The 215005-nt window shown below is 41.1% G+C and overlaps 2 protein-coding genes across 3 annotated transcripts; one reads left to right on the top strand and one right to left on the bottom strand.

Moving 5' to 3' along the window:
• Positions 1–28727: 28727 nt before the first annotated feature.
• Positions 28728–47225, bottom strand: lingo1b (leucine rich repeat and Ig domain containing 1b). Its single transcript, XM_053865451.1, has 2 exons — positions 46874–47225; positions 28728–32305 (listed from the first exon to the last, which is right to left on the bottom strand). The coding sequence occupies exons 1-2, from the start codon at positions 46883–46885 to the stop codon at positions 30455–30457; spliced, it is 1863 nt and encodes a 620-aa protein (XP_053721426.1). The 5' UTR covers positions 46886–47225; the 3' UTR covers positions 28728–30454.
• Positions 47226–66004: 18779 nt separating this feature from the next.
• luzp2 (leucine zipper protein 2) lies at positions 66005–189020 on the top strand. Of its 2 annotated transcripts, none has more exons than XM_053866690.1 (12): positions 66005–66228; positions 126508–126625; positions 129077–129147; positions 132847–132928; positions 137398–137460; positions 157133–157195; positions 162047–162109; positions 167594–167668; positions 168981–169148; positions 179842–179946; positions 185032–185106; positions 188176–189020. In XM_053866690.1, exons 1-12 carry the CDS (start codon positions 66167–66169, stop codon positions 188278–188280), a joined length of 1050 nt encoding a protein of 349 aa, XP_053722665.1. In that variant the 5' UTR covers positions 66005–66166; the 3' UTR covers positions 188281–189020. The 2 variants fall into 2 exon arrangements, with proteins under 2 accessions (XP_053722665.1, XP_053722664.1); XM_053866689.1 differs by having other exon boundaries at positions 66007–66228; positions 188173–189020.
• The last annotated feature ends 25985 nt before the right edge of the window (positions 189021–215005 follow it).

The raw sequence follows: 215005 nt of genomic DNA, 5'->3' as shown, positions 1-215005 counted from the left end.
AATAAATGTGGTTATATGTGGAGTCGGTCGCAGTCTGAGGCAATCTGCATGGAATTATGCATGAAATGAAAATGTATAAATCATTAAATAAGTATGAGTGTATGTGTATGTAATGAGTTGTATATCTTATGACTAAATGTAAAACGAAATTGTGAATTTGTAAAGCTGCCTGCAGTCTGTGATGCCATGCAAAAATAAAGAAATAAAATCTATTGTCAAGTGTATATATCTGGATCTTAGTTGTCAACATATTATGAATCATAGAAACTCTTTCAAGGCTGCGTTCCAATACGAGCACTTAGATTTGCAAAGTAAACGTCTCTCTACATACAACTGTCGAGCTAGTAAGTGTTGTGGAGGACCTTTGCCAGTTGTAATTCTTCTGTACTTGCTGAAAGAAAGCAGAACCTTAATCCCTGGGGAGCTGGAGGTTCGGTAAATAATGCAGAGCCACACAGCTGTTTTACACTTCATTTACTACTTATGCAGAAAAACGTCTTGCATCGACACTGATTTAATCCTCAGATGCATATTAATGTTCATAATCAGAATAACGGCACTAACTTTTCCTCACTTGAGTTGGTCAGTAATGCAAGTAGAAATCCCCTGTTGTCATTTTCAATGCTCATGGAAGCCAAATAAGATCTGATCATCTTCACCACTTGACTTCATACCACCGTGCTTCGTTCTAAAGGGCGCCATGACTCCTTTTAGTGATGTTTTATGGTAACAGGAGGGGGTGGAAATGATTCCAGAAGAGGTGAAATGCTCTTCAGTAATAAATGGGTTTTACTTTATATCCCTGCTCGCAGTGGAAAGGTATGGCCCTGGGATATAAAGACTCAGATTACCAACTGTGATTGCGTGATTCTTCTCTAAGTATGGGGTTGAGAGTCAGCTGAAGGAATTACACTGCTTCGCCATCAAGTGCCCTTTTGTCTCAAAGGCTTCTTCGCTCATTCAATTTCTAGAGAAAGGGAACAGAAACCCTTCTGTCTGCTCACTGTCATGTAGCGGTCAACATCAGGACAAAAAACATGACGCACAAAAAAACTTGTTCTTTCAGAAATGGATGACCTCCTCATTCCTCTTTTGGTTTCTTATGACATCAGATGTCTGGCTATGTTGTTGGCAGATTGAACTGGCATGCATGATTCATAGATAATGCAAATTAATAGGGGTAAAATATTTTTTACAGAAAAAAACTTTTTTCCCCATTTTTTATGAGCATCAACAATGGACACCACTAAATTAAACAGTTTATTTGGGACGAAAGGCATTCAGTTGCCAGACCTTCACAGGGATCTAGGGGTCTATGAATGGTGCAGTAGATTAGACGGATATGAGTATGAATGGTCTGTCTACAGACTACCATGCACATCAATCATCAATCTAGAGTATTCAGTAAAGCCTCCGTGTTTTGGGACCAATGGAGAAAAACTGTATGCTTGGAGGAAACATAGAACTCTAAACCCACTGTAGCTGAGCACAGAGAGAGCATAAAAACGCCACACTAAAAAGGAAAGTTAAAATCTGGAATCAGACCAATCCCCGGCTCAGAGAAACAATAAATGACTCCCACTATTGTTTCTTTTACCATTACATCAAATAGTGCAATGAGCAGTATTGATATTAAATTAAATATTCATTCTTTTTTCTCTCTCACCATAAGAAAACCGGTGGAAGCCTTATAAAGAGTTAGTAAGCAGGAGCAGGATCCATTGTTAATATCTGTCTGGCAACAGAAGCTGTCGTCGCCGCTTGACTCTGATGAAAATACCCGCCACTGTGCTGGCCGCCTCTGTCTTGGAGCCACGTGGTCAAGGTCAGTGAAAGTACATTCTCAGCACGGCAAAGTCAGAGCAGCTCTCTGTGTATCCCGAGAGGTTCCAGGGATTAGCCATGCACTGGTTTATGAGGTTCTTGACGTTCCACCAAGTGAGAATTCCAGCCAACAGATACCATTTGGAATTGAAACACTCCATCTACATATATTGCTTTTTAATTTAAACTCTCCCATGGTACCAGTATTGCAGTAGCTAAACCAATTATTTCCATTCAATGGCTTCCCATCCGGTCCTTCCTTCGATAGATGTTACACACACATATATATTAACAGTTTCTCTACGTAGAATGTATTTAGCTTTTTATTTGAACAGTACGTCCTATAATTTGCATTTCACCAAAGCATTATTAAAATGGCAAATCATTAAATGATCATCTAAAATGAAGTGGATGAATCTTGTCATTGCCAAATGATTGAAGATTTGTATTTCACAGTTAATGACAGAAAATATTCAGTGCTGCCGAACAGATCAGACAGATTCAGTTGCTTTATAGCTTATTATCTGTTTGACAAAATGAGGCTTTCAAGATGTCGATACTCTATCGATGCCACTCTTTTGTCAAACTCGGATTTTAGTCAGTCAAGCTTTTTAATGATCACAGGTTCAACAGGTGACTTCACCGAGGACCTTCCTCTGTTTCCAACCCCAATTGTCATGTGGTTGATGTGGAATTTAGCACATTCAGTAATATGATCATCCGGTCAAGATGCTTGTGTCGCTCTGAGTATTTTGTGTTGATCTATACAGGAGGATAGAGAGGCTTTCTCCTCTTTCATGGTCACATCAGCAGTTTTCATGGACCAGGAAATATTGAAAGCTTGATCAATGGTTATGGTATAATCCAATGAAACCCAGTCAAGTCAGTTGTCAGTCTCTGGTTAAATGTTTCATGGTCCACTCCAGATGGCTTTCAAAACCGAATGTGACATGGGTCTCCGCAACACAACCCTGACCTGGATATAACAGTAAAAAGTGTCTTATTTGCAGAACCTGACATGTTGAGACTCGAGGCGGAAATGGAGGCGGCGGCTCAGACACAAGTGGAATCTGGCATTGATTTCCTTTCAAAGGCTGGAAAAACACTTATTTTGTTCTTCTCCTTAGTCTCTCCTCAGTGACTTTGGCGATCACTCTGAGTTTGTGTTTCAGTGACTAATATCTAAAGGTGAATGTGTGTGGCATAAGTACGTGGGATAAGTATGAGGAAAAAAAAAAAAAAACAACAATCAAACAAAATTATTCTTCTCAACAACAAAAGCACAGCCAACCTTCCCTTTTCCTGAGCTCACATTCCCCTGTCTGTCTCTCCCCACATGCACCCCGATCTTCACAGCTTTTGTTCACACCTCTTCTATATTCTCCGGGTTTGAACATGCCATGAGAAACTATACCTCTGAAGTCAGTTCTGTAATTTCCAATACGACAACCATTTTTCAGGGATGCGTTCTGGGTTTTGCAGCCATTTAGGGATTGTGAATCAAACATATCTTATCATTATCAGTTACCATTGTGTTTGCATTTCTATTCTATTGTAGACTTCGATTAGAGGCTCCAAATTTGCTTTCAAGTTAAAACGGTCTGGTCTGGCAACCGTGGACCGTCCACTATTTGGGCCAATGCAACCACTGACAGTAGGTTCTTGAAACCTCCTCGCACTCCCACTTGTCCGATGGCTGGACCTTGGACAGGTAAAGTTAGTGTATACAAAACTCAGGACAGTCATTGACATAATGCTTTCCCTAGCCTCCTTAACTTTACCATCCAAAACAGATGGCTAACTGTAACCATGACTCTTAAGCAAACTTGAATTATAATAACCTAGTTATTATGATGTCTACATCCTAAAATTGAGGTTTGACCATCCCAAGGTACTAAGCAAACAAAATGTCCTCACAAAATGGTGTTTTGGCAAGAATTGGCCCTCACAAGAATAGATAAACTGAGCCACACACATTTCCTACGTACATGTGCTGTCTGACATGAGCATTGGTGAGGAATCACTGTCAGAACCACAATCTGTGAAGAAATGTTGTCTGATTAAATTCACACCCCGCTCTTCAAAAAGCAGATTAGCGTGTTGTTTAACTGGTAGAATTGTAAACTGGCTTGTGTTCAAAGGGAAAAACTCATCCCTGCTTGCTGTTTTGGCTTAGCTTAATAAAATCCCACTCTGACGACTGTTTTGGCGCGTGTTTTGTCCAACAGGCTCTTTGAGTTTTTACAATGTTAATTTGTACAAATCAAAATTTGATCCCTGGTATTGGGCAGAAAGTCTAGATAAGACTTTGACCAAAGGGCTGCTGGCACAAGCCTGAATCACGTCTCTGCCTGAACACAGCACGAAGTTGCAAATTGCACCAGATATTGATGGAGAGTGGTCTGTTAGATAAATCCAGTCTCATCCAGCAGCGCCTTCGGAATGAGGTCTACTGTTGACTACCATTGCTTGTCATATCAATGAGACGTTCCTATGCTGATGTATGATGACAACATAAGGCTTGCGTGTCCTCTGAAGTGGAATATCATTGTAAAGCTGATGCATTAATGTTTCATAAGGACACGCAAAATAGAACAGTAGCAACACATTTCTGAGCAACAATAATACTGAACACTGAACTGAACCTGTTGCCTGTTGCTTTAGATAATTGAATGAATGGAATGGATCTATCAAGCACAGCGGCATACGTAAGATTACTCAGTCAAAATGTCAATCATCACAAAATAAAGTGCAGAAATACCCACAACACATCACTTCTGGTGGCATATAGAGGACATTGCCATCACCAATGATCAGCACCAGTCAGATTTGTACCTGTGTGACTCCTGACTCACAGGGCACCTCATCTTGATGTATGATCAGTCACAACGTCATAACTCTCCGTTGCCTTGGAAGTCAGTCGTGGGCGCTAGAGAGGACTCTGAGAGAGTTCATCCACACATGAAGACCTGGTCTCTCACAGGTGCGTGATAACAGGGCGTATGTGAACTCATTTGTGGAAGCGGTGGAATTCGCTTGAAATGTGTGAGTGCTTTAGAGAAGCCTCTCTTTTGTAATTTTAGGCCGAGTTTGAAGCCCTGCGCACCAATAGCTATAGCAGTGGTCAGATTGTGCCTTTTAAAGGCTGCATAAGTGCTGCGGTGACGACAGTTGCGCTCTCTCCTTTTCAGCTCCTGCCTCTGACACATCACCAGAATGCGAATGGCTATCAATATACTGTATTTCCACGGTTGTATATCCTCAATTTGAACACACACAGCAATTCTCTCGCTGCAGAACGCGTTGAGTCAGGCTGGATTAACGTGATTTAAAAAGAAATAATGTGATAATTATGCATGTACTTGTATGTGAGAAATAAAAGGGTTCCTAAATCCTACGTTTTTGCCCGATGCTGTGTCTGAGAGGTTCTGCATATAACTTTCAGGACAGCGAGGCACTGAGGCTCAGGGACAAACAAACAATTTCTACTGCACATAACTGAAGGTTTACATGCCTGGATGCTGTCCCCATTTACTGTCGAAAACGATAGATGTCAAACATCTGAAATAATTCAGATAAACGCCTCTCCTGCTGCAGCTAGTTCGTCATGCCAGCTAAATATTCCAAACAAACAGACGATAAATCATTTCTCACGGTAGAACACTTGCCTGCCAGCTGGTAACTTTGTTTAAAAATCGACCACGAGACCATTGGGGATTTTTCTGGATGAGCGAGATGGATGAGTTTATCTGTGAACACAACATTCAGCAATAATCTCTCCTCTCATCAACAAACTTTCAGTGAGGACCTTAGTAAAAGAAATATTTATATTTCAATTACATGACCTATCATCTGTAGGTGTACAGATTTGTGACGGAGAGAATATTTGGACATGCATTAATTTTATGAACCGCATGATGTTACATCGGGCGAATGTCCAGTATTCAAGTTTTTGTGGAATAACAGCAGGGACTTAATCTAATAATTCTGCAACAACGGAGTTTACATTTTCACTGTCTTGGTGATTCACGGTGGGCTAGTGAGTGTTCAAATACCTTGCAGCCTTTCCACTCACGAAGAAGACACATTCAGATTTAGCAAGAGAGCTTGCAATGGTTGCCAAAGCTGCAGAAATAATTCATTCATAAATACATTTTGCTCGTATAAATGCTCTTTAATGGCCGCTTTGCAGATGGACACAGTGGTGCAAAAAGTGTGTGTGCATAATTAGAAAGACAAACAACAGTGGAGGCCAATTCAGACTTAAATTTCAATATTGCATGAAAAAAAAACATTTTATTATTATTATTATTACTATTATTATTATTGTTGTTGTTGTTGTTGTTGTTATTTCAGAAAAGGTGTTGTGTACCAGATACCAATATTATGACCGAAAGAAAGGATCTCATTAGACAGTGAGACGAATCCTGGTTTCAACATGATGTGTCACACACTGACGTGTCGAAATGGAGCAAGCAATGTCTTGCCAAGATGACACGAGAGTCTATTGTTTCTCTGTGAACAAAGAGGTTTCTTTAAGCATGTAAATGCTCCAGTGATGGGATTTGTAACCAGTTTAAACCGTGGATTCACAGGCACAGTTTACCCTCCACCGGGTGTAGAATCCGAAGGGCTGGTGGATGCAACAGGTCTTTTTTTTGCTGAGCTCTGCACAGCACCACCGTGTAGAGCCTCATTCAAACAGGAAGTCAATCAGTGAATAACAATGTGAATGTGGGAAATTTCCGTTATAAAACACTATGTGCAGATGCAATTTGCATTTTACTGTGAAAGAGCAATGTAAACATTACATCATAAGAGGCCAACGTGACTCCGAAGTAATCAACAGAGAGCTTCTTTCGTGACAACATGGAGGTTGTTTTTTGGAGGTCAAGTGTCGGCCCATTCTCAATGACACTCGCCATGAACTTTATAAAGACGTGTCCCTTTCACGCCGCAAAGTACTGCGGAATTGACTATTCTTGTGTGATCACAATTCTTATGTGACACAGTGGAAAACCAACCACCGCTCTGCTCTGCTGCCTTGGTCCTCATGGAAACTGAAAACTCAGCTGCAGTTCGACATCAATTCTGCGTTCTCTCTGCCACCACACCTGGTGGAAACCTGTGGTTACATCAGTGTTGTAGTTGTTATCATTCCATGTAAACACAGCGCTTCAATCAAGATGGACATTATTTAAATTATAACCAACTTAACCAACTTCATTTTGATGTAAAGCTACTATCTTAGTATGTGAGATTAGTGAAGAAGGAAAAAAACTGACGTCAGTTTAGTCTCAAGGTAGTGTTTCTAGCAGTTTAGAGACATGCACCCGAAGTCATCTTTAGCATTAGTTTTGTTTTGGGCATGTGTGTTTCCACCCTGTCACACCATTCACCGTCCAGATTTGAAGAACAAGCGTTTTGAAAGCAAAGACTCAAGGGGAAATGAACTAATTATTGTCAAAGGCAGTGGGCCAGACGGCATTCAGCCTGCAAGCCTGTGAAGTGATGAACAAATTTCCAACATAAAAACTGAAGAAGAAGCCTGAGGGCTTGTTGCTGCACATCCACAGCCGACACATTCAAGTACACCAGCCCATGCGAGGACGTTGGTTCAGTGGTAACACAGATAGAAAAGAAAAAAAAAAAAAAAAGATTAAGATGATGAACGTTTCCATGACCTGCACATCACCAACACATATCATTACTACCCCCCGGCAGGTTAGGGGTCATCAGCATTATCTGTCGCTCTGTCTGTTAGATGTTGAATATGGGACATCAAAGTGATATAGTATTTACCATCTGGATCCATGAATCATTAAAAAGGGTTGAATCATTAGAAGAGAATGTGTCACTCTCTGTGGGGAATTGAAAAACAACCTGTCACTCTTTTTCACTCTTAAAATGTGTGTTGTGCAAGTGACTTCTGGAACACTACTGGCCCTTTTGTCCCATTGAGCTCATTTCTATCAATGGTATTTCAAATGTTATAAAATGTTCTTTCTCATTCCAGTATATAAATAGTTTTGAACCCTTTTAATGGAAAGTAAAACCATATAAATGAATAAAGAAATACTCAGTTCAAGTCAGCAACTCCAGTGTAAAAATGCTACAACATGCACAGTCACTCTCTCATCCTTTCTGTGGTTTTCCTTCATTTTTATGAGACTCATTTTTATAGCAGTAAGGGGAGCCTCTGCTAGTGGGAAGTCAAGCTTTAAGACCACAGCCCATTGTGCAAAGACAAGTCAACATACTGGACCTGGAAAGATGCACATTGTGTGTTTTTGTCTTGCGTTGAAGACAAAAACAACATTCGAGTCTTATTCCAGGCTCTCTCAGCGCCTTCTGGTCTGTCGAGAGAGACTTTAGCTTGGGGAAAATGAGATCAAAGAAACGTAAACTAAACAATTGGCAAGACACACAATGGGTGGTTTTTTAACAGGGAAAATGAAAAGAACATTTTTAAAAGACGGAGATGGATGGTGAGGACAAAGAAAAAAAAAGACACAAAGATAAGCTGAATTAGTCAGTGTGTTTAGATCAAGAGCTCTTTATACAGAACTGCTTAACTAATTGGATCAGGACTATAAAAGGATCAAAGGCCAAGTCGAGATGAAGTCTCTGATAAGCCATACGCCTGATGTTTCCACCTTAAATACTGTAAAGCTGGGATACTAATGAATCCTGGTTATAGGACTTCTTACGCATGCAAGTGTGTCCTGCCCTGAAGCTGGAGTGGGCATCTAATTGGATGAGGAACTAAGAGTAAAAAAAATAAAAAAACAGAATCATACTCCCTGAGATCGGTTTCATTAAAATTAATAGTGTATTTACATTCTGCTACAGTCATTATTTTTAATAGTCTCTCATTAGAAAGACATTATAGAAGTAAACAACAATCAATGGTACAGTCATATGACTCTTTCCTTCACATGTATTATTCCATAAGTTAGCCGCACAACATTTAAGCTCTTTCTTGTTGTGTTGAAACATGTTTTTCTATATGCTGTCACATTCAATTGTTTAGTGCTTTTCTGCAAAGCAAATAGTTCTCTGTCAAAATGAAGAGAATAATTCTGGCTATTGGACAAATACATTAAACTATTTTCATTGTAAAATTAAGAATGAATTACTTTCAAAATATAATGATAAATAAAACATTTAAATCATTGTGTTGGCAAGTAAAACTGAGCAGCACTGAGGCAGAAAAAGGCAAAGAAAAATAGAGAGTGGTGACTGAGATACATTAACATGATGGAGTGACGTGCAATGTTTCGGAACAAGGGCAGGAGACTTCAATAACTCAGTAACATATTTTCATATTAAGTCGGAGAAACAGATGTTGAGCTTTGCGGAGTTTGTTACTCTGTATTTCAAGAAACTAGGTGCATAAAACTCCAAAGTACTGGAATAGTAACATTGTGAATAGATGAGAGAAAACTCTGCACGCTATATGATTTGATCTGCTCTGTGCTGCACAGTACTACTGTGTTCTTTTGCAAGACCCATGCCGATCCCGAGTCACGTTTCAAAGAGTAGATTCAGAGCATCATGATATTGCGGATTGATAAATGCACTCTATTGTGGTATTCTGCTGCATCGATTTACTTTTATATATGGGTGAGACAGGGCAGACCATGGCCAGTACTTGTCTTGCTGACTGGTGGTGTTGTAGTAAAGAGTTTTATCAGCAAAACTACAGTGAGAGACCATGGAAGATGACTGTAGTCGCGGTGAAACTCATTGACATGTTAAAGGAAGGGACAGTGTGAGGAAAGAGAGTTGGGAGGGCATCTTAAGGCTAAAGATGTCAAGAAAAAAATCAATAATAAATTACATTTATGAACTTATTGAGCATCAAAGAATCAGCTGGCATGCAATGGTTCCTACCTGGAAGACGTTTGAGTGGACCCCAAACACACAGTCGGGATGCTGGACCTTCTCAGCTGGTCACCATGAGGACTGAATGGTCTGCAATACAGAAGTTACCCAAAGAACTGCCTGCTCTCTCTTCCTTCTCACCCTCAGTTCTGCTGACTTCCGAGCCATCAGAGAATAGCCTCCAGATAATTGCAAACAACTCCAAGGAGACTGTAGTGGCGTCAGCCATTTTCTTTCAACTGACAGAAATAGACCCAAATCAACAATCAAAAAAGGCCTGTTCTGTCCTGGGACGATAGAAAACAGGACAGACTGCAAAACTCTTAACCCTGTTGAAGCCCCTCATCATTCTCTGTGCACTTTTGTTGATCATTGTTTGGTGATTATGCTAAAATTTAGGTTTTCTTGGTGTTTACATGAAACCTCCTGGGATCTAGAATGCACATCTCTTAGACAGGAACTAATTTGTTAGTTTGATGTAACTCCTCTGAGCCACCACGATGCTGAACATGCACCGATACAACACGCATCAGTGACAGAGACACGGTGTCTTATAGAAAGACACTGTCAGCCTGCAGCTGTGAGACTTGCTCCACTGCGCTCACTGCATTAGAATGATTAACTACGCGTGTTTCATGATTTTTAAGAGGAGTCCTATCATAGGATCTGGTCCTCGTGATCATACATCCCTCTATTTTCAGTACAGTTATCTGTATCACAATTCCAATGAGCTCTCCAGTGTTGTATAGACTGTCCAGCCATGATAGACCTGCAGATAAATGAAAACCAACTCACTTAGTGTGCCTGACATGCTCACGACAGTTGGATCAATAGTATTTGCAGTCGATTTGACTGACAAACTCTGCTGATCAAAGATCAATGCATTGCTGTCGGCAGAACACTGGCGAGTTCTCAGGATGTGCAAAATGCATGAGCAGTCAGTGGAACATTCAAAACAAAAATGTTCAAGGTTCATTTTTCTTCTGAGCTTGCATGAAAAAAAAATGACAACAAAGACTTTGGTTTCTTCTGTGCAAAACAGGGCAAAAAAATATCTCGGTGAAAACATCAGTCGACACTTTCAACCGAACGCTCTCGTTTTTAATTAACTTGCTAATTCACGTCCTTTGATTCGGATGTGAAAATATATGTAACATGCCTTCTCAATTTGTAGTATTTTGCGCGCTTGTGTTTCCATCTGATTGCAAGTGTCTGTGCAGTTGAGTTGAAGCAAGGAGTTTACAACATTTAGACACTAAAACTGTCAAGTCTGTGACTGGGAAATGTTATTTTAATGTTTCATTTTTGCACTACATAAGCAATAAAACGTACAATTTTTAGTTTCTGTGGTGTTTCAAGACAGGCATTTCATGCAGCATGGTGGCTTGGGTTCTTAAAGTGCTGAGGATGAAGGAGATAAAGTGTTGAAATCTGGCCTCACGTGAAATGTCTATGTATTAAGGTCTGCTCCATCTGCAGTCGATCATCAATAAAAGGAAAGATGTCAGGTGGAAATGCATTCAATTCAGTCCCTCACCCCTCTATTTGTCACCTTCTCCACACAAGTCGGACAAAAGAGCTGACCTTTGTCACCTTGTTACACATGTTCAATTCGTTGGTCCCTGCAGCCTTGATACATTCTTCTTTCAACAGACCAAACCAAAGAACTGCTTCAGCCACTGGGGTGGTCTGATCCTGACATTTGAAGAGACCAGGTGTTTTTATTGAAAGACTTTTTGCTGCATTTTCTTCCGCTCTGTGTGGAAGGACCCATGCAAAACATCACAGTTATTACATTGTAAACAGGCAGTTTGGACTCAAACAGAGCACCATCACAACATCACAGGATCCATTGAACTTTATTGTCCCACAGGGAGTCTATTTATTTATTTATTTTTGAATTCACCACACATAACGATCAATGGCTCTCTCTAATCTTGTCTATTTTCAGCAACTTCCCAGGGGTTCCCTCACTAGAAGTCACCCTTGATAGGGTTGGATAGAGGCGCCAAGGTCAGAACTGTGGACTTATGGAGAACTGCAGAACTAGATGATCAGCTCTTGCCCCAGGTGTGCAGTGCTTGTGTTGATGTGCGTCCGAGGGTGTGTGTCAGCTACCATGCACAGTTCTCTTCACGCTCTTCAGCTTGAAATATGCAATTCCTCCTTTTTGCTGTTTGGTCTGCTTTAATTCAAAAAGCGGTACTTGAAGAGTGATTCATCTATCGAATGTGACTCTTAAAAAACACATCAAGAATAACTCAAAGAGATGCACCAGTCACTAATATGACTGCCTTCAACTGTGCCTTTGCTAAATGAAATGTGAAATAGATTTAACTGTGCAAGCGCAGAGCACAAACTTGAGGATTATAGTGCATTTCTCTCCCATGTTCTGAACTGTCTCAAGTGCCATGAAATAATCTTTTAATTCTCAAAATCCTTGTGCAGACAGACGAGGGCCAGCCATCGAAAGCCCAATGTCACAGACATCGAGTGGATTATCCAAGCCAATCCTTTTACTCCTATCTATAACGTGTGATCTATAGCCACATTAGACACTGAGGAAGTAAAATCTGGTGGAACATCTGAGCTTCTCAGAAATTGGACTAGCAAGAATATGATTCATTTGTATAGCCGGAATAGAAAATGGCCAATTTTAACCTTATTTATATAACACATTATACAAAGCAGCGTTACATTTTATTGACGTCCTTCAATGCTTAATACATCAACACTGGGTGGTTAAAAAGTGAATGAATTGGCTGTTATGAAATAATGTTTATGATGTTTTTCAGTGCCGAACAGTAATTTTGCGATACCATCTGTTCCCAAAGCAAAATGATGCCAATTAGAATTCATGACAGTCTAGTGACAGCCAGAAATAACTCAATGGTAAATGTGAATTAAGAACATTTTTTTTATGACTTTTACAGCCTGTTTCTGTGCTGCAAACATTGCTAGTAACCTTTCTTTACCCTGCTGTCGAATCAGATTGATGCCCCTCAACAGTAGGATTGGTGGATAACAAGCAGGCGCTGGACGGTCAGGTATTAGCTTATGAGAAATAATGGCTGTATTATTAAATGTACGCTTTGTTTTTGTTGATCTATCGCACTGAATTGACAAGGTTTTGACTAGGCTGTGTCGGTGGCTTTGATGTCCATCGATGTTGTCCATTACCAGCCACACTAAAGTCACCAATACGTTTGTGCGGTTGCAACTGGTGAAACTCGCTGCACATACTGCATAATGTACTGGTACAAGTTATCAGCAGCTTTACATCCTAGCTGTGCTCCCAGGGTCCAAACCGGAATTTTCACTGCTGCGCTCTCTTAATGATGGAGAAAGAGTTCAGGATAGAGGTCAGGTCCTCTGTGATGTATACCAGTAGGAACTTGAAAAAGTCTCCCACCCCCACCATCTGACAGTACAACAAGCCTCAGAGAGTCGAACAAAGTTATTGATCTCACATCATCTGGTCAGTCTGCATTCTTTCTTCAGCCAAGCAGATGAAAGGTGGGGTATGTGAACTTGGAGCAAGCTGTATTTTAAACTCAAAAGTCCAACCCCCATTCTTCTTATCTCCAGCATGTAAGACCACTGCTGTGAGACTGAGAGGCGGGAGCCGAGCAAATGTCAGCGGAGCTTGGCCAACATGTCACCATCCAGTTTGTCTGTGGGTGAATGACATGTTTCATTTTGCAGTCGGAGCTGGCCATTCACTGGGAGCAATTGAGGAGTGATGGGAGTGCTAAAGAATATTGGGCCCAAAAGAGCATTTGATTTTTGCATTGCATTGTGGGATGCGGTTACCGGCAAGTATTTGTTTACATTCCCACGGTGCTGCAAGATAAATTGTAAAATTGAATGAATGAAGGAAAAAGTCAATGGACCGTAACAAGACAAGCAACTTTAAAGGCTCGGTAGCTGAAAAAAATAATTAAAGAAATGGGTGGAACTAATCCATATCAGTGCTTTGACTGGACAACGGATTTAAATGACCTGCTGTCGTTGCTTCACGCCGAGCTTGTCCTCTCTCTGCTCAATGGTGTGAATAAACCCAAAATGAATTTGCTACTCGTGAAACAGCAAAACAAATGCTTTGAATCGAAATGAATCACCTATGGGTGAAGAGATAACACATACTTCTGCTTTTGTTTGCTGTTCTTGGTGAGCTTAGCCAAGGCAGGTGGCAAAACTACATGGGACTTGAGAAACATTACAACTGATGCTTTGATTCTAGAGTATGAATATATTATTTCGATTCAAACTTGTATTGCTAAAATCCCCTCAACACACCAAAAAGTGCAGAGGGGTCTTTTGGCGTTACGGCTGATATTAGCTTTGCATCGAATGCTACTTGGTCATTTTTACTTCAGAGACCCGAGATAATTGTTTTTTTTTTTTTGTCTGAACCTGTCTTGTAAACAAAGATGGCAATTCCAAACACTGGACTTTCGCACCATGTTTTAGCTTCAGACAGTGTAAAAGGAGCACTTCCAACTGTCAGTCCATCTCTTTGTTACTCAAACAACTCCTATCTCATCCATAAGAAAAAGGTGGAAGAATTTATTTTTCAAGTCTTCAACAAAAAGGCGCACATACCTAATCCTTAAAGAATCCCATTACCATCTGTGTAAACCCACTTTAGCTTCTTTCGTTCAGTCTCTTGGTCATGAGCTAATCTTATAAGATTAGTAACAAAATGGTGCGCTACACCACACGCGTGCAGTAAGACAAATTCAGAGATGAATTTTATTTATTTATTTTCTTAGCTGTTATCCATCCATTACGGCCCCCCGCAAATTCACTTCTCTTGGTTGAAAAAAAAATCTTTTCTTGTTCATTTATAAGCATCTAATATGTTTGCCAGTGGGAGTCTTTCAATATGTGTGGATTTATTCAGACACTTCTGAAGATGTACTGTAATATGATGATTCATTCTATCTACTGCCATTTGGTGTTAAAATCATTAGCATGTTGTGCAACCATGTATAAGCTGGCACGACGCGTCTGCTTCTATAGACAAATTCCGCTCCACTGCTACCATAAAAAGGAGTGTTTGTCTGTCATCCTCTTCAACATAATCTAGGTAGTCAGTGAAGTACTTGAATGGTATTTCTACTCTATTATCTGATTGTGTGTTCATGGCTTTCTGAAAAGGGATGATTAATAATCACATGCCTTTGTCCTTTTCCTTGTGGTACTTGGGCACACACTGCAGTGTGGTGAAGTGGCGTTGCAGTGAGTGAAAGAAAAATAAAAACGATTTCCATGACAACAATCATTTGAAATTGCTTGCATGGCGCTGCATTTGAAGGACTTCACTCCTCCGTCTGGTGCTCCAATTAAACTGACCCATGGGAAAAGTGTTGATGGTGGTTTTAATTTATATGAGGAGATGATACGGTGGCACTTGATTTGAGCAGAGCACGATCGCTTCATCATGAAAGTGAATCAGTCACAATATAAAATATAGTTCCAAAACTGTCCTTGTATGATTCCCAGTTAGTTTTAATGGGGGCACATTCTCAACTGAAAGTCCATGCACCTAAAGAGACAGAGACACACAAACCAGTTTTACTTCAGAGCTAAAGAAACCGTTTGGATTTTAAGCCAAATATTTTCCAATTTGGTTTGAAAAAGATTCTCACATAACGCATTTGAAATAAGAATCCACACAAACATGTTGTCAGTAACATGTTACAGGTGAGCGAGTCGCAAAGATGTACTGGCAGAGGAATACAAAGAATGAAGAATGTCGACAGACTGTCAACAAGGCTTCATTTATGTTGCAGTGTTAACACTTAACTCAAAGGTGTCAGATGTTTTGAGAACTAGAGGAGACAGAAACTATTAGCAAAAGTGACAGTGGAGAATTGCTGGGGATGATGATTATAATGGGTCTTTACTACACAAGGCTACTATGAAAGAATTTCAGACACAGGTATATTACATGTTTTGTATTTTTTACTTCTGTAAAAGAGACCTTTTGTCCACTTCAGGCCACCATAGAACAAGCTACAGGTGCTACCTGCTTGAGCAGCTCACTGTGGACATAAATGAGGAAAATGTTTCTTTTACAGGTGACGGTATGCTTTCGGATGCGTGCAGATGATGTGTTGAGGAGCGTAAGAATTCTCTATACATCTGAAAATAACAGCGGTTGTGAAAGCTCACAGGATGTGGGTGGTGGGGACAAAATAACCCTTGGCATATACCTATGACTCAACTAGAATCCAGCCGAAAGTGCATTATGAAATGTTATATAGCCTTATAGCAAATCACGGAATGGCCCATCGAACATTCTCTACTGAGCTTTGACCGTGTTAAAATCCACTCACCTAAAGAGGGAGCCACAGAGACACAGAAACCTGTTTTTCTACACAGCTAAAGAAACCTTTTGGATTTTAAGCCAAATATTTTTTTTGAACAAATTGGTTCAAAAAAGATTCTCACATGACACAATTTAAATAAGAATACACATGATGTTGTGTGTATTCTTCATCAAACTAGCATCACACTCAAACTATTTTGAGGTAAAATATCTGCCGGGTCTGCTGCTCAATATTGAGGGAGAGATGGAGGTCTTACGTTCCACTGAAGGTCCACCACAGGTGACTTCTACAGTCAGGTTGGTTCAATCTCTCCACAGCTCCTTTCTACTCTACCACGCTGGTCACCATGAAACACGTACTAAGAAATAATTCTGTCTCTTTAGACTATGTATTTCAAGAAAACAGAAAGGGAAAACTTGGCAGAGAAGAACAAATGCAAAGCTTATCAACAAGAAAGAAACAAAACAATATGCCAGCGAATGGGCAAATGTCTATATTTATTCAGCCTCGTAGGTATTTTGCTCCATTAATGCACTTTACTTGAATTAAAATTTCAAAGCCCCTAAACTTTCTCTAAAGCAAATATGTATTTGTCAAAATTGTTGTCAGTAAAGCTGAATGTGTGCGCCTTGTATTGCTAGGACACGTTGCGTTGTAGAGGGGCGTAACGTAACAAAAATTAATCATCGACCACAGAGTGGGAAAAGTGATGAAATCCAGTTTTGAAGGGTGTGAATTAAGCTACTCTAAAGTCTTTTTATAAATGCAGCTCCACCTCGAGTCTGAGTTCCTGTGGGAGTTTCTTCTAAAGGACGGGTTGTTGGCAAATTACACGGAGCTGTCAAATTGTCTCACTGTGATGCGCCTTGCTAGTCATTATTTCACTCACGTCCACGTTGGTTCTCAATGTGTCTTTTGTCTAGAGGGAAAATCGTGGATTACTTTTGCAACACGGGCATCGATGCACGCACTGGCTCACATTTGAACTAAAATGAATCTATTCCTGTAGGACATGTGACAGGTCTTTCTCTGATACTTATCGATTCAGTGATGTGCAGCGCCTAAGTGCCGCAGCACACACTCATCTGCATGTTTCTCATGTGTGAGAAATTGAGGTATACTTTTTTTATTTGATCCCCAACACACACACACATTATGTTTTTATGTTTTGTGGGGACATTTCATTGCCATAACCATTTCCCCAGCCCATCACCCTACATCCAGAACAAATGGATAACCTCAACTAAAACCTAAACCAAACTTGACTTGAAATATGACGGTATAATAACAGAGTTGAGATTTCAGTTTTAATCCTCAAATTGAGGCTTGACCAATGGAGCGCATCAACTAAATTGTCAATGTAATTGTTCAGTAAAATTAAAATTAAAAATCAAATATGAAGTTTCGAAACAATATTTAACACGATGCAAGTGTTTACAACAAATACATACATTTCTAATTCATTTTTATTTTAAATCTAAAAACATGGAATTTGATTCAAAACTTAACCAGCGTAATTGTGCTTTTAATTTTCAGATGTTGCCTTCAAGTTTGCTCCAAAAGTTTCTGCTCATTGTATAACTCTGACGGTGGTTTATTGTTTGTCCAGGAGTTTCCTCAACAGGCGCTGGAGGCGGTCAGTGGCAGAGGAGTAACTGTCAACAGCAGCTATGGCTTCATCATCGGCAAGACCATCTCTGCATATGTAGCTCCGACGGCTCACCTCCAACTTCATATGCTCCCTCTCATAACTAGAGGCATGGCCTTCATACATCTATTACAAAACTTTCTCTTCCTCATATCTTCTGCTGCCTAATGTATTTCGATTAAATCCAACTAGTAATTTTAACTGGTCAACTTAGTCATTAAGTCTCGATTCAGGAGTTAAAATGTTCATGCACTTCATCTCCCAAAGCTTCAGAAATATATGATTTATTTAAACTTCCGTCTTTTTCATACTGCGAGGAACCGATGCACATGGTTGGCTCTGCTCATGGTCTGTGTCGGATGGGCCTTTTCAAGTCAGAGAATACCAATACCTTTTGAAGTCAGGTCCCAGAGTGAATACATTTTAAAATGCTGAATCGTCTGAACAGCTGAGTAGAAACCTATTTTAAGTGATGACATCACTGCCCCATACTTCCCAGCTCTCACCCTGAAAGTCGTGACTTGGTCACAATGACCAAAGATACAGAGCGGTGCTCATTCAGTGCTAATTTTAATATTTGGTAGTAAAATGATCACATTTCAGTTGAATCTGTATAGAGCTTAAATATCAGCGAGGCAGTACTCCAGTGATGACAGTTTTTGTGCTTCTATCCTGACGTTTTGTGCTCTAAAATTTTCATTCTCATTTCATCTCCTTGAAGCACAAATATTTTGGTGATGACACAAGGAAACCTGTGCTATTTGGATTGTTTCATTGTTTTTGCCTGTAATTTAAGAAGCACACTCAACAGAGCAGCCAGTCACAAAAAAGGGAACTATTATGACCAAATGTTTTATTTGCAATAATGCAGCACGTAGCGGGTCAAACATCCTGTCTTCATAGACTTGTATTCACACACGACTCGTAATAGCAGCTCATGAAAAGATGCGTCTCCGCATGGTGCAGCCTTAATCTCCTCACAGCAGGAGGCCTTGTAAACAACGCCTGCACGCCGGCACCTTAAAAAGACCACCGCGGAGAGAGTCAGCAGTGTCACGATAATCTGGGAAATTCTGCACTTCCTACCTTGCACAGAATGACTTGACATGATATGACATGGCAATGCGGTCATTGCTCTTCAGTGATGCTGGGCAAGCTATTTGTGTCAATAAATGAACACAGCGTTATCATAGGTGCCTCTCACCTGGAGCTCTGTAAATGGTGGCGCACTGACAGAGCTGCCTCCACCAGCCGTCCCTGACATCCTCCCTCTATCATTATCTGCCAGCTTTCTCATAAACTATAAGAAGGCTGCTGAGCTTCCACCCGCAGGCTGTCAGACATATCAGCAGTCTCCTACATCCCCTCATGACCCATATCCATTCCCAAATAAACGCTGATCCTGAAAAGCTATAGCATAGAGGGGAAAAAATGAGAACATAATGTGTCATTTTCAAGAGTTGTTTGCGTTCCACTTTTGTACTGTTTATTTTTATCTCTTCCTTGTTTGTTTTTTTCTCTGTACTGCCTTGTGTCTGAGAGTTTACAAATCAACAATGACAAATAAAAGGAAACTTGAATCTTGAAATATGTTTCAAACTCGCCATACATTCGTGTAAAGAGTAAAACAGTGTGTCAAAATACATTTGTCTTGCCGAGGTTAAGCAAAATATAGGTTCTCATCGCTGAATGATCTGCTTGCCTAAGATGGACTGAATTTAACGGAGGAAAAAATGTTACTTGAAATATGACTTTAAATGAAGCTCTTACGGCATACATTATTAAGCAGGCACTTTTATCCAAAGCAACTGATGATTTAGTGTCAAATAACTAACTGGAGATGTTTACTTGCACAGAAAGGTAAATGGCTAAGGGTTACTGTGAGGACTGTAGTGTAGGATGACAATGTGTCGGTGTGAAGATGGTGCAAAACGTATTCTGGGATTGACAAGCAGAACAGCTGATCAGAGGCTACAGCTTAACCTATCTTTAATTGAACCCTTTATTCTTTGAATGACCACATTTACAGAGTCCATGAGCCTAACTGTTTGTCTTCCCCAGTTTGTTGTCCGCTTCCACCTGGTAACTCCATATCTAGCATTCTCTGTCCAACATGTCCACTGTCTCACCTTACCAAAACCATCTGAGTCAGCCAACTTCTACATGTGCTGTCCCTCTGGTATGCTGCCGTCCGATCTCAAAAAGCTGAAAAACAACATAGATGGGCATAAAAAATATCTTCACAGTCTTAATAGGCCTATTCAGTCTTGATTGTTTTAATTTGATTCATTCCATGGTAATCCTCATTATTATTATTATTATTATTGTGTATTTCTTTTTTTTCTGAAATTCTCAAGGGAAAAAAAAAAACTCTTTCATCTGTTCCATCCAATTGCATTTTGTGCCATTTGTGAAATGTATTTAGCTTTAAAAGACCTGCAGTATTTAAGTTTGTCAAACACATGGCGTATTGTATTGATGTTGGGAGGTTAGCCATGTTGTCGCATTGTTGCGCGGCATGAGGGTATAACAATGGATTTGATGTCACTTGTCATATATGACCCCTTATGTGACAGTCCTACAGCGACTGATGGTGAAGCACAATAGTGTTTGAGGAGCTTTAAATGGCAAATGACACGTTGTTAGATGTAGAACAAAAAGAAGCGCTAACACATGGCTTACCTGACGTGCTGCCCAAGCTGCCAGAACATGCCATGGATGGCAGCACATGCTTCATTTGAAAACCTACTGGATCAACAGGCAGCGCTGAAGGCTGCCTTTGTGTCAGCATAAGACACAAAAGTCCACTTTCCCAAAGTCAATCTATTACGCCTTAGAAGTGAGGTTCTGGTTGTTCCTCCGGCAAACTCACAGATAAAAGGGCTCTGAAGTCTGAACACCCCCAACGTATGTTTGTCACAATACACACATAAAGGTTCACTGTTTCAGTGATTAACCGAGACTGCAACAAATAAATGTATCTTGTGATGGGTTCCATTGTTATTGGCTTGAGCATCTGGGTACGTGCCTGCCGTCGATCCACAAAAAAATGAAGATGGTTGACAAATTAAATGAATCCAAACGATTTAACTGAACACCTCTTATGCTGCATAATCTCATTAGACCAGACCAAAGAGTGAGAAGAAAATCCTGGTGTTTGAGCTTCGTGGCTGAACTACCAGGGATAGACAGGAGAAGACAGACGGATGCTTTGCTAGATAACATTATGTCATCTGTGGGCCATTTTGTGTGAGCCGATTGTTGAGGCAGGATTTGGAACACTGACTGAAATCTTAGATGTGACGGTGAAAAAAAAAAAAAAAACATCTAAAAATAACTAGCTTATTGATTTTCACTCTGGGTTTTCTAGACAAGATTGTTAGAGGACTGAACCTTATTGTTGAAGTTGTTGATAGCCAGAAATATAAAAATAATAATAATAATAACAATAAAAATAATAATAAGAAGAAGAACAAGAAGGAGAAGTAGGTCAAATTAAATCAACGTGGAAGAACAGGAACCGATTAATAATTTCACCACAATTTATTCATTCATTTATTTTTTACCCAATATTATTGCCCTACCACTCTATATTTGAAATGACGTTGACGCAACTGCCACCTGCTGTTAATGGTATAGCAGGTGCTCTGCAGCTGTCACAGAGACGGACATGTCTTGAAATCAGTGGTGGCGGGTCAATAGGGGGTGCTGTATTTATTTAATGTATTTAGGATTTTTAAAGGAACAATGTGTTCGGAGTGCACTACCACATTTCACCGATAAAATATAACAGCTTCCTTCTCATTCCATACCGCTTGGAAAAAAGTGCATAACAGTTCACCCATTCACGGACATGAATGTACGGACAGATGTGGAAAGCCAATATACCAGGAATCAAATGGAGTCCATCTGGCACACGTTGGTGGGACCAAGGCGCTTTAGAGAGCTCCAACGATGATTTGTAGATTAGCTCCAACCGTGTGCCATTACCACCACCAACAACCAAGGGAGAGGGGAAAACCGAGGTGACAGGACAAAATACAGTAAACAACAATCATTTGAATTTATTTGTGTCTGTATAATGCAGCCACACCATGGAGAAAAAGAAATCCATGATTTGTATGTAAATATTGGAGATCTGCTACTTTTTATGCTTTATATTTTAATGTTCCACACATAAACGCAAAGATTCGTCAAATAACCTGTTAAATCTAAAGATGAAAACCTTCTTGTCAAATAGCGTATACTATATTGTATAATAGAACAAAAATAGATTGTGAAATGGCTGTAAATATTAACTGTACTTACCTATTAAAGATGCTGCTAAACAAGGGTCATTAATAAAAGCTGAATATTTAGCTATTCTCTACAAATCAAATCAACTCCATAAGATGGCACTCTGTATGTTGCACATTGTGAGGTACTGAACCATATGGTACAAGTGTATGGTGCAACTACAACACCACGCCCCACTAAAGAGGTGAAAGACACTAAGTTGTTCCTTGTACTCGTACTGAAAAGCATTAGTCATTAAGAGAATCCATCCGTGGGACTATTTATTTCAGGATGAAATGTGCCCTCATTGCTAAATGGCGAAAACAGATTGCCACTAAGAATTTGTAGTCTTGTTTTATCCGCGAGCAGCCAAGCACGTTCCTCTCCCTGGGCATCTCTTCTTCTTATATCCTGTCCTGTGGGTGGTTATATATTCATGGCAACTTTCATTCTTGCTTGGAACCCTGCTGCATGTACTTAACCTACCAGTCACTTTACACTGGATAAAAAGGTGCTTTTTTCTGTGGGTAACGTCATCGCAGAGATGCGCTTGTGTAGCAGTGTGTTATGTTCCTGGTGAGCTGGGGGTTTAGGTGCTGCAATTGGATGCCACTGAGTTAGTGTGCTGACTCACTCACTGACACATTAACACAGCTGAGAAGGGTGAGACACTGGATGTCTGTTTCTTCACATGACGGTCTTTCAATGGTAGATATAATGAGCCAAAAGGTATTCATCCTAAGGTCTAAAACCATTTTCTCTTTATGCACAACAGGCTTTGTTTTTGTTTTGGTCTAGAAACTAATGTTCAGTCCGGTAGAAGGGAAGCTCTTAGTCACCGGTGTTTGCTCGCCTCCTTTGACATCATCAGTCTGGGGCTTTTTAAATCCAACAGATGAGTACCTCGCTTGATGTGTCCCCTTGTTATCGCCGGCATTTGGAAAACAAATGATATACGCTCCATTAAGCTTCTGTCACGCTGATACTGTGTTCTCACATTCAGTATGTTCCAATAAAACAGCCGGTTTTATAGGGTTTCACGATAAACCGCTCGAAAGTAGAAGCCCAATTTGTCTCTTTACTTTTGTCTGTAACAAAAACTCAAGAAATGGACGTTAATTCTCATGATCTGTAATGAAAATTAAACTCAAACTGCTGCAGTCATTTCACCCCTGGCCAGTGGCGGTATGGTGAAACGAAACATGTTCCAATTTATTCATTGTCAAGGGCAAAGCTGGAAGCTGTAACTGACTGAACATCTGCTACGTGTTAAATCAACGTCCTTGATTTGAGCTCTGACCAAAGACGCTGTAGCACTTTTCTGAAACTGTGGTGTGTCGTCTGTCCATCTATTATGTCTTGTTACTTTTAATGATCACACTTCCTTCATCTGTTCCTGAGCCCAGCTTTGGAGACTTGAAAGAAGCCTCGAGAGATTCTTCTTTCAAAAACACAGTGTGAGGAAAGTTACTGAAACTCACTGGAACAGAAAACTATTAACTATGTAGATTTCTCACATTTATTAAAAGCACGCTCTCATTCTAGGTGGAAAATCATTCTCTTAGCAACACATTTGGGAAAAATTCTTTCACTGCTTGGTCGCTTCTACTTAAGCTTTCCACGTATCTGCTTCTTCTTTGCATATTGCATCGCCTGCTATGAAGCTACATTTTAATCCCATTCTTGAGCTCATTTATTTTATTATTATGGATTTTTGCTCCTGTTTTAGATTCAACCTGCAGCTATTGTAAATCGGGGGCAAACTCTCGCACAAACGCAGATCTTAGCAATTTTCTATTAACCATTCAAATATTAATTTATTTTCTCCAGCTTATTCCCTATTGTGAGACACAGGGGGCCAGATCTTATTCCACTAGTCAGTCCATCACAGGGCGCATACAGACGCACTGACACACACTGCAACCGCCAGTTTGCTTCTCAACGTTTTTGGACAGAGGGATGAAATCAGAGCTCTTGGTAACCAGGGCAACATAAACCAGGAACTCAATTTATTTCTTCTTACAAACCCATTTGTCTCCTTCCATTAAAAAAAAGAATATAAAAAATCCCAACGTGTTGTTTTAAGCTCACTATTCAATGAGGGTATTCATTCAGCTCGACAGCTGAGGAAATCACAACATCCTGTATGTTTGTCTCACTCACATTCAGCTTAGACGTGAAGACTGGCTTTAAACAATATCATGGTGTCCATATGTGGAGTCACAGTAAGGTGTCCTTGCTGATAGTGGTTCCCAAGATAACCGGGCCTGGTTGTAAGACAAATATAGCTCTGGAAAAAAAGTCTTATCTTGGACATCCGAGCAGTTTAAACAGTAGTGTCATTTTTGCATGTCATCCTTCCCCTACCCTTCACTTCCCCTTGGTTCAGGAAAATGTGTCAAAAAGCTGCACTGTCAGCTGCCATTTTGAAAGCAGCATTGCAAGATCTAAGAGACAGATACAAAATGCACACAAAACTCATCCTATCTCTCAAAGCGCCTCGAGATTAGATATAAAATATTCCTACACTTTGTTGTCTTTTCAAGCCATTTTGACCATAACAGAAGAATGTTAAAACATGTTTAAAACATGTGTTTTTAATGACACATCTGTACCGCTATCTTTGTGGGGACTGCTCATTGTCATGTTTTCCCCAGCCTCTCACCTTAAACTTAACTATCCAAAACAAAGGGCTGACATTAACCGCGACTCTGAACCAAACCTAAATTATAATGACAGTTATTTTCATGCCTTCATACTCAAATTGAGGCTGGGATTTGTGGTCCCCACGAAGGCATGAGGTCCTCACAAGGAGGTGTTTTGTCCAGAATTTGTCCCCACAAATGAGGATTAACCAGGTACACACACTTTTGTTTCTATTTTTGTGAGGACCTCTCATTGCCATTATGCTTTCCCCAGCTTCTCACCCTTAACTAAACCATCCACAACACGTGGCTCACCTTAACCAGGACTCTGAACCAAACTTAAACTCAATTATATCAATAAACTACTTTTCCTGACGTAACCCTTTAAACTTTGTGAGGACGGGCCAAAATGTCCTCACAAAGCAAAATGCACTCAACAAGAAGGTGGCTTGTTAAGACTTGGTAGTCACAAGTATGGCAAAACATGCACACACACCCACATACAGCTTCAGTAACTGTAGTGAGAGGGACACATTTTATTCTGCTCACAATTAAAAATTACAAAATAAAATTTCATCCAATCATACAAACATTTTAATTGCTTTTGGGTTAGTTAATTGAACATATCACCTACAGCATGTCAGTAATATGGTGCTTCTTTTATGCGTTATGGGCCATTCGCGCTGCACCTGAGATGTTACTGATCCTCTAGTGACTATGGTGAGGGATGGGCTAATGAGGTTCAATGTCATGTTGTCCTCATTTTCCGAGCTCAGTAGATGGTGCTCACCTTTTAAAATGAGGCATCATTGAAGTGGTGCTTCAAATCACCAGAATTTACAGTAGAAAGTTCCATCCAGTGGCCTCTGTTATTGCGGACAGTGTTTCACGAAGCCTCACCAGCCTTACATGGATGCATGTGGGCCTCATGGGCTGTATGTGTCTGTCGGTCTCTGGTGTACACATTGAAACTTGAATGCCCAACAGATGCCCTGCTACTATCACGGCTCTAGGTGGTTGGGCCCAAGTGCAGGAAGTGTTGGTCGGCAGAAGGCACAGGAGACGAGGTTAAATTAAAGATTTATTCATTGGAACAAACAAATAAAGACAGACAAATAACTTGAAACTAAGGACGCCGGGAACAACACACAGAGAACGGGGTGAATCTGGAAAACAAGAGAGGCGGATTAGAATCAACGACCTAAAACAGGGAGAACACAAAAACACACGGAGTTAAGCTCACAAGGTGGCAATGAACAGAAAGCGCTTGGTGGTGGTGGCTAAACACGCACACGAGGGATAAACTAGGCCGATTTATAACTAAAAAAGTGAGACTCGAACAACTGCTCACATGCGGATTGAATTGAGTAGAGGAGAAACAAAAGCGGAGCGAGGAAGAATGAGGAAAAAATCAGGGTAGAAATAGAAATCAAGCGCGCAGGGAGAATTTAGAAAAGGTCAGGGAGGAACGCGAACGCACAGGACTCTTGGAAGAGTTTTACCTTGACAACACGAGAAGCAACAATCTGTCAAACAGGCCTGACGTTGACAGGTTGATATCCAGGATGAGACTGATGAGGAGATTAATGCCAGCTGTGTTGCCAGTGAAGCTGGAGACAAAGCAGGAACAGACAATAAAGTGCAGACATGGCAGATACTGTGACAAATGGTGGTGGGACAATTGGCTGAAGTTCAGTTTTTATTTTTGTAATATTTCTCAAGCATATTTTACCGACCATCTGAGGTCTCTTATGCTGTACTGAGTCAGATTGGGGATTTGCATAAGTTTTTTTCATAATGCATGACCTCTGATCATATCTGCTTGATTTCATTTGATTTAATTTGACTTCATTTAGCCATCACTAAATCCAAGTAAATTATGTGTACAAACTAAGAGCATGCATTTGTAGACATTTTTACCTTCTCAAAGACAACACTTTTGCCGTTTACGGAAAGCACCACAACACCAAGTTGATGAGACTCAATGATGAGACAAAATGAGCATGTTCTGTCTCAGTTTAAGTGATGTATAATATAATGTGTACTTGTACCAATGAAGGCTACAATATGTCATTCATGACTCTGGTTTTATAGTTTACAGCAACCGCGGTGAACATAAAAGCAAATGTAGCTGGAAAAAAACAAAACAAACAAAAAGCAACTACTTGTTGTTACACAGTTTTGCAAACAGCTCATTCAATCTAGTCAAACCTCATAGATGCAGTAGAACAACACCATTCCTTCCAGAGAGATAGTAGTGTTTCATTCCTTAAAGGTGTGCTGTTGGAGTACATTTTCCAGCGTAGATACGCAGCACCCCGACCAGCCCTCAGCTTGTTAAGTTGCCTTCCATTTCCGCTCGAAACAAAGCACTGGTGGGGGTCTTGGATAGTCAGTGTCTTTCCCAGTTGGAAGTCAAACTAATGAGGGCATTTCATTTGTCACTCTGACATCTCGGAAAAGGAACTGTGATGCTGGTCTCCGGTGCAAATGAAATGTATCACTTAATACCTTCCAACAACAAATGAAAGAGGGCTGCGGCTTGAGTGACGGCTTTGTGTCAGAATGAACGTCGCAAATATGTTGAATGTTTAGTTACAATGATTTGGTACCACGGCATGAGAAGAGAGGGAGTTGTGTTCCCTGGTGTGCCTCGTCCCTAATCCAGATTTTCACTGGCAGTATTTTTGGGGGCGGTTTCAGAGGGGAGGGTGTGCAGCCCTGTAATCTAAAGATAAGCTCAAGTGTGATGGCACATCAAGAGTTGGACCTTCTGACTGTCTATATCTGTTTCCCACATGATCCAATGAATACAGTTTTGAATTGTAATAAATTGTTGAGCCATATAACGTTAGCATTATTCAGGCATTAATTATTATTATCATTATTTCCTTTTCGACTGTATTAATGCTATACATTTACAGGCACGATCAATGATTTATGGGCCGTTCAAGCTATTGACTTTAAAAAGCGTATAATTCTGCTGGACCTCGCTATCACACCCGCCTTACATAATTTGAGCAGGAGCCTTGCTTTCTCATACTACGATATTGATTTCCAACAATGAGCGGGGTGTTAAAAAGGTAACCAGGCTTGGGCCAGTCCCCTACCACAAAAAGATGAGCCCACACATCCACCAACCCACTCCACCGCCCACACGCTCTGTCCTGTTCTCTCTGATCTAATTTTCACTCCTTCAATCCAGTAGATGTGCGCTTTGGGGGTTCTTGGCTTTGAAGCAGAGCTGGCAGGGATTAATTTTCGACAAAAAAACAGCAACAAAAAAAACAGACACACAACACTACAAATGGTTTATATCAACCATTTAGTTGTACGCATTGCGTTATAATATATATTTTGTGTATGTGTTACATATTGGTCTTTTCTGTCTCCCAATTATATTCATTATTTTGCATTGTCAAAATCCAACAGCATGTGATGAACTTTGCGAGGGAGGTGCAGGGATGCTTTTCTCCATGCATGACAGAACATTTCCATAATGAGGAGACTGTAAGTACTACAGTTGTGAGTGGTGCTCCATATCTTCCGCCTCATGTGAGTGTGTGTCGGGCCTTTTTATTATGATTTGAACCCATTAATATTCAGCATGTGCCAGGCAAAGATATTCTTAAGTATACATCAGGTTTGGCTTCATTAACCAAACCAGTGTTCCGTGTTGATAGACATGTCAAAAGGGAACTGTGAATGACCTTCCTGTGGATTTCACGAAAAGGACCAACAAAACGGATTCACTGTCTTTCTCTGTTACCCATATCAAATGCTCTGAACGTGGATTGTCTATCAAACCAAACGGCAAGTTGAGAGTACAATCACACTCCCACATGCTGGTTCTCAATAACACTTCTTGCCTCTACCTCCCCCGGGCCGACTGAAGCGATGGTTTCATTTTTTACCTTTCGCTTTCCAGCCACATTCAGGGGCTCTATGAAGATTTCCACATGTTAACACATTTTGGATCGATTTGAAACATCTGCCCAGAGAATGTTTTGATGTGGCATGTGACTTATTTATGATCTCATATATATATATGTGTGTGTGTGTGTGTGTGTGTGTGTGTGTGTGTGTGTGTCTATAGATTAAGAAACATATACAACTACTTATACAGAAGTGGATGAGCAGCACCAATAATTGATCATTATATAGTACTGGTTAGTATCTAGTTAAGCCTGACTATATTTTACCTTGGAACTGTCTCGAAGGTTCACTCCAGACAACACCATATTATTCAAACTAAAGCAAGCAATTTGTTGATCAATACCAAATATGTGTTGCCCATTCAAAAGTGTCACCTGGTTATATAAATAACACTTTTTCTTTGGATACAACATGAGTACTGAGAACAGTCTCGGAGCAATTTCAATGAAAAACAGGACCAAGAAAAACGGAGTGACTCATTTAATGGATTAACTTGTTTGCTGTGATTCAAGTCTTTGCTGTAATTTAATTCAGTTAAGAGGTGAATTAATTTTTTTTGTCGATTCCACTCAGAGAATTGGAGCTTACTGTTGGAAGCAGACACATTTCCCAAACTTTGGATCCAAACAAAAAGGCAAGAAAAATGTATGAAACAAATATTTATTTTAATAATATTTCCATCAGAACACCCATTTAAAACAAGTGCTATAAGGGTTGAACAATTCATACTCGGAGCACTGAGATTACAAATGTGTGATTTTGTTAACCCATTAAGACATTTACACTTGGTTTCTGCTCGGTTCTGTACTTACCGTGTTATTTAAGGCAACATTTTAATCTTACTTTGCTTTGATGCTCAGTGACATTATCACCTTTCAAAATTGGCAGTTTGTTCATACGTTGAGACAGAATGGGGTCAATTTAACCGATTCCACGTTTGTGTCTGACGTCTTATTTCAGGTAAAATAAGATTTACTAATTCCTGTCAGAAATATTCACACAGAAAACCTTGCTCAGTGTTTCGCATTGTCTCAAAAACCCACAGATGCAAAGAGCATTAGTACTGCACTGTAGCATATTGTACAAGGAAAACAAAAACCAAAAAGAAAAACTATAATACAGAAAAGAATACTTACAGCCAACAATGTATGACAGACCTTCCCAAAGGGCTGAGCGTAGAGTCCTCTGAGTTAACATGCACATCTTTAATTTGACTATTGTGCAATCGGATTATAGCAATAATTCAGACCAAGAATTTGCCAACGTTAACAAACCCAATTTCCCAAATTTAAACATTCTCGAGGCCAACAGCGAGATACAATTATCTTGTGCAATCCTGAGTGACTATTTCTGAATTAATGGTAATATTTTATCAGGAGCTGATGGTGCTGCCTCCTAAATAGGACTCGATATCTGTGCTCATCTATGATTCATTAGGTTTGCGCTTCTCTTGACTCTCAGCTTATTCAAAACGCCTGTGTTAATATTTCAAGTAATAGGAATTAGGCTCTAAAATGTAAGGATTGTGCTTTCTAAATAGATGAGAACAGAATACAGTTCATAGCAGAAATATAACCGTGGTAAGATTTTATAGGAGATCTTTGTTTTTCCTGACTTTTCTAGAATAATTCTTCAGTTTAAAAAAAAAAGGTTTTCATCAGGCTAACATGTGCATGTTAACAGAGTTATTAAGTATTGTCAAAACACAGTTACATACATTGAAATGTTTAACTTGTACATATTTAGTCCCTTGTGTAAAAAAAAAAAAAAAAATGTCTTGGGTTGTATTCAAGATGCGTTTGCTGCTGTGCAATAGCTATCCCTTTAAAAGGAGTATATACTTGTAATGAGGATGATGGACATCCTGACTGGAGTCTGTGCTCTATGGCCTTTTGAGAGGTTCACATGATCTTCATGTTGAACTGTACAGGATCTTCTGCTGTACTCGTCTCCTCCGTCTCCTCTTTCCGGGGAACATATTCTACCTCGATACTCGATTTTGTGTTGTCTTTTCCTCGGCTCCAGAGGAACAAAATCACCAGACAGAAAAGGACAACTCCAAGAAAAGAGATAAATCCCATGGTTGTGGCAATAATGAGCGTCTTTACGTCAAATGGAAACGCAACGTTGGTGCGCGTGACGTTCGCGCCTTCGTCGTTCGGTTGATTTAAATGTTCAAATGTTTTGTTGGGCTGATGAGGCCAATTGGGAGAGTAGCTATGCACAAAAAGATGAGCTGCTTTGGTGTCATTGCCTGCGGCATTGCTGGCAATGCATGAGTAGGTACCGTTGTCTTGGATCTGGGCGTATCGCACCTCCAGGGTTCCGTCGGTTGACACGGTAAATCTTGATCCAACAGTTTTGGTGGTGAGGAATTCTTTCTTGGGAGAAAGCCACATGATTACCGGAGCCGGATCACCCTCTGATAGGCAAGAAAAATGGACGGTGGTCCCTTCGTCTACGTGGTGCTCTTGAACTGTATTATCCACAATCTTCGACTTACGGCAGGTGAAATAGTCAGAAGGGAGTACGTCTGGAAAGTCCTTGAACTCCTTTCCCGCCACCACATCAGGAGATGCACAGACAGGCTGCTGCCTGTTAAAGTTAAGCCTCCATCGCCGACGGAAAACCCACAGCAAACGGCAGTCGCAGGCTAAAGGGTTGTCATACAGGGACAACGTCTCCAGATTTCCCACTGAGTGAAAGGCAGACTCCTCTAATGTGCTCAGGCTATTGCGTGACACGTTAAGTACGCGGAGATGATTTAGTCCACGGAAAGAGTAGGGCTCGATTGCTGCCAGGCTTCCACCTGCCAAATGGAAAGCCTGGAGCTTCTGTAGATTGTGCAATTGATTTCCTTCGACGGTATGAATGGGATTGAAAGACAGATTCAAGAACCGCAAGTGTCTGAGGTGGCCGATGGCTTGGTAGGGGATGGTTGTTAAATTGCAGTTTGTGATTGACAGCGAAGTCAGGTTTAATCCAAACAAGCTCTTTGAACTCATATTATCGAGGGCGGACATATGTGAGAGCTCGAGCACTCTCAGCCGGTACAGCCTTTTAAAGGCGTAATCTCTTATTCCGGTGACATTCAGATAGCGTAATCGAAGTGACATCAGGTTATGCACGTGACCAAGGGCGTCAGTGGGAACTGAGGCCAGGTTGCATCCCTCAATGCTGAGGCTCTCAAGGCTGCTGAGGCCATGAAAGGATCGGGGCGAAATAAAGACCAAATCATTGTCGCCAACTTCCAGAGCCCGCAGGTTGTAAAGCTCCTGAAACATGTAGTCAAGAAGAATAACAATCTTGTTTTCACTTATATCCAGTTGGGTGAGATTTGTCAGGCCCGTGAAAACCCCCAGCTGAATAAGTTTCAGCTCATTGTTCCGTAATCCCAGGGTCCGCAGATTCATGAGGTTGCCAAAAGCCCCAGGCTCAATGGATGAAATAATGTTTTCATTAAGTTGGAGTTCCTCCAAAAGTGGATAATTAATGAACTCTTCTGGACCGAGGATTTTCAGACGGTTTTTGCTGAGATCCAGAAGCTTCGTTTCTGTGGGAATGCCCTCCGGTAGTGTGGCGAGTCTCCGTCGATGGCAGACAACGGAGCGCTCCTGTCCATTACAGTCACATCTGGAAGGGCACCCAGTGGTTGAGCCTGACAGGACTGTGCCAAGCATTAGGAACAGGATGGGCTGCCAACATGCCATCAAATAGCTGTGCCCTCCGGCCTCCAGCATCCTAGTGTTTACCTACCAAAACAAAAGAGAAAACAGCGTTATAAACATTCAGTTTCCAGCAAATCGTCCGACAAATGTACGCAACAACGGGAACAGGATGTTCTGGATGACCTATAGCTGGTGCTGAACGCGAGATATCGGACTTCTCTCCCCACCACCACATTCAATGACTTCAGTGTGGCATTCCTCTCCGATGAAACAAAACCAGACAATCAATAAAAGGGTTTGGCCACACACCAGCCGGCTGACTTGACTCAATGGTAAGTCCACAGACTACAAAAACCGTGATTGTGCTGTCAGGACATGGTTAGCCTTGTTTGTGTTGGTTGAGCTGGTTGTGTTTGTCGGGCCAGAATTGTCAAGTCAACCATAATAAGTTCTTTCATGTGCGTTCCATGAAAAAAATGGACGCCCCCCTGCATTCAGAACTGGCCTTCATAATGATCTATTTGTAGTGTCATCACACTGGTTTCCATGAAAAGGGTGTTTCCACTTGTATATGATAGAAATTTGCCAATTCTCAACCCTTTGGTAGCTTGGCCATTGAGGTCGCCATATTTGTTTACCACCGTTATCTCGTGGTGATCCACATCTTGCGAGTCACCACACTCGCGACACGGAATCGCGCTTGTGATTGATGGGATGTTTTATGCTGATGAGAGAAGGAAAAGGAGATAAGTTCCAAACTTTAAACAATCGCTTATAAAACTTTTTAATCAGAGGGCTACTTGGGCGTTTTTCTTTTTTGGCACGCAGCCCAAGGAGGTGCTTGTTGAATGCGAGCAAAATAATTCATGTGGTTCTAGTTATTTAGCCAAGCAACAATATATATATATATATATATATATATATATATATATATATATATATATATATATATAAAAAAGCCTGGTTACTGGTTATGTCACAAAGGTGTATCACCAAATATGTGAGGGTGTTTAGACAAGATGGTACTACTTCAGAAAATAAATAACATCTGTGTTTTTGTGGTGCTGCAGTTGTGTGCACTGTGCTGTTACACATTTGAATGTTGTACCTACACGTTAATCGTGCCATCCAAATGGACAGGCTGCCACTGTACCGTAAATCATCAACACCTGCTGAAGTTCTCCCATGAGATGAGTGTTGTGTAAGTCTGCGTTTGCCACCACAGCTTTTTTTTGTAGTTAATATTTGCTTGAAAAACAGCAGCTGTGTGGATTATTCAGTGTGTCTTTCTAGAAACCATTTGACTCAGTGGGGGGTTAATCTATACAGTTTAATAAGGCAAGTCCAATCTGGGATTGAGTGTTGATTTAAAAATCATTCATTGCATGCTGAGATTAAAAATGAATCAGAAGTAAAGCTGTTTTCATGCTATCCATAAATCATTTTTTGGACACTTGATCACATGGTGCTGCCAAAGATCAGAATGACAAACATACTGAGCATATCGTGAATTGAGCTTGAATCTTACATGTTGTGACTTCGAGCCGTCTTTTGAAATAGGATATGAGTCAGATATCAACAAAATACATGAATTGAAAAACCACTGATGCAGGTGGTCCAGATCCGATTTCATACGGATTACATTTGGATTATATCTCGAAAAAAAAAACATTTTCAGCCGAATTCTCACTTCTGCCTTCGAAAGCCGGCGCCCAAACCAACGCGAGGATGGATGAATCCGAGAGCCTGTTCATTATCACAATTCTCTCTGATTCAAGAAACTCTTGAGTGTGATGTGAGCAGATCTGAGAAGAAAGCGTCCGACATCATCAATCGTGGACCAGATTCAGTGATCACTGCATGATTTAGTTGTTTATTTTAGTTTGTTTTGATCTAAACCAAACCTGTTGTGTTTGCAGCATTGTATTCATTTTCACCATCAACTCTTGCACATAGATGAAGACACCCTTGTCAGTACATGATATGGGAATGCAAGCACAAGTTCAACTATGTTGTGAGTCAGTTATTCTCAATAAAGTCCCACCTAGGGGTGAGTTGTGTATGTTAGTTTGAAAATTAACCCAGTTCCTTTGCCTTAGGGTCAGAGTTATTACTGCAGGAGCGAATTTCTGAATTGTGTGAGGAATGAAAGTTGTGGTGTGAGTGCATGTGACAATGCAGATTGCGTGAAAGTTAACACCTATGCTACGTTTGTTTTTGTATACAAGTAGCATCCGATTTACGACCGGGATCGGTTCCGACCAACTGGTTGTAAGTCAGATTGGACGTAAGTCGAATGCCATTCAACATAGCAGACGCGAAGGTTATAGGTCCTACTGTAGTGGTAGATCACTCTGTGAGAGTGAGATGCTGGGATACTGTGCTGCCATAACTGTCAGTTGACATAATTGCTATGTGCTGCAGTGCCAGACATTGAATATCAAAAATAAGCGTCTGCTGGTCGTGGTCGTGGTTGTGAGTACGGGTGGAAGTCAAGCAGGTTGTAAGTCGGATGTTACTTGTATTTGTGGAACACTCTCATTCCCAGAGACAAAGGGGTAGAATTAAGAAGACTCTGAGTCTTTATCGTCTCTTAATCTCTCTTAAACACTCTCTGGATTTTGAAGAGGAGGTAACCACATGCATATCTAATGTAGTCATCGAAGATGCATGCTAGAGCTGGAGTCACACCAATTCTGTATCTGTCGGGTGTTCATGAAAACAGGTATCAAGTACAGTTGGACCGTCACAAACACCAATATCCGGACCATATGGTCCTGAATGGCTCAAAGTCACGATAAAACTTGCGATGCCCCAAAATCCTAGGTTATGAGTAGACTAAGACATTTTTTGGATGTCTGCCGACACCGATATTCCTCCAATCCAATACCAGACCTTGCTCAGTTTGCCCATTTTTTCACAATTCTTGATGATTGTGCATTCATTCCAGAAGGCAAAAAGAGGTCAGTGTAAGACCCCAGAAGGAAGTCAGGAAAACATGAAATTGTGACACAAGTAAAAACGTCCTGAAAACCAATTTGCAAGTCTGAAGGTTTCACATTGGTGTTTGATGTTCATTAAGTCCAAGACAAACATACGTAGAAAGCAAATGGTTGAATGAATGAATGATCAGCAAAACATTCTATACTTGCTCTTGGAGCATATATAATTCCATTTTCTTACAGACAAGTGACATAAGATGTCTCAAGTCCATCATTGGAGATATTTGACAAAATTGATGACGCATTACTTCTACAACAGTCTACTTTGACTGACCCATGAATACCGCACATCCCAGGACTGAAGTTAGGGAGCTTTTGCTCCCGGTACATTCTGCTAAACACTCGCATGCTAAATGGATACGTGTTTTCAGCTGCAGAAAGCAGCTCTGTGAGCTCACTGCAAACTGTGGAGTGGACTTCCTAAGGCACGTCTCTTGCCCGCACGGACCAAGAGACTTAAGGACAGCTACTATGTTCAAGCTGTCAGACTCTTGAACGCCGAAACCGGGTGCCAGACTGTCGTGATGACAAGTTTGCTGTACTACTCATTCACTTATACGTTCTACTCCTTATTTATACATGTCATATTGTCATTCTGCCCGGCTTTCTGCCCTTTTGCACTCTACTCTGTGCGGTTCTGGCATTGCATGCGGCCAGCACTGTGCTGTCAACGAGTCCCAGGTCTTCTTATCATAAACATTTCATTGCATTGTAGACCCTGTGTTGACGGTGCATATGACAAATAAACCCGCCTTGAGTGTTGAGTGCCTCTCACCAATGAACAGGAAATCCATTCCACAGTTTACAGTGAACTCGCAGAGTAGCTGACTGTGAAGAGATTTCAGCTAAAAACCTGAAGTTCAGACTCTTGGATTGGTCATCATCTCACAAATTCCCGATCCGTCAAAAGTGTTGGTACCAGTTCCCTCCCTAGAGTAGACCACCCCATTGTCGATTTCAAAATTTGTCAGTGTCATTGGAACGTGTCAACATTTAGAGGATTCATCAGTTGTCTAGGCAAGAATTGCATCTGGAATTGAGTCTCACACCAACTGTGTAAAATTCGGCAGCCCTGATGTGTATGTTTTCACTGACTTATTTTTAGAGCACTGACGTCACAAGTGGGAGCCAGAGACACTCATCATCTCAACAACATTTCAACACTATTTTAATTTTGAAAAGGAAGCAACGTACGCAGTGTAGACGCATGTTAGAGCTGTGTGTAAATAGGCGCGCTCACATCACTTGGATATCAGAACACATCCATGGTATCTAAATCAAAAAATCTTAAGTCATACACACACATTTCACCAATGATTATTGATCGATGACTGATCTAAATCACAACAATGCATTGAAACGTTTTACTTTCTTCTTTTGAGGCAAAAAAAAAGAGTCCTGCGTCAGTTCTGCTGCAAATTTTAGTGCGTTGAGATGACAGTGAGCGGACAGCCATCAAACTGACAATACCCCAAATCACAACTCAGGGTGTCAAAAAAGAAATGAAAGGAATGAAATGCGTGCGAGAGACAAGAGAGAGCAAGAATGAATCGCCCATCTTCTTCCTTTCTCAGAGGATGGTGGGTGAGAGGTGGAAATTCATTCTTTCAATAGGAGGACATGGTATTCCCTTATTGAATCAAAGAATCAACAAAAGGAGCAAAACCAGCGGCTCTGCATCCTCATCCACAAAACTCTGATCCAGCACTCTTCCCACTGGCTGGAAGCAGTGCGTTGCTAACATAACTGTCCTAGTGTGAACTTTAAAATCAACAGGAGCAGCTGCTAATATCAATTGTAGTTACCAAAATTGTTAAGAACAATTACACCTTAACAATATTGTCCTATAGGCAATTCTTGCATTACATTATGCATAGTGTGTGGAAAGATACTAAAGCTCTTAAGTCTGTTTCAAAGTGGCCGATTTTCACATCCTTCCATGGGGCACACAATTCCTTGCTGCGCCTGTGAAAATGCCACTTTACTGAACAATATCCCTTCATATTCATATTCATATCAATGACACCTACATGCTGTTCTTAAGAAGGATCTTAGCGAAAGGATTTAGGATTCACTCATACAGTACATAAGCAGCAGAGTGGACCACACAAGGCTGAGATTATTAAGTGGCTGTTTTGCCATGCTGAATATACTCTTGAATCATAAGCAAATAATCAATTCAGCAGTTAATATACAAACTGACAACTATAGAGAAAATAAAATACGGCCTTACGTCTTTGCACATGAGAGATGTGGAATAGAATTTATTGCATATAAATAAATACATAAATAAAATCTCTTTTGGTACAGAGTGCAGTGTGTCATAATGTCAACAATATATCTGCGTAATAAGCATGACGCTTGTGACAGTAATTATATATATTATACTTTTTTTCCTTAAACAAAAAACATCATTAAATGTTATCATTATAACACTATCGGAAATGTAATTATTATAACACTATGATAATAAAGTTATTATAGAATTCTTATATATAATATAAATTATTTTATTTTGATTTATTAAATAATTCATACATTTAATATCTATTATTATAACATCTGAAATCTGGGCATAATATTGAATGTCATAAGTGAAACGATTTTGTAACCTGCTTAATATTGAAGTTGAAGGATTTCAGCTGAGTGGAAATATCGACGGAGCCGTGAAGGTATTCTTTAAAAATGTGAGACGTACAAGCTTAAATGACTCCCATCAGCTCGAGATCTTTTGATATAAAGAAGTCGTGCGGGCTCTCCGAGCTTTGTTCCTTCATTCTCAAGTAAGTCGAAGTAAGCTGCGCTCAGGTAATCTTGAGACACTCGCTCCCATCTCAGGCACTTCATAATCACTAATTTAATTTTCAATAAAAGTCATAGTTCAGCTTTCAGGGCACTACGCCTTTGATCTGGTGCTAATAAAAGGCATTTCAACGATCACACTGTGGAAACATATTAAAATGCTCAACTTGATACTGAAGACAAGACCGATTGTTATTAAGTTTTGCCACTTTACTCATCCCACCAAGTCAATTAAGGCCATTAGGCCGAGGCGGACCGGAGTGCTGGAGCAGTAGTTGCAGTGAAACTGTAATTGTAGCTTTCATTTTCACTTGCTCCCGATCCACTTCAGTCTGTTGGCTTCATATGTCAGATTGTGTTTAAGCCGAGCGTATTGGCCATTGTGAGAGCAGAATGGACATTTCATCAACTATCTTTCGTGACCTCGATTGTCCGAGCTTTAAAGTGCATACAAAATTGAAGCTTTTCAGTTTACACCAAGAAATGGGAAGAAGAAAAAAACAGTTTGGAAAAAAAAGTGCCCCCCTTGATCTGCAGTCAAGTAAATCGTCTCACGCAGTACTTGCCCTTGTGATACAATCGGTGTGGCCTTGTTAAATTTAATGTTGCTTCGATTTTTATTGCTCAACGTGAGTGACGTGGTTGTTTGTTTCAGACACACCGTGATTTGTGTCTTATCTAGGAATATGAATGAGGACGCGCTGCGCTGATGTTGCTACGCTCTGAAAAGGCAAATAAGGAGGTGGTTTTCAAACGGGAACCAGGAGTGTGATTGATGACTCCACTGCATTCACACCTGTGGACAGTTTCAGGCCTGGACCTCATAAAACCCCCTTTATTCCAACCAGATTGTCTTCCCCACTGTTTTCAGAAAAGGGCTGTAAAAATGAAGCTCTTCAGGAGTCGGCACAACCCACTGAAAACAATCTGCGATTTAATGCTGCATCAACGTGGGTGAGGGAGTCATTCGTATGAATTTCATTTTTATTTGATTTGTTGTTTGATCCTGCATTGAAAGAACAAAGGTTTGCGTCAAATATTCAATGTATGTTTAGCTCACTTCACTGTCAAGCGTGTGCTTCTGAACTGTACAGCACTTATTGTGTATGTTGTTCGCAGTGATTGTTTCATGCTCATAATGAAAGAAGTTCCCTTAATATTCACAATAATCCCAAGCTTCCAACATAGGATATGACAACAGTAGTGCGCCTTGACCATCTTGACCATCCTTAACAGTCTACCTTAAAAGGCAGAGTCCTCCTCCACTCATGGTAAGTGTGAGTCACACAGGTGCATCCCAGTGTAGGAGGTCAAAATCCCAATGTTGGTTCCCACCAGGGGCCCCTCAGCATTTTGACACCACTGTCAAAATGTGGCACTTTGACTTTGCAGATGAAGATGCAAAGCCTGAGCCCCTCCGCTAAAAAATGAATGAAAAGTGACTGAAAACATTGCCTCCTTATGGACAAAAAAGGCCTATTTCCGAGCTGCTAATAATATGACAGTTGTGATGTGAGACGTAGAAGTGATTTTTAGCTACATCACTTATTTTTTATATTAATAACACAAACCTACTAAATAACAATACCACTGTGAAGAAAACATCGCAACCATTAAGGCAGAGTGTTTAATATGAAATAACTTTTATTCCCTTTTCAATGAACGATGAATAGATCAAGCCCACAATGTGAACTCATTACTTGTTATTATTGCCTTACAACATCTATTACATCCAGGGAAAGTGTATCTGGGGTTGAGGTGTGCTTTTAGCTGCTGAAAGCTCCGGTCTTCTACAATAGAACACGGCAGCACATCCAAACCAATACACTCCATTAGCACTGGTTTCGCTTGCTGTTTGCTTTTGTTCTGCATTTCAAATTCAGTGCAGTGATGTGGGGCCAAGTGTCTCAATTTAACACTGCGGCTAACTCTGTGGGTGTCCATGTTAGGAACTCAATTCGGTTGTCAGCTTCCTTGACCAAGAAGTTGGCCAAATGACCACCATCGTGGCTGGCTGGCTGTTTGTAGTAATGCATTTCTCATCATGCATGAATATAAATCTTATTTAAAATAATAATAATAATAATAATAAATAGTGTATATTTGTCATTTGATCGGCCGACCATGATAATGTCATAAATTGCCATATCGCTGGCAATAAATTGGGCAGTCGATCGATCAATCGGCCGGCCGATCAATCGGTGCTGCCCACATGAGATGTAATGTCCAACCAATGAGATGAGAAGGCAGAAGGGCACACTGCAAAATGCTGAGCTGTGCTGTGTCACGTCGCCGCGGCCGTGGAGTACATTTATCAGAGTTACTCTACTACAAATGCATGAGACATGGCAAGTGCGGCGTGACAGCGTGTGAGAAGCCTCAATTGCGCGCCCTAACTCTAACCTTGGCAGCCATGCTCTCTGACAGACTCGGGCAGCTAGTCTGGGCAGGACCTCGGCTTCTTGGTGCGGACGTAGGAAATCCGTCTTGAGGAGAACATCCTCCAAAGAGCTGCGATCCAGACGAAGACTAAAAGTCGCCTCAAGCTGGATTTGAGACAGCTATCTTGTTTCAAAAGAAAATGGATTTAACCTTGTATTAAATGCACTCCTCTGGGCTTTACTTCCAAACAATATCATAACAGCCACTGAATCTTTAATTGGTGACGTCATCGTTTGGTTTTCCTGACACACATAAAGCAGAAGTACATCAATCAATTTTGCATTTTGGATTATGATAATATGAGATGAGTAATCACATCATTTCCATAATGACATGTTCAATCACTCCAATTCAAGGGTTTCCTTTTTTTTTTTTTTTTTATGAAAGTCTGACAGATTAGAATAGGTAAAAAATGTATGGGGGCCAATTGTTGACCTGACATTCTATGACCTGTTTAACAGAGATGCAGGGTTTAAAAAGGCTGATGTGATAATTGAAATTCTCTGGTCGACAGTGTCTCACAGCCACAAGTATTACATTTTATGACACAGGCTACGGGCCAGATGAGTCTGGATCAGCAGTCACAAATGGCCCCCGGGCCTGAGGTTGCGAAGCTCATGTCTTGTGAGTGTATTTACCTTGAAAAAGCATAAAACTGCCCATTAGGTTTCACTGTATGTCATTTAAATGCTATATAACTATGCACACACATTTTATTAGGATTTTCTCTTGTGGATTTTCCTCATAAAACTGAACTTTTATGACCTCAATTTATCTCTGCTTAGAGATGTCTGAAATGGAATTGGTCTTTTCAACATAGCAGTATGTAAGCGTGTGTTATTTTATATGCTAATAAGAAAAACGACCCACTAGGGAAACAAAAACGTCAGTGAACGGTGAACACTTCATTTGTCATTTGTCCATATTAAAACGGCCTTGTCTTTTGGAATATTCCAAAATGTTAAACAAAGAGCAACATTTTTCCACCATGCTTTTCTTGTTTGGCAGCGGTATTGTTGCACTACACACATCATAATGGAAGAATCGCCCTTGATGAATGAACTTCAGTCTAACACAGCGAACTATTACAATGAACCTCAAGTTCACGTTCGATCAAAGTCAGTAAACCTTTGATTTCTTAAGGCGCTATGATTTACTTAAGCAGTCAATTAGATAAGGCAATGGTGCCTGAAGATTTGAGTGCTACAGCACTTAAGCTTGCATGAATTAATTTTGACAGATGTTGACCTTGCCCCTCCAGTGAAATTAGCCGCCTTACATGCAGAAGGACTGAACCACAACAGTGAGAATACAATGGGTTTAGCCATTAAGCCTAATATTCGCCATTGCAGACATTGTAAACCAGTGCCCTGTACGTTTCTTTATGAAGGTTTGTACCACATACAGAACAGAATGTGTGAGATCATCAGGCACATCTCAAATGCCACCATCTGTCTATCCCTCTAATAATAGAGTTCTTAACTAATGCATTCACCATGCAACGCATCCTCTCTGTATTTTGTGGAGTATTTTATCATCACTATCCACATTTATTGAATGTAAAGAGAGACGGGATCTTTCTTACATGTTTTCGAGGCTTTTGACACAGCGAGATATTAAAAATGTGCCGGATCCTGAAAGCTCTTGTGCAGACCACAATTTCAGCTTGGCCACTGAGAGCCAGAGGAAATCAACCAGACGGCCAAGTGAACCAAAACAATTAAGTGCGAGTGGCTGAAAGCTGCACAGGGCTGCAGTATGACTATTCATTCAGCAGCACTCTTGCACTCCCATGAGGAATCTCCGCCAGTGTTGATATGAAACACACATATCTTAATCAAGCTGCAATTTGACGTTTGTGGAGTGAGGCAGTAGATGTGTGTGTTGACATGTTTCTGGGACACATCTTATTGATATCACCCACGCCTTCAAAACGTGCTTGTGATCCACCAGCAAACTTCACTTGCACCACTCTAACTTCAGGTCTCATAATGCACTGAAACTCTTCTTGCAGTTAGAGTTCCAGGAGCCACCAGATTTAGACATTGATGTCCGGAAACCACACCATTGATGCCATCTCAGTAACAAACAGGAGCAGCCAGGTCTTGGTCAAGAAGCCCTAAAACGTGTTGTGAAATGAACAATGACAGCACATTTAACACCACAGCTACCTCCAAGCTATTTCAGTATTTGATCGTATGCCTTGCTAAAAAGCCGGTTTCGTGGTTGTGAGTCGGGCTGCACAAAAATGTGTTTCCTTGTGCCATTGTCAACATTTCCTGGGAATTTTATTGAAAAACACCAACAGTCATGTAGAGTCCTTCACAGAGGTAACAAAACATGGCCATTTTCAGAAAACTGAATAAATGTTAATCCTGTATCACCCATGGATTCAACATATTTCCAAGCAAAATCTTTGCCATTTGACAGTTTTTATGGCACCTGTCATAAACTCTTTCTCTGCCTTTAAAACCGTTAGATCATTTAAATTGCGTATTAGTGTGCCTTCCACAATAATTAATAATTCTTGTTCTTCTCATAAATTCTGAAAAACCAGGCCAGAAATGCCAGGCATCCTGCCAGGTGATTGTGACCAGCCAGAAACTGCAGATGAAACAGAGCCTCGCGTTGAATTCTCCATCAAACGAAACCTTTACGTGCGAATACCGAACAGCCTTCGTGACAAATATGCAATGAATGTACGCCCATCATGGCACACAAAATACATGTTGGAAAAAAAGCGCATAGGATCAAAAGCATTGGCATAACTGCAGAATCCGCTGCTAAGTAGAGCAGAGTCAGGGCATGAAAGGCGTTTCTATAGGGTGAGTATCATGTAGCAAACTTTCCTGTCAGTCACCTTACCGTGCGGCAGACAAAATAATAACACCCCGACAGCACCGCAGTCACATTTCCTTTTAAAAGGTGGAGGATGTTACCCTTTGTCTGCTACAGGCAGACAAGCTTTTGATGCACGCTGCACCCATGTTGTCTCATTTTCTTATTAGAACGCTGCAGCCATTCTGGCTGTGAGACGCTTCACTAATATGGACAAGCGTGGTAACCACTAAAGGGATCATGTGGGACTTCATCAATAGCAGATTTGTCACCACCAATAAAGTCGTTTCTTTCAATCTGCGCTTGATTGTGATGCCTCCCAAAAAGGAGAAAAGACTTGCCTCTGTGGTAAAACATCACACCGCTTGGATGCTAACCATTTATTCCTGCTGTGAAAAAAATTGGCTGATGTTTGGAGTTTTGTGCTTCTGCCGCATCACAGAAATAAACAATGGGGGGCGAGAGACCAAATTAGAGGGGAGAAAAGGTTATTGTAGATAGGGCTGATAGATGGCGCTATCAGAGGGCGCACATAGGAGATAATGCTGCCTTACACATGTATGTGCTGTTTAGAGGGTGAAAAAACATTCTCTTCTAGCATGTTTTAAACAGGACTTTCTTAAGAGAGTTGCATTCTCAAAGGGCAGGGTCCTGACTTTTTCAAAGCATTAGACAAAAATTGAGAATGTAACTGATGGTTTACTGTTCCATGATAAGAGAACTGAATTGAACATTCAAACAACATTGCACTGGTCATTTTCCTTCCACTTTTTCCATTTTTGAATGTTATATTGGAAGATAATGAGCATGAAGAGTATCATGTCCAAAGAAAGCCTTTATCCCAACAAGGTGGTAGCATTACACATGAAAAAGTAGCTGTCCAAAATACGTTTTTTCTTCTTGTCTGATACATTGAAATGAATGTGGACACATCTACTATTTTGTATGTCAAGTTCAACCTCCTTTCATGCATGTCTAATGAGCCTCTGAAACCAATCTTCTGTGCCATGTTTGATGGTGGGCTTAAGCATGTCTCGGTTGATCAAGCTGTTATTATGGGCCAGGTAAAGCCTCAAAACACATCAGCAGTCAGGGAGCAGAACACTCATTACAGTGTCTCCTTTTTTCTCACAGGAACACAGACACAAGAGAAGCAGGTTTTGGATGATGTTAGCAGCTAGCATTGAAGGGAACATAGACGACACACACTGAGAACAGAGAGGACGAAGCTTGTTTTTGAGTGGGCTTAAATGGACCCTGTCAAATGTGCTATGGAAGAGTACAATAGCTACATGTTGAATTGGGCTTGATGCAAAGTCAAGGTTGCAGCCAATTTAAAGCTGGATGTTTTGATGTCCGTGTTATGACAAACTTCATTTGCATGGTTTTCGCCTTAAGAGTTAGACTCTGGCCTCATAGATTGGCGTTTGTGTTTGTCAACTCCCTGTTTTGTCAAATGGTGAATTAGAGTGTGTAAAAAAGCAGCGGATAAAAATATTGATCCTAAACAACATTAAACAAATGTGTGTTTCTTTGCCGTTGAACGCTGAATTCTTAATGCCTGTGACGCACTGAACGTCGTGTAATTTCCCCTAAAAGTATTCTCTGTTCCAATCAATTTTGAAATAAGGACACGACTGATGCCAGTTCCTCAACATGTCGGATTGATTTTCCGTACAGATGTAAAAGCAGACGCTGGAACAGCCACTCAAGAAGCCGCTAATGATTTCCTTTGCTTTAAAATGATGTTTGATGTACAGTGAGCTAAGTTGGAATCTAAAGACTGGACCGCCAAGGTCTCCCCTTTTGACCGTCATCTAATCCACACAGCATTCGACCTCTGTGAACCCTCTCAGAGCTGGTGGGCCCACAAGCTGAGTGATTCATGTTTCTCTTGCCAGGGCCATGGAGAAAGTGCCGCTACCATGCATCCACTGACAGGCCTCTAACATGGGCCTGGTTCTGGGCTGGGACCCCTGTAACTCATGGAAGTCAACTCATGCAAGTGTGAATTATTGTTGTTTCATTAAATGTATGTATTTTTCTTAAGAATTTAGAGTCGTTGTTATATTTTGACTACTAGAAACTGCAGGGCTCGAGACTGTTCTTATTAGTTGTTTTTGGCAAGCTCAACTGGGGTGACTCCTAAACTGGGACACAGCGGAGAGATTATGCTTTTCTGTTGGTCGGGAAAGTAAAAGGTTTTGAGCCACATGCTCAGGCTGTGGCCCCAGTTACCAAGCCTCAGATCAGCAGGAGAACACTGACGGATTGACAGACAGACTCAGTTGACTCCCCACAATGCACTTTTCACTCAACAGCAGCTTGAATAACAACTGAGTCATTCCATCTACTCTCGCTGAATTGACAAACACAACCCTTAGTGGTGGTTATAGAGTTCAAATGAAATGAGATGGTGATTTGTATTTCTCCCTCGCAGTCTAGAGGTGAGGCGACAAAGCGCGCGATGTCCTCGTAAAACAAGATTAACAAACAAGATTAAAAGCAATATCAACACCCTGACTCGTGTAGATTCTAGATAGCTTAATCTGACAGAATAATGGATACCCTGCTGCACCAGGTGTCCATCCCAGTCCTTTAGTCAGTCAAATAACTAATAATTTAGTCAGTCATGTCAGATCATTCAACTTCTAATGACTGAACCCACGGAATAGTTGGCCCGCAGACACGGGAACGCGAGTCATCTTACTGAGACATCAGTGATAAAGGACTTGTCTGGCTATAAGCCTTGATGTGAAGAGCAAGCCCCTTACTCAGACCTTGTTAAAGGTCTGAGCCATGCAGAGGTGGATCCTGCCACAGTGTACTGAGCGAGCGTGTCCTCAGTGCTGTCTGCTTGATGGAGCATTGCAGTAATGACTTCCCTTATGCCAGAGAAGAAGGACCGTGTTGGATTGTTTTCACCCCCCTTCTTTAATGGCACAGTGCATCCTTGATGAAGACCTCCCTCCTTTTTAACTGCCACCCATCACCCCCTCCGCCGTCCTCACCCATCTATCTGACCAGAGGCATCAAAGACACCTGCAATGAATCCCTCAACCGCATTTGCTCATTTACAAAACAAACACAAGGTGACTCTTGTTGAGTTATTGAAATGAACAAGCCTCTTAAGGAGATGACTGACTAGATAACGTGTTGGTCCGGACGCAGTGCTGAGTCTCAAATCTCCTAGTATATATTTTAAAGTAGCAGGTCCGTGTGTAAGCATGTGTGTGTGTGTGTAGGGGCATTCATACATTATGAATAGGATGAAAGAGGAAATATCATGTGTGAGCTATATCTAGAAGACTTGTGCTACACATTTGTGTGTGCAACTCTAATCCATAGAAGAAAATGATCTGGATGACATAGCAGTAATGGCAACAACAGTGACCGTCTGAGGTAAACTATTGGATTCTTGACCTCCCTACAGTTGTAACTTCAAAACACAATTGTGTCCCTGTTGTTAATGTGATCTCTGGACATCCCATAATGCCTGCACTGCACTGTAATACATCTGATCCACTGCCTCAGTGCTCAAAGCCCACCATAGAGAAAGGGTACTTACCAGGACTGTCATGCAGAGAATTCTAATTCAGGCAGCTCCATGTTGCCAAGGAAATTCAAAATGCCTCCGAAAGCATGGAGACAGGGACGCAGGGATGAGGACGCACTCGCTTTAAATGGTGAGGAGGGACGTGTGCTGTTGGAAAAATCCCCTTGTCTGCGAGGCATTTGAGAAATGCTGCTGTTCTCTCCAGATGCGTTCAATCCAGAGGCGCTGATAGGCTGACATGTAAACACACGGGCAGATCTGCTGGCTCACACGCTCACATACATGCTGCACCTCGCAGAGATGGAGGGGACGAGGGAGGGGCAGCGGATGAGAGGTGGAAGGAGGAGCTGCAGTGCTCTGGGAGAATAAGCGGCACCATGCCCAGGCAGGAGGCAAAGAGTGGGAACAGAAAATGAAACATATGCAAAATGCTGAATGTGATCCGGGTTCTCCTCCGCAGCATGAAATGATCCATAAAGAAAACTTGCTTCATGTGAGGACAGGGGGATCAGGATCAGAGTGATGGAGGACAGACATGCATGGACGTGTAAATGAGAAAGCAGCATGAAGACCAGCAAAAATGAAAGGAGGTTGCGGGGGGGTGGAGGGAGCAATGAAACCTCTGGGAATTTGGAACTTCAAATTAATGTTTTATAAAAGAAGTTGGATGTACCTGCTGGGCCAGGATGGAGAGACTTTTTACTGTCGCCAGAGTTTTGCATTTTAGATTAGTGCTGGGCTGTGCGCAGGAAATACTTAAGACCAGTCGTCTATATTTAGATTTATGAACCAAATGCGGACAAATCTAAACGTGAGCGCAACGAAGTGACACTCTGGAAAAGTGTTCCCTGGTTTATTAGAGGCGCTAGTGGGCTCTCTCTGTCAGGGCTGACTCATTGGCTCAATTACTTTTTTTTTACATATATAAAATGGAAAACATTGATTAAAATATTAAAAAAAAACACCAACTATCAAAGGAATGTCATATCCAAGGTTGGGTCGCAGGGGCAGCAGCTCATGCAAAGGTGCCTCCAGCTTTCATCTCAGCACAGACCTTTTATGATCCTTCCTTTTATGTAAGCGGTAAGGTAACTCCCTGACCACAGCATCGGGGATGCTTATGGCATGGGGGGACTTCTGATGGCCCCAGCTCCCTCTCTGTCCATGGACCAGTAGAATTCCCTGATTCCTGAAGGATGTTGCACCATCCTCCATGTCATCTGGCTTAGCAGATCCTCATCCAGTAAAGTTTGGATATCTCAGGTGAAACTCACAAACATTTTTGGAGAACACACCAACTGAAGCAAGCTTTCTTCCTGGTAAACTTGAGGTTAATGTGATGATGCCGATGGTCACAATGGTTGAACATCCTGCTTTATTCAGCCTACAGTGAACAAGGAAGCTCATTAATTTGCCAGTGTAGGAACTAAACGCTGCTTGTTGACACATCCAGCTCTTATCACGCTACGCTGCTAAGGTAAATCCCAGATAAGGTTATATAAAGAACTGCTCTTCTCTGCTCTACTGCCAATTATACGAGGGAAATATAATTCCCTCCTGCAGGCATTGACTGGGACTCACTTTAGTCAACATAAAACAAATTTATTGCTCAGTGACCAGTACGCAGCGAATTAAAAAGAGAAGACGTACGCTCCATGTATGAAATAAAAAGATGGCTGAGAGACAGAGAGGGGTGATGTGTACGGCTGTCATCTGGCTGACTTGTGTATATATTTCTGCTGCAGCATGAGATATGCAGCCTTTTCAGATGATCAGAGCGCACATTGTCATCCATGTTCTCTGCATTACCGTCACTCAAAACGCCGCTCAGTTCAGCCGAGATCATCAGGAAAGATGAACTCTCTGACAACACTTTAAACGCCCTCATGGTAATGCAAGACTCTGTGAGTTTGTAACAGTCGTCTCCCAGCAGTTGCATTGACAAACTGACAGAAACAAGCATCTGTTCCGTTTCAATTAGAGCTGACAGCAAGCGACGCTGGCCACCACGAGCAGAGCATTTGTTCGGAAAACAAGTATTTGTTGTTGACTTTTATGTTAGAGAGAAGCAGAACTTTCGCCCGTGAACTTGTTGAGCTTGTTTCAGTCAAGGTTTGGATTTCTTTAATGAGCCGTCTGCTCCTGTGCAGAGGTGGTTGTTCTTCTCATCCATCTCAGTTGCCCTAGTTTAATCCAGCAACGCCATTGTGATGAAAACAACCCTGCAGGAGAGTCTGTTTAAATCTGGAATCACGCTGCCATACCACCCTTGCATGGAGGTGAGTGATGGTGGAAAGACTCTGATCTGTAGCCTCGCTCACTCACCTGCTGGCAATCCACTCCGCACAAGTTCATCAAGTCCGCTCCATCACTGCTGCAGCCCAGACACGCCCAGATTGTTGTAGCTAACTGCTTTTCTTCAGTGCCTTGAGTTGATTGATAGCTGAGCTGCCTGCCTACTTCACCACACTCCACCACAAGGCTCCTTTCTCCACCGCACCCGCTTCCTCTCTTCTGTTAATCTTTTTGATTGAAGACATCATTTGCTGGTGGTAGCTAGTCATCGCTTCTGTCTAGCCTTCACCCCACTTCAGCAAAGGGAGACTGGAGAAGCTGCAGCAATGCAACACCAGTAATAGCTGTGTTTACCACTCTCATGACCACAGTGGACACAGAGCAGCGATTCTCAACCTTGAAAGGCATCAAACGCTGAAACACACAGGAGGCAGAAGCATGATCATGTTCATCCATGGAGCAGTGTTTATGCTCCGCTCGCAATGCCGCTCACGATGTTATGTTCACAACAAATGTACAATTACTGACTCAATATAATCCGACAAGACAGCTGGAAATACATATGACTGCCGTCATCTGTTGGTACTGTCCTCTTGTGAACCGCTCACGTCTGCCTTTTGAAATCAGTCAATATAGTTACGACATTTGTTCCTGCATAAATCCATATAACAATTCAAGTAGGTTTCATCACCCCAGTGGGCACATCGGGGATACAGGGACGTCGACTGTGGCAGGCAGTGAGCTGTCAAAGAAAGCAACATATACACCAAACAACTAGATAGCTTTCGTCATCTATGGCTTATTCCATCATTTTCTTGTTTTCCAAAGCACAGTTGCGCACTTGTAGCTGCTCATTTTCTTCATAATTATCAGGACTTAAGAATTGATGTTCTGCTGTTAAGCTGAGGGCCATGACTGGATCATGTCATCATACCACAGTGGGGAGGTTCTTGCGTTCACGTATCCAGGCTTATTACTGGGAAAAAATATGACATTTCTTAAGCCTACGTGTCCTCAGGGTTTCTCCGCTCTGTTCCCCACCGAAGACACCGCAGCAGGGAGAGCTGTTCTGTTGTAAATTACATCTCCAAATGCATGTTTGTGCGCAGATGCAACAGCCACAGCGGAAGATTCTGTGTTGATAATACACATCTAAAAAGTTGAGCAAAAAAATACTGATGTTAAAGTACAATGCCAACCTTTTAAATGCACTGCACACATGCTCAGGTGCAAATGTCACTAACAAAACATTCAAGGAAGATTATATTTCTAGAGTGCCACCTTCCAAAGGCACTTTAATGATCTAAGCAATCATGTAAACCCGCCGAATTATTATTATTATAGCGTTTTTCTTTGTTTGATGATTGAAATAAAATGAAGAGTTGGTTGTTTGCCAAACCTAATGAAATGTTGCCACCTGGTGGATGTAAATACCAACCACAACTGCCGTGCAGGAAGCGTTTTGCACTTTTTTTTTTACATGCAGGAAGCGTTTTGCACTTTTATGAAATACGAAACTGCTTCCATTTATTTATTTATCTTATGACAAACCAACCAGCTGCTCCACGGGCAACAGTTCCAGAGGCATCTAACACTTCCACCAGCACCTGAGAGGTCAATGCGGTCATGGGTGCATATTTATTCATGTGAATCTTCCCTGAACAGCAGAAACGGGAAGTGATGATGCTGACTATACAGAAGAGATGTCAAGAACAGCCTGTGTTGCACAAGTACCCGAGTGAGACACGTGCTCTCTTGTTTCTCATTTCTTGCTCGAGTCTGACCATTGTGTAACAAATGTAGGTGCATGTAGCTCTGACAACATTGTTGTCCGCTTCTCCTTCCTGGTGTCTCGAATGTAATGTCCTCTCCTTATATCCAGTCTGATCCCCGTAACTTTATCTCCAGACTCCACCACAAGCTCTGATATAATCATTTGAATAAAATAAATACATATCAACTATGTGTGCGATATACAACTAAAAAAATAAATGACCAATTGATTAGTAATTTTGGCTAGTTCCATATTTACTGATAAGCTTATGCACTTAAGAGAAGAAGTAACGTCATTCCTACACAGCCAGAATACTGTCAAGAGCCAAATGAGCCAGAGAGCCAGCATCACTGTCACAGCATTGTTCCCACAAAAGTAGGCTGGGGTGATGAGTAAGACACTGCCTGACAGGTATCTTCCATGGAGACTCTGCTGAATAGTGCAGCTGAACAGCCGTAAACCTTATTGATGGTCTCACAAATCCAGCCAGCAAGGTACATTCAGGGGTAAAACACCCTCTAGATGATCCCAGACCTGAAGGACAATGTGGCTACTTCAGGTCTAAAAGCAGGGTTTAGGTGAAAGAATCTTTACAAGTCTTGCTACATGTCGTGGCATTGAGGTAACCCACCAGAATGGCTCCACAATCCTTGGCTTTGTCTAGAAGTGTAGCCATTAGTCAGTCCTGCTTCTCAGAAAGTGTCTGATTCCCAGCTTCCTAGGAATCTGAGGTCTGGACCGTAACCTCCTCAGATGTCTCTGCGGTGCAGGTCCATCAAACCACACATGAATGTCACTTGATAGAGCAGAGTTAACAAACTAATAAACTTGTCCAGTAACCAGGGACAACAGCAGACTGCAGCGCACTGTGCGTTCTGCTGAGAAGGTGATCGGTTGCAGCCTGCAACCTCTTCATGACCTGTATGTCTCCAGGACCCAGAGACGTGCAGGTTGGATCAGAGCCGACCTTGTCACCCTGGTCATGGACTGTTTGTCCCTCTTCCCTCTCTGCGTTCCAGACCAGAACCTTCCGTTAAAGGAACAGCTTCTTCCCGTCAGCCATCAGACTGTTGAATTTGTGATCAGCCTTTGTTGTTTGTGGTTTATGTATTGTATATATTTATATATATTTGTTAACTATTAAGATTGTTTATATTATATTATATTATATTATATTATATTATATTATATTATATTATATTATATTATATTATATTATATTATATTATATTATATTATATTATATTATATTATATTATATTATATTTTTGTTCATGACTGCATGTTATTACAAAGCACTTGACTAGCTGACCATGGCCATAAAACTGATTCTGATTCTCCAGGTCTCGGGGTTCACCAAACACTCCCCTCTTGTCATCTTGTGGTGCTGCTAAATGGGACGGAGCCGTCGCTGACAAACCCACCCAGAGAGGTTGTATGAGAGGATTGCTTTTTGCTGGGATAGAGGTAAGCCAGCGAGGCAAGAGCTTCATCCCAGATACATAAGGCAGTTATCCTGGGGTTTGAAGTTCTTGAGAGTGGTCTTGCAGATGGTGCCAGGATGTACATGAAGAAAATGTCACATTCCTATGCCATAGTCAATAGGGCGGGGCCTTGGAGAGACTGAACCAACAGCAAAGCCCATAGAGAGCGAAGCACTTACGACACAGAATGGTCATCTTGCATGTTGTATTAGAACAGTCATAGCAAATGAGGAACAGCTACAGAGATTTTCAATTGTCTTCTTGCCGTCCAAGTTCTGATGAACAACAAGCATTTCTTCTTTGTCCGCCTCTTTTGAGAAAAGATGGCAGTTAATAATCTGGTAATCTTAGCATGGATCATATAACCAAAGGAACTGTAGCTGGTGATTTAACCATCCTGCGTGTTCTGTTGAAGGGTGCAGAAGTGATGACTCTCTGGTTTCAGTTGGCACAAAGAGGCTTACTATTGCCTCATCACTCTCGCAAAAAGCCTTGCTGTAGCAAAGCTGAGACAAGGTAAATTATATGACAGCAGCCTCTAGCCCTTTTAGAAAGTATAGCTCCCACTGAATCTAATGGTGGTCTGCAGAACCATTGTGAAAAAACAAAACAATAGCAAGGATGCATGATATGAAGTCGCAGAGTGCCCAAACTAATATACTCAACAATTGTCAGGGTTATAAATTGAGCGTCAATATCATCATCGGAATTAAAAATCTGAGTTTCAGTGCCTTGCTTGACACTGTAGAGATGATCAAACTACAACATTTATTTTGCTTATTTTATTATTTACTCTACACAGTGACCTCTTCTTAAACAATTGTTGAAAGTAAAATACATGTGTTGGAGGTTTTTTTTTTTTTTTTTCTTTTCCAGCTTGGTGTTTGTCTTGGGGACAGGTAGGCTGCTCCTTGAATGACTCCTCTGTTTCAGGCTGTGCGCTCAAGCAGGAATTCCGCTAGGAGCACGGAGGAATTGCAGTTCTGTTTGACAATCACATAGCAAACTGACAAACTCGCTCTGCATGACTGCTTTTATTTGTTTCCCCTTTACTTCCTAAGCTATAGGCTACATCCTGCCTTTCAAGTCAAAATACATTTTCCATGACAAATAGCATGTTCTATTTTTAAAAAGTTGGACTGAATGAATGCCATTAAATGTGGAGCTATATCTGTGCATATATATATATATATATATATATATATATATATATATATATAGGCTTCCACTGAAAATAGAAGTAATCTGAAGGTGATAAAGGGTAGTATTTAAGCGCCACAGGAATTTTTTACGTTAGGAATTAAAGACACTCAGCCAGAATTCCACCCCAGGTCCTCGAGGGAGGCATAAACTTTAAATTACTACAATAAAAGAACATAGAACTGAGGTTACTCAAAGGCTTCTTCTCTGCAGATAACCTGACTGAGCAGAACCACCGAGAGTGATAGTTGACTAGTATTCTAATACTGGAACCATTTTTAATTTCCATTTTGAATCATAATGAATTGCTCTTTTGGGGGATTTGCAGGAAACATTACCAAACTAGCATGTTCCAAACTTGCATCATTGCTTATCCACTTCAAGTTGCAATACGCAGTCACTACTACATAAGTTAGCATGTCGGGCACCGCTGTAAATTTCCCCATGAATAAAAGGTTTTTATTTTTGGAATCTACTTTTTGCCGTCAATAGTGCCTTAATTCTTCAAGGTATAACACCACGCAGTTGCTGCACATCCATGATGTGCGTATCCAAATCCTCCACATCCCAAAGGCGCTCTGCTGTATTGAATATGTGAAATTTGAGTAAAAGTCAACTGTCAGGTTTATGAAATCACTCTTCTATAGTTTGGGCACTGTGACATGGTGTGTTATCCATTTGGCCACAGCCATCAGAGGTGGGGTGCACTGCGGTCATAAAGGGATGGTCAGTAACACTCAGAGAGGCGGTGACCCCTATTAAACCGATTGGGAAGTACTGTTGTACTACTAAAAACTAAAAATTAAAAACGCTGCCAATACCAGCCCGTACTGTTCAGACAAGGCAGGATGCATCCTGGATTCATTTTGTGGACTCCATATTCTGAGTTTACCATCAGACCTTGCAGTACGTCTCAATACAAAAGTGCATTAACTCGATGACAGTGCGTCCACCAGGCAAGTTCAGGAATCCCAAATGTCTCTGCAACATCAACATAGCAAGCAGCTCTGGCACCAAGTCAAGCGCAAGTTCATCCCCTTCCAAGCTATACATGATGTCAAAAGATACTTGACACCTAGGGCAACAAGGGATCAAGTCAAGAGCAAGTGAGACATAGAACATGTAAGAAAAAAAAAAACTTGATGAACCACGGGAAAAATTATTGGTGTACTTCTGCTTTGCTAAGTTTTGACGCGGGTCATACACATTGTTTTTGACAATTCGAGACAGAGACAGAGGAATTGTGAATTTATTCTACTGTGTATGTTGGAGGATAACTAGTGATACAGTAGGATTATCATAACCCATTAGAATTATCATAGCCGGAGCACGTCTACCCTGAGACGACATCTACTTCATGCATCGAATAAACATTTTTAGTAGCAACATGACTAGAGTCATTGTGCTCCTTGACCTGTTCAGGCTTTAAACAGGTGAATCAAAAACAAAAAGAAGTGCTCAAAAGAGCTAAAAATGTCGCGGGTCACAAAGGTGCCTTTGATGAGTGGATTTCTCAGGTCCACCCCTCACTATCGACTAGTCTATATGTCAGAAATCTTGCCAAACAATTCTGTCCAATGCGAAGTAAAGCAGCAGCTGAGCTCAGATGCAGGAATCTAGAACAAATGGCTTTCTACATCTTCACTGGCCGAATAGAATCCTCAGTTTGACAAGCTTTACTTTGAACAAACATGTTGAAATATCTGACATGCAAGAGGCTCAAGGCAGGAGGCAGGGTCCAGAAAACGCGATTAAGGAGGTCAAGGATGCTGACACAGGAGGAAATGACGCTGGAACAGTGTGTGATAACTAGATAATACAGCGAGGCATGCCTGTCAGAGGGCGAGTGGATAAGCTGTGCTGATGATTTGCGTGGCAAGAAAGCACTCGCTCGTACCTCTGGGCGGGACTGCCTCCAACCCTTCAGGATGAAATGTCAGGTTCAATCTCGGAAGCAAGGGAGCCAGCTAAATCAAACATACCGAATCCATTTTTGCCCCTTTTCCCTTTTTACAATAATAGAAATTCTTTGCGACTATAACCACGCTGAAACTTACTCTTTGACTTTTAATGAAGCTTAAAAAAAAGAGTCCTCTGGGAGACGAAATGTACCTTTCTCAGCCTTGCCAACAAGCTGATCCTCCACAAGCATATCGAGTAATAATCCCAAAATAACAGGCCAAGCTGACGTGTTCATTAGAGGAAAAGTACACTTTGCCTGTGATTTCCTACTGAAGAGGAAGAGTTCAGTGTGACCCGACACTGCACTGATAGCTGGAGGAATTGATTAAAAACCAAACTGATGAGAAAGTTTCTGTGAGCGGTGTTGACTGTGAAGCATGATCAGAGTTCCAACAAAGTGCCGAATGAAGGAGCTCAACCTGGAATACGAGGCATGTGACAGCTGGATAATGTGCAAGAGGAATGTGACGCGTGAAATACGACGATGGAACAAGTCGACTAGTGAACAATATGGTGTGTTCACTATCCAGCCATCGAATTTATGCCCCTTTCTGTCATGAAAATTCATGTAAATCGTGTATTATCACAGCCAGTATTGAAGATATGGTGTTGTAGAGTTTGAATAGACCCCATTAATAGAACCCCACTGTGCTGTTTGTTTACCTTGTGGCACTTCCACCTTTCAGTTGTTTGATCAATCTACTACTACTCATGAAGGAACATGTAGGTTGGTAAGACAATAGGAAACTAAAAATAATGTTTTTTTTACGCTTGAATGAAATGTCTGGGGAAGAAAAGGCAAACAATAGATTGATGGGGAACCTGTCCCAGTCACAAGGGGACTCCCTGAACGCATCGCTAATCCATCACAAGGCACATCTGGGCAGACTGCTTTGATAATGTTGGTTATGAAAGGAGCGAGGGCTGTGGAGGTGCCAGGAAAGCCATGAGTGCACGGGCAAACGCCCCGGAAATACCTCCTGCTGTGAGGCTGTGGCACGACTGAAGCTGCTAGTGATGTGTTGGTGAGGTTTCATGAAACAGTGTCCTAACTTTCCCTGCACTGCAAGTTGTGCTGTCGGTTCGTTCTACACCTCAAAATATCTAAGATAACTGACTTTAAATGGCCCACAAGTAAGTGTAGCTGTCTGTCTAAATGTAGCCCCCATGGAGCCCTGCCTCATGCCCTATATAGCTGGGATTGAGTCGTGTGAAATAAGAACTGAATTTAAATGATTAAACCAGTGCAAGATCTCAGATCAAACCATGAGAAGTTGTGACATATTTCAAGCTTAAATACATATTTAAAACACCACCAAGTACATACATCAGAGGAGTACAGTGACTCTGAATTAAACATTTCAGTCGTAACGGAAAGGTCGTATCCCCTGATACTCCCTCGTCTCCTGAAGAAGCATAAAGCAAGGTGACAACATTGCTCCTCTCAACGATGTAAAGTTTGCCAACCATAAAATTTGAACTTTGATGTTTGGTAACACGGTAGAGAGCTGTGAATAGTGACTTGGTGGTGAACTCCTCTAGAGGTTTCATTAAAATAGTCATTCAAAGCCAAGTACGATAGAGCAGAGAGCGCCCTTGAGTGGGCATGAAAATGCGGACCCTGCTTCATGAAGCTTCATCAGCACATCAATACTTTCAAATCTCTTGTCCTTTCCTACCACACTACGGATGTACTAGAGTCTGTGCACATCCAGTACCTGGTTAAATGAATTCTACTGAGCTCAGCATCAGTGCATCACCTTCATCTGTGGTCACAGTGAGGAGCTTCTCAGCACCTCACGGTCACAGTGACGTGCAGTCCTCAGTCCCAGATGAGGGGCACTTCTGCAATTTGAGTTTGAGTACAGTATATCTGGAAACAAAACTCTAATACTCAAATAAATGAATAAATGAACTGTTTCTTGTTGCACTTGAGAATCTATCATTGTTTTCGTCACTGAACTAGGTTTCAACAGTGATCACTAAAGTGGGAAATAGCCTCTACAAAAGGAAATGCTAAATATTAACTGATGATCTTTTTAGCATTTTTTTGTGTATCTGTCCTGTTTTTATTTTATGCATTTATTGTTTTCAATTCTTGTTTTTTCCTGATTTTACCGTTGTTCAGCGTGATGATCTTGTATGGCTTTTTTAAGTGCTTTATAAATAAATATGGTATAGTATGGTATGGTATGCTATTGAACAATAAGTCAAACAATCTCTCAATTTATTGAAATATGTCAAACATATTTTCAGTGTGTAATAAAAATAGAAAATAATTGACTTTCATGTTCATAGCTGACATAAAAAGTAAATAAAAAATTTTCTGCCTTTGAATATCATTTCTTAAAAAGAATATATATATATATATATATATATATATATATAAGAACATACATGAATATATATTCTCTTTGTGTATATGTAAAAGAGTGTTTTACTTTTTCAAATAAATCGTGTTCCTATCTTTCAAATTTCACCAGTGAACGCAGGTGATCTTGCAGTTACGATACATGACCTGAAGATGGTAGTAAAAATCTACTGGTAAATGTTATGAGCAGCTCCACGCCGTGAACGATTTTTGCCTCGCGCCAATGGAAATGCCAATTCAGTCATAATTCTCGCATCTCTCCTGTCTTGAGTGGTGATTTAACGCGACCCATCCAACTGGCACATCAGCCCTGCTGAAACAAACAATTAGAAGGAAGGAATGAAAAATGAACCGATTCTCTCAGCAGTTTTGGCTACAACACTTGTACCAGGAGGCTCATTTATTATTTTAAACGTCCAGCATCAACAGAATATTTTTGAAATTTATGGTTTTCAACACAGCCACAAAGTATCCCCAAATGGAAAAAGAAAGCTGCACTGAGGCTTTTTTGTTGCAGACATGACCACCCTGTAGCTTTTAGCAAATTGCTCTCTGGCCAGAACTGGCATCAAAAGCGTTTGAAAATATTGATTTTCACTAAGTGTCCACTGATCTGTTGTTTCATCTCAGACAGATGAAAACAAAACATGATCTAATGATCGAAAGGAAAGACAAACAGAACTTCTTTTGATCGCACACTGAGCACATATTGAACTTCATTTCTGGACTCTTTGAAGTAATAAGAGGAACATTTCTTGATAATAAAATCCTGCTAAACATATATATATATATATATATATATATATATATATATATATATATATATATGTAAATGCGGAGGACATGAAACTTGAAGTCCATTAAGATATATTTATTTTATTTTCCCCCTCAATGTATATCCTAGTTAAAGGCATAATAAACAGTGTATTCCAGGCAAATTGTGGTAGGGACCCAGTAAATACAACTATCTTCGTGGTCTGAAACATTGCAACTGAGACAGTATCGCTCTGCTGGAGGCATTTTAGATTTGAAGTGATGATGGATCGTTCAATCAACTGTGGCTGGGTGCAAAGTAAGCAGCTATTTAACTTGATAATTCACAGAATAAATAAAGGAATTCTCTCAGCAGTCATGGATGAATAATTTAATTAAAAAAAATGCCATTGAGCACTTTTGCCCTGACTCAGAGGATGGAGGCTAAGTAGCTCACTTGCTGAATTACAATAAAACTGAGGCACAATCCCTCACAAATGCTCTTCTCCAATGGCACTAACAATGTGGTTATAGGCTCTGGGGTGCTGTTGGAACACACCAATGTACCAGAGTCAACAATGCCAATGACAATGCTCAGCGTATTCCTTATGGCTTTCAATTGTCTGCTGATGAAAATATTGCGAGTGGTATGGCAGCGGTGAAGTGAGTAGATGGTGCGGCTGCATTTTGCCTCAACATACGTGTTTCTGCTTTTCTGATGTTGCTACAGCAGCTCCATGTGGGTGGCAGCCAGTGCGCTGGCTGTAAAGTAGGTGACCTGGCATGTTGCCCTTCTATGTGGGTGTTCTGCTGCCGATGGTTGGCCATTTCTGGTCTGTTGGTCTCAAGCTCACATGCACATATCACAATCATCTGGTAAGAAAGTTCATGGCACTTTCACAAATAAAAATGAAAAATGCAGAACTGTGAACTATTCCCTGAACTGTAAATTTACCATGTTGGACATGCTTTTGTGTGGAAGACTATGGAGTTGACTCTAGGCTGTTCTTCTTCCTTGCCTGGGGCAGAAAATTCAAAACCAGAGAAGATGATGGAGTCACCAAACCTGCCTTGCTTGCTCCTCGCTCCAGGATCTCCTTCCAGTCTCCACCATCAGCTTGCTTTCAGCAGCCACCTTACAAGTGAGACCACTCTCTACATGGAACCATCAGAACCTGGATCACCTCAGAGCTACTTTTAAGAACTTTCTTTGAAAATTCTGTGCGACTTCACTCTGGCTTTCTAACTGTCACAGATGGCGACCAATCCCCCTCCTGACACTTTCCACCAGAGCAAGTGCAGGTGGATGAAAAGCACTGAGGAAAAAACAACACAGAATGATTTACCACGTGAGAGTTAGAGCTTTCACGTTTGCTTTATGAGGTCGCAGTGATTGTGAAAATCTCAGCATGTTTGCGGATTTTATTGCCTCACTGGGAGAAGTGGTGGTAGCACACCTTGGGCGGAAGGGGCGAAAAATACAGTGTCCATTCGAGAGCTCCATCTGGTGGCATTATATTAGCAGGAAGTCACATTGCTCCACCAAGCCACACTGGAATTTTCATTAGCTCTATATATTTGATCTACATTTGGTTTATCGAAACAATTCCATACCTTTTTTTTAGCATTTCAAATGTAATTGAACCCGATAAGCTCCATTGGATAGCAAGTGGCAGTAGTACAATGGCGCTTCCACAAATCAAATCCTGTTGAAATTCCATCCAAATCCAGACATTTTTCGATCATCAAGTTGTGTTTCGAGTTGAGCATGGCATGTTGTAACAGAATTAGATTCATTTACAGCGTAAGAATGTTCATCATGACCGATCAATACTAATTTCAAGTGACACATTTCAACACAGTATATTTCAAATGACAGCTCTGGAAGAAAATAATCCATTTTAGAGTGAGTTGGGTTCTATTTCTGTTGTCAGGGTGTTGCATAATCACACAATGGGCAGTCAGACTTCACTGCAGGTTTCACAACGTTGGCTTTGCTTGTTTCTTGACCATGATAACACAACTGGCCTTACCGACTGGTAAATCTGAATCAGGTGCTTCATGTACGTATCTAACAACTATATTTTCTTTGTCAAGGGCCAGAATTGTGTATCCTGCTAATATTGCCGCAGGGAATAAGCTACGTTGTGTCACCTCGTCTTGCTTCATGAACAAGTGTTGAGTCAATACAAACATGTAAAGGTTTGACCCACTTTCTAAATGAGAATCATGTGTTGCTAACATTTGACTAAGGATGCTACGGGGGCTAAGTTTGACTCCTAATATGTGACTCACACTGATCTCATGTGACTCTTCTTTACAAAAAATGCGCACGCTCCGCTTGTTAGATATTTTGACATTAAGTGCACAAACGTGCCATTTTTCATCAGCGCTAGCACCAGAATTAGTGTCAGGAAGATTGTTAATTCCTCATTTGATTTGCATCAACGTGACGGCAACCTTATGACGTCTCTCGAGGGGGGTTGTGTTTAACAGGATGTAACGTGCACGACAGCTAACCTCCTGATTCGCTGTAACATTTTGTCTGGCGATGTATTCCGGCCATTGGTGATGGCGAAATAACTCAAATAAAATAATGGATAGACTTCATTGACACGCTCAGTAAATCATACTGATGTGACAAGGTACAGATTCCAATGAATGTATTTAAGTTCTGTGGTGTTCTGCTTTTATTTTGGTTTTATTTTGTACCTGCCCCTCTGTCTCCTCTCTTTTGATTTTTTTTTTCGAGTTTCCTTACTGTGTTCTGGTTGTCCTGACATCCACGTGTGCTTTTGATTTCCACATTTGTGCCCCATTGGTTGGTCGTTGGTTTTCTCCCCAGTTTGGTGGACGTTTTAGATTTTTGAGGCATTTGGACTCCTGATATTTCGTGATTGTGGTTTGGACTATTGCGAATTATTGTATTAATACAGTTCCAGCCTTGTTGTTCCCTCAACATTTTCCTCTTAGGTTCCACACTGCTCAGCACACAGTGACTTGAACACTTGATTTATTTTGAAAAAAAAAACAAAAAAAAAAAACGTTTCCTTTGCACTAAACTATAGATGTGTATCCAATGCTTCTATATTCAGTTACGTGTGTCTTGGTCCTTGTATGCTCTGGTGTCGACACGTTTTGACTACAACACTAGAATACATATAAAACACAACATTCAACCAAATCAATAGAACAACTTTTATGTGACTGTGGAACCAAAGCACACTGTTGATTCAACATCATTTTGCTTGCAAACGCCACTTGCTCTGTGACTAGGCCAACAGCCTATCAAGAATGAACTTACAATGTAGGACAATAACAATGGGTGAAAGTCGCATTATGGCTGGGAAGGATCTGCTTGGCACAGATGGGATACACATGTCGTGAGTTTGAATTTAAACACATACTCGACAGTAAACAATAGCGGTTCCTGTGCCTTCCTGCTAGTCTTCCTCAGCTGTATAGACATTACGCTGAGAAACTGCAGGTCTGTGAGAGGCGTCTTTGCAGGAATTCAACACTAAAATGAGCAATGTGGATGATGGGCCATTTATTTTTCTAGGTGATCCTGTCTTGATGTGCCATGACAGCCACATTTAAACACAGCCTTTTTATCCAATATGCTGGTGTGTAAAAGGAAAAGCATGCACAGACATCCACTCAGAAATAAAAACCGTGCTATGTGGGAGCAAAAGATGATGCTGCATAAATTAGAAATGGTGTTACTTGTAAGCTCCGCTGGTGAATTAATGAATATGAGCACTGAAAAGGATAAACAAAGGGCCTATGAATGAAAAGAAAACACCTCCTCTCTTATTTTTTCTCATGGCGAGACAGTCCCTGCCCGGTCACTGACACACTGATGTGCATATTTCATGACACTATGGGAGGACTATTTACGCTTCTCAAGAACTGGATGCAATTCCAGTGGGTTTCCTTGTTTTAGCTCAGGCTGGAGTCCATTCCCGCTCAGGCCGACGTTGCACATGTCCCTGGTCCATCAGAGGGCACCGCTCCCACATACATCTATCACCTTCTATGTTATATATTCAATATATTGAGGGAAAGCTGGGGTGAGAAAAGAGGTTTGCCTCAAATTTAACTTGTGGGAGGAGGGTACTGCTAAGAGCTGCACCAATGACCAAGCATCATGAAGCAGTGACCTCATTCTCGGAGACCACTAGATGGCTCCTCCTACTTTCCTTATTTAGCGTTGATCAACTATTCTGAAACCTCACATCATTTTTAGATTTACAGTGCCACCTACATAGATGTGGAGATGACTCCATCATGAAACACCAGCAGCCCTTCACTATTAACCATTAACATGCCTGGATTACCGGAAACTATATAACATGTAGTAACTATATAACAACTCAGAAGTCAACAGTGCTCTGTAGCTCTGGGAGTTCTCGCTTCTCAACCATGCCAACTATCAACCTGCACGAGAATTATGAATGTTAGAATGACAGCAGTAACAACACAGTTTGTGGCTTCATGCACAGTTGGTGACTTGACTGCATGGTGTGTTTCGTATGGGATTTTTACATTTTATTTCCTTTTTTTTTTTTTTTAGCAGGAGCAGAAAGCCATATGGCCGAACCCTTTAAAAACATCCTAAATCCAGATAGAATTACAGAACGCTACCAAACATTGAAGCTGTTATAAGCCCACAAGTCCATTTCTCACCAATCTGGATCACTCAATATGGTAATAACTATTGTGGGCAAACTTGGAGTGAAGACATATCCTATATTATTCTGATGGTATTTTGCAAACATATCACCATTTCCGCCGACTCCCTTTGCTTGACAGGTCAATTATTTGCTAGGATGCGCACATAAGCGGCTTCACATGTGCTTGGCATTGACACAGATCATATGCAGATGACTTGACAGCGGAGAAAGGATTTGACATAATGAGCTGCATGTAAGTGCTGTTACCAAACATAGCTCATTTGTGAGAAGCGAAGTTCATTAAAGTACAAACATGAAACAAGGGTCATTGCTTTATAGTAATGATGTGCCATGTCTCAGACAAAAGCAAGAAATAATAAATCACGTACACGTATGTAAAACCTGTGATGAAACATCTAATATCTAAAAACTGGAATTCATCAAAATTGCTGTTTCTGTATTCACAGGCATCTGGTTTGTTGTATTTTCCCTGGTTTTGTTCCCAAGTTTGTGAGTGATGTGATCCACTACTGGGCAGGATAACTGCCCACGCTCTCTACTGACTAACACAAGGAAGCTGTGGTCAAGCACACTCATTACGTCTGGTCACAATGCCTTACCATGCATGAACTTCAAATGAAACCCTACAAATTACTGAGTGACCTCCTCCACAGAGAGTAAACTGCGACTAGAGGACAACACATGCCAAACTCTATTAAAACTGTAATGGAAATAATATATCAAGGAGGGGGAAATGACCTGCACCTTTTTGTGTGGGCCACCAAATCCGCCTGGAGTATCAGGGAACAACCTCTACATTTAATCTGTAAGATGGTCTTACTTTCATGAAGCCACCATGAGACTTGTAAGGATGTCCAGAGGGCAAAAGAGGTAATGGATGGACTAGTTCCAGGCCAGTGCTTCTGCTCAAAATTCAGACGTTTCTACATTCCACACATACCAGAAACAATTTGCAAAATTAACATGAGCATTATGAATTGTATCCTGTGGCACTGTATCTTCTTATACACAACTGTGTGTGTCGAATGCTACTTAACCAACATGGTCTGTATAATTTTGCTCAAACTTGACATTTATATAGCACTGAGCTTGAATTTAGTTAACATGAAAAACCAAACAAACAGAATAGAAAAATCAGACTGGCCAACCCATCCTCACGCCCAGAGCGTAATATATTGAGGTGGGGAAAGCAGACTTTTGCGTCCTATACTGACGAAAAAAGCAGCCTTTAGCGTTGCATGTTGAAGAATGTTTTCCACCAGATGTTGCGTTCCATGTGGGCAGTAATGGGTTGCACAGAACTGCATGGGGCATCAATGCGGTGGGAGAGAAAAAAATCTACATTTAAAAAAACATGTTACTTTCATATAGCTACAGGTGTGAGGAGCATCACACACGGGGGTGAGGGAATGCACAAGTCACATGGGGATTCAGATGTCATGACGAGTGCAGTCTTTTAAATGGTTTACAATGGTTGACATGGTACTTCTCCTTCAGTTCCAGGGAGAAAAGACCCAAGTGATTTAGAAGTGTTTTAGCCAAGTTAAACCCATTGTCCCCTTAATGTCTGTCATGTGCGATGAAAAAGGTCATTCAGTTTCTTGTGCGATGGTTACATTCCCCGAGTCATAATGGTTAAGATTGACGGTGCTAATCGATATCTCAAGGTTGCGCTTAGTTCAGGAAGAGAAGCTTCGTTGTTGCTTGTTTGGTAACACCAGCTTTGGGGTTTGACTGGAGAAAAGGATTCCTTGGCGAGCTGTTGCTTTACTGCAGGCATGAGACAAACAGTGATCTGAACTCATGCTCTTAAAGGTTGAACATATGCCTTTACTGAAAATAGATACATGTTGGATGTATCAGTGATTTAGCTGGAAGGCAAAGAGTGAAAGACAGCTTGTTGATGTCGATAAACATATAAAAACACCTTCTTTTTTGAATGGACATCAAATGGATTTAGATTAAAGGTAGGGTAGGTGTTTTTTTTTTCCACATGCATTTGCTACTCTATTGGCTAAACGTCACCTGTGGAGCGTATAGCTCTGTAAGGAACACAGGCAAATCATTTTATCAAACCCTTCAAAATGATTGGATGTCAAACACAAATGCTGGTTGACCCTCCCCTCTGCTGGCTCTCAGAAAAATTCAGTGTTGATGCGGCGCAACTCTGGAGGGGTGGCTTTGAAGGTGAGTGTGAAGAAAGGCTGTTGGACTTGAAATAGCCAAATGTGTTTTTTTTTTAAAGATCACCTAGCTTAGCCTCAATATACATAAGTTTTAAATACATACAGTAGATTTAAGTTTTACCTGTTACGGCATGCAAAATGGGATTTATTTATTAAAAAAGATTTTTTTTTGTCAGATGGGTTAAACAATGACAATGATTATTAACGCCGTTTTGTGACATCAGTCAGCTCCAAATTATAACCAGAATATCACTTAAAAAAATGCCAACCTGCATGGTACGTGGCATGTCATACAACTCCAATATCTCCCCTTTTGAATCCAGCCCCACCCACTTTTCTCCATTAGCAAGTCGGTGCTTGTCGCTGTGTTATTTAAAGCCAAAGATCCTCCCTCTAGCCCAGTCACTGTGTTGCATCTGTCTGCCTCGCTGCATGTGTGTCTGTGCGTGTGCGTGTAGGAGAGAGAGTGCGCTAAAGAAGCCCAGCCGCCAGTCGGAGAGCTAGAGAGCGAAGGGAGAGGGATACCGGGGTAGAGGCGATAAAGCATCTGAGACGGGAGAAAGAACAGGAGTGTGATACAGCTATGAAAATCATCCAAGCTATTTGCCTACTGCTTCTCTGTCCAGCATTGAGCCTCAACACCAGGTGCGTCTGTATTTTGTACTGCAGCTTCCTAGATATTCTTAGACAAAAAAAAGGGGGGTGGAAAGCGCATAATAGGGAATTTTAGATTAGCAATCTGAATATCTGTCAAGTCCCTTGGGGTTTTAAAGCCTTAAAAACCTCCTGGAAGAAGCTCTCCGGGCACTCGGCAGGAGAGGGGAAGACTTATAAGAAGAAGGAAGCGCTTATCTGTTCAACAAAGCTATTATCCTTTTCATTTCTGGGCAGGCTGCAAGACAGTTGCCCTTTTGTAGTGGTAATTCACTGAACGCATCGCCTATTGAATAGAGGCGACATTGCTTTCTCTGGACTTTTGCTGCCCACTGGTCTGCGAGTGTGCGAGTAAAAGTCCGGGGGGATTGAAAGCCGACTTTTGTTGCAGTGCTTAAGAGAAAGGAGAGCAGGTGTGTGTGTGTGCCGTTTCTCTCCGCATCTGATGAGTGCTGGAGAAATTGGAAGAAGTGCGATGGCGGTGGAAGTGTGCGAAGAATGAGTAAGTGAGAGATGTGTAAAGAGGAGAGTTTTGATGATTAATTAAATCATTGGTAAAATCATCTTTCCACTCTGCCGGCGCCTGACACTCCTGCCTTAGTGAGAGCAGGGAGAGGAATTCTGGGCTTTGAATACAGCGATGCACATCTTACGCTGGAAGACATGCATAATAAAGCACGCCATCCCTCATTATTTGGCAGGAATCTTCTGAAATGACAAAAATATGGATATATGCGTCAGGGCAAGTGTAAGGGCAAGTGCGTCAAAGGACTCTATCCTGAATTATTATAGTGTTCTGGAGTGGAACATGCAGCAGAGTTATTTAAAAAAAAGAAAAAGAAAAAAATGGATCGTCCAAGCTTGTGGTAAACGGGTCAACTCCATTATTCATGTGACAAAAAAAAAAAAAAAAACACAACAAAGGCTTTTTTTCTCTAATATATCAATGGAGCATTAAGGAAAACACAACTGCATTTTCTTTTTCTTTTTTTATTCCGAGTGCTAATTGGATAGGGATTCGGGTCGTGTGGTGTCACCAAGCACACCACCACTCTAGGGAGTATGCTGCAAAAAGTAATTACCTTTGCAAGCAGACGTCTCCGTCTCCAGTTTTTGATGCTGTCCTCCTAATAATAAAAGTAGATCACACAATTCTAATTCAAAAATTTCTGACACAATTGAATGCTTGAGCCAAAGTATCAAAATTTGTACAGATGTTGAAATTGAAACATTTAAATAGACGGATCAGAAAAATAGAAACATCCAGTTTGCCATTGCTATATGGTAGTATAAAGATTCCACCATTGCTTTTGTTGGTGATGAGCTCCAAATGACCTTCACCGTCACTGAAAGCATCAGGTATGAGTCAGCTCCCCTGCGTCGCAGGCCATTGTTGCTTGCTGGCCTCAAATGGAATGCCAGTTCCCTCTGCTAAAAGGATGATAAAAACACAATTCTAGATTCTGTCTTCATATATGCTGATGATACTGGGCCATCACCAAAGGGGTCGAGATCGAGGGTTTCCTGGGTTTCAAAGTTCAACCCTCCTCCATAATACATGAGGAGAAGCAGTTTAAAAAACTACTTGATATCAATCCACTATATTGTATCTCATGCTAACTCCTTTGGATAGGCTTTTCTCATGTAAACAGTGATTTAAAAAACACAATGTTGAAAAAATATTTATATGCTGATGAGGCATTGCAATGCAAAGTCTTCATGTCCAGAAACCAGCAGAGGACGCTCCCTACTCTACAGTTTTCATGAAGCCTCACATTACTTTGAAGCTCCTCCATGAAGCTTCATCAACCCAAAACTGGAACGAAGACTGCGAGGAAACATGATTATCGGTGGTGTGCTGTAGATTTTTAAGTCCTCTCTCATAGCTGGAAACTCAATATAATACGACGAACCCCTCACATGGATATAGATCTGGTGCACACGGCGACAGATGCAAACAGTTAAGAACATCTGCCACAACTTTGAGGGAAAGGTACTTAACAGTGATCAGCTGTGGTTAAATGAAACTCCATGTACAGTGGCAGAATCCGTGCTCCTGGAGCATGGCAATATCATACCAGACAGAGATTGTTTTAAAAATTGAGCAACAATCCTTCAAGGACAGTAAGATGTCATTCTCCTGCTTCCACACATCCTTCTTTGCTGCAGGCATCTAATTTCCTATTCAGAGAAATGCCGGTGAAGACCAAGGAAACCAGTTGATCTATCGCAGTTCTACTTTTTGCTCCTTCACTGCTGTAGTTGACATTTTACTCATCTATTAGCCCTGTCAAACACACTGAATTAGCTAAGCTTTTAATAGCCAGCCCTAATTGCCTGTCTTATCATCTTTCCCTGTTGTGTCTTCTGAGTTCCCCCAAATGAAGCTCTCCTGTAATTGCGGATGACTTTTTTTTTTTTTAGCCGTATTTTCCACATGCTTAATGATTTAAGAAAACACACAGATCATTGGTGACAGTCCTTCTTTGTGTTGGAGTGTATGTAGGTGTTTTCGTAGGCAGAAGAAATAGAAGTTGTTACACCACTTTGTGCTGTGCTCTGCCGAGCTTGACAAACAACATCACATCAGCGGTTAAGGAGTAAAGCGTTTCAACTGCAGCTTGTGTAGTCTGACCTGATGTTTCTTGCCTCAAGGAAAAAAAAAAAGAAATATTTCAGTCATTGAACACTATGCGACTGTTGTTTTATTGGTTGAGTGAATACGGAGAAGGGGGCTCCAGTCGCATTTAAGTCACACCTATCAGTGACTTGGACTTGACTTGGACTAGATGGTAGAAGACTAGAGAATATACTTGTGATTTGGGACTTTTTTGGGACCATTTTACATGTTTCTATTCTGATCTGCTGCCCTCTTGACACCGTCACTGTTTCCAGGACCGTCATTTGAAGAGCATGCATGTCTGCGGTCGCGCAGTGTTCACGCAACTGGCAGCTACGATCGAGCTTATGAGACATCTCAAAACACATACAGATCAGTCAGTGATGTAATAGAGTGCCGCTTTACCATTCGCATCTATGGACAGTCAGCATAACAACAGGCGTCCTATCCCCATGGAGGCGGAGTCAGTCGCATCCACAGAGCTTCTGTGAAGGATAGACCTTTGACCCGCACAGAACCTGCGTTTCCAGGCACTGTGTCCGGTGACACGGATCGGCAGCTTAATTAAAACGATGACTTCACTCATCCGTTTGTCTCGGCTCTCTCTCAGAAAGTCTTCACATCACAACAATAACGTCAGACTACAGAGTGCTGCTCAAGCTGCGACAGCTGTTCCGCTTATTGTTTGTTGGTGTGCGTGTGTTTTTGTAGCTTTGTGCGTTGCTAACCTTCAGCTAATTTGACTCTTTATAGTCTCTTCTCCAGAGTAGTCTATCAATTTCTCTTTCATTTCACCTCCACTGTCAGTGAGTTCCACATTTTTACTCCCGCTATTGCAGTGTCTTAGCGTGGCTCTAGCACATGGTGGAGAGATGTTCCCTCTTCTTCTCTGCTCCTCCTCATCAGGAGTTAGTTTGAACATTCTTTGTAGTAAAATGTAACATTAACAAAAATCTTCAGCAACTCTTCTACTGTAATGAGCAGAAAACAGTTGTGAACACAGAAGTGAAAGCATTATTATTTGCAACAGCCACGCATTTCATACAAAACATGACAGCCGTTAAAATGTTTGGCAACATATTATAATATTTGAAACAATCAGTTCGGCTCCTGGTGACCATCTCACAGGTCATGCTTTCATTTCTTTAGACAGTACAATGCAGTGGAGTAAGTTGGCTGGATATAGGCTAAAAATCACAGCCTGCTCATTGGACTCGAGGCCAAAGACTCGAGGCTTGACTTGGGCTTGTTTAATAGTGAGCATCTCTGAGGGAATCATAAACATAAAAAAGGGTTTCTAACCTCCCACATCAGAATGCCTCGCAGGATATCTTGTACAGAAAATATGGAGCGCAGTTGACCTTTTCGCTGGACAGAGTGAGATAAAATTGCTTTCTTTCAAATTAGCGAAATAGATATGATCTCCACAACGGAGATCACCGCACCTTCCATCGCCGTCCGCTCTTTGCAATAGGCCAGTTTCACCTCATCACACCGGGTCTCTTTGTGTTGGTCCACTTTGTGGCTCATACGGAGGATGAGAGTAGGTCACTTTTAAAAGGGAAGGTGTGTGGAATTACCCTCAGAGGGAAATTAATTGAATAAATTAGGAGAGCTCTTCAGGCCGAAGAATGGTTGTGCAGGGCTGCGTGTCATGGCGGAAATCAATCGCTACTTAGACAGAACACAAGGCTGCATTGACACCAGCCCCATGAGATACGACCATCTACCTCTAGGTCAGGGTTGTGAAGCCACGGCCGTGTTAATACGCTCCCAAATTTGCTTGTTTTTTTTCATGTTTTCCCTGTGTGCACAGATCAAACGGTGCTACCCCTTTTAACACTATGAAATATTCTCTTTCAGGGCGTTTCTTGGCTCACGTTTGACACATTTCCTTGACACTGGGTTTGATGTCTCATGCCTTAATGGAGTGTTCTTGGAAAGCTTATGTATTGTGGGTACGCTTTGAAATGAACTATTCATGAGCATTTGGGAACGCTATTATGGAGGCAGGAGAGACGCTTACGTTTGCTGCTCTGTAGAATCTCCCTATGGATCCCAGCCATTATTGGAGGATCAAACAGTTTTATTGAAATTATAATTGTAGACGTCTCAGAACTAACGATTACCAAAGCAAATATTTATGAGCTCAAGATTGACGTCATGAATCTTCATGATCTATTCTTTGTTCAACTGGACAGATCAGTCAGTAGGACTGCGAGACAGGCTTTCAGTTGCAGTACATTTGTTAAGCCAAGCATTTCGCTACCACAGTTACATGAATGGTGATTTCTTTTTGACAAATTCTAGTTTTCAAAACCGCCTACCAGAAACTACAGAGCATCATTAAAATATTATAAATTCTAAATTAGCCCATTCACAAATTCCACAAGTTGCTGTAGACAACTGACAAACAATAAAGAAAACTAAAATAACAAAACATGACCGTGCAAGCCTTTATTTAAATATTCAACTTGCATCCATGCATGACCTTCTGACTGTTTACAGTCTCTCATTATATCCATGGCTGTGATGCGGCAGTGTCTAGTTTACTATTTTGTACAGTTTTCCTCCACTGCCTACTTATTGCCTCTGCCTGTAACTCAGTTATTATTATTATTATTTTTTTTTTCACTTGCCAATTTAAAAGAGAATCTCAAATTCATTCTGTTCTAAGCTGTAACTGCTTTTCCCTCTCCTTTTATGCATAGCAAATGCTCATTACTGCCCCCCACAGGTCAACTTACCCTGATGGTGAAATGGCTTTCCTCTTAAATGAGCGATATCGTCATGAATATTTTATATTTGGTCACACAAGATCTCATCAGAGTAATAGTAACAAGCTACTTCTTTGCTAAAAAAAACATGGCGCACAAAGTTTTCTGCCTTACTGCAGTAAATCGCTTATTTCCCATACAATTCTGTACAAGTGGTGTGTGTATAGTTTAACCATTAAGTCAACCAAATTTGGATTTAGTCAGGGAACTGCTTATCATCTCAAAGTCGAAGTGCAGTCCACATTTAAAATCTCTGAATGAAGGACGTGAACAGATGTATTCGACAATGCACTGAGAGAATGATGCGGCACAAGATGTAAATTCCACTCTCTATATTGATGCAAATTCTAACCACACACCAGCTAATGGCTGTCACCTTGCTCCAGCTGCAGGCGTATCAAATCTCTCACTCAAATTGGATATTTTCTCTCCATTGTTATTTGATCCGGTAGTATTTGTCCCCCAATAAACCAGACATCTACCTTGACAGACTTGGCATAATGACGTGGAGATGAATTCCAATTTACCAATGCGGTTCCGGCGCTAGATCAGATCTATCACGCCGAAACATTGCTGCTGTCACGTCCCTTTTCGGAGAGTCGCTGTCCACATGCTGTTGTTCTGATTGTCCAGCAATGGCACTCTCAATCCTTGCCGCTCGAGTGCACTTCCATCACTCTGAAGTCCTGATCCACGTCTAGTGTCACTTCACAAACTTGATGTATACGGTGGGCGAAGAATTTGTCAGAATAGCTGCATTGCAATGCTTCTCAGGGGTGTGACTGGAAACACATTTCAAATAATCTGTTAATTCAATATGAATTACCAAAGATACCTGAACAGATTGTCCATATTAACCTGGCTTTTTAGGTTTTAGGGGAGAGAACACAGCCCGAGTAGAAGAAATATGTGTTTAATTCCTGCAGTGCATTGTTTACTACCAGTGATAAATGAGGAAGAACGTTAGACAAATACAGCTTGCCAAATGAACAGCTCACTACCCTTGAAGGTGAATGTGTTTGCTCTTGTCGTGGGCCCCTGAGTGAGAGGACAATCATTATCAGAATGCACTGGTACCTTAAATAGACCAAGTCTGCTGTCATTGCGTGTATTTGAACGGTCAACACGTTATGGTTGGTAGTCTGTCAAGATAAGAGAAGACTTCTTGATCAGCTTGTCTGCAGGGGAGGAATGCTGTGTTGCTGTTTTCACACACCTTTTACTATGAGGATGATAACCAACTGAGAATAAGGGGCAAAAAGGGGCCTTGACTGGATGCTAGTCTGAATTTGAGGACGGCACTGTGGCCATAACAGGTAAAAGTAGTAAAAAAAAGGTACATATGGGAAGCAAAAAAAAAAAAAGTGCTCATCAACATTTACATTACATTTTTTTTCAGAAGTAAAAATGAAATCAAGGTCTTTGTGAAGGTTTGGGTTCAATTGCTTTTGTAGTTTTTAGCGATAAAATTGGATAGGTAGACACGTACGACACACTAGCTTTCACTGGATTTCTGCTGTCTACAGAGTGATACATCACTCAAAAGGTTTGCGGATCGAGAACACCAACCACGTTTTACCCACTTGCCCCTCATCTCATTGTAAACATTTCCTTAAAATGTTCTTGAACTCCCACAAGGTATGTTGTGTTCCATCCAAGCATGTGCACATGGAAGCAACTTCTGCACAGTCAAGTTACACGACTACAACACACATACACTATGCATGATGTTATTGGCCAAGGCAATTGGTGATAGTCCTCTGTTAGCGGCATATCTGGCACACTCTGGTGGATCATTTAGCATAGATGTAAGAGTTGCGTTTCACAGTCGCTTCAGTAATTGGCAGGTGCGTAATTGCTCAGATGAGGAAAAACGATGTTTGTGTTCATCCTCTGATAAATCATCGCTGGGGGGCCTCGGCTCTTTGTTTTACATGGAACCGAACAAGCCTCATAAACAATAGCTGAGTAGCTTGCTGAGTTTTTGTCAGAACAAAATGCTTACATGTGTATTCACAAAAGCCCTGGGAGACTTAGGTGCCTGATGTTCACAGTGAATGCAAGTATTAACAGACTAAATCTATTAAGTTAACAAAGCCGCTTCAGCTTTGGTGACAGCATTCAGGAGGGTCGAGCTGCGCAAGAGATGCAAGAAAGACCATTGGGAGGTTTCCGTATCATTTAACTCACCAATCGCAGATAGTTAGGATAGGAAGGAATACTGTGTGTGATGTCATTTCCCCTCGTGGTATGTTTAACGGATAAACAAATAGTAATTTCATTGCATATTATCTGAGTTAGCAGGCATGGAGTCAAAGGCGTCATTGAAGAGAAAGTCTCTGAAGCACTAGTAGTAGGAGAAACTCCTCATCTTTGTGGACAGAATTGGGATTAATGGGACTTGTGGTCCTTTCTGTTAGTAACAATATACAAGTACAAACAAAACAATGTATTTCTTTTTTTATGTTTTATCTGAGCACATTGCATGTGTGGTTGCTACTAGGCTGAAATGAACTGGAATTAAATGTTATGCATGTTCTCCTCCAAATGCGTCACTTCTAGGAAAAAAAAAACCCAAAATATTTCCTTCATCTCAAAACCTCATCTCTCATCGGCCTCACCTCTTTCTAGCAAAGCCAAATGCTGCTGTGTGTCACTCAGTTCCTCCTCTTCAATTAAATACGTCATCCGCTTCATCTTCACTCTCTACGAAATACAAGAGTGCGGGGGAGCACAAGGCATTAGGCTTTTCTCAGCAGCAGTAACATCACTACCCACAAGCCCCTTCGCGCTGTGTTTTCTTGAAGACAGTTTCGTTACTTAAGTTGTGTAAGTGCACAGTGGTGGCTGTCATTTTTCCACTATGATGCTCTAACAGTGAGCTAAACGGAAACTATTGAGAGTGTGCCTTAGGCTGGCAAACGTCTGAGAGATGTCTGGTATCTCCACAAACGTGTAAGTTCAGTCACATTAGTGCGGTACAATTGTACGCCCTTTGTTGAAAGTGCATCCACCAGTGGCTCTGACGGTAGTTGGACGAAGCTTATTTTCATAACCCAGGTAATAGAATGGCGGAGCCTGAATTTCCTGTTGTTTCGCAGGCAACGTGTTTAAGATGAGGTTTGCTGGTCGCTGTAATGATGGTGTGTGAAAATAAGAAGCATCGATTAGAAGATGAACAATATGCAAGAAACTTTGCTCTTAAAAAATGATGCCCAGTTGACTTGACGTTTGACTGTTTATAAAGTAAAAGACTGCAGACAGCAACTTCCATACGCCTCCTTGAGAGCGTGGGGCAGCCCACCCTTTCTCCCCAGTCTCAATCATCATAAGATTTTTCTGCTGCAACCCTTTAACCGTATGAATATTCCATGTTTTACAGTTTTTTTCTGATAAATTATTTGTTTATTTTGGGGTGCACTGAAGTCTCACAATGACTTGTTCCATGACATAGCAGATCAAAAGTGTGGGGGCTCTGCCTATGACATGAACAAAAGGAAGTTCTTGAATAATGCAGAGCTCCACCAAAACCTTAGATCCTCTTAGGAAACAGGGCTTTGTGGCTTTTCTAAATATTTCTTGTGTTTATAGAGGCTGTCTTGAAGCGCCTCTGCGGAGACCGCTTGCTGTTCTCAAGGCTTTTAATTGTTAATCATGAATTTCCCTCTCTGATTATGTTATAATTGAGTTATTGATTGATTAAAAGGTGACAAAACTCTGTTTAATGGCGTGACTAATCGAGTGAAAAACACTGAAAGCCTGCTGTCTTCACCTCACTTCTATCTGAGAAGACGGTGGGAAAATCCTTGCTTTCAACAGAGACAACTTGTAATCTGAAGAGGATCCACGAGAATATCCATAAAATTGCACTGTCCTATGCAGTACTTGAGGTATGAAGTAAAGTAGTAGTTCTCACAGCCTGCTACTTTCCGCACACCTCTGAACAATAAGTTGTTTACTGAAATTCGCTAGGTAGTTCCTCCTCTTCATCGTTGGCTGGTGTGGGTGTCTTTATCTCTGTATCTCCAGCTATGGACTTGGTTCCCCTGACGAAAACATTTCAATGAATGAATGTTGCTCCTGTTGCTATCCAGTTGCTACACGTCTGATGTGGACAATAGGTTACATGTGGTTGCCCTGCATGGATGAGAGGATGCCATTCCCTCATATCTGCCTGTTACTGACATGCTATCTTGTTATCTCCCTGTGTGTCAGCACACTTTGGCCTACTGGCCATTTAAGCTTTTCAGCGTTTCAAGCAGAGAAGGCTGTCTGATCATTTGTCAAGTAGGAATGAATATATCTGCTGAGGTATACTTGCAAAGGATGTAGTTGTGAGACTGGACCCCTACAGTAAGCCCATCTGTGACTTCATCCCAGTGTCGACCTTCAGTTTCACTCGCTACTGCTGTGGCAACTTCTTTAGTTAAAGTTAAAATTAAGGCTCATTTCACTTGCTGGTCTCTCATTCTTTCACTCCCCGCTTGGTCTGAATAGCAGAAAATAAAGTTCTAAATGTGAAGAAAAAAAAATATTGAGTGAAAGGTGGGCCGACTACGTCTGCATTTTTCAGCAAATTTAAAATGAATGCTTCATTTCTGATACCAAAAAGACTGTTTATGTTGTAGTGTTTTTTTTTTTTTTTAATCTGTGGCTTGAAAAGAAAGCAGAATAAGAAAAGTAAAGACAGTTTGAAGATGTAAGGAACTGGCTGGAGATCCGCTCATGCGTCTTCCAAAGCCCAAATGCAGACCCTCTCATGAAATTTCCAAAAAGTCCATGCTGCAATATCTTCATTTTACACACACATATATATATATATATATATATATATATATATATATATATATATATATATATATATATATATATATATATATATATATATATATTTTTTTTTTTTTGTTTATTGTGATTGTTTAGCGTAGTGTTTGTTACTACATTGCATGGTTCATTCTGCAAATATCTTATGATTACTATTATCTATTATGTCTTATTGATTGTTCATTCCACCTGATCAAGAAGTCCTCAACTTTAATGCGACCTCCAGAAAAACCAGCATCAATGTTGTCTCTTGATAACTTCGACTATTCATCCATAATCAGCTTCAGCTATCAACATACATACATGGAATTCTCTCTGGAAAACTGTCGCTCTGGTCAAATAGAAGTAAGAATTCAAGGCACTAAAAAAAAAAAAAGGTGACATACAAAAAATAGTCAACATTTCTCTACATTAAATTCTTCATTAAAGTGACTGCTGATAGGCAGAGGCTGCCCCGGTGACTGTTGGTTCTGGTCTGGAGGGGTTCTGACAAACAGAGCCAGTTCATGCACCGGGCGAGAGGAGACCATCATGATGCTCCCTGCCCTCTTCTGAGTCCTGCAACTGAACAAATCCTGGGGTGAGGCCAAAGAAACTCAGATGATGCTCTGGGCAGTTCTCAGCTGCCCTCACAGTTCTCTGCAGTCTGAACTTTCCTCAAGTCCACAATCATCTCTACAGTCTTGGGCGTGCTCAGCTCTACAGTAGATTGTTCTGTCCGGCACCAGTAACCAAAAACATTGGACACAGTCGGTCTCCTATACCTTTAAACATTAAGCTTAGGTTTTTGTTTCTATATTGGATTGTTCACTCTTGTTTATAGTGACCACAACTTAGTGCTTCAATATGACCTCCAGAACAACAAACACTACTGCTGTCTCTTGAAGAGATTAGATGAGATTACCATGTATTTTGGGCCACTTGCTGACCCCATCCAAGATGAGGCCAATGATCATCAGCAAGGTTCAGTGGCTTCACAGAATGACCTGCATAGTGCAGTCACTGGTGCATAGGGAGGGGAGAAGAGGGGAAAGGACACATCCCTGAGGGGCACCGGTGCAGATGGCTAGTGTGTCCGAGATGAACCATCCCAACTGACCTGCCGGCTCCTGTCACTCAGGGAGCTGTGGATCCACTTGCATGTGTCCAGTGGCCCAGTGAGCTGGCACAGTTTGGAGCAGAAGATGTGGGGGACGATGATCATCCATGTCACGGCACTAAGGTGTTACAAACTCCCTCTCTTTCATTGACCCCCTTTCATAGTCTGTGGGCCTCCTTCACACTCACTGCACACTCAACCTCTCATGTAGAATTTATATAAGAGCATAATATCTGTTTTTTTCTTTCCCCAGAACACATCTGAATCCTTTATCAGCGGTTAGCACGCCTCTGTGAAGACGACCAGATGGATTCTGTTTAATCAAATCATTCTCTGAGTGTATTCCAGAGTCAGAATCCATCTTGCATGACAAATGCTGGTTCCTTCCACTATCATGCTGTTTTCTCCAGCATTTTGTCAGGACACCTTACTGATAAGAGTGTTGCTCTGTGCTGGTGTCAAGAGGGGGAGGAAGTATTTTACAGGCAGCACAAAACATTTACCACGTAAACATCGTACAAGGAGCCAAGATGGCAGTTCATGTCCTTCACTTTACAAAATACACTTTTGTCAAATGACTGATAAGCACAAAGATTCAATGTATTCATTATGATAATGCATTTGTTCCTCATTTAGCTTAGAATTCAACAAGGATTTTAAAAACTCAATGATTCTACCAAGCTGCTTTTAACATTTTACTACTGGAGTTTCGCAGCAGACATACAGTGGAAGGTGGTCAGCTCCCCTGCTGGGAAGACTGCTTGTGTCATTTTCAATTCAAACAAAGTATTAGAATAGAAGAAAAAAGAAAAATAAACATTTTTCAAATTTGATTTTAATTTTTCCCAAGGAATTCATTTTAGCTGGGTCTAGGGCTGCAACAGTCTACAGAGTCGCACTGGTAGGTCTGGCAAAGGGCCGCCTTTGGTGTGGTCGGCACTCGCACAGATCCATATAGACACGGAACAAAAGTGCTTTAACACGTGCTCCCACATGCTCCGCCTGCAATGCAGGACCACACAAATGCCCCCAGGCAAAATGGTAGCCACAACAAATCAACAACTATTCCTGGAAGAGCCCTCGTGTTGTGTCCTGAGAGTGACTTTAATGTGAGTTGCGAGTAATCTAGTCGGAAATTTTATGAGGCGTGCATCAAGGCGTGCTCCGTTGATGCAGCCGCTGACATGTGAAGTCTTGGGACCAGCAGTGCCATGTGACCTGTTCAGAAAATGGATAGAGCAGTTCATTGCCTGATTTAAGCGGCAATGAAACACCACAAAGCTCACTCGCTTTAACACACTGCAGGAATCGTTTTATTTCAGAAACGTCGTCCCCACAGATAATATGTTCACTCAGACAGAGGAACAACATCACTGCCGCATCACAGGAGCGTTGAGACACACAGATGTATAATAGTGAGTGAGGAGGCAGCAGTACAGTAAACTGTCACAGACAATTTTTTTCCTACCTTTTTTGTTGACCGTCTATATAGAAGACTCTTGGCTGATGGTTACTTTATTATTCTTATGTATAGAATTTTTGTTTTGATTTTTGATTGTTTAAAGTTCAGAATGTCATTTAACAAGAACCTTATTCATGTTGTACTTAAAGTATTATTATCGCTACTGATATAATAATATTGTGTCCATCTCTCATTGTATGCATGACAATATTATCATAACTAGAACTGAAAATATTGTAAATTATGACATCCACAAATTTATCGTTAGTCAACCCACTTTCATGGTTTGTGTTATTGTTTCATCGCACTAACAAAATGTATTGTCATTCATGGTGTTTAGTGGTCCAAATAATTTGAATAGTTGAATGCATTTATATACAGAACCTCCAACGGTTTCACTTGCAGACACACAGCAGTTGCTTACATTTTACTTATCGACGTGAGCTGTTTCATTATTCGTAAAGATGTTGATGAGTGTTTCACCATCACCTTATTGTTAACAAAGTTGCAAATCAGGCTGATGTCGTGACCTTTCTCAGTCAGTGTGTCCGCACGCATTTAAACTGTCCACCAGACACCTTGTTGGTAAGGGGGTAGTGGGTTGCTGGAGTCCACCGCTCCCATTTGCCTGTCAGATGTCTTGCTTGGCCGGACTCCACAGTGTTGCTGTTGACAGAATGACAGAAGGGGTTGCAACGCTCTCACTGAATGTCAATTGCCCTGCAGAGCACTTTCCCAGCAGAGCTTGGACTCAACAACAAAAACGGGTCCTAGTTTAGAGGGAATAAGGAGGTTGCTTTAGTTTAGATAATGCAAAGCCTTATGGGAAACAAGAAGAATGACGGTTCAATTTCTGTTGTTCTGTTTGTAGGCTTGTCTGTTGAAGTATGTTTGAGAAAAAAAAAACAAAAAAACAATGAGAGTCAACAGCAATTCAGTAATTTCACGCCTGACTGGACACAAGGCCTGTAAATATTATAATAATAAATACTGTCTACATGCAGGACAATGCTTTGTTTGTTTTTGTTTTTTGTTAATAACATGTGACATGAAGTATATTGCATTTTTATCAGTTACAATAGTATGTATGTACTGTATATTGTTAATACTGATTCTTTGTCTGGACTTGTTTGCTGTCATACCTTGTTAGTAGCCTTGTTTTTTGAGATGTGATGATGTCACATCATTACAACATCACATTTCTTTCCCAATCATTCATGATGGAGTTGTAACCCTGTAGGGATGTTGTTGTTTCTTCCACTGAAATCTTTTGTTCCGCCATCAGACTTGATCTGATTTGGTCAGTTATAGGCAAAGACATAAAATGTAGGGACACTAATGGAGCAAGGGAAAAAAAAAAACAGAGCTCACCTTCTGGCTCAGTGCCTTCTGCCCTTCTTGGGTAGAGCACTTATTACCCCTCCCGGCTTTTCGATTCCATGATGTTCCGTGATCTCTTTGCTTGAAATAACACTCATATATCAGAGCATCCCCTGTATATTCTGCTGTTTCTCAGTTCAAATCAGCATTCTGCACAGGCTGAGAACAATAGGACTAGAGTTGTATAAATTGTGATCTGTTTGAAAATAAAATTAAGCACGGCATTGCACAGAATTATATGGCTCTTCATATCTGGCCTCTTAAACTAGATCTGCAGCGGAACTGCGAGGCAGAAATGTTACCTCTGCTGTAAAATATCTTCACTTGGGATTTCTTATCTATGATACACATCGTGCTTGTTTTTCACCAGCAGTTATTTAATTTGGGATTAAATATGTGATTTGCACCCATTATTTGTCTCCTGACTCCACTCCACATGTGTATAAACCTTACTTTGTGGCTTCTTCGACGACTGGTTTCAGATTTTTTTTCTTTTCTTAACAATGAAATGTCAATGAAACCGGGGGATTGCCACCTCCGCCACTTCCAATGCTGCTTCCTTAGTCTCTAAACAAGGGGTCTCAAACTCCATTGACTGAGGAAGAGTTTTCGCGATGCCTGGCTGCAGACCGGGGGAGTGATATATGTTAAAATGCAAACCAGTTGACGACAAAAAAAACTGCAGATTAAAAATGGCCTCCAGCACCAGACGTGTGACACAATGTTGGCTTCAAAAGTGCATCACACTCATCGTGCCAGTCTTGAATTTTGAGCTGTTCAACATTGTTGTCTTGAGGCGCCACAGCATGCACTGCGGGGCGGAAAGGCTGAACCTCCCTTCAGTTTGTCAAATGTCAAGCTGACATGATAGTAATAATTGTTTTTACGACATTTGAGTGATTTGGAGGTTTTCATTGTGGATAAAAGCATTTGTTTTCTTGGACTTGTGGCAATTCTAGAATGCTTGCTAAGGGGATTGGAATTTAGTCATCTTGTGACGATTTTATTTTCCTCATTTGATTCAAATTCAAAGTGTAATAGGTTAGTTTATTTTTAGAATGAATTGATGAATATCTGGTTGGTTACATATGCCCTCTGTTGGAGGCTGACATAAACACGAATGAGCCATACTTTACATATCCCATGTTCTTTTCCAGATTGTTCTAGACTTCTGTAGTTTTATTTGGCATCAGCAACATTGATGTTGATCAAGATGCAGCTTCACAGCGTTGCTTCTGCCCGCCTCGTGTCCTGACTTGGCTGGCCGGATTAGAGATGTATTCTAATGTGTTTCTAATCTCATAATCACTTTAATAGGGCCGTAGTTACACTGGGGACTTGTACAAACACTGATTGAGTGGCATTGTGAAGGTCATTTTTTACTTCACTCTTTAATACTTAAATGCTTCCTGTTTGTCTGGGCGTGATTTTGTCACGTTAAATGGCTCCTGACGAACAAACTCTGCTGTGTTTATTTCAAACATTAGCATTCGAAGACAGGTGTGCGGATTAAAACTGAATATATTCTGATCCTGAAATTCCCCGGAGCATAAATACGGGTTTGGGTTGTCGAGTCTGCGTGTGCTGCTTTGCTCATTTTTAATAGCAGAGGATGAAGCGTAATGATGGCCGTAGTCATTCAGACGTGGTGTGAACACGTCTTTGCTTGTGATCCTATCAAATGTGGTCACACACTTCTCCACATCACGAAACATGTCACCTTCCCTTCTTCACCTTTCCGTGTAAATTACACAGTTCTCACCAAGTGGACCGAAGCGGCCAACACCACAAGCGAGGTGATGTTTTCTTATTAAGCTCCTGGCGTATAACCAACTGAAATTTCATTGCACTCAATCCTTTTCTATTTCATACACAACTATATCCACAACACCGCAATATACCTATATGAGATGGAAAAAGGTCAGAAATTGCACCTTGAAATTTAATGATCTGCTCTTGCGTGCTTTAGATCTGGTGAATCTCCTAAAGCGTGTATGACTTACAATAATCCAACCCCTCCCCACTTAAGTTGACAACAGGTTCCTGTGAATACCACGACTGGCTGTGGAGTGAGGAGAATCCTATTACTTAAATGGATAGGACTAATAACAAAATATCACTTCAAACGTTAAACGGATTAACAGCGATCTAGTGCTCTCTGGGAATTTGCCGAGCTTCCTTTCCGCATAAACACCTTTTATATACAAAGCCTTTAAGCAAGTTGATTTCAGTTTTGCAGCTCTGTGTTTGTGTACCAGTGGAGTCAGATTGAATATGTGCCGGAATAAAGAGGAAGGAAAAGGAAAAAGGCAGAGTTCACTTGAATCGCTTGTTTGTGTGGTTATTGCTGCTCCTCCCTCGGTGTAGCTGAGTAAATGTCCGGAACATACCCGTAAGCTTCGGCGGGTAGAGCAAGGCATTGGAAAACACAGGATTAGTCATCGCTGCAGACAATGCAAATGAAAGGCAAAGCAAGAAAGCACTACCCAGACTCTTCGCTTATGAAGTCAGTCTGATCAGTATCAGTTGCTTCCCTGCAGCAGAAAACCTCTTCCTGAGTTAATGTTTGAGCTGAGGCCAAATCCTACATTAAGGCTGGACACAAGCTGCCGAATATGTGACCATCGTCATGTGTATACTGAGTGGTCTGTGTAAGCGAGTGAATTAACCCGTGGTGCAATAACAACGCATAAACAGTTGACAATGGGATGTGAATTTGACGGCAACTCCTTGACTCCAGTCCAGGTCAAAACATGTCAGCATCAATTCTGCAGACTGCCATGGCATTTTTCGCCAGACATTCATTCGTCAAAAACCATACAGCTGTCAGACGTTTACAGCCAGCGCTGATAAAAATGGAAGCATCAGCCCTGGACTCGCAGTGAAAGCAGAGAATGATTGCCCGTATTTGTCAGCTAAACCAACCTACGAAGAAATAAAATGATTCACTGGCGCGACAAAGTTGAGGGCATAGTCACTAGGAGATTATTAAGTAGTGATTCTTTTCCTTTTAGTCTCCAAACACTGTGTTTTTTTTGATAGTGTGTGTTGTGGATTGTCTCTTTCTAGTCACTACTTTGACCTTCAGGAGAGTTTTTGCTGGGTGTATTTTACTGACCCGTGAAATGCATGGATGACTGGGCTTCTCAACCAATTTCTGGTGGTGATGACAAGAAAGGGGAATTCCTTGTTGGTGTCTTGTTTTTAACCCAATTTTTCATTTAAGACCATAACCTCCCTATTTAGGGTAAAAAAATGTAATTTTTAGGTCTTTAAACCACAGCTTCCATTAATTTTTGATATCACAAATTCCAGATCTCAAATGCTGCCAGCTGAGTCTTCTGTTTTAAGCAACTACCTTTTTGGTGCACATCATATGCTCGCAGTCCTGGTAAGTCTTTTTCATGTCAAAGAGAATAGATAAAAAAAAAGTTTGTCCAGCTAGCTCTAAATGCTGGCTTTATTTCCTTGCTTGTGTCTCTGTGCATGTTCTTAAACATTTCATAAGATTTCAAAAGAAAACATTTCAGGTTAGGGTTAGGGTTTTCTACTTTGGGTCATGATCCTGACTTGATCTTGGGTGAGGTCTTGACTACAACACAATGTGAAACACATATTTTCAGAACATATGGTGAAAAATAAAAGTGCATATCAAATTGATTTAGCTTAGTTCAGAGAGGATTCTTTTAGGGCAAGCATTAAACTGACTGGACTGACATATTACAAATACTTCTACTCGCTCCAAATCTTTCTTTTGCCACGTTTATATTCCGTCCTCTTCAGATTCTCATCTCTGTATTATAACCGCGGTTTCATGGAGCAGGCAGAAGTTGCATCAGATTTTCGCCTCGGTTAATGAATCGAAGCACATCAATGTGTAGCAGAGGCATCGCGGGGGAACTTCTTGACAGGTAATATGCACTTGTGTTTGTACTACAGAATGATAACTATGCCAGCTGCTTCACAGGGCGGCGCTTGCTTTTTATTCCAGTCACACTTCTCCCGGGAGACCAGTGTAGACACAGGGCTATACTTAAAAACAAGGACTTCTGTAATTGCAGGACCCCTTCAGTGCCTCTGTTTGGTTTTGGAAAGAGAACTTTCCTTTGGTTTCAAAGGTCAGGAACCCATTTTTGTCTGTAATTGGATTGAACTGTGTAAATACTGTATGCTCGCCCATTTCCAACTTACCCAGAGAGTTTTGCTGGAATACGAATTATTCTGCTTCGAAATGAATGCACTAACAAACAAGTACGAGCCCTTATACGTAACCTCGGCGGTTGGCGGAGGTGTTCACTTAACCCACAAATCATTTATGCTTAAATTTTCTATTAGCGTTGGGAAACGCTCAGCTGCACGAAACTGAGCACTGACTGTCGCTCTTATCCATGAGCAAACATTTCAAGAACTGTTGTGATTCTAGCTCAATTATTGTTTCCATTCATAACCTCAACTGTTGTTAAATTAACTTAACATCTTACAACACCTCTTGATCTTGATCAGATCCTGTACATGTTACGCACGATACCGTGTTTGAACGAAGAATTTTCTAGGTTATTCAAGGAAAAGGTGAAGCTGTTTGCCACCCAAACTTACTCAGCACTTGCAGCTCCTTCAGTTGCAAGCTCTGCATAAATATATAGACACACAGTCTTGCCTGCAAGGTCAGCTAGGTTTGTACATAAAAGAGGGAAAAGCAGATTTCAGCTTTTCACAACAAATCGGGTTGAAAAAGAAAACTCTTTCTCAGGTGATATAATAAAGGCAGAGGTTGAAGCCATTAGTTTGATGATGTTCCTAAGGGGCCTTACATGGTGATAAAGATGAAAGCCCCTCATACAGTATACCACAGCAGCTTCTCTGCCCTTATAAATAAAGTGTCTCTTGGTTATTCCGAAAATACCTCAAGCAACTGTGTTTTAGATTCACATAGACAACCTGCCCCTCAGAATGGTTTACTTTGGGGCTGTCTTCTGCTTCAGCCGGTCACTCTGCCTAAAGTGAATCCAGAAAAGCGCTCAGAGAGCACAGACCGCCGCCAAGAGCCCCAGCTGCATTGCGTGTTTTTCAGACAATGCTGTTGTCCCACGTTACTCCTGCTCTCCAATGAGATGGTTAGTTGGAGCATGCCTGAGTACGTGGAACATTCTGAGTTGGGCAGCTCATGTTTTTTTCAACTCAAACATTCACATTCTTTAATGAATTAATACTCACAAATATACAATGTACAATCACAAAACATGTAGTAAATATATGAATTAAATAAATCCTCAAAATTATCATTTGCATGTTCCCTTCCCTTCTGCTGCCGCTTATCCGGGGTCGGAGCAAGGAAGCCCAAACTTCCCGATCCACACAAACCTCCTCCAGCTCTTACTGGGGGATCCCGAGGCGTTCCCAGGCCAGACCGGAAACATAATCTCTCCAGCGAGTCCTGGGTCTTCCCCGGGGTCTGACATGCCCGGAACACCTCCCCAGGGAGGCGTCCAGGGGGCATCCGGATCAGATGCCCGAGCCACCTCAGCTGGTTCCTCGCGATGTGGAGGAGCAGCGGCTCCTCCCCGAGCTCCTCCCGGATGACCGAACTCCTCACCCTATCTCTAAGGGTGCGCCCAGCCACCCTGCGGAGGAAACTCATCTCAGCCTCTTTCATCCGCGATCTCATCGTTTCGGTCATTACTCAAAGCTCGTGACTATAGGTGAGGGTGGGAACGTAGATCGATCGGTAAATCCAGAACTTCGTCTTGTGACTCAGCTCCCATTTGCATGTTCTTCACTGTTAATAACTGAAGATCATTTGCATGTTCTTCAGTGTTAATAAAGCTGCGCATAAACACAGTGCACATATATGTCACAAATGGAAGAAAGCCAACCATAAACTCACAATGCAAATATAATATGAACCATCAACATTATTAGCTGTGGAACTGAACTGTGAACCAATGGGATGTGGCGGAGAAAGCAGACGTGAAGTGCTATTCTTTTGCTGGGAATACTCTGAGGGCAGACATGAAACCCCGCCTTTGAGGAACCTGGGAGCAATCACGCCTCCCACATTCTCACTCACAAATCACATAATTACGCTGATTATTATTTATGCTTCTGACACATGACAAAAAAATCAAGCTGCTGCTTAGTCGTGAATGAGTCCAAAATAAAGGACCATTATTTATTTTAAATCATTTATTTAAAATAACACTTGCGAAAAAACAAAACAAATTGCGAAACACCTCATTTTGACAGAACACAAACCTGAAAATTTCCAGACAGATTCTATTTATGCATTTATTTATTGTTATAATAATAATTATTATTACAGTGGTGCCTCGGTTTTTGAACGTCTCAGAATTCGAACGTCTCGGGATTCGAACTAAAATTTCTAAATTTTTTTGCTTCGGACTTCGAACGAAAATTCAGAACTCGAATGCCCCCGAAATAAGCCGGTAAAAACAGTTGACCCACGATGCGCTTTGTTATTGTGTATAACACAGCCTCTGTATGCAGACGTGTCCCTTTAGCTACATTTACTGACTGTTTTTTCTTCATATTGAGATGTAAAACCTTTCCTGTCTCCGCATTGAACCGTGGTAGAGTGTCACAGGGGAGGTGCTTGCTCTCCACACCTCCGAGGCTGGAGCACACACTCCAGGGTTTGATGTCCTGTTGTGGGCTGGAGCTGGGACAGGGATGAGGCGAGTCTCGGACAGAGCGCTACTTGGTTTATGACTTTGTCACAGCCAAACTGCACAGAAGCGCACATTCAGAGCTGGACACGCACCGGGCACCTCTTCACTTCTGGAGAGACCTCACTCACTCGGCAACCCCTCCCACATGCAGCGGCCACACACATAGAGGAACAGCGCACCTGCAGCAGACACTCTACATTCACTCCTACAAAAGACTATTTTAAGGCTTGGAACGCATTACTTCTTTTTCCATTCATTGTAATGGGAAAAATCGATTCAGATTTCGAACAATTCGCTTCTCAAACGGCCGTCTGGAACGGATTGTGGTCGAGAACAGAGGTACCACTGTATTGGTTCATTTTCCTGAACACAACAGGGTTGAAGGCAAGCAAGTCAATCCTTCAAATAATATAGATCCAATTGTCACTTTACCTTCTCCTGTTCTTACTGTACCCACAGGGTATTTACCTTTTCCACTTTTCCATAATATACTGTAAGCATATGGCGCCTGTCAGCGATCTGACGGATCATATTAATTTGGATTAAAAGATCCCATTTGAATTGTGGTTTTGAGAGAATAGGCACGTTTATTTTCTACCCTGGTGTATCGAGTAGTTCTGTTGTCACAACATGCAGTGTCTCAATGCCAAATCTTTCAAATCCGCAGGCGTTGCGTTCGTCCTTCAACGTTCCCCTTGCTACTTGTTTTAATCACGCATGCTTTTACCTTCATATTTAATGTGACGGTCTGTCACCCCAGGGTGCATTGATTACAATGACCCCTGCGGTCGCGAGGGGTTCATATTTATGTTGCTGGGGAAGAAAGCTGTCCAAAGGGATTTTTGTAACAGCTGCCAATAAGAGAAGATCACTGTAGCCTGCGACATTCCTCTGCATCGTCAGGCATAACTGATAAAGATGACTGTGAATTATTTTATCACCCTGACCCCGGCACCGGCCTGTCTTACTTTATATGGGCGTCAAATCCATCATGCTGATGGACATAATGAGATTTGCAATGTCAAAGACACCCTTCGACACAGAGCGATCCTTGTGGGCCTCAGAGGTGGCGGTTAGAAGCGGCCGTTTGGAATCAGTAATAACTTTACGCAGTTGAAGTGTATTTGACAAGTTCCACCGGACACCAAGTCCTGATTCACAGATCATTTAAAACTAGAAATAAGTGTGAGCGGCATCTCTTTTCTCATGACTTGGATTTTGCTCATAGCCCAGGGGACAGCTTTAAAGCTGGCACTCAGTTGTGTCCCCATAGAGACACTTGGGCTTTTGCTTTCTGCTGCCCAAACATTAAAAAAAAAGTCTTTTGCGATGATGACTATAAGCTTTAATGCTTGAAGATTTCTCAGAATCATCACTCGCATCAATGTTATCAATTTCAGTTTCGCATTGGCAAATAGCCTTACATTAATTTCAGCAGTTAACACAGAGGTATTATTAGCTTGGGAGGCCAGAAATCCTTTTCCACTTACATGTTCTCTAGTTGAGACAAGACCAAAACATTTAGATCTTCGGGAGTCCGGTCAAATACATGAAGATCATTGGGCTGTTTTGGTATGGATTGATTTTAGCTCTGATGAGATTATCCTATAAAAGTAAATTTCCCCTGATAACTGGATCAGAAAATGGCAATCCATGTTCAATAGTTATGTCATTTGTACGGGGAGAGCCGACTACTCCCGACTTGAATTGGGACGTGGAACGAAACCATTTAAGAAGTGATCTGACACAGAGCAAAGGACATTGTGATGTTTCTTCTTTGTTTTCATCACGTGTGATTTCTGTCTTGGAGGACAAGTCACTAGATCAGCGGTGGGATAGAATCACTTAATCTTAAAAAATACATAAATAGCGGAGACATTTTTTAAGTGTCGGACTTGAAATGGCAACCCCTGACTGTTTTTTGATTTATGTTTTCACGCGCGATGCAAAGACAAAATACAGCATGGTAAAATGCTGAAAATGCCACGGTCTTATCTGGTGATGAACTGGTTACGGCAATGCACAAATGGAACAAGTTTGAATCCCAGCAGGGAATTTTATTTTTATCTGTCAGCCAACACAATTCCTGAATCATGGAAGTTGTTTATTTGCTTGATTGTATGCCGTGTTTTTAAATATTCATGTCGAGGTGGTGCTGTCTCAGACCTACTCTAGTTCCCCAACAGAATCGCTGGCTCACTGAAACCTTTCTACTGTTGTGTTGTCTGAAACCACACAGCGTAAAGTACCATCACATTCAAGTCCTACATTGCTTGGCTGGAGAATAGCTATAAGGAAAATAAATACTTTAAGTTGTCAGATTATCTTGACTACTCTGCGCCTCCCTAAACCCACTTTATCACAGTTTTTTGGCTCAGTTTCTTGTGTGACCGAGGCAGATGACTGAACTGTTATTGGGCCACACCAACAATGTATTAGTTTCTTAAGGCATGGCTTTATAGGGATTTCTCGCTACCTGTCTAATATTTGCCATGTTTCCTCTGCCTTGTTGTGGTGTCCCTGGAAACTGCTGCAGCAGGGGAGAAAAACACTGCTGTAGCTTGGGAAGGTCTTTGGGCTGATTTTTGCCAAAATCCTGTGGAAGAAAAGTTTGACATGCTCTTTGTTTCTAATTAAAGCATGAATGTGCTTCAGCTGTCCCTGAGCAGCATTAATTATTGAAATAGGATCTCTTGAAAAGACTGTCATGCGTCTTGATGTTGATGGAGGGATACTCACAACCATCTGCTCTCAATTTTACAGCTGCTTGAGCATCACTTGGAATGCTTTGTTTCCGATGCAATACGGGGGGAAAAAAATGCTGCTTATTGCAAAACGCTGCGATGGAGTCAATATTTGTGGACCGGGATTAAGCGCCTGGCTCCTGAATGTGAGACTCAATCTGCCGGTTGTTTCTCAGACTCAAGGCTGAACTGTGAAACATGATTGAGATAATGTGAATCTTGTTGAGCATTAAGTTACGATTCAATTGTCCACGTGAGACTCGATTAGCGTCTTGTGAAGAAGCAAAACACAACATAGAGGAGATTACGCTAAATGTTTATTACGTTTTCGGTGGGCTGTTTTCCTCTGGAAGCTTAGAGGCAGAAAGAAACGGGATAAACAATCCCCGCATGTTTGTTATTTACAATGGCGTTGGACACAGTGCTGCAGCTCAAGTGTTTTAATAGCGGATTTGAATGCTGATTTTTATCAGGGGAAATTAAGTAATCGGGCGATCGGTGGTTCACCGTTATGGTGGGATGAGCATATAATGTAATCCACAGTTGAAGCCTGCCTCCATCATCAGTGGGGGGATGAGATGATGAGAGTTGTGGTGTTTTTTCCAGACAACCATCTGGATTCAGGAATCTTCTGAGGGATGCATCATAGCCTGAGAGACACTGCTGCATGCTTCATTCAGGACCACTCAGGCTTTAAATGTGCTATACAGCCCAAAATGTTGGACCCGCCTCTCATTCGATGGGTTTGCTTTATTTTCATGACTACATGCATTGCACGTCTGCCCGTCCTGGGTGGGGGACCCCTCCTCTGACGCTCACCCTGAGGTTTCTCTCCTTTCCTCCCGATAGGGTTTTTCCTTAGCCGATGCGAGGGTTTAGGGTAGAGGATGTTGCCATGCTGCTCATGCTCTCATGAGCTAGGTGTCCCCCCCCGGTGGCTGATGGACTGATGTGATGATGATATTGTTGCCATGTGTCCTGCTGTGTTTATTTATCAGTTATTTATTATTTGTTCCTGTCTGTAGATTTTTATGTCATGCTGCCCGGGTCTGGGAGAACAGATATTTCATCCATGCTATATGTCTTGTACTGCTACCTACCTACCTACCTACATTGCCAATTCTCTCTAAAGGCAGCAAAACAATTAAAATAAATACATAAAACTGTATAATAACAACATAATAAGACATATAATTCATTATGTAGGAAAGAAAAAATTGGAATTACTCATGTTTTATACTTTAGATTCTTCCAAACAGCCACTCTTTGCTTTCCTCACTCTTGGCATTTTGGGATGAGCTTCATGAAATGCAACAGGTGACTACATCATCATGAAGCCGAATAAGGAGGCCAAGGGTTTGCAGTAGTGTCAACAAAGCAAAAGGAGGCTACGTTGAATCATCTAAAATATTTTAAATACCTTTTCCCCTTTGCTACATAATTCCATATATCCCAATATATTTGATGTCTTCCATATTTATCGACAATTTAGGAAGGTGCTGTGTTATTACTAATAAATAAATAAAAATGTGGTGAAAATCATATTGCCAGATAGCTTTTCCAGTTCCTCTTTTGACAATGTGAGAGTACAGTTTTACAATTTTTCTTTGGTCTTTTTATGTTAAACTGGACAGCAAAGGAAAGCATCTGTGGGTTTTTTTTTTTTTTTTGTATTTTGTCAAACATAAACACAATTTCAGAATCATTTGTTACCTCCACTCCTAATAACTTTGAACCATGTTTACACCACACACACGTACTAGTCCAGCGTTTTTCAACCGGGGTGCGGCGGCACACTAGTCTGCCGTGAGAGAGTCAGGTGTGCCATGGAAATGATCCAATTTCAGCACATTTGTCCGGAGATAGAGGTTGGCGATATGATGAGATTAAATCATTTAACTCAATTCAACTCAATTACAACGTGAGGCGACCACATGGAATCGCTGACGTTCTTTCTATCCACTATAGTGTAATTTAGAGCTACAGTATGTTGATGCTGTCAGTCAAAGCAGCGCTGCTGTGGTGTGCGGTGCTCCTCTTGCCACACACTTGCAGTGAAGAAGCCGGTCACATGCACAACTTCCAGCTGTTTTTAAACCTCTAATATTACCAAACACTTTCACCACAGAACGACGGAGGGAGTGATGCTTGTCGGACCCGCAACACCAAAGACTGTCTGCACCTCAAAGCTAACAGTACGGCTAACATGACTTCTCACTTCAAAACTTGATTGATACTCATGGACTTGTGGTTCAGTAGTTTGCAAAAAAAACCCAAACGCACAACAAAATAAATGCGCTCCAAAATGTAAAGAGAGAATGAATAATTATTTTTATGAAGCAAGTTCTGGCAAAGAATGCTAAGGATTTGTCTGGAAACTCAACACTACAATAAAATAATGCAAAAGAGAAGTGAAAAAATGGAAACAGTTATTTAAAGTAAGTAAATATATAAATGAATCATGATATGTTTTGCCATATTGTCCACCCATTTCTGGACACATTTGAAACAAATACATTTTCTGCTATTTGTTTCTGCAAATAGCCTGGCAAAATAACAACCAATTGTCAGTTGCGACAGTTTTTCACATGACTGAATAGGGAGTTTCTATAGGACTTTAAGCACAAGTGAGCTTTGGCCAAGTTCCCTTTGGTGGTGTGCTGCGGGATTTGTTCAGTGAACCAAGAGTGCTGTGGCTTGAAAAACGTTATTTGGAGGAGCACTAACCGTCATATGTAACTAGACTATGGTAATTATAGGACATTTGTGTTTGCAAACTGGCTGGCACCATTGATTCCCAGTCTTGTCATTAACAGCGGGAATTCACAAAGACAAATGACGTTCATGCAAATGCAAGAACATGTTTTCCATAAATTATTTTGACAGAGAACAGGGAGCCCAAACAGGTTCCAAATGACAGCTCAACCGCGTGCGAGGACCCATGTTTGTACAAGGTGAGGACAAACCAGGCGCTCCTCAGTGACAAAGGCGGCGATTGTCATAGTCATCACAGAGATGTTGAGGCTGAATTAAGGGAACATTATCAGCCTGAGGAGGACCTGGCTTGTTTGTCAGACTCTTCGCCTGCCTGTGCCCATGTCTTGGTCATCAATCTGACGCCTGACTATTTATCCCCTGTCTACCTCCACTCAGTGTATTGCATTTTCCTAATGAGATAGGCCAGTTCATTATTCTCCTGCCTGTGTTTGGCGCGTGACGCCGACCTCCCGAGGGAGAGCGTGTTCCCGCTAATAATCCTTAAGGAAAGCAACTCTTGTGGGAATATGTGCTTGAGAGGCGATTCAGAAATGGATTGATGCAGACTAGGGACAGGAAATCAAAGTCATCCATCATCATTTTTGGCTTATTGCGCTTGCAATAATTTTGGGAAGCAAATTGGAAACGGCCACGAGGATTTCTTCCACTTGGCTTCACTATCAGTTTCCACATAAGAGTTTTGTGGCTTTTACTTCAGCTCCGTCGAATCACACAGAATATTAAGAATTACTGGCCTGGCAACCTCATGGATTATTGATATAGAATTATACATTTGCCCAGATAACACGCTCTCAGAATAAATGATTTTACACCTTTATTTTTGTCGCTAAAATGAAATGCAGAGTGCCTGTAACCTCTGGGTCAAATCTGGCAGGCTTTGCCTCTTTCAAGGGGATTCATTGAGCTATTTCATTTGGAGAGAGTATCGCAAAATCAATTGCATAATAAATGTTATGGGAATGATTTGCACATGTAATTACTTTTTAATTGTGAGCACAGTGCTATGGATTTTATAGTGAACTCTTGTGGGTTACAATGCAAGATAAAGTTTCAAAAAATCTGAGGACATTAGAAGGTAATTTTTTTAACTTCCAACAATAAATGTAAGGGTTAATTTCATGTGTATCGGGAAAAAAAACATATAATCAAAATCTTCCAACAATTTAAAATGTAGTTTGTGGCACAAAAAAATATTAAAGAAAGAATTAAAATAAAAACAACTAGTTTAAATAGAGCTGAACCCCATTTTATGGATGGATGACAGACCTTAAAAGTTCAAGGTTGCTGTTTCGTGTCTCTTTCTATTTCAGCCATATAAAACAAGATATTGCCGCTTTGTGCAATATAAAAATTTCACAAATAGCCTTTAAAACAGAATGATGCTGTAAAACAAAATGAAATGTGAGTCTTTGGATTAAGTTTATAAGCACCGCTTTGACAGATCCACTATCTTTGTGTTCATTCTGTTTTTATGTGAAAGACAAACTTAGCAATATAATGGTGAATGCTTTATATCACACATGAGTAGATTTTTCTGACTTTACTGTGATGACCATACAGGGAACATACAGTTTGCAGCTGGTCATATCATAAAAGTGTCCTACTTTTTGACCAAACTCAATGGTATTTTGAGTGCAGGGTGATGAAGCTTTTTAGAAGCAGTGTTCCACAATAGCAAGTATTTCATGAAACCATACACCATTTTGAAACCAGGAGGACTGAGCTCGGAGACTACTTCATGAAGCTTCATCACCTTGTGACAAGTCCTTTGGCAGCAATGTCATCCTCTCAAGGATCGAGATGCAGCTGCAGCTTCTCTATGTGCAACGTGTTGAGGGAGTTTTTCATGTCTAAGCCTGGCCATCATGGAACCCATTTGCAAATCTTCCGACTTAGTATCTTCAGATTTCTCAGTCGGAGCTTATCGAGGTGGCTGTTGATGTGCAGCTGACTAATTAAACTGGTATCCCAGCAACTGATAGATGGCAGAACATCTACAAATATGCGACTGAAGGCAGAACATATGGACCATGAAAACATCCCTAATGACAAAAGTGCTTCTGCGCTGTTACCGAATTCCTTTATTTCACGTGGGGAATTGAAATAAGCACTCACCTTGGCAAGCCGTCATCTCCCTCCCTGCACCTCTCAGATTGTGTATTGACTATCTGATAGCGTCTGCTTCGACACAAAATGAAATCACATGCTTCACTTAGTTAAGAACCCTGCAATGAGGATCTCTTAATAGAGGAGGTCTGTTCGAGGAGCTGCAGCAGAGCAGATACTTGACAGAGTGGACACTTTGAAGAACTATTGAGAAAGAGGAATGGCCTGAATGTGATCCAAATACCAATTCACAGACTCGATCATGGGAGGATTTGTGGGAAAATTGGAACCTTGTAAGCCGGGCCGACAGGGCGAGGGAGGTTTTGAATTGGCACTGGCTCACATCGGTAACTCATGCACATCCATCGTGTTATCATGCATGGCAGTGCAGCCAGCCATGAATACCAAGTCTGATCCTCTGTAAACCTAAACACTCACCTTAGAACTGCATTACCAAGGTGAAGTGTTCTTCATACTGATCCAAGCAGTCGCTCGCATCTATCTGCTTCTTGCTTGACACGTCATTCCGCACGGGGGGGCGTTTCTGCAGCGACAATCTGTGCCATTCTGAAGCCTGGCAAACGTGGCATGATATTATTATCACTGTACTACCTCATGAATGTACTTATTAACATTATTATCTTCGCTGCATATCAGAATATAAACTTTTACAATGATTTCTTTTTGGTTCATATATTTATTTCACAATTATGTTACTCCCTTTTGTCTTTCCGCCTTCTGCAATCTTGGTCATCCGTCCTTTTCACACATATGTCCTCCTTTATCGCATCCTTGAGCCCCAATGGTTGTTTTCCTCTTCTTCTTCCGGTATCAAATCTGGTGTTAATTACAGTCCTGGATGGGTTTTCTCAAATGATTAAGCATTAAGATTATCTTTGGAACATTCTAATGCAACACCATAGTCTTAGTGCCCTCCATAGTCTTCAGTTTCTAAAGCTATTCAGTCGCATATCTATGTAAATTGTGAATGAAAATGATGCAAATCCAATGACACTTTCCAAGAAATTGCTTCCGCCTCTCACTCCGTAGGGATAAAAACACCATTTGGGAGAGGACACTTGCACTTCATTTATTTTTTTTTCCTTCATCATTTTTTTCCCAAACTATTTCAGATTGGTTCAGGCTCACAATATTTTGAGGGATTACTTTATTTCCTGTCCTAAATACGGATGTACAACTCAACTAGTGAATTAGTTTCAGCGTTGTCGGCTAAAATTCTGTGAAAACAGGTTTGACTAGTGAAAATTTCATTTGGCCAGTGATGGGCTATTGAAGCTTCATTAAGCAGCATTTTCATTAGGTGCAACAGTCTGTTAAACAGCAAGTAACACAGTCTTAGCTTAAATAACTACTGTGTAATACTTCATGTTGGACTATTGGGATTTGAATGAGAATATTTTAGAAACAATATGTTAAACAAACTGTTTTCACTGGCAACAATGGAAAAGAGTTAATACATATTTATTTATTTATATTTATTATCATTGTGCTGTTGTTAACATAATAATAATTTTTTAAAAAAAATAATTTTTAAAAAGGATATGTCATGTATATTTGCTCCCTCAATATTTAGTAGTACTCATTCACTACATCACAAAATGTGCATTTGATGGAAACTGCTTGCAGTTAAACTTCAACATAAGATTTTCTTTCCCCTCCAAACAACATGCATTTAGCCTCAAAGCACTGTCATGAATAAAACCTGGAGCTGCTCAAAAGCATGGAAAAAAACGTTGCGGACCCTTCAATTACAGAACCAGAATCATGACTGGTGGATCCTGCATGTTGTTTAAAATTGGACATCACAAATCTTATTTGTAGAAATGAAAAAATGCAGTCCTGGGTAACAGCGTCACTTGCCTTTGCCTCAGAGCAACTGTCTCCATACCACACACGATATTATTATTATTATTTATTAACATGTTATTATACAATTGTCTTTAATAGTCCCAAATTACGTAAATTTTTCACCACATTTTGACACATCTTACAGCTAGTGATGGTGCATCAATCATATACATGCTGTTGACAGTTGACTAATATTAAAGATAGATCTATTTTCATAACGAAATAGCTTGTACGAAAAAGGCAAAAGAAAAGTAAATCATCCAGTTATCTGGGCGGTTACCGTCTCAAGGTTAATGGCAAATCACTTGAGGGATTCAGGCGACAGGAGGGACATCTGTTCAATGTCACATAGGCAACCATGGACGATGACAAAATTGCTAAAAAGGTCTTCTGCGTGAGTGCAGATTTTCATCTTGTCTAAGTGACTGAGCTCTGCTGTGCCATCATATACGTAAGAAAAGTGTGGCTCATGTATAGTTTATGATAAGTCATCTCTGGGAGTCCAAAAAGATTTCCGCCTGCAGACCTTAAAGCCTAGCAACACACACTGCAACCACTCTGTCCGTAAATAAAAGGTATTCACTTTTTTCCGTTTCAACATAGTTTTACTCCTTTCGGTTAATTTCACAGTGTAATTGAACTTTTGAGTTTAATTCGTAACCCCACCATCACGGCTCATTACATGACAGCGCCTCGGATTTCACACTTCAGACCTTGAATCAAGTGTCTGCAAGAAGAGTCGTACGATAAATTGGGAATGTAAGTTTGGTTAAATCCTTGAGCGGAACGCCATTTCAAAAACTCTCACTGTACTGTTGGAACTTTATTTCTCCTTTTTCTTCAGCTGCCTCTTACTGCATTAAGTCTGAAAAATGCCAAAAGACCAAGCGCTCAGTCTTTGTGTTGTTTGTCACTGACTGTCCTCTTGTTTATGTCACAAACACAATGACCATGATATTTAGGGATCCCACCTTAAAGGCAATCCTACTGCGAACTAAAGCTCAGGTGTGAGTCCAGTTCTCAGTGATTGGGATGTCATCTCCCCCTTCTACAGCAGCCTTTAAACACTGGCAATGACAGTTGTGAGAATTGAAGTGTTGCTGTTATGGCGAAGGCTGAAGGGACATTGCTGTCAGATTGGTACCCAGCACTGTGCTGTTTTTATTGTGTTTTCTCGATGAATTTATTTTCATTCCATCACAAGTTCAGTAGTGTCCGATTCATTATATTGTAAATGTGTTATAATAATTGGTGTGTTTTTTTTAATTTGAGATTTGTAATATTTTTGTTGTGATATTAGAAGTGCAAAGACTCGCATCAGTCATCCTTCACCTTCACCTTCTTCTGCCGCTTATCCGGGGTCGGGTCGCGGAGGCAGCATTCGGAGCAAGGAAGCCCAAACTTCCCGGTACGCACAAACCTCCTCCAGCTCCTCCCGGGGGATCCCGAAGTGTTCCCAGGCCAGACCGGAGACATAATCTCTCCAGCGAGTCCTGGGTCTTCCCCGGGGTCTCCTCCCGGTAGGACATGCCCGGAACACCTCCCCAGGGAGGCGTCCAGGGGGCATCCGGATCAGATGCCCGAGCCACCTCAGCTGGTTCCTCTCGATGTGGAGGAGCAGCGGCTCCACCCCGAGCTCCTCCCGGATGACCGAACTCCTCACCCTATCTCTAAGGGTGCGCCCAGCCACCCTGCGGAGGAAACTCATCTCAGCCGCTTGTATCCGCGATCTCATCCTTTCGGTCACTACCCAAAGCTCGTGACCATAGGTGAGGGTGGGAACGTAGATCGATCGGTAAATCGAGAGCTTCGTCTTGTGACTCAGCTCTCTCTTCACCACGACGGTCCGATACAGCGACCGCATCACTGCTGCCGCTGCACCAACCCGTCTATCAATCTCACGCTCCCTTTTTCCCTCACTCGAGAACAAGACCCCGAGATACTTAAACTCCGCCACTTGAGGCAAGAACTCTCCACCAACCTGGAGAGAGCAAACCACCGTGTTCCGGTCGAGAACCATGGCCTCAGACTTGGAGGTACTGATCCTCATCCCGGCCGCTTCACACTCGGCTGCAAACCGACCCAGTGCATGCTGAAGGTCCCGGTCCGATGAGGCCAGCAGAACAACATCGTCCGCAAATAGCAGAGATGAAATTCCGTGGTCCCCGAACCGGATCCCCTCCGACCCCTGGCTACGCCTAGAAATTCTGTCCATAAAAGTGATGAACAGAACCGGTGACAAAGGGCAGCCCTGGCGGAGACCAACATGCACCGGGAACAGGTCTGATTTCCTGCCGGCAATGCGAACCATGCTCCTGCTCCGGTCATACAAGGAGCGGACAGCCCCTAGCAGAGGGTCCCGCACCCCATATTCCCGGAGCACCCCCCACAGGACATCGCGAGGGACACGGTCGAACGCCTTCTCCAAATCCACAAAGCACATGTGGACTGGTTGGGCGAACTCCCATGAACCCTCGAGCACCCGGTGGAGGGTATAGAGCTGGTCCAGTGTTCCACGACCGGGACGAAAACCACACTGTTCCTCCTGGATCTGAGGTTCGACTATTGGCCGAAGTCTCCTCTCTAGTACCCTGGAATAGACCTTTCCAGGGAGGCTGAGGAGTGTGATCCCCCTATAGTTGGAACACACCCCCCTTCTTAAACAGGGGGACCACCACCCCGGTCTGCCAATCCAGAGGCACTGTCCTCGACTGCCACGCGATGTTGCAGAGATGTGTCAGCCACGACAGCCCTACAACATCCAGGGATTTCAGATACTCCGGACGGATCTCATCCACTCCCGGGGCCCTACCACCGAGGAGCTTACGAACAACCTCGGTGACTTCGGCCCGGGTGATGAGAGAGCCATCCGTGTCCTCAGTCCCCGCTTCCTGAGTGGAAGACGTGACGACGGGATTGAGGAGACCCTCGAAGTATTCTTTCCACCGCCCGACAACATCACCAGTCGAGGTCAGCAGTCTCCCACCCTCGCTGTAAACAGCACTGGTGAGGCACTGCTTCCCCCTCCTGAGGCGACGGACGGTTTGCCAGAATTTCTTCGAGGCCGACCAATAGTCCTCCTCCATGGCCTCTCCGAACTCCTCCCAGACCCGAGTTTTTGCCTCCAAGACTGCACGGGAAGCGGCACGCCTGGCCTGCCGGTACACGTCAGCTGCCTCAGGAGTCCCACAGGCCATCAAGACCCGATAGGACTCCTTCTTCAGCCTGACGGCATCCCTTACTTTCGGTGTCCACCACCGGGTTCGGGGATTGCCGCCGCGACAGGCACCGGAGACCTTGCGACCACAACTGCGCGCAGCCGCACTGACAATGGAGGAGGAGAACATGGACCACTCAGACTCCATGTCACCTACCTCCCTCGGGATCTGGGAGAAACTCTCCCGAAGGTGGGAGTTAAAGACCCCACTGACAGTGGGTTCCGCCAGGCGTTCCCAGCAGACCCTCACAATACGTTTGGGCCTGCCCGGTCTGACCGGCTTCCTCCCCTGCCAGCGGATCGCACTCACCACCAGGTGGTGATCGGTTGACAGCTCTGCCCCTCTCTTCACCCGAGTGTCCGAGACACGTGGCCGAAGGTCAGATGACACGATCACAAAGTCTATCATAGACCTCCGGCCAAGGGTGTCCTGGTGCCATGAGCACTTATGGACACCCTTGTGCTCAAACATGGTGTTCGTTATGGACAAACTGTGGGTGGCACAGAAGTCCAGTAATAGAACACCGCTCAGGTTCAGATCGGGTAGGCCGTTCTTCCCAATCACGCCCCTCCAAGTCTTGCTGTCATTGCCCACGTGGGCGTTGAAGTCTCCCAGTAGAACAATGGAGTCCCCGGTTGGGGCACTGTCGAGTACCCCTCCCAGTGACTCCAAGAAAGCCGGGTAGTCTACACTGCTGTTCGGCCCGTAAGCCGCAACCGCTGTGAGACACCTGTCCCCAACCCGTAGGCGTAGGGACGCGACCCTCTCGTTCACCGGGGTAAACCCCAACACGAAGCTGCAGAGCTGCGGGGCTATGAGCAAGCCTACGCCAGCCCGCCGCCTCTCCCCGCGGACAACTCCAGAAAAGTAGAGGGTCCAGCCTTTCTCAAGGAGTTGGGTTCCAGAGCCCAGGCTGTGCGTGGAGGAAAGCCCGACTATATCTAGCCGGTACCTCTCAACCTCCTGCACAAGCTCAGGCTCTTTCCCCCCCAGCGAAGTGACATTCCATGTCCCAAGAGCCAGAGAATGTCCACACGAACCAGGTCGTCGGGCCCCCCGGCCTCGACTGCTACCTAGTTCTCTTTGCACCCGACCCCTATGACTCCCTCTGTGGGTGGTGGGTCCGCAGGAGGGACGGCCCATGTCATTCGTTCGGGCTTGGCCCGGCCGGGCCCCATGGGCAGAGGCCCGGCCACCAGGCGCTCGCATTCGAGCCCCAACCCCAGGCCTGGCTCCAGGGTGGGGCCCCGGCTGCGCCATGCCGGGCGACGTCACGGTCCTCGATGTTTTTGGTTTTGTCATCGGGGCTTCTGAACTGCTCTTAGTCTGACCCGTCACCTAGGACCTGTTTGCCATGGGAGACCCTACCAGGAGCATAACGCCCCCGACAACATAGCTCCTAGGATCATTCAAGGTACACAAACTCCCCCACCACGATAAGGTTGCAGTTCCAGGGGGAGTCGCATCAGTCATTACGTAACTAAATACTCATTTAATGAATTGTCAGAAGAAGGACTCTCACGTGGGTGTTCAAGCCTCAGGCCAAAAGCAAAAGCAGAGAACAGTCTGTTTGCTGTAAAGAAATCAAGACGTTCCAACAGCCCCCCTCACTGTTGCTGTGGTCTCTTTGACTTACAGTAGGCTCTGACATGCTTTGCACACTTATAATTAAAAAAAAAATGAGTGGTTGACTTATTATTATACGAGCATCATATGCATTCCCATTGAAATGAATGTCATAAGTTCATATATATATATATATATATATGTATATATATATATATATATATATATATACAGTGGTACCTCGGTTTTCGAATGTCCTGGACTTCGAACAAACCGTAGTTCAAACAAAAATTCCGCGATTTTTTGCTTCAGATTTCGAATGAAAATCGAGAACTCGAATGCCCCCGCAAGAAGTCGGAAAAAAACGAGCGCGGACCGATCAGCTGACCCACGACGCGCTTTGTTATTGTGTATAACGCAGCCTCTGTGTGCAGACGTGTCCCGTTAGCTACATTTCCTGACTGTTTTTTTCTTCATATTGAGGTGTAAAACCTTTCCTGTCTCCGCACTGGACCGTGGTAGAGTGTCACAGGGGAGGTGCTCGCTCTCCACACCTCCGAGGCTGGAGAGCACACTCCAGGGTTTGATGTCCTGTTGTGGGCTGGAGCTGGGACAGGGATGAGGCGAGTCTGGGACAGAGCGTTACTTGGTTTATGACTTTGTCACAGCCAAACTGCACAGAAGCGCACATTCAGAGCTGGACACGCACCGGGCACCTCTTCACTTCTGGAGAGACCTCACTCACTCGGCAACCCCTCCCACATGCAGCGGCCACACACATAGAGGAACAGCGCACCTGCAGCAGACACTCTACATTCACTCCTACAAAAGACTATTTTAAGGCTTGGAACGCATTATTTCTTTTTACATTCATTGTAATGGGAAAAATCGATTCAGATTTCGAACAAATCACTTCTCAAACGGACGTCTGGAACGGATTGTGGTCGAGAACCGAGGTACCACTGTATATGAGATTATTTTTTAGGCATTAAATACAATAACTTAATATTCTGACATTGTAACCGCAGAATATTTTAGTGCATCAAAAACTTATTTACTTAAACAATATATTGTGACTTTTTTTGTCTTTATGCAGGTCCAAGTATAATTGAGAATATTTTCTCTTGCATCCACAATGTAAATAAAAGGAGAAAAACAAACAAAAAAAAACCACAATATCCAACAATGTAAGTTGAAAGAAGACCTGACTTTGATAAAAGTGTGGAGGGTTTCTGTTCACGGAACACACGCAACACAGAACGAATCAGTGATCAATAAATGTAAAGTATTGCAGTCCACAAACAGAAGAAATACAAAGCAGTAATTCAGGACTCCCATCTCTCAAGCCAATGGAACACAATAATCCGACAGAAATTGAACAATGATCCAATAGCTCAGTCAAACATTGTCCAAATCACAAAACACATCAAACCAGGGAATCAACACGAACAAGAAAACAGAACGACAAATGGCGGTCAGGACCTGCTCACTAAAAACCAAAGCCAAAGCCAGACGCGAGGGAGAACGACTCACAAAATCACTGAGCGAGCACAAGAGCCAACAAATGATGAGGAGGCCTCACAGTCAGGAGAATACTGCCACAAACTGGTGCATGTTGCGGGGGAACACGCGTACTTGAAGACCTCAGACCTCCAGTGCTATCAAGGTGATGTGAGTGCTGAGCACAAGCAGGGGAGCAGACAGAAAGTGAGGTGGTAAAACAAAACAAAACTGGAACATTATTTTGGAATGTGCAATATGTTTTTTGCATACACTACAAAAACCAGAATCCAGTACTAACTGCAACTGATATTCATGGGTCAACAAGAAGAATGGTAACGACACTATTGGTGTCTTTAGCACTGAGATGCTTGCGGGTTGTTTGGAGCACAACCTTAAAGGGAAGAGTATCTACAATATCCCCTGATCATTTGCGAATGAGACTTGCTTCCATTACACTTGTCACAACATCTGATCTCTGCTTGCCATTCGACGCTTTCATCTATTTGAGTTCCTGCCTTCTTATCCTCTGCTCTCGTTCAGTACCATTGGAAGAAATGTAATCGGCGAGAGCTTGCGAAAAGGGAACTCAACGTCACATTTCGAATCCTAATTTCAGACTACAAGTGTAAAAACATAGGAAATCGACTGGAGAAGGAGTGAGGTTCGCAGTGCCACTAAGTTCTCAACCAAGGCGGTGAAGTGACAAGCTCAGTGCAAAGGTCGTCGCTACCTCTTTACACTCCTCAGACTCACCTTTTACTGCGCCACATCTTTAAGCACTATGACCCTCCCTGGCTGTTTCAAGTGATCTATAGTAGTACACATTAACTTCCATCATTACAATTCCACTGTAGTTTGGAGGTCAGGATTATATTGTTCTGTGTTTTTTGTGTATTGGCTTCATGCTACATAGTTTTGTTTGGAGATTTTTTTGTTTTGTTTTCATTGTGAAATGACGCTTCAAATTAATGTTTTGAAAGCAAATTTTAAACAAACACGATGAACCTGGAAAATACCTGCGCATGTTGATAACATCACAGTATACATGGTTCGTAGTTGTCAGTACAGTAAAGTCACCATGGTTTTATTTGACATCCATGGAGTCACAGTTCAGTTAATGCATTGAGTGCAGTTTCAGACAGAAGAGAAAGAACAGCAAAGCGACAACATTTCTGGCAATGCTGGGCTCCAGAATGGAGACAACTGCGTGAAATTACTTAAAATGAAATGGTGAACTGAAGTCACCAGTATAATGATGGGACCATCCCGACTGCGACACGCAGAGAAGGCACTGCAGTGAGGGGCACAATTTAATTCAATTGTTACAAACACTAACTGCTTTTGAGGTCAATAAAAAAACAATTTTAAAGTTCCACTTCTCAAAATGGTTTCAAAAATGAGTATAGATTTATTAAGTTTTACAATGCTGGAACTGATATATCATATTGAATTTCAAGTCCTGAAGTCGACGGGATGTAAGATTGAACTTGTGACAATGAACTCAGACTTCAAGCTCCAGTGACTCACTCCCTGTCACCCACAGTTGTCTTTATCCAGACGATAAAAGAAATTGCCCCGGGCCACTTCACACCTTCACTTCTCACTGCTTTTATACCTGACATTGGTCTCCGTCTGCGAGAGAATCGTGAGCTGGATGTGTTCCGCTGGCAGGATTGGTTGGAGAACCGACTGCCCCTTTTCACGCTGGGTAAACATGCACGTTCTGACACCTGATGGAAATCTGAAGCAGTACCAACACATGCACTTACACCTGGCTAGAGTAGAGTGAACCATAGAAAAATGAGAGTGATGCAACGTGAGCGCCACTATTTCATCATTCATACACATCGGAGCAAGAAAAAAAATGTACTGAGTTTTGTGTGTGTGTTAATAAATTGCCTCAAATGATTATCACATTATTTTCAGTTCTTATGCTTTTTTCCACTGCTCAAGAGTAACTCAGTCAGAATTCAGGGTCAATGTTTTTCCTAACTCTGTGACTTGATTTGCATTCTAAACTTGTTTGACTTTGGTTGCAGCGAAGGAGTACCAGAGGGTGTGTACTCAAAATATGGTCTTGGTCGATTAGGTTATCAATATTAATTGGAGTTTGCTTGGACTTCACTTGGCTTGGATGAGCACGTCTGGAGGTGGTGTCAAGATCATTTGCTTTGCTGGCGCTTTCTGGGACACAATACTGTCTAGTTGATAGTGAATGACCTTCTCAGCCAAGGAGAAGATCAATGGATACAAAATACATGTACAGTGGATTGTTATATCTCAATTTTTTTTCTTCGATTCATCCCCTTCTGACATATATGCGGTACATTATTGTATTCATATTTCTGAGGCTGTATTTTTAATTCAGTAGTTTTAGTCAAGTTAAACACTGCCTTCGTGTGCATGTCAAAACTGTGTTCTTTATTACCGTGTTACAGCGCTTTTGTCATAATATCCGTCTGATTTAGCCCCTAGGGTCATCAATATGTGACCCGTGGGCCTCATCCGGATCACTAGTCAATTATTTATACCCCCTGAACTGTTCTCCTGTAACCCTTAATCATGAGGCTTCAAACATGACATAATTTAAATGACTGTAACCCAGCACTACACTAAACCAGGAGACCCCCAAACACGGAGAAGATTCACCATGTAGACTCGCTTCATGCTGCAGTATGATTGAGCAAGCTTCACAGTACAGAAACTCCTGAACAGTCAGTGAGATGCATGACAAACACGCACACACAAAAACTGATCAAAGCATGCAACTGCACCGATGAGTTGACTCAGATGGAGCAAGACAAACAAACAGGGCAGTGCTCCTGCGCGGTTTACATGTTTATTATGACAGGAAATAAGATATTTCTTTTTAAGTGAGCCGACTAGATTTTTTCGTGAGTCTCTGAGGACCATACTGTGACTGACATCGACGCCACGTTCCAAGTTTACAGCTAAAAGAAAGGTGAACAGCCAACTGCATGTTGCCCTAAATGGCACTTTGACTATTGAAAAAAAGTCTTTGTGGCCCTTTTACTTTGTACTTGAGTACCCCGAATACAGTCTGATGTAATGAAAAACAAAATACTAAACACTATTATGAGTGGTAAATACATTTGTATCACAGCAAACTCAACCATGACAATGTAATGCTCAATTATTCCAGTCAGTCATGGGTTTGCTCTTGGCTCAGAAAGAAAGGGGTTGTGTAATTTTTAAAATACACAATGAACATTATTACATGCATCATTCTCAATTACAAAGTTCACCTTTGTTTGAATTGTTCATTCCAAATCGCTTTGTAGCAGCATGCTTTCCCACAAGATTCATGGAAGGTGTGTTCCAATGTGGAAATCCAACTGAGCCAGCAGTCGCTCATTTGTTCGGCTTTTTGTCAGCGTACAAATGTGCTCTTGTTTACGCTCGAGACCTTATTGTGGTCCATTAATATGATGAATGTAAAATGCTCCGTGCATGTTGTTCATCATGCACATGCCACTGAGCAAAAGACCCAGAGCAAACCTTTCTAGCCGCTCTGGAATATTGATGACTCCTGATAAAAAAAAAAAAAAAAACACAACATCTAAAGAATGTTCTCAGGTCTATTGCCCTGGCAGATCCGAACATTCCTTCTATTTCTCCCATTTCACTTTGTCGTCAATACAGCGAAGAGCACTTGTTCAAATGGAATCCACATTGACATTTAGACTAGTGGAATGTGAGTAGGAGTTTATGTCTTGAGTTGTGCTTTGAAAGAAAACCCTTTTTTCTGCCAAGCAAATTGATGCAGCATTCAAGGATGCCTCAGAGTTCAGGCAATTCCAATTCAATCGTTGGATATTTAACTGTTAGAGCAAGAAACAAATGGAAATACAAACGTGTCAGTGAGCGATATGCCTGGATAAAATGACCAGATGAAAACATCAACAAATCTACACAGTCATATTGCAAAGCATTGAATTACCAGCATCTTCACTAGGCTCATTGCAGTGAGACGCAGAGAGAAAGCGCAGAGAGAGAGAGAGCAGAGAAGACCAAATGGCTATTGAATTATGATATGATAGATGTCCAGTCATTTCAAAGACTCCCCGAGAACGTTTACGGTAATTTCCGGTCTATAAGCCGCTACTTTTTTCTCACCATCTGAATCATGCAATTTATACAACAATGTGGCAAATGGCTATAGATTCTTACAGGCTAAAGAGCATCATGCTGCCAAAATATTGATCCTCGACACAGATGTTTTATTTACCTTAAAGCGCTCAAATGTGCTGTTTTCGTCTGTGTGCCCGCTGCTCTGCCATCAGAGCCGATCTCCTGGGGTACCAGAGACGAGAAGCAGCAGCTGAGACCGGCTGTGGTGTCTGAACTTCGTACACACGTGGCCAAGAACAGCGCTTTTAATGTGAATAAAACATGTGACAAGTTCAAGTTCAGAACATTGCGGTTTGTTTCATGAGTCGGTCTCGATGCTGTATTTGTTTTCAAAACTAGCTTAGCATTTTTAAGCCTGTGCACCACTTATCTCTCTATGGCACAGACAGCACCACTGCACCTTGCTGTGGCTTATGTACTTACAAGATCTATTTTCTTTCCTAAATTGTTGTGTGTGCGACTTATCTTCAGGAGCACTCCACTCTACAGTAGAATTAACAGCAATTACATCGCTGGGAAAATGATTATATACTCTACCTTTAGTCTAAATCAGAAGCAATTTCACCAAAAAGGAAGTCAGTTCCAGAGTCTCAATCCCATCCCTCTGGAAACACTCACTTCTCGCAAGTTTCAACTCAAAATGAGCTGCTCACCAGCCAACGAACAGCCTACTTTAGGTTCACCTTTTTGGATGTTGAAGCTCTTCGTAAAACCTTGTTTACACTTCCCCACTATGAAATGTGAGTCATTTCAACTTCCCTCCTGCTGAAAGATTGTTTAGCGACATATCTGACTGCCTTATATATTTTTTATCCATATTTTCTTTCTTCCTTTAAAGATGACGATTAAATTTTGAATGAGTATTAATCATAGATGTTTATTCAGTCCCAGTGACGGCCACCATCTGCTGAGGTGTCTTTGTGATTTACATAGTTGGCAGGGTGTCTCTATTTATGTGTCGATAAAAAAAAATACAAACAATCCAGACAGGGAATTTACATAATTATCTCTATAAATGCTTGTTTAAAATATGCATTGTCAACATTTTTATAAATGGCGACGACTACAACGACGCATGAGTTTATTAATCCATTCTGTGCTGTTCATTGCCTTTGTGCGGTTGCCGGTGGCAAAACCTGATCCCATCTGCATCAGTTAAAAGATGAGAGGTCAGATAAGTTACAGATTCACCTGTATGTTTATAAACTGGGATCACTTCAGGAGCCCCATGCAAGTATAGAGTAAACATCCAAACTGCACACAGATAGGACACGTGTGCTCTAAACATGGTTTGCCTCAAAGCAAAATAGAAATAAAACAATCTTTCGAAAACATTTAAACAGGATGTTCTGTCGAATGTTTTTACTTCTGCAGACGAAGCATCGAATCAAATCACAATCCATTGCAGTTTGGTTTCATTTTCTTGGCTTCAAAAAACGTACTTTCAAAAAATGAATAATCGTTGTAGTGTTGTGTTATTACCCAAGTCACATCAGTCATGGCTTTTTCTGACGGCGAGAGCATTATCTGGCACCGTGGCCGCCACAATTCAGCTCAATCACATGGGCTGATTTTCAGTACGTCACTCAAATATACGAAGCCTTAAGTTTCCGCGCCTGACAGGGCATCACTATTCAACCCCTGAGCCTGCCGGCTCGCGAGCATAAAATCCTGGCAGCGGTGATGAAATAAGTAGAGAATTGCTTACTGAGAACTCCTTCAAACAGCAGATATCAATTATGATGGCAAGCATGACGAATGGAATTTATAAAGACATTTGAAGCTGCTGTCAAGAACCCAACAAGAAAAGTGTTTGAGTCGTGCTTTGAGATCACTCTATAGGGGGTTCTGAATATTTCCCATCACGATCTCTAATGACTGAAATTGTTCTCAGTCACTAACCCACTCAAAATGTTGTTTAACAACGCAAAAATGTACAAGTTGTACTCAAAGATAAAGGCAGTTTAAGGGTTTGTGTTGCAGCCTCTCGGTGGTAGTTTTCCAGGTTCAGTGCAGATATGGTTACCCCGGGTTTGAAGAACAATCCGTGTGAAGTAGCCCCTACGGCCCCCGGGCTCTGAGAAAAATATGTGTAGTCATATGAATGCACAGGTGCATTAGTATTACTCAGGTTAAGGTACACAGTAGCATCAGTCACAACATTGATCGTAGATATTCCAAGCCACATTTTCAATGCATTACACATGAATAAACATCAGGTTGTATTTATAGAATCTGTGTTGACGAATCAAATGCTGAGATGGAACGAAAACTGTCAAGCAGTCGACATACATGATAAGACAAGACACTTACAAACAGCCCCTGTCCTGACCAAGAGGGCATTGGGCTGTGAGAGCAGAGGGGCTTCAAACTATTAACTGGCTGTCTCTATCACAGACATCAGATTCTGATCTTGTGCTCTCTTTCCGGCGAACTCTATCCAAATGTAAATGGTCTTGGCAGGGTCACAGCGTTGCCACGGGCTTAGCCAATATCTGAAGTAGATGGCCAACTCACTTCCCCAGCTTTTAGCAGAGGCTGCAAGAGTCAAGCTCCCATAATTCACATCGCAAAAGCACACACACAGCAACACAAAGAGGCTTTTGGAAAAGCAACGAAGGTGGTAATGGGGTTTGTGGGGAATAAATTGGTAGTTGTATATAAGAAGAAGCATAAATGATGTTTGTTTATGGGCACTTCAAAAACAGGACTGGCATCCATCTGTGAGAGAGCTGCCGGTGTTGAGCTGTCCAAACAAACTTGTTCTGCCTGCCACTTGTTTTGATGTTGTGCTCTGCATGAAACTGTGCAACATCACCGTGGCGGCAAAATGTTACATTTGAACTCCAACGAGGATCATTTATTTACATATAAATACTAATGGAAAACAATAGCCTTTATATCCACTACAGTTTCTAGCATTTTCAAAAGTGTTAAGTTGCTTTGCAAGTTCCATTTGTACGAATAAATACCTCAAGTTTAACGTTCCATAAAATCGACGTATTTGTCCTCATGCACCGAACCCCTTTTGATATTAAGCTATTGCCCATTGAAATCATTGAGACAGCCTGGCCAGTCATCTATTTTCGTCCCAGTTGAAATTGAAATATGCAGATGAGACATCATTAAAGGCTTTCTGTGATGAAATTGTCTCACATGCCCGCTGAACAATTTTTCTTCCACTTTGTCCAATTTGAGCTGAAAAATGAAGGTCATTAAGCATATGTCACATTTATTATCATTCAGCATAGAAGAAAATTAAACACTGCTGTTATGAGACACTGTTGAGCTAAAGTTATTTTGGTTTTCAGTGCAAATATTGGTCATTATCCTTTTACTGTATGTGTCAGTAAAAGAAAATCTCATCCAGTGCACCGTTACTGTCATGATGACTCAGGGGACCTGAGCCAAGTGCTAAAATTGATGTCTAGGAAAACGGAAAACTCTGACCAACCAGAGTAAGGTACATATAATTTAACGAACAAACCAAAAAAACACAGACGTCATCACCAAAAACCCGGACAGAGAAGACAAACACACAGGGACTGGAGAAAAGAAAGAAAACAGAAAATAGGCTAATCAAAGTCAAGCCTAAACATACAGTAAAACACACAATGCCCAAAGAACAAAAAACGCTCAGTGGTGGAAATACAGACACATACGAGGAAGAAAAATATGAGAAAGCAAAATGTGAGTAAACAACAAACACTCACCTGAGAATCACAGCAAAAGTAGAAACCAAGAAAGCGGTAGAAAACTTAACATGCACGCACAATGCAATAATACCAACAAACACAACAAATACTACACAGGAGGGAGAGCTTTACCGAAAGACACAAAGCAACCATCTGGCACAACCGTCTGGAACCAAGGTGTAGAAATCAGGGAGGCTTGATTCCGAATCTGCTGGCAATACTGGAGGAGGGGTGACAAGCAGGACAGGAAAAAACGCAACCGGGGAACAACAAAATAAAAGCACTGGACATGACACTTACGACATACAATATCACAATTTTGGTTGAAAGTTTAGAAAAGGAATTTAAATTTATCTCTCCACACTAACGTAGAACCCACGCTTCCATTTTATTGGTGGATCATTCATTCATATTTTCTCTCTGAATAAACAAGTCAATAACAGTATTCAATTTGAACACGTCATGTTTATTAGTGGATACCATCTTAGCCAGAGTGATGTCCTCATTGATAAAGAATGCACAGCAACCTTCCTGCAACCTTCCTGCCCAGAACCCCAAGATGATTCTTTGTGGCAGCCCAGTGGTAGCAAACACTCAGACAGTATGGAACCTGGTGTGATAATGGAAGACAAACTTTGCTGCAAACACTGGATCATAAAAGGTACATGCCACAAACAATCAGGCGGACACATCCCAGTCCAAACTAGAGGGGCTGAAATGTGAGTCCTGAACAAGGTTCCTGCCATCTCACTAATGATGAACTCCTTCCTGGCTCCAAGCTGCTCACTCTCTCACAACCTCTCTTCTCCCCAGTCTGTTTTACTCTAATCATTGGCTAAAAAAGCCATTTTGGTTCGTGGTCAAATGTCCAAGGAAGGAGCAGCCTATTAACCAACACTGATGCATTAGCCGCCTGATCTTCTCTGCAAGACTAACCAAGAGCTGCAAGTCAAACGATTGTCCTCCACTTTAGTGAGACAAAAGGATAGGTTATTAACATCCGGAATGTTATTTAGTTTCATCACAATTATCGTTCATTCCTTTTGTCCCTCATATACTTCCTGGGTAAACCAACATAGTGCACACTGAATACTAATACTTAGAATTCCATGTCTTATGTTAGCTTGAAATCCCGGATTTTATGTTGAATATTGTCTGCAGCTCATGTGTCAGGAGTGTTCAAAAAGCGGTTTGCGACCAATTTTCAGCATTCAAAAGGCGTGAACACTCTCAAGAAGCAACATTCTGTAGATAGTTGTATGCATAATACATCTTGTTTGATATTGCTTTATATTCTGTTCATGAATTTGTCAGCATGAGATCGCCACAGTCAAACCATGCCTGAGTTATTTTGCAGACTTTCACATGGGAGGATTTCAACAGCTAAAATTGTTCTCCCCAAAGCTGCATAACTGCAGTCCATTTGTGTGACTCAATTCTTTATGAGGATCACTGTTGGTTCAAACGTATTCTTTCTGATTCACTTACACCCAAATTGTTCACTCTCAGAGTGAAGGCCCATTTGTGCTCAGTTTACATATGAATCCAAATCCAAATCCAATCCAAACATTCGGACAAACTCCAGAACAAATGTGGCCTATGTGGAAGTAGTATTGATAACGTACTTCTTCCACTAAAGACAAAAACGGAGGCAGTGTTGTACAGTAGGAAGCGGCACTCTGTGAGGATGGTGAATTTCCACTGTTGTTGCCGTCTCTTTTGTCTAGCTACGTGAGTTACATTTCGGACAGTACCAGCAACACTGCCTCCATGGTTTCTGGTGGTACTGCTCTGTTCGGTCCGTTTCCATAAGCTGTGCAAACATGCATAAATATGGACAAAATGAATGCAGAACACGAACAGAAGGCTTCGTCCATATCCGGATCCGTACGTAACGTTGAGGAAAGGACTTGTGTGTAGCCTCTGTGCATTGGATCATAAATATCATGGTGGTTACTGCGCACCACAACTCCATGACATATGATTGCTGGACAAAATTTGGTGAAAGGAAAAGAAAAAATTGCTGCAAAGTAAATAACTTCTTGGTGGCTTCAGGAAGTAATTTGGAAACAACCCAAGTCAGCAGTGCACACAGAGGATGGTTTGTTTTGCGCAGCAGAAACGTGCTTTGAGACCAGGTCAAGATGAGAAAGAATTCATTCAAAATGCCGGAAAATATTGCAGGTAGCACAACCACAAACCATTTGGCAGTCTCTCCAAAATAGCACAATAAATTGGAGCATACAATAGGCAATACAGAAGTAGGAAGAAATATGCCTTCTGCACAGTTTTGCAAACCACAGGTGAATAGGTACTACTTCCAAATACGCTTCATTACGGATTCTCAGTGAAATAATCTGCCATGTTCACAGATGCACTTTGGAAGAATGGAATCTTCTCCAGAGAAATAAGACATTCCGAGTGAAAAACTATGAAGACAAAGGATTTACAACAAATCCTTTGTCTCCGACAAAAGCAAATGTGTTATAGAGGATTTGGATTCCTCTTGGAATAATGATTATTCAACCAGTTATTAATGCATTCAAAAACATTTGGCTCATTTCCATTCCTTCAATTGTTTTAGATAACTTTAGAAAGTGAATCGTAGCCATTTAGCTGCGACTGCATTTCTCTCAGGCCTCAAAAGTAGATCTGTATAATTGAAACGCAGTGTGTACATTAGCTATAGGAAGATGCCACATTGATTTCATGGCAGTGGTTCTCAAATGGAGATTCGCGTGCCCTCGGGGTCCTTGAAGGCATCTTAGACAGTAGCAGCAGCTCCGTCATTTACATTAGCATGGCAGTGGATGGCTATGCCACGGTTTGCAGGATGTTTTTTTTTTTTTCTGAGTATCTTAAAAACTGAGTATGATCCGATACCAAGGTGGTTTATTCCATGGCTGCACACCAGATCATCTGAAAATGGATGTAAACATTAGTTGCAAGAACATAGTGCAAATGCATGGGATTTACATCCACAAGTTCCACAAATCCACTGCACAAAAGTGTTTGACATTTCATTGCCATAATGCATTCCCCAGCCTCTCACTCTAACGTAAACCTAGGAATCCAAAAACAAATGGCTTAAGTTAATCTGGACTCTTAACCAAAATCAAACCAAATTATAATGACCTAGTTATTATGAAGTCTTCATCCTCAAACTGAGACTTGAGGTCCAGCAAAACTGTCATGACAAAGCGAAATATCATAAACATACAGAAACAAAGAATGGCTGTCATCAAACCGTGAGTGGCGGCATGCACACAACTGAGGAGAACATCTGAAACAGAGAATAATCGGAAAACAGAGAACAAGCAACAAAATACACACGTGTGGAAAATACAATCCCAAACAAACTCAAAATCGCAAGTTAAAGCAGCTATCAGCGCATGCTCAGGGAAAACATAAATATACACATATAGCAAGAGTATAAAAGTAGAAGAGAGAACATCACACTGGTGCAGATAATAAAGAACCGGAGCTAACACCGTGCGTGGTGGTTCAACTCACACATGGATGAACAGAGTAAACAAAAAGAGAAGCAGAAACCCTGTGCCAGTCACAAGCAATATCACAGAAATACCAAAACACAGCGACCAGAATATGAATCACGAGAGAAAACAAACCTGGAACTCAAGGGCTTAAGAACAAGTCAGTGGATTGGCTGATTAGTTCCAGGTGCGTGCCATTAGTGATGCTCTCAGGAACCAAGAGGAGTCAAGCCAGGAAGTAAAAATGTTCTCCACATGCTTCGAAACCACGTCAAAATAGCAAGATTCATGCCCCGTGATGCAGATGATTCAATGCTTAAATGGCTGGTCATTGAAGTTGCCAGTTCAAAATACAATGGCTTTATGAGTGTTCGATGAACAGACAGCATGAAGTCGTATCAGAGCTGCTGGCTATTTTGAACTCACCCACTGGAGACTGGGATATTTGCCATAGTAACCACATATCTCCGTGGTGTAGTTCAAGAAGTGAATCGATTAATATGAACCCAATATTTGCGTGTATCATAGAATGCCTCTGTGTTGAACATAAAATCTAATATTTGCCATGAGTATCTTGCTTTATTGTTCTGCATACTGACACCTGTATTCTGTACATGGCAGAAACAATTGAATGAAACCGAGCAGACAATTACAAAATAAATGTATTTTTGTCCTGTCAGTCATATGAAAGTACACAGCTGCTGTCTATCTTACCCACTAAGGATGAAGACCTCTATTAACCTTGGTTCATTTCATATTTGTGGTTTCAGAGAGGCATGATATACAATTTCCCTTTTGGTATTTCAGCTTATGCCATAGTTCATGAAAAGCAATATAAATGCCCTGCAGATGAGAGTTCACTTTTACACTTAATATGCTAATGAGAACAATTATAAGCTTGAGAGGAAATCTCCTTTGGCAGATAAAAAAAAAAAAAAAAAAACCTCGCTCCCTTTTGTTGTCAATTTAGGGCAAAAAGAAATAATGTCATTAATGTGGTTAATGTGAACACGTTCTCAGGATGGAGCAGATTTTTTTGAAGTTGACGGTTCGCCTTGATGCCTCAATCCGAATGAATCATGATGCTGTTAGCGGAGACAATGTGTGGCTGATATTTACTGACATGAATCGAGGTTGTCCATTTGCTCCCAATGACTCCATCAACTTCAAGCCGTTAGTCATTTTACCCATCAGACAGGACCTTGTCCGGGTCATCACTTCAATCAAAGCCCATTGTTGTGGTGACTTTCTGCGTGTCCTTTCATAGAATGTGCAGAGTCTGGGGAGTGATGTACTTAATCACGAAGCATTGTGGGGTAAAAGTCAAACAAATTAGGAGGAACAACAGCTTGGATTGTTAGCGTAATTATACGAGCTAGCTAAGTACGCACAAAGAGGGCATTTCGTGGGAAGTCCTTCGCTGTAGGTTGAGTTCATTCAAGCACCAGATCTAGTCTTTCAAATAAAAGAAATAAATAACCTTGAGGTTGAGAAGAAATGATTTTAAAAATGTACCGTAGTTGGATTTCAAAACAGTTTGTTTGGTATATCGGCCGTTTTTGGGCCATTTTATCACTTACCGGTCCACATCGCTTCCTGGCCTCCATCATATCGGTCTCTGCCAATATTTGGCCTATTGCACCCTCTTGTATTACGAATGAAGCCTGGCACTCATTCGTGTCTTTTTAAAATCTTTTTGGATAAGAATGTGCACTGTCTATTTTTTTCTCATGGAAGCTTTGTAAACAAATATCAATTCCAAAGCTAAAAGGCGAATATCGGCCCTGAATATTGGTTATTGGCTTCCTCAAGCCGCCAGATAACAGTATCGACTCCAATAAAAACGTAGTGGGCGACCCTTACTTCAAACTGGCTAGTCCAGTAACAAATGGTCGTAGAGATTTTGAGTGATTGAAACCTACAAACACAAACCACAATCAGTAGTTTCCATGAATCCTTCCACATTCAGCCAGTAATGATCTGTGATCTGTGATATTTATACTCTAGACTGCATGTAAGCTTTTTCACAAATACTTACCAGTTTCCAGTGACTGACCGGGCCGATTCTCGTACTGCTTCTTCCTTGCTCTACAGAGGCTTTGACCTCGCCCTCATCCAATTGGCTTGTGGAGTTGCGAGGTGCTTGAGAGTGATTTCAAGGTGATCATTTGTTGCAGAGGGTTGATGGAAATTTAGTGACAAATACATTCATGTTGGCAGCAACAATTGGTCCATGGAGAAACAACGACGATGAGGCACTAGCAGCAGATGACGGAATCCTGAGAGAATGACGTGGCACAGAATGAAAGTATTTATTAAAAACCCTCTGGTCGAATGGTGACACTTTACCGTTCACTCAAAAGTGACTGGAACACCACAGGACCAACACATTTAAAGAGTCCGATGTCCCAACGCATCAACACCTTTGATGAGCTCTTGCTGTTTTTAATGTTGCTAATATAGATTTGTATAAAAGGCCTAAAAGAGCCGTTTTCACTGTTATAAGTGCCTGGTACTTTCCGCCCTTGCTTGTGTTTTCCTGCAGTGCTGTGCGGCAGCTGTGACTGGTGGCCCTGCTGTAGAGGCAAGGAGCTGTCAGATCATTGTCAAGTTTGCTTGCCACCATCAATCAGACTCTGTGCTGGACCCGTTTTCAAAACTGGTTGAAAATTGATGTTGCTATGTACATTTTTAATGGACCTTTCCTCCTTTTCGACATGTGGTGTGTGACTGTGTATCACAGTGACAACACCGTTGCTCACTGGTGTCAGGTATAAAGTGAGAATGAAGAGAGAATCATGAATAGAATTCGATTCAAAGTTTACAAATAGTGCTTTATTTCCAACTTGACCATCGCTGCGGCGCCGTAGGATGATCACTATGGTTTGGGAGAAGTCAAAGGATGAAGGGGGGGCTTGTTTTAAAGTTCTTGCTTGCTCTGATTATATATGAACATTGTTTGCATTTGAAAACAAGGCAAAATGTGTTGTCCTCCAAACATAAATGAACATTTTTATTCCAATCATTTTTTTTACAAATTGAAAATGATGCTGATATAAGCAATCACATTACAGGTATGACCCTGGCTCTGCTATCCAATGTCAAATCTGCTGTTGAGGTCAGACAGCAAGTCTGCAGTAAATCACAATTGGATTATGGCCTCAGGATGATTTGTGAAAAAGCAGCTGTAAAATCAAACCCGACAAAAGCAAACAGAGGTTTGTTTTCTGAGCTCATAAAATGTAAATTTAATCTGATTTCTGATTCAGACAGAAGTAGATGGACTGTTGGGTTGAAGCAGTAAAGCTCCTTTGACATTTGAGAGGAGTCTCACATGAAGGATTGAGACAAATGTGATTCTTTTATACATATTTTTACACCGCTAAGGGATGACCTTACAACACTGAGAGCATTACATGTGTAATGTTGTACAGGACGTATCCTGACATAAAACCATGACCAAAACACAACAGTCATGACGAAAGACATCACTGGACTACACATTCAATATTTCCGTACTTACATTTGTCCGAAACTCCCTTTATGTAAAAGTGACGCTAAGATGTGTTCATTTTTTCTGAAAGTCTCTGTTTCATCTCCGCTGTGACAAACTGTTTTGACCTGCGTGTTGGACTTTGCTTTGCGTTTCATCATTACCGTGACCAGAGGGTGTGAGTGTGAAAGCCTGAGATCAGAAAACTGCAGTGGAGGTGCTTCAGTTTACCATCTGCTTGCTGATACCGTACGTGTCACAAAGAAGCCAGATAGGCGGCTAAGCAGGATGCTGGATTCTTGGCCTGGGTCAAACCGACTTGGGTTGGAAAATTGTCAGCCCGCAGGGATTGAAACAATAGATTCAAATAGAGTCTTGCCTCCTCCAAATTGATAATCCAGCCGCCAGCAGGCTGCTCATCTCGATCCGAGTGGTGCACCAGTGGGGTAGTTAACCAGTAATCAAGTCACATCCGTCACCCTATTCCAAATTCCGCTCCTCATCCTTCTCCCTCTTCCTTTTGCTCTTGCTGGCTTAACTTGTCCTCTTGTGTTTCCCCTGAGTGACACTTGGTAGTTGGAAGGAGGATTTGCTGATTGCCCTTGATGTGAATCGCATTCATCTCACTGCTGGTTGCCAATTTCGGGAACAAAGGTTTGGCCGAATCCATGGTGGGGCTCGGATAAATCCCTGAAGTGGTTTCTAATGTATTTCATGAATGCTGTAGAAAGCCTTTCAACCAGGTTCAGGATTTCCGAAAGGAGGTATATTGCCTTGCTACCGGAAAACAACCCCGATCATTGTTGATTCATTCCTTCATCATCAACTGCTTGTCCTGAACAAGGTCACAGGGGATGGAAGCCAATCCCATCTCATACCGATGGAAGTGGAGGACGCCAAGTGACCGGTGTACCATAGGGATGCCGGAGCAAAAAGGGAAAAGCGTAAACAGAGACGTTGGTTTTTGTTCTGGCATCATGACACCAGTTTAAATAAATCCTATTGCTTTCCACTTAATGCTTTTAACCTAACACAGCACAAAACTATAAAAATATATACAGTTATGGGGAGCAATAATTCTTCATCTAACTTGTGATGAATTTCATTTTTAGATGAAAATTTGAATGAATGGTGTTTGCGTGAGAGGAGACTGTCAGACATGAGATGCATGAGTGATGGTGATGAGTCATGGTGCGTTCCATCGGAGGAGGGGTTCCAGATTTTTTCACACTTTCAGATGGGAAATCAAACTGGAACCTGTGCATGGATTTTTGACCCATTGTTGAAGTACTTGTGACGCTTGTCTCAATAGGAAACCACCACTGATGTCTGACAAATGCCCGACTCACCACTGGGGCCGAGCAGGAAAACGTGGACATAGTGACAAACTCATGCAGTTTTTATTAGATTTCGCATGAGTACAAAGAAACGACTGTCCAATTTCCTCTGTCACTCTCCTCTGCATTGTGGTGTTGACAGCAGCCACAGACTCGATCACGTACTGTCACTTGCCACCACTGCACACCTCCAAAGCTGGATCAGCATGTCCTGCTGTGCCATACAGGGACACCAATAAGAGGTCATCTGAAGCTGGTCCAGCTAGTCATTGTATGATCCTCCGCCACGTAGAGTAAGCCAAGCTCTCCGTCTGGGCCAAGCGCTCTGTCTTCGCTTGCTCATTGTTCAGTAGCTCACTTTCTTCATTCTCCTTTATTACCACTCGCTGGTGGAGATTATGCATTAGTGCTCTGTTTGTTGGTTGTTTGTTCATTTGTAACCATTGCATTACAATTAAAGATAAATATATAAAAATCAGGGTTGGCTTGAAATAGAACTTTGAAGCATTCTAAGGATTCCATGTTGGGTTGACTGAAATATTCAAGCAATTGACAGGCAGAAACCGGACATTTGGACTTCATAAAGCACAACATATTATTGAAACGCTGTTATAAACCACCTTTTATGTGACTGTGGTGACAAAATGTGAATTAACCAACATTCTGGATTTCTTACATGCGTCACCTGTGTGTGTGAAAGAAGCGGATGCACCTGCTTTCCAATTGTGCTGTATGCACTCAGAATATTTTTATTTTGAGTAATATAGATTAGATAGATGTTGGGCAATGACATACAAAAAAAACACATTGTGGATGGAAATTCAGTGCTTAGCGGAGGTGTACACCTTCCCAGTGCCTTTCTTGTCATTGCACTGCTGCTGCTTACAGATGTCATGACTAAAATGCATTACACATTACATGCATTATTTTCTGTCCTTGCTGCTACAGTATAGTAGCTTTCAGACATCCAATGCTGATTTCTGTTTCCCCACAACAGTATATGCTCAACATCATGGAATTTCATATTCATAAAATTACAAAAAGGCCTGTCTGTTGTCAAATAAATTCTCTAAGATGATTTTAAACAAAATAAACAGTGGATCATGGTATAAAGAGCTTCAGTGTTTGTTTAAAAATGTATTTCTGAATAGCTGCATACAGAGCTCAATCCAGCATCGCTGCTCAATCATTGAATCGAAAACAAGCAAATCTTTCCACCCCAAAAAAAGGCTGTATGGGCGGAATTTCATTACACTGGCAAATCCTGCATATGATTAAGGATGGCATCTGCAACGGGATTCCAGGAATGCTTTGACAAACAAAGTATGAGAATATTATGGTTCTTTTCCTGACTTTTACACACACTGGTGATTTATGAAGACAGTTGTTGTGACCACTGTATCTTGTGTGTCTATTTGTCAAGATCAATATTGAGGTCAAAACAAGTTTAACAAGTGGAATATTTTCCATGCCCGTGCATATTCTGCCTATGTACGTAATGGAATAGCAGGCACTGAGAATTAAAAAGTTTTGCTGCAGTACACATTTTGTGGGGCAGTGGAATTTTTTTTTGTTTTATTTGTTCAATTATTTTTCAAATTATTAAATACAGCTGAGAAAATATAAGTGTGCCAAACACAAAAGCAATTTTTTAGGCAGAGGTGCTAACAAAAAGGTTCCACATGTAAAGAAACACAAGGCTGTTTCAACGAGAATAAATCGAAAAATAATATGCAAAGCACTGAGAGCATGCACCAAACCACCAAAAGGCACCGTGTTTTTAACCAGTATTATAGCTCTAAAAGTATTTAATATATTTAATCACATGCAATTTTTAGCATGCCTCAGTCTCATGGGATTGATGAAGTTGTCTGTCTGCCTCTGGTGTTAAATGTTGTCGGTAGCACTAGCAGTCTGGTTTGAAAACAGCTCACTGGGACAGCCAGTGGCAGTCGTGTCCCAGAAGGAGTGAGGAAGCAAGTACACGCTCCTTGCACAGCAGCTTACTCTTTTTGAAAAATCCTACAAGAGAGGGAACCCTGCATGGCACAAAATTTAATCATCTGAAACTTTTCTGATCATCTTTTCCGAAAGAATGGTTTCCTCTGTAATATATTTATTTAGACAGAGAGACGGTGACAGTAACAGTCACATAACCTCCGTGATGGAAGTGGAAATCATAAGTGAAAGGCTGCTCAATGATGCCCAACTGCTAAAGCTATTATTCCCATGTAGCCCGTATTGGAAACTGCAGCATATTATAACCCAAAGCAAAGCAATTGTCATCTGCTTATGCATGAAAATTCTAAATGTGATTGTTGAATAATTTATTTAATATGCTAAATAACTCTGTTTCCCTTCTCTGGATTGGATGTAAATTATATAATTCAAGAGTTGAGCAGATAAGAAAACTGCTTTTCAGTGATGAGGAAGTGTTGGAAACACATGACAATTAATGACTGCTCCGCATCGAATAGATTTTGTTGGCATCGTGTCGTCACAAAATGGCACACGTTATTGCAACAGAAAGAAACTATTCCTGGAAACTGCAAAGTGCAGTGTGCCAAGAGATTCAAGACTTCTTCTGAAATTCCCTCCGTCTAACCTTGAGTGAGCATATGCAAAGACAAATGGCAGTGTCAAAACCTGAATGTCCAAGGATGGTAGAGACCAGTGGTGGGCCGTGCGTTTTACAGCTTGGCCTTCAGTCAAGTCCCCCCACCAGTGGGGAAATGCAGGGGCGGAGAACAGCGTGACACGCGCTGGAACGTCACCGAACATCTGTGGTTTCATTGCTCTGAAGCTAGGTTGCCTATAAAAATCTGTATATGTTTAAGCCACAGGGTTCTGAGAGCAAGAAAAGAGTAGCGACTTGTCCGGAAATGAAGGTGTGAGTATCCGATCACAGGACGCGTACAAGTCACGCAAGGCGTGAGGCCAGCTAGATGGACAATTTGTGATCTGATTGGCTATCGCAACTATATGTGTCTGTTCACTCTGAGGGCACCTGAGCCTGCACTGTTGCTGCTGAAGGCCTTGGACATGACAACACGAACCAGCTGAATTCTGATTTGAAAAAAGCTCTTACCTCTCTCAGTTTTAAAACAACACTGGGGTATACTATGACATGAGTATGATTATTATATATACTATATATTATATATTTTGGGAAAATATATTAAAAATGAAATTCACTGTTGTCATAGATATGTTTATTATTTCTGGTTATGTTAGGCCAGCAAGGACGGCCTTGCTGGCCCTGACGGCCCGCCACTGGTAGAGACAAACCTCGAACGACATACAGTCGCTCTAGTCACCTTTGCACACACCTGTTTCTAATTGAAACTTTAATTTTTCAATCTTTTTCAATCTGGAAGAAAGTGAGCCAACTAAAGACAGTATTTCCTGGAACTACGTCTCAGCACACTACTGTGCGTACAGTCAAGTGGATAAAATCTAAACTATACGACAACTATATATAGAAAATATACCATGGTATTGGACAGAGTGAATGGGGGCCATGGTGGTATTGTCCGAAGTGAATAGGAGCCATGGTTTCTGTTTGGGTGAGTGAGTGATGATGGTATTGGTCTGGAGTGATTGAGAGATAACCTTTTTACCAGACCTAGGTAACCTCCTCTCATCACATCGTGTGCACGTGTGAATGGCAGTTCAGTGCTCTTCCATCTGCATATCATTTGAAAAGGGCTGCTGCGCAATCCTCATGTTGCACTGATTCCAAGCGACAACCCTGGTGAAGACCACCGCCCACTGAGATCGGCATGTAATGGGATTGGACTGCACTCTTATGCCCATTCACTCGTCCCAACATCTCACTGAAAATATAGTTTGTCAGCTCTTCCAGACCCCCTTTATAATTTAAGCTCTCACCAACATCTACTCCTCATATTTAATCGATGCTGTCACCTGTTCTCATTAGGAAAAGGCCATGGCCATTAGAACCAGCTGAAGCTAACAGTTCGTGGTCCGCGAATGATGACCGTGTTTGCTTTCACTTTCACTTTCACAACCAAGTAAAAAGCCTGTCCAGCATGGGGTTCTCATCTTTTCACTGAGCGCTTTAATGGCTGGAGAGACCCTGGCAAGCACTTGCATTCCCCTGCTGTCCACTATCATCCGTCACTGGGGCTGATCCTGACTTTTGTTGTTGAATTTAGTGTCTGGTCATGCGACGCCATGGAAATGTATTAATGCCCTGACAAGCCCTGGGCGGTAGCTCTTATTAAAACTATTTATCCACCCTCTCCTAATGGCATAATTAATCTAGCCTGAAATTGGAAGCACCACATAAACTGCTGTCTACCACATAATCTGCGTGACGGCAAATAAACTTTTTTTTTTGTTGCTCTGAGGCTGTGGATCTCAGTACTGGCGTCAGTGTGTCTGGCACAAATTTGGATTTGTTTAATTTGCATTTATTTTTGGCGTCTTACGTTCTATATTTAAAAAAAAAATGCAATTTACAAATGTAATTTCAAATTTTAGAAATTTCATTTGGTAATAATCTGTTGGAAGCTAAAAAAGTTATGTTTCTTTTTCCTTCAAAAATTTCATATTTAGCTTGCAGTATTTTCCTGTCTCCCCAAATGTAAAATACCCGTACAACCTGTGCAAGTGTTGAAGGCGTGGGGGTAAAACTATATGTTATTGTGTTAAGACTTTAATCCTTTTTCCAGACGTCGGCCTCACCAGCGCTGAGCTGCTGCACTTCTCGCTACATCCTTGCACTCTGTTATTGAGCTCCTGCTTTGATGCTGATGTTCTAGTCTTCAGTGACATTTCCTTTGGCCTCAGTGGTTCCCTTTCTCACTGTCGGGTCATACGACCTTTTATTGGTGGAGAACCGTTTTGGCTACAAAGAAGAAGAAAAAATGTGTCTGTAATAATCGCAGCCCATGAAAGAAGCCTAATTTCCTGTTGAATTGAATGAACTCAAGGCAACTCGGAAGTCAGTTTGTGAATGTGCAATAAACTCAGACTTATTTTTTGATACATGAATTCATGGCTCACAATGGTAGTGTACAGTCACAGAAGCATCATGTGTAGTAGAAAATCCGCACAAGTTCTCACTGTTCTCAACCTTTTGGAGGGGGTTAAAACTGAGAAGAGACATTTTGCCAGTTCTGCCACTGTCACAAATCTGCTTGTTTTTCTTATCTGCTATTATATGCCAGAAGGCTTTTGTAAAAGGTACTCTTTTCTAGAACATTTAAGTATGGAAATGCCATTGAAAATTCATCTCTTTCAGCCACATTTAACGTTGAAATAGAGAATTCTTGTGGCACTTTTTTTTAGCTTCCCTCAGTTTCTTCCTTGGATCTTCTGCCAACAAAATATTGAAACGTGTGATATATTTTACAATTGTGATGTATCTCACTTTGAAATATACACAGTCACACTACACTTTAAATTATTTTTTTGAATATATTTTTAAATATTAGTTTTTGTGCATTTAACTCATTCTCACTCGGCATAATATATTGATGTGAAAATTGACTTTTGCATCATTTGGTGATGCCGAAGTCAGCATTCTGGATAGCATGTTGAGACAAAGGTGGTTCAATGGAGTAAAAGCTTTCGCTTCCCCCCGACGTTCAAAATATGAACATAAAGTTTACGCAACGCATTTTTACTCCAATGCGCCGAACCGCGACTATTTGCAAGTGGACGTTTATTACGTATACTAGTTGCTCTTTGATGTCATTGAAGTGAGAATTGAAAGTCCTCCATTCATTTATGCCCTTGTCGTGATTCACTTTACTGAATTTTGTTGCCCTGTTGTTTATCTCATCCATACAGCATTTTTTGAAATATCGTTGATCGCAATGAGCTCAACAGAAAAGCAGAGGCAGCAGAAATCTGCAAAGGCAGAAGATTACAAAACCTCCCTGGTGGAGGTCTCAACAAACTGACAAGTACATGCACTGTTCACAGACCATACTTCATGCCCAGTTTAGTCCTAAAAAATAAATGTTTTAATGTTTGGCTCGGTTTAAGTCATAGTCTAACATTTGCAAGTGGGATGATATAATTTAAACCTAGATTCATTTAAATTTTTCAATGCTCTGCTAGCTAAACATTCAGGCTCTGGGGAGACAAACACTTTGTCTTGTATTATTAGATCCTTCCTTTTTGCCTCTGACATGATGTTCACACTGAAAATTTGAAGTCTGCTCCGGGGGCAGTCAAGTGTAATGAACCTATTTTGGGAGATCACATTTGGTCACGCCGAGTCGCACACTACAGACACATGGATTTATGGTGCTGCTTAGAAAGAGATATAAATCATTCTCTTAAGAAGAAGGATTTGTACGTATAAAAATGGTTGGCTTGTAAACTGCGACTGATGTTTTGGGATAAAATAGTTGCAACTCATACTTCAAGTTGATTCATTTTTAAAGTGCTGCTGTAATAATGTTTACGAAAGAACGAACCATTCATCCTGCACACCATTTGCTAATTAGAATTTATCACTATGTATTTGTGTGTAGATTATTTAACTCCTCACATAATTCTCATCTTAGAGCTATTTTAGTGTTATCTTGCTTGCTGTGAGAGTGAAATTGGATTATTGCCTTCATCATTTTTTTTTTACCCAGTATTTTTGCCATCTCTACCGCTCGCTGCAGTTCTGTTAACTGGAGAATGTCTGTCGAAAAAAGAGAGGGGTTTCACTTTTTTTGAGTGCATTTCTCTCTAGTTAAACACAACTTGCCTGGTTTGAGAAAATTCAGCAAAAAACATGATTTGTGATTGTTTATTCAGTTTTAACTGATGTTTTTGTTCTTCATTTGTCTCCGGACAAGAGAGAAACCATGTTCCGATGGTATCAAATGCCAACGCTATTCAATGGATGTTGCCCTTGAATAAGTAAACAAGGATAATGGGATTTAATGAAAAATGGATTTTTCACTTTTTAGATCCATATCATGCAGCTGGGGGAGAGATAAATTGTGGGTTCATTTGTTACTTAAAAGGCCAATTAAAACAGCTGTGTACACGCAGTTGATGTCGGGGGTTTTATTGTAGGCCCCTCCTCTATAGATAAGAGTTAACTTCCCATGTCAGTATTCAGTACTCTGTACTCACTTGCTGACTCATGTGCCTTTTGTTATTGCCACATTTGTCCCCACTATGTTTCCGTTTAAAACCTTATCATGATCAGAATGAGTTGTGCAAGGAAGTAAGTTTATTAAAAGTTCAGCATGTAAAACTGATGAGCTGTGCTTTTCCACGTGATGTCAGCATCAACCTTTTTCACCAGCTCTCGCTTGTATCCAGAGATTTCCCTCAGCTCCTTGCCCCTGTAACCTTAACTTCAATGAGAATTCATCTCATTTTATTAGGGAAATCGCTTCCTCTGAAGGATGACAGTAATGTGTGAATCTTATCAGCCTCAGATGTCTGGCTGTGCTGACATCTGTCTCTTTCTGTTCCTGGCCACAGACAGAGCTACGGCGCACTGGAAAAAAAGCTAAAGGACGTCTTCAGCGAGCGAAGCACCATCCTGCACCAGCTGTCCAAAACATCCAAGGAGCTGGACAGCATTAAGGGAAACCTTCAGGTTAGTTTTGGGATATTCATTTCATGTACAAAGTTATGAATCAATGTCTTTCTTCTGAGTAAAGCAAATGATTCATTTTCAGTTGGCCCTCATTAATGATGGCTGCGCCGTTCTCGGTTCATACGTTTAATCAATTAACACTGTCATATTTAATTTGCAAACGCTACAGGCCAAATCCGAAACATCAACTGCACTCCAGAAATTAAATGAACCAATTCATAATTTCAGGTAAAAAAAAAAAAAAAAATCTCTTTTTCTGATGGCACTGCTTTTGCTGTGATTGTATTCTTTTATAGATCAGAAGCTTTTAGCAACTATGTGTAAGTTCATGAGATTTTTTGAAAAGGTCAGAATGGACAGAAACAGAAAATGACATACCTTCATATAAAATGAAAATAAAATGAAGTCGCCATACATAAATATAGTCATAATTATGGTTATTATTTTAGGCCTGTTATCTATTAGGACCAGCACTCAAAGCTTACAGGAGAGTTTTGTGAATTTTTCTTTCAGTAGATTGTCAACCTCAGGTAAGTATGAAACACAACACACATGAATCTGTGCAAAAAGTGACTTATGAAGAGCGTCTTTTTTGTTTGATGATGTAGAATGGCAAGACGGAATGGATGAGAAGGATGATGTGGATGAAGGGGTGCAGATGGTCAGCAGGGGGAATGGGAGGAAGTGAGGCACTCTTGAAGGACGGAGATGTTCTGGTTGTAACCGACCCAAGACTCACTCCAGAAGATCGCAAGTCTCAGAATCACCAACACTTTGATGACTGTGATGCATTTAAGTGTACAACTTACAACTCACCGATAGTCTTGTGGAGCCAGCGACAGGACGGTGTCAGGACCTTGAGGAGTAGATCATCAAATGGAGCACTTTTGTCCTGACTGTTCACTTAGTCAGCTCCAATAAACACCTGAAGTTCTTGCTTTTTGACAAGACAGACTTGAGTGCTCAATCTTACTGCTCACATACAGTAAAGACCCACTGAAATGGAGCAATTGGGATTTGTTGTCTCTGTCACTTGGTGAAGACAGAGAGATGACATACAAGGAACGCATGCATGAGGGAGACATATGAGTCAAGAGAGACTGGAGGGATACAGAAAATTACTTTGCTTGAGGCAAGCAAGGCTCCAGCTTGAAGGCAGGCAGGGCGGGAAGGTTCACAAGAGGGAAGAGGCGAGGGAGTGGCAAGAGGGCGAGGAAACCTCATTCCAAGGATTTTAGAAAGTTTTCATGTGTGAGGCACTTATGCCTGCAAATGTCTGCAGAGGTGTGGCCTCTGTTTTCTCCTTACCAGACACGGCAGAGTGGGCGTGGCTAGCGAGATCAGTCTTTCCATGTTTCTGAGCAGTTGCCCTTTTCTGGTGTCATCTTGTGACCTAACTAGGGATGCACCTCTCTGACTTTTATGTTCCCGATAATGATTCTGGGGCTTTGGGTATCAACCCATAATGATACCAGCGTTTAAGTGTTAACCATCTTTACATGTTGTGGGACAAGACTGGACATGTTTTATGTTAAAAGGCAAAAATGGCTTGGAAATGGACTCTGGAATTAAAAACTTGATATTTATTGAAGTTTACCAAAGCCTTGATGCACTACTGCCCTTCTTCAAATGAAAAGTAATGTGAATCTGCGAAAATTTCATGGTAAAACACAAGGTGTTGACATGGAGGAAGAAGACCTGGTTCATGTAAACAAATGACTTATTTTTTATTAAAACCATGGCATTTCAACCTGCAAAAATGTGCAGATTTTTGTCCTTGATGTGTCCAAGAGTGAAGGTTGCCATTCTTTAAGTCTAAAAGTGAAGAAAAAGTGGGACATCGAAAACAAATTGAGCATCATTAAGAAGGGAGAACAAGAGATCCTGCCATCTGTTCTGACTGCATGGTTTCAACTTGACATTCTTTTGAGTGATTATCCCCAACGTTCCCTGTTTTCCTGCTATATTTTTGGATCTCTCTGAAGCGACTTAAGGGACCAAGAGCGAGGATAAGCATCTTTCTTTATATCAGCCACGAACCAGATTTATGGAAATTTGATGTTTAATTACACACAGATATCACCTGAGGGCAAAATTCTTTGGATAATCTATATCCTCCTTTGAGCTTACAGTTCCTTAGATGTTGGGAAAATTCTTGTCCATTTCGTTTTAGTGAATAAAAATACCTCCGAGGCTGGAAGACAACCAATCAGACCATCAGCTACCAGGAAGATGGTTGGAATGTGTCTGTCAGCTTCTAACGCTTAAGCCCCTCTGATGTTGCAGATAAAAAAAAAAAGTCAGACTTCAAAATATTTCCTCAGCATGATATAGAAATGTCTTTATAATAATCCAAAAACTTGGAAAGACAGTGAAGAAAAATAATTCATTTCTATACACGGTGAAGGAATGTTTAAAATAAAAGCCATCGTCTCTTGTGCTCTCTCCTAGTCTTTGCGAAATGATGACTCACTGGCTAAGAAGGACGTGCAGAGGATTCTGGAGCTCAGCCACAAACAAAGGTAAACTGCGGCATGACATAAACCTGGGAGAATTGTTTGGATGAAATAGGGACCGTTGCTATTTTTAACCATTTCCAACAATAAATAATTGAAATAAATACCACGTCATTTGAACATCTCTTGGAGTGACCTCAGTATTTAATGGTTGTTTTATGCATAATGAAATCTCTATTAAGTGTTCTTAACAATTGAAGTGTGGCAACCCCAGATCTGTGGAGCATGTTCATTAGTGATTTTGTGATTGTGACCTCAAACTGCTGGGATAAACAGTGGATATGAATATTTTAATTTTTATTCGCAGCAGATTCAAAGGCACAAGAAAAGGCGGAAATACAAAAATAGAACAAAAACAAGATAATGCCTGTCATATAAATCCCCCACTGGCAAGAAGAAAAGCAATAACCATGGGTTCAGAATGAGACAATATTCCTGTTGTGAAATCATCTGCGTTCACATGGATGACAGAATCCTGGCCCTGTAGTTTGCGGGAATTGTGGTATTGTACTGACTTTATTCATTTTATTCATTTGTATATTGAGAAGGTGGGAGTTTGTTCTGTCTTACGTCAGTGCTGCTTCTTATTTTGCGTGAAGAGAGATGTGCTGTGCATCTGCTGTCCAGACAGACAACTGCAGTTCTGCACCTGCAGAGCCCATGTTGTTCAGTTTTACCTCAAGTGTATGTATTAGCAGACAAGAGGCGCTGATACGATGCACCAGAAAACACCGTCTCACAGACTTGGATCGAGCAACGTCCAGGTAACTGGAAGAGAAGCTGTTTAATGAAATATACATCGCTGTCTCCAACATAACTATCTTCCCGTGTCTTTGTGAAGCACATCAGGCCCCCGTGACTCAGTGATAGATCACGTATAAATGAGCCAGAAAACTGTTTACCTAATGTGCTTTGCCATTTAGGGCTGTCTGATTAATGTTGTGTGTAACAAGACTCTTAATGATTAGGAGTCATTGGTGGCCTCCACGCTCTCAGAAATGCCAGCCAGATTGAAGTCCACCTCTCTGCGTGTAGTATCTGGATAGCCAATCAATAGTCCATCACCAGTCTATGCAGGCTCTCCTGCATGATGGAGGTGAGAAGCATAGAGCGGCACATTGGCTCAACATTGCCTAGCCAGCGTTGGTGAGTCCAGCTTTGCTATTAATCCAGCCTGTGTGACAAGTACCGTTACTGGCTGACTTCATCGTGGCAGCGGCGGACAGGTGATGCATTGCAAGCCGTTTATATTTGACAACTGTTAAAGGCAGCGTGATTGCTTTCAGAAATATTTATGTTGGACACTTAAATGCAGGTCGCGAACGCTTCGGAATGGGGCTTGCACTACATTATCTGGAGCGACAAGAGGGGTGTTTTCATCGTTCCCCATATTATTCTTCAACTGCATACGGTACCCTAGAAATGACGCCCAAGTCAGTTCTGCAAGGTCAATAGACTTGTTGTTTTCCTTTGTTTTTATTAAAATGCATTTATTCAAAAACATATTTTTTCATACATTTAGTCATATTTCTCATTGTATTACATGTACTAGCGGTTTCATCTATTTTCACTCAGTTAGCTGAGATCACAGGGGCAGCACAAGACATAAAGAGAGACAGACTTGAATCTTCCCAGTAACTTCAAATCAACACTACTGTAATTTCTGGACTATATGCCGGCACTTTTTTCTCGCTGTCTGAACCCTGCATTTTATACAGCGACATGACTAATATATGGATTTTTACAGGTTGAAGAGCCTCATGCTGCCAAAATATTGAGCCTTGTCACATTAAACCAATGAAATCACAGATGTGTTATTTCCCTTAAAGCGCGTGTCCACCAACAGAGCTGATCTCCTGGAGGACCGGAGATGAGAAGCAGCAGCTGAGACTGGCTGTGGTGACAGAAACAGTGCATTTTGAGTGATTGAATGTAAATAAAAGATGTGACGGGTTCATGATTCAGGTTCAGAACATTGCCAAGTTTGTTTCCTGAGTCAGTCTGGATGCTGGATCCCATTTTCAAGACTAGTATAGAAGTGATCCTCATGCATTTTTAAGCCCGGTGCGCCACTCACCTGTAACGGCGCAGACAGCACCACTGCACCTGTGGCTTGTTGACCAGTGCGGCTAATGAACAAGATGAACAAGATCTATTTTGCTTCTGAAAGTTTAGTGGTTTTAGTGGTTGCGGTTAATGTTTTGGGGCACGCTATAGTTTTACGGTATTTAAACATGTATAGCGGGTTTGTTTGGTTGTTTGGTTGTTTGGTATTTATCTATTTCTGATCAGCCAATGTATCCTCTCAATGAAATGTATTTCAAAATCAAATATTAATCTCAAAAATGTAATTTCATGTTTGTTGGATCCTAGCCATATTGTTCTGTGTGAGAATTAGTAAGAAGTAGGCCATATTTATGTGGCAACATAAGATCTTGGTTAAAATATAATAGGATAAACATCAGGGAAATTCTGTCCAAGTGAAAATGGAGATATGACAGTATTTTATATGTGCAAATACATTTCTATGTATCTTCCTTTGTGAATTTATTTATTTGTTTTTCATATTGCCATATATTCACATACATTTTCTTATTCAGCTGCTTGTCTTTTGTTCCACATTTACTTCTTATAATGATACAAAAAAGAAAATAAAAATGGATTTCGACGAGACGAAAATGCAATTTTTTTCTCGCCAAATACAAACTACTGCTCAGCAAAAGATCTAGTCCAGTTCTTATCTCTGAATATGTTGTTTGCTGCTGTACTACTGTACCTTTTTTTTTACAAAGTGTTCAAGCATATTTAGGCAACATCTAAATGTAATATACTGTATGTGGTAATGTATCTGACTGGATTGAACCATTTATTTCAAATGCCAGGCACTTTTACACTTCACTTGTCTTATGTGGACGACTCTCTTCTGGTATGGCAGGCACATATTAACTGTGCTTCTCTCTGGCAGCAGGGACAGTTTTGATCTTGTTTGTGCAGAAATGTTTCTGAGTTGTTGATGCAGGAGATAGGAATATAAATGAGAAGCCAACACCGTGGCTGTTTGCTGTAAAGAAAAACATTTGCAAGGCTGAATGTATGCCAACAGACAAACCCCTGCCATATTAAATGTAAGTGGCAAAAAGTCGCCGCAGCAACAGCAAATTCAGCCGTGTTCAGCTTCTTCTTTTTAAAAGCTTTTATACACCTCAACTTAAATCCATGCATAATGAATTTAACATGCAATTTATCTGGGCTCTCGCATTAGAAAATGTCTGTAAGCATTTTTTTAAACCACTGACCCACATTGCTTGATTCATAATTCAGTAAGCATCATAGTTATCTGTTCACGGGAGCATTAAACAGTACTGACTTATCCATCCTAGGTATGTTTATGTTTAATAATGCAGCCCCTCTCACACGACAAACAACTGTGTAGAATCATACCATTACATTTTGAGTCAGTGAAATTCAATATCACTGTTAGATTACATTCGTTTGCAAATATTGTGTTTTGTTTTTCTCAGTGTAGCATGTTTAATAGTTTGCTAAACCCATTGTCATTGAAGAAACAAATCTGGCTTTAAAGGCATGGTGTCCTCATAAAGTAGTACAGTCTGGGAAAGTTATGTTGTAGCAGGTTACCTGGAGAGTGTGATGTGCAACAATGTGTGGATGATTTGCTCAATTTTTTTATTTTTTTCCTGACAGAGATGAGATGAGGTCCCTCCAGGCAGCCCTGCAGAAGCAGCTGGATGAGGCCAATGAGAGAGCAGAGAAGCAGCAAGCCACGGTAAGACTCAACTGCCCCGACCATCAACCGGATGTGTCAAAAACAGTCCCCTCACCTGTCACTGAGACCCCCCCGGTGACTGACGCTCAATTAGCCAGCAGTCAACTGTCCCATCTCCTGGTCACAGCTCAGCCCAAACAGCTTCCTCCTTTCATCTGCCCCCAGAAGAAAGAGGGTGTTGCATTATGTGTGAAGGCTGTGATTTTCTGCTTAGTTGTCTGTGAACATTAGAAGCACAAAACTGGGTGGCAACTAAACTCACAATGCATGCTGCCTTGAACCGCTGAAGAAAAACAAAAAGACACTCCAACGTTCACATTTTAATACGATATATATATGTAAAATCTTTTCAAACCGCTCCTTAAAGGGCTGATCTTTTCAATTTGTGGTTCTTCAAAAATGTATTCATCCTTGAAGAAACTGTATTCCCATTTTGCTACGCGCCCGTCTTGATAAATCCTCTGTAGTAAACCATTAATCACACTGCCTACTTGAGTAATGACAATATAATGTGGTTTGCAGACACCGATGTGTTCTATGTTACAGCCTCCCTTGAGCTTTGAAACTGTGCTTGGATATAAAATCAGATACCATTTAATGTGATCTGTTTGTTGTTTATGCATCTTAGTACAATCGAAAATAGACCTTTTGTCTGTTATAAAAATGAAATATGGAATTCAATATTTCCACTCCTGATCATGTGAACTGAAAAGCACACCTCAAATACTTACTTAAATAAGTTTTGATCTCCTCCATGGTCAGGGGTCTTCCATCAAAATACAGGTTTCCAACATGGTGCCTGATGGTAGTCGAAGTTAGTCGGCTTTTATTGGACACTAAAGATGGTTTATTCATCATCCGGATGGACGATGTTTGACTTTGAAATAGATCAAAGGACCACAACAACATGAGGACTGTTGTGTCTATTGACTGTGTACCTCTGGCCAACAGACGCATTGATGGAGCTTAATTCTGTGCAGAAACAGGTCATGATGAAGCCATTTTAAAAATAGCAGAGCAGTGCAGACACAATGCATCACAATGTCACGACCAGGTGCTGATGTGACCTTGTTCTACCCCAAATTATTTCTCACTGTGGTGAAGAAGGTGTTGAAGAAACAGCTTTTTCCAGTTGTCAGTGAGGAGATTTCTTGACTTTTTCCATGATGGAGCAATGAAAATGGAGTGGATAGAGTATCTCTTTTCTTGTACTCAATACAACATGGTAAAATATGACACACACCAGCATATGGTTAACAAATACGTCTGTCATGATGTGATGGAGCAGCGGCATCAGCCTCTCTCAGACTCCAGACAATAACTGTGTTATTCTGGCGTGTTTGAAAATATTACATAAATATATCAAAATAATGTGAGCATCCCACTTAACTTTGTTTTTTGTTCATTTTTTTGTGTCATTTCTGTGATTTCACGAGTGAAGAGTTAGTCCTGTGCTGTGGCACACGGCTTCATGCACTTGTGTCTATCCAAACTCTGTGATTTGCATAGTGTCTCTTATTATCTGTTTCTACTATCTACCCTTTTTATCTATTTTACACTCACAAAACACAAAGGAAAATACTGGAAGTAAGACAAAAATTCTCATATTCGGTAAAATTTTATTAAATGTAAGGTTAGGGTTAAGATTTTTTGGTGTAGTTTTAAACTAAAATACAAAAAGTGATGGATTTTTGCTGGGGTAACTTGGTGACACATGATATTAGATGTACCGTCTTGTTAAGACAGAGGATATGATTAGATTTTTTTCATGATAGTGTTTTGTAGTGCACATAAAGTCTCAGTAAATTGTAACACACAGTTACTTGGTTGCACACGCTTATTCGGAAATGTCAGCATCAGTTGTAGAAATGCATCAAATATTAATGCTATAATAATTGTGTCATATTTTTTTTTTTATTTTGTTTATGCATCCTGTCTGCCATATGCAAAATGAGACTCGGTTCCACAAGCGTAAACCTGGGAAGATGAAACCTTGCTAATGGGAAGCTTGACCTTGCAAGTAATATCACCAACTCCTTATTCACAGTCACAATGTGTAATTGTAGCGCTGACATCACAATCACAGCAACGAGGCGAGCAATGATACACTAATGCTGCCATTGACTTTCATGCCATTTCCTGACGGCCGCCGCCAACTCTCACGTCGCCATTTGTGCCACGGTTTGACATTAATGTAAGATAAATCACCCAAGTCAGATGCAGGAAGAAAAAAAGCCAGAACTCCGGCTGCATGCAAATGCCACACACGCCGTCAGCAAAATGTTTATTTATTTATTTATTTATTTTTTCCTAGTGTGCCAAGATGGATTTAATTAGAACCAGTGGGTTAATTGCTTTTTTGTAAACCAATAGACTAAAAAAAAGATGAACTATAAATGACATGCAGGCATGATTGGAAAAATAAATCTGCTCTCACAGAAGCAGCCATTTGTGATTTTTAAACAGACGCTAAAACGCACACTGGCACGTTTTCTGGGCGAGATTTAACTGACGGTCGAAAATTCAGTCGAGGTATTTAGAAACTGAAAATGTGGCAGCGTCATTACATCTCAAAGCTTGAATAATGATTTGTGTGATTGAATGTTTTGGGCAACAATTTAAATTGAGTGAAGAAAAAAGATTTGCACAGAAGGTCAAAGACGGGAAACCCAAGCATCTAATTGAATGAAGAATCTTTGCTTGTTTATCTTTCATTTTTACGTTTCAAAATAAAATCTTTTTTTTTTCCTGTTTTGGTGCCAAAAGCAAAAATAGTTTGGAAATAAAAACAGAATGAAAGAGGAAACACACAAACTAAGAAGTGAGAAATTAGAGAGTCAAACCAGAGTGGAAAATGTGCAAACATAGATATTTGAACAACATGACTAGAGCTTTTGGTACAATGCTAAATACTATAATAGACAAATGTGATCATGCACTCCAGTGAGGTTCAGTTGTGAAAACATTCTTTCGTTGCTGTTCTCACCATCTGTACCACTACACAACTACTATGTCCTTTAATGGATGGATATGAGTTTGTGTTGTGTTCAGGCTGCGCCTGAATGTCGGCTTAATCTGCTGTTCCTTGAATCACTTTGCTGCTCTAAGGTCAGACCTACTATACATCTACATCTTCACCTTTTAGCAGATCTCAATGACCTCTCTCAAGGACACGCACACGAGTCTTTTTAGAATGCAAACACAGCTCACCATGAAAAGGTGCAATAAAGGATGGCAGATGAAGCATAGCACCAAACACAACCTCCATCTTACCATTTAGCTCAGCACGTTTATGACCCAAAGTATTTGACATCAAATTTGTTGTTTTAGCATGAGGATTGTCTTCAACAACAAATAGAGAAATACATTTCACTTAGATTTCACACACGCACTGGTCAAATTTCCCCAAATTAAAGTAGTCTAGTACAATTGTTAACACAACAAAAGTCAATTTCAGTCAAGAAGAAGAACCAAGGCCTTCACCGAACCAGGACAGAAACACATGAACAAAGCTGTGAGACAAAACCTGAAGCTGAACAAACAAGCTTTAGATTAATGTACTTGGACATAGTTACTGAACAAGATACAGTCAGAAACACTCACATAACAAAGATTAAGATTAAAAGACAGTTCTGGACAGAGACACCTGGCGGTCAAACTCAAGCACCGGAATTCGAATGACAAGAGGCAAAACACAGAAGTGAGAAAACAAGCAAGGGAGCGTAGACATTGGGGAGCAGGAACCTGGGAAGCTTGTGAGCAGGTGGAGATGAGTTGATAGAAGATTCTAGGGTGTGTGCCATTCGAGGGTCAGGCACTTGGTGACAGAGCCAGGGGAAGTGTTTGGACACAATAAAACCAAAGCAAAAGACACAATATGTGTCATTATCAGCTACCAGCATGTATGATATAATTACGTCGTTGCACAGATTTACACGTTCACAGATTATGGGTTGAATTAATATGCAAAATAAAACAAAATAAATAATTCTATATGCTCCAAATTGCACAGATTGCTGCAAAAACAAAAAAATATATATTTTAAATGAATCAGAATGAACTGTGTATGGTTGATTTTCAACAACTAAGAAACATATATATATATATATATATATATATTCTTCGCATAGTACAAGCCAACCACAGGAAGTCTACCCTTTCAAGAGGTGTGACACCTCAGTAGATGAGGGGAACTGTCTGAGGACTGCTCTTTCATACACCACCTAAGCTCAAATCCAGAGTTTGTGCCACATGTGACATGGCGTTATCAAACATGGCACTATCAAAAAATGATTACGGCATGTCACACATGGCCTTATCATCTCTTTGATAAAGGGACAAGCAAAATGGAAATTCACATTTTGAGCAAATCATAAAGCTGCACTCTGGCCGTATCGGACTGAGCATCTTTCTACAGCTCCCTCTTTGTATAGCAAACATTGACATGTGTTGTGTCCTTCTGCCGCCAGGTGAAATTAATAAAAGTGGAAATGGAGAAAAAGACGAAAATCATTAAGGACCTGCAGCAAGAGGTGAGTCACCTTTTTTAAAAGGACAGCGGAATAATCCTCTCCGCCGATTGTGGTCTGTGCATCCTGGCTGCGTTGGTTGAACCCCCTGTAGACCCAGCTTTATGTCTCCATCAAATGTTGAGGTCTTGAAATATTTCACTCTGTAATGGTTGCGTAGATCTTTGATCAGGATTGTGACGCTGACCGCTTTGGCGCCAGGATCTTTGAAAGCCGCTGTTTCGTCTTCTCGCTTCTCTTCTTCCTTTTGAAGACAGATCGGCTTGGAGTATCGCTGATGCAAGAGAAGGCGCATGTTAATGTCCTGACATTTCAAAGTATGTTAATAGAGAAGACTCGTGTCTAATCAAGTATTTAGTTCAGCATAATTACAATAGCAAAAGAGCTGACGGCTTTATTTCAGGTCTTTCTTTTTCATGTATGCTGAACAAATACAGTACTTGACAGTCGGAGGAAAAAAAAACTGGTGTTGTTAAACAGAATTCCTTTTTATCAACAAGCCAATAGGCTTCATAGCTAAATGTGCCCTTTTTTCTTTTCCTTTTTTTCTTTTCTTGGACATTTTTTAAGAATATCAATGACAACAAAAGAAGTATATCGTTCGATGAATTCTGTGGAGTGGAAGTGCTTTTTTTTTGGCTACTTTCTCAGATAACTGCTGTATGCTTGCAGGAATTGTTTTCCAAACAAAGTACAAGAACTCTATCTTAATGTAATGTAATGTTAATGTTATCCATCTACCGTCTGAAAGTAAGAACACATTACCATGCATTCAGTTGGATTACCTTAGAAAGGGAACATGTTTACCACACGCCTGGATTCATTTAAAGATGGCAGAGCAGAGTCTCTGGAAGAGGAACCTCCTCACCCTCCCCTCAAGGGAGACACCATTAACCTCTACACGGAATCCTACTTTGACTGATTGTACTCTTCATCTTGCTTCTTTGGACCGCACTGCTTTGACTGCTCCTTTTCTGAATTCAAATTCATATTCTGGCCTCCATTCTGAGGAGCCTATGAGATTAAAACAAAGGTGGCGCAGTAATTCTTTCATAAATCACCAGATTTTCTCTTCCAACAGAGCAAGGTTCCATCGAAGACCTTGAATATACATTGGAACCAAGCAAAGCTGTTGTGTGTTGGCCAGGCAGCATAGCTAACATCTTTATCGTCTGCTATAAGTTAGTGCTTTTTAGTTTAGCATTTGTCTGAGGATATCATCTTTTCTCATTAGCATAGTTTGACACGGCCACTCGATTTTAAAGAATGAGTGATTGCATTGGAGGCGGTTCAGGATCACATTCCAAACCATCAAGTCCAAGCGGAACAATAACAACAGTGTCTTATATTTCATTTCAGTGACAAAACATCATAAGTAAAGCCACAAGACAACAGAGAAATTACCTTTTTATGCTGGGGAATTGTCTGAGGAATAGTCAAATAGGAGAAAAGCTGGCAGGAAGGCATTAAAGGAAAAAAAAAAAAAAAGGTGAATACCAGGAGCTGAGCATCTCTCAGTGTGAATCTGATTAATTCCAGCAGGTTCCGAGACAGTGGGTAAATTATTTTACTTTAAATGTGCATAAACACTGGAGGTTCGTCTGTGGTAATGACTTGACGGCGAATAGCAATCATCACTCTTCCCCACTGAAACAATAATGATTACAAGCTTAATGAAATGCAATGCTGTCGTATAATATTGTTGTAACGTTGGTAGATGCCTCGGCAAATGAGATTATTACTGTTGATAAACATGCCAAACAGAAATGTGTTTCAATAGAGGCAACTTTTCGCAGGGATGTTAACAGCATTTGGCTCTGGATGCGTTGTCTATATGCAACTCTTGAAGCCACAGTGAGAGACATTGATCACCCTAGTGTGACACTTTTGGTTGGCATATTCAAGCCTGGCACGGAAAGACTACAGCCCAATGTGTTTTAACCAGAACTAAGTTCATAATAAATGTTCAGCGGGATTCATAAACTAGGTATAATTGCAGCACAAATGAAAAAGCACAGGGCAAGGTTCACACATTCCCACACTATTTATTCCAAAATGTGAAGTGTGTACTGCGAGGTCGGATTTTAAGAGATCAGGTCACTGTATGTTCACACAGAGGCTGACAAAGCACATAGATATGCTGACTGATGCATAATATACAGCGTTTGAACAATAACATGCATCCCTCAGTGGCAATCTGAGTCTGTATTACTGATCTGATAACTTTTGTTAGTGTTGACCAAGATGGGCTTCATCTTTGGGCAGTTGTCAATGGTGATAGGGTGCTGGCACTTTCTACTCTGAAGTGGCTCCTTGGATTTTTAACAAACTTGGATTGGTTTATCACCAAACTTTACATTTATATATTTCAAAATGTGGCATGTATATTAAATACATGTTTTTATTGATATGTGAGACATATATACATATATATATATATATATATATATATATATATATATATATATATATATATATATATATATATATATATATATATATATATATATATATATATATATATATATATATATATAATGAAAAATGATCTGGTTCTAAAAGATCATTACAATATCATACACACAATGTCACAACCTTTACTGTTATATTGGTTTGTTGACTATATTTTTGACTCAATGATTATGTTTTGAATTGAAAATGTTTTTCCAAAATGTTTGCTTTATCTTCACATGTATTAAGTAAACTGCACTGCTTCATGGTGGGATTAAAGTAATTATATTACATTTTTTATTAAAGTAACGTGACATACTTGTTATTAACATAAATCCATTCACAAAAATTGGGAGGGAAAACAATCATAAATGGTGGTCTCAGTTTGTGCGACCCAGGACCCCAGCTCCCACTGTACACTTCAAGGAGCCAAATCATTTGTGAACAGTTAGCCACCTCAAACCCTAACTCGCTCCCCTAGTCGCACCTGTCCTTGTCATGTCCCCTGTTACCACATCTATAAACGTCAATGGCATCTTTTTTATTTTTATTTTTCAGCCTTTAATATTCGTAGCCCAGTTACATTAGGCATGACTGACTGCTGTATGGTATGACGTAGTTTATGAAGAACATTGTGGCAAAAGTAAACAGTAAATGACACTTAGGAAAGCAGAATGTGTTCCCCCCTAATACTCGTAGTATTGTAAAAGAATAAGCCCATCAAAAGGCTGAACTTCATCTTGCTGTAAATTACCAGGCAAAAAAGTATGAGGCAATGAACTGATTAACAGTTTTAACCTTTACAATTTGCACATAAGACATTTTGGCTCATCCTCACCCTTTTTTTTTGAATCCCCCTCTGCTATATAAAATGCAAATGGCATGGTTTAACAGATGTCTGGATCAGGGGGTCTTTGCACCATGTACGAATCCAGATTAGTACTTATGCTTCTGAATTCAATCTTCCGCTTCAGAAAAAAACAAAACAGTGAACTAGGTAACGGCTGTTGGTCACAGTTCCTCAATTCATGGTGAAGTCGCCCTTCAACTTTCCTTGTAATTACGTGTTAAATTTGTCTCTTCTGAATTAACGTTTCGAACAGATCTATAAAAAAAACCCTCGGCTTCTTTAAAGTCAATGTCATGTAGTAATCAAGTTGCATTTAACAGTAAAGGAATCCCAACTGTCAATTGCAAGTCACATCATGGCTCCTTTATGGGTCATTCAGACACTTAAACGCTGTGCTTCATGGAATTACCCAGATGTTAACCAGCAAATGTGTAAATCTCCAGACTGAGCCCTCCCTGTGGTGTGCTGCACTAAATGAAGCGCTCAGATATTTTCTCCTTCTCCTGTTCCTTTTTGAGGTATTTGGTCCAGTCCAATTAACAGTCCGGATGAATCAATACAATGAATCCAGGCACTTTCCCTCAACAACATGTTTGACGGCTAAATGTGTTAATTCAGCCGCAGCTCAGCGTCCAACTTCTCCCTAATGTTATTAGTTGTACGCTTTGGACCATCTGGCTTGGTTCAAATTCCCTTTGTTGTTGCAATCTCTCACTCGAAAAAGTGAGACTATCTGGCTATACAATTGTACTAAAGGAGGAGTGCATGAAGGTTATAGAGAGCAACACGAAGAATCCTTCTCCAACTATGTCCTTGGAAGGAAACCGGACTGTGAATAGGCGGTGAAGGAGACAAGGACCAGGGACAAAAGCCTCACAAATCTCTGAAATGGCAAAGGATTCTCACTCCAATGTTGACACGGACGTCAGTGCTGCATAATTACATGTTATATTTTACGACTTTATCAAGAGTTTTCCGTCTTTGATGTTGAGTTTTCATGTCATATTGGTATTGATCTCATGTCCCGACACCTTACCCTAACTGTTACCTTGCACAGTCCAGTGGAGCGCTGCCGACAGTGTCAGGAAATGCCAGATTCAATTGAAAGCCGAACAGAGGACTGCCCCTGCGCCAGTTCATGCATGGCTGAGATCTGCAGAAGCTTGGGACAAAAATAAAAGTGAGAAGGTGTTAATGATGTACTGAGGAGCGCCGGCATCGTCCTGATCAAGACTGCCATTGTGCCACTTCAAAATCAGTTTGACACCTTCAACAGACCTTCACACCAAACAATGAAAATTCAATGTTTACTGTCACTTTTTCTACTTTTTCTACTATTTCAAAATACTACTATTATATTCATTCAAAATGTTAAAATTATATGTGCCATACTTCTCACAAAGTCAAATGAATTTCAATTTCACATTTAGACGTTCACAGAGAGGGTCATGACACCAGATATTAAATTTGAGGGTGAAATGAAAAATACTCCTCCAATGTTCGGGTGGACCAGTGAATAGTTTAGATTCTTGTTTGTTTTTTTTGGAAGCTCAAATCATTCAAATAGATGTTGAATACAACAGATTGCACCATTGTCATTATTACTATGCTAATAACAATATTTATTCTGCTGCCGATCCCACTTTGTTATGTCTATTATGTCAGGGCCGCTCATGAATGATTTATGTCTCAAATGTTTGTTTGACAACAGCATTATGCACCTAAAACAAAATCACCGGCCCAGTTTTAAGGATTAGTGGTGTGAGCTGTGAGGGTTTGCTGACATATCTGGACATGGCACCAGTTCACCTTGGCAAGCTCCAGAAGCTTTTAAACAAACTATCTAGCTTCGCCATTCACAGGCTTTTGGCAATTCTCTCAGGGTTATAGATTAAGGGAGGTGACAAAGCATTTTACTGGCATCAACTTGAGTGTTATTTACATTAATTTAAAGGGGCTGCTTGTCTCCATTACATTATGTTAATTCAGTTGGTATTTCATTTGATATGTTTGATCATGAGAAGAGCTGAATTTCGCTTTAATTAGCTTGACCATCTGGTGAGCTCCAGTTTCCTCCCAGTTGGTTTAAATATAGTTGTAAATGCCACTGACTTTAAATGTTGCGTGATCTTTTTGTACTGTAGGATTGAAAGGCTGTGTAGACAAGGTAAAACTGAAGGATGTTGCTACTCTTATTGCAGCAATCTGATCAGATCATTCGTATTGTGAGCAGCTTATTGTCGTCACACCACAAACTGTTGAGGAGAACAGTAAGTCAGAGCTGCCAACAGAGTCAGCATTTATTTGAATAAAGACCCAAATAAATGCAATAATCTCCAGTTCTCAGTAGAGCATAAACAACATTGTTGTCACTTTTGCCATTGTACCATAAACTAGCTCAATTTTATGATGATTGTAAGGAACCAGAACTCTTGAAAGGCGATGGACTGGCTGTGCTCACCATGTAGTGTCTCTCTTCTTAAGCTGACTTTCCGTGAATTAGTTTGACCAAAAGCAATGTTTTTCCCACCCTTTGTCGGCAGATCCGAGGATTTTTAGATTTCATTAATGTTTTCCATCAGCAGGAGGTGTGACCTGCAGGAAGGTCAGTTCAGCAGCTGGACTCCCCTCCTTCGAACCGATGTTTTGATAGACTCTGTACACAGCTTTCCACCTTTTGCTGAACCAGGCAGAAACCAGAGAAGATTAACGTCTCAGCTTTGATGGAGCTTTTAAAACGCTGGTTAAAAACAAGCTTGATAGTTTGCAGCGTGACATGTCAATTGTTTCCAAAACAATATAAGCTTTTCTCAATGCCTTTATGCTATTTTTCTATTATTATTTCAGATTGTATTATGGTGCATTTTACAGAGCCCCTGAAGAATTTGACTATTGCAACAGAAAGTTTCACATCTCTCACCATACAACATCTGCCGCATGCGTCATTTGAGCTTCCAGTTGACAGGGTGAGGTTGATGGAAACAATAATGGGGAACCACAAAAAAAAAAAAAAGCAGTGAAGGAAACGTGAAACAATTATTCACAGTAGTCAGCAGTCAAGGGGGAAAATAGCTAAAGCAGATATGGTGCTGACTGCGACAGTTATTTATGAGTACTTCTGCTATTTCTCTCCTATTTTTGCAGTTTGGTGACTGGAATATTCAATCACTGCTGTTTAAAGATGACGGAACGCTGTTGGCTTTAAGTGCCTGGCACCTCCAACTTGAATTGTGTACGTTCATGTCTGAGCGGCTGCTTTAGAAAAGGTCCCCGTCTGTGCGCGATCTAGATCATATGGTCGTGGATGTTTGACAAAGATTGCTGCGTTGGGAACACACAAGTCAGTGAATCAGTGTTTAACTGTCGGCAGCGTGGCTCGTGTAGAGATGCTCCGACAATATAAAACCTGATCCAAACGAGTTAGAGGTTGTGGAATATAAAGCCGATAAAAAGTTGTTAACCTCCGCAGCTCAGCAGGTCATAGACAGGTGACACAAGGAAGATTGAGGTTTATCTCTAGTACTGAAGTTATGGACTCTTGGGTTTGACAGAGGGAGGATGCTGAAACGGAATTTCTTGACGTATTTCCGCACACTCTACCGAGAACATTGAATTAAAAAGCCATCGCACTAACAGTCCGTACCCCCTCTTCGCTCCTCTTCTCTCACCTTTCAGACATGTCATCACACATACAGTACTTATTCTACTTCTACCACTCTTAACAGTTAAATTAGTAAAAGAAGCTCCACAATGTGTAGATTTAGTAAAATGATGATTTGAAGACATCAGCAGGAATGAAATGAAAGTGAATGAAATTGGGAGACGCAGTGAATGAGATACAACCAGCACCAAGACCGTAAAGTTTGCACGAGTAGCAAGTCACTGGAATTGCAGTTTATGCATTCATGCCCAAAATAGCCACACACATCTGCTACTGGGATGTGGAAAAAAAAACCACACACACACACACACAGTGGCTTTTCAGGATTGATAAAGCACCATCTGAGGCATGCTATGCATTTTCACACTTCTTATTTATTAAGTTTTAAGCATTAGCTGTTTTGGACATTGCTCTCCTAGTATTTTTGCCTCCAAGTCTGTCCAAGATCTTAAAAGGGAATAGTTGAATCTTCAGTCAGAACCTCATGAGACTCATCTCTACAGTCGCCGTGCCCATGAACTCTGGGTCGCAGCTGAAAGAACTAAATCAGGACAAAGCAAGCTGAATCAATAATCACACGCGCAGCGGTGGCAGGATCCTTGGAAATAGAATTGGGAGACCAGTTCATGCGAGGGCGTCCTTTCGTTTGATTACATGTTGTGTGTCATTCCCCACTCACTTTTTAAATAAATACCATCCAAAACATCCATTTACAACATCAATAAGTCAGTTTATGTTTGGAAATATCGCTGCCAATATTGAACTAGCTGGCGCTTGTTAACGTTTGAGACACATCTGGCTTAACAAACACACTTTTCTATTAGCAGTAATTCTTCCTTCCCTCAAGAAAAGTTATTGACTTGAGAGTGTGCCATGTACTATTGAATCGGTTTGGCAGCATCTCTGACAGTCAAACTTTCTGCATCACTCAGTTGCCAAGAGTAATACAAAGATCATCGTCTTTTATCAAGCAAGTACTGCAGTGTTACATGACGTTTGACCTGCGTGATTTCAACTGCGGATCAACCCAAACTACCTCACATCTTTGTGCTACTGCTGTCAACTCTGCTCCATAATAGTGAAGCAACAGCCTCAAATGGTGAGCGCTCTCAGCTTTGCCTCTTCTTGAATGTGAATCTTCATGCTTCAAGGTTTTGCAGTGCGTAGGATGTCTTCCTGGGAAATCCAGGTACCTGCTGGTGACATTGGCATTCATGCATAATTCTTCTCTCTTCTCAGAAGGAGTCGCCTCTCCACACTGTTTCATGCCAAATAATATGCGAATCAGCATTTTGCATTGACTGAAAGACGACTGATACGATAGTGTAGTGACATGTCTCTAAATCCTTTATAGCTATCACTCCTCAGGTCTTAGAAACCTGTTTTCATTACTTCAACAGTATCACTTCCGGGATTGTTTTAATGTGAATGACGCCCCACGAAAATGACATGCCATGTTTTTAACAGCCTCAACTTTACACAAGTTTGCTAAACTTAACATTTCTAATGACCATTCATGACGGAAAAATAGCATTTGATCTCCCTTTTTCACGTTCATTGTTGTCTTTTTGTTGCTTAGAGCTGTTTTACAAAGTCTGAAGCTTCACAAACTGAACGTTGAAATATTTGTGACACCCTGAGGCGGTGAAAAGGCATCAGAGAATGACTTCTGACAGTATATCTGCGCTAGTCGCGGAATATAACAACTTTCTATTGCAGAAAATATTCGAGTTAATGACACACCAACAGCACACATAACAGCCGCAAATTTGATCTCGTCATTTTATCTGTGGCTCATTCGGCATAAAACCTGCGATTTGTTAGGAGAAATCCAGGAGAAATCTAGCCATTCACTTTATAATTTAAAATAAGAATCTGAACAAATTTGGAATATAGCACATTCCTGGGCTTTAGCTATACAACCAAATAAGATGAGAGATATGAGATATAAAAATTGAGCTACATGTTCAGCTTGTATCATTACATGTTTCTGAGTGAAGCACACCGACTCCAATATTAGGAAAAACAAGAACTACGCACGGATAATCCTAAACTGATGCAAGGCATGGAAGTCTTCAGGAACATATAATATGCACAGAAGAATACGAACGCAATTCCAGCTGAAGCACAGTCGCTTCATTTATGTCATACATGTAAACGCCAGCACATCCATCTCTGACAGCGTCATTCCAATGAACTACCTGTCATTTATAAACATGATGAACAACTTGCCTCATTCATTTTATTTCCTTCATGATATGTGAAGCATTCATGTGCTTGATGCTTGGCGACAGACAGACTAGTTAAAGCAGCTACAGCGTGTTCTGAATCTGGTTCTGTAAAGGCAGTTCTCCTTTGCCTTGTTTGCAATGTTGGTTGGTATAAGAGCTACACTTATTATCTAAAATTGAAGATGCAAAATGATGGATTACCCATTCAATCTTAGTCTCTTGATGCTAGGATCTACACTAAAATATGTAAAACCATGTAATAACTAAATTATGCAGGCCCAGTATTCTTGCCTTTACTATTGTCATATGTTAACAACAGTGCAAGGGTAGACACTTGAAGTCATTCTCAAAGAAAACTGCCGTTTGACAGTAGGTGACTCCTCACAGAGGAATGCGGTGTCATCTCAATAAACCCTTAAACACAGCCTTTACAGTGGGCCTCCCTTGAGCGCTTGTGAAAAATAGGATTTGCTGTGCTATGCAATTGTTATCAAGATAGCAAGGGTGGATTCCATGACATTAAAAAAACAGATGTCAGCGAATCATCCATCCTCACTGCTAGATCTATTCTTGTAGCAAAACACAATAGCGAAGAGAATAGAGAACAAACACAGCTTCTTTACTGCATACACAAGGAAATTAGATGTACAGTATACAGCCAGCACCTGGCACACAACCCTCAGACAGCTTCCACAACACCCTCGCACACATCTACAATCACTGGATGAGCATACTTGGCAACCACTCTTATACGAACCTCCTGAGGCAGAGTGAGAATTCAGCTATCAGCATTGCACCTAAGGATTTCAATTGAGGCAAGCATGTAAGAGAGAGAGGTTGGGGTTGGCCTTGCAGCAGCCTTCCTACCACTGTGTATAGATTAATGTCTCACTTGGTATGTCCACGGCAGTGCCAGTGAGGGGGGTAACTACATAAGGTACTGTATATACCAAGTGACATCCTAAATTCCTAAAGATATATATATAGTCACAAGACGAAGCTCTGGATTTACCGATCGATCTACGTTCCCACCCTCACCTATGGTCATGAGCTTTGAGTAGTGACCGAAAGGATGAGATCGTGGATACAAGCGGCTGAGATGAGTTTCCTCCGCAGGGTGGCTGGGCGCACCCTTAGAGACAGGGTGAGGAGTTCGGTCATCTGGGAGGAGCTCGGGGTGGAGCCGCTGCTCCTCCACATCGAGAGGAACCAGTTGAGGTGGCTCGGGCATCTGATCCGGATGCCCCCTGGAAGCCTCCCTCGGGAGGTGTTCCGGGCATGTCAGACCCCGGGGAAGACCCAGGACTCGCTGGAGAGATTATGTCTCCAGTCTGGCCTGGGAACGCCTCGGGATCCCCTGGGAAGAGCTGGAGGAGATTTGTGCGGATTGGGAAGTTTGAGCTTCCTTGCTCCGAATGCTGCCTCCGCGACCCGACCCCGGATAAGCGGCAGAAGAAGAGAGGGAGAAGATATATTTATATATATATATATATATATGTATATATATATATATATATATATATATTCCTAAAATAAAGTAAAGAAAGCTACCAATCATCCCAACCTTCCCTGCTTGGAACATCTCAGGGAGAACTTTTACTCCACTGAAACACTTCTGCATCACATGCCAAAGATTGACTTTGGCGTCCAAATAGGATGCAAAAGTCACTTGGAGATTTGACTCTTTGGGAGTGAGAATGGGCTGTTTAAATGGCTGTGACCTCGGATGATTCAATTCATTTGACCTAACTCGCAGGCATGTAAACTGCAATCATTGCTTCACTGTGAATGAGTTCGATGTCAACGTGGGGTCAGAGTTAATCCTCGCATGAAATCATGGGTGTTGGTCATATTCTGGCCAAAAAAGAGATCATTTTCATTTCAAATGACTTCATATGGAAAGTTTTAGCTCAACTTTGAAAGTCGAGCAATTTCCCTGCAGGGATCATTAGACTCAATCGTGGTCCTTATCTCTGGATTTTCTTAATCATCCACCAGGATCACATTTGCTTCAACGTGTACTTGATTTTGAATGGGAAGTTAGCCATGAATAGCAATAATTTGGACACAAGTGTTCCCAAAGGGGGGAGATACAACAGAATTCTGAGGTCACAAAAAGACACTTATGTTGACAATGGCTGCCTCTGCTTTTACAGATAGTTTGTTTTTTTGACCACACTGGCCCAACAGACATCTGCCGACACCTCAGCAACCCAAAGTTTTGTTCACAAAGGAACACAGTAATGGCCATCCATTATAGACGCAATCTATATAAGGATCCCATTAGATTCACATTATATTTCTCAAACTGAATCACTGTTGTATTTGCAATTGACTTGCTGTGACAGCATTGTTTAAAGAGCAATTTGCACCTAGTTATTTACACCTAGTCAGTGAATACGCTTTGAAAGCATTAATGTATTCTGTTGAATAAGTGTCAAAAACTCAAGATATGTTCCCACAGGGGTTTTAAATGCCTGTAACTGGTCCAAATTCAGTCTCATACTGTTAAAAGTGCATCAACGATTCACTTGATCTCCAGAGCTCCCCTCCATAACAAGTTGGTTAAGGCGGAATAAAATTTTAATCTCAATTAATTGCTCAGTAGAGTTAAGGAATTTAATGGCAGGTAGGAGTATGTGGGGAACCACAGTTGTGATCTGTGATCTAGCTTAGCCAATTATAGCATGTTCAGTGAACATGAATTTTGCCCCTGACTTGGACTGCGTTTACAATTTTGGCCCCTTGTGCAATGACGTTTGAAGGCTCTGCTTTAGCGTAAAGCTTACATGTGAAGGCTATTTATCCTCATGTACGTCACATCAGTGGGGTGTAAAAAAAAACCATTATGTTGATTTTGATCTTGACCCTCTGCCAGGAGCTGTTGATCACTTAGTGTCCAATCTGAGGTGGGCATGGATGGGCTTTGTTCAGGCCAGCAATGTTAAGGATGGCCAGCTACTCCAAGGACAAGTACTGTCAAAAATCTCTCTTCAAAATGTATTTTTTATCTTCAACTTGCTTGTTATATTTTTCCAAGAAGAAACTAGTGCCAAAAAACACACATTTTGATAAGATGACACATTCGAGAAAGCAGTCCAATCCAATCGTGCCAATGTGTGGAGATATGCACTGTGACTACACCACAATGAGCGTGAACATTCTCCCTATGTGCACAGGAAGACTGTGTGAGTTCAATCGTTTCAAATGTCAACGGAATATGATATAAACTCAGACAGCAAATGTATTATTCATGACAAGCTTTACTCGCTCTATCTGTGATTATTTTGGGAGATTAGTTGTGTCCTGTCGTATAAGTGTCTGTCAATAGAGTAATGGGACATTTTGCGCTGCATTATTATGACTGTGTCACTCTGTCTGTGTGTGATGCTTGCAGACTACCTTTGTAGGAAACAGAACAATGATCCAAGGTCAAATACAAAGCAAACATTGTTTTCCTCTTCATTCTTTTATCGCAATAATAAACAATAATTTAAATAAAACAGGGAAAAAGGCATTTTTCTCCTTCCTATGGTGTCGTGAAATGACTTTCCTACCACCTCCCCTCCTTAGACCAAATTTGAATCTCAGTGTTGTGCAAGTTGCCAATGAAAGGGTTGTTCTGTGCTTAGATGCATAAACTACATTGTCTCAGACTCTTGCCTTTGGTGTGGACAGATCTTTTCTCCGACTACAGAAGGCTCTGTTTTGCTGTTTAGAAATTCATCTCAATTTCTCAGACAACCCAGAGACATAGAGTGCTGTGGGGTTGACGGTGTTGCTCGGAAGATATTTCCTGTCCTCCAGGTCTCCTTTCTTTCCCTAATCATTTTTGACAAAGGCCCAAATGAGATAACCGCACATTTTTGTAGCCGCTCTGAGGTTCCACACTTCAACTATGCTCGTGCGGAATGTCTGGGATTTCGCTTGCAAAGTTATGTATGATGGCTCCCAGTTTGTCTTCCAGTGGATGGCATGAATCAAACAGCCAAAAACAGCAAGTGGTCACCTTTCATCCTTACGATTGACCCACACTGTAGTTATTGAGTATCGACATTTCTAACAGGATTTTTAACTCTGCCTTAGAGGGTTCTCAGATTTTGGTGTTTGTCTATTGGTGAGAACAAAATTACAAAAAAAATGAACAGCTCAATTTTTAGGAGATGTATTTTATTTTCTTTTTTAATTTATGAAATTTATTTTGATATAATTTCGGAGATGCTCTCCACAAGCAACTCGATCCACAGATCTTTTTAAGGTGTGTGGTCCAGTGTGTGTGTGTGGTATGTTAGCGTGTTGCTATTGATGCAGTTAAAAACAATAAAATAGCAATCAAATAATACAGATGAGTTAAATGCACGTAAAAGTGAATACATAAATTCAATAATATTGAGTCTTTCTTGTGAGTAATTTCATTCGTGTTATCAGCATATCTTAAACAGGGGGGTCAATGAATTGTAAGCGTCTTGTCAGGCTGCAGGTTAAGCCGGCGAAAATCCCATCCAGTTTCAGTGGGGTTGGCAATGAATTTAGTCCTCGAGCCAGACCTTTCCAATGTGCTGTGGGGGTGTGAGGGTGGCTCCCATCAGAATGGGCCAGATGCTTTTGCCTGCAGGCTACATCTGACCTGCAGACCAGCCATTGCCAACCTATTTCCCAAAGACTTGGGTTGTCATCTCACTCGACGCACTACCGGCTGCATCTCAGACGACCAATTTGTCAAACTCAAGAGGGTTGGAAACAACATCAACAGTTTCATGCATGATGGATGGATGACAGGTTGACTCTCAGGTGCAGCCAGAACATTCTGGATCTGAACACCCACCAAACACACCACAGTATCTTTGGTGGACGTCTACAGATTCCAGTCGTCTCCCAGGACTGGAGGTGGATCCCTGGCATAAATGACATAATTTCAAAGAGTCCACCAGCAGAGGAACCTGAGCCAAGAAATGAAGGTTCAGTTCTGCACATTTGTCATTCAGTCTTTGCACCTCCATCACCAGTTTGACTCTGCCCTCACTAGAAAAGACCGTGAAGACAGAGGGGATTGTCTGCACCTGCCTTTATTGAACACCTCATAATAGAGCCAGTAAAGGGCGATGCTTTACTTCACTGCAGCCCATTCTCACCCACAGCCTCCCGTCTCCTCGCTTCCTACAAAGCGCTGAGCGCCAAACCAGCAGACTGTCGCACAGCTTCTTCCCTCTGGCCAAAGCCACACCGGACCCTTCACATTATTTTCCAATGATGGATTCACTAATCCCTTTGTGTCGCTGACTGGGTGTTTGCTTGTCATTCTACGTTACAAATGGTGATCGAATCCGAAGGCAGATGCCTTGTACACTGTAGAATACTTGAATAACAATTATTCTAGTTCTGCAACAGTTTGTGTAAACTCTCATCCATTATATGATACACAGTATCATTGAGCCTCAATGTATTATTTCAGATGAATTTACAAATATTGATCATGTCAAAATCATCATTTCTTTACATGTTTCACATTTTGTGAAAATATATCATGAATCCTAAATAATGTAATTTCAAGAACAGGCCCTCAGGCTACTCTGGAACTGTGTTGGTGTCCCCCGTTGTTGATCCACATGGTATCGTCTTTCAGGTGAACAGCTGTATTAGAAGGATGAGTCTAGCGCAATGTAGAGAACAAAGGCAGAAATTGTGACATCCTGAAATACAATATGCCAATGACTGGCTTAGATCGACTTGTGTCTAAGTATGTTAACAAAACGTAGATTTACCAATGTGGTTGTTATTCACGCAGCGCTGCTGCTGGCAGTTGACGGAGCTTCTTAACGCTGCACCCTGCTGTGCGAAGGATGAGTACCGATGAATGTACCGTAATTTCCGTACTATAGAGCACACCGCATTAGCTGCACCCGCTAAGTTTAAGAAGGAAAGTAGAGCGTGTCCTATGAACATTACAACACATTTTGAGCAATTTAATGTAAATAAAATGCCTGTGATTTCTTGGGTTTGATGTGACGAGGCTCAATATTTTGGCAGCATGACGCTCTTAACCTGTGAAAATCCATATATTAGCTGCATCATTTGATATGATGGAGGGTTCATTCAGAGAAAACAGTAGTGACTTATATATACATATATATATATATATATATATATATATATATATATATATATATATATATATATATATATATATATATAGGGACAGGTTTTTGCTGTCCCTGTTTTTTTTTCACTCTCCATTAGATGAAGCTCTCAACAGTATCATTTATAGCTCAAACTGTGAGGAGTTTATTCAGCTAGTAAGAAGACGCAAGCCGCAGCTCTTTTTATTGAAGCGTCATCACCCAATACAATTAACTCAGTGCTGTTCTCTCCTAATACCTGGGCAAAATCTTGCCATCATTGTACAGGTATTAGTCCCTTCAGCAAGCCTGAGCGATGAGGGTCTTGTATTATTCTGTGAGTGTGTCTTTGGAGCACGTTTAAACAGAGGAGCCAAGAAATAAAACCGATAAAGTCAAACATCAAATGAATAAATGTCATTCAATTCATCGCTTGTTTTGTGCTTTGACACTGTGCAATGCTCTGTTTTGTTCCGATGCCACCAACACTGAAATGAAGAGCATTTATTAGCGTTGTGTCTGGAGAAGTGGTCACGGAGCGTTACTGTTAGTGTAATGTTGCTTTCTAAAAAATGTCAGACGATTGAAGCGTATGTGATGAATCATAGCTGGACTCGTCATCACATATGCGTCATCAAGGCTGCCCTGTAAGAAGAGCAGGTCCAAGCTTTCGACTGACGCTCCAGGCAAAAAAAAAAAAAAAAAATCTGTCACACACTCCGTTTAATTGTATGATGGTGTGACGCATCCTGGATGGTCTTTTTTAAGATTCGCCTCAAAATATATGCAAGGTCTGTCGCGCTCCTTTTCGCCTCTAAATAACAATGTATTACTCCTTCAACGCAGCAGCCAGAGCTTGGACTTCATAGGCTCACAGGCCTTGAAGAGAAGAAACACACTTAATGAGTAGGTTTGTGCAGATAAAGGATTACAGTCTAAATAAAGGTGTAGATTTCAATACCAAATTAATGTTAGCAGCCATCAGTCTCGGCATATTGCACCTGTTTTCACTTCGTTGCATGAGTTTTTAATGGATTACTGGGGATTTTCTGGGTTCGAATTCCACTTCGGTCGTCACTGAGCGCATTTCTAATGTTCTCACCACACTCCCTGGTTAATTCGACGTTAATTTGATGAGCTTCAATGTCTGTTGAAGCGGAATGTGAGAGCCAACCTCATTTCCAATAATCTATTGCTACGACTCTGATGTCGAATTTCTGGTTGTCAAGGCAGAACCATGGATATTTTCCAAAATGATGTGCTCGGGAAATTTAGTCGAGCTGAGCTGCTGTCACGTTCTGCGTCAATGTTTTCTCACCTGTTTTGTTTCCCCCACATAGAAAAAAGCCGCCAACAATGGCTTTATTTTCAGGTGCACGACAAAGCTTTTGGGAATAACGCTTTATGACACATGGGGCTGGGAGAATAACACTTAGCCTAATACACACTGACACTTTCGATGCAGAGGAGCTCATTTTTAGTCTGAGTGCAGCCCCGTCTGACGACGTCGTGTGTAGTGACAGCTGCCAGTTCTGCATGTCCTAGAATGGTGGTCCCATAGTGTGGCGGCACGTAGGAAGTAGCGAGTGACTAGAATTCATATGAGCACATTTTGCACGACTGAGTCGAAATACAGCTTATAGCCTCCCTCATAAGCTGGGTTTGGAATTCAGAATCCGGCCCTGAAATCTATGGCCCTTGTGAGTTTAAATCAACACCACCAGCCAAAATACATTGATTTAGCTCCTGGTCATTATTTGATAACATCAAGCCCTTATTTTTCCTTTTAAACTCATGCTCAATATGAAATGTAATGCAGTAGCATCACTCATGCACCAAGTAAAAGACCCTGCTGGGTGACGCACATGTCCTTCATAATCTCCAAAATGTAATGTGTGCCAAAATTATTGATGAAGCCTTATGAAGAATGGATGAATAACTTACAAGTCCATCATTTATTCAATAGCTTCATTTTTTATTAACCATATTGGTGTATTATTTTGACATGATGACGGATGGTTTTCAATCACAATCCTGGAGTATTTAATGTGAGCCATGACCGCAGTGTAATGTTTAGTTGTTGGGACGGCGTGTTTGCCCAGAAGTCTGCATCACAAAGTTTTCATCATAATCACTATAATGTTGCAGCGAGTTATGACTCACCATCACGGATGGTGCCCAAAATAAACAGTGCCATGACAAACATCTGCATCTAAAACAGCTGCAGCTCAATCATCGGCCTCATTAAACTGGCCGCAGCCTCCATTCAATTTTCACTTTCATTTTCAGCTGATTTTCTCTTGTCGACTCTTCTGAGTTGACAGTCTATAAAATCAAGCCGCTACTTGTTTCTCAGAAGAAATCCAAGTTAAACCTCCTTTTGAAATTTTACAGCGAATTACAAAGGATTTTGTGGATTAAATTTAAATCAATAAATGCAAAACAATCCAGTCTGCTTAACTTATCTCCTCTATTCATGGCACATATCCCTTTGTGATGGACGATACTTTTTTATTATGCATGCTAAAACGCAGACTTTGTTGTTGATCCTTTCATTACTTATTTTTGGGATATCAACGTGTTGTCTAAATTAAGCATAATCTCCCTTGAAAAATGACAAAACAAAGCTGCCAGGCCACAAACACCTTCCGCAAGATCCACAAGAAGTACCGACATGTAAAACAGGGTTTTACAGGTTTGATTTTATTGTCGTGGAATTAGAAAAGGAAATTATTCGTGTTATTCTTTTTTATGTATTCATACTTTTAGTATTTATATTTTTTTATGAGCTGTGTACTTCTCTCCCTTTCCAATTCATACCTTCAATAAATGGTAGTTTTGCAATACAACTGTTGGCTTTTGACTGACAAATAAAAAAAAACAAAAAAAAAAACAATTGCAGTAACACATTTTCGCTTTTATTATTCTGATTTTCTGTCAGTTGATAAGTTCATTGGTGGTTGGACTGCAAACAATTCCTCAAATCAAACTGAGTGGGACACCAAAAAATGAAAACAGCGCCCACACTAGACTTCGAAGTAAAATATATTCTCTTTCTGACTCATTTTCTGCCTCCACACCCCCAACGACTAACTCACTTTCCCACACTGCTCTCTCTTCGTTCTGCTCCCTCTCTGTGAATGCATCCCATCTGTGTGTGTTTAGCGGATTCTTGCCATCATCTTGCATACACACGCCAAACATCTTTGGAAAGCTGTAAAGCTGCAGACATCTTTGGAAAGTTCTGTTTTTGTAAAATGTTTTTTTTAACTGCACCGATGATTCAGACGTGATTCACTGAGAATGCTGGTGAATCTGGGATGGTTTTGAGGTGGTCCAAAGTACTAGGGGATACTGTAGTGTCAAAGAATGGAAATGCACGACAGGCCCACCAGGGTGGTTGACATAGGGTGAAACTGGCTAAAATGGAGACATTTTCTTCAGTCTCCTGTCTCAAGACATACCATGCCCCAGTTAACTTGTCATATGTTGAGTTACCATGTTTAAAAAAACAGTCCAACTTAGAAGCTGTTTGAACATTTTCTGTGTTTGAAGAGACTGACTTTCACAACCCACCCCAGGAGGGACTTTCTTCTCCATCTCACTGCTTCTCGGAATGGTGTGCTGAATGTTACTGGCGTGTCGATCTGCAGCAATTAGAACGTTTGCTTTAATAAAGAGCGTTTTTAGAGCTAGTTAGGAGTCAGTACGAGTTGTACTGGAGGGGCAACCTGGAAGATGAACCATGCTTTTCTCCTCATAGATAGAATGAAGACACTGCTCAGCTCTGTCGAATTCCAGCAAGTTTGCCTCTTTTGTTTTTTTTTTTTTTTTTTCCCCCAACATCCAGAATGATGCCACTAATGGAGGGCTAAGCGGAAGTCAGATAAAGTGTCCATTAAACATCATTAATCATGAATGAACTGTGGGATTTGTTTGACAGTGACGTCTATTAAGTAGCTGGAACAACAGCAACTGTACTCTAACAGGCACCTGACACACCGCGAATGAGGGTGAAGCAGTATTTTTGAAGATGATTTTTCATTAAAAAGCAGTTCATGAAGCCCTTTTAAACTCCATGCATGTTTAAATAAGCGCCACTTTTGCTCTGACAGCTGTCGAAGGCTACCTCTGTGAAGGTCCTGCCCTAACTTTACTTCTGACCCTGATGATGCCCATGGGTTTACAAACAGTCTCAGATCCTCAGTGAGGCACTCGAACTTTTCAATCTTCTGTGAAATCAAGAGCGCTAACTGTCAGAATTCCTGCTGCAAAAAAAAATGTCCTGCCTGGGAATGTTTCATCCCGGCAGCTTTTATCACCGACTCACCAATGGCACCTTCTCTTTCTTTCCCCTCTGTTCCAGAACAAGAGCTTGAAGAACAAACTACTGTCTGGAAATAAACTTTGTGACGCATATGCTGAAGAGGTAAGCAAATATGATTCATAAAGATAATAATCCTTAGAAAGGAAAGCACACGATTGTTGCAAAAATGACACACGGTTTCTTTCGAAATTTGCCGTGGAAAAAAAAAGCCGCACAAGGTTGAGGCATAGTTGGAGCGGCAAGGGTGTAAGGCTGCACACAAACAGTCTTCTGAGGCTCAACTTCTGTATAGCTCCTGGATTCATGTACTTGGCTACCTATGGAGGTTTCTCATCATGGGGAAACCTACGCTGTAGGGGAGCTGTTCCTACCTCTGAAATAAAACAGCACTTCCAAGTACACGTCCTTGTCTGACCCGCACCGCCACTAGGGGCCTCATTGGTCTATTTAGAGACTCACGTTTTAAATTTTTTGGCTCAAAGCTTGCATAGTTCAAAAGTTGAAAGAAGTAAAAGAACAAACCCTGCAGACTAAGCATGCAGCGCAGGAGAACTAGGAATATTTTGTACGATCCAGCTCTCACATCCAGGAGGAATTCCAAGTTCTGGTACGTTGTTGCTGGCGTCTTTTTTTGTATTCGACATGTATTCCAGCAAAACGTAGCTGGTCTTAACACACGTCAAAATACACGGTGGTGATTATTGTACAATATGAACGTGGAACTCATGCTGTTATTGAGCTCAAACCAGAAGGTAAAATTGATACTTTCATCTTTGTTGTACCAGTAAAATGAAAGTCAGTCGCCTGACATGATATAAATTGCAAGCTCCCATTAATAAAATTAAAAATGTTCAGTGGCCTGTCAGCATCCTGCCGCTCTCTCCATGGGTCCTGAGTGCGAGCAGCTCTGCCATTGAAGGCTCGTGACAGAGTCAGAGTTCTCATCAGCCCACTGAGCATTGAGCCATTGTACGATTTCCTGCATCTCTTCACATCGCACGATCTGTTAGCATAACATGCGCAATGTGGAAAAAGAGCTCTACATGCGCTTCACCTCTAGATAGAGTTGCATTGTTAATAGGTGCAACATTAGGTTTCTGAAGCGGAATATCGCTCATAAGATTTATATCTGCTGACAAGCTGCCTGTGTCACATGACCCTCAGTATTTATTACGCCGTGTGCATCTTTCAGCCTCGGCTGGTTTGATTTTCTGTCTCATCAGGACGTGGAGCGGGAACATACATTTACTTTGGCACGATGTTATATGTGAGCAGTGGGGTCGACATTAATCAGAAAGCAAACAGGGTCTTCCTTTCATTGGAATGTTTCATATATTGCATGTGGGGATGCTGTGGGCACTCAGCTTATTTAATGATGCTCTTGAATATGGAAAGAATATAAGAGGCGGTTGCCTTTAAAACAGAAATATGTGACACCCTTGTTCTATTTTAGATTCTCCTTCATTCTTCGGTGCCTCTACAGTGTCTGTCGCACATGCAGGAGCACCAGATTAGACTCTAGAAAAATAAATACAAATAAAAGACAATTAAACAGACTAATTCACAAGTTAACCAAGTGGTTTACATTTGAACATGGTGTTATTCAGTATTTAATTTAGCAAGTGCATCACTGTACCAAGTGGAGAACAAAAGTTTTAGTGGATGACTGCAAGCAGGATTGAAAACAGGATTCCTCTTCTTCTCAGGTGCTAATGTCACCATTGCCAGCATGGAGCAGCACAACAGATATTAAATTCTATTGCCTCATTAAATGCAATATATGCAGTGATTTGTAGGCTGCCTGCAGGTTCTTCCCTCGTAGGATTTTTGGTTGCCTCAAGCAACCACGGCCATATTGCTGAGATGGGCAGAAAAGAAAGGTGGCATGGTTTATTTAAAGTAAATAATGTACACTTTGGCTTGGCTAAGAAGAGTTTTTGAGAGTTTGATGGTGATGCGGTGGAATGATTCAGAAACTCTGGTGGAATGACAAATGGGTCGGGTCTGGGAAGCAACTGGTGGAAGTATGCTGTTTAGTCTAAACAGTGAGCACATTTTATGTGCAATTTTATTTTATAGATGCATCATGCTGCTGTAAATAAAACATCAAATTGATGTTTTATTTACCTTAAAGCGCTCAAAATGTGCTGTTTTCACGCGCGTGTTCGCAGTTCCGCCAACAGAGCCTGGAGGACTGCAGATGAGAAGCAGCAGCTAAGGCCGGCCGTGGTGTCAGACACAAGGGCGAAATAGCAAATTTTGATGTACATAAAAAGATGCGACCCGTTAATGATTCAAGTTCAGAACACTGGCGAGTTTGTGAATTTCATGCATTTTTAAGCCAAGTGAAGCTCTTATACAATATAATCATGATCTATTTTCCTTCTTAAATTCAGTGGGTGCGGTAAATGTTCTGGTGCACTCAATGTTTGGTACATAGAGTTTGGCAAAATATATGCAGCATGTGAGTGGGCGATCTGTCAACCTGGATAGGTTGACGGATCAAGCTGCTGCATTCTTTATGGGATCAAGAGGCCAAAGAACACAAGCTGACAGACCAGCCGGCACCAGCAACAGTAGTCTAGGTGTGATACTTGATTCTCTGCTCAGCTTTGTTACATATTCAAATCTGCCAACTGTTTATTTTCCTTGACTAGATTTGGAATATAAATGCAATCACCGCACATCTGAATTTCAGAAGATAGCTATGGGACACCCTGGGCAGGTCCTCAGTCCATCACAAGGCACGCATATATTCAGACAACCGCTCTCATACAGTGGTCTGTCTGCTGCCTTCAGAATGTCTTTTCTATAATTAAAATCAAATAGATTGTATCAGGATACTTAGAGTTAGGGATGGGCAATAACTTATTGTACACAATAGACCGACAAAAACAATGACAATCCTGCATTTCACTATAAATCCGATGAACACGTGACTCATTCGCTGCATTGTCTACATGAACATGATGAGACTAGGAGAGCGTGCAGCGCTCTATAGCTCCGCAGCGCTTGACAGCCGGAGAGTGTGGTGGACTCGTAGTTTTAAACTTATTTTTAACACGGGGAACCTTTGATAATGACACTGGTCGACTCTGAGTCTCTGGATCCATGTTTATTTTATTAGATGGAGTGGTCCTCATAGGTTTCCTGATGCGGTTGTCTGCCTTGGTTCATATCAACACATGCAGGTCTCCCATTGCGCTGGCACCTCGGCGAAAGACCGTGGTGAAAATAGTTGGATATTGGACAGACATCCGCTCCGGTATTGGCGGCGGCGTCCTCTTCCGCGTCCCTATTAGGGTTCACTGATCGCGGACACACTCTCACAGGCAGCGCCAATGCAACAACCAGTTAGGGACCATCAACAAATTCTAAAGTGGTCAAAGTATAAGTGAAGTCTTCTTTAAGGCAATGAACAACAACCGTTTTAGGAGAGAGAATTGTGAAAATGTTTTTCTTCTCACCAGACAAGGAACTGACAGTTTGTATAATGATTTATATATTATTATATTATATATTATATAATGATGACTAAATAATCATTTATTCACATTATATTAATATTTCTTCAATAGCATCTAGGAAATGTGTCCAGACTGGTCCATTGTTAAAGTCAACTGTTAAGAGACATGAGACACAGCAGAGAGACGGCTCAATTTAACCCCTAAATAAAGCTGGCAGAGCAGTCTGTCAGACATGAGCGGGTTCTACGAGAGATGTGAAACATTGAATTTCTCATCTCTACACTTAGTTAACTATTACTGTGTATTTAAACATAAACAAATAATGATGTTGGAGAGAAACTCCACTCATAAGTTTCATCATAAAACAGTTTCAAGAGAGACTGCAGTGTGTCCAACACATGGAATAGAATGAAAATGTATTTATTGTGATAATTATCGTTATTGCCAAAATTGCAACATTTATCGTGATATTTTTTTTTTTTGTCAATATAGCCCGTCTCTACTTGGAAGATATCTAAATCAAATAGAGCATTCCAAAAAGAAGTCCCATCCAGATTCTGAAGCATGGTTCGATATCACTGTCGCATTAGCCTCCACGAATTATGTCATGTAGCAGAGAGTGGTTGAGAACCATGTGAGACTATCTGCGAAAAGAATATTAAAGCTGAAGCAGAACTGCGCCGCAGCAAAATAAAATTGACCCAAAACATGCCATTAAATCCTGGCAGAAAGTTAAGATATCGAGGTCCTAGAATGGCCAAGTTAAAGCCCAGATCATAATCCCATTGAGATGCTCTGGGGTGACTTGAAACAGGCCGTATCACTCAAACATCTCACAGCTCAAAGAGTGAGGCCACTTTCAAAGGAATGCATGGACTGCTTAAATGTTGTCAGATAACTTGGATGACATTCTCATTAAAAAATGTTCCACTTCTTGCTCCCGAGATGCTTCCAAGGCAAAGTTATAATGCTTCAATCTATAGATCCCTGTCATGTAATACACACGATACTTTCGAGGATTCATGAAAATGTATATGCAAATATACGGCGGAGCAGGAGAGGATTACTTATGTACTCCCTATCCAGCAAATTCCATGCTTGCATTTGCATGTCAGGAACTAGTGCAAGAATGAAATCCATGAAGTGAAGGTTTTCTAGAGCAGGTGAGTAGATGCTTGAACCCACAGATCCCCATGTGCGGTTATGGCTGTGATTGCAAGTGAGGTGGGAGTGCGGTGATTCCGATTTCGATCGAAAGCAAGAAGCCAGGTGCATGACTGGCAATTGTATGACTGATGCAGACCAGTAAAGGCAAGATTTCATATTCTCTTCTTCTCAGTAGGAGCTCCTTTTAAGTCCACGCTGGGCCCAGGGAATATTCACAAAGGACTCTCCTTCAGCAGCTGGCAGAATCCTCCTTCATAATCTAAAACCAATTTCACTATTTGAATAAGCTAACACTTATTTCCTTATCGTCCTTTTGCAGTCCAAAAAGATCCAGGCTCAACTGAAAGAGCTGCGTTACGGGAAGAAGGATTTAATTTTTAAGGTAAGCTTGAACTAATGGTGGGAGTTGGCTGGCTTTTATTGCTTCTTGTGACCAGGGGTAAACAGACCACCTTGGATAGATGATCCCATCACACAGGTCCACCAATTAATTCACTCTGCAATTACAAAGTCTCCTCAGGCAAAGCAGCTGTGCACATTGTGAACCGGCCAGTGATTCATCCAAACTGTGTTTCCCATGCCCCCCTTCCTCGGTGAAATCTATTCTGTCTTGTTTACCATTGCTGGGAATCATATGCTAATGAATCATTTGGGCTGGAGTGGATTCAGTCGGTGTATCATCCGATAATAGAAGCCAATATGACCTTTTTGCCTCTTATCATTTGCCTCTGCCTCTAATGGTACCTGCTCCAAGTGCACAGTGAGAGGAGACATTCACACATTGGATTGTTTATTTATTTATTTTATTTACTGGCGTTTACCTGTGGAACCTTTCCAAAGTTGTGTGCAAAACTGGACGGCTAGACGGCGTCCTCGCTCGGCCGCTTGATAATTATTTGAAATCCAATTACTCTGTTTCCCAAATCTGTCCTGTTAAAGGTAAGGTATGTAAGAATTGAGGAGTGGAGTGGAACCTGATGAAGTGCAGGCATCCTCAACAGTGGTTGGTCCAAAATCTCAGTTCAAATGACAAACGTTATCCTGAACCAGGAAGTTAGCTAAGCCCACAGTCTCAATTCACAAATGTCCAAAGCCAGTAGGCGATCCCAAAATGTAAAAAAAAAAACAAGAAAGCAAGACACGACAGCCACATGAGCCAACATAAGTTTTAATTCAAAAGTATTCCCCACTTTTTTAAAAACCCTGACTCCGTGTCACCATCCATTCATTTTGAACAAGGCTGGTAAACTGATAGGATGGTGTGTTGTTTGTTCGCAAGATTATTCAATCCATTATTTGCAGTGGGGGAGTGAAGATGATTTTTTTATGTTTTAAAAAAATCAATAAACCTTCCTACCATTAAGATGATTGAAGCCACTGGTGTGTGTGTGTGTGTGTGTGTGTGTGTTTTCCTTTCTTTTTTTTTTTTTTTTTTTTTACTGTTTATTTATGAAATTTTACAAAGTACAGGCATTACATTTCAAAATGATATATACAATGGTTCATAACTGGTGCAGAAATATACACAGATAACAATACAATAAAATTAAAAGAAAAATACAAATAAAATAAAATGTTTACAAAGAAAACAAACAATGCGGATATTACAATAACTTGCTAATTGCTATCATTTCATTGCTATCAATTGCTATCATGGATTTCTTTGCTGTTCCATTTTGTCCATCGTTTTGTGTACAACACAGTTTTCAGTCTTAATAGAGAGGTCAAATCTTCCATCTGGCATATTTCTTCAATAATAAGAAATAGTTTGTACATCAGGTCCATCAGCCTTCAACCAGTTCCTTGTAATAGCTATTTAGCAGCAAGCACTAAGATAAATAAAAAAATATTGATCACGTTGTTGCAAATGTGATGGCTGATGGGTTCCAGCAAAAATATCTGTGGTCTCCTTAAGAATGTTATATTCAAACATCTCCTCAAAAATATTTAAAACATTGGCCCAGAATCATTGTATTTTAATACAAGTAAAAAATATATGAGAATGAGAGGCATTCATGTGTCCACATTTTCTCCATCATTGTTGTGGTTTTCCTAGTCTCTCAAATGTGGCGTGGTGAAAAATACAATCAAGGTCTTCCAGCCAAATTCCCTCCATTTCCTTGTAGTACATACTGTGTTGTATATTGAAACCACTGGTGTTTTAGTTGAAGACCACATTTTCGACGCCTTGGTCTTGTCTCAGAATCCAGTGCACGTGGTCATGTTCGTGTTTTTAAAGGACAAATGTGTAGAATTGCAGCGTTAAAACACAACCACTGTAGTCATTTGTTTTGAAAAACTGCCTCCCGATTGCTGCCAAAGTGTCACTTAAAACCATATGTGTACTCTTGAATCAGCCTTGTGTATGTCATAGTAAAGAGTGGGAAAGTAGAGCTCTGGCTGCGAGTGTCAAGCCTGCTCTAAATGCAGCATTAACTTCATCAATAATTTGCTTTACTTCCCCGGTGTCCGTGCGCACGTTCTTGAACAGTCTATTACATTACAATTAAACACGTTTCAACTTCAGAAAGATTGGCGTCGCGCCTCCCCACTCATGAATGAATGAGTAATAATATATACGTATATATAAATGAAGAGATTCTATTGCAGGTGAATTAGCCTCCTTGGCCGAGAGAGAGATTTTTTTTTTTTTTCATGACAAATTCACTGAGGTTCGTGGTCTTCACTCGTCTACACAGTCTTGGTCCTGACTTGATCCTTTAAGGCACAGGTGTCAAACTGAATCCCAAAAGGTCCACATTTAGGTGGGATTCCAGCGTGTATTAAATTGGTGGATTACAATGTTTAACCAATCGATCGTATTGTGGCTTTGCGAAAAGAGGGACCACCTAGAGTCGTGAAGACCTTTAGTCTGCATTTTGTTGGCAAGAATCCAATGAAGAAAAGTGTCACACTTCCTAAAAATAGGGAAAGGAGTCGGTGGAGCGTAAATCAAGCAAACACCAGAGGAAATATAAATTGTTCCCCATCCCTATGTCAGAAATATAGTGCAAATAAATAACTAAAATGACGTGCCGACAGATGTCCAGATGCCTTTTCTGTTTGTAGCCTCCAAGCTGATGGATGCATCCACGGTGTGGTTGGTACTACCACTAGTAAATTCTAGCATCCTGACACGCATCACCCCGTCGCACACACACACACAAAAAATCTCCTTTGTTCAATGTCAAAGAAAATTGAAAGTAAAATTGTGGGAGATAGTAATGCAGTATAGACATTTGTTTCATGATTTATAAAGGCTGTTGTCTTTGCTTCTGGGGTTAAATTCTTCAAAAGCATACGACGTTCTGTGAAGTCTATGCAGATTTTGATTCTGATTCGATCACTCACCGGCGATGTGGAGGCGTTTTTCAAGATTTGAAGGTCAAAGGGAAAATGTGTTTTTTTTCCTGAGGCTATTCTTGCATACTCATCTGTATGCTTCGTAAGCTCTGATCAAAAACCCAGCAGGGTACGCCCGAGCTGAATGTAAGGAAGAGTCACGCAAGATTCAGAAATGTCATGAGCTTCGCGAGGGGAGACGTCAATCCAAATACCTTCACTGGGGGGGTGAAATTGAATTGGCGATGACAGCAATTGTGCCACATCAAAGTGCAGCACCGTGTCACAGGACACAAGCAAAGCTAATGTCATTTCTAACACAGGGAGTGATTACTGGGTTTGAGCAGCAACCTTCATTAAAACTTCCTGTCACATCTTTTGTCATACTGACAAAGTTGTAATGTAGCGCCTAAGATGCTGAGTGCAGTTATTCACTTCCAATTTAAGAAACACCAAATGCCACACACACAAAAAAACAAGCTCAAACTGTAGAGATATTTTCCTTTCCATGTGTCCATATGTGCAATGAAAGACATCAAATGTTTCATTCCTTTCCAGTCCTTTAACCCTGAAGTCACTTCATGTACTGGCTTTGAAAGATAATGGTGGCTAGATATAGTTTCATGCATCATCTAGAAAAGCAGCACCAAATGACCCCTGCACTAAATAATGGACTGTGAGTAGAAATATAGAGCGCAGTGTCTCTAACCCTGGAAGTCAGCCATTCTGGGTCAGTTGCAATTCAGCTGCTGCCATCTGAGCAATACAGTACCTGCTGCCGTACTGGCATTCTCCCGTGGAATATTCCAAAAAACTACTGTTCAAAATGTCTCTTTAGCCCTGCTTGTTGCCTTTGTTTTATTTGATATACAATCACATCTTTATCACATAACCCATCTACAGCCTGTGGATACTGCATGTTATCCATTCACTTCTTTGACTGACCGAACCAATGTAAATACATTTTGAATAAATTAGCATCTACAACCTTCAAAGGACAAGTTTCTCCACAATCTGAGTGCAACAAGTCACTTTTTCAGAGTCTCTCCACAAGACATGATCAGAAAAAAAAGTCTGTTAGAACTTTTTTTTTGTCTTTGAAAACAGTCTGCTTTGTCCTTGACATTCACTGTCTCACACATCTACCCTGCAAAACTTACCCATCAATCCCAGCTCCCTGTTGAGTGCAGCAGCTGCCAGACCAATTCATCATTAAAATGACCAATTTCGGAGTAAGATTCAGAGTGAACAGGAAAAATTCCTCACAAACAAGCCCCTCGACCCCGTAGACTTTCAGAGGCCATGGAGGGAACCACATAAGTCTATAAAACTGCAGTGAAACCTTCGATTGGTCTTGTCATATCTCCCCCCACTGAGATTGTAGATGGTTTTTGTCCTGACCTTGAGCGGCCCAGACTCCAAATATGAAGTGCTCAATCATTTTGAGAATTTTATGAAGACACCAATAAATCTAATACAACCACGAAGCTCACCTGCATAGCACATACAGTATTCATCATTATTGGAGTACATTTTAAAATGAATCGGTGTGGCACTGTTTTATATGCCTCAAAAAGTGAGTGGTGTTTTGCCAAACATTAGGGATGCATGGCTGAATCCTCCTTGATCTCGACTCATGCATGGTCCCAGCTATGTCACTGGCACAAGTGAGCCACATCAGCAGCATCCATTTCTGAGAACACACGCGCCAACTCAAATTAAATTCTGCTTAATATTTCATCACCTCTCACTCCACGGCCCATTCCCCTCCTTTCGGCACACAAAGGATTGAACTGTATCTCCAGTCGTTGGAGGCCAGTTTTGGATCACTGCAGCTGTTGAAAAGCAGGCTGCTGCCAGGATGTGGCAGGTGGCTGGATTCGCCCTGCCATTTATCCGAATTACGTCTCATCTTGAGCTTTTCCACCGCAAACTCACTTGACGTGATTTGCTCCACAGTATACGTCAATACAATGTTGAGGGATCTTAGTAAAGACTGCCAATATTACAGTGAGATGTTGCTGTGAATGCAATTATTCCTGTGGCACCTGTGTCTTCTGATGCATGGGGACTCTGGCACTGGACTGTTGCCATTGTACACGAGAGCAGCCTCTTTCCCTCCTGATCATTCCATTGATTTACTCCACGTAGGCGGCGAGAGAAGACAATTCAAACATGCAGACACATTTAAACCAAAGAGAGCATTTGAGAAAGCCTTTGCTGGTGCTGCTCAGTTTGCTGTTTAACATTGCAGCATTTAACTTCAGACTCTAACAAAGCCTTTACCAGCTTAATTCAGCCAAAGACGTAATACACTTGGGCATTCTTTGAGTGGGAGAAAAAGGCAAACACTGTACATGCGCTTTTGTGCGTGTTCATTGGGGATATACATCAAAAGACAGACTTTTTATTAAAGAGATGGGTCCCAGTCTTCTGCGCAACGCAGTGGAGTTATTGATGGACTGACATGAAAGTGGGCTGTGAAGGAGGAAACAATGGCACATTCTATTGTGTGTTCTTGCAGGGGCAGCAGCTAATGGACCTGGAGCACAAGTTAACTGTTGCCAAGGAAGAACTGGAGAAGACTGCGCTCGACAAAGTCAGTCAATTAAAATGAATTTTAGTTTTGTCAAGCTTACAATAACGTGCCAGTAAAAGGAATTCAAACTACGTGGACACATTGTGACCACATAATGAGCAAAAATCGCTGTCACTAAATGTGTGAAGGATTGTTGGACTGAAAATTGAAAAATAACAAAGTAACTAACTATTGTGATCTGGATATCCATCCATTAGCATGCTAAATAGTCTAGACAAATATTAAAAGGATTAAATGGCTGGGTTTTTTTTTTTGTTTTGTTTTTTACCAGTGGTTGAGCACTTATTTTTCACAAAATAAGTTTATTCTTCTAAAGTGAAAAAAATGTGTTCATCCTTGTGAATTTATATACACTTTATTTTTGTTATTATTAATAGAAAGAATTGTAGAAATGCAAGAAGAAAAAAAAGAAAGAAAAAAAGTTATGCTTACACTTATTATGCTTACACTTTATATTAAACTGGATTATTAATGCATTCATGAGACATCATAGTGCATCTTATAAGGCTGTAAAGGTTCAGAATCACGTATAACAATGTTTCATAACTATTATAATGATAAAGATTTGGAGTTCTTGAATCATTATAAAAAAGATAAGGTGCACAACTAGTCATACACAGTTAGGTTAGATGGCCTTCACTAGTCCTACAGTGGGGAAATTCAACAAGAATAAACCCTGTCATGAGTTACCATACATTATTCTGAACACTCATAACCTGTTCTATAAAGCCTTACAAATAAATTATGATGTCTTATGAATATACTAACAGCACACTTATGAGTGTGTAAACTAAAGTCTTACAGAAATTATAGACATTATCTTTAGTATTTTTATTGTTTTCAGCAGTTTTATTTTGGAGAATATAGCAGGATTTCGCACGAACCACCAGTGTTTATCAGCACTTAAATAAACATCGGTGGTCAATTAAGAACCCAAGGCTGTCCGAGTAAATCTTTAGTCGCAATCGACAATGAATGCATCAACGCCTTAATTTATGTAGCATTATAGAATTTTGCAGGAGGTTATTGACACGCCATGCCTTGGGACTAGTTAGTCAAGGAAAATAACGCACCAAGAGAAAACTGCTTACTTGGTTAGCTAAGGAGAGTATTGAAAACAAATAGTGTCGTCCCAACATTACTCAAACAGTAATTGTTCTCTTTTGTAATTCATCCTACACCTTATCTTATCTGTTAGCGTCAGCAGAGACACTGTGTGCGATGCTGGCGACGGACTCGCATGTGCACTGGACACTGGGAGGAGGAATCTAATGACACTGAATAATGTGTGTGCAATATCTTTTGGGGGCAGGAGTCGCAGCTAAAGGCGCTGAAGGACACAGTTCACATCTGCTTCTCAGCTGTCCTGCACAACGATCCCAGCGGCAGTCACAGATTTCCCACTTCCCCCACCCATTTGTTCCGATACTCATCGCTCATCAACAGCTCCAGAGTCACGTTCCAGCAGCCACATGCCAAGGTGATTTAAATCTCTTTCAATGTTAGATCAGAATTTAGTGTCACTTTGAATGGTCAATGCAGAGAATTTTCAATTTCGATTCATATGTGTATTTGAATGACTGGTTTATTCACTCACAGTAACACTAAGACACACTTGAGACAAAGACTTATTCTAAAACGCTACACCACGAAGAAGACCATCTCTATCGCTCTCCATCAATATTTCAACTGTATGTGACAAACTGGCACTTGTTGCTGGAAACAAAGACATCTAACCCGCCTCAGCTTCCTGAGACAATCAGTGGATGAGCTCCAGCTGCGCATAAGAAGAGGAAATGGAAAAGAGGAGGAAGTCGAAGCACAAAATGATCGCCAGTCATGAACGGAGCAAGCCGTAAATGGAGGTTTTGTGAGGAGATCATAACTCTTTGTCCATCACATGTCACATTCTGAAAGTTGCGGATGTCACAGGGCAATAAATATAACAGTGAATGCTGTTACCCTTGAAATTGATGAGATCACCCGATTTAATACGCCAATACAGATGTCCAGTGAGAACTATTTAATTCCGGCAATACACTTTCCTCAGTTGGTAAAAAAAAAAAAAAAAAAACAACCCGATGATCCATGCAAAAGAGAGTGGAGAAACATAATTAAAATTAAATGAAAGATACTGTATGGTGGCTGGCTCGTAATGGAACAACAAAAATAAATAAATAAATCCTCCATATGCACCCAGTCATTTAAATTGTTATTGAAAAGGAGGCGAGTCAGTATGCAACTCTTTGGAAATGTATGTTTGAATGCTTCATGCTGAAGGTGTTTTTCTGTCCTGAAACTTCTCAGAAACGATGAGCCAGGCTGCTTTTTTTTTAATCTCTTCCCTGTAAACAGGCTCAAATTAATATTCCCCACACATCGTGACTGCAAATGTAGTGACATCATGAGATATAGCTCTTTGGCAGAAATCGGGTCCTTCCCCCACTACACACCATAACTCCTGAAAAGACACACCACCACATATCTTTTCCCATTATGACAGATTTTATAGTCAATTTAAAGCTCCTTTTTGACAGTTTATTTTTCTCACACATGCACAGTTTTCTTTTGGTTTATTGCAAAATGGATATTGAATAGAAGTGTTTTATTTAACTCCAATGGAACAGCCTTGTTAAAAATACATATCTGCTGTGATCAATTGTTTAAAATACAACATCTTTCAAATGACAGCTTTTAAAAATATATATATACTTCTTTATACAGTAAGCAGTTGACAACTGTCTACATAGTTATTTTGTCTGTTGTGTTCATGTTATGTGCATATTAGTTTTCAATTGGAGCACACACAAAGGTCAACTAAACCTGACATGACATTTATATGGTAATCTAACTTTTTGTCAAGATAGAATATTAGCACTGGAAAAAAAATGGAGAAGAAAAAATGTCCAGAAATGATCAGTGTGATGGAAGACATAATGGAATTGTTTACAGGAAAACAACAACATTAGTTTAGCTGAAGAAGACAAATCGCTTCTGTAGTGATGAGGTGTGTAAATGACAGTACCTAGAAAAGCAGCTCTCTTTCCGCAGTACTTTCACAAGTGAAGATGTTTTCATTGCCAAGATTGTCACAAGAGGTATGCATAGGGTCTTGGGCATGTTTCAGGTCTACATTTCAAGCCGGACTGCCACATAATTTGAGCGCCATCATTCAACCGTCCTAAGACTCACCCGGGACCTCCAGTGTTAGCCTCATATTTGGCCGACTCTTCCGCTGTCAGAACTGTCAGAGCTGTCGACCAGGCTTGAGTAGTGGTTTCACTGTCTCTCCATGTTGGTTGTTGCTTTGTCAACACCTTTGCGTTGGGCCCATTCTTGCTGAACAACAATGATGGGTCATTTGTGGTTGTTCCACCATTGGCATTGTGTTTTGTACTCCAATGAGTCACATTTTCACTTGCAAAATGCTGAAGGATGTCAGATTTTATGGTTTCGACAAGTTGAATGCTATCAGGACTGTGTTGCGCAAGCACATCTCGGGACTGGAGGCTGCAGTTTTGCGTGAGGAGAAACCAGTTACCAACACAGATCCATTCTGTTAACTTGTGCACAGTGAAAGTACTTTATGATGGCAACAACATTTGGCGATCAAACCTCCACTTGCGCGTCTTTCCACACAGTTCCTGGCAATAAAATCCCTCTACTTCCATGACCTTTGTCACCCACTATACATGGGTTTATGGGACTACCTTGGCCAACTCCCCTTAAATCGTCCACAGATCAACAACCTGAAGGAACTGGGAAACTGCTTTCCAGCAAGAGTGGACTACAGTGCCTCTGGACGTTAGTCAGAGACTCACATTATATAACCAAAAGTATTTGCTCACCCATCCAGATGATCAGAATCAGGTGTCATAATCACTTGACCTGGCCACAGGTGAATAAAACCAAGCACCTAGGTCTGCAGACTGTTTTGACTAACATTTGTGAAAGAACGGGCTGCTCTAAGTGATTTTCAGCGTGGGACTGTCATAGGACGCCACCTGTGCAACAAGTCCAGTCATGAAATTTCCTCGCTCCTGAATATTCCACTGTCAACTGTCAGCTCTATTATAAGAACATGGAAGTTAGTGTAAGGGAACAACAGCAACCAAGCGGACTGACAGAGAGGGTTGAGCGGATGCTGAGGCGCATAGTGAAAAGACGTCAGCAACTTTCTGCACAGTCAATTGCTACAGAGCTCCAAACTTCGTGTGGCCTTTAGATGAACCCAAGTACAGTACCAGAGAGCTTCATGGAATGGGTTTCCATGGCCCAGCAGCTGCATCCAAGCCAAAAATCACCAAGTGCAATGCAAAGCACTGGATGAAGTGGAGTAAACCAGTCGCCACTGGTCCATACAGCAATGGAGACACCTTGGCTGTTTGCCATTTCTCACCCTAACACTAGCACTTGGTTTGGAGTGCCCTCTACAATGAAGTGCTCGCCGACGACGAAGTGACACTAAATGACACGTAAAGACAACGTCTGTGTTTTGTTTCCTGCATATCAAGTGTTGGGGACGTTTTGTAAATGCCAGCTCCAACGTTTTTGCAACCTCTTGCATCGGTAATCTCACTTGGTTTGGTCAACATTGTTTTTAAATAAAGTACTTTGGTATCATGGAAATCTTTCCACACTTCATATTCTCACTTCGTTTCAAGTTAGCTCTGGAGCTCCCGCAGTTTCAAGGGATCATTTCAAGTGGTCAATGGCGAGTGCCCTCTGTCTTAGGAGTATTGGCACACACTACACTTACATGTGAACGCGCAAAACCGAGTGAGAAACGAGACACAAAAATGTGACACTGCCCTTCTCTGGAGTGATGAATCACACTTTTCCATCTGGCAATCGGATATGTAGGGATAGGTTGCCAGGGGAATTGTACATTTCACACTGCATTGTGCCACAAAAGGTGCAAAAGGTGGACCCACATCATATTGAACCCTATGGGTCCTATAGGAGTGGGATGGCACTAAAGTTCATATGTGAGTCAAGGCAGGTGAGCAAATACTTACGGTAACATAATGAATCTACGAGGAGACGTCACACAGCTCCTATTATTGCTAATGGCGGTCATTGGTTGGTTTTCCATTTAGAACACTTTGTCCATTCAACGCAAGCAGCATTAAGTTGTTGCTGTTGGTGGTATGTTTGTTTTCATGACCAAACATTGGTCTGCAGCGGTATGCGACATAGAGACCGATAGCTTTTTGTTCTTGCTAAGCCACACGTTTTCAGGCTGTGTAATTTACAGTGTAAGTCATGAGCATTGTGATGAACTAAATTCCTCCCAATTGTTAAAGCAACATTGTTGAATGAATGTTGGTTGGAGAAATGTGTAAAACATTGACTTGCTCCACCATTACTTGGTAAAGCGTTTCAGGGTTATATTTTTACTTGCGTTTGATAGAAATACACTTCACAATATGCTGGTAATTTGACTGCTTCCAAGCAGACCTCAGTCGTGTCAGGTTTGATGCCTCAAAAGCTGCAGTCACTTTGAAATCATCAAGTTGACGACCGCACCATGCTCCCTTATCTGCCTTCATCCTGGTGTGCAATTTTGTCTTTAAGAGGCTTTTCTCTCCGCTTGCCTATGCTTTAGAGATTTGATACACCACTTACAGGATTTTTTTCCCCCTCAAACATACACCTCGTATGGCTCCTCATGTCCCTGGTATAGTTCAATCCAACATGGTGTCAGAGCCGCCCCCCCCACCCCCCTGCAGTAAAACTATCATCCATAATTGACACAGCTCATATTCAAGAGCTTTGTGTTTGCAGTGAAAACAGATTCCAAGATTCCATTAAAACGTCTTGTATCTACGTGTCATCCACCTGTCAAGGCCGTGTGCAAAATAATTGCCGACAATTGTGACGCATAAACACCCCACAGAATCCAGACAAGTTAAGGAAACCTAAGTTTGATCCACACGGATCTCTTTATGCTAATGAAGTTATTACTTCCCGCTTAATTTGCATACAAATAGCACTCCACTTGTGAGCCGTTGTTGGCTCCATTATCTCCACTAACTGCTGTGCACTTTGACAGACTGTCTGATAAATCTGAGTCGGCCCTCACAGTAAAGATTACCGGAGCGCGCCATCTGTCCACTCTGCCGGTACATGTAGTGTAGATGCAGGTCCAATTTCACAGAAGCCGCTGCCAAATTCATCTCATATTAAGGCGTGCAAACATGGTTGCTCTGGCTGTACATAAAAGAGCAAAATCATTCACAGGATGGAAGAGAGGGAAATGTCACAAATATGACCTTTAAATCATCAGGAACGTGCCAGCATTGTTAGGAAAATACACAAATAAAAGCGGAGCTTTTTTTTCCTTTTTTTTTTAATGCAGTGGCCTTTGGTGATGAAATGTGTACATATCAGAGAGGAGAAAAAAAAAACCATTTAAAATAGCAAAGGTTCCACAATGATAGTGTTAATGTGCTTAAATCTCAAGCTATATTTTCAGCAGTGGTGGACCGTGCCATTTGGCGCAGGGTGTTTGCATTCTCCTCACTACAAACTCAGACAGGAGTGAATAACAGAGTGAAATAGTTGGTGACAGTGAAACCAGAATCTCTGGTGATGTATATAATCAATGGCACTACACTTGAATAAATGTTTTAAATAACACACATATGAAAGAATGTCATACATACTTCTATACTGATACAAATGAGACATAAATACATAAATACCAAAGTACAAATGTCCTGCAAACATTGGCATGTTTAGGCAATTGCTTCATTGTTAAAATTGTATTGACAATTTCGGCCAGGCAACACTGAAGGCGGAGTCAGTATCCCACCAAGATCAAGTGATATTGCAACTGAGGCAAGGGAAATCTGCCATCACCAGGCAGAAACCTCTAGAGAACCAACCTTTTGGCAGGCAGTCACTGCGTAGAACAGAGTTGTTTATTCCACAGGAAGACATAGATGGATGAAGCTATCCAAAGATGCACCTGTCAGAGTGCAGTTAAGAGAAGGATTTTTTATTTTTCAATGCTGAAAGCAGGATCCGCCAAGAAATACTGACTTGCTTTCTAGGGATGGATTGAAGACGCAAATAGTAAGTGACAGTTTCCATCCAAATATCAGAGCAACAGCTGTGGAGTCTCAAGTCCAGGCTTCAGTTGCCTAAAGGGAAAAAAAATCTTGTTTGCTGGAATTTATACCTCCTTTTTTTGGTAAATATTCTGCCCATATACAATCACAAATCACACATTATTTTCAAGCACATTGTACATTAAAGGTTTTCATAAAAGGTGGAGTCTGACTCAACACACAGTAAGGGTGCGGAAACATTGCGAGTCACATCACACTAGAAGTTGACAAAAACGTAGAAAATACCAGTATTGACTTGGACAGAGAATTTATAGGCATTACACAAATTTAACCCTGTTTTGAAATTTTGTACTTAGATATCACTATTTCAGAAGGTTGGAGCTTGAAAATGGTTACAGGAGTACTGTAAAAGAGAAGAAACCTCAGTATGATCTGAAGTTAGGTCATGTCTGCCGCTATTTCCCCGTTTTTATTTGGTTTGTTTCGTTTTTTCCACATTCTCATTACTCAGTGATACATCAACTCCAGTGTGCGCGGCCTGTGGACGTGCTGTCACAACGCTCAGAAGAAGCATCACTCTCCAACATCCTGCCTGAGTGAAAACCTTCATCAGAGGATTCATATTCCCCTTCAGAATCTGAATCAGTCAAATTCACTCACTTGCTCTCTGCCTACTACGTAATACAGACTCTCTCCTATTTGCTCCAAATCTGCGAAAGAAGCCCACAAATGTTGCGCAGATAGAAGTAACAGGTGTCTGCTTGTATAGAGTATGAACTACATTCACCACCATATTTACCTCAGATGTTTAAATTTCACAAGCTGCCCTTCGGAATTCTGCGATTTTCGTGCCCCAATAATGGAGTCAGTGAGTTACGGTGTCTTCAGTTACTGAATTGAGTACTGCCACATACGATGATCAGCTTTGGAAAATCCACAAACAAAACCTAGCAGATCTGGTGGTTTTGCACATGCTGAGATTGTTTACATACTAAGCGTTGAAGTACATTTCCAAATAAACCCTTGTGATAGGATCTGGCCAAATGCGTCAGCCATGAAAACCACAGAGAGGACGTTTACCTATATGAAAATATAAATAAATATGTCAATAAAGTGACTTGGTTATATCTTCCTGGTGGATGATGACATACAGTACTTTCACAACCATCTGCTCCTCACAGTCGTGCAACGTAGGAACGAGTGGTGAAGGAATCATTTGGCTGAAGGTGGAGAGATTAGGATGGAGTGGTGCTGGTGACATTCCTCCATCAGGGAGGCAACAGGGCAAGATTTGCGATCCGATCCCTGATTTCCTTTGAGAAATGGTAGATGAAATCGAGTCGTTGATTGCATCTTCCTTTAAAATTTACCTTTTTGATTGCTTCCATCGCTCTATAAATTGGTGGGATTGCAGAGTGAAATTGAGGGTTTTGAGAGAGGAAAAACCTTCTCCGACAAATTGTTTCTGATGATTTGGCATTTCATGTGCAGCAGTGCAGTTCTGGTCTCAAATCGTGCCTATTTCAACACACACCCAAGGCCTTCCTGACCTCAGATAAATGAGGGAGTGCAGACAGTGAACTCGCTTTTTCTCTGTGTACACAAATATGAATCTTCCTGGTCGAGAATCTCCTCAGAAGATTCCTGTGACAAAGCATGCTGTCAAAACTCAAGAAATAATGCATCAGTAGTTTTCCTTATTCAGCAATAAAGTCAGAATGGACTTTGACAGTGAAATGCCTGTTTAAACATCATCGGGCTGTTTTTCCCAACTGACTGCTTGTGACCCAGTTAAGACACAGTGTTCGTGCGTGTGCGTCAACTCACTTGGGGGAAGTGTCTACTGAGCAAACACAGTTAATTGGTTGATCATCAGGTTATTGAGGTTCAGCCAAAACTAACAACAGTCCTCCGCTGAATTTTAGATTGGGGAATGCAGCAAATCAGCTTATTCAATTCTTAGGTCTCTTATTATGCTGCATGTTATTATTGCTCCACTGCATTTGACAAAACACATCAATATGTATTCAAAATAGTGCCATTGATTTACTCTCCAAATAGGACCTGTTTAGAATTTTTATTTTATATATTATACCTTTGGATGTACTGTGGAAATCATATTTGTAATATATGAAACAGATCTTTTGTTAAAATCCCTCATAGGTTTGCACATCGTTTTGATATTTTTACATTATTTTTAAAATAAACTGTTGATATGACATATAACAAACTGTATATCTAGATGGTTGCAGTTTGTTGTTTTGTTTCATTCATCTAAGGTCCCTCTCAAAGCGCATGGACATTCATTAATGTGTTGTTTAATTCACTATTTCGGTTTCTTGCAGCTTTGTCTAATCATTATAACTGAAGTCTTGCAGTTAAGGCTGCATTTCATGTCACATCAAACATTAAAACATTACTTGCCTCTGTTTTTTAATCTCAACTCCAGTGGGATTAAAAACAAAAGCAGGCATTCAATTATGACACAACATGCAAGAAAGCAATGTAAAGCGTAGCATTAAACTAACAGAAACATGGAGAGATCAACATTCACAGGCCACTCACATCGCCATGAATTCAGCTGCAGTGTTTGGTTTGGAACAAACTTGTTACCTTGTTGCCATTTGGCTGGTGAATTTGCGTCACACATTTCGGCATCCTCCCTCTTAAATTTCCTCTTAAATTTCAATGAACATGGACTGGTTCAACAGCAAAAGCACCAAGGTTCTGAAACGTGAGAACGTCACCAGCTCCAAGACCCAAATGTCTGTGTGAAAGTCCTCTCAGATTCCCGTCTGCTTCTCAAAACAGCAAAAAAAAGGCTTTAAAATTTCACGTTTGCCATGTAAGAACACTGGATTAATTAGCCTCCAACAAACTATCCATGACCGATGGCCCGAAACACAGAAAACTGCGGTTCATTTAAAAGCCATGACTCATTGCTGCCTGCAAGGTCCTGAGTGCTGAGGACTCCACACAAGGACGAATGATACTTCCACAATATTTGCTTTGAAAGGAGCCAAAGCAAGGTGAAATAGCAATATTAAACAGCCAGAGAGTTCAGATAGTAGGTGGTAACAATAAATGTGTGTTAACACCCATGAATTGCATTTAATTGCAGCAAAAGTACTAACTTGTTTTCTCCAACCATCGTGTGCTGCCTCTATTACTCACATTATACAGGTTTAAATACACATATACTGTCAATTGGCCAGAAAATCTGTTTTATAGCCACCTGGGTAAAATGACTGAAGAACAGATCGACTTGCACAAGGTTTGTGGTTGCTTTGCTGCTGTGTTACGTTTTTTCTATTGATTCAACTTGGTCTCATAACAATGTGGTTATCCCCATATTCCCACCACACAGTGCACCAGTCTGCTAGGGTTTAAAACACCCTCTGCCACCCTGCAGAAACCACCCACGTACTGTGGACGTCTCCTCACTTCTGAAAGACTGTTACTCACCTGTGTAGAAAATAGGGTTGTAGAAGACCACACCAATCAAAACCAAGACATTATCGAGACTGGAGAGTGTCAGGACCACGACAAGACCAAGGTATTTGGAGATCAAGACCAAGACGAGATCAAGATATCTGGAGGTCGAGAATGAGACACGGCCTAGACAGTATGTATAAGGAGTCTGAAACTGATAGATGCAGTCACATATTGACAGGTGAAACAAGCCGCTCCAGTCTGGCAATTTACAGGTGTTAGTTGCAACAAAAACTGGCACCCACAATCGCCCATTTGTGGGTGACCCCAGATAAATATCAAAGAAAAAATATCAAAGAAAAAAACACAATAAAACTGAACAAAAACCCAGAATCCTTCTGTTACAATTATGCTTACCAGTTATGTCAGTTTCTTTGTCGGTCTCGACCGACCAATCTTGAGTTCTACAACACTAGTATAAAGTGAACTTACAGTAGATACCTCACATCCTAAATTGTGTGTGTTTTCACATTTTCATCAGTTCTATGTAACTCTCTGTTATGTTCTGTCTCAAAGTCAGGTCAGTCAGAGAGCATGTGAAATCCCCGAAATTTGGACAAAAACATCAGGAGAAAAAATGAGCGACCAAACCCCAATGGTTTCTGTTTTTTCTTTTTCTTCTGGCCTCAGGCCTTGGTCAGGCTGTAAGCAGCATCAGGTCTGTCTATTTCCTCCCAGCACCCCTCCTTCCATCGGTGTTGGCCATGGCCTGCCTCATTGACTGCAGCACGACGTTCACTCACCACACATGTTTGGTCCAGGTGTTTCTTTGACATCGTGGCCCCAGCACACCCCTCTAACTGATTATTATTCTCAGACAAGCAGTTGCCAGATCCCTCAAGGCTTTGTGTAAGGTTAAGGGTGTATGTTTTTGTTTCTCTGCTCCTGTCGGTGCATGCCAACTGTGTGTCCCTCACATGCTGCATGATAAAGCGCAGCCTTAACTTGTCTATATTTTTCACTTTGGCTGTTGATGAGCCTTACAGTTGGGCTTGTCCAAATCCCTGGAAAAGAGTAGAATGCTCACCCAAGTTTGGGAGTTAGCTCCTGCCCCGGGTGGATGAGGTCTTACTCATGATTGAGGGAAGGATGGAGCTTGAGATCAAAAAGTTGGAGCGTTTTCAGTTATTAGGGAATTAGATCAGTCCCAACAGAAGGTTCCACAGCATCACCAGGACACGCTGGAGGGAGGCACAGCTCACTGATGTTCTGGGAAAGCCTGAGCATCTCCCAGGAATGCTGGAAACATTTTAATATTTATGATGAAGTCATGCATTGTTTTATCGAAGGCAAGAAAGGGAAATAGAAGGGAGAAAAGGGCAATATCACATGACTGACCAACTGACTTGAGAGCTCAATGTGACTTTTTAAACTGCTTTATTTTATTTCATTTAACGTTTTTCTTACTCTTAATCAGTTTGGTGTGTCGCTGTTTTGACATTAAAATATTATTTCAGTGTTTCACTCTCTTTATTTCAGAGATAAACACAATTACTTCAAACAGATTTTCGAAAGCTCCCGGCTATTGCGCTGCTATTGCATCAACAAGCCATTTACAGATTCTGTGCTCCATAACTCCTAGCTGATGTGTTGTTTTCTCTACAGGATATCTCCAAAGTCCAGAGAATTGTCACTGAAAGCAAATCCCCCATGAACATCGGAGTAATAAGGAGACAGAACGGCAGAGTTAAAGAGTGCAAAACAGAAGAGGTAAAGCGTTTGAGGACATAAATAGCGCTGGACATGTTTGACCTCAGGGTTTCAATCTGTGATGTTCTTCTACTAAGTATTTTTCGGTTCAGGTCTCTTATAAAAGGCTCGATCTCACCATTACGCCCTGGTACCTGCTCAGATAACAAACCCGGGATCTGAAAAAAAAAAAAAAGAAACAAACAAATTTTGACAGGTAAATGCCGACGCGACTGTATTTTGAAACTAGTGCTGTACATATACAAAGATGACACAAGGACAACATGTTTATTTATAAGGCTCTTCTACCATGGTAGCAGGACAAAATGTCACCTTATCAAACACTGGAATGTGAACGGGTCATTTCTGGGTGATTTATTTTGAAGGATAAGCCTACACAATATGTTTTGTTCTACCCACTGTTTGCGTACATTATGCCTACAGTACAGTTGCGCATTCAAGTAACCCTAAGATCTCTGTGCCACACTGAACTGTATAAATATCCACCTGCTACTTTCATGAAACGGCCTCTTTTCTTCACATATTTTCCTGAGAGATGAAAACCAATATAGACAAACGACTTACATTGTAAATAGTGCATAACAAAGGAATGCAAATTCTATTTGAACGTAAGAGCAGTGAGAACACCCTGCTGTGCATTGATACTGCCATCCATAGATCCACACACGTGTGCTCTCCAGAGTGGAGGCGTTATCAAAGAAATGCATGTCCGCTGCTTGGACTACTGGAACAGGATTTTAGAATAATATACACAGTATCATACCGAGCACAAACTAAAGAAACAGAACTGAAATGAGTATTTGTGAGACAAACACTTTGGTCATGTGTAGAGGAAGAAATAAACAGCCACTGGATCATCTACAAAGACTTATTTAAACAAACTCCTGATGAAGAGGTGCAGAGAAGGAGAAGGAACCACAAAGACTAATGTAGACAGCCGTAGTCGGAACTGGCAAAGGAAATGGAAAAACCTAAATAATGTGAATTAATTCAAATAATTGAATCTGTTGCAAAAAATGCAAGGCTACTCCAAAGAATATACTTCAAACGTCTGCAACACAGCATTACACACAATATGACACAGGCACAGGAGGAAACCAAATGGATTAACATCCAAGAGAAAGCAGTACAAGCTTGAATTGACGTTGGGGGGAGGTAAAAGAGAGAATGGGAGGCATAAATAATGAGGATTATCCTTCTGTCTGCCCCTTTTTTATCTCCCTATTATGTGTGACATATTGCTTCTTAAGGCCTGAAAGGTCAATGGAAACTAGGGGTGTAACGATTCATCTAGTAGATCGATGTATCGATTATTATTCCGATGATCCAACTAGATTGATCAGTGCATGGCAGGTTGGCATTTAGTGATGTCGCATCGTTTTATGCTTTTAGAAATTAATGTATTGCATTTCATCAACACACACTTTAAATGAATGTGTTCTTCTGCACTTTTTTAATGATAAAAACATTAAACATCACTCCATTCAGTCAGTGACATCATCGCTGTGCTACAGCAGGAAACAAAGATGTTTGCAGACGGTGGAGGGAAGAAGGGGAGGGAGAGATGATGAAGCCATCGTTGCAGTCCAGAGTTGGGAAAGATTTTTGCTTCTCCAAAAGTGGAGATGTTCTAAATAGGTCGCTTGCTGTTTTTGGATTGTGAAGGTGAAGTAAAATCCAAGAGCAACACAACAAATCTCTCCAACTGACTGTCAATGCACCTCCAGCAGCGTAACTGTTTAATCTTGTTTGTTCATTAAAATGAGCCCAGTAGGAGGATCAACCACTGCTCATTTATCCTGATGAAATGTCACACTTTATTTGTACCTGTACCGTGGAAAAACTTAAGTAGAGGCTAAACCACTACTTCACTTTTTTGTTTATCAATGAAGAAATACTGCATTACAGTATGAATAAAAAGCAAAGGTGCAAGCAACAATTTTTCTGGTTGTATTAACATCCAACCTGGTTGAACTTTATTTTTCATGAGTGTTGTTGAGGTTAACTTGCTGTTTATTCCATCTCAAGTGTTGGTTTCAATTGTTTCATCTAAAATATGAATACACTTGCCATAATTGTTGAGTTGCTTGTACAAACAATTCATTTATACTTGACTCCCTAACAAGAAAGAAGAGGAAGCTAGGAAATGTCACACGCACTTGTCTAGTACCCAAGTCATTTTTTTCACAGCTACACAGGTTGAAATGTTTGGCTTTAAAGCTGCTGAACCGATTTGAAGTCACTGAATCGTTTCGAAGGGTGTTGGAAATTTGAGAGCATCACAAACGAAAGGTTGTTATAAGGAATGGTTACACCCCTAATGGAAACCTACGTCAACTTACCAGAGGTGAATGGACCTTTAAAATACAAAAAGCCTTTAAGTGTTCAAATTCAAATGTCTCTTGAGCCAAAAATACAAATGAATGTATGAAAAAAGTAATATATTTCTCCATATGTTACTGACATCAATCCCAATATCCCCTTTAAGAATTTAAGAGCATTAGTGCATGCATTTTTTATTTCTTTTTTGGTCAACCATGAGTCTTCTTTGAATGAAAGCAAGTCCTAAAAATGAATCTATCAAAAAAAAAAAAAAAAGATGCGTCCAATCCCATGACCTGACCCTTACTCCATCCTGTTTTATTTCATGTGTTGGGCAGGCAAAGTGTGGCACTTCAGGAAATGCCATGTGAGGAAAAGCAGTTGATTCAATTGAATGTGTCAGCATGAAAGGCTGATTTCTATGCCAACATTGTGTCAATCTCACATTTTTGTCATTACGTCACATGGTGTCACAACAGAATGTCAGTCCGTCAGGTGTGATAATGTGTTACAAGTTGATTTATTTTCTTTATTTTTGAGTGACAAAGATGATAGCAAAATAGTGTTAAATGAACTTGAGATGGGGAAAATACTTGAGCACTATTTTACATTCAAGAACGTTGCACCCTCAATGTCACTCAGAGTTTGCAAGTAGGGCATCTGAGTGTTCTATTGAGAGCTGCTTCAGTGGATGAAAAGTGGGACAAAGTCACACATTCTCTTCATTGAGGTGTGTTGAATTAACTGCTAATTTAACATCAATGTCAAAAATGAGTCTGCTATCAGGCTGGCTCTAAGTCGGCATTAAAACATCGCCAAAACCAAGAGGGATCCTCTTTTAGCATAGGAATTCAGTGATAAACGTTCTAAAATACTTTTGACATGTCATTACAGATACAATTGAATTCAACCCAGGATCGTATGGAGCGGTGCTATCAAATGCTGAAATGCTATACTCATTGTGGTGACAGGAGATGTTCCTAAATTCATTTTCTTTTCCAGAAATAGTGTTCACATGTGCCTCCTAATGAATTCAAACACTCTGTCAAGGGTGGACTAATCTTGCAGCAAGAATGATGCTCATCTGGTGCCAGACAGGGAAGTTCAGCAGCAGTCAAGTCAATTTTATTTGATAAGAATTTCATTCCTGTCGGAGGGCACTTTTCATTCACAGCAGTTCTGGGCTTTTCTTTCCATCACAAACTAGACATACTGTAGTAAACAAACCAACCGCCAACCTGTTGTTGGATACATATAAAGCCTGAACAGATGGATAGTTATTCGATACAGACCGGGCAGTGCATTGGTTTTATGCAGCGTCTGGAGTGTGCATGTGCCCCACAAGCCATTCGACTCTTAATGGGGTTTCCAGTGAACACAAATGGCTCTCGTCTGAATAACAAAAAAAAAATCTGATGTGAAATCTAAGCTCATAGGCAGAATACATTTTAGCATTTTTCCATGTCCTGATGTCTCAATATGACATCACAAATGGAAAAGCAGGTTTTGACTGCATTGATGCAAAGTTAGGTGGAAAGCAAAACCACGTTTCTGCCAATTGCTGCATAGGTGCGTCTCAGTAAAGTAATACATTTGGACTGGGCCATGCTCGGCCGCAGATGAATTTCATTATTTCACCGGCGGATGTGATTTGATGGGGGACAAACTCCGCACAATTCTTATCGAGTTGTCCTTGACCTACAATGCTATATTACCTTGCATGAAGATCCAATCATGACGCCCAGTGCTTCTTCGACGACATTCATCCAGTCTGAATGATCGGGTTTTGATTGATGTAAAAAGAAATAATAAAAGTCCACATCCACCAAGTTTCTTTTTTTAGCTCTATAGGATTACAAAATGTCTAGATTGTGACTTTGTCTGAATTTATTTGAGCTCAATATGAATGGAAATTTGCAATAAAAATAATAACAATATCGTGCTGTTAACATGAACGTTGTCACTCAAATCTATTTTCCTTTTACATTTAGAATATCGAAAATATCGAATATAGAATATCTGGTAGGCATATCTGGTAAAAACTGAAAAAAATATATAGTTGTGTACCGTGGTAAAAAAAAAAAAAAAAGAAAAAGAAACATTTCGTGCTGTACTTTCAATAGAGTGTGACGGACCATAATTGATACATGTTGGTTTTTGTACCTTTCTATTCTTTTTCAAATGCCATGTAGTCTAATGAAGATAACCTTATTCAGAAAGTCAACTCTTTGTTTTTAAAGTCATTTTTTACAACGATCACACAGGGAGATGTATTTGGAATTACAGAATTATGGTCTTATTCTCATTCTTATTCAGAAATATGGGCCACTGTCTCCCCTGTGCGATAAAAGACATGAATCCCTTGCATGAGAGGCAGGATTGTTTCATTTTGGAGTTGAAATAGATGTCCTGGCTCCAGTAAAATATCAACGTGGAATCAAATCACATCACAGCTTTTAAGAGCCTGAACTGACAGCCAATAAAAGTCAGAGGTGCAGTAGATTGGGTGGAGTAGTGACATTTATCGGCCTTATTTTGGTTTATCGAAGGTATTAAAATGGCATGTTGGACTTGTTTGCAATGTCCGTTGAGTCCCCATGCTGCCCACTGCTAAACAGGTGCTCAAATGCTGCATTATCAGGTCCAGCTGACCAAAATAACCCAATGTCTTGTCAATTTTAAGTAAATTCTCAACAGAATGAATATAATAATTCTTGCTGTATATCCTGGACTAACCGGACATTCATTTTTTTTCCCGTTCAGGCCGGCGCAAACTGCACTCAAAACCAGACAGAGGACACAACTTCAGAACGTAAAAAGGTTTACGATCAACAGCAGGTAACTTGACTTGAATTTCTACGTGGAAATATTGGGGTACAGACTGCAGAGGGGAAATCCTTTTTGCCACTGCTGTGATCACCTGCTGGCTTCTGTTCCTTTGTGAGGGAAGAGCTTATACACACACACACACACACACACACACACACACACACACACACACACACATATATATATATATATATATATATATATATATATATATATATATATGGAGTTCCAGGTTTCTTTCTAACACTGTGACCAACATCAAAGTATTACAGTATGTAATGTATGCAAGGTAACATTCTGAATATGATGCACACTATCTGGAAAAATCTGCTGTTTACCATGCCACTGTCGACGCTGTCAAAGCCAATGCATAACTAGCCCACATCAGATTACTCAGTAGACTCACACCTGCATGGATGTGGCAGATGGTGCACCAGTAGAATGCATCTCATTTCATTTGACTGCATTGTTTGGTAACTGAGAACAAGCCTTGAGTGGCACTGTCTATATTACAAACAATGCAAAAATATTGGATAAACAATAAACACTTTACTTCACTATAAATGAGAAAACATTTTGATTCAGAGGGGTTCACCGTGAGTCCTGCACTATTATTGACACTATATTATTGCACGTCAGTCATCAAAATTATAGATGAGAAATTATTTAACATGTGAGTCAAGCAAGTAAAATCAATATTTTATCATGAATTTGATTAGAAATCGCAGCAATAACAGAGAAATAGCAGCCTGGCTAGAATAAAAGTCACCACCTGGATCAACTCAGCAAATGGGTCCAAGCCTCTTATCGGGTCTGTGTACTGCAACAGTACATTATGTACCCAAAGAATGGGGTCAGTTATGTCAAATAGTGAAAAAGCGGATCATGAGACGTGATCTTCACTCATGGATTGGCCACCGCAGACTCCAGATCGTAATCGCAGCGACCATATTTGAGAAGTGCTGGAGAGGCATTGTGCTGTGGCCAGACTGACCCCTCATAAATGCAAGATGTAGGTGAAACCTTTATGCAACACTGAAAATAAATGATATGGCAACGTAGAAACTCACTGAATGTGTGCCACAATGAAGACAGTCCAGTGAGCGTGTGTGACCTTTTCCTTTTTTGCGTCGACTTTTCCGCCTGAGTATTTATAAGGCGATTGTCATGGTGAACCGTTTTACAAGTTTACACACAGAGAACATCTTAGCGGAGGAGTAAAACAACACCGTCGCGCAAAATAAGATGTGAAAAACATGACCATAATGTTTATATATAGATTTATCTATGATTCATTTTGTTCAAAAATATAATCGCGACATCGTGCTGGGTTGCTACCAAAAGCCACACATTATAGTTTGCACTATTTGTGGAAGACAGAAGGAATAAACAGAACATTTGTGAGCGGCTGCAGAGAGGTCGAAGAGCCTCGAGCGGCCAGCGCTGCTGTCAACCACTGCACCCAACAAATAAACAAGTTAATTGGAAACAGGTATTTCACTATTGATTGTTCATGTATTGAGCGGATTGTCAAAACACAAAGAAAAAAAACAGGAGAACATGAATTGATAAATCAAAATTCCTAGTCCCTTAATTAATTGGCACATGAGAACAACCTTCAACTCTCAGTGTGTCGGAGAGTCCCTTCAGAACACTTCATGGCATGGTAAACAATTTGATTTGTCGTGTCTCCGCGGATCAATCTCAACGAAAGTGCCCTCGTGTTCCCATCGCTGCTCCACCGTCATTATGTGTACACATGTTTGATTTGTGATGGGGGAACTGGAGTGGCACCTTACCACATGCTCCTTTTCTCTGAGATCATTCTTACCGTGCAATGAAGGTTTTGAAGAACACGGAGCAACATATGTGAGGTGACTGATGTCGTCCGATATATCCTCTTCACTTTGACCGGTACAAGCACAAGGACAAGCAGCCTCACGCGGCTGTAACCCCAACATCGACATTCTGACATGTTGAGAAACCCTCTGTGGAGTGCAGCTTACCAATAATGTCAGCAACACTGAAGGAGAAACAGCACAAAGGCTTTTGCTGCTGATGTACCTCAACTCCCGAGGTCAAGTCTGTAGATCTCAACTATAAGGCTGCGAAAGAAATGCATTACAGCAGAGTGTAAACTCTTTCCTCGCCAACGTATGCAATAAAATTAAATAGAAAATGATGTAGCAAGGCAAAAATAATAATCAAAATATCAGACGAGGCTCGCAGCCGAATCAATATGTTTGGTCATTTGTTTAAAGCCTCCTTGCCAGGGATTTAAACCTCAGCTCCGAAGTTCTAAAGGGCGAGGTGGGCACTCCAGCAGTAGCATCCACAATATAATCCCTGCAGTTGGTCAAATGTTTTCCATTCTCCTCCATGCTTTTATATAAATTGCTGCCGTTGGTGTAAAGAGTCCAAGCGTCATTTGTGAGGTGTTTGACGTCACTGGGCAGACCTGTTAATGTCACATAGGGAGTGAAGCTCCATCTGCCATCAGTGCCTCTGCAGGGAGTCTTCAGGTACAATCATGACTAAATATCAGCAGCACTTTGCTGTCGGCAGGAAAGAGCCCTGCATTTCATGCCTTCCACTTGGAGGTCTATAAAACATCACGTGAAAAAAACCCTGTTCTTCTGATGTCTAGCTGGAACTCGAACACGCCGTTTATCCTTAAATACAGAAACTGCTTATATTTATTGAGCTTTATTTCCACATTTATCAAAGCTCAGTTTATCATGCTTAGATGGATCATTTAATTGTTCACAGGGGAGGCAGAATTATCTCATAATTACAGGATTCATTCTGCAAGTTAGTTAAGATAATTATGACAGCAAATGAAAAATAGCATTTAAGTAGCTTCAACACAGTCCAGAAAAGAAACACAAATGTTTAATTGAGACACACCTGGGGTCATCTGAAACACCAATGCTTCTTGGCTTTTTTTTTTTTTTTTTTCGTATTTGAAATGTTTGTGAGCGTTTTCCTGCTTCAATAATTCAGAGCCACATGCCTGCTGTGGATGTCTTTTCTTCATTCCTGCTCATTGTAAAATGTTTTCCTCTTTAAACACAGCAGCAAAGCAGCCCAGAGCAGAGCGGGAACGTCAACACAAAGCGCTCAGACGCCAGCGGAGTTGCAGATGGAGGCAGCAGCAAAAAGACACAGACGCAAGACAACTGAGTGGACGACGAATGATACACAACGCAGGAGTCCACTATTGCCTGAATGATCTTTCTAAGAGCACACACATTAACACGCACACACACGCACGCACACACGCACACCAGGAGACTCACATGACGAATACAACTAACAATCACTGTGTCTTTGCCAAGACACAGGAATTGTCAAAAAAAATCATCCATAGTAAAACGGCATGCATTGTAGAAAACTATTTTTTAATAAGGTAGCAATGGCACTGGTTACTTGTTTCATAGTCGTTGATTTGTTATTTACTTTTATTCTGAGTGAGCACACGGCTTTTTAAATGTGTGATTTTTGCTAAAGGTCCCTTTGCACTGGTGAAGTCTCACACTGTATCCTGTAATGAATATCTAAATTGAGATGCGAATCCTAGTATAGTCATCTACTACCAAACTTAGACTATTGTTTATGACTCATCGTAGCAGGTTTATTTACTCCTCCACATTTTGAATAATAGAGGGTCAAGTTGGCTGGCCAACTGTTCAACAATTAATATTTCAGCACTCTTTCTGCCTCTAACACTCCCGAGGCAAAGAGCCAAAGACTCACAATGGGTCGTCTCCCTGAGAATGTGCCATGCACTGAGTAGTAACTCCTAGCTACACGTCTCTGTGTTATCTGACCTTTCTGTGTCCTTTCAATAAACTGTAATTTTCAGTAAATGTGTGAAGAATAAATGGTTCTTTGTGGAGAAAAGAAAACGGCTGAGTGCATTTGTGAGCAAAAGGTTGTACACTATAAAAGGCCATGACTAGTTTATGAATATGTATCTCTTTCAGGGAGAGGTTGACACTGATGAGGTCGGAGCCCAACTGGTGAACATTTTTTTTCCCAAGAGCGTGGGAAGGAATAGGACAGGCGAATTCTTATCCCTTTTATTTTTAGTGTTTTTTAGATTATAAGAACACCATCCACAATTATTTGGTGAAACACATTCAGATTGAATTAAATTAATTGTGATTCAAAGTGATTATTATTATTTTTATGATTATTAATGTGAAATTCATTGAAAAAAAGGAAAGGAGGAAAACAGGCGTTGAATGCAAGCGGTTACATAACATACGGTATATGAACAAGCCGCCCCATAATAGAAACATCCACATTCATATTAGAATTCAGACTGTGAAAATTTGAATCCAGGCCTGTTCTGGCTTAGAAGCAACAGCAGGTGTGAGGATATATTTTTGGGCCAAAGACATGTTTTCTCCCCCCTGCAGTTTTTCGGTTAAGTGTCCAAATACTGAAAGATGGCAACAAAAGAGCCTTCAGTGACAATTTGAAGACCTTGCAATACAAGCCACTGAATTATCTCTGCAGATGCTCTTCAGACAAAGCACCAAATGTCACTTGGTGGAAGAGGCCTGTGAACTACAGGGGTAGGGGTCCTCGTATATACCGAGGATGTTTAGGAAGTCCGAACACATGGTCCGTAATGGAGTCCCAGTCACCGGATGATAGATAATCCAATAATAACAGCAACAATGAGTGCAGAGAGAATTGAGAAACTGCATTGGTTCGGAGCCTCAGCTTCTTGTTTCTTAAACAAGAATTTCAGAGAAAATGTGTTCACTCAACCAATGAATGAAACATTGGTTATGGTAAATCCCATAATGCCCATCTGAAACAGGCAGTGACCAATGTGCACAATTAAATTATCTATTTTACCAAGTCTGCATTTTCTTTCCAAGTTGATAAGTTCTGGCAAATTTGATTCAGCAAACCAAGCCAGTGATATATTGACTTTGGTAAAGTGAACTTTTGCGTCCTATACTGACAACAAAGGCAGCCTTTCACGTTGCATGCTGACGCCTCTCTTCACAGAAAACTCATAGACGTCAGTTGCAATGTACTTCTTACATGGCTCCCTCTCCATACTGCGGTGCCAGAAAGAGACTGTCACACACAGCCATTTGATGGGTTTAAATAGCAATAACGCAGAACTGAAGGAGCCATCCCCAACCTCTTTTACATCACGCGCTGCCCACAGCCTCAGCATATGCAGAGGCAGGCGGGGTACGTGCTTCAACTGAAAACCTAATGTGTCAACATGCAACACGGAAGGCTGCCGTCTGCGACAATATAAGACGCAAAAGTCCACTTTGTCCACCCACTGTTAATAGTCAGTGTTTGCATTTAGTGTCTATCAACAATGTCTATCATGAGTCTTGTATCCAAAATTCTACACTGCAGAGAGTATTGAATTGAAAGCTGTACTTGGCCTTGGTTTCAAATATTTATGGAGACTGCTACTTCATCTTTTTTCTAACTTAATTGAACATTAACTGAAATGTTTACCAGTAGCTTAGACCAGAAACCTTGGGCAAACATCAATGTATATGCTGCCAGTGTACAGGCATTTTAATAATTTGCTGGGAAAAATTAGTTGGTCATTGACAAATAAAAACAAGGTGGTCGCGAACCAAACTGCACTTCCTACACTGTGACTGCAACAGTCACCAGATTGTGCCAGTGCAGTTAAGTAAATTCTAAAAAAATCAAAATTGTATAAAGACACTGAAGATTTCTTTGTTTTATTTTGTTTTTTACAATAAAATTATCATTACAATATACCTTGTCATCATGCATACTTTAACAGTTTGTCTTTACGTCCAGAACAAGCAAAAGCAAAGATTCAATTTCTACTCCTGCCTGACATTTTCTTCCAATTTCTTGTGAAGGTAACACATTGCATGTTATGAACACTGGATTTTCTTCTCTCAGACAGATTAAGGGATTAATGACGCACTGCACTGGATAGGCAACACCACTGACAAACTTCATGGAATGACGTTTTTTTCTTGAATTATATAGACAAGTTTTTTTGGCTGTGAGGGAGAGGAATGTGTGTTTGTCTCCTGCTACGAAGTCGCTATGGAGTTTGTATTTAAGCCCTCAGAAGCTGATGGAGTCTCCCTATTCAGCCATATTTCACAGTGGTCAGCTTCACAGATATGACCTGATAGCAGGCTTTGCAGAAGAACTTTTTTTTTTCTACAGGAGCCTTTTCAAAGACCCATCCTGGATCTGACCATCTATGACAGCGAGGAGACATTCTGAGGCAGCTACTGTATATTGGACTCATCACGCAGCACGAAATGGTCAAATCATGTAACTGAAGACGTTGAAAATCACCATGAAATTAGATATTCAAAGAAGACATTCTGTCTGCTCCTCTGTGTATTGCTAGAATGACAGAATCTATGTAAATACAATTCCTCCCACCACAGAGTATATGTTGTTTCCATCAACAGCTGAGGGATATTCAATCCAGTGTTTCCAAAAAGAAATACAGTCACTCTGGTTCTGGTTATATTATCACTGTCAACAATTCACACAACAGTGCAGTAGACTGCAGTATATGAGCCCCGACTGGATAAGCAATACAGCTACCTTCAGATGTGATGTTACTGCCATTTCCTTCAACCAACAAATCACATCCTCTAATATTCTTGTGAGAACTAGCACCCTAAAAGTGAACCTGAGTGAATGTGCTTGGAGTCCCCCCAAAAATAAATAAATAAAAAATACAAACCCATGCTCACCCCCATGGTGTACTATATTGACGTTGGGAAAGTGGACTTCAGAGTCATATGCTGACAACAAAGGCATGTTGACGCAAAGGCATTGAATGGAAACATCCCTAACCCTCACCGGTGGCTGGAACACACTGCTGTGTGCTGCGGATGATTTGGATGATGCGTTGACGGGGAGAGAGATTGCAGGAGGACAAAGTAAATTGGAGGTGGTAATACATTTTTTCTCTCTGCCTCCATCAGAGTTTTAAATTGGGGCAAATCTAGCCATTATCCACTATCCAGGAAGCATAGTCCACCTGGTCAGAGTTAAGGGTCAATTTCAGACAAAGCTGTTTCCATACAATTTAAGAGCACAGTCTTAGCCAGAGTAAGGTGGTTCTCTGGGCCGTCACATATTCGTGGTCCTCGGCGAAAGAATCACCAATGAATGAAGGCGAGACGTGAGGCATGGATCAGAAAGGAGCCTGACTCAGTGGGGGATATCTCAGGATCTATTTTAGTCATATGTTAAGTGGATAAGTGTTTGTGAAATACACAGAGAACCGGAGGAAAGATGACGCTCTTGTCTACAGTTTATCCCAGCGTTTGATGTTTCCTCTCTTGTTCCTCCGCAAGCAAAACACTTTATACTTCAGCCCCCCAGGCTTTGTGATGGTTGGTTGGCTGCTTTGCTTTCTGTTGAGATTTTTCCCAACCCTGTATTGGAGATGAAAGGCTCAACCATTGTGCTGAGCATGGAAATGACCACCATTTGCCATGAAACAGGTTCTTCCTTGTCAAATTGTTCAGTGGAGAGGAATATATTATTAGGTGATATGAACCTTAAAATATTAAATGTGCAGCAGAAAAGGTCCAGTTGGTCATATTCGTATCTGTGCAAGAATCCATACAAACCCCAATAACATAAAGGTGCATATCAGCAAGCTTTTTTGACTAGTGGTTCCAAGGAAAACAAAGGTTGGGTAACAATAGACAATGGCAGCTGAAGAAGACACGCAAACCTGGCCTTACTGTGTGGGTGAGCTGCAGTAAATGGTGGTTTGGATAAAGGACAGGAATGTGCTATTACAAGAAAATAGTGGGTTGAAAGGGCATCTCAAAGGGCATCATGTGGGCTCAAAAAATGGAGTTAAAAAAATGTACAGAGAAGGCGTGAAGGACACCTATAGCACCCACAGATATAGAGGTGGGATTCTGTTGAGGCCCAATAATGTGTTCTGAGAGCTGCTGCTGTTGTACTTGTGTAGGTGTTATTCACAGTCACAGCACTGAAGTGTTACAGCTAGACCGGAGATTACACAGAGATATATTCCTCTGTTCAGAGGAAAACACATGGAGAGACATTACGAACAATTACATGGAAAAGCTGTATAAATAACATGCCTGTGGAAGCATGCCAAATTCGATGTTTGCCAGGAGCGTTGCATTTGTACCAATATTCATGGACATGTAATACATCTCTTCACGTGTGATTTGGCAGGTGCTTTTATCCAGAGTGACTTAGAGTCAGTGCCTTTAACCATTAGAAAGGTCGCAACCTCATTTTCTGTTGCAATGAAATATATATGTATTCAAAAATAGACTGCATTGAGTGAGCCTTGACTAAACATGTCCCTCAGTTTGGTTCCAAATATTAGCAGATTTCAAAGGCTGGTGTTCCTTACACATAAGGGGAGATGTGTTGTCATCCAAAAAATGATTTGAAGACCAGATGGTGAAGCAGTCAAAATGTAATCCATCATTTGTAAAAAGGAGTCATCTTAGCCATTTATTTATCTATTTGGATTATTTTATTTTCATGAAATAAGTTACATTGCTCACAGTTAAAAGTGCATTGAACAATTGTGAGAACATCTTATTATTATTATTATTATTGCACCAAAAATAAAATAATCATTGCTTTTGTTTGCTATTGCTCAACTCTGAAATGAGGTGAAAAGAGTTGCACGTTCAGAAACCATCTGAAGTCTTTGAAAAACTGACGATAAATGGAACGACACAGTCAATAAGACGTCTTCATCTTGTGTCTTGGAAAAGGAGTCCATATCATTTGCCTTACTTTTAGTCTCACAACGCTCACTACAAATAGGTGAATTCTTGAATTCATGTCTGCACCTCCCTTCCCTTTTCCACATTTTTTCATCACCTTCATCACATTTTGTTAAGTCCTAATATAGCCAGCCTCATCCCTCGTGTCTGGTCATGTTTTCTGGACCCTCATATCTGCCTTGCCCTTTCGAAATCGTCCACTGATATTGGACCAATATTCTTATGTAGTTGACCTTTTGCTTGAGACATGGGCTCTTGTTCATCTGGCCCAGATTGCGTGCTGCATGGATTTAAGTCCACATTGCCTTCAGACTAGTCAGTCAGATGTTTCCTGTAATTTTAAGTGTTTTTATTTCCACTGCCAACACAGAATGATTCTTTACCTTAAACCAAGTCCAGGTACTAGGCTAAATATACTAATACAGAGCCGGTTTCATGTTTTATTTAGGATTCATTGTCTTGACTTGACTTCCTGTGTTTTCCCGTCTGTCCTCCCAAACGCTGCTAATGTCGCACACCTGGAGGTGATTCACAGCAATCGACACACCTGTGAAAATGACCAGCGCTCACTGAGCTGTGTGCAAGCGTGACATGGCTCTCATGCAGGTAATGTGACTCTTGATAGTTCCTGTTCTGCTTTTTTCCACGCTTGCCTCCTGATCCTTGAGCTTTAATAGTTAGATGAGTCATGTGTTTTCAGCCACTTTTTAGTTTTTATTGCTTTCTGTCCCTTTGTTTTCCTCTGCTTCCAGAATACTTGTTCTGTCCTGTTCTTGTTTCAGTGAGTCCCATGGTTCTTCCTTCTGTCTTCATGTGTTATTCCGTGAATTGATGAATTGTTGAGTGTACTTGCTGCTGGTTACCTCTGGCTCACGAGTTCTGTTCACATGCAGCCCCTGAAAAACTGTGTTGCTTCAGCAGCGACTCTGCCTTGTTACCAGTCAAACCAGAAACACATTTTTGATTCTCACATTAAAATATTAATAGTAATCATTAACTAATGGAATAGAATAATAATAAAGAAAGATGTTCTGTTTCCTTCACATTCAAACCATCCCACTCATGCACTAACTTGGAAGACTACTGCACATTCATATTCCCCCCCATCTGAAGCACTGTCACTCTCTCCTCACTGGCTTCAATGAGCAATTTCTAACTCCAACTGCTTCAGAACTCTGCTTTAAGGCTTTGAACTGGTTCTAACAGATGACAGCTCATAGCCCCACTGTTTGCTTCAGTGCACTTGACTCCTGTCTTGGACTGGTCCATCGTACCATACATTGTAGATGTACCGTAATGGAGGCAGTGCGGACCATCAGGTCATCACGTGGGTCTGTGCTTGTTGTGAGTCAAGACTTAAGTCTAGGAGTCCTCTCCATCAGAGCTCCTGGGTTCTAGAACGAATTGCCAAAGATGATCCAAAAATTCAACATGCGCTGTACTTTCTTTTGCAGTAAATGTTGGACATAGTATTTGAGCTAAAAAACAAAAAAAAAAAAAAGGAATCAATACAAGTGGTTGTCCTTAATCGCACCTCACCGTAGCGACAATTATTCACATCTACACGTCAATCCACTCGACGCGGCAACACGCAGAGCTCAGTAAAGGATTGTTCATGCTCAACCTTGCGGATGGATCCAGATACAGACGGAGACATCTGCATACATTGCTCTGTGTACATTTCGTCCATATTTCTGTGCGTCTCAACTTCAAGCTTATGGATATGGACCAAATGGCGCCGTACCACAAGAAACCGTTGGGTCGTGTTGCTTTTACTACCCAATACGTACCTCTCATGAGACATGAAGTAAATACTCCATCCAATTGCAATATGCCGTATGTAACACCCTCACTGATCCCTGGCTCCTGCAATGCTGCCTCTGTCTCGTCTTTTGTATAACAGTAGGTACAATATTAATGCTTCTTCAACAGTCGCCATTTTTGTTTTGAAGTTTGACGTTTTCATAAACTGACTCTAGGCTGCCCCCGGTGGATATATTGGTGAACAGCAATACCAACGGAACAAATGCATGGAAGTGTGTGATCAGTGACGGTAACATTTAGGGCTGCAACTAACTATTTCCATTGTCAACTGACTAATCGCGATTACCTTTGTTTGGACCCATTTTGAATTTCTGTTGAACCTAAAGTTGCTTAAATCATCTCACTGTGATACTCAGACACCATACATGCATTATTAAAGAAGTAGTAGTAGTTAAAATCATGACACATAATCCAGGAACATGTATTAACCCTGTGAAGCATGAACCAACAGTTGACAGAGCTCAAAAATGAAGTCTTTATTGGTCCTTGAGAAGAATTTAATTTGAATAAGAAATTAAAATGATGTGTTCAGTGTAGCTCCCTAGTTCGGGTATTATTATTAGGAGGACAGACACTGAGAACACTTTATTACATCACTGTAAAAAATCACTCTAGTGCAGATGTGACGTGTGTGACATCAACGATCTCCTCTTACAAGTTAGCTCAGTGCTAACCGTCATGCTAGCTGTTAGTTCGAGGGTGTGTGGTGTCACAGACCAAACACGGAACACTCTTTCATCATTCAACCGTGGTGTGAAGGGGTTTGCTCATCCTTAAGATGTGTTATCTTTGCAAACAAAATGAACCCACACTTTTGATCACTACGATCCGTCGCCACTCGAACTCAAGGTGGTGACGCAGCGCCTGGGGCGCGCAGCGACGGTGGCCAGTTAGTCGGACCTCAGTCAAGAACCAATTAAAGGAACAGAAATTAACACATCTTAATGATTCCAGAGACTGAGATAATTTCTCACTGCTTATGAATTACAACCAGTTCTCCATGCCCATCCTGCGGCCCATGTGTGTTTACAGCAACACGACACATTGACGCACATTATCGATGACGACAGCCAATCGTTGCAGCACTAGCAACATTGTTTGAGACGTACAAGTTTGTACCTAATGGGAGCATAAATGGCCCTTACACACACACACATTGCTGAACACAGCGTGGCAACCTGCGATCACAACTATATAACGCTAAACCAAAGTTTCAGCCGAAAGCTCCGTCAGCATTTCCCCTGCCAGGATGAGAGTGTGCTGCACCTCTGCAGTGCCAGGCTCCGCTGGCTGCCACAATAAATCATATAATTATTTTAGCCTTTGGAAACTGCCACAAGATACTGAGAGTTGTGTGTGTGTGTCTGTATGTATTCATGCGTATGTCTGTGTGTGTATATATATATAAAATTTAGTGTTTGTTTTCAACCCCACTGCTGCTTGACCTGTTTTATTTACTCAATTATCCAACCACATTTATCCAACCATAATCTCATTTCTCTGCTTGTTCATACATGTGCATGTGTACAGTAGAAACTCATTTTCAATTGTTCTTGTGTTAAGTCCTGCTTTGTCTGTTAATCTCTTTGCGAACAACTTTCTGAACGGCGCTATTTAAATGAAGTGTTATTTCACCCAAACTCTTATTATATCTCAATATCTGAAGTGATTCACCACTCAAAAAAACTTATTTCTTTAAAAGGACATCTGAGTTCGAGCTTTGCTGAGCTGAAGGACACTGGGAAGAAAAATGTAATTTTTGATTTGGATGATGCATTGACGGGGAGAGAGGCGGCAGGAGGACAAAGTAAATTGGAGGTGGTAATACATTTTTCTCTCTGCCTCCATCAGAGGTTTAAAGCATCAAAGTGGATGGACTGCTTTTTCGCCCAATAAACCAATGTCAAGTGAAGGACATCTTTTCCATCACAATCCAACAGACAAATATTTAGTCACATCAGTTTAACCACACGTCGCAGGATTAACTAAAAAAAAAAACAATCTTTGGAGCGTCACACTTTTGTGTCTGTGTCACTCCATATCAATACCAACTACAGACCACTGACAATGAACTTATTGTGGCTGCATCTTTTTTTATCAGTGTCTCCATTTCTATTTGCTCTTCGTCATTCAAGCGTGTGAGCTGCAGGTCTGTGACCACAGGCAGGGATGAGCCAGACGCACAAGCTCGTACGCACAAGCACATCCACTCGGAGAAACACACGCTGATGCACGTCTGATGTGATAACTTCTGGTACAGGTGAAGCCTATTTGTCTGTAGCAAACATGAATCGACAAGGTAAATAGCCCCTTGACTGCAATATGAACATGACTTTATCATCTGTGATGCAGTCGGTACAACTAGATAGTCCTGTCCCACACATGGATGGGCATGACAAGACCTTCAAACAGTCAAGCCTGTTACATTTGCTCAGTTATTCATGCGTCCTGAAAATAGGTCATTCTTTATTTTTGCTGTTATCTATTACACAAAACCTTAACCCTGACCGGAACAGAAAAATAAGAAATTTAATTTCAAATTTTAATTTCAAGATTCCATTGGACCATTGTTCCAGAACGTGAATCCTACCAGAAAAGAGAACTTTTCTGTTTACTGGGTGTCTTCACTGGACTCCACTCAAATGAGCCAATCTTTTTTTTTTATAATCAATTTTGCAAATTTGCTTTTGTAGCAGCTGTAGCTGGAGAACCAGATGCCCATCCTACGTTGTCTCACAAGTTCTGTTTCAAGGAACGACAGTTCAGCCTATCTTACGATGAGCTCCAGTCTCATGCTGTTACTGCTCTCTGAAGCGGCTCTGCCATTTTTAATAAACCAGGTGCCCAGCTCTGTGGACTATCGGCCACACCTGGTCTCGCTGCATGTCAACATCGGGGTGCGGAAAAGGCAGAGCCACACACAAGCAGTTTGACAGAACAATGAAGATTAAGTGCATGCAGAAAATTTGTTTTGGTTTCTGTTGAAAAAAAATGACATGGTTTTTCCATAAAATTTTTAGGCTTAAAAAAATCAATTTGTGCATGCAAGCTTACGTGTTAGTTTTCAGACCTGTAGTTTGAAATTCAATGCTGTTTTTCAAATACATTGTTTCTGCTGAGGAAGACACACACACACACACATATATACACACAGAGTGGTACCTCGATTTTCGAATGTCCCGGAGTTCGAACAAAAATTTCAAGATTTTTTTGCTTCGGATTTAGAATGAAAATCGAGAACTCGAACGCCCCCGCAAGAAGCCGGAAAAAAACGTGCACGGACCGATCAGCTGACCTACGGCGCGCTTTGTTATTGTGTATAACACAGCCTCTGTATGCAGACATGTCCCGTTAGCTACATTTACTGACTGTTTTTTCTTCATATTGAGGTGTAAAACCTTTCCTGTCTCCGCACTGGACCGTGGTAGAGTGTCACGGGGCAGGTGCTCGCTCTCCACACCTCCGAGGCTGGAGCTCACACTCCAGGGTTTGATGTCCTGTTGTGGGCTGGAGCTGGGACAGGGATGAGGCGAGTCTGGGACAGAGCGTTACTTGGTTTATGACTTTGTCACAGCCAAACTGCACAGAAGCGCACATTCAGAGCTGGACACGCACCGGGCACCTCTTCACTTCTGGAGAGACGTCACTCACTCTGCAACCCCTCCCACATGCAGCGGCCACACACATAGAGGAACAGCGCACCTGCAGCAGACACTCTACATTCACTCCTACAAAAGCCTATTTTAAGGCTTGGAAAGCATTCTTTCTTTTTCCATTCATTGTAATGGGGGAAAATCGATTCAGATTTCGAACAAATTGCTTCCCGAACGGCCGTCTGGAACGGATTGTGGTCGTGACCCGAGGTACCACTGTATATATATAAAACCACAGACAAAAAAAAACAAAAAAAAAGCGAACAAAAGTATACATATATTGCAGTGTTGATTATTCACAAATAAACTTGTTAATGAAAACCTGAAGAAGAGTAGAGAAATGCATCACAAATGGGTCGCACCCTTTGAAATTTCCATTTGTCATTTACTCAGTTTTTTCATAACTCATATCTAAACAAATTCTATCTATTATCAAACATTTTGAAGCCGCCTGCCATGGCCCAGAGCGTTCCGGTTCACCAGTTCAACCTCTTCTCTGGATATGTGTGGGACGATGTGTTCCTGAGCGAGACACTTACCCCCAATTGCTCCCGATGATTCAGCAGGCGCATCGCAATGCAGCCTACTGCCATCAGTGTGTGTCTGTGTGCGAGGACATGGACGGCTGAATATGACTGTAAATTATTGGGTATCAGCATGGAAAGTGTTTTAGAAGTACAATCCATTTGTCATTTAACATGGCGCTAGGGGCAAAAAAGAAAATGAGCACTGCACTTGATAATTGCTGAAATGGAAAATGATCCTTCCTGTCACAAAACAATGACCACCTGCAGTCTGCTGATCATTCCCACCAACTTCCCCAAATCTGTTTGCACCCTGCCACCTTACTTCTGTCATCATCAGAGACTCCTCCTATAGACTATTTAAATAAAGGTTTTCAAAATGACGTGTTCTTCAAGCAGATCCCTTTCCTTGGCATATTCTTCAATTGTTTGCAAGACGGTTTTAGTTCTCGCTTTAATGCCATCCAAGAAAGTGTCTTTGTTCTGCATCTGAATTTCGCCCAGATTACCAGATAAATAGTTCATTCGCTTTCAGCCATCCGTTTGCATTGAGAGGTGTTTATTCGTGTTCGAATCTGGCGCTTAGCTTTTATCCACACTCCAGACCAGAGTCCACATGTTTCATTTTCACCGTTCATCATCGTCACATGACCTGCTCCTTGAAAAATGAGACAAGCAATTGAGGCCAAACATAATGATCAATTTGAATGTGAGGTATTACTGCTTCTACCTCCTGTCACAGTTAAAAAAAAATATCAAGCAACCTCAAGAACTGGTGTGAAAGCCAAGCTTGGAAAACTGCTAATGCTTTGATCTCATCTAAAATTGAACGCAGTCTTTTCACTAGCCACCCAAAATCCTCGTCCAAAAAGGCAGCTGACTAGAACATTGAGGTCGGAGCTCTGCCTCTCATCCCAGAATATCTTCACCGTCTCCCACTCGCTTATTGAGTTTTAAGTTTTAATTCTGGTTTAAACAGAATGTCTCTTTCCTCCATGGCCTCCTGCATGACCCTGCCAACTTCTCCACAGACTGTGCCACAGTTCGAGCCTGTCTGCCTGACAGCCACTGCTTTATATAATTGTAGACCCAACTAAAGAGCAAATCTAATGGTTTTGCAGGGGAAACGTCTATACAGAGCTTTTAATCAAATGTTAGAATCTTCATACAAGTACTGATTTTCCTTTTCCCCTGCTGATTTCCAACACCTTTCAAGCGTCACTCTAAACTTTATATTCCTCTCTTCAGGTACTCCACTTACAAGCACTTCAAATTAGAGAGCCTGCCCTCGCACAATTCACCACGTCTTGTGAGAAAGCATTTTAGAGAGTTTCTTTATGAGCAGCTCGACATGAAGAACAATATCTTTATTCAAACAGACCTGCCCATTTGTCACCGTGGTGCCAAAATGTTCGATTTGCCTTTATATTTGTATAGATTTCAAGAGAGTGACAGAGGACTTAAAGCTACAACTCAATATTCTTGAGAGAATCCACACGGTGGAAGCCTGTCACGTTCGAGGCACAGATCTCCTCTGGTGTAATGCCCTAAATGTCAGAAAGCTTGTTCAGTCAAGCTGAAATTTGACTTCTTTGTTTGCAACAGAGGTGGGATTCTCTATCAAAGATTCGGAGATGTTCCGTTTTCCAGCTGACATTCAGAAATGCGGGGCTGTTTCTTGTACGGAGCCAGGGAGATAGTCAGTGACAAAAAAAGGCTTTGGCTCCGCTTCACATTATTACGACATTTGCGTATTAAAAACAACGCAGGCAGTCAAAGGTGTTCTTTCCAGCCGAGGACTCGGTTTTATTGAAGCAGACAAGCAAGAAGATCTCATTTTGTTCGACACAACTTTCCAGTGACATTGCTGGGGTTAAGAGATTCTACAGGGAACCTCATTATGCTGGGCACTTCATACAGTTCCTAGTCATGGAAAATGGATGTGGGATTTCATAATGTTCCTGGGTCTGCCACATCCCAACTGGACATTTCCTAATCCAAGCATCCCATTGTGCTTCTACTTTCAAGGAAACCCTGCTATTGAACTGAATTCTGAACAAGAGAGCAAGGGCACTTCTTTTTAAAGCTGTTGTGGGACCTTGCTGAGACTCCCTCAGGGGGCATATATTGAGCCTCACTGCAGTGCAGTGACTGCGATTATGGGGTGAAACATTTTCCATAAGGTCACACATACTATGAACAAATCTCCTTTTTTTTATAACCTGTACCAAGCATTGGTCATTGAACAGTAGCTGATAAGGTTCTGCTACCTGAAGTACTGCTGCCTCCGCGGTTCTATAGAGTAGTTAAAACACCAAAATGAACATTTTCTTACCTTAAAAATAAGTCTTCTTGAAAGTTGAACTTAATTATTTTTGCTCTGCGTGAACGCATGCACAAATTGTTGCTGGCAAAATGTGCCAGTTTAAATGTGTCCTGGCTTCACTCCATGTCTGAGAGTTGGCTCCAAATAGCAGGTGTGTGTGTGTTTCAGAGGATATGTTGCGTTAAAATGTGTCTCTTAAAATCAGCAGTTTTCTTTTTTTCCTTTTCTACATCAAGGTCAGGAACGAGAGGGCAGGCACAGACAGCCAAAATATGCTTTTCTCTGCCTAGTGGCTGGATACTCCTTTTGAAGTAAGGTGAGGAACACAGTCATTTGACAGAGACTCAAAGTAGAGGGAGCCAGTCTGGGTTTTTTTTTTTTTTTTCCAGTCCCCGCAACTTGGCCTCGAGAACACCAGTGGAGGCTCTATTGTTCATTTATAGTGATACAGTTTTTGCTCACTTTGCCAGGTTGATCCTTTTATCATAATTCAAATTTGATAAAGCCAAATAAAGATACAATGTGAGAATTTTCATTCCTTTACCTGACTGTTCACTCAAATAATCTTGAAGCTTAGTGTACAAAATACAAAAGTTCTTGTTTAAAACTAGATAAAGCCATGCTATTAAATTCAATGAAGGGCACAAAGTGCTGAATCACATGACATTCACAGGCTTTTAAAACTCACCGAGAGTTGAAGCCATCAAGAAAAAAAATCTGCAATGAGTGTTGCAATGAGTCACAGGTACTCACCTCAACATTTTCTCACATGCATACAGAAGGCATTGGTGTCAAATAAATACGACTGAATAAACCAAACAGAACAAATAGCTGAATGTAACACACACATTTCCTCTCCTTGTGTGGACCTCTCATTGACATGTGTTCCCCATCCTCTCACCCTAAACATAACCATACAAAACAAATAGCTAACTTTATCCAGGACTCTGAACCCAACCTAGACCCATATATAATGACCCAGCTTGGATTTCTGCAGTCAGACAATGTTCCCCACAAAGGCATAAAGATCCAGGTGTTCAGTCAAGAATTAGGATTAGGTACACACACAATAGGGCCTCTTTAAAGATGCTGTCCATCTTCTAATGGATGGAAAGGAAATGTTGCAGGACAAGGTCAAATTCATTTTCTTTCCTCTACCTAGAAACCATCATACGTTTTTTTATTTTATTTATTTATTTTTTTTAATGAGGACCATTTAGGACAGGGGTGGGCTACACGGACCGTCGAAGGGCTGTGGTGGTGCAGGTTTTTGTTCCAACTGATCACAAACACGCAGTTTAACCAGTGAGGTTTCAGATGAAACAAGCAACAACAATTCTGCACACACTGCGTCCCTTTCTGGAACCACTTGCCCACCCCTGGTTTAGGATAACCACGAGGCCTAGTAACCTTGGCATGTCCTTGGTCTTCCCATTGGACATGGCATACCTCCCCCCATTTATACGGCCTAGAGCACCTAACCCAGGAGAAATCCCAAAGGCATTACCTGGATGACCATATGCCCCGGCCATGTCACTTGGCATTGACCGTAACACTGAGGAACAGTGGTTGTCCTCCGAGACGCTCCTCACCCTGCTGACCCTTGGTGTCACTCGCCCTTGTGCGTTCGGGTCACTGACGACGGTTGGCGCTAAGAGTTGAGACATTGATCGACCTCTTAATGCAAACTTTTGCTATTCTTCTTCCAAGAAAACAAGCAGACAAAGTTTTCAAGACTCAATACACTGCAGCAAGTCAGAGCTCAATATACTGTACTCTGCTTGGGAAATGGTTTGGAGTGAGTGAAGAGATCCCCTTTAGGGCTCTGTCATACTTGAGCTCTGCTGTATATATGTGTGTGTGTGTGCGTGTGTGTGTGGATATTATTCCACAATATGGGATTCAAAAATAAAATACTCCTCCTAATCTAACAATGTAACTAAGGTTGAAATATGGAAAAGCACCATAGGGCAGCTTACATCAATGGTCAGTACTTTATTAAACCTATTTATGTTTCCACAAAGTCTGAGGTGAGTCGCTCTGACTGTAAACTGTACTGTACTTAAATGTTCTCATTAAGAAAAATGCCAAACGTGTGGGTGTTACACAGTAATTACTGCACATACAAAGTGCTGGATAAGTTGCACGAATCCACTGACAAATTCACTGCTGACAACAGTATTCACTCAAAAAGCCGTCAACATGCACAACATATTCTTCGCTTGTTAATATGTTTAAATAGTGCTGCAGTACTCACTTCGCTATTGCATGGAATACAACGTCAATGTTCCCTTCGATTGCTACCACTGACATCAACAGTCATTCTGAGAAATTGTGGCTACTTAACCGATCTCAAAGTCATCTGTCTCAAAGCCAAAATGTTTTTGCAGCGTTTTCTTTTGAGGCACAATTGATTGATATGCTGGTGTTTAGTTGAGCCACTCTGAAAGCAGCTTGATCAAGACTATACATCAAAGCTCGGCACCCCACCCCCAGCTGTAACGTACAGTTTATTAAAATGTTTCCTTCAGTCAGCATCTTTCTAGCTAGGCACCTTCGGAGGGCTTACAGATGCAAACTTTAGAGTGGAACTCAATAAAAACTTGCGTGTTTATGTCGATAAATTTAAGATGTTGCAAGCTGCTGCAATGTAGGAATTATCAAAGGTCCGATGCAAAAAATCTGCTTAGGCAATGAATTCATCTTATTTCTCTTGGACCCCATTTTGGGGAAAATATACGAGCCAATTATTTTTTTGGATGCTCATATGTGTCCTTAATGCTGTCCACACATCTTTTTAGTTGATCCAGCAATGATGAAATCGACAAGCAAAAGCCTCAGGCAGACACTGTAATAGAGTGGCCATTTAGAGCATGCGATTACAAGAGTGTTTCGAAGCTTCACTCTTTGTTCTATGCCACACAACATGCAGGCAGGCATGAAACCATGGGTCACTTGGGACAGCAATGGCACAAACTAGCGAAATCATGGTGAAAAACAGAACAAAAAAATGGTTCCAAATAATAATGAAGAAAACACGTGACTGAGAGAAGCGATTCCTCAGTTCTTCATACACAATTATTAATACAATTTTATTTTTTCCGGGTGTGGGAACCATGACTACCCCCACTCTTAGGCCGGTGCATATAAATGTATGTATGATGATGTACATATTGGCTGAACAGCGAGGATTACACATTTTTCAGCTCACTGAAAGATGTTGAAAAGGAAAACAGACTAAAAACAGTATGATAGAAAGAAAGGAAATGAGTCTCAGTGAGCTGCAGACTTCAACAGAAGCCACAGTCCTTTATTGACTTTTCTCACAACAGCAAAGCCCACTGTGACGTATTATAGCTGACCATCTTAATAAAAAAGGAGTGGGGCTGACTTGCACTGACACAAGCCTACCCACATGCAAGAGCACACACTGACATTTTGTCGTCTTTATCTCCTCCGCAACACCTTTTAAAGTCGTGGTACTGTAAAAATGGTCAAATGTGTTGCTCATCCTTTGTACCCCTCAGAAGAATGCAGCCATTTCTGGTGTCATTTCCCATTATCTGCAGCTTTGGGTGAAAATCAATTGCTGTCCCCTCGCCGTTGTTTTCTGTTTCCTCATTTTCTGATACTGTATCCTCGCAAGCGGAGGGAAATAAAGGACTCATCAATTGCAGCTACACTTCTGCAACGTTCAGCTGTAATCACTGAGCCATTTCAGCCCCGGACCGAAGCGTGTTCAGAAAATCTGGAGACCTAACTTTGAAATATTCTCCCATTTCCTTTTGATTACAGGGGTGCAGTTCCATACAGAGCTCGGACGCTGTTTGGTCAAGGCACATAAAAACCTGAGTCTCCTGTTTCGCACCCTCATTAATCTTTCCAACCTAAAGTAGCTACATGGCTCCAAGCCATTTTCTGTAGCACTACAGGAATAGTAATATAGTAACTATAATACCTATTATTATTATTATTATTATTGTTGTTGTTATTAAAGTTTCAGGGGGAGAAATCATGCTTGTTTCATCACTTCTATAATGTTTTTTATTTTAAAGTAAATGCGTCAAGACAAAGAAGGACCTCGGAATCTACAAAAATTCCGTCCACTGGTCGCAAATTACAAATCCTTGGCCATGTCCACCGTCTCTCACTGCAGTCTGAATGTTGATTTATCTTTTGCTCACCTGCTTCCTCCTTGAATGAGTTGAATTAGTGGATGTAAATATTAACCACCTTTTGAATTGAAAAAAGAAAAACATTTTCTTGTGTAAAACCAATGTGTGTGCGTGCTTGGCGAGAGTGAGAATTAGGCTGTGTCCCATTTCTCACCCTAACACTCTTTTTTTGACCCTAACACTCGGTTTTGCGCCTTCACGTGTCAGTGTAGTGTGTCCCAATACTCCTTAAGGTACGTTCACACTGAACGCGACTTCCGCGAGCGACGCGACTGATTTGCATACAAAGTCAATGGAATTGGGCGATTGACGGCGATCAGCGGCGACCAACATGGCCGCGACACGACTGGAGTGTGCGACGCTACCCGATTTGAGCTACATACGGCGATTCCGGCTACTCAAGACGACACAACTGGGCTACTGTGACAGTCGCAGTAGTTGACCAATCAGAGACTAGATCCACGAGTGACGTGTTCCGGCGGAGGCGAAGCAAATCGCAGCGGTTGTTTACATGCAGACTTTCCGCCGTCCTGTCGAGAGTGGCACAAATTGTGCATTTTTCAATTTCCACCGGAACATAAATAGAAAGAATCGTGTCTGGAGGGAAAGTTCGCCGCAACGGTGGCGTTCCCGGTGAGTTGACAACCTTTATTTACGTAAGTTTACTTAAGTTCTATTCGCCTAAACGCAATGTCCACCGAGTTTACGAGGCGAATGTACTGCTGCGACTGTAGGAACTACGTATGTATGGCGACGGGATAAATAAGTACTGTTTCTGATTTAATTTAATTCAGATGAGACATCCTGAGGGGTCAGTTTATATGAGGGGAGAATGGTGACCGAGGAGCGGAGTGGTCAGCGGCATCTACTGTAGTGTCGTGAAGTGACCGTTCTTCACCGTCCTCCCTCTTCTGGAGCCCTTCATCTCCAAGAGAGACCTCGGCCAACATGACTGGAGAGGCAGCAGCAAGGTAGCAGGTAGGTTTGTAGGTTATTTTAGTGGGGACATTCTGAATCCTAGATAAATATATAAATATAAAAACGAATTGATGAATTCATGAATTGATGACAGTTCAGAAAGACTTGGACACACGTCGTCATACTTAACAACACATCGAGCTGCTTACCGAGGACAGACCGCGGGCACTTGGTGTCCTGTATTCGGCCACTGATCCGGACCAACGGGTCGTCCAACTAGCGGCGGTTCCGCCTGAAGTACCGCTCGAAGCGGCCGTATCCCGGTGACGCTGCTAGAGGAGGAAGTTAAATTCACCAGTATGAGCAGCTCTGGCGAATGCTACGAAACGAGAGACCTCTCTTTTTCCGTGTTTTCATTTAATGAGTAGCGAGCACCGGCTCCGCCATCTTCAATACACCGTCCACACCCTGAGACCACGCCCCCCGACGACTGACCTACTTTGGCGACGTATTCAAACCGGACAGGTGGCAACTAATCACTACCTGTGCAAGCTACCTGCTACTGACGACTGGCGCTACCGTGACTGAGAAATTGCGTTCGGTGTGAACGTACCTTAAGACCCAGGGTACTCGCCGTTCACCACTTGAAATGATCCCTTCAAATCCCGGGGGCTGCGGAGCTGACTTGAAATGAAGTGGGAATATGAAGTGTGGAAAGATTTCCAGGATACAAAGTACTTTATTTAAAAACAATGTTGGACAACAGGGACAGTTTAGTAACAAAGACTACTCTTCCTCTCATATCACACGTTTGTGACCCAAATGTTCTCCCGTGTCCAACAACATGAACAATACAACATGTATGAAAAACGGTATGGTTTTACTTTTTCTTAACAAAAAACAGACGGCTACCATCCACTCCAACGTTAACATCGTCATACCTCTGACTGACCTATCACCGCAACATAGCGGCGAAGCCGGCTTCGGCACCGTTGGTTCACCAAACCAAGTGAGATGAACAGCGCCGATGCAAGACGTTGCAAAAACGTTGGAGCTGGCATTTCCAGAACGTCTCCAACACTGGATATGCATGGATACCCGCATTTGCACAGATGATAGGTGCTAATAGAGAATACTTCCTCAAGTTTCCATCCTAAACATTCGCTGATGTCAGTTGTCCTTCAGATAAGTGGAACATCAACGATGGATATTTTCATCATGCGTGTTCTGCCACGCCTGTCAGAGGCTTCAAACCAAATGTTTTCTTGTCAAACCCACCACTGATAAGTAAGAGCTTTGAAAGTTCATTAATTTGTGCCCTCCGGTTCTTCCCATGACATCTGCATTAAAATTAATGAGAACCTAAGTATACACCGGCTGTGTTGTGTCTTTTATATCCCTGCAGCGGAAAGCATTTAATGCATGAAGCAAAGTCAGATCCACAGACCTGCTGTATTTACAATGGGCTTATTATCTGTTTCTCTCTCCAGAATACTCATGGATTCATAGAAACTGTTACCACCAAGAGACATTTCATTTCCTAACTCAACTAATGACTTCTTGGATCAAACAGAATGGCAAAAAAAAAAAAAAAGCCGGCGCTCTCAAAGGAGATGGCAGAATTTGATCAATTGATCTTAATGAAACCAGTCTGCAATTACGGCGTATCTAGACACATCAGTCCTCACAAAATCAAGTCACGCAGATACCCCCCTAAAAAAAAGAGGAGCGTCGACGTCAAATCTGCTTCTGCAAAAGCATGAATCCGCCTAATAACCCGTTTGGGCTTGGCATGAATGACAGCCATCTTTTCGATTGTAGGTTATTAGTGTTGGAGAAAATTACAGCTTCAATATTGTGAAATTAATATTTGCGCGCCAGAGTCTGGTGATCAACTGCTTGTGTTGATATTGGCAGCACAATCCTGCGATCAGAAACGAGAACATGCCAAATAACTGGGAGAATGATAGAAGTGAGTTCGGCTCATGCTGAAATGACATGCAAGTCACTTTTATACCGGCAAAGCTGCGATCGCACCATAAAAAAGGTCTTAGGAGTGTTGTTGCGGCAGATGCCTCCATGGGCTGGTTAAGGATCACAGCAGATAACTACCGTAATTCCCGGACTATAAGGCACAGTTTTTTTTCCACTGATATAGTCAGGTCCAACTTGCATTTTAGAGTGGTCTGACGCATACTTTGGAGCAACTTAGAATGCAAAAAGTACGGTACTTGGCTAAAAACAGATTTTTTTTTTTTTTTTTTGAGGAGTGAAGACTGGGAGGTTTCAGCTCAATAAAGGTTACGTTCATGTATCAGTCTGAGGTGTCCCATGAGTCCAAGGCAAGATGGCCATGATCAGGAGAAACAAAGCAACTCACACATGACGCTGCAATAGTTTCTAACAGGATGACCTGGGAGAGCAATCCTCTTTGGTATTCATTGCAGGGGCTGCTTCTAATATATTTTAACAAAGAACATAGAGCTGTTCAGGCAGGGCCAGTGTAAAACCAGACTATCTAATTAAGTGTTTGATTCTGCCCCAAACCCAGTCATTAATTTTCATTAGCAGGCAACATCATCAGACAACCGCGGTCCTCACCATCAGGATCGCTTTTTCCTGGTGTTACACTGCTCTGTCTCACGCAACTGTTTTAGTCAGTGGTGAGACCACAAAGCCTTGTCATTTGTGTCCAACCAAAATGTGCTCTGACATTCCAACAAGGCTGATCCAGCACTAATCTTGTTATTGGAAATCGACTGAGATGTAATATCAATAGAAATATCGACTTATTTTACCATTTAGAAAACATCTATTGAATAGGGGTCTGATGTCTGGCAAACTAAGAGCTCCTACACAAGCAGCTCATCCCAGACGGCACTCCAGCATTTCACAACAGTGAGTGTGAAGGAGCCTGCTATGTAACAAGGAGAAGGAGAAGCTGGCCGTGAAGAAGTATTTTTCACATACCTCCTAAAAAGGTCCCCAGTTTCCTGTGGTGCCACAGAACAGGGGAAGTTAAATGTCACCAACCTTATCACAAATTGGAAGAAGCATCACAAACAACTTTATGTAGATTTACACAAGTCTATGAAGGTGAAGAGAAAAAAAAACATCTGGCTCCCTTAAACTGTCAACGCTCTCTGAAGCATTTGCAAAGCGTGACAAACACCTACAAGTCAGCAAAAAGCACTGGCTATGACACGACCCTGTTATTGGTGAGTAGTCATGGTATATGAGGTTATTTCTCAGGATGTTTCGATTTTTTAATTTATTATTTTTCTAAATATTATTGACTAAAAAAATGAATGAATGTAATGAAAGTATAGCTGCATTGTAGGCTGCGATACCGGTAAAAAAAGTTGTGTTGGGCCTGAACCTAATACAGTATATGATGCCATGAGAGTGAGGATGTGTTGCTCACTGCAGTGTTCCCCATTCTGAATGTTCTTTCAAACTACACGAAGAACATTTCAGAACATTTCTTTAGGATTTGGACAGTCACAAAAGAGTGCTTTTTCCATTGAATGTTCCTCCTCGTACCTCTGAACTCAATTTCTGCATTTGACTGGATGTTATCCCCCTTTTGACATCACTGTCAAAAATCTCACAACATGATTGTGATGCCCAGGATGAAAAATAACAAGGGCCAAGAGTTCATTATTAATTATTTTAATGCAGCTGCCAAAGCAAAATTCAGTTCACACAAAAACTGTCACTCTGAGTCAAGTCGAGTCAAGCAGTCTTCTGATTCACTATTACTTCCAGCAGAATTCCTTCCAGTGAAGAAGTAAGTATTACACAAAATGCTGCTCTGAATTGTGGATTTAAAAATGAAAATAAAACTATTTATGTGTGATAAACTTCTCAAGAGGCAATTGGGGTCAATGTTAGCTAATTAGTTTTGCATTGCTGTGAATCAAAAAGAAAGTATTCCAGACATTGAAATTAGATTAGAAAGAGCTTTCATTTATTAGTCAGCAAGTTGTTGAATTTGCCCTCATTGATCTACACCCTCTCACACTGACAGTAAATAAATGCCGAAACAAACAGAGCACTTCTTCACATGTTTTTTGTGGATGGAAAAACAACAGCCCTGCCTCCATCTTCCTGGCCACGGTACATCAGCCTCCATTTATGTCTACAGGTTTTATTGCTTTGCAGCAGTGGTGCCAAATGACCCATGCATTTGTTGGATTGCTATAGAAGAGTACCATCAGGAGTGGGTCGAGGATTGTTCTTGAGCAAGCCAAGCTGAGCGCCCCAAGCCTACTCCCTCCACAAACAAGGGGTAAATAAAACAACACTTTATTACAGGTAGAAGGAGGGGTTGCTCGACACCTGCATGAGGGCAGAAAACTCTTCTTAAGTTGTCATCAGTTCACTTCTATGGCCACCTGTCAACTCCGAAATATTGAATAATCCTCTTTCCTAATTTTCCTTGACACGTTTAAAAACCGCCAGCAGCGGGTTTGCTATTTATTCTGCATGATAGATTAATCAAAGACATTATCAGCTACGCTCATTTGCTTTTAAATCAGGATCAAAATGGCACTCTCTGGAAATGTCCTGACCAGTGAAGATCAAACTAATATGAGACCATGATCAATAAGTCATGAGGTTGCCATCCTTTCCTGTCGCTAATCCCTTGGCTTTTTACTTCCAAATCCAATAAAGTACTGAGGGCAAAGCCAATATTGAAGGATTGATTGTCTACTAGCAGTGTTTGGCTGCTCCTTCTCAGTTTGCTGCTAAAAAACTTGGTTTTGCCAGCGAGTCACAGATTCTGACGGACATCAAAGTTCATATCCAGGAGTTGGTTTAGCATGAGCACCAATGTAGCAGGTCATGTCTATGAAACTGTGGCACAGTCTTTATGAAAGGCAAGCACATGCCCCTCCCTCTAGCAGTTGAAAACATGCGCTTGTGAAGATGAATGAGATCAAGTATAAGCTCGTAAAAACACTAAAAACTATTACGAAACTCTGAAGAGTGGCATGACGTCTAAACTAACTTGACAATACAAATGTTTGGATTGAAACACATTACTAACCACAGACGTGAGCCTTTAAGTCGGGATCAAAAACGCACTCTCTGGAAGTTTCCTCACCCTTGAAGATCAAACCAATATGAGATTATGATCAATACCTGGGCTGGTTAGGTTGCCATCCTTTCTTGCTGCTTTGATTTTTCACTTCCATTGACAACAAAGTGCAATAAAGTTAGCGACTAACATAGTAATCCATGTCTGTCCATTCCTGTTTCAAGTATTATTTTTGGGATACGATTTGTAGTTCCTTGCAAATAAAGGAAATCTGGGATTTTCTGCCGGTAGCGCAAATGCCAGGGAGCCAGCTATTTACACAAAATATTATGTGGTCAAATAATTTCGCAACACCTCAAGCATCTTCCTTTTTCTTTCACTGTCCTTTGGTTGCCATGGAAACAAGGAGCCCACTGTTCTAGCCTCCTTTCAAAGTGCTGCAGCCTTCACAGCAGACCAAACCCGCCCCTGCAACAGCGCTCCAAGAATGCGGCATTGTCTAACCACACAGCCAAAAACTTCACCTTTATTTAGAAAGTTTCCATTGTGGATGATAAACCTCATTTAAGTTATCAGTGTGCCAGCTGTGAGTCTTAGATTGTGTAAAATGAATCCCTTCGACACCAGTTTGTATTCTGCGATGCCTGAGAGGGGATTACAAGAGGGATGGAGGAAACAGACATAAAATAAAGTGGAGTTCCATGAACACAGACATAATCCCAACTACCATGAGAAGTCTCTCACAACAACAACACACACTATAATATCTGACATTTTAATACTCTTTAATCGCTGAGGATGATTGCTTATGATTTTATTGTTGTTATTATAAATTAATGTTGTTACTGCAGCATAGAGTTACCGTTAAAAAGTAGGTTCAAGCTTGACAAGTAGTTTGATCGCACCTGTGCTGTTCTTTGTCTGAAGTCTTGTCTGTGTCTCAGATATCTTATGATGCCAGTAGCTCATAAAAGAAACATGGCAGGGGTGGAGCTAATTATAAAGACAACATTTATGCTAAGTGAAACGTTCAGTTCACTGTATTGCATTTACTTCCCTGTATATCAATTCAATTCACAGCATGCCACAAACAATTTGTTTGTTTTATTTGTCTGGCATCATCCACCGTTTACAGTCTGCCTGTGAAGCCTTTCAGCTCGTACTCTCAAACTGATCACCGTTTATAATAACTTTGCTGTGGTTTAATCATTCACGCACATACAGTACAAAATGTCATATTCACGATGCTCTAATTTCTTTTTCCAATATTAAGTGTGACTGATTTGCATTAGCTATTTCAATAATCCTTATCTGGAGAGGCAAATGAAAAAGAGAAGAATAAAAATAGATTTAAATACTGCTTCAATAGAAAAAAACAAATTTTATACTACAGCAAATTGTCAAAATAATAATGCATGAAACAATATTATTATCCTTTAATTATCTTCAATAAGTACCATAATTCATACTCCACTCCGAAGTTCATATGTGTGATATTAATACCAGAATGTGCTACATTTTGTGGTTCCTTGTTTCTGTTTAAAGATAAAAAATTAGGATCCTAAACCAGCCAAACGTCTGCTCCTGGAGGTCCAACAGTGGCTGGGTCTGCTGCAGGTTCACTTTACATGTATCTGCTGACAAACAAATATACACTCAGAAAGGTTGTATAAACTACATAGGAGAACTAGCACAAGTGCTGCAATAAAAGGTTTCCTTCATATTTTACAGCACTAGTCTCGATGAATCCTCAATTGCTGATGCTGTAAGATTTCATCATCATGCTGATCTCAGTGAGCCAAGAAAGTTTTTTTAAACTGTTCATGGATTTATTGTTCAATTATTCATATACTTAAACATGTTAAATTACTTTGATAATTCAAAATTCACACAATTATTTCATGTATATCTGACAATCCTCTCCAGTTTATGTGTCTGGATCCCCTTTTCTACTCGCTTGTTCCTTTAAAATCATGGGAGTGTCATGATTAAGAAATGAATACGGAAAACTAAACCAGGGAAAGAAAAACATGGAAATATAAAATGTTTAATGGAACATAAATGTCTCTGTTGAGTTTCTTTACTTACCAATTTATTTCAGAATTATGGCACCCCTCTTGTTTGTATGGCCAACACTTGCTGTTTTAATAGTGTCATTTTGTGAGACAAACAACTAGAATTTGTTATCCCCTGAGTTGAGGAAGCCTTTTAAGTGCCTCTAAACCTATTGCCCATACATTTCTGCCCCAGGAGAAATAACGTAGTTTGTAAAATACGCAGAAAAACGAGTAAAAATAAATAAATAAATCAGCTTTCACAAACTACTCGTTTAACTCAATGTTAAATGAATTAGAATATTTGAAACAAAATAAAAATCCCTTTAAAAAAATGATTTTTTTTAAAGGGATTTTAATAAATAAAATCACATTTACACTTGTCTGTCTACATCCAGCATTCTGTAGATGAAATATGGCTGTGGTTGGCTTGTGTGTTCATGGGCCTTTGCACGCGATGCTTATCCTTCATTAAAAAAAAGATATATAAAGAAAATATTTAATACGTAAGTTGTAGCTGCAGCTGAAACACAGAAGTAATCCAAAAACAGTTGAAATTACATTTTTTTTTCCTAAGTAGTTACCTTGCGTAGTTTTA

This window comes from Synchiropus splendidus, chromosome 5 (genome assembly GCF_027744825.2).
Source record: "Synchiropus splendidus isolate RoL2022-P1 chromosome 5, RoL_Sspl_1.0, whole genome shotgun sequence".
Classification (NCBI taxonomy): Eukaryota; Metazoa; Chordata; class Actinopteri; order Syngnathiformes; family Callionymidae; genus Synchiropus; species Synchiropus splendidus.
The sequence above is the reverse complement of the archived record's forward strand: the minus strand, read 5'-3'. Positions and strand labels throughout refer to the sequence as shown.

What these genes read in the sequence shown, in the direction of transcription:
- luzp2 (XM_053866689.1), top strand. Translation starts at nt 66,167, where the DNA reads ATGAAAATCATCCAAGCTATTTGCCTACTGCTTCTCTGTCCAGCATTG. An exon ending in TTAAGGACCTGCAGCAAGAG is followed by an intron (nt 137,461 to 157,132) that starts GTGAGTCACCTT and finishes CCTCTGTTCCAG; the next exon opens with AACAAGAGCTTGAAGAACAA. An exon ending in AGAAGGATTTAATTTTTAAG is followed by an intron (nt 162,110 to 167,593) that starts GTAAGCTTGAAC and finishes GTGTTCTTGCAG; the next exon opens with GGGCAGCAGCTAATGGACCT.